This window comes from Mytilus trossulus, chromosome 4 (assembly GCF_036588685.1).
Source record: "Mytilus trossulus isolate FHL-02 chromosome 4, PNRI_Mtr1.1.1.hap1, whole genome shotgun sequence".
Taxonomy (NCBI): domain Eukaryota; kingdom Metazoa; phylum Mollusca; class Bivalvia; order Mytilida; family Mytilidae; genus Mytilus; species Mytilus trossulus.
The window spans coordinates 25281277-25569634 of record NC_086376.1 but is presented as its reverse complement, the minus strand read 5'-3'; the positions used below and the strand labels follow the sequence as shown (position 1 = coordinate 25569634).

The 288358-nt window shown below is 31.8% G+C and overlaps 10 protein-coding genes across 15 annotated transcripts; 4 read left to right on the top strand and 6 right to left on the bottom strand.

The window, feature by feature from the left end:
* Positions 1–35829: 35829 nt before the first annotated feature.
* LOC134714946 (15-hydroxyprostaglandin dehydrogenase [NAD(+)]-like) lies at positions 35830–54228 on the bottom strand. Its single transcript, XM_063576676.1, has 7 exons — positions 53911–54228; positions 50097–50220; positions 47742–47848; positions 45565–45649; positions 41485–41561; positions 38579–38727; positions 35830–36064 (listed from the first exon to the last, which is right to left on the bottom strand). The coding sequence occupies exons 1-7, from the start codon at positions 53989–53991 to the stop codon at positions 35932–35934; spliced, it is 756 nt and encodes a 251-aa protein (XP_063432746.1). The 5' UTR covers positions 53992–54228; the 3' UTR covers positions 35830–35931.
* Positions 54229–62970: 8742 nt separating this feature from the next.
* On the bottom strand, positions 62971–71645 carry LOC134713828 (15-hydroxyprostaglandin dehydrogenase [NAD(+)]-like). The gene is made up of 7 exons (XM_063575103.1): positions 71468–71645; positions 69221–69344; positions 68183–68289; positions 67095–67188; positions 66100–66176; positions 64130–64275; positions 62971–63148 (listed from the first exon to the last, which is right to left on the bottom strand). Exons 1-7 carry the CDS (start codon positions 71552–71554, stop codon positions 63028–63030), a joined length of 756 nt encoding a protein of 251 aa, XP_063431173.1. The 5' UTR covers positions 71555–71645; the 3' UTR covers positions 62971–63027.
* A 2184-nt stretch (positions 71646–73829) lies between these two features.
* LOC134714945 (uncharacterized) lies at positions 73830–98292 on the top strand. Its single transcript, XM_063576675.1, has 3 exons — positions 73830–73945; positions 93008–93112; positions 94094–98292. Exon 3 carries the CDS (start codon positions 94109–94111, stop codon positions 97967–97969), a length of 3861 nt encoding a protein of 1286 aa, XP_063432745.1. The 5' UTR covers positions 73830–73945; positions 93008–93112; positions 94094–94108; the 3' UTR covers positions 97970–98292.
* Positions 81601–91678, bottom strand: LOC134714944 (uncharacterized). 3 transcript variants are annotated; one of them, XM_063576671.1, is made up of 2 exons: positions 91596–91678; positions 81601–84331 (listed from the first exon to the last, which is right to left on the bottom strand). In XM_063576671.1, the coding sequence occupies exon 2, from the start codon at positions 84278–84280 to the stop codon at positions 82478–82480; it is 1803 nt and encodes a 600-aa protein (XP_063432741.1). In that variant the 5' UTR covers positions 84281–84331; positions 91596–91678; the 3' UTR covers positions 81601–82477. The 3 variants fall into 3 exon arrangements, with proteins under 3 accessions (XP_063432741.1, XP_063432744.1, XP_063432742.1); XM_063576674.1 differs by lacking the exon at positions 91596–91678 and adding an exon at positions 91372–91416; XM_063576672.1 differs by lacking the exon at positions 91596–91678 and adding an exon at positions 91148–91251.
* Positions 98293–108477: 10185 nt separating the features above from the next.
* On the bottom strand, positions 108478–146582 carry LOC134714943 (ankyrin repeat domain-containing protein 24-like). 3 transcript variants are annotated; one of them, XM_063576669.1, is made up of 25 exons: positions 146479–146582; positions 136651–136768; positions 135915–136045; positions 134904–134992; positions 131239–131303; positions 130580–130708; positions 129085–129191; positions 128558–128652; positions 127908–128012; positions 127503–127576; positions 126997–127074; positions 125158–125217; positions 124763–124780; positions 122984–123091; positions 122297–122329; positions 120292–120390; positions 119740–119812; positions 119236–119351; positions 116519–116635; positions 115546–115629; positions 115099–115161; positions 113630–113827; positions 112039–113091; positions 111055–111120; positions 108478–110608 (listed from the first exon to the last, which is right to left on the bottom strand). In XM_063576669.1, the coding sequence occupies exons 2-25, from the start codon at positions 136711–136713 to the stop codon at positions 110534–110536; spliced, it is 3099 nt and encodes a 1032-aa protein (XP_063432739.1). In that variant the 5' UTR covers positions 136714–136768; positions 146479–146582; the 3' UTR covers positions 108478–110533. The 3 variants fall into 3 exon arrangements, with proteins under 3 accessions (XP_063432739.1, XP_063432738.1, XP_063432740.1); XM_063576668.1 differs by having other exon boundaries at positions 136651–136772; positions 146477–146530; XM_063576670.1 differs by lacking the exon at positions 124763–124780 and having other exon boundaries at positions 136651–136772; positions 146477–146537.
* A 4766-nt stretch (positions 146583–151348) lies between these two features.
* LOC134714942 (furin-1-like) lies at positions 151349–215592 on the top strand. Of its 2 annotated transcripts, XM_063576666.1 has the most exons (15): positions 151349–151804; positions 156526–156624; positions 163740–163847; positions 174665–174793; positions 191128–191204; positions 196818–196906; positions 197442–197614; positions 197929–198141; positions 204163–204263; positions 204923–205026; positions 205352–205469; positions 205999–206300; positions 207484–208011; positions 209678–209815; positions 210854–215592. In XM_063576666.1, exons 1-15 carry the CDS (start codon positions 151646–151648, stop codon positions 211423–211425), a joined length of 2910 nt encoding a protein of 969 aa, XP_063432736.1. In that variant the 5' UTR covers positions 151349–151645; the 3' UTR covers positions 211426–215592. The 2 variants fall into 2 exon arrangements, with proteins under 2 accessions (XP_063432736.1, XP_063432737.1); XM_063576667.1 differs by lacking the exon at positions 207484–208011.
* A 12590-nt stretch (positions 215593–228182) lies between these two features.
* LOC134714941 (basigin-like) lies at positions 228183–242179 on the bottom strand. Its single transcript, XM_063576665.1, has 7 exons — positions 242007–242179; positions 237121–237423; positions 235879–236091; positions 235145–235228; positions 234496–234789; positions 233533–233665; positions 228183–230688 (listed from the first exon to the last, which is right to left on the bottom strand). Exons 1-7 carry the CDS (start codon positions 242062–242064, stop codon positions 230634–230636), a joined length of 1140 nt encoding a protein of 379 aa, XP_063432735.1. The 5' UTR covers positions 242065–242179; the 3' UTR covers positions 228183–230633.
* Positions 242180–248558: 6379 nt separating this feature from the next.
* LOC134714940 (uncharacterized) lies at positions 248559–252881 on the bottom strand. The gene has a single exon (XM_063576663.1). It carries the CDS (start codon positions 252807–252809, stop codon positions 248592–248594), a length of 4218 nt encoding a protein of 1405 aa, XP_063432733.1. The 5' UTR covers positions 252810–252881; the 3' UTR covers positions 248559–248591.
* Positions 252882–258471: 5590 nt separating this feature from the next.
* Positions 258472–272074, top strand: LOC134716525 (location of vulva defective 1-like). The gene is made up of 3 exons (XM_063579535.1): positions 258472–258975; positions 269457–270252; positions 271692–272074. Exons 1-3 carry the CDS (start codon positions 258658–258660, stop codon positions 272072–272074), a joined length of 1497 nt encoding a protein of 498 aa, XP_063435605.1. The 5' UTR covers positions 258472–258657.
* A 1503-nt stretch (positions 272075–273577) lies between these two features.
* Positions 273578–287463, top strand: LOC134713827 (uncharacterized). The gene is made up of 3 exons (XM_063575102.1): positions 273578–274039; positions 284141–284507; positions 284964–287463. Exons 1-3 carry the CDS (start codon positions 273719–273721, stop codon positions 285341–285343), a joined length of 1068 nt encoding a protein of 355 aa, XP_063431172.1. The 5' UTR covers positions 273578–273718; the 3' UTR covers positions 285344–287463.
* The last annotated feature ends 895 nt before the right edge of the window (positions 287464–288358 follow it).

Here is a 288358-nt window from a genome sequence, read left to right as displayed (position 1 = left end):
TCTTTGTCGTTTTTTTTTTATCTGGAATTCTTCTTTTAAATGTACGGAATATGTCCAATTTAGTATGAACATACTTATTTAATGAAAATAAAAGTTGAACTTAACAACTCCAGAAAACTTCTGTGAATCCAAGTATATTAATGTCTGATTTGTCCAATTTCGGTTCTGGTTTGTACAGCTGCCACGGAACCCCTAAAACACTGAAGAAGGGAAACTGCTAGAAAACTGTAAAACAAAACTTCTAGAAGTTAACTTTACACCTCGTAGATAACGATTATTCTGGAATCATTATCTTAGTAAAATAGAAAGTGCTTTCCATAAGTTTCTATTACTGTTCCAGCGATTTCTAAAGTAAACTGTACAGTTATTACATTATTTTTTAACAACTATAAGACAACTTAAAACAAATTAGACCAAAATTAATAAACACAATAATTACAATATCATAACCCTATGCTGAGTGGTACCTGATACTTTTATGACCCAAAAATCACAATTAAGAACGTTGTAAAGTAGGACCTATACTTTACACAACGTAGTATCAACTGCAAATCAGGGACAAAAAGTGTTAAATTGAAGACCAGGGGTTGAAGTCATAAAACTTTGCTCAGTGCTTGGAGCACAAAAATCATGCTCGAAACACCAAATCATGTATTTTGATTGGTTGATTCTCGAGTCTGAGCACAAAAATCTTGCTCGAAAGTTTTATGACCGTAAGGCCTGGCCTCACTGTCATAAAACTTTCGAGCATGATTTTAGTACTCAGACTCGAGAATCAACCAATCAAATTGCTGGATTTCATGTTTCAAGCATGATTTTTGTGCTCCGAGCACTGAGCAAAGTTTTATGCCTTCAAGGCAAGGAAAGCACTTAGATCACCGCTGTTGACAGTTTAGTCTGAAGAAAAATGAAATAGAGAAGGCTTATGAATCACTATACCTGAAAATACATTATACATATGCCAATACACATAACGTGCAAAGAGAGAAAGACAATGAATATAACCATGGAAGCAGTGTTTCGACCATGTGCTTACTTTAGTGCCATTAAGAAGATAGTAGACTTGATCTTCTCTCGTTGTGCAGCTTGATATCAATGAAACAGAAGTGTTCTTACAAACTTGGTGTACTGCTGAGTCTGCTAAGTGCTGCATAAACCTATTTCCAAACAACCAACATTTTTTTTGGCAATCAAAGCCGACCTTAAGAGTTGCTGTGAAACCGTTTTTTTTCTATGAGAGCTGTTCATCAGATGTGAAAACTAAACATAATCGAAGATCTGTAAGTACAATCGAAATCTCTTTCCTCTTTCAATAGTGAAACACCTTTGACTTCTCTACCCTTTTCACTTGTATTCCACATTCTCAATTTAAAGAAAAATTGAAAGTACAAGTCCTAAAATAATGCCAACTTAGATACAAATATCTCGTTGTGTAGGAAGAGATAAATCTTCGCACACTGGAATCTTTGAAGGCTTAGATTACAGTGTAGATGTCAACTGATTTTTATATCTATTTATTAATGAACTGCACATTTATACCCTGACGGCAGATATAAACAATACAATCAAATACAAATATATAAACAATGCAAACATTAATATATATTTACGGAAAAGTTCTTCCCAGTTCATGTTTCATCGTTTTATTTGGCTTTCAATTGTATTATTTAACTATAAAAAGATAAACGTAAGTAATAACATAAGAACTTTTTGGAATTTAGGTCATCAATGGTCTTCACCCTAGTTTGGCTTTCTTTGCTATTTTAAAATGAGTGCACTGGTGAGTCTTATGTAGACGAAAAACGCTTATGGCGTATTAAATTACAAGCCTGGTACCTTTAATAACTATTTTAAAACATGCCGTAATGTTCTATTGTATTGTTAATTTGTGCATTTCTCTATTCTGAATGGTTTTTTTTCTTTTATTTGTATTGTAGTCATGTCATCTGATGTTGTCATTTTATGGTTATATTTAACGCATCATGTAAATGTAGCGGAATTTGATGAGACTGTTATCCAAATCAGGAAAATGGCAATTGGTATCTTATAGTTCGTTTCTCTGTGTGTTGAATTGTCGTTTGGTTTTTTGTTGCACTTTAGTATTTCTGTTGTTTCGTTGTTTTCCTCATATATCTCATGTGTTTACTTCAGTTGTAGTTTTCAACCCGGATTTGTTTTCTCTCAATCGATTTATGACTTTCGAACAGCGGTATACTGCTGTTTCCTTTATTTGTCAAACTTTATTAGTTGATAGTTCAGTAAAATACAAATATAATAAAAAAAATATCATTATTTATGATCGCTTGGGGTACTAAAACATTTTGGTTTAGTCGTGAATTATATTTATATTTCTGATCACATGGGATATTGAACGTCTTGTTAGTTAAGTAATTATTATCATCTCTGATCGCATGGGTTGGGAAAGTCTTGTTGGTTTTGTCTGGATTTTGCATTATTTGATAATCGCTTGGGTGTATGAAATATGTTTTTTCTGTTTTGTCTGGATTATTTTGTATATAATAATCGCATGGGGAATACAGGATTTACTGGTTTTGTCTTGACAACTATTACGTGTATCTCAGCAGACCAGTGAAAAATTAGTCGGTAAAGGTCATTTTAACTATGTTTAATTTGTTGTTATTCTGTAGGCATCCGTCTTCAAAATTCTTTACAAGTGCTAGTGTCATGCATAAACAATATATAATTCTTTTAAAATCAAATTACTCTGACAGCAGCAGTTGTCTGAATAATAATCCGCACATTTTCTTGTCTTTATCTCACGTACACAGTGTATATGTTTTTCATTTGTTTTTCAAATTTCAAATTACGTATAATTTTGTTCTGACCATCAATGAAGATACATTTTTAAAATGCGCAACTGGTGCAGAACAAATGGTATCGTTATTACTATCTAATTTAATTAAAAAAATGTTTGCCTACTTTTTGTCAAGGTAGATTTATTCAAACAATTTAAACCATTTACTAATTAAATTCTAATTAACTGATAGCCAAAATAATGATTGTTCAGATTACATGAGAAATAGCAAAAATGACGCTTTAGAATAAAATTGTTGATTTTATCTGTACTACTCTAGTTACAATGCATACAATAAATAGCTTGAAGTAGACCTCTGTGATTTGTTACCAATTAGATAATAGAAAAACAAACGAATCAAGTAAATAAATATTGAGAAAAGCTATTAAGATACTAACGAACATTACCTTTTTGTTTTAATAGGTATCAAGGGACAATTGAATTTATCACCTGGCATTCTAGACATCTACAAAGATGAATATGAAGTATATAATAAATTTAACTGAAAAAAGTGATGTGGGTATATTTCATCGAGTAAGTAGCAGAATGGCACGAATAACCGCATGGCGACCTATATTTAACGTCATTTGATCTCCGGAGAGAAATTGTCTCCTAGCAAAAAAACACATCTCATTTTATAGAAACCTAATGTTCAATTTATAATATTCTCAGGCAAGTTGCCCTTAGATGCATTTGCTAATAATTTTTAGATCCAATTGGTCATATACCTTCATACATTCAACGTTAAGCGTTCCTAAGTAAGATGAACCCAAAATATTGCTTGGAACGTTTGAAATTTATTACGAAATCTATTTATTTTTAAAGGCTAATGCTCAATAAACAGTACTCTATAGTTACACCTGAATCTATTCCTTACAAACCAAGACAAACGTACTAGGGTTATTTTTATTAGATTGCATCTCAACTTTGACATATGATCATATTAAATAAGAAGAAGATTTTGAGGTGACAAGCTGAAACCTGCAGGTCAATACTATTGACAGGAAATCTGCCTTTCAAAGTTGTTTAAGGATGCCAACTCAAAAGCTTTACAATAGATTGCAACTTAACATGTATACATGATTGTGTATTATTTTTAGAAGGATCCAAATTATATTTGAGGCAACCACCTCAAAGTCCATTCCAAAGTAATAAAACAAAGACTGAAATTTGTACAAAAAGTGATGCTTTGTCAAAACCTGCAAATGCGATCACAACCTTTTCCGAATCATAAATACAAGTTACTCTGTAGAGGATTGCAAATCAGCGGCAATTCATCGTCAAACTTAATGATAGGAAGATCCATATTGCTTTTGTGGTCATTGTGTCTAAGGTCAAAGTAAATATTTGAAAAGAGGTAAAAGCAAACATTTGATGGGATTACAATATACTGGATATGTAATCACATATATTATGAGAAATGTCTTCACATTTATCATAAGGAATTGCTGGTAAATTGTAAAGGTCATACTAACTGGTTTCTGAGGTAAGATTCGGACAAACAGTTCTTTACTATGATTATTTTGTAAACTACATTTTGTTGCTCTTGTTGCACACAGTATGTGCCTGTGTGTATTAATTTACTTGTCTTGACTTGTCTTTACAAAATGTGTTTCCCATTCTGTTTACCCTTGTATTCATATTTTCTGTATTTGTTCTTTATCGAAAAAGTGCCAATATAATATTGAGAATGGAGTAAAAGAGACAACAACCCGACCATAAAGCGGACAAAAGCCGAAGGCATCCAATGGGGCTTGAAAAACTCCCGCACCCGGAGTCGTCCTTCAGTTGGCCTCTAAACAAACATGTTTACCAGTTCAGTGATAATGGACGTCATACTAAACGCCAAATTATATGCCAGAAATTAAAAGTAAAAAACATACCAGACTAACAAAGGCTAGAGGCTCCTGACTTTGGACAGGCGCAAAATGAGGCGAGGTTAAACATGTTACTATAGAAATTTTGATTTGTTTGAGTTTCTTGTCCTCTTATCCGAAACTACATTCAACTGTCAAACAAGTGGAATTTTTAACTAGCTTTTGAACACAGTTTTACCTACCATTTTTTTCTTCAGAAAATACCTGTATAAATTCAGGAATATGACATTTGTATTCTACTCGTTCCGTTTGTTGACAAAGTTTGATTTTGTCGGTTTTTGTAAATTTTCCCTTTTCGTTATAACCTTGTAGTCCGGTATTTTTGTTATAACCTTGTAGTCCGGTATTTTTGTTATAACCTTGTAGTCCGGTATTTTCGTTATAACCTTGTAGTCCGGTATTTTCGTTATAACCTTGTAGTCCGGTATTTTCGTTATAACCTTGTAGTCCGGTAATTGTGTTATAACCTTGTAGTCCGGTATTTTCGTTATAACCTTGTAGTCCGGTATTTTTGTTATAACCTTGTAGTCCGGTATTTTCGTTATAACCTTGTAGTCCGGTATTTTCGTTATAACCTTGTAGTCCGGTAATTGTGTTATAACCTTGTAGTCCGGTATTTTCATTATATCCTTGTAGTCCAGTATTTTCGTTATAACCTTGTAGTCGGGTATTTTTGTTATAACCTTGTAGTCCGGTATTTTCGTTATAACCTTGTAGTCCGGTATTTTCGTTATACGTTTTTACTAACAATAAACCTTTTATCCCTGGGATCGGATTTATACAATACTCAATCAGTTTTCAACTATATTTTCGTGTATTGTTCTATAGGAAAAACACTGTAATAGTATATGTGAGATGTGAGATGATATCTGATACCCAAAATCATCTGTATGTAGACTCAAATTGTATAACCTTAACCAATCAGTCCCCACATCGAAAAGTTGTAAATATTCCAACATATATGGAAAACTGCAAAAAACTTGTTACGAAGTTTTCCTAAAATTTTGTAAAAAAACGATAGCAATCATGTTCGTTTCTGTTACATTTTAATGTTGTGTTTCTGTTGTGTCATTGTTCTCCACTTATATTTGATGCGTTTTCCTTCAATTTTGGTTTGTAACATGGATTTCGTTATTTCTCAATCAATTTATGAGTTTAAAACAGCGATATACTACTGTTTACTTTATGTATCTATCTACATGAGATTGATGGTAGTGCATAACTTAAAGAAATCTCATTTCCATCGAGTATGCGTGCAATGTAGGAATAATTGTCAGAGAAAACATAGTGCGTGATATTTCTTTGATATGCACTGTATAGTTGTCTTTTACTTTTCGTTTTTCCGTTTTTGTGATTTGCTTTACGATATTTGAGTTAACTGTTTTATTGCTTTGCCTCGTCACATGGGAAATACATACAATAAATAAATTGTGCCTTTTGAATTATTCCCAATAAGATGTTAAGACCAAAATGCCATATGAATAATTATAATTTTCATTTATGGGTCACGTATAAGAAAAAGAGTTATACGCCAGTAACAATTTATCTTCCCTTATTCTGTAGACTCACCATTGCAATGTTAAATTGTCAATATAATACGTTGATGCTTCTACCAATTTATCATTCCTATACTTATAAGTATAATTGCAGACAAATGTGTCATTCTCTTTGAAATTGGTTATACTTACGGGATTATATGTGTATCATAAATTTTGTATCATTGAGATTACTAGTTATCTTATTTAACCGAATATATCTTAATCTTTTGGTTACGTAGAAGGAATCGTCTTAAAGGCAAGTCGATCGCAAACCTTGATCGATGCGAAAAGGGGTGAATTGTATAAAATAAAGCAGGATCAATGTAAATATAACTGGATTTGATGAGACTGTCATCAAAGTGAGAGGGTTAGCGCTCTAAACCCAGGTTTAATCCACCATTTTCCACATTTGAAAATGCCTTAGACAAGTCGGGAATATGACAGTTCTTGTCCATTCGTTTTTTAAGCGTTTTGCTATTTGATTTTGCCATGTGATTATGGACTCCGAATTGATTTTCCTCTAAGTTCAGTTTTTTTGAGATTTTACTTTTATTTTTTAGAATTTCTCGCATGAAAGAGTGAGAAATGTTTGAACAAATCGAAGAATTACATGACATTTGGAATGCGCCAATCTATGATAATCTATTAGATAGACCATCAGGACATTGATTCCCTTTTAGAGATTTGTACTTTTTTGGAATTGTGTCATTCAACTTCGTACTTTATTTGATCTTTTAAATTAGTTTGATTCGAGCGTCACTGGTGAGTCTTATGTAGACGAAACGCGCGTTTGGTTAAAAACAAAATTTGAATCCTGATATCTATAAATAGTTTGTTTTAAATGTAAGTGGGTTAACATTAAAATCTGTGTGCATAAATACCAAACGATTGTAATATAGTAGTTTAAGTTTGGTGTTATAACTATTGGATATATATAACTTGACGGACAACAGAAACACAATATATCATCATAACCAAATTGCTCTTTCGTTTCCCTTCATGTGTTCATTTCACAGAAAACAAAACAGCTTAATATTAATTCAACTCATTTTATTTTACTGATGATTTATAATTTGGGATACCTCCTAAGTATTCATCCGTTAGCGTCAGCTTTAACAGTTTCCAAAAACAAATATCAATAGTTTCTTTTTCTTTTCTTTTTTTTAGATACACGCATTTCTAAAAGGATTTATATAGTCTCCCAAACTACACGTGTTATACCATTTAAAGATAGATAAGAACTCATAAACAATTTAACTTTATCAAAGTTTCTATGTAAAAATAAGGGGCCTGAGGAGTCTGGACATTCAATAATCTCTCTAATATTATTCAGCAGCAAATAAAAAAGATAAGTATTGTCCTTAAAATATAACAATTATTGAGCCAAACTTTAATATTATTCATTCACATTAATCCAACCACTCCTAGAGATGAAACCATATTATACAAACATGCAGCCAAATCAGACATATTGCTTCAAACAGGATTTTACATCTATTGTTTCGCGACAAGAGTTAGATACGTGTATTCTAGTGAATCGAAACACGCCCACGGACAGTCAAGATTTTATAGATATTCAAATATTTTTAAGTTTCTATAATCATGTCCTCAAATAAAACAAGTTATATTCATTTGATTACTAACGTCAGTGCTTAGTTACGTGTATGTAAATAATACGCTTGTATAACATTGGAATCGTCTTTGACGACACAAGTCTTCCTTAAATCACGACAATCAGTCATCCTATATGAAAATAAAAAGTTTTTATCTTAAACATGTGTTTCAATCTTAGTCATATTAGTGTAATATATCATCCAAAAGTTAAACGTTTTCTCAGAGAAAAATTTACTTTCTTCAATGCGGAATGTTGTGAGGTCAAAATATCATTTTCGGATCAATAACACGCATTTTCTTCAATCTTAATATTTTTTGTATGTCTTGTGGATTCAACATTGACAACATCAAAAACTAATATTGACAATAAAATAAAATGGGCAAAAACAAAAAAGGAAAAACGTAAAGCGTGGGATACACCACTGATAAGTAAAAGAAGTTGATCATACACATAAATATGTAACATTCCGAAATTTGCTTTACTATTTCTAAGGTTAATTACAGTATACTATTTTAGCCTAGAAGCAAAACTTATCGTTATTTTAGTACAAATTACTTACTCTTAAATAAATTGAATACAATTTAATGAAAATGAGATAGTATTATATTATAAATTGGAATTGGGACATTTCTCTAAGGGTGTTTCATTATAAATATTTATAATAATTACCGTTCTGGTCATTTCCCTGTGTATTACTATTTAAGATGAATATCTCTAATGACGCCTCTTTGTAATTTGTCGTTATGATAAATATTTCACATAGCTAGCCTATTAAAGGATTGTTCAATATGTAATATGCGAACTTCTAACGTGTTTCCAAATCAGCAGACTGTTTCTACTTTGAATCTTTAAAAATCATTATGTTGCACTTCAGTTAATGTATTCTACTGGTCGATTGTTTCTCTCTTACAGTTGACGAGTTTCCCTCTTACAGTTGACGAGTTTCCCCTCTTATAGTTGACGAGTTTCCCTCTTATAGTTGACGAGTTTCCCTCTTATAGTTGACGAGTTTCCCTCTTATAGTTGACGAGTTTCCCTCTTACAGTTGACGAGTTTCCCTCTTATAGTTGACGCGTTTCCCTCTTATAGTTGACGAGTTTCCCTTGGTATAAGTTTATTAACTGTATTTGTTTTCTCTCAATCGATTTATGACATTTGAAAAGCGGTTTACCACTGTTGTCTTTATTTAAGTGCGTTTGTGATTATTCTTTCTATTAATAGTGTGGAAAAAGGAAAAAATCACAAACAAACCGTTCTCCGAGGAAAATTCAAAACGGAAAGTCCCTTATCAAATGGCAAAATTAAAAGCTAATAGTTATCAAAAGTACCAGGATTATAATTTTATACGCCAGACGCGCGTTTCGTCTACATAAGACTCATCAGTGACGCTCAGATCAAAATAGTTAAAAAGCCAAACAAATACAAAGTTGAAGAGCATTGAGGATCCAAAATTCCAAAAAATTGTGCCAAATACGGCTAAGGTAAAATACTCCTGGGGTAAGAAAATCCTTAGATTTAAGAAAAATTCAAAGTTTTGTTAACAGAAAATTTATAAAAAAATGACCATATAATTGATATTCATGTCAACACCGAAGTGCTGACTACTGGGCTGGTGAAAACACTTCAAACGAATGGATAACAACTGACATATTCCTGACTTGAGGTGAATGAAGACCTCGTAGTTTTAAAACTTTTCTTTATTTTGTATTGTGACAACTGCGTATGTTGGAACATATCTCAAATAATGTGACAACTGCCATTGCTCTGCCAGTAATCACTGTGGCTTGTTGCCAGTACAAAGATAATTTTAAAGCTGCAGTATATTTTTTAGTGATCGTCTTCCATTAAGTATTTCTCTATGTCGCCTTTAAAAAGACAACATGGTTAAGATTTGTTTTTGCCAATTGCTACATTTTCTTAAAAAGAAAATCATTGTTATATTACAATTTAATCAACCAGTGACGAGAACCGTAAAAATTGCATTGCAGTAACAAAGATAAGAGAATGATTCATATATACCGTATTACCGTAAAAAGAATAGAATTATAAGATTTTTATTAAAATATTCGTGTAAGGTTGTGTTTTGATTTGGTTTTTTTTCTATTATAAAAGACAAGCTTATTTGTTGTTACGTTTTGATAATGAAAATAGAAAAGGGAAAGGCTACAACTATGATGAACTATCTATTGATATTACTATACCAAGTAAGGAATATTACTGTTTCAACACATTCGTTTTATTATTCGTGTGTTTCTCTGTCCTATATGCATTTCCACTTATTTTTATTGTAGTACTATCATGTAATGTTGTCATTTTAATGTTATATTTAACATTGCTATTAATGCGGGAGGGTTGACATTCCACGAAACCAGGTTCAACCCACCATTTTGTTTTATTAAAATGTTCTCCTCTTATATTAGATGTATTTCCCTGAGTTTTATTTGGTAAGCCGGTTTTTTTTCTCTCATTCGATTCGTGAATTTCAAACATAGGTATACTACTGTTGCCTTTATTGATGAGCTTTTGATTTTCTGATTTTTTTTAAATTTTCCGTTTAGAAATTCCCTCTGATTTTCAGAATATTTGTGATTTGACACCAACAATGTTACAATATAAAATTGTAACAAAACCTTTAAGGTACGTAGGGGAAACTTTATATCAATCTAGAAACTATACATAGCTTTCAAATCTGTGAATGTCCCTTCTGAACATCATTGGTATATAAATCAAAATAGAACTTGTTACTATTTTATTCTAAATAATTTGTAGTGGTATAACCATCGCTCATATAGTTCACATACAGTTTGTAGAATTCACTGTGATACGCAGAAATGTATAATGCGTGGTTTTATTATCTTGTTTTGTTAATGCAGGAATGACGCTTTTACAACACAACAATTGTCAAAAAGAACGTCATCTTTATGTGTAATTGTGATCATCATTACTGCTTGTAATAAAATTATGAAAAACGGAAATCATGCATCATAAATATTTGACATAAAACAGATGGCGAACATATTGATACACAATCATAGGTCAACAACAAGTTGTAAAACTAATTTATCAGTTTCATTCAATATGAAGGCGTCTATACATGGCTTCACTAAGTTTACCTTAAAGTTTGTGAAAGCAATTTTTTTCCATTGCTTTGGTTTGTTTGAAGAATACTGCTGCATAACTATTTGTATGGCTCTTCTTTTTTTCTCTCACTGAATTGAATTAAATGAAAGAGATGATTATTTTCGTGACTAATATGAAAATTACTGATGGTCTTTTTCTTCTTTTTTTATATTAATACTTTTATTCATATAGCTCTTCAAATGTTTTGGTCATTATACATCATTGGCTTTCCAATATTCGACTTCAAGTTTTCCTGATGAAGGTAAATCAAAAACATTCCCAACGTACGTTTTTATCATTTTCTCACAAAAAGAGATTTAGTCTTTTTGATTTTGATATATGTGTCTTCGCTGACATCAATTTAAAGCGCTTTTCCCCTGGCTGTCGATTTTTTTACCCGTTATTTAAACCAAAGACGTCTAAATCATGGACCGTTGTCTTGGGTGTTTTTGGTGTGTTTAGGTAATTATTTCAGAAACGTTTATGATTACGTTTCTACTTGTTTTCAATTAAATGATCATGGCTTTGTGCAACTTTATATATACGACCTTAATAATATGGTGAGATCGAGTCAGTAGGACCAAGAACACATCAAATATAGTTAAACAATATTAGTTATCGTGTAACATTTATCACTATATGTTTGAATTAAATAAGTCAAACTTTCATTTTAAGGAACTCATAATTGTGCGACCCCTTATCAACGGTATCAATCATCAGTTTATTACCTGGACCATATGTGTTTGGTCGGAACACATATGTTCATGATCGTACAAACATGGTATGAATACTCATATTTTCCGGAACATGTGTAATGTGTAGTTGTATACATTTGTTTATATCACTGTGCAGACGCTTTTAAAACACATACTCTTATTCATAATTGGGACCATTGTTACCCCACATAATGAAATCATTGAAAATAGAAACTAGACTTCATGAATATGCTTTGACAATAAACAAGATAAAAGCGAATTGATATATAGTCATCAGACATCAAGGGACAATTCTTCGAATTGCTATTTTTGTGAAATAACACGAGCTTTATTCATTATAATGGTTTTACTGTGTCTATTTTCGTTCGTGAGTAATATATATCTTCGAACGTCTACTCTGTCATAAATACTATATTGAAGGAACTGTTTTTTATGTTCAAAACAAAAGTATTGAAACTTATTTGATGTGTGTAAGCTTTTGATTTTGACATTTGCTTTAGAACTTTCCTCGGAGTTCGGTATTTTTTTTTTATTTTACATCTACTCTTCCTTTCAAACAAGTGGAGATTATACTCATCAAAGATTCCAGACTTATAATAATGTACTCTAGATCGTCTTTATTCTAACTTACACTTTCGAGGCAGCCGGTCTGGCACCTTTTCTCGCAGTTTTTTGTTTTTATCTCTATTTCTAGGTTGTGTTTTGTGTATTCTTGTTTGTCTGATAATCTTTTTCTTTTTTAGCCCTGGCTATGTCATTTTATTTTCGACTAATGAATTTGAATGTCTCTCTGCTTTCTAATAGCTTCTTAATAAAGTTATGAGATTTAAATATCTGTATACCGGTATTATATTATCCTCATATTTTGAATGAAAGATTAAACAATGCACGAAAAAAATTCAAAGATAAAATTCATGAAATTCTTTAAAATGTTCTAACGAAAAAAAGATCGACAAAAAATAAATTTTACTCATTTTTTTCATTTTTTTTTCTTTTTTTGTCATTTCGATTGAATTTCCCCGTTATAATCAAATAATACCGCAAAGTCATTCGTTCATCGCCGTGCAGAAACTCTTCAATCAACTTTTTTCAATTAATTTCCAAAAGTTAGTGTGTTGCGTGTTAAGACTATAAAATTGTAAAATATTTTCATAGTAAAACAAATTTTTAAATGGTATCGAGTTCCAAATCCCCTTGGCGTTCACTATTTATTGACAACATTTTAAACTAAAGGGAAAAGGACAATTGAAACATTTTGTTTTAATCCAATGAAACTGAGATAATTTGAATGTGAAATCAGATACCAATAAGGCGTGAAGGATTCTTATTGTAGGTGATAAAGTTCTATAAATTTTCTATGAAATAGTAGATTGATTTTGTAAAATCCACAAGAGGAATCAGTCTGCTATTGGAAATCGACGTGTGATAATTGGACATCGTACTGTGACTGTGGGATTTTAATGGCATTGCATACTTAAAAGATCCGGTCAACATTAAATTGCAATAGTTCTGAAAGATCAATTAGCTTACAAGGTAAGAACAGAATTGTTTGCATCTTTTTTTCATATTAATTTCGAATTTCGTTCATTTGTCTGATTTCCTATTATCTTTTTTTTCTTTTTTTTTTTTCTTATTATTCAGTCATATTCATTTGAGTACTTTAAATGTAACAAAATCTTGTTAAGTATGTACTTTAATTGTCATTTAAAAAAAAACGTTAAATCGAAATTTAAATCTATTCTTCTCTCTAATACATATTTAATTTGTCACATCTTCTCATGTCAGATGAAACTCATCCTTCGTTTTTTTTATATCAAAATCATAAATTTGTTTCATACCTTTTTTAAGTCTTTTTAAGTGACCCATACACCAATATGGTTCAAAATTTCATCTACAGAAATAAACTCATATAATTCATATAAAACCGTATTTACAACACAGAGATAAAAAGAGAAAGCCATTTACGGAAATGTTATAGATTAATAGAACTATTCACGTGAAAATTACTAATTTTATTTCCGACATGATTATTACAGATAATTGCTTTGCAATCTCGTGTAATATATTTACTACAAGGAAATTGAAGATTTATAGTTATGAGGAATGTGTAAAGAGTAATAACAGTGTATATTAAATATGTAAATACGATCAACAATGCCCCTTCCTGCGATACTTGATGAAAATAAAGTTCAGATGTTAACGGTCATTTTAAAAGATTATGAGGACAAGACAAAATTAGAGTTCAAATTATTTGAAAAACAGGAAATGACTATTTATGAACCACAACTCTATAGAACGAAATTAATTCTTTCAATTATATTTACAAATTTAAAATATTATCGGATAAACTTCTCCGATGAGCTAGAGCTCATACTTTGAACAAAAATTATGTCAATCTTGAAAGTCAAATTTTGAAATATAATCTATACAAAAAAGTAGAATCACCAAAATACTAAACTAGGGGAAAATCAATTCGGAAAGTCCATAATCACCTGGCAAAATCAAATAACAAAACGCATCAAAAACGAATGGACAAGAATTGTAATTTTCCTGACTTGGTACAGGCATTTTCAAATGTAGAAAATGGTGGATTAAACCTGGTTCTAAAGCACTAACCCTATCACTTTAATGACAGTCTCATCAAATTCCGTTATATTTACATTGATGCGTTTAATAGATAGACACAATAAATAAAATAGTCAAAATATGGGTACATCAGTCTTCATCGTATAACAATTTTAAAAGGAACAATTTAACAGAACACAAAAACATCTACTATCTACGAACACATTGATTGGTTTGAGTGTCTGACGTCAGAAAATTTTATACGTCAAATAAATTGAGAAATTTGTACGTAAAGCAATTAACTGCAAACTTCTCTGATTTAAAAAAAAAATCCACTGGATTAATTTAGTTTCAGTTAAAATTAAAAAAGTTCAAGAGTAGATTTACTAAATTGTATCTTACATGTATATAAGGACTGAGCTAACTATTGAGAAATCAGTTCACCAGCAATTATAACATATTTAGACATAGGTAGAAACTCGTAGAGTATCAATACGACATAAGTAAGGTATTACGGGGATATGAGTAAAAATATTTCACAAAAATAGCAAATACTGATGAAGAATTGCACTTTATTTGTGTTATTTTCGAATATATAAAGATTCCCCTTTAAAAGGAGTAAGTTCGGTACGGGCCGTACTTTGCCCCGTTATTAAGTTGAATCATGGTTTCGATATTAAGGTGGTACCCAACACCTTGACTAAAATTTATTTGGCTCGTTTAATTTTCATAAAATTTTGACAAAATATTTACTTTGACCCTTAGACAAAAATATAAAAATTTCAAAAAATGTTAACAAACCAATTTATCAGAAAAACTACACTGGTTATATAGCAGTTTGACAAACACTTATTTTGATCATTTAGAAGCTTAATAGTCCCTTAAAAAACCATGGTAATTAAAACGTTTAGCTGATTTTACAGAGTTATCTCCCTGCAGTGTTAGGTACCACCTTAAATGTGTTTTTAGTTGATGAAAAGACATAGAAGAAAATCAAAAAAATAATTTCAAAAATATGTGTTTCAAGCGTTAATTATCACAACCAAGTACACAAAAATAAAGATTTTAAAATTTGACAAAATGTTCACATTTCAAATTCTTTCTGACAACAGAACGCAGGCGTAAGGAAACTAAATAAGTTAGATGTTTAAAACATTATTGTAAATGTTATATTACAATTTCTTTTTTTATCGACTCACGCTATTCCTCTCCCAAATAAAGTTGAGAATGGAAATTGAGAATGTGCCAAAGACACAACAACTCGAACAAAGGGCAGACAACAGCCAAAGTCAACCAATGGTGCACGCGGAGACGTTTTACAGCTGGCTCCTAAACGAAAATGTAGACTAGTTCAAAAAATGAATAGAATTTTTCTGTATGAGTTCTGTTTTCGTGGAAAATTAAAACGAGTGTAATTTGAGACGTCATGATTAAAATGAAAGAACGTAATATTTAGTAGTTACTAATTTCATGAATACAGAAACAATTTTTGAATGAAATGTTTAAGCAGACTTTTTTTATTTTCAACTATATAAACGACATATTTCTGAAAGTTTGGTGACTATATTAAACACATTTAATCCATCGAACTTAAAATAAAAAATACCAGATTCAGTTAGGTCTGATTTACTTATCAACTTAAATCTAAAAATTCCGAACTATCCTATCGTGATTTTCACCATAGAAATGACAAGGAAGCTATCGAACCCACGCTTCCTAACGAAATACTGAAGTACTTCCTTCGACAGTGTTACTGGGGCCATCATGATTTGACTGGCCGTTAATGAATATCTGTGTCGCACATCATTAGAATTGTTGTCGTAGCTTCACACTCGTCTTCTTTTACTTGTTTGTCTATACTATCGAATTATGTGGTCCTGTCAATTGTTCATCATTTTGAACCAATAAAGTATGTTTTCGGGAGTCTTTTTCTTCAAAAGAGACTTCAAAGTATGTATCTGTCATTTAATATATTCCTAAAATCATCCAGAGTAAAAAATTACAAAAAATATTGGATGACTTTTTGTAAGTTCATTGTCATTGTGTGTTTCACTTTTAAATTAATTAATCTAATAGTATGTTTTTTAAGTGAGATTTTAGCAAACTTAAAATTTATAATAAGTATCCACACATCCATTTATATTTTAATTAGTATCGGACGACAGCGGTGTTGTTAATCTGTAAGATTGGTTATGAAGTCTGTTGAGAAAACTACTTTACTAAAATAAAAACTGTTTATACTTGTATTTGCTTTAATAAAAAATGTAATTTGTTTTAATTTTCAAGACGATGACAATGATATCAATCTTTATTTAAATACATGTGTTTTTATAACAATGTTACAATTTTTTTTTCAGATAAAACCAATTTTTAAACAATGCAGAAGATTATCTTTATGTGTCTTTGTGTTTGTATAGTAACTGTTCGTGGTGGAAGTGAAGATGACGTCACAGACCTTTGTAACTTGTGTGCTTTAGAGAGAAATGAAAATAGTATGGCTTGTATGATTTGCCGGAGTGCATTAGAAAATGAACCAGACTCAATAGAATATGGAAATATGAACAAACGTGGATTTTTGCGACAGACACGTCTATTTCCATGCCAATGTTGTGCATTCTCACGTCATCAAAACGCGTACTGTTGTGATAAGTGTTACAAAAAGTAAGGATACATCATATCTACGAGATGTACATATTCAATTGTTCATTTTTGAAGTTTGAAGTACATTTAATTGTTAGTTAAGATGTGATTTTAGTTTATATGCAGAATTTTTTGGTGTTTTTGGTGTTCAGTAAAGTAAATTATTTCAGTTTTTATTTTTCCGACAGGTTATTATTAATTGAAGTTGTTCACATGACTGTCTTTATTTAGAAATAATTCGTGTAAGATATCTATTAGAAAAACAAATAGATGTTTGAATTGCATTACTAGGGAATGCCAAGTAACATTTTAGTTATTAGAAAGAGAATTAGGATATTTTGTAATTTATTTTGTTTTTATCATAATTATCATTGACATTTACGGATGTAAAAAGCTTTTAGTTTGATAGACGTAATAATTCTTCATGATCACCTATCATTAATCGTCATATTTACCATCTTCATGAGTGTACGAGACGTAGACAAAGTGGCCTCACAGTTATTATGAATATAAGTATGATGCATTAAAATAAATATTTTGGCTCTAATGAAGTGTTTTAATGTTTTAGATGCATTTAATATTCAGTGTTATTTTGTCCGCTGTCTAGCCATTATTCATTGGCCTGAACAAACAGGAAACAAGAACTTCTTGAACTTTAAACAATTCTCCTCCACACTCGACATAACCTCTAAAGTTATTTTTTATGGTGGAAATAAGAACTGCCTGAACTTTTAACAATTCTCCCCCACACTCGACATAACCTTTACAGTTTTGTTTTATGTTGCAAATAAGAACTGCCTGAACGTTTAACAATTTCCCCCAGCACTCGACATTACCTCTTCAGATATTATATTTCTAACTAATGTGCCTTATGATTTCAGAAACAATAGAAAAAATGGACATGAATTATAATATTCACCTGCAATTCAAAATTTTATTCATATATTGAAAGTTTACTGATGTTTTAGTTCAGATTTCAAGGTACACTAAAACAACTTTTATCCGAGTTCATGGAAGATATAAATGACATGACAAATAAATTCATCATATATTTCATGATTGAAATTTTGTATGCCAGAAGCACGATTCGTCTACAAAAGACTCATCAGTGACGCTGGAATAGAAAATATTAAAAAGGCTTAATAAAGCAAGAAGTTGATGAGCATTGATATATATGCCCTGTTAAAGTATGAAAAGTGATATTACTCCATAATTTGGAGGTTTTTTTTAGTTGTTTATTATCATTATAAGTGTTTCGGTACTGACATGCCGTCATTGATTACTATCTTTCAAATTCCAATTACAAAAAAGGAAATATTTGACTAAATCTAAAATTACTACTCTCTGAGAAAAAGATTTTAAATGCATTTTTTGTCTTTTTTTGTTCTTCTTGTCATATTCTTCTTTTATATCTAGGTTTCGAATGTTGGGAACTTTGAGTTTTTATGAATTTAATCTAGAAAAGCGTATGCAGATCATATACAGTATTAAATAATCTATCAGGTTATGGCATTGTGACAAGAAATCTTACCCGTTTCATGATGTAACACAATAAGTTTGATGCGACTGTCATACAAGTGAGAGGTTACGCTAGCTTTAAAACCAGGTTTAATCCACCATTTCTAGATAAGAAACGAATTGATAACAACTTTCATGTTCAGGAATATGACATTTGTTATCCATTCGTTTGATGTACGTGTTTTAGCTTTAAGTTTTGCCATCTGCTAACGGACTTTATTTTTTGAAAGTTTTTTTAAGAGTCCAGTTGTTTTGTGATTTTTATTTATTAAGATAATGTTTGAAATAACAACAGGCTTCTTTTCCATTTGTGACAGTACTCGTACGTAGAAGGTGTTTTAATTTGTATATTACTCTATAGGTGTTAAAGTTTTTGGACTTTTGTCATATCCAGCAAATCAGCAAAATGTGAGAAAACGTCTGTTCTATGGAAAATGTTTAACAATGATTATTTTGAAGTCATCATTACTAAGCAACAGTTTGTTTTGAATAACAGATTGAATATTGGAATGTTATTATTTTCAAACGGACATAATCATTCGAAGACAAAATGTCCTTATTTGTTTTTAAATATTATCCCGTATTATGTGAAATATTTCAGTTGTTAAGATATTTTGTCGAATATCAATCAAACTTCATTACACGAGAACGACCCAAGACAAAACAATACTTCAAAAATGGAATACAGGTCTATAATTATCTACAAATCATCCCTTACAAACTATAGAATGCATATCATGAATCTTTCTTGAAACAAACTATGGGACTCGGTAATCGATAGGAAGCTGACATGTAAAACGTGTTTTGGAAGTTATATTTTGTATAGTTATTGAAATAATTCAGCGGCCATATTAGACTGGTTACATTTAAACATGAAATATTCAGAATCACTGTCAGGCGTAGTTTTGAATTGTAATTAATTTATTTTAAAATACCCCGTCCCGAAAAGACCACCACACACACATAAACATTTACCAATTATATAACACCGGAACACACATCTCTACTCACATCTGGACCTTTTCCCATGCACGGTGCAGTACAAAATGTAACCTAGAAATGGAATCTTACGCTATTTTTAACATGATTTGATACTGATTCATTTATAGTTTTATTTGATTCCATGTCAGCTTCGATATGCACAATAATAAAAGGCTCACATAAGAACATACATAAAAACAGTTTGAAAAGTACTTTAATACATACATTTTAAAATGACAGACAACAACAACAATGTAACATAGTATAATGCTGCATCAAAGATTTCGTCTGGCAAACTCGAAGTACAGAACCAAATAATTTAGATCCAATGTCGTCTTTTACTCTAAATATAGCCATTATAGGCGACTGTACTTTGGAGCAAATCGCATGCAGCAAAGTGATTCAATGACAATTGAAGGTACAAAGTTAATATCTGCAAACTTTCAATACTAAAAACTAAAAGAAACAGATACGACCCGTTGTAATAAATAAACCCAAATCCTTGGACATTCCAAATTTTAGCAAACATAATAAAACATAAATATATCGCATTTTGATATATCAGTAAAATATAAAACATATAAGATCGTCAATTACTATTCTTACGGAAATGTGGCATCGACATCCTTACTTTTATTGACTGAGGTCATTTATCTTTTTGATTTTAGTAAATCACATAAAATTAAATTTACAAAAGAGAATTATGACAATCCATACAGCAACAAAACCCAATAACAATTTGTCAACAAAATTTCATTAAGATATCAGATTGTCAAGGTATGATGCAAAATTGCTGCAATTAATCAGTCACATACAAGAAAGATGACAATAGTTCATAGTCATTTCTGTAATGATTATGTTTACTAGAAAGGCTTGTACAGAAAAATAAATGTTAAGCGTAGGGGGATTGATCTTTGATTGACAGCTTCGTAACTCAATTTCGGCAAAACACGAAAGTGGGGAATCACCCACTTATGAGAACGGAGTGGCAATTGCCATGAAAAGATGTTTTTCCTTCATTTGAAATAATAATTTGTTCACTAATTAACTCTTTGATGTATATTAGACGGAATTTCATCCCAATGATTCAACGATGTTGGAGTACAGAGAGCAACAGAGACAATACTTCCTAATAAGATATCATTTGGTAAACATGAAATCAGACTATTTGCCGATAATAATAGAACATCCTGTAAATTCTGTAATGGAACTGATCACCCCTCGTTCAAATGTAGAGAAAAACCCCAACAACTTCGTAAATGTTTTAATTGTCATCAGCCTGGACATATATCTAAAAACTGTCTGGAGGAGGTTGTATGCAATTATTGTTTGTTAGCGGGGCATATAAAGCGGGACTGTGAAAAATACCAGGATGACGAGACAAGGCGAGAAATGGGAGAATACGCGGATGAAATCATCGAAGGGAGACGTGGTCAGTCACAAAGCTTTGACGAATCCATAACACCGTGTGACACAGGTATAGAAGACACATATGTGATTCCAAAATCAAAAACTCTAATACTTGGAGCATCAAATGGTAAACGGTTGGGAGATTTCAGCCCTGATGTTATAAATGCGTCTGTATCTGGTGCCTCCTTCGAGAATATAGATGAGCTTCTTAATCATGCTCTGTCCGTCATGGATGACACAGATGCAAGTGTCGAAAAGGTGGTCATTTGTCTTGGGACAAATGATATCACTCGTAATAAAAGTGACCCAGATGAAGTGAATGTAAACGCTACGAGTGCTGTTAACTGTGTAAAATCAAGATTTCCAACTGCAAAAATAGGTCTCTGCACTATCATTCCTCGTAAAGGCAAAGGACAGAGCATACTAAAATTGAACGAAACAACACACTCTGTAAACAATTTTCTTGCTAAATTATGTAAAAAGGATAGTTCTGTATCTTTGATTGACACCTTCAATATATTTTGTCAAAATGGTAATGCTGTGAGGCCACTCTATGACATCAATGACCCAAGCGGGGTACATATCAGTGATAAAGGGGTAGATAAATATATTGTTGAATTGTCCTCATTTTTTGGTAATACTCATGTCGTTGAGGCAACCGTTCACACACCAGCTCTGCGAAAACGCAATCTGAGTTCAAATACTACCCCTTCATCTACTGAAAAGCAAGGTAAACATCATAAAAGTACCTAGGATGGACTCCGTAGCAGGAGTGATCTGTTGAGTACAGAGAATAAATGTTTTTCAAATAATACTCTGAAATGTATTTGCCTAAATGTATGTGGGTTGAGATCGAAGCTTAAGTCTCCTGAATTTCAGGAACTGATGCTGATGTATGATATACTTATATTTTTGGAATCAAAGACTGATGAATTTGACATTCTAGGGATGCCTGATGGGTATAAGTATTTTGCTAAGCATAGAACAAAATTTAAAAAGAAGACGGGTGGTATAATTATTTGTTTTAAGAGTAATTTCGAAAAATTTTTGAAATTTCCAAAATCTAATTCTGAATTTGTACAGTGGGTAGTATTAGAAAAGGGGTTAGTTGATTTTGAGAAAAACTTGTTAATGGGATGTATGTATCTTCCACCTGAAAATACTAAGTATACAAGCAATGAGGCGTTCACAGAGGTTGAAATTGAAATGATAGAACTTGCTAATAAGTATAATGGTCAACCTCTAATTATTGGTGATTTGAATGCCAAAACCAAATTGTTAGATGATGTTGTCGTCCCTGATGACAGTCTTTTTGATATACTGGATGATTTTGAAGATGACAGTTTTGTGTCATATTTGTACGATTATCAAAATTTATGTGACAGCAATGTATCATTAAAGCGATGTTCAGAAGATAGCAGTGTGCCCAATAACTATGGGTACAAACTTATAGATTTTTGTAAACGTAACAATTTGTATATTGGTAACAGTAGGTTACCAGGTAATGACCATATGATAGGTTTGACTACATGTAATAGTGTATCTCTTATTGATTATTTATTACTGTCATCTAGTGTATTTCCATTGATAAAAGAATTCAATGTTCTCGAATTCAACCCACTTTTTTCTGACGTTCATTGTGGTCTTTGTTTTTGTTTTCATGCTTCAGTGAACATTTTTACTACACATTCCGATGATAATTGTAGTAGTCAGCGTGGTCATGCACGATGGGTTCCAGACAAGGAAAACCGGTTTATTGAGACACTCGTTAGTGACGTTACTAAATTTGACGAGATATCACTGCTTTTGTCGGAGGACAGTAGTACTGATCCAAAAGAACGAATCAACACCGCCGTTGATAAAATATGTGATCTTTTTAAAAGCACCGCTAATCGTGTATTTAAACCAAAGGGAAGATTCTATCCACCTGGTACTTCTAACCAACTGTGGTTTAATAAACAATGCAGAGATAAGCGAAAGGGTTTCCATAAAGCGAAAAACCGTTACAGTTTAAATAAGAATAAAGAGAACCGAGATGAGATGAAAAAGTCCGGGAAAGTTTATAGAACCGAAATGAATAAAAGTTTTGAGAGTTTTCAACATGCACTAGAATCTGACATGCGCAAACTTTCGAAAACAGATTCTGGTAAATTTTGGAAAATCTTGAAAAGATTTGATAGAGGGGGGTCTGATAAAGATATTAAAATTACTATTGATCAATTATATGAGTATTTTAAGTCATTAAATAAGAGCGATGTTCCAGATGATGATATTGATTTTGAGGATTTAGCTAAAAGTATAAAAGATCAGGGTTTTATTGAAATTATAGATCAGGAAATCACACAGGACGAAATACTGTCAGCTGTTAAAAAGTTATGTAATGGGAAAGCCCCAGGGGAAGATGAGATTGTCAACGAATTTATAAAAAGCACGGTGAATCAATTTTTGCCTATTTACACTAAGTTATTTAATTTAGTGTTTGATTCTGGAATCGTTCCAAATTCATGGCTTATTGGTATCATTAAGCCGTTATTTAAAAATAAGGGGGATCCAAACAATTTGGATAATTACAGAGCTATTTGTCTTACATCGAATTTAGGAAAAGTGTTCACCTCTATACTTAATTCAAGACTTAATGCTCTGTCAGACGAGATCGGGATTATAACTGATGCCCAGGGTGGTTTTCGTAAGGGATATTCTGTCCAAGATAGTATGTTTATCATGCATGCTTTAATTTCATTATATTTGAGTTCGGGAAAGAAATTATTTTGCGCTTTTGTAGATTTTAGAAAAGCGTTTGACACAGTGTGGAGGGTGGGACTATGGCAAAAACTATTAAAATATAATATTGGTGGGAAAATGTTTAAAGTTATATTGAGCATGTATACAGATATTAAGTCTTGTGTTAAAAATGGAGAACTGAAAACAGATTTTTTCCCGTGTGAGGTAGGTGTAAGACAGGGAGAAAAAATGTCACCTTTTCTCTTTGCCTTATACCTTAATGACTTGGAGGAATATCTGGATGAAAACTCTGTGGATGGTCTAAAATTTATTGATGGAAAATTTACAGAGAATCTTGATTTGTATATCAAGTTATTTATTCTTCTGTACGCCGATGACACAATCATTTTTGCGGAGTCGGCAGAAGGGTTACAAAAGGCTCTGGATGTTTTTGAGCAATATTGTTTTGAGTGGAAACTCACTGTTAATGTTACAAAAACAAAGATTGTAATTTTTTCAAAGAGAAAGTATAATAAGAATGTTACTTTTAAACTATGTAATGAAATTATTGAAATTAAAGATTCATATGTTTATCTTGGTCTGCTGTTTAATTACAACGGAAATTTCTTTCAAGCTCGTAAAAAATTGGTAGACCAAGCTCAAAAAGCACTTTATGCTCTTTACAAGAAGATTCAAAATATCTCACTTCCGATTGATCTACAGCTAAAATTATTTGATGCTTTGGTGGTTCCTATTTTGACCTATTCCTCGGAAATATGGGGGTTTGAAAATAAAAATAATACTGAAAAGTTACATCTACAGTTTTGTAAGCGCACTTTGGGTGTGCGATCATCTACGCCAAATTTTATGGTATATGGGGAACTTGGAAGATTTCCGCTTGAACTGCAGATCAAGTTAAAAATGGTATGTTTTTGGCACAAGCTAGCAACAAATGATAAAAAACTATCGGGTAAACTTTATAAGTTACTTTGGTACATGCATGAGCATGAAGGTTGTAATTTTAAGTGGTTTAACTATGTAAAATCTGTGTTTAATGATTGTGGCTTTTGTGAACTATATAATTTTCCGGAGCAAGTTGATTATAATTATATTAAAATTAATGTAAGGCAGCGTCTCCAGGACCAGTTTATTCAAAAATGGTTCTCAGATATAAACAATTCATCAAGGGGGGAATTTTATCTACACTTTAAAGAAGAGTTTTGCTTGGAACCATATCTGTTAAAATTAAGGCGGGGTCATAGGGTAAACATATGTAAATTAAGGGTATGTAATACAAAGTTTCCCATCGAAACAGGAAGATGGAGAAATGTACCACGAAATGAGAGGATTTGTCCACTTTGTAAAGCTGGTCTTGGAGATGTATACCACTATATATGTAAATGTACCAACTATGAAGTTAAGGATTTAAGGGGGAAGTTCATACCTCCATATTATTTAAAATATCCAAATGAAAAAAAAGTACTTGGCATGCTTAAATATAGTAATAGTAATGTGCTGTCTAAGCTGTCAATTTTTATTCAAAAGGTAGAAAAGATGCTTGTCTAATTTAAAACTGTAATAAACACAAACTTATTTTTGAAGATGTATAATTTAAAAATGTATTATGTTTGTATGATGAACTATGTTGTAATTAATATTGTGTATATAAATATGCTCCTGTTACGCAGTCTTCTGCGGCTGAGTTTTCTCTAATAAACTATCAAACTAACTATCAAACTTATCGGTATTCACGCTTTGATAATAATATTCCGTGATCAAATGTATGATTTATATTTGATGAGTTTATATCTACAATTAATAAAATAACTAAATACATAACGAATTATAACATTCTACATTTATTTTTATGAATATATGAATAAAAAAAATCTCCATTCAAGATCAAAATGCAATATTAAACTAGGTTAAAGCATACATGTGACAATTACAAAATGAACCCATCAAACGTTACTGATAATAGAAAGGAATTTTTAAAAGTGAAATTGCTATTTCAAATTCCGTATTTAATAAAATTGTGCATCTTATAGACCTTTTGGATTATAGCTCTTCGTCTTTTATATGAGCTTTGTATTTCAAATATTTGGGCCACGAGCATCACTGAAGAGACATGTATTGTCGAAATGCGCATCTGGTGCAAGAAAATTGGTATCGTTAATTTTATTATAGCCGAATACAGCAGTTTAAAACTTACAGTAGAATCAAGTGGAACTACAAAAACACGAATGATAAAAAATGGTTTTTTTTTATTTTGTGGTGTTGGGGTCTTTGCTATTGTAAATGCATTCGGAAATAATTAGATAATCCAGAAACTATCCACAAAGAACTATTGTTTATCAACCTGTGACGCAAAGATGTATAAAAGTGTAATTCTATTCAATACATACCGACATATGCAAGAAACTGATTCGTCTCTGTTTATGACTTAAAATCGCGTCGCAAACCCCTCGTCCATATAGCAGCAATAAACACTATTTACCATGTCTTAATCAATACTTGTAACATTTAATATAAACTTAATGGGGACATTTCATAAAATATTATGAGGAAGTTACGTAAATCCTTACATAATTGTGAGATAATTAAATTTATCGACATCTTTACGATGACTTACTGTACAATTTGACTGCAACCATTCGTTTTCCAACATAGTAAATCAAAATCTAACAGACATCATTCAATGTTATTGTCTGGAATTTCTGTAACAGAACTGACAGCTGTTTTCTCTTAGCATCTTAAATTAGTTGTAGTCTGATAAATTCAGGTGAAATGACATGTTGTCTTTAAGAACTCCAAAGATCAGGAATTTTAAAAACCTAAATTGAGTGGTGTTTATTTATATGCATCTCTTTTAGTGAAATTGCGATGATCAGAACAAAGATAAGTAAAGATTATGGGCTTTTGGAAAACGGTAGGCTTTTACTCAAGAATGGAAAGTTGACAATTGAGAAAGTGAAATCATTTCGTTTGTCGTATATCGTAGTTTTCAGTTGTCCACCATTTCAAAAAAATATCGATATAAAGTAAACTTTCTGGTCTGTTCAGAATTAATTAATGCAAGATCTAAGAAATACACGCGCAAAGGTTTATTGAATCGAGTATTGTCATCAAGAAACAAATATGTTACTGTTGATGGTTCGCTGTTTACGAAATAGAAAACGAAAGCAGGTAAACATCCTTTAGAGTACTAGTTTTCATATTAAAAAAACAAGCCACTACAAGGTTTTGAAGGCTAAATTTCAATCAAAAGTGGACTTCAGAGTTACTTGCATCAACTACAAATGAAATTGATTGAAAATACTAAGACAGTGCTCAAGAAACTAGAAAATGCTAAATAATGTTATTAAAATTTAAGTTTAAACCATTGTTGAAAGTAAGATGATGATTACAAATTATTTTAGATTACTTCCTTGAAAGCTATGATTAAATCGTAATTGCTCTAAATTTATAACGTTGAGGTTTAATCGTTATGGAAGAGTATTGTCTTGCAAGCTACTCAAAGTTTATTATTTGCTTTTTGGGAATAAAGGGTTTTGGTTGAATCCATATTGCATTTATAAATTTTACAAAGTATTTGCAGTAATGATTTAAAAGTAATACCTTTATGTCAGAATATGACTAATCCTCAAAGTTATTCAAATCTCAAAATCAACACTTTAAGTGCATTGTGACATATTGACCTCTATATTAAAAGTCATTAACGTGAAAGTAAAATTCAAATATTTGCCTTCTGATTCGTTCACTGTTACATTTTAAGATAATTCAGATTGGAAAAAAAACATGCATTAGTCTTCAGATTAAATTCTCATTTTATTGTGTTCTGTTTGTTTTGTTTTGTTTTGTTTTTTATTGTAAAGCTGCCAACCATATCTCTTACTATAATAGTAAAGCACTAAACATCTGTTACATAATATTGGGTTTTCAAGCTATGGTAATTTTCTTTTATAATAATAAAGGACATAGTTAAAATGTTGCCTTTGACATTTGTTCGTGTGAACTCGTAGACAACGGATCATCAAATACGATCTACATCATAAAATAAATTTAAATATTTTTTTATGACAATTACTAAAAATCAAGAGAAAACTGACAAAATATTCATACAAACCATGTGAGACACAATAACGCATTTTAATATGTTTGCAACATCGCATTTTCAAACAGTGTTCCCATTTAAACATTGATTTATTTCAATGTAAAAAGAAAACAGAGTGTCGCTATTGCGAACGTTACTTTTGAATGTTTCCTTGTGATGGTTTTCAACATGTTTTGTTCAATCTTTTAGTTTCACACAACCGTTGCTGCATGAGGTCGTATGTATTTCTAGTCTAATTGTTCCTATATGAATGGAATATGGTGTTCAACAAGGTGTCAATACATCTATTGAAGAACGGTGTCGATTAAGAATTAGGCATTGTTTACACGTGTTCCTCTTGGTGATGAATAACCTCTATTTAGGAGAAGGGGTTCCTTTGTGTCTTGTGAAAGGCTAGAGATCGCTGCAATTTTTATGTATATCCCACATTTCCTTTCATCAATACCGTTTCGTTGATATTTTTTTACTAAACTGATACAGTAGAAAAAATGAAAACAAAATTAAAATTTCTGGCATTTCACAAAATATCATAAAACATTCTGATATCATGTCGTTTTACGTGCTAATGACATTTAACATTATTGTAATTTCAAATCGTGAGATTGACAGATGAAAGAAATTATTCGTCAAATTGGATTAAACTGAAATAATTTATTTAAAAAATGGCGCCAGTCAACTACTAGTAAATCAAATCTGTACATCAGACGAAAAATCTTTGAAATAACAAAAGTTTAAACCTTTTTTTATTTATTTGTAGTCGTGAAGACGTTATTGGTTTTGTATGAAGCCACTACTACTCAGATAGTTAGTTGTGAATATGGACTTTTTCTGGGTTTTTAAATAATCTGAAGATGGGAAATTATTGTTTCATTTTGAATCGTGGCTTAAAAACTTGATAAATGCAATATATTCGAAATTAATAGTTCTTGTTTGATTAGACTTTAACTTTAACAGAGAGTCAAAAAGTAACATTCAAATTAACAAGTCGAACATAATATGACAACGTCACATCTAAAAAAACTTCTGTTCTATAGCTGAGTAGTTTATGAAGTTCATGAGCAGAGATAAAAAGCCTGTCAACTCTTAGGTTGTAAATTCTTACCCCACACGTGCCGATGTACGTTCTACTCTTATCTTTTTTGGCAATGATTGCAAGTTGTTTTTGTGGAGTCCGACTTGATCAAATAATGAAATCTATCCGTTATGATATACACAAGGGCACTAAGAGTGATGTTAAACAACGAACAACTAAAAGCCTAAATTTAGAGATTATTGTGTTCAAATAGCATTTCAATCAAGTCACGTCATTATGTAACTGCCATGATATACAAGAGAAGAACAAAAGGATGTAAAAACTTGTTTGAGTGCATTTATACGATAAGTTCATAACAAACGATATAACTTTAATAAGACAAAATTAAATAAAGATTAATTAGCAAAAATAAAATCAGCTGCTTAAAGTTGTATGAAAAACTCAACACGTAATCATGAAACCTTTATGTGAGGAGCATATGCTTGATAATAACAAGTCTGTCTTCTCTACCTTTGACATTTTAATCATTAAGATGACAACAATGGATTGTCTCCCTTTGACATTTTCATCATATTGACGACAACAATGACTTCCTTCCAATTTATTAGCTAACGTGATTGTGAAAGTCTCATTTCCGTTTACTTCTATATTAAAGAAGGACTTCTCAAGTTGTATGGCCTGTCTACTCTGCTAGAAGTTCAACCTTGATATCGTATATGGTTTCTTAATTTAAATTGTTTTTGAAATTTTTAACTCATAATCTTCAGTTTCGAAATGTCTAGCTTTAAATTTTCCTACACAATATAATTATTTCCTTCATAATTACAGATTGTTTAAAACCGAAATATCCATTATTGTTCTCTGGAGAGAGAACTATATGGCAAATGAAGGAAACCATTTTTAGTTTTAAGAACTACTGAATTAGTCAGTAACGACACTGATCGAGACAAAAGTACTCAAATAGAGCCACTGCTAACATACTGCTGTGTGTTTCATTCGACCATATATATATAGTGAATTTAGTTGACATATTTCCAAACTGGAACTTTTATATCGATCTATTTTGTAAATACTTAATTGTCGTGAAGTGGATTTCAAACAGAGATAATTTAAAATTAATTTATCACCGTTCCTTAATTTCAGCTTCCACTATGTCATTTTTGTTATTTCTTTTGAATGATCTAATTTATACATATATATATATTTAAATGTAGATCAGTCAATAATAAGTTTAATGTGTGGGGTGTCCATAATGGGTTCGTTGATCGTTAACAATTGAGTGTGTCATGACAATATTACTAGTAATGATGTCACATTGTTTTGCAGGTTTTAAGACCTTAAAAAAGTAGATGATTCGATCATTTATGCCTTTGTTTATCTCTTATTCATAATCATGTAATATTTCTATTGCTTTTCCTATTTATTAGGACTGACAAAAAATCTACTGTTAATAGAAAGTAAATTATCGCACAAAAAACATCAATACTTGCATAAAACAGCTCTTTCACTCATATTGCATATTCATGGAAAAAAAAGTCAACGATTTTATTTATGATACACGTAGCTATACTACCTCTTTAAATGTACTAAATTTTCGCTATCAGATGTAGATCTTTTAGTAGAGTGTATGGACGTTTGATAGTTATATAAACGATTTATCCTGCAATTGGGTGTTTTACTATACAGATCCAGCCCTACATATATCGCTATGATGTGCTTTAAAGCTCCGCCAACTGCCGGACTGAGTATTGTATGAACCTGCGTGAGCTCAGAACGTGTATTGTAGTCGCATTCCAACGACATATCAATTGCGAATTCACGATTACTTTTGTACGTTCTGTTTGTTTTCAAACATTCCTTTATAGCAATAAGAATCACACAAATTCTCTGATAACATACACACATGACCAGAACTCTATTCTACGATGACAACTATCGATTTCAAAACTTGAATGTGTATGATTGTGTAACAAAAACAACCATGTCAATTTCAGCATGCATGTTTAGTGCATGTCGAGTCTGAAGCGTCGGACAACTCGTACACTCCTGTTTCAAATTGGACAATGTTTTGTTATTTGTTTTTACTATTGAAATTAGTTGTTATTTTAAAATAGATAATTATTCACCTTGAGCGATGTATCATTGTTGACCATTCGAGATTCTTTTTTTGCAAATCCGTTTTCAGCTGAATGTGTGATTACTGTATCGTATAACTATACGGGCCTCAATGGATTTCAAATCGAAAATAAATGCAAAACATGTGTTTGTGTCTTTTAAATTGAAACACAAATAATATACAGAATTAATTACAGGATACAGACAATAACTGTTTAAGTGTCTTTAAATTTCAGCTGTATTTTAACTCGGCTCGAAACAGGTGAAATAGCTCGCTAAAAGCTCGCACACACCTTGTTTCCTAGCCTCGTACAAATACAGTTGACATTTTAAGACACTAAACAGATATTGTCTATGTATTTTCTGGTTTTCATGAATCATAATAAGGATTTATTTTTATACTTGGTTATGGAAAGTTTCCTTCGAATTCGAAAACATTTTAGTTGCCGTTGTTGTTTATAATATGTAATGTATCCGTCGTGAAATTGTGTTTAAGTTATTGGATAGATTGTGTGTTGCTCAACATCCTTATACATGATTAGACCTATTAATTGTGAATGTTGTGCCGTTGTCGAAGCTTATTCAACCATCATTGACTGAGCATTTTGACAGCCATTCATATACCCCAAGAGTAATACAGCAACCCGACAACACAATAAGACTGAAAAGACTTGCACTGTCTTCCACATAAAACAGGTAGATATACCTTATGTTAAAAACCTCTATTTACCCGAGTTTAAAGACAGATACGTAACAAAATTCCTCAAAAGAAAGAAAATCCAAGATAAAATTATAGTTCTCGACCTGTTGAAGTCACATAAACATATCACCGAGTAGGAACTGGTGTGCTGAGTTCTGTTAAGCGCCTTTTCTTTATTAATTTTTTTCCAGTAGCATATTTTACTCGATAATATCTGTATTCATGCCTTTTTATTTCCTTAGCTGAATTTGTTCACTCTGTCATGTCGATTTGGACTCATTTTCTAAGCAATAAGCCAACCTTTACTTGTATATGACAAAGAATCGGTAACAAAATGTAAAAACGAAAACATGTTAGAACAATTACCTCCGACAAATATTTCTACACTATAGTGGTAAGAAAATCAATGTGAAAATTGATCAATGCTAAGGTATTTGATAATCATTTAAATAAAATATAAAAAAAAAAGTAAATGCTGCATGCTTATGCAGACAGTACTTGCTGTCGATAACAAGTCTCTGTCTGGTGGCCAATGTAAAACCGGTATACGTGCTGCTACCTATAAGCCATTGAGTGACCAATAAGACATAGAACATGGTTCATGCTTTTGAAAACGTCATTTCTATTCATCGTCAAATAATTCAAATGGAAAGTTAATATACAGATTATATCAAATCATTTGGTGCATGTCATTTGTAAATACAATTCCTTTAAAATAGCAATGTTTTACAATAGACGGAGTGGGTACATTTCAATATAATCATTGGAATAACATTAAAATACACTTCAATGTGCAATTATGACACTGTTATTACCTTTAATAAAATGAAACATTTACTAACAGAGGGACGGAAGATACCAAAGGGACAGTCAAACTCATAAATCTAAAACAAACTGACAACGCCATGGCTAAAAATGAAAAAGACAAACAGAAAAACAATAGTACACATGACACAACATAGAAAACTAAAGAATAAACAACACGAACCCCACCAAAAACTAGGGGTGATCTCAGGTCCTCCGGAAGGGTAAGCAGATCCTGCTCCACATGCGGCACCCGTCGTGTTGCTTATGTGATTACAAATCCGGTAAATAGTCTAATTCGGTAGGTCAAATTCATGAAAGGGAAGGAATGCTTTCAACTTCACCATTTGGAACTCTTGGTTTAATAGCTTGTGAGCAGTAACCCTCTATCAAGAAAATCATGATAGGAAATGCAAGCACGGGAATATCGTATCAATTGGGAGATATAAACTCCGTATGCAGGTGCTGCTGGAATGTTGCTACTTAGAAATGGAAAGTTCACAATTGGAAAGCTGAAATCATCTCTTTTGTCCTAAAGTTTTGTCTTCAACCGACCCTCATTATCAATTTCTAGATGTAAGTCAAGATATGAAGCAGACTTAAATGTATCTGTAGTATCCTTTATCTCCAATTCGATGGGATAGATGCGATCCACATAGTCACCAAATTTTTAATTGTTTAGTGAAAGAACGTCATCTATATAGCGGAAAGTAGAGTTAAAGGATATTGCTAACGTCTTATCTTTCTTCCTAAGAAGTTCCTGCATGAAGTCAGCCCCATAATAATAAAGAAACAAGTCAGCAAGTAGAGGGGCACATTTTGTTCCCATTGGGATGCCAACAGTCTGTTGAAAAACACGTCCTCCGAACGTAACAAATATGTTATCAATCAAGAAATCAAGCATCTTGCTAATATCGGTTTCAGAATTTTTTTTTTTGAATCAGAGTGATTCTTTACAAAGTAGGATTTATCCCTCCCTAAGACAAGATACTTGTATCTACGTTGGCCATTCTTTTTTATGAAGCAAAGTAATACCAACTCTTTCAATTTGTCTTTTAGTTTGGAATGTGGAATACTTGTGTAAAGAGTAGAAAAGTCAAATGTTTTAATACTGTTACAGGATGAAAGAGAGTTAGATTGTATGTACTCTAAAAGATCTTTGAATTTTTTAAGTATCCACATTTGATTCACGCCACCTCTAGAATAGGCAGTTTCACAATAATTTTGAAGCCCGTCTTTGTCAGCTGATAAAATAGATGTTAATAATTTAGAATGGGGTTAAATGAACTGTTCTTGCAGCATCTCAAAACAAACCGTCCATGACATTTTCTTTAATGATAAGTATACTCAAAACATATATGCATTTTGAGTGCTGATTAATGCTGAGTCAGACAGGAGACAGTAGTTTTCAATTCCCTACATATATTGATATATTACGGTACTAGCTCAATAATCCAAATTAAAATTAATCTTTATTTTTGACATTAATTACTCTGAGAATTATGTCTATGCATTTTGTCATAAGTTTTTATTACCTTTGGGTATTTAAGTTATATATGTAATTCTTACCTACTGAAAAACGAAGTTATACTGAATGAGAAAAAAAATTTACGAAACTAACAAGTTATATTACCACGGTGTTAATTAATGTTCACTGTAGACTGACAAAATATTGGAGTTTGCACTTCTGTAAACCAGGCAATAAAACACTACATATAAAATCCTGTTATGCCTACATCTGTGCTACTTTTAGAATAAATATAATAAGTGATATTCTGCAATGGAAAGTTTTATGAAAGCTGATTTGGGTCATTCTATATTCTAGAAAAATATATATATAAGTCGTGCCCACTAACTTGATCAGGAACGCTTAAAAAATTGAAAACCAAGGATATATACATACACAAAAAAAACATAAGAAACTTTAGTTTCAAAAATTACATAAAATCCGTTCTGCGGTTTCTTTACATGTATTTCGGCTTTATATTGATCTGATGATTTTATAGATATAAGAAGATTAAGTGTTGTGTCATTGGCAAATCATACCATCTCTTCTTATTTTAATGTAAATGAATAGCTAAATTCAGGTAAGGTCTCTTTTGCCTGAGACATCTGAAACCATAGTTTCTTAATTTATCACCAGGAATTTGAAAAAACCAAGCAAGTTATAAATCGTAAAGCAACAAAGAATTGACTATTGAACTGATTATGATCTCGGTTACCTACAGTCAAGCAGCAGTGTGGCATCAACCCATTGATATTGAAAGACAATACGACATTAGAATTTCCGCGCTCCAGAAGCGATTTTTCTTTATTAACAATCATCAGGAACACTAAAAAATAAAAGCTCGGGATTCAGTGTGTTATTTGTGTATCAAATACATTTAAATCAAACATCTTTGAAAAGTAAACTTGCATTTTCCCTTTAAATATGTCTAGGCAATCAACATTTCATGCTTTTTTCATTGTTTTGTTTAAGTATCCCAAATAGTCGTTGATTAAACGCGTGTCGTTCTCAATAAATCATTATTTGTAATTTTTCTAGACATTATAGAAGTGAAAAGCATACATCAAATTTTATATTGAATTTATAATATAAGTTATTTAATAAAAAGAAAATCAGAGAGTGAACATTTAAAACTACAATCACTTCTTTTTTATAATTTAAGATAACACAAATAATCGAAAAAATTACTGTACTATTGAATAGAAAAATAAATTGTCTTATTTGCAATAATTGTCAAAGAAAACAACAAGGGAATCGCGTGTCATGAGAACTTTATTTAATCTCGATGACAATAACGGCGGTTGAAGCTGAACATTTTCAAAATCGTTCCTTTGTCCTGGAAAATAAATGACCAATTCACGTAGACTGTCATTACCAATCCCACAAAGGAGATAGTACATAATTGAATAGCATGGTCATTCTATAAAATTAACACAATCGTTGATAACTAAAGGTCAAGTGTAATTGTAATTATAATTGTCACCAAGGATAATTCTCATGACAAGTGGATACTGACTTAGCAGACACCATATATGATTTGGTGTCATGACATGTACGTGTTTCATTAGATAGAGAAACAATCAAAACATTTCCGTTCGTTTTGTCAATCTTTCAGTCGGAAGTTTGAGAAATAGTGTGTAGTAATTATCCATCCCAAGTTTAATTGAAATATCACACTTATCATGATCAATGTGTTATCCTCTCTGACGTATATCAATATTTTCTATTTCAAAGGATGGTGGTGACCTTGATTCTTTTTAGAAGTAGATGTTGAAAAGAGGGGCGGTAGATACCAAGGGAACAGTCAAACTTATAGAGCGAAAATAAACTTACAAACTTTAAGCCATGGCTAACAAAGAAAAAGACAAACAGACAAATAATAGTACACAAGAAACAACATAGAAAACTTAAAACACGAACACCACCAAAACCTGGAGTGATCTCAGGTGCCCTTGAAGGAAGGGTAAGCATATCCTTTTACACATTTGGCACCCGTCGTTTAAATTTATAATTAAATAATACCGTAAATAACATACTCAATGACTTATAAAACATATATTTTATTGATAACATAACTGACATAAATGAGATTAATTTCCAAACTAATTACAAAAACTAACAATCTGCAACAACATAAGAGTATCATTTGTTGGCTGGTTGCAATGGATCTGGAAAAGTTGCATAGTCCATAACATTTGCTGTAACTATCAGAGATTTACCATTGTTGTCCTGATCGTCTAATACTTTGAGGAATCCTTCAGTTACACGTTCAAGACTACAAAAGTAAAAAGATACAGGCGTTAATGAGCTCAGAGTCATTGCAAGATTTTGAATGTAGCATTTATAAGTAGGATGTTTGTTATCTTTTAAAGTCAATAGAAAAAGCAATTACTTCTAAGTCTAAGAGTTTAATCAGACTATTAAGTTTTTTGCTTTTGTTCCAAATGTATACATTAGTACTCCATTCTCAATTTTCTTATGAAGATAATTTACTTCATAACGTCCGTCATCTTTAAACGAAGGGAAACTAAGGGTAACGATAGGGTCAGGATGTGATGATTTGGTTGCATCACTGATCATGCTATTACATGTTATGGGAGGTAGCTTTCAGTTGGACAATAATGACTGTATCACCAAAACTTGGATTATTGTACTTACCATGGAGGTATAAAAGCTTTACTTCTTTCACGTTTGTATACTAAAACAGTTATTTCTAATAACGGAGAAATAAACTAGACTCAAATATTTAAATAAAGTAGTCAATAAAGACATGTCATATTTCTATCCCTTTATAACTTTTGAATAAGATGAACGCCCTTTCGTGTAAATTAGATCATTTTCGGCTAAATTCATATCGAAATGATCATAATTCAGAAGAGGTTACGCAAAATTATATTCGTTATAAATTGATATTGATCAGACATACTAACTTCGGGTTAATTCGGATTTAACTTATCAAAAGGCTATGAGGTATAATGACTATTAAAGTGAAGTTGAAGGCTAGGTACTTGCACAATAGTACATGGTTACGAAATATTTTTAAACTGTTCAATTTTATTCATCATTTAACTGTAAAACAGAAGTATAAAAAATCAATATTAGCTTGTACAAAATTTATAATCTTAATTAACCTTTGGTCTTCTGAACATGCATGAATCATTTTCCACTGAATTTGAAGCAAAAGGATATTAATAAATCAATCAGTTGGTTTAAATAAAACATGAATAAATTATGTATACAGCAAATGATATGAATAAAAATATTTTCTAGGATACAAAAAAGAGTTATGATGATAGCAAGTATTCGAAATAATACCATAAATAACTGGAGAGCTAATTTAAATGTTTATAATATAAATGTGACTTTTTCCCTGAGAAAGTTTCCATTTTATTATCTTTCTGCGTCTAAATACCGCTACAAAACCAGATCGGAAGTCCTCCCCAATTAAAATATCAAATATTTTTTTTCAGGAACTAAATATAAGGCATCATATCCTTAAAACCCACAAATGTGACATAACTATTGTAGCATTAAGCCCAGGGGGTATTTTGATGACAAAACGATTTTGCAGTTCATCGTAGTGTAATGTAAAAGTAATAAAATATCAGTTATTTAGAATCTCAAAGAAAACACTTTATATCTCTTCAACTACTTTACATCTGTATTTAATATTGTCTTCTAAGTTCAGTTATTTGGCTATTGAATATTGCTCTATACTATTGTACTTTGGTTTTTGATAATACAGATGGATACTTTAAAGAAAAAAAATCTTTTTATTCTGCCTAATGTTTTGTTGTTTGTTGTTTACCTGTTTTTTCCCTGCAAGTAATAGTGGTTCTATTATACCTTGACTTATAATTTTTAATCGCACCTAAACATTTTACTATTTTTCACCATACCAATTTGTTATCACTGACACGATTCGATAATAAGGTCGAACTTTAAAGGGGCACTAGCTGTCAAATTCATGGTCACCAATTTGACTCAAATTCTCATATTTGATTAATAACAATGTAAAACATTTATCCAATCTATCAAACGTTTAAAATAAACAGTTTACAGAGCATGGGGTAGATGATATGTAGGTTCGTTTCGTGTGTATTTAAATCCAGATGCCATCTAATTAACTATCGATTTGACCTCAGATGACCATATAAGCGATGTAAACACAAATAAAGATATGAATAGGTTAAACCAGCACGTGCAATTGGATTTTTATAGGTCTGTTTGATTTGAATTTATAGATTAAAAATATAAGTTTCTTATTGTTTTTAACCGTATAAGAATGATTTATGTGGATCGAATTAGTAATCAAATGATTTACCGTAGTTTCACTTTCATTGTTGACATTTTTTTCTTTAAATAACCAGTTCACGTACAATGCATGCGTTGTCAGTCTCTAGCTAGGGTTATATTGAAGTTCACATGAATACCGGTTAGAATGATGATGACGTATTCACTTGCAAGTGAATCAGTCAAAAATTGTGTATAATCGCTTATTTCAACAAAATTAAAGCAAATTGATTGCTAAAAGCAAATTATTATTTCATTATTCCAATTTAATTAATGATTAATCTAAAAAAAAATCATACTTTATTTTTTTATATATATCGTAGCTAGTGCTCCTTTAAGAAAAAAAATCCTTGAAATGATTGAAACATTTCTAAATATTTCTTATGTTTTGCTATACCAATAAGTTCCAGTGATGTTTTTCATTCATGTTTTAAATCATCTAGTTCTTATACCTTAGGAAAACCCCATAAAGTATCACCATAACAAAAATACATACGGCATAATTCCAAGCTTTTCCATAAAAGGAGCTACAAATTGTTTGCCTTGAAACTGTTCTTCTTTGATATCTTTGATAATGTCTGTATCCGCGAATGCAGGACACATTGTAACCATACGTATGTTATTTTGAGTAACTGCTGGATTCATCTTATAAATATTCAAAAGCATATCTAAATCAATAATTTAACAATGTCAACGCTTTAAACAAAATTTATTTAGATATTCAGATCACTTGGTAAGATTAACTTCCCCGTGTGCTACTGAATTTCTATGTTGACAAATTATATCATTACTTTGTTCAGAGACATAAATTTGTGTATATATGTCTCTGCTTTGTTAAACAAAATCCTTGCTTATATTGCTATAAACCGACCATGGCATTTTGGAATTATTCAGTTATAGTGTCTCAATGAGAGATTTTTGTTCTTACTTCTAAAGGCACAATGCATAAAATAAGGAGTATAAAAAATGCGGTAGATTCGGGCCTCGTATATACTCTAAAGCATTTCTACACGATTTTTTTATCAACTATTTATAAAAGTCAACACTTTTCATTGTTTGTTGGTAACAAAACTGTGTCCGTTGTTGTTACTGCTGATTCAAATATATACAGACTAAAACAAGGGCTAAAACGAGGTACACACAAAACAAAGAATCTTATTAATTGTAAAGATAAATGTTTCATATCCCAAATGATAACATTCCATATTTGTAATTTAAACATTGTCATTGATGTAATTGAAGAGGATGTTTTTCTTGTGATTGATGCCTTGCATTGCATCTCTTTTATACAAATTGATTTAAGTTCATTTCAAATAGAAAGATTGAATGAACAACAATATTAAGAAACTTCGTGCTATACATTCTTACAACAAATAGTCGATACCAAACTACATATAACGGAGTGAATTTTAACTTGATATTCGAGGTGAATACACAAATAAGTGAAATTCAAAAGTATGTCTGAACATTTAAAGACTTATCCGTTATCCGTTATATTTGTTTTTCTCGTGGGATTTTGTCTGATGCTTGGTCCGTTTCTGTGTGTGTTACATTTTAGGGTTGTGTCGTTGTTCTCCTCTTATATTTAATGCGTTTCCCTCGGTTTTAGTTTATTACCCCGAATTTGTTTTTTGTCCATGGATTTATGAGTTTTGAACAGCGGTATACTACTGTTGCCTTTATTTATCCGGTCCCTTGCTTTCATGTACATCAAAAGGATCAATATACCATGCTCTGCATTCACCACCAGTTTTACTTTCATGTGGTCAAGTAGCCTTACTGTTATACAACTGATTTGTTATTCAGTTTCATTTTCTTAGTATGTAGCTTTGCCTTCTTGGATAAGGAAAGTTTACACGATTAATGGTAACTTGAAAGAGTTTATATGAGATTGTTGCAATCTGAATTTGTATATGCATAACTCATATGACATAGTTATTTGAAGTTACAACATGATAGTGCATAATAAACCTATTCGATTGGCTGAATTCTTATGTTAATACTTAATGTATATTAAATTGTATATATTCAGGATGCACTCTAATTAACTATTTATTTATTCATATATTCTTTCTTAGTTATAAGTTCTAATATCATGTTATCTTTTATTTTACTTTGAATGTAAAAATGTGTTTTAATTTTAAATGAAAATTCGACAAAAGACATATTTAGCGTCACCTTTGACGTAAATGAATATAATTGTCTTTGAGATGATCACTTTACTTTTTATAAATTGTAAATCTTAGTTTGGCAAAATTTATATGAATCTAGCTATGGAGTTAAAATTATTTTTTGTTGCTAATTTAAGAATAGATAATGTATAACGTTTTTTTATGATCAAGACAAACATTTCCATTTTGTGTTTATTTTGTAGCTGTATCCTTCTTTTTTATATAGGTACACCAATTAGATTCTCAAATTCATATGGAATTATAGAAAAATTGATCTGAACTAACCTCTTAACCATCTATGATTCTGTAATGAGGAGTACCCAAATTGCATCCATGCTTAAATTTGCATCGTCAAAAGTCGAATAACAGAACTTTTGTTTATTTTTTTCAAATATTTTGAACAATTGGATATTTGTCCATGCCTACTCTTCTTTTTTTAAGAAATGGATACTTGAAACATATTGTATTTGGTAATTTAAAAAAAATGGCATTTTGATGACGTCGCATGGCGACGTTTCAGTACATTTTGCTTTTTCAGTAAACACTTCATCTGTTGATAAATACTGTAAACGTTTTGTGTATATCTAAATAAATTTACCTATGTAGAAAGACGTGCATACTATCGGATCATAAAAATACAACTTGTTTAGTCTCTAGGAAATCTTGTAAGATTTTCACAACTATTTTTTGCTAAATAGGTGCAATTTTGGTACTCGTTGAAAATTTGGTACCGTTACGTTATAGTTTTTAGATTGTCTCTCATAACCCTTTTTAAAGTGGCTCTTGTATGTTTTGTAATATTGCTTTATTAATTATGTGTATGATTTATATAATAAAGAGGTGAGACTCAAATAAAATATTGTTTTCTTGTCTTGTCTTGTCTGGTATTAATTTTTCAATGAGATGTACTACATAATTTGTTTTCAGACACTGCCATTTTATTTTATTTATGTCTGACGTAAAAATGTGTAAAAGAAAAAAATGCTTTCTGAACAAAAAGTGAAAATTTCCATACATATGTGTAGGCATTTCATCAACGAATCATCTTTTGCATGACTCTTAAGTTAGTTGATACTTAAAAGATAGTAACGGTGTAACGGTGTATTTATCAAATTATACACGTGTTCATCATTTATAAGTGATGTCATTTAAACAATGGTTAAATAAAATAGTTGAATAAACAATTGTCCCCTTTGTAACAATACGTGAAGTCTTATATTTCAATACTTACAGCCCAACTTCTGGTGAAGTTGACGACGGCGGCTTTTGTAGCAGCATAAACCGGAGCATATAATGTTGGAAGAACACCTATAAATAAGTTATAAAACAATCATCAAAGTTCAAATATACATTGATAAACAATCTATACAAGTGTTGTGTTTTTGCATCTTGTTTATCGTACATTATTATGTATGATACTGCGTACATCTCATTTCGCCTGTTGTTTTTCCTTGCGCATTCTTACATCTTCATTTATCATTAAGACATGTAAATGTTTCGGTTTATTTATGATTTTGCTTCTCTTTTCGTGTGTTTGTTTGTAATGATCATGGTCAAATATATATGTTACAGTAAATAGGTGAAATTAGGAATTACATGTAATTACTAAAATTTAGGAATTACAGGTAATCCCCGATGCACTTAGTTAATACAAGTAATTCCTGAAACGGCCCAGTTATTACCAGTAATTACTAATTTTAAAATGAATTTTTACACCTATTTACTGACTGCTAAAACAATGTTGTATTATGGTCAGGTGATCAAAAGTTATGGTAATACTAACTTAAAGATCAGTTAGTACAGTACAGTAAAATTTGAATGGTTGATTTCTATAAAAAGATATCTTGAATAAATATAGACTTTCAAATGTTTGGTTAAATCATAGTAACTTTAGTTTTAATCCAAAATGGTTCAAGTTGAGCATTATACAGATAATTTTTGACCAATTTCAGCAGACATGGAAATCAGAAATGGAAAATTCTCCTAAAGCATTATGTTTTGATTTTGCAAAGAAAACTTTGAATTGAATTTTAAAAATATCTAGACTTACTACCTTATACAGATAAGATAACGTTATGTAGGTTAAGAACTGAAATGAACTGTTATGTGCATTAGCTTCGAGATATGAAAAAAAATGTATATTTTTTGTTGTTGTTTTAATAAAAATGATATAGTGAAATTATAATTCACTGTTATCAGCCAATCTGGTTATATTTTGTTAAAATAGCAGAGAAACAAGGTTGATGAGTTGTGCACTTGCGAGTGAATATGTGGACCTAATGGAATACGTATTCATGTGACCTTCAATTCAAGGGAGAGATCCATTTGCGCCAAAAATGCGTCCCTTTGCGGCACAACTTCTTTTCTCAAATGCTACGTTTGCGCCACTTGTTTTAAAATTAGAGGGTATCATTTGCGCTAAAAATTAAACATACGATTGCGCCAGTTTAAAAAAAATACTTCCTCACTCCTTTCAACCTCTAGCTGGAGATTGGTTATCGATGTATTAAGCTATTAAAGTTGTAAGGGTTTTGAAGAACAAATAGTTTCGCCTACTTTTGCTGTTAATCGCAGGCTCAACAAAATGAGGAAAAATATTAAAATTTTCCTCTAGATACTATCTTTTGACTAGTAATGTAAGAAGCTTCTGTCAAAATTGGGGGAAAATCCAGGATGGTTTATAAAACCTAATGCTTTAAAAACTTTTAACTGCATAGTGTATGAAATGTTAACCGGGAAAAACTAATATACGAAAAAAAAATGATTCTTTTTACAAACTGTACTTTTGGATATTAACTTATGATCATAAAAATTTTGCTTCTGTCCATGTTTGGTAGAAATCCATCACATTTGGAGAAAGTTATTTTAAAGTTTTAAACCACAGTGCATGATTGAGATTTTAGTTAAACCAAATTATGAAAATCAATTTTAGATAGATATTATTGTCTTGCATGCATATATTTACAGAGTTTCAAAACCTATAAAACAACTTTTTTCCAGTTTCAATTCACAAACACTTAAGAGTATGCACTTTTGATGTGCCTTGTATTCCTACATCCTTAAGTAAGCTACCTTAAAATCCCTATCCCTTTTCTTTCTTATTTGGTATCTTGAATTATGTTTTAAATTTTAAAACAAAATCATCAAGTTAGTAAATAGCTGTAAAAATGACCAAAAAAATCAGTGATTACCAGTAATCACTGAAACAACTAGTAAATACATGTAATTACTAAATTGGCTAGTAATTACAGGTATTTACTGAAACGTTTAGTAATTACGTGTAATTCCTAATTTCACCTTTTTACTGTAACATATATACTGCGCAGCCATGTTTACTTTATTTGTAACACATTATGAAACATATAAAAAATATATCAAACTTTTACAGTTATTTACTAGTTGCAGTTTTTATAATATATGAAAAGTAGAAATCATGAAATATAATCACATATATTAAAAAAAATCTCAAAAGCGCTTGTACCGTTATACCTACAGGTAGAAGTGTTAAAATATTTAGCAGATACTTAGAAATGCCCATTTACATAATTTGTACACTCACTATTTGAAAAGTAAAATCATTGAATAAGATACGTTGAAATAGTCAATGTTCTGATTATGTTAACTGAGTCCAGTAAAGGAAAGACAATTATTTTTGATATATCCGACGTCATATATCAGTGTAAAGCTACGACGTACGCCAGACGTGGTAAATAAAATCAAAAACGCTGCCAATACACTAGTATTTTTTATGCATTCAACCTGTCAACCATTTCTGTATCGTGTGCACCACGAGCTTTGGTCGTATATTGGGCGTACTAGAAGTGTACAGACGCGTTTTTCGGGCGTTCAAGTAACGTATATTGGCGTATGTCTAGAGTTTGTCTAACGTAGATGGAATGCACACTACGAAGGGAAAAAAGTCTCTTGAACGTATTTGAGACGCGTCCCTGTCGTATCTGGGACCATAATCCGTGCTTTCAGCGTGTCTGGTGGTTTAATTATGGGGTGTAAGTAACAAACACACCTGCATACGTTTTAGAAAAAGTCGAACGATCTTCAAGCATAAACAACGTGCCCTTAACGGGTCTCAAACCTATTTATAACATTTTCAACGCGCTTGTAGTGTATGTATTACGTGCGTGTTGCGTATGTATTACGTTCGTGTAGCGTACAGGTATACGCTTGGCAAACGCTTGAGTTGGATGAAACTTTTTATGATGCATAAATAATTCATGGAGTTATAGCGTTCACCAAGCGTATACATTTTCATTTCAACATACTTCAAACTTTATATGCAACGAGCATTTAACGATTGATTAGCGTTCCTATGGCTTTCAATTAACATATACATACTTTGCCAATTTTCTCTGTATGTCTGGTGCACGCCGGTCTTTACGCCAATATGTGACGCCGGTATAAGACGGTCACCAATCAAGGCAATTATTTACAAGCATAAGTGTCGAAAGAAGTTTCCGAGGAACAGTTAAAAATGTGTTCAGCAAACATTACAAACATCGTGTACAATCGATTTTGAGTTAAGTTTTCTTTCGAGTGAATTGGTTCACTTTTTTCATAGAAATAACAAACGTTCAAATCGGTAATCTTAATACGCATGTATTTCAATTATATTCAATATTGCCCAATATGTTTGTACTGTTTTCAGGTTTTGAACGAAACTTCGCATTCTAATTCACTTAAAATCTTGTTTTTTAACATTGTTCTGTATTATGTGTGTGCTTCAGTCAAAACTGCTACGTATCATTAGAAAGCAGTCTTCAAAATTACAGATCATACAACCATATTAGTATCTAAAGATCTAAGAGCATAGAGACATGTAGCTAATGAATTTAGTCATTAAACTTATTAAGTGTCGACATTAGTTCTCAGACTCATTAATCTGTTGCAGCAAGGTTTTTTTTAAAGGAAAACACCCCTGTTTCGGAACATTGCATAGTTTCAACATTCGTTGCGTATTACTTGCAATACGGTAACGACATACTCTGGAAAAAGGACATGTTACTGTTGAGAAATGGGAAGTTTTCAATTGGAACATTGAAATCGTCACATTAGTCATACATTCAAATTTGGAGTCGTCATTTGGTGTCAATGTTTGGGAACAGATCAATATATGAAGCAGAATTATTTACGGTTGTTTGCATAATATTCAGTTCACTGAGATAAGTGAGATGTAAGGACTCATTGAAATCTAGGTTATTGAGTGACATGACATCATCACTGTATTTCAAAGAGAAATTTAAGAACTTTGCAAGACTATGTACGCCTGGTATTTTTGGTGACTTTGCAATCTCACCTGATAATGATGAAACGTTCACTATTACACCTCCACCTTGTTTCATATGATCTAAAGCTAACATTGATCCTTGTATTACGCCATTCTGAAAACATAAAAAGCAGTGTAGAAACGTGTTGAGTACAAAGTTAAAAGCTTGTTTTCTTTAATGAGTTTTCTTTAATAATTCCAATGATACAACAACTGTTTTATATGTTCCTAAAGGAACTGACAGTTTGTCAGGTTTCAGGTCTTTTTTTTTTATTATGTCATAGTATAACATCAATGTAACAGTTGTACTGAGCCTAATGAATGTTTTGACAATTAGTTTATATTCGGTGATGCTCGAAGCAGAAATAATAAACCTTACAACGTCTAATACAACTGTGGAAGAGCAGATAGGACAAAAAAAAACATGAAATGTAGCCTAATACGGACAAGGCAAAGCTGCTTTCCATATGGTGAAAATATTTCTAATTTAAAATCATTTCTCAAAACTTTGTATTGGCTAATTCCAATCAAACATTATCTGAGATATAAAACAAGAACTGAAGTACAAAAGGCCGGGCTGATGATACCCAGGGATAAACAATCAACCTTTAGGTGTATCTACCGATGTTATCAATAATACAAACTGGCTAAATTTCCATACAAAAGTTCTAAATATGCACACTTTTATTTGTTTAAGTGTTCTAAAATTTGTCTTAAAATTATGACTTTTACTGTTTACTCTGTTTTACATATACGTTTGTCGTGGCTCGGTACTTTTACCTTCCCTCATTGTGTTATTGTGCTGTGGTAATTTCAGTATTCTTGTCTTTCGTTTTCGCTGATGTGCTACAGTCCCCTTTCTTTTTCACAAATGTGACTTACCAAATATGACTATTTACCGGCTTTGTAACAACATGCACAACACAACGGGTGCAACATTTGGAGCAGGATCTGCTATCCGTTTAGTAGCACCTGAAATAATCCCTAGTTTTTGGGGGAGTCCGTGTTGATTTTATACCCCTATTTGGGACATTTTCTTTATGCACTATTGTTAATATAATGGAAATTTATCCGACTGTCGTACAAGTGAAAGGTTTGGCGCTATGTAGCCAGTCAGGAAATTGACAGTTGTTGTCCATTCGTTTGATGTGTTTATCATTTGATTTTGCCATTTGATTAGGGACTTTCAGTTTTGAATTTTCCTCGGAATTCAGTTTTATATACCTCTTGGTATTTCTTTGTTGATATGTTTGACATCTTTGTTAAGGGAGCTCGCTTCTCAGTTTCAAAGTAATTAACTTTTCAAAACACTGGTTTATATTGATAAGGAATTAATAAAGGAATCTAAAAAGCATAAAAAATATATAGGTTTCCATGCTTGTTTTCGAGATATGAGCCATTGAAATTTTGGCGGGAAAATATTCTCTCTTGACTTTTCATAGCTTTATCATTGACAAGTTAATAAAGTTCTCAAAATCTTTTTAAAAAGTAATTACAATTTTATAAGAATTTTACAGATGGCTTATCATTATACATGGTTAAGAATTTCAAAAAGAAAAATGGGGGTCACCGGGCAAATTTTTTCAAGGCATTTAAATGGATAAAACCAGAGGATTCCGAAAATCTAACCATTAAGATTGATATTATAATTGCAAGGAATACATACGCAACAAAATATGTACACAATAATTTGATATCAGTAGTGTTTTTTTAGAAATCTGGGATTCTTTATTCGAACAATTCCACCCACTTTCATGTTTGGGTAAAACCAATTAGTGGTTTAAATACCATTTAAAGTTACACAGAACAATAAAAAGTAAAAAAAAACAAAAGTACCGAACTACAAGAAATATTGAAAACGGAAAATCCCTAAACAAATGGCATATCAAAAGCTCAAACACACCAAACGAATGTATATACGGTGTTATATTCCCGACCTGGTTCAAACATTTTAGAATGTAGAAAATGGTGGGTTGATAGATAAAGGCAACAGTAGTATACCGCTGTTCAAAAGTCATAAATCGACGGAGAGAAAACAAATACGGGTAACAAAATAATACCAAGGGGAATACATCAACAATTAAGGAAGCTGGCTTGTCATCTTTTGGATTTTTTTGTTAAACGCATAGTTGTCTAAACAAAACACTGATGTAGTTAAAAAAAAAGGTGACATATTTGTCAACTCTTTTTCCAAATAAAGCACTTACCAAGTTAATATCAACGCAGTTTCTCCATTTTGTTTCGTGTATAATTCCAGCATTATTCACTATCAAATCAATCGAAGAGTATTTTTGAAGGACACCATTAAACAAAGCTAAAAAGATTAAAAATACATTTTGTTATTATATTATTACTTATTTAGTACATTCATCAGTATTATTATTATCATTCTTATTTCTATTACTGATACATGTTTTCATTTACTTTTACACAAGAAACTAAATACTAGTATATGAAAATACCATGGGTTGCATATTGTCTATGAGTTCCAGGACTTACACATGTAAAGTGTGAAACGTATGGCTATATTTAAATCGTATGTCTTATATGTAAGCATCTGATGTGTCAATCAATTTACATAGACGAATGAAATTTAAACTTAAACTTGCTGATTTTCTTTGTTTCCTTTCGTTGTACAGAAAGTGATTTTTGCCCAGTAAGCCGGTATAGTAAGCTAAATCATAAATATATCCAACAAACTATGACTTTCATATGTGCTCTTTCCTTATGTGAAAAAAAAGTTAATTAAATAACATTTCTAAATGCAACTTGTCATCTTTTGTTTTACTTCTAATGAGCAACAACACAGATAACAACAGTTAAGCAAGAACGTTCTACTATACCACACAAAAGACAAAAACAAAAGAGGAAAAACCTAAGATACTTGCAGTTACTGAAAGTAAGTTAAAATTCAATTCTAATTAACAGATAAACTATTTTTCCCAAGACGTAATTTCAATAAGTAAACATAAAATGGTTTAAGTGTTAAGCCTTCTAAACAAGCAAGCGCAAACATTGATTAAGTTAGAAGATAAAAGGTAAAATAAAAAAATACTGAACTCAAAACGAAAAATGTCTTCCTAAATGGCAAAATCAGAAACTCAAACACAACAAACGAATGGACAACAACTTTCATATTCCTGACTTGGTACAGACATTTTCTTAAGTAGAAAATGGTGGCTTAAACCTGGTGTTTAATTACCCAAAGCCTCTCTCCTGTTTGGCAATCGCATACAGATTAAAGTGGAAGAAGGTATTAAACATCTAAAAAAATAATACAATCACAAAAACCTCGGGTTAAATCCTGCATCTAACAACTTACCCTTAATTTTGCTTCACACTTATGTTACAGAAAAATGTCGTGTATATATCGTGTATATATAAGGTAACTTCAAATTGTAACGTGTAACCGGGCGGGGACGTTTAGATGTTTTTATCCTCGGGTTCGTACCAGTTTCCTGGGATTTGAAAAGCAATTCAAAAGTACTAAAGTCAATAAAAAGTTTACACTATCACTATCAAATATGAAACAAATACTTTACTACATAAAACGATTTTCAACACCTATCAAACTAACCCGAACTTGTTGAATTAAAACTGTTCCAAACCCTTTCTGTCCTATACTGTTTAAACCTACTGTTTGAAACTATAGTCTGGAACATAGATGTATAGATCTGGTGTGAAACCTAAATGTATAAAACTGGTCTGAAATCTAAATGTTTGGAACCTGTTTGGAACCTGTCTGGAACCTAAATGTTTGGAACCTGTTTGGAACCTAAATGTTTGGAACCTGTCTGGAACCTAAATGTTTGAAACGGGTCAGACGGTTTGGAACTATTGTTTGAAACCTAAATGTTTGGAACCTTAATGTTTGGAACCTAAATAAAACGAATGTATGAAAACTATTCAAACTGTTGTAAACTTTCGACGTATGAAACTTTATTAAAATATATTTATAAAACTGTTGGAACAGGGTAGCACTAAGGTATGGTTTAACAGCAAACACTCAATGCAATAGTGAGAGATGTGGAACGCAAAACCTTAGCACTAACCCTGTTTATACAACTTCTACGGTACCGAAACTATTCATATCTTCTCAACAGGTTTCAAACACTTCACTTTGTTTGAATACTCCTGCTACTCGTCTTTAAATATTAACGGTCCAACCTTTTTCTAATCTTCTTCTTACGACGTCTGTGATAAGAATGACAATTTACACTGGATAGCTAACCACTATTTATACTTCTAACGCGGAACTCAAAGAGAGCACCCTAGTAACAACTGTACAGGTAAAGTGTCTGATAGCAACCAAGGATAAAGGGATGATTTTAGATACAGTTTTCAACGATAAACGGATGATATGGGAAAGTAATAGAGATATCGGAAAGTATATAACTGTAGAACTATTATAACCTTCTTAAACTGCAAATTCGTAACAAAATCATGGATTTAGATATTATAAAGTCTTCTTTTTTAATCCAATCATTATTTGTTTTTTAAAATTTTGTATTTAATCATTGATTGACGTTGAAATATCATATGTATTTGGAATTATGCCATACCTGTGAAATCATTTTCACTTCGCACATCACATTTTTGAAAATGCACATTTCCGTTTCCATATTGTTTTGCTAAGAACTGTTCTGTGTTTTCACCTTCATCTGTATCAACATCACAAAAACAAACCTGAAAGAAACAGCAATAACATGGTTTCATTATTAACTTAATCTTCTAGTTTAATCTATTAAGTATTGAAACATCTACTCTTATTCTACCACTGGATCAAGTGTGATGCGTTATTTCTACTTTCAATAATATTAGATATTCAAATTCATAACAGGAGGTTGTAGAGTAATATTTTTTTTCACATGATATAGGTGGATAAGCATAGGATATGTGGAGGTTTTTTTTGTGTTGAGCTTCATAAAACATCAATCAAACTTACAACAACAATGTATGTTCGTTATAGTCGATGATAAGCTTCCATGAAAAAAGAAGGACGAAAGATACCAGAGGGACAATCAAACTCAAAAATCGAAAATAAACTGGCAACGCCATGGCTAAAAATGAAAAGGACAAACAGACAAACAATAGTACACATGACACAACATAGAACACTAAAGAATAAACAACATGAACCCTACCAAAAACTAGGGGTGATCTCAGGTGCTCCGGAAGGGTATGCACATGTGGCACCTGTCGTGTTTATGAGATAACAAATCCGGTAAATAGTCTATTTCGGTAGGTCACGTTCATAAAAGGGAAAGGGATTGAAGTTACAACGTAAGGAACATATCCGATATCATATGTCTATGGTCGAATAAAGGATATAATAGTGTACCGCTGTTCAAACTGTACAATCAGGACTCAAGATCGTAATAAAGCAAATAACTAACAAACTTCACCTCACAATGAACATTTTTTGTTAAATACCAATAAACTCTCATCATAGATACCAGGATTAAATGTTGTTTTTACACCAGATGAAGAGCATTGATAACCAAATTTCCTCAAAGTTTTTATCAAATACATTTAAGGTTATTTATTTCTGAGGTAGAAAAGTCTTATTATTTCAAAAATTCAAAAGTATTGTAAACAGTTAATTTTTAAATATGGCTATATCAATGATAATTCATGTCAGCACAGACGTGCTGACTACTGGGCTGGTGATACCCTCCGGGGAATAAAAACTCGACCAGCTGTGGGATCGACCCACTGATTGTAAATAAACACATCATATAGATACCAGGATTAAATGTTGTATTTACGCAAAACGCGCGTTTTGTCAAAAAAAGGTTCATCAGTGATGCTCGAATCCCAAATATAGCTATGATAATCTTGATGTGATCCCAACCCCATGTTTAACTTCCTCAATCGAAAATTTCAACAGAAAGTGTACTTATTTCACATTTCTCTGTTCAGTAGTAATTCAAAAATAAAATATAATAAAAAAAACATATCAACTGAGTTTCAAAAGAATGGGATACCAATATCATTGTAAAAATCAAAATAACAAAAATACCGAACTTCGAAGAAAATTCTGAATGGAAAGTCCCTCAGAAAATAAATTAAACTACGTTAACCTCACACTTACATAATCTTTACGGGAAGCGCAAACAGATGGACTAGCGGACCCATGAATAGAAACACCAGATAACATAATATCCTTCTCCTATCGTAGGACGGGCATACACCTTGCCAAATATCTTAACAATAGTGACAGCATAAAACGTAGTATTGCATTGAAATCTTATAATAGCATTTAATTGAAAATTGATTAAGTTAGTGCTATCAGAGAATACCATGTGGGTTCCCCAATAACATTTTCTTTTTTGATTAATTTATACTTGAAAATGCATGTACAAGGTTGCATATATATATTTCAGTTAGCGGTGGGAAAACATGAGATGTATGTGCAAACGCAGATTTGCAAATTATTTCGAACTAAGCCGAAAGTTGTAAGTATTTTAAAGTAGGTTAGCACCCATTTAAATTTAAGTCATTGGAATAAAATTAAATTTGCATATTTTCCATACTCTGCTGTAGTTGCCTATCCAAATGTATATCAATTAAAATTGAGAATGGAATTGCAATGTATGGTTAACTGGATTATATTGAGTATGTTCAAGGACGATATTTCATTTATATCATAACTGTTACAGCAGAGTACATACTTTTTAAAATGAAATCCTATTTATATAAAAATATTAAATATTTCAAAATTTAAATACAAATGCGGATCACTTTAAAAACTAATGCTTTAAAGAAACTGTATGGATTACTAAATTTGCAATTTGCAGGTCAAATAGAAAAGAGTACTTTTTGTGTTAGTGAACGGATGTTTATAGAGATAAATATACTATATAATAGAAATATTTATACCTTATTTAAATACCAAGTACATCGTCAATTAAAGGAATGTTTCTTCATTCTTTTAATAATTCAAAATTTAAATGAATAGGATATGGAAAATTTAATGCAAAGTCAATGCATTTTATTCGAGGAACTACCCAGGGTCTCATTTCATGTTAAGATAGGTGTTTTCCAGGTAGTAGAAACAATTTATATCGCATCAGATACCTTAACACTAGAGTTACTCTTTTGTATAATATGATTTGAATGCACGATCGTCATTGTGTAAATGTTTTCTTTTCATAACTAAAAAGAAGCAAATATATACGAACAACAAAAGTAAATTTTTCAACTATATCCTGTAATAAGATAGGATAAACATTCTAACACATTGTTAAATATCAAGTTAAACTCACGTTAAGAATACCCTTTTATTTAAACTGATTGAAGTCTTTTTTTTTAATCTCAAATGTGTATATTGACGAGATCTTATAGTACAGACAAAAAACGACAAGACAATTAAATGTCAGTTTAAATTACACAACACCACACAACGTATATTAATGAAGATACATGTACTATAAGATTATATATAATGTAAGTGTCAGGATTATGTAACTTTAACTGTCAAGTTATGATAAGTTAAATAGTTTTTCCCTTTAAAAATGACCATGCAACATAACATTAAACAACATTCCTTTTATTAGGATTTCATTGTCCGTAATACGCCAGTTTGAACATATATTTCATACAATAATCATTCTTTCATTGAGCACACAGCCAGATATTACATCTCTGTGAATATTTTTTTCTAATTGATTAAATTGAAAATAATGACCCCATTCCGTCAAGAGTTATTGCTAGCCGTTAGGTCCCACCCAAACTTGTGACTAGTACATTGAAGACTTTTTTAAGAATTATTATCTTACATCTGTACTGTTCATCATTCTAGTCTTTACCAAAACATAAGAGCACATATTAAGGAGGCTTCAGTGGCATTGAAACCTGCTATAAAACAATTTGATTAAAGCTTGTCTTGTCGGGTCTTTTAAGAAAAAATGTCTATGAATTTTAAATCTCAACTCAAAGTATCTCTTTTAATGTCAGTTTTCTCTAGGAAACACCGGTACTATATGGTTAGTATAGTAGTCCCAGGTTATCTTTGGTGTCAAACTTTTATACACCTGTTAAACATTTTTTTACTTCCTTGTCCAAATTATACTTACAATAGTCTCTTTGTCCTATGAACAAATTTTCAAGCTCTCAAATATTTTGTGTAATTTTCTACTGGAATATGTCGGTTCTATAAAACTTATTCCAGAAATGCAATTCCTGCTTGTTGCCCTTAAATTGGTATATATTTTCAAATTGACTTTTTTTTTACATTTAAAGGAAACTACTAATTAATCTAAAATAACATTTTCGTTTCTTTCCCTTAACAAATTAATAAAACTATGCTACCCACCTTAATGTTATTATTGTTTGCATAGCCAGAATTGTGACTTAAACACACAACTAGCTTACCTTGTAACTTCTTTTCAGAAGAGCTTCACAAAACGCCTTTCCAAGACCCTTTGCTCCACCAGTCACAATGGCAACTGTCATTGTTAACTACACTGTTGTAGATCTGTTGTAAGAATATTTACTGTCCTGTTATACATGAAAATGTATATGCTTTGTTATTAAATAGAAAATATGTTAATGACAACTTCTTATAAATTTCGACATTAAATGATGCGAGACATCATAAAATATTCTTATATGTTACATATATTTGATGGGGAATACAATTAAAATTGTATTTAAAGCATTTAAACATGTGTACGCTAGAACGGTTTGAAAGGACATTTACCTGTTATATGGTGGACAAGTGTAATAAACAAATTCAGTTTAAATGTTAATTGTCCAAATAAGGTTAATAAGACACCATGTGTAGAAATGTTAATAAAAAGAGACTTAGGTTAAACGTAAATAAGAGATTAGCCCAACAAAAAAGAATATATATTACATTTTGTTCCTATTTTGTGCTTAGATAATACGTAAATAAGAGATTAGCCAAACAATGAAAAATAATACTATTGCATTTTATTTTAATGTTGTGCTGTTCCACCACTGACCCATGTAAGTGGAGGGTCGATCGCTAACAATTATATTTAACCCCGCAACATTCTTTATGTGCATGTCCCATCCCAGGAGTCTGCAATTTATAGTGGTTACGTTTTAGATTCAAATCGTTGATTCGTGTGAATGCTTCCAGTGTTGTTATTTGACTTATATCTGAATTATTAATTTATTGAATAGCAACACGATGCCTGTCTTTTTTATCTTGTCTTGGGGTCAAATAATGTATACTGACAGTGCAACGGAGTATAATCGTACTAGCCATCACGCTTAAAATCCAACTTAGTGTGTCGGACTTCTACAATGTATGTGACATTTTTGTATTTAGATGTGAAGATATCATTTATAATTAAATTAAGTGTTTATATTTAGACTGTCCATATTATCCATATTTTGGATAGCCAACATTTTTCGAAAACTATTTGAATTCAAGTTTAAAGCCAGGCAGATGTACACATAATGTCGCGTTAGGTTAATTTAGACATGCAAAGTTACATGGCCTTGTCAGTTTATTTTCAATCTTTGAGTTTGACTATCCCTCTGGTATCTTTCGTCCCTTTTTTATATGACTGTTTTCTTTATTATTATACATGAACTTATCAGGAAGAAAGATAAAAAGTTAGCAATATTATTTATTCTTATTTTTGTTAAAACTTGAAAAATCAGCCTTCTTTTTTTGATGGAATATGATAAAATATTTGTAAAATATCGAAACATAGTTTATGATGACATTGGCATTTTAACGAACAAAATTTGTTTGAAAAAAAAAAAGGATTTATCTAACCAACATTTTAATAACAAAATGAAGTGTTTTTGTACAAAAAAAACTGCATTTTACATCTTTTACTGTAGTCGAACTTGACAATGTCAGACATTTCAAAATTAATCTTAAGATGATTGTTCACATCATGGTTGATTGTTTATACGCAAAAGAATGAGCACTTTGTGCACAGCCTCTATATAAACGGTTAACCGCATCTAAACGTCTTCTGATTCCTGCCATAAATCGACTAATTTGTTGCTAAGGTAGATATATGCTCGATATGATTCAAATCCGGGCTACGATCGGGTCAAGGAAGATAAATCGAATTCCATTGGAACAATGGATCTTCCTCCACGATGCTAAATTCCAACTTTGGCGAGCTCTGCACTACATTGGATACAGACAACGGTTGTCTGTTCGTAAGTAAAGGTCCCCGAATTGGTCTTATCATATGCACTACATTGGATACAGACAACTGTTGTCTGTTCGTAAGTAAAGGTCCCCGAAATGGTCTTATCACACGATAACTAGTAGCGATGAGTCGATTTCGAACTATGTTTGTTAAACGGCTCCTTTACGCCCACCACTCTCTGTTTAGGATTGTATTGTGGGGAATTGGTTTCTTTCTGACCAAGCTTCATTATGCTTGATTTTCCCCCAGCAGATGGCAGAGGGGTTCTTTTTGATCTCGGATAGTCTTTAACATCGTTTATTGCCCGATTTTTATTCTCAAAACGACTAATAGTGGAATGGTGATGACCAATAATACGTGTGGTTGTCACAGCGACATTCCTGCTTCCCTCATGCTGATAATATGCCATCTTGCTGCGGTTAAGAGTTGTGGAGGACCCATTCCAAAATGTCAATCACATAACTTTATAAACTTGGTTATTTAAAGTTTTGAAAACAATGAAGATAAAAACACCTGTTTTGTTGTTTACGGGTATAGTAGCTGCACGTGCAGATAAGAACTTATCGAATCGATAATTATTGATCAAACTCAGGTGATATTTAAATAATGTTTAACTAGTTCTATTTTAACAAATTATATCACAAAAAACTAAAGAGTGTTTTTTTAATTTTAATTTCAATTTGGTGTTGCAATACTTTTTTCCATGTTTATAGATGACGTTCTTAAATAATTCAAAAATGTTGTGACTATGTTGAACGCCTGTATCCAATAGAACTAGAGATAAAGGACCAGCAAATACAGTTAAGTCGGCTTCATATCTTGACTTACATCTAGAAATTGACAATGAGTGTCGGTTGAAAACAAAACTTTACGACGAAAGTGATGATTTCAGCGTTCTAATTGTTAACTTTCAATTTCTTAGTAACAACATTCCAGCAGCACCTGCATACGGGGTATATATCTCCCAATTTATACGATATTCCCGTGCTTGCATTCACTATCATGATTTTCTTGATAGAAGATTGCTGCTCAAAAGGAAGCTATCAAAGAGATCCAAATGGTGAAGTTGAAATCATCCCTTCGTTAAGTTTTACAAACGTCATCACGAGTTGGTTGACCGTTATAAAATGACCGTTTCTCAAATGATATCGGATATGTTTCGTACGTCGTTACTACAATTCCCTTCCCTTTCATGAATATGACCTACCGAATTAGACTATTTTCCTGATATGTTATAACATAAGCAACACGACGGGTATCTTTCGTCTCTCTTTTACATGAGTTATGTTCCCATAAGATTATAAAAAAAAATGCACTCTCCTATTTAAATTAAAATATAAGTAGAGATAAAAAGATATGTGTGAATGCAAATCATGCAAGTATCGGAGAACAAAAGAAGAGGGTCAACTAAAGGAACATTACGGCATTCTCAAATCATTAAACCTATATCGTAACATTACTTTTAAAAGATCCTGTCATAAAAAAAATGAGAACTAATTCTAAAAAGATAACTAGCGTCCTAATGTATGATGAAAACGAAACGAAAAACAAATATGACAGTTACTAACCACATATTTAGAAGTACAGGCTCCTGACGTGCGACATACACAAGAAAACGTGGCGGGCTTAAACATATGCGTGGGCGCTCTTATATAGAACGATTTTTTTCCAAAACTTTCCAAAACAGTACAGAAAAAAGATCGTATGCAATACAAATAAAACTTTTACAGCAATACAATACCGATAACTATAAAACAAACTTTTAAGTAGTATATTTATTACAAAAATAACTGTAAATGAAATACAACATCGTAATCAAATTCCTCCAAATGTTATCATAATTTCACATGCGTCAAAAAATTTCAGTAAACAGATTATTAAAAGATTTTAAAAACCTGAAAATAGTACGTGAACTATAAGCCTAAACAAGTGCGTATTTAAAAAAAAAGCCAACTATTTATTGAAGAAAAGAGAAAATCAGTCACCAGATGGAAAATAAAATCACAGGACATGTAAAAGTCGTCCTGTTTGTTATAAATGTTTGTAAAAAGATTACATCGATTAACATATTGCTAAAGAAGTTTAAAAGGTAAAATATTAAACATATCGATCACCAAGGAAAATTCAAAACAAAGAGTCCCTCAACTCATACTTAAAAGACAATAAATCCTTTTTAGCATTTTATTTCTGAAACTAGAGTCTTGAATTTTTTTTCTCTTAATTGGCATCATAGCTATTACTTTTAATGGATTTGTTTGCTTAATAAACAGTGTCTTCCTCTTCGGGAATAAATTGTGATCCTCTCGTAGCGACTAGTTGTTTAATTGTATGAGACACACTTCACGCAAGCGATTCACATGAAGAATGTTAAGTACCTAACATTGTCTTTAAAAATGCTCTTTCGTAGGATAATTCAAACTTTAATAGCTCTATTGATCGCATCAATTCCTTTATCCTCGAAAAAATATTTAACATATTTGGAATTTGATGCGACTGTCATATACGTGAGAGATTTAGCTAGCTATAAAACCAGGTTCAATTCACCATTTTCTACATAAGAAAATGCCTGTACCAAACAATGAATATAATTATCAAAGGTACCAGGATTATAATTTATTTACGTGCGTTTCGTCTACATAAGACTCATCAGTGACGCTCAGATCTAAATAGTTATAAAGCCAAACAAGTACTTGTTTGGCTTTATATCTATTTGGATCTAAGCGTCAATGATGAGCAGTCTTATGGAGACGAAACGCGCGTCGTATTAAATCATAATCATGGTACCTTTGATACCTATTTGTTGTGTCGAAATTTATTTTTTTCTTCTTTTATTTTTTGTTTTTTTGGTAAGACATAGAATCTATTTTCGTCAAAAAAAGTTCTAAAATTTAAAATGGAGCAAATAATCTTGAAATTAAAGTATAACAAAGTAGAAAGTACGTCTTGTTTTGTAATACCTTTTCTGAAAGCTTTGGTTTTCTTTTTTTAATTTTCTCAAGTAAAGGGAAATCAAACATTTTGTAAAATATATTGTATATACAATCACACCTAAAAATAGTTTAGTTTATTTTATCTCTTTTTATGGCGTAAAGTCTAAAAATATGTTTATTCTATTATGTTTTTCTCATATTTGGAAAATTCCTGTGTGACAATAAATACTAAAACCATACAACTAAAACCTATAACGGTCAATTACTGACTTATCTATAACCCAATAATCTTGTTTTTTTCATTCAAGACATCATCCAATGGTACTTAATTCCGAAATTTTTACTTGACAACGACAACACGACAGGTGCAATGATTGAAATGGGAAATGCCTGAACTCAAGAGACAGAGTTCATCGTGCGTTTTTGATGAGGTTTGATATGTGTTGTGTTTTGTGATGATTGGTAAAATTATCCACTTTTTGTTACTGTTGTGTCTGTTTTCTTCTGTGAGTGATATTTCTGATTCTTAAGCGACATTAATTTCATTATAGAAAACTATAGTACAGTATATTATAGTTTACAAGGATATATTGTTATTTGCTGAATGTTATATATTAATAGGGTTTATCTACCTTTTCGTGTGAACTATATATGGTTATGTTTGAACTTCTTAACATGTAGTCAACAAACATATTTCAGTATGGCTTTTAATATGTGTTCATGAAATATTACAAAAAAAACCGTTAAGGCCGTTACAGATGGTTTGAAAATGTTTTTGGCAAAAGTTTTTCCGATTCTGTTCTTGGCCTAAAAATGTTTATGCATGATTTAATGTTGCTATTACTTTTTCATGTAGTGGTTCAAGTGTACTAATATTATTAACGTAGACCCAGGCATATAATTGATCAAAATACGTTAATCTACATATATTTCAGAAACAAATGATTCAGTCTCATACACTATAATGTCATCAAACAACATAATGATTTTCTATTATCATGTAAAATAATACTAGCTTTCGCAGTTGTAAATAATAAACTGATCTATTAGAGTGACAGCATGATCATTTTTTGTCTCAACGGTGCCGTTTACTGTCAAACTCGATGTTTCAATTTTTGTTGATCAGATATTATATCTTAATCTGTGTCAATTACGCTTATTAATTTTTCAATAAAAATCAGAATTGTAATAGAATTTACATTGCAGCTGAAAATTTAAGCGTAACATAGTAGCACTGGTTTTAGCAAAGAAATAGTATATGTTTGTCATTGTTCCATAATATAAAAAGAAGATAATCTGCATCATTCATACATTCTAGATTTTGTTTCTTCCTACCAAAAAGTGCATTACAATTTGAAAAAAAAACCAAGAAATTCAAATAATCTCTTGCTTTGCATTTTCTTTTATTATTAAGATAGGAAATTTGACAACACAAGACAACTTAAGTTGTCAGTTGAATAAAACCCATTTTATTAAAATTAATACAATATTTCAATTTCGGAAATAAAACAAGTGATAAACTTCAGATATTTCAACGTCTTGTCAACAAATTCATCATTATCGATGAAATTCCAGAAAAGAGTTAAACAATATCAATTTTCTCAAATGCAGTTAAAACGTTAACGACTTTAATCCCTTCAGTCGTATTTTGTTGTTATAAAAATGTTATATTTGCCAGCATTTTAATCAATCTGATCATTCAATCCTTTATTTGAATATTTTAACGTATACGCAGTAATAGACATTGTCATTACTAGTATATAACATCTTATCTACATTATGTCTCTATTAATAACCTGCTGCCATTTTACAAAAGCCGTTAGGTATTTATCACATTCGCAAGCACGACGCTTTTTTCACTTTCAAACCTTTATTCTTTGTACAACTTATGTTACGAAACCACTGTCAAATTCATCTTGGATATAACCAGTCATAGACGTTTCAAACAAGTTCGCTTTGAAAAACCTAAAAAGGAGGACAGATACTTTCAAAACTTTTCTTTGCCAACAAAGGTCTCGATGCCACCAGCATCGGCAACATCTTTCGTCATAATTCAGTCAAAAATCACTCTCTACTTTTAAGATCATTTTGTACCTATTAATTCTTATACCGAAATCGAACCAATTCCAGCTAAAATGTTCAATAACAAACTTGTGTACAGGATACAAACATTGACGACTTCAAGTCTAAACCTCCTAACTGCACATGTGCTAGTTCCCTATTGATAAATATTCCGACTGGCCACGTTAAACTAGAAGCTTAAGGATTGCCTATAACACTTATCTACCGAATTTCTTATCCAAATGCCCGAAACATTGTAAGGCTAAATCTATCAATCGAGAACACAACTTCAAAATACTGATGTATTCAGTCGAGTATTATACCAGACACTTGGTTAAACGTGAGAAAGAAGACGTAGATACTCATTCCGTATGGATTATGGTTGTAAACTTGTTGATACAAATATTAATTAAAAAAAATGAATGGGTTTTTGAACACCATGTTAAGTCAATCTTTAAAGAACCACCAAATGTTGTAAAACACCTGCTTTTTCACCGTGACAAACATGTTTTTGTCCCCATAAATATAGCAAAAAATAACATTGTATTTGCGTGTTAATAATATTACATAAACAGCTTGATAAATGCATTAGGTATCGACAATTCACTTAGAAATTCAAAATACACCTCAACGACAATTCTGAATAGTCAAAGGTTTGTTCTATGTTCCTTTGGACTTTAAACCCAAAAATGAAGTACTTGATCTTCCTTCGCTGTATTTCATACATTTAAAACTACATGAGTGTCCTTACGGACAGCGTTATAATGCTTGGTCTTTCAAGTGATTTACTCCTAAAGCTGGGCATCAAAATTATTTCGAAACTACCTATTCTACATCAGATGTAAAAACTAAAACAAATCCAAGATCTCTTTAGAGTACATACAATCTAAGACTCTTTCATCTTGCAACATATTAAAAATATTTGACCTTCCTACACTGAATACAGGTATTCCCTATTTAAAACTAAAATCAAATTGAAAAAAATTGTGTATCTGCTTTGTTGAATAAACAAATAACTTGCCAATATATTTACCATTATCTGGCCTAAGAAGATTGAGACATCGTACTTTGTAAGAAATGAATCCCATACAAGCAAACAATTCTCTAAAACATTCAGTATAAAATTATTGGGTTTTTTTCAACGACATTATATTTGGTCATTTGGATGGCGTTTTTTTAAAACAAAAAATCGGCATTGCCGTGGAAATCAACTCCTCTTCTTGCCGACTTGTTTCTTTATTCATATAAGGCTGACTTCATACAGGAACTTCTTTGGAGGAAAAAAAAATAGCAGTATCCTTATCTATACTTTCCGCTAAAAATATGACGTTCCCTCACGAAATAATTAAAAATGTTTGCAACTTTGTTGAACGAGTCATCCTATTCGACTTAAGATAAAGGATACACAAACACAGTTGAGTATACCTAACAACTTGACTTTAATATAGACATTAACAATGTGGGATGCTTGGACACACTATTTTACGAAACAAAGAGATTGTTTCAAGTTCTGAATTGTGACCTTTCTATTTCTATTTTGCAACATTCCACCAGCGCCTGCATACGGAGTATATATATATATTATATATATCCGATCGAGACGATATTTCAGACCTGTATTACCTATGATGATTTCCCTGTTGCTGCTCACAATAAGTTTTTAAACCAGGATTTTCAAGTGGTAAAGGTGAAATCATTCCTTCGTTAATTTTACCTACGGCGCAATCACGAGTTGGTTGATTATTATGGAATATCTGTTTCACAGATGACAACGGATATGTTCCAAATGTCGAAACCACTATTCCGTCCACTTTTTCTCGAATGCGACTTACCGATTTGAACTAATCACCGGGTTTGTACTTGCTTGAGCAACACAACAGGTGCCATATGTGGAGCAGGATCTGCGTATCCTTTCGGAGCACCTGAGATCAACCCTTGTAATTGTGGGTATTTTTATTTTTATTTTATGATGGAGGGGACGTATCATCAGTCTGTAAATTTACAAGCTGTGTTTTGTGTACTGTTGTTTGTCCGTTTGTCTTTTTCAATTAAACATGGCGTTGTCAGTTTTTTTTATCATTTGGAATATCCCTTTTGTGTCAAACAAAGCTCTTTAAACGGAAATGTTTACAGTAATAGCTGAATATTAATAACTCACGTATAATAACAAAATCAATCTAGAGTAAACAATAGAGTTGACCTCTCGTACACACGTTGAAATCGATTCATATATAAAGAAGGGAATAAAGCAATTTTGAATCTTTTGTATTAAACAAACAACTGATTATTTGCAAATGAATAACTATATGCAGTTTAAATTATAAATATTACATGTTCCAGTTTCATTTTGTCTATTAAAGTTTGGGATCATAAAATGTATGATAGTCCATAATTTTAGGCGTCACCACCATCACTTTACCATTGTTATCAGCGTCATCTAATACTCGTAGAAAAGCTTCCGTAACACGATCAATCCTGCAAATTATAAGTCAACAATCTTTTCAATCAAGTTCACCTACTTTAAAAAATATATAATTATAAGAGTAGCTATTGGAATTTAATGGTGTATGTCGCGAAATAATATGCATTATTATACTTCACGTTTAAATGCCATATTTTGATTAGCTAATATGAGGGTGTCCATTTACTCTATCACATTGCTGAGAGGGTGACAATTTTTTTAATGTTACCCTCTCGTCTAGACCAATCAAGAATCGACAATTTAAAGGAAAATGAATCGAATATACATCAAGTAATTAAATATAATGCTTAAGTTCTACGTTTTTTTACTCAGAATTTATTATTTGACGGTAAAAAAAAATATTGCTTAACTTTTGCTGGGTTTTTTTTTACAATACCTGTAATGTCTATCACCCTCTCAGCTATGTGCTATTTCTATATTGTGTATTTTTTGTCCATTTTATTGTATCCCTTTTTGACATTTAAAAGGTTAAAAGGATTGACTCTTCTTGTCGACTCACTCAATTACCCAAGCTGTGATTCGTGTTCATTCAACTGGATGTCACTTCAGAACACAACCTCCATAAATAAGATTTTTATATTATTTGTCATCAAAAGAGGGGCAAAAAGATACCAGAGGGACAGTCTAACTCATAGATCGAAAATAAACTGACAACACCATGGCTAAAAAAGAAAAAGAGACAAATAATATGACACAAGACACAACTTGAAAAAAACTAAAGACAAAGCAAAACACGAACCCAACCCTAAATTGGGAGTGATCTCAGGTGCTCTGGAATGGTAAGCAGATCATGATCTGAGAGTACTTGCAGTTCAAAGCTAATAACAACTAATAAAAATCATGCATCTTAGACTAAACTATCAACATGTATACATCCAATGGATTTAGTGTAAAGACGTCATAAACAATTAGAGAATAACATGACCTTTTGCAATGCCAATATGCAGGTATTGACAGATTGTATAAATACTTACACCATTATACCAGTTATTTTCAAAGCTTTCCTGGCTAGTTCTGGTCCAACTACTCTATCATCAGTGCCTTTAATGATATCAGTTTCAGCAAAACTTGGACATAAACATGTTATTCTAATTCTGTTCCTTTTCAATTCTGGCTGCCGCTGAAAACATAATATTTGCAATGTACTATTGAAATAAGAGACTGGTTTTAAAAATTTAACAAATATATCGAACTGAAAGGGGACTTCAAAAGGGGGCCAATAATAAGTGATAAATTCAAACGTATCAATCAATAGATCAAGTGAAAAACAAATGTCACACTCCTGACTTTTATAGTGTCCGTGTGACATTATATAAATAACACATAGCTGAGAGGGTGATAGAGCAGATTGGTACCCCGAGAAAACATTGTCAACCGCGGCGATTTCAAGGGGTACCAATCTGCTCTATCACCCTCTCAGCTATGTGTTATTTAATTTATTATACTGAACGTCCTACCATATTTTGTCTTTTTCAGATTAATTTTATTTCAAAAGGATTTTCTATGACGTCACGTACATAACAACGTTACGAGTGTTAGAAATAAACAACAAGATGTTGTTTTTTTTATTTTGACAGTTAAATAATAAAATTTGATCCAAAACGTAAAACTTAAGCATTGTATTCAACTACTTGATGTAAATTCAATCCATTGTCCTTTAAATTGTCGATTTTTGATTGGTTTAGACGAGAGGGTAACATTCAAAAAAATTGTCACCCTCTCAGCTATGTGATAGAGTAAAATGACATCCTCGTATTAGCCAATCAAAATATGGCATTTTAACGTGAAGTATAATAATAAGGGTTTACCCGGATTTTAAAGCTAGCTAAACCTCCCACTTGTATGACAGCTGTTATGAAACTTGGCTTACAATTGGATGTCGACAATGAGGGTTGTTTGACAATTAAGCATAACGCCTTAAGAGATTACTAATATTATCCCACTATAAATCTTTGATTAAGCTACAGTCTGGTATCATCTGAATATACAGTTTAGGTTTATATTTATGTATTAACCAGTTGACGAGAACTTCATTATCATGTTGCGTTTATATTTCAGTTTTCCTGTGTTGGTCGCTGATAATATGGATGAATATGAACCAATGTTCTTAATGGTAAAGTTAAAAGAGAACGAAACAAACCATAATTATTGATCATAATACTTGTGGTTTTTTTCGTTAACTTTCAATGAAATTACTTTTAACTTTACCATTAAGAACCTTAGTTCATATTCTTTCATATTATCAGCGAACAACACAGGAAATCTTAAATTTGTGGTAGTTTACTTCCAAGTTTTTAAAACGGTTTAATTTTTTTGGTAATCTGTGTTCTCCACTGGTATGGAGTTTTATTTAGCAATCGATACAGGTTATGGTTATACTGTTGCTAGACAATCATATTAGGATCTGATATGTTTAAGGATGTACATCAATTCGCTCACTTCTACTTTAGACAAAGACTCGAAGATGCTACTATGAGTAGCGTTTGCAACACATTTTATGGCGTTTCTGATATTTTCTATGAAGTACAGTCATCTAGATATTTGAAGCCATGATTTAATATCAGCATGTTAAGTATTTGGGGTTAAATTTAGAAGCTTCTAACATTCTAACATTTATGGTCTTTAGTAAAATAATGTGTATCAATGTTTGTTTTATTATTTTGAGAGTGTAAGTGTTTTCCCCGCAAAAGCTCTTTTTTCGTAATTCCAATATCTGAGATTTAAAAGAGAAAGGTTGACAAGTTTAACCCATGTAACTCATGAATATCTTCAGTGGTTGTCTTTTTCATATCATGATGTGTATTTATCATTTTGGTGATATGTTTGCTGTTGACAGACATTTTGTATTCTTCTCTGTAATCATTCATAAATGTATACGATAAAGAGTAAATATGTCCGAATGTATGTATGTTTACACTTAGAAGAAAGATCAATTATGACTCACAGCCCAGCTTCTTGAAAACGCTACTACTCCATGTTTAGATGCTGTATAGGCTGGACAAAATGACACTGGCATAACACCTACAATCAACAGTTTCATCGTGTCTGTGTATATTTAGTTTATACATATATAATGTGCATTGCTAAAAATACATTGTATTTGTGTATATATATGTCTAGTAAGAGGGTGGAAATAGATATTATATCAAGGTTTCAATCAACCATTAAATATTATTGGCGCAGCCATTTTATGTAGAACATGGTATTCCGAATTCAAAGTATGCCTAATCCTGATTGCCATTTGGTCGATATGTGTAACCGTTATTTTTCATTATTAGAGACCTCATGCAGAGTGCATTATACCAAAGGCAAATTGATGAAATTGAAAAGGCCTTAGCTGATCTGAGGTTTTCTTTTAATTCTAGGATGAGATCCGTGTTTGTCCAGCCAAGGCTTCGTGTTGAAGGCCGTACGTTGACCTATAATGGTTTACTTTTATTAAATTGTTATTTGGATGAAGAGTTGTCTCATTGGCACTTATACCACATTTTCCTATATCTAGTTAAGTGCAGAAACAATAGACAAGGGATAAGTACAATTTACGTTAGGAAAAGACACGGGAAAGTTTATTTTTTGGACCGTAAATTACCGTTCGAATAATTTTTCTTTAATATTATCGAGGTTTCTGTAAAAAATCAACTTTCTAAAGTCGGTATCTCTTTTGTTTATGACTTTCTGTGCCTTTTGTTTTGTTTGCCTTTTGTTTTGTTTGCCTTTTGGTTTATCACTTTACGTTTGATTATGATTTTGAGCGCCATTTTGTTTCTTCTTTTCTCGTTCGGGTGTGCTTTTGTGTGCCATACAGTTATTGTGTTTGATCATAGTTTAAAGTGACCACCGGCTTATGACCGATTAACCCTTCGGTATTTCATATTAATTGTAATGTTCCTGGTAGTTGTAGATATTTACCGGTAAGTATATAGGCAATATTTGTCTTACCTGCCAAGGATGAAACATTCACAATTAAACCTCCACTATTACTTCTATTCTTCATATGATCCATTGCCAACAAAGACCCGTGTACCATTGCTGTCTAAAAAGTTCAAAAAGCTTGAAAAAATATTAGTTACAATGTTCATGCCTATGTATTTATTTTTATATTCATTTGTCTTTCTTATCAATGACTGCAATATATGAGTATTTGATAATGCCGTATTCATATAGGTGATTGGATTAGGGATCCGAGGACAGATATATTTACAAAAACGTAACAATGCAATTGCTTAGTGTCGATCCATAATAACCCGTACCATGCCCACAACTGGTTTTAGAATCAATGTGTGTATTTCCGATGCAAAGACCGGTTGCTTTTGACATGTATGTTTATTTCCAGCCATGTCAGTCATGATGGCGGGCGGGGACATTGGACACATATTTTAAGCTAGATACATCAATGTTGAATGTGGCTAAGTTTGATTGAAACTGTACCTGTAGTTTTCGAGGAAAGAATTTCATTGTGGGCCTGGTAAGCTTATAAAAGTACACTGTTTCTAAAGTTAGATACTTATTCAAACTTAAGTTTTCAGTATGTCATTGAGTTTGTCTAATATGAATTATTCCCAGTTAACTTTTACAAAAACATGCAAGAAGCCTATCTATATAAAAGTACATTGTAGAAACATTTTTTTTTCTGAAATATGTCAATCGAAAGGAGCTGCTAACTTTATCTTTCTGAATCCAAAATAAAACAAAATTGACTTTTTGAACGCAATAATCAATCTGCAGACTAGTAGTTACTGAACATGTAAACATATGATACATTCTCTCCCATATGTTCTATCTCAGCCATTTCGTCGTGTTGATCGGCATATATTTTTCAACTAGACACATCAATGATGAGTGTGATGAGTGTGGTCAAGTTTGATTGAATTTGGCTCGAAGTTTCAGAAGATTCATGTTGGGCCAGGTAAATTATAAAAGTCCACTGTTTTTTAAGTTCAAATAATAATTGGTTAACCCTCATTTGGAATATCCCAACTGAAAACAGATACCCAAAAATTTCGCAACAAAACCAGAAGTGCACTCACTAAATTAATATCTATGGTGGTTCTCCATTGATTCTCATTCATGATTCCAGCATTGTTAACCATTATATCAACGGTGTTGTATTTCTGAATCACTCGGTTAAAGAAATCTGAAATATAGAAGTGAAATATATTTTAAGGGTGCGATATCATACATTTTGAAAAAAAATGATTACAGAACTGTGAATTCGAGTCAAGTCTGATTGTCAGTGATTAAATGCGTTATTATTTATGATTTGGGTTTCCAACTATGATTTCAGTAACAGAGGGTTGTTGCTTCAATAAAACTCGAAACAAGTGTTCTAAATGGGGAAGAGCAAGTTCAAGTAATTTTACGAAAGTACCGGTTATCATGATTGGTTGCACTTCATGGGATATCTTTTTCGCAGATGACTAATACCTATGCCGTGGGCGAAGGGCATAGCTATTTGCGAACACGTCACCTTTCTCAGTTATGATACCGCCAAATGTTTTTTCACTAAACAGTCATTAGCATTGCGATAGGTGCCACAAAAGGAGTCGGAGTTGGTGTTTGTTTAAACTATCGGTGATGTTTCAGGGTAAGATAATTCATGATTATTTCTGAATTCGGAATTGTCTTTGGCATAGAGAAGAAATATTAACGTATCTGCTTTTAAACGAACCTTCAATATTGACTGCAACTTATATGATTTAAACGTGAACAACACAACGGGACTCGGTCATCAGTTGTGGAACAGAAACAAATGGCCTATCTGATTGACCTGAGATCAATCCATGGTTCTTTATTGACTTTGCTGTGAATTGATGCTCATAAAGAGTAAACATCAAATGTGGATTATACAAGAAACAGTGGTGGAGGAGTGAATAGAAACAAGGGGGTTCTAAAAGTAGCAACCTATAAAAAGAAGTTCTATGGACCAGTGACCAAGATAAGTTGCGAAGAATAATATAATGAACACACAGGTAAATATGAAAGCGGGAGGCTAAAATAGAAAGTAAATAAAAACTAATCGTTGATCTTTTCCGCTTTTATCCAATTTTCTACATTTGCCCTGTTACCTTTGAATTCTTCGTCTTTTCGGACATCACATGGTAGAAATTGCACATTATCGTCTCCGAAATTCTGTTTTAATTCATTTTCAGTTTGTTTCCCTTGCTGGACATCGACATCACAAAAGCATACCTAAAGACGAAAGGATATAATCTGTATATTCAATATTATGAACATATAATATCAGGTCTGTTAATTGGATTTTTTTACTTATGATTTTCGTTGTTTTAACGCCACCTTTTGCAGTGCTTTTGTGCGATTTCGTGGCGGCCAGTTTTAAGTGGTGGAGGAAGCTGGAGTAGTTTTTACCCGGAGAAAAACCACCGACCGTCGGTAGGAAAACTGACAGTCCTTTTCAATTAGGATTGGAGTTGAGTGCACCTGCAAGGGCGGGGTTCGAACTCACAACCTCTGTGTTTACTTGCTAGTGATTACAGTGGTTAATACGAAGACCACTCGGCTACGGAGGCCCCTGTTAAATGGAACTGTACTGTTTAATATCCGACAAAACGAGTGAAAAATTCCTTCGATTGAAAACATATATAAAGTTGATTTCATTAACTGCGAGTTCTCCCAGATCGGTAATTTTAGTGGTTTTATAAGTTGTTTTTGAGCTTTGTATCTTTTTGATAGATTAGGACCTTGTCCACGGATTTTTATAGTTTACTTTTAAGTTGTGCGGTAACATCACTGTCCCAGGTATAAAGGGGAACATGTTTGGAATGATAATTGCTGGATGAAACGTATTTTAATGCCTCGTTACTTGGTTATGAATATTTATTTTCCTATGCTCATATAGGTATAGGAAGATGTGGTACGAGTACCAATGAGACAACTCTCCATCCAAATAATAATTTATAAAAGTTAACAATTATAGGTCAAGGTACGGCCTTCAACACGGAGCCTTGGCACACACCGAACAACAAGCTGTAAAGGGCCCCAAAATTGCAAGTGTAAAACCATTCAAACGAGAAAACCATGTACAGTTGAACGCTGAAAAGTTCTTCGTTGGCAAATCAATTTATCGTTATCGCTAAAAAAAATGTAATCTTTCCCCAATTGTCATTTTCGTACAATTTTAAGCTCTAGTTTTGTGCATTTAATTTAATTTTCGATTATTTTTTAATTTAATGATTTGAAGAAAATTCGTTTTTCAAGACTTTCTATGTGTACTTTTAGTGATACATTATAGATTACCTTAGCTGTATTTGGTAAAACTTTTAGGAATTTTGGTCCTCAATGCTCTTCAACTTCGTACTTTATTTGGTCTTTTTAACTTTTTTGGATTCGAGCGTCACTGATGAGTCTTTTGTATCTACGAAACCGTCGCGTCCGGCATCTATACTTAATTTAGTCCTGGTATCTATGATGAGTTTATTTATACATATAAATTTTCAAATATCTCCTTATAAAAATAAACATAAAATGACAGTGGACTGTTGTAGTGGGAGATATTATGCAAAAAATCTTGATACAAGCATGAAAAAAGGTATAACGGTCAACTAAATGATAATTTATATAACAAAAAATCTCATTTTTTTTTTTGTAATTTCCCGTGTCCCGCTAGACTTTATTTTCCGTTTTCACGCCACAATAATTTGACTTTCACGCGTCACCCTTACAAAAAATCGGCAATCCCGAGTCACACTTAGACCCCAAGGAGATCCACTATTTATACGCATGTGCGAAATTTGTTATTATATATGTAGCATAACCTGGAAAATATTGTAAGATAACTTTAAAATATGATTTAAAGTCCAAAAAACACTGAGTATTCAGTCGAAAGTATAAGGTATTTATTTATACTTGAAGATATATAATTTAAGAAAATTATCATATGAGAGAAAGAAACAACAAGAAAAATCTGCAATAGGCATATCCAGTCCCTTTTACAAAATAATAACCCAATACCGTTCAGTCAAATATGAAAATGTAACCAATTTTATTCTTGAATGATTTTATCTTTGAGACGACCCCTCCATTTCACCTGTAAACTGTAGGTGTTAATAAGAAAGTTAAAATGTGAATGACAAAGACAAATCAAATTGTGTATTTATTTATATGACAAACATATACCATCATCTATCTTGCTTTCGAGATGTGGTTATTTTTAAATATTCGATCTAGTTATATGGGGAGATTATTTTTTGGGAATATTTATCTTTGAACTCATAGTACGAAATATTGACCTTTGAAAAAGGTCATATTACACGATTTATATATACAAACACATAACAAAGGTTAACATTATTTACCTTGTCTCCTCTTTTCAGTAATGCTTCGGTAAATGCTCTCCCAAAGCCTCGGGCAGCACCAGTGACCACAGCCACCTTACCTGACATGTTGAATATCGTTATCACCGTGGGTTAAAGTATAATATAAATCTATATATATATCTATACAACCAAAACTTCTTTAACTATGGAAACCAGATCGTGCTATACAGTTCTCAGTTTCATTAAAAAGCTTCTTTTTTATCGCTACAATTACTAACTTATTTTATTCACTTTATCGTGTTTTCTTGTTTACATCAGTCCCCTTTTTCTCTCCAATTATTGCCGTTTTATCTCAATGAATATAAGTTATCGAATCTTAATTTTCAAATAACCGAGTAATTCTAAAAAGTTTATGACAACACTTTGTCAAATTTAGTCGTCTACTCTTGTGTTCTTGTGCATTATAATTGCGCGCATATGGGAAATAATTTGTTACGTTAGCGCAGCTTTTGATTACATCTGCGCGCGATCCTTATGGCATTGTTCAGGAAACACAGGTCTCGAGACACACGTAATAATATAAAGATTATTCATAATAAAATATATTGTTGTACTGAATTTTAAACATACTTGTAAATTATATATTTTTCAAATTGAATTCTAAAACAACATAATTAGTGATCATGAGAAATACCATTATAGCTTAGTCTTTCCTAATATTACCGAATAGTGCTCGATTTAGTTTTATTTACGGAAGTAGATTTGTAAATTTCCGTCAAGGCACACACACATATGCATCGGCTGTTGTCTGATCTATGGTCGGGTTGTTGTCGCTTTGACACATTCCCTATTTCCTTTCTCAATTTTATTTGTTCTCGTTTGTCAGAAACAAGTCGGAGAAAAAAAAACCATTTGCAGTGGCGGATCCAGGAATTTTCATAAGTGGGGGCCCACTGACTGACCTAAGAGGGGGCCCGCTCCAGTGATTCCCTATATAAGCAACCAAAATTTTTCCCAAAAAGGGGGGGGGGGGGGGTGCCCGCCCCCCCCTAAATCTGCCTCTGATTTATTTTGTGCAAGATGGATTTACTTTCTGTACCCCATATTTCCTCCAAGTCATGTGGCTCACATCAGTAGAATCCAGGCGCATTACAAACGGTCCGGATTCATTCCATGTTCACTATGCAACTATGCAATGGGCAGTTTTATGCAGCACATCCATGTATAATATTCCAAATGACTCCGTCATGCACATTCTGTATGTGCCTTTTCCTAGTCAACAGCCTGTAGTTCAGTTGTTGTCGTTGGTTTATGTCTGTCATATTTGTTTTCCGTAAATTGTTATGTAATAGATTACGTCGTTAGTTTTCTCATTGTTTTATATTTTTCATGCCGGGGCCTTTTATAGTCCACCATGGGTATAGTATGGGTACGGTTGCCTTTTATTGTTTACATTCACTTCATTTTAACTTTGGTAGATAGTTCTGTCATAGTATTTTTGTGTTTTGTGTTTTTTGGCCCAGTAGGCTTTACATTTTCTGAGAAATAATCGTTCGTCTACAATAAGGCGCAATTTCCTCACAATCAAGTATTCTGTGGGCTTCTATCGAAATCTGCAGTGAAAAATATAAATGACAGTTGTTTTTTGTTCTGATAGATTGCATTATCCTTAAACAGTTTTTGAGCACTTCATTTTGAATTTACCGGACTTTCTCATGCATTTTACAAACCTAAATTTTCCAGCCTCGTTTGTGTGGACCAGGTCAGGCCTTCAAACAGTACTTTGATCATGTCTAAAATAAGCTGCTAGTTATTATTTTATTGCCTAAATTAACAGTACGATTGGATACAAGCAACAACTTTACATAATACTATTCAAGTAATTCAAAAATTAAAAGTTCAGGATGACAGTAAATATATAGTTATATATATTGAAATATAAGTAGAGAATAATAATATACAATAGATGAATTAACATAAATTATGCAACAATCATGAATAGATATTTCTTGAAATGGTAGTGTTTTGTTCAACAATTAACCAAATCGTATTTAGAATAATTTCAAAATTAAATTCTTTTTGTGTAATAAGTTAAAAAGTGTACGACTTTTCCAAAATACTGATTTCTAGACTTGACAAGTACAATAAGTGTTCATGGTATTCTAAAAAAATTAATATACAACTATTATACGTTATTTGGACTAACAGTTGTCAAACAAAAGCAAAAAAAGTTCATGGTGTATTCCTAAGTCGGTATCTTTGATCGTTCATTCGTCATCAATGTGCATTTATATATGTACTTGCAACTATATATAACAATCAACAATCAACCAATCATCAATGATCATATGAGGTATTATTACATATTGCGGGAATATGAATGACGCTATAATTATATAGTCTTGACGTCACATAAAAATTATGACGTCTTAAAATTAGATTCAAAGGTCAAAAAAAGTAAACGGCATGTTCACGGTACCATGATGTGTGTCTTCATAATATAGATGTCTCGATCAGGTAAGTTAATTGATTCTTTGAGTTTATTTTTAAACTGCCACCCTGTTGCAATGAATACACTTTTTAGGAATAGAGTGTCACAGATAGGTTAAAAAAAATCATTAATGGGAAGTGTCTAATTGTCCAATCTGGCAACCCATTCGTAAGACATCCTATTTCTCTGTCAAGTTGGGAAACCATGTTTCCGATAAATTGTTTGAGTCTATTCTTTTTTAGCGATCGCATAGCCCTGGTACTTTGCCCAATATGCGCTATGAAACTACAGTGGTGAATCTCTTAAGTAAACTAGCAAAAAAAACACTAGGTATTTATGCAGTTGCATCAAAACCTTATATATATATTTCAAGAGATAAAATTTAAAAAGGTATTAAATTTGAAACCATTCATGGATAAGGTGAACAAAAACCAACGTGAAAAAGACTATACTAGCCTAAACAGTTACTATATGGTATGCAAAACTCGATATATAGTGAATTATTCATTTTTTATTGCCGACTTTTTCTAGCCAGCACATAACTTTCTGGTTTGACAATCTATTAAAAGTCCCAGGTATATAAAATTTATGGAATGATGATGTTTATTTTTTACATTAACACACAACATGGATAAAATCTCTTTGTTCTTACTGTGCTCTAATCAGAATAATGCACAGCTAAGGTGACTACCTCAGATATACTGCACAGCCGTCAAATATCTATTTTACCTTTAGGGGCGTTTCCTGAATTCTGAAAGGGGTGTGCCATGTAAAAATAAAAATAAAAGTTTTAAAATTTCAACGAGTGTAGCGAGACTAAAAACGTTTCGTTCTCGAATTCAAGGATGAATAGTCTATTTGACCCCCCCCCCCCCCCCCCTTTCACACACACAAAAACGAATCCGCCATCTGACTTGAAGTTACTAAAAAGTTAATAAATTAAACAATTTGTACAAACATTATTGTTTCAAAATAAGAAAAAAATGATGGATTGATTGTTGTGTTAACGTCACTTTTCGATGGGCGTCAAGTTGGTTACCTATTCCCTATTCGTTACCTATTCCCTATTCGTTACCTATTCGTTACCTATTCGTTACCTTTTCCCTATTCCCTATTCGTTGCCTATTCGTTACCCTTTCCCTATTCCCTATTCCCTATTCGTTGCCTATTCGTTACCCTTTCCCTATTCCCTATTCGTTGCCTATTCGTTACCTATTCCCTATTCCCTATTCGTTGCCTATTCGTTACCTATTCCCTATTCCCTATTCGTTGCCTATTCGTTACCTATTCCCTATTCCCTATTCGTTACCTATTCGTTACCTATTCGTTACCTATTCCCTATTCCCTATTCCCTATTCGTTACTTATTTGATTTTTGATATCCTTCCCCCTTTTAATTATGGCATGGAATAGTTTAATATGGCTGCCGTTACCATGGAAACGGCACAATTGTGAAAAAAAATAGTTTTTGGTTTTTGGTGAACTGTTTGGATATGCTTCAACTCAGAATCATCATATTTTAAAACAATGTAGGTGCCAACTATATACAGGTGTTGGATGATTTTGGCGATCATTGGAACTACTATGTTGCCATGGAAACTACACCAAAATTTTCAAAATTCTCAAAATGCTCAAAACTTCATGAAACTTCACAGTAATTATGAGCAACATTGGTTGATGTGGCAGTTGGAGTTAAAATAGGCAAAATAGGTCTTGTTACCATGGAAACAATGCAAAAAGGTCAAAAAATTCAAAAATAAGAATTTTGAGTAAACTGGATGAAACTTTACAGGAATGGTAACTGGCATAGGCAGAGTTGGATTTTGAAGTTATAATTTTCTAAATGGCCGCCGTAACCATGGAAACAGCAAAAATATCCAAAATTTCAAAATGTTCAAACTGAATGAAACTTAGCAAAAATGTTACTAGACATGTGTAGATGCTCTCTTTGCCTTTGGAATTGTCAAAATGGCTGCCGCTCACCTGGTAATAGGGGGAGGGTGCCATCCGTTATTGCTAGCAATTACAAATCTAGTTGTTAATACTCTTACATATGGTAATAGTTCTAAATTTGTTGAGGTAAAATGATCTTTTTATGACCTATTTATATGTGTTTGTGCTCAACCGATCCTTTTACTTCATGTTCATGTTTTTTATACGTTCTACCTTTTAACTGCTTTATGTCCGTATGTTTGAAGATGGATCTTGGTTCGACGGGATGAAATCACCGTGTTAGCGCTTGCATAAAAAAGAAGATGTGGTATGATTGCCAATGAGACAACACTCCACATTAGACCAAAATGACACAGAAATTATCAACTATAGTTCACTGCACGGCCTTCAACAATGAGCATACCCAAAACCGTGTAGTCACCTATAAAAGGCCCAGACACGACAACCTCATACAATTCAAACAACAAAACTGACGGCCGTATTTCATATACAAAAAATAAACGGAAAATGTAACACAAAAACAAACGATAACTATTAATTTCAGGCTCGTGTCTAGGGACAGGCACATACTAACATAATGTGGTGGAGTTAAACATGTAAGCAGGGTGTACATCGTTTCGGAGCATGCAATTACCTTGTTAAATTCGTTCCATCACTCGCTTATAATTCGCTTATAATACGTGTATCTTACTTAACACCTTTTAAAACATGATTTTCAATTGTTTTGTTGTCTCTGGTGGAAGATTTGGGCTCTAAGAGGTGACCTAATTCTATAAGTGCATTGTATCCGTTCCAGCGCTCGGATAATACCCTGTTAAATATTCGTTACTTATTCGCTTTTAAAAGGTTTGTTGTACGTTGCACCTTTTAGAAAAGGATTTTCTATTGTGTTCATATCTCTGGTGGTAATAATGTGTTCTTATAGATGAAATACCCCTATTAGCGCGTATGTACCCGTTCCAGCGCTCAGATAATACCCTGTTACTTATTCGTTCCTGATTTGCCTTAAATGCACGAAGTATACGTTGCACCTTGAAATAAATCGTTTTTTAATTGTGTTCATGTCATGTGTTCACGTTGCACCTTTTAGAAAAGGATTTTAAATTGTCTTCATGTCTCTTGTGGTAACAATGTGTTCTTAGATATTAAATTACCCTATTAGCGCGCATGTACTCGTTCCAGCGCTCGGTAAATACCCTGTTACCTATTCGTTACCTATTCGTTACCTATTCAGTTATAATACGTTTGTTGTACGTTGCACCTTTTAGAAAAAGATTTTTAATTACTTTGAATTATAAATCACAACCAGACTAGACTTTGACTTATAAATCACAATTGTCTCCATGTCACTTGTGGTAACAATGTGTTCTTAGAGATGAAATGACCCTATTAGCGCACATATACTCGTATCAGCGGTCGGTTAATACCCTGTTACCTATTCGTTACCTATTCACTTATAATACGTTTGTTGTACGTTGCACCTTTTAGAAAAGGATTTTTAATTAAAATTCATATCTCTGATGGTAATAATGTCTTCTTTTAGATGAAATACCCCTATTAGCGCGTTTGTACTCGTTCCAGCGCTCGGATAATACCCTGTTACTTATTCGTTCCTGATTTGCTTTTAATGCACGAAGTATACGTTGCACCTTGAAATAAATCGTTTTTTAATTGTGTTCATGTCTCTGGTGGTAACAATGTGTTCATAGAGATGAAATGACAATATAAGAGCGCATGAACCCGTTCCAGCGCTCGGTTAATACATTGTTACCTATTCGTTACCTATTCGTTACCTATTCGTTACATATTCACTTATAATACGTTTGTTGTACGTTGCACCTTTTAGAAAAAGATTTTTAATTGTCTCCATGTCACTTGTGGTAACAATGTGTTCTTAGAGATGAAATGACCCTATTAGCGCACATATACTCGTATCAGCGGTCAGTTAATACCCTGTTACCTATTCGTTACCTATTCACTTATAATACGTTTGTTGTACGTTGCACCTTTTAGAAAAGGATTTTTAATTAAGTTCATATCTCTGATGGTAATAATCTCTTCTTTTAGATGAAATACCCCTATTAGCGCGTTTGTACTCGTTCCAGCGCTCGGATAATATCCTGTTACCTATTCGTTCCCTATTCGTTTTTAATGCGCGGGTTATACGCTGCGCCTTGAAATAAATCGTTTTTTCAATTTTGCCCATGTCTCTGGTGGTAACAATGTGTTCTTAGAGATAAAATGACCCTATTAACGCGCATGTACCCGTTCCAGCGGTCGGTTAATACCCTGCTACCTATTCGTTACCTATTCGTTATCTATTTGTTGTACGTTGCACCTTTTAGAAAAGGATTTTAAATTGTCTCCATGTCTCTTGTGGTAACAATGTGTTCTTAGAGATGAAATTACCCTATTAGCGCGCATGTACTCGTGGTAATAATGTGTTCTTATAGCTTACAAAACCAGATCATCTTTCTTTATTTAAACTTCATTATTTCCAATCATATTGACTCTGAAAAATGACAAATCAGTAAATGAAACCAAAAGGTAACAGGGTATTAGTCAAACATAGAAAAAAAACAAGACAACAGTGAAATTTTATTAATTAACAAACGAATTATAAGTGAATAGGTAACGAATAGGAAACGAATAGGTAACAGGTTATTTACCGAGCGCTAGAACGGGTACATGCGCGCTAATAGAGTAATTTCATCTCTGAGAACACATTGTTACCACAAGAGACATGGACAAAATTGAAAATCCTTTTCTTTAAGGTGGAACGTACAACAATCGTATTATATGTGAATAGGTAAAGAACAGGTAATGAAAAGGAAACAGCGTATTAACCGAGTGCTGGAACGGGTGCATGTGCGCTAATAGGGTCATTTCATCTCTAAGAACACATTGTTACCACAAGAGACACATACACAATTCAATAACCTTTTTTAAAAGGTGCAACGTACAACAAACGTATTATAAGTGAATACGTAACGAATAGGTAACAGGGTATTAACCGAGCGCTGGAACCAGCATACGCGCTAATAGGGGTATTTCATTTAAAAGAACACATTATTACCACCACAGATATGAAAACAATTGAAAATCCTTTTCTAAAAGGTGCAACGTACAACAAACGTACTATAAGTGAAAAGGCAACGAAAAGGTAACGAATAGGTAACAGGGTATTAACCGAGCGCTGGAACGGGTACATGCGCTGTAATAGGGTCATTTCATCCCTTAGAACACATTGTTACCACAAGAGACATGAACACAATTTAAAAACGATTTATTTCAAGGTGCAACGTATATCACGTGCATTAAAAGCAAATATGGAACGAATAAGTAACAGGGTATTATTCGAGCGCTGGAACGAGTACATATGCGCTTATAGGTGTATTTCATCTATAAGAACATATTATTACCACCAGAGATATGAACAAAATTGAAAATTCTTTTCTAAAAGATGCAACGTACAACAAACGTATTCAAAGCGAATAAGTAACGAATAGGTAACAGGATATGGACCGAGCGCTTGAACGGGTACATGCGCGCTAATAGGGTCATTTTATCTCTAAGAACACATTGTTACCACCAGAAACAAGGACACAATTGAAAATCCTTTTCTTAAAGGTGCAACGTACAACAAGCGTATTATAAGTGAATAGGTAACGAATAGGTAACGAATAGGTAACGAAAAGGTAACAGTGTATTTACCGAGCGCTGGAACGAGTACATGCGCACTTATAGGGTAATTTCATCTCTAAGAACACGTTGTTACCACAAGAGACATGGAGACAATTTAAAATCTTTCTCTTAAAGGTGCAACGTACAACAAACGTATTATAAGTGAATAGGTAACGAAAAGGTAACAGGGTATTTACCGAGCGCTGGAACGGGTACATGCGAGCTAACATGGTAATTTCATCTCTAAGAACACATTCTTACCACAAGAGGCATGGAGACAATTTAAAATCCTTTTCTAAAAGGTACAACGTACAACAAACGTAATATAAGTGAACAGGTAACGAATAGGTAACGAATAGGTAACAGTGTATTTACCGAGCGCTGGAACGGGTACATGCGCGCTAATAGGGTCATTTCATCTCTAAGAACACATTGTTACCACAAGTGACATGGAGACAATTAAAAATCCTTTGCTAAAAGGTGCAACGTACAACAAACGTATTATAAGTGAATAGGTAACGGATAGGTAACGAATAGGTAACAGGGTATTAACCTTGCGCTTGAACGTGTACATGCGCGCTAATAGGGTAATTTCATCTCTAAGACCAAATTGTTACTACAGGAGACATCGAGACAATTTAAAATCCTTTTCTAAAAGGTGCAACGTACAACAAACGTATTATACGTGAATAGGTAACGAATAGGTAACAGGGTATTAACTGAGCGCTGGAACGGGTTCATGCGTTCTAATATAGTAATTTCATCTCTAAGAACACATTGTTACCACAAGAGATATGAACACAATTAAAAAACGATTTTTTTCAAGGTGCAACGTATACTTCGTGCATTAAAAGCTAATCAGGAACGAATAATAAACAGGGTATTATCTGAGCGCTGGAACGGGTACATACGCGCTAATAGAGGTATTTCATCTATAAGAACACATTATTACCACCAGAGATATTAACACAATTGAAAATTCTTTTCTAAAAGATGCAACGTACAACAAACGTATTAAAAGCGAATAAGTAACGAATAGGTAACAGGGTATTAACCGAGCGCTTGAACGGATACATGCGCGCTAATAGGGTCATTTCATCTCTAAGAACACATTGTTACCACCAGAGACATGGAGACAATTTAAAACCCTTTTCTAAAAGGTGCAACGTACACTAAACGTACTATAAATGAATAGGTAACGAATAGGTAACAGGTAATTAACCGAGCGACGGAACGGGTACATGCGCTCTAATAGGGTCATTTCATCTCTAAGAAGTGCCGGAGTGCCGGGAGAAAACCACACACATTTGATAGGAAAACTGACAGTCCTAATCAATTAAAACTGAAGTCGAAAACCCCAGCACGGGCGGAGTTTGGCCTCAAACCCTCAGTGTTGACTGTCTAGTGATTACTGTACAAGAACTACATATACTTATTAGCAAACGAGGCCCCTGATAAAAAAGAAAGGTTTCTCCTTCCTGGTTTATGATCTAAACTGCCTTAACTGGGACATGAAATATTTATTTTATTTTGTGTACACAGTGTAAATCTTAAACCAGTATTTCAAAGTCAGAACAGATATTAAATAACGATTTTTTTTTGTAGTTTCTGCCAAGAAAGAAATCATGTACTTAAGAATATTCAAAGAGTTTTAAACTCAATAAATTTTATTACGATTTTTGGCATATTTATTTGGGTATCGAACTTAAATTTGGGATCGGGTGAGGGTGAGGGGGTTAAAGATTGGATAGCAAGTCATTGTTTCTGTTTATCTAACATTTTAAATGTATGTACTAAAATCTTCCTGGTTTAATATTTCTCTAAGCAATATCATTAAGGAAAGAAAAGCAATTAATCTTTACTCCATAACAACGATTTGAAAGTACAATATGTCAAAGTATTAATCATCACTGATTGCAAGAAAAAAAACAACGAATAAATTTAACAGAAACGATAGAAAAAATACAATTAAATCGCATATAATACAAAATTTGAGGAAGAAGCTTAAATATAAAAAAAAATAATAATTTAAAACTTACCATTGGCAACCTCTTACTTCATAAAGGCTCATGTCACCCTTTCTTTACTCTACAAGAAACTTTATTCAGGAGCCGTGGATAGCGGAACATCGTTTGCATATTGCTGAAACGTTCACGTAAATTGATGGCGTCATGTGTTAAAACAGTTATTGACCAGTCAAATCGGTACATTCACAATGATATAATCTGCACGCTCGTGTGACCCTTTAACCCGAACTCTTTCGTCGTTCGGGTTAATCAGGGTCACCTAAGCTGTGCCGATTTAATCCAATATACCGACTGAAAGTATATCAGAAATTGAATATAGTGTACCCAAATGTGGAAAGGACTATTATCCAGATTTATATAGTACGTACATTAATCATACATAGAAACTGATAAAATCCAACAATTCATAAATATTGTTTATTCGTCTTTCTATTATAAAAAAGAATGGAAGTTAAATGTCAGCCAAGGAACAATTATTGCTTATTAGCCTTGAAACTATTCGATTAGAAAATCATTGCCTACGGTTTTTCAACGAATTTGATTGTCAAATTAGTATAAATCAAATCATGTTACAAAAGATAAAGGTCAACTTAAAACACAAAAATTATTAAAATGTCAAAGAAGACCGGATTGGTATGTTTTTGTCTTCCAAATAATAAAATGAAAACTAAATGAATGTCAAACAAGCATTTTTTACAACATCGTTTTGTCAAATAAAGACAACCAAAAAGTCGAATGTCAAATAAAACAGCCGGATGTGAAATAGCAAGCAATTTCCAATTTCTCTCTTGTGTGATTTTAAAAAAATAATAAAGTTGAATATAAGTGTACGGAATATTGGTCTACAGCTACTGTAACGACATTAGAAACTAGTATATTCTTTTGTTTAAGTGACTTATAGTGGGATTGACTCATGGACTGTCGAATGTTGTTCTCGTTGATCTTTTTCAGATGAATTTTCAGAAATGCACTTATATTGTTTGCAATAAACACACGGCAAAATCATTAAACGCATTTCATTTCTGAGTTTTGCACTCATTGCAATGTAAATGATAAAATTAGAGGCACATGCAATCACAGTGAAAAGTTTTATAATTTCAATGAACAGTTTTAGATCTTTCAAATCGGCATCTTTGTAGTCTATGACTGTATTAATCATGTAATTCATCTGTTCGGTGTACGGCGAAGAAGCCAATATCAATAACAGTAGATGGTCAAGTAATGAGTTATACAGCCCAATAGAACAATCGGTGTAATCTGAAAAATGGATAATAGTTGTGTCCATGCATAGAGTCCAAACTCTGGCGACTTCATTTTCAGAAAGGGTCTTAATTGTCATGGTATCAGTAAGATTTGCAATAACTTGATTTATCAGTTCACTATAACCATGAACGACAGAATTGCGGGCTCTGCTTGCAAATACTTTATCGATGTCATATTTCATAAATTTAAATATTGACAAGCCCATATTTAATTCAGATTCATTCTTGCAACTTTTATTGAAAGCTGCAAGTTCGGTTCGATCATCTGCATTAACGATCATTGAGCAGTACGTTGATACTACAATTTCGGTTATTAGCTCTTGGCTTGTACCTTTGTAAAAACTTGGGTTTATAAGCGTTGAATTTAAAATGTTGTCATATCGCTGTTTAATGGACACTTGTCTAGTCATGTACCCGTTTGGGTCAAACTGAGTTGTGTGTTTGTGTGTTGTTGAAAATGCTATTATATTTTCTAGAAGTTCAGCTACTCGTTCTTTTTTTAGTTCTTCATCTTTTTTAGAACTGCTCCGATTAGTACACCCGGCTTCATAATCCATCGTTATCCTTGATGTCATTCGATCCAAACAATCGTGTGCATCTCTCCCTATATCTGTCCTAACTGTTTTCCTAATATATGACGTTTTGTCTGTTCTTCCCCAGTATGCATTAGAAACGGTTCCATTGATGTAAAGCCGGGGACATTCTGACACTACAAACACCACAAGTACACAAAGGATCAGTATGCAGGAATTTCTTTCGTATTTTGAAAATGTATTCTTTCCTCTCAGTTGTTTCCGTTTACATAGTTTATACGTTATATAGACAGTAGAAGTTAACATAGCTGCTACTGCTAATGCCAACAACATAGTGTATATGAGTGGGTAAGATGTCAGGGCGTAACTTTCTAATTCTTGTGTTGGCTTTACCATTTTACATATATCGTTTTGTGCTTCACCGAACTGAACCAATAATGCTCGAGGGAGATGTATTGAGAGTGAAAAAAGGAAACATACGCAGCATACTATTGCAGATTTCTTTGGAGACATGTTTGAACGAGTCCATATTGGAAACGCAATGGCTATCATTTTCTGTAAACCTAAACACGTGGTTAGCAGTACAGACGTCAAATGAAAATTATCAGCCATTGGTGTGGTCCAGTAGTGTATGATACAGTACGGGGGTGGTAAATCGACAACTTTGCTTGTAACATATCTATAAAACGGCGCGAAAATAGGTTCAATGCCATAAAGAAAAAATGCAGTGAGACCATCGGCAAGTGCTAATCCCTGCATGAGTACTGTCGATGTTGATATAAGTTTTCTGGAAGTAAGTGTCCAACAGACAATTATGTTCATCAGAATAGCCAAATATGACACTAAAGGTCCGAAAACAATGTTCAGCCCGAAAGGTATTCGCTGATATAAAAGAACAAACATCTTTATATCTTTGTATTCTTACTCTGTTATTATTCCTTTAATGTCAAATATCTGAAATTTGAAATTAACATAATTTATAGTGTTTTATATATATCTGAATGTGATAATCTTCAGTTCGGTCTCTTATTGCATCTAATTGTAAAAATCCATTTATCTTATATATCTTATTTCATACTATAAAATTTCATTAGTTACGAAGTTATAATACATGTATAAGTTGAAATAATCAAATATTTGGCTTCAATCTTCTGTAACAATTCGATTTTCTAAAAGATTAGATTTGAGTAGGCATTCATATTTTCCCGCAAAAAGTACAATCTCCCATGCAGAGTTATCAGTCCTTGAGAGTGAGAGAGAACAAGGAATGATAACTGTGCATGGGATCACAGGCACTTGTCTCAGAAAAAAATTCCTATGCGTTGACACACATGTACGTGTGCATAATATATATGAGAGATTTTTTACTTAAAACTATATTTCTAACGACAAAACATTTCCATATTATTTATTTATCTTCTAAAAAAATATTTTTAGGAGTATTGAAAAAATGAATTTATAACTAGCGAAAGAAATGTTATTTTGCAATCGATAATGTCCGCGTATTTATCATATTTATAGATAGGTTACAATCACAACACGAAAATAACGTAATGGTAATCTAGGCGACAGCAATACACCGGAATCCGATGTAAAAATCGTCGCTGCTATATTACACAAAGTATCTTGAATTATTTGTTTATATATACCGGGTTACATGCTAATCGGCAATGTTAGAAGCTTAGACGAGGATAGTTATAGATCGTGCCCGTATTCAAAGAAGGTCAGGTTAGTGTTAATTGTAGACCCAGCCTAGTCCCAAAGAAAGTTAGACGAGGGTTAATTGTAGACCCAGCCTAGTCCCAAAGAAAGTTAGGCGAGGGTTAATTGTAGACCCAGCCTAGTCCAAAAGAAATTTAGACGAGGGTTAATTGTAGACCAAGCCTAGTCCCACAGAGCGTTAGGCGAGGGTTAATTGTAGACCAAGCCTAGTCCCAAAGAAAGTTAGGCGAGGGTTAATTGTAGACCCAGCCTAGTCCCAAAGAAAGTTAGGCGAGGGTTAATTGTAGACCCAGCCTAGTCCCAAAGAAAGTTAGGCGAGGGTTAATTGTAGACCCAGCCTAGTCCCAAAGAAAGTTAGGCGAGGGTTAATTGTAGACCCAGCCTAGTCCCAAAGAAAGTAAGATGTAAGATGAGAGTTAATTGTAATCGGTGCCATGTTCCGAAGAAATATAGACGAGGTTTAAGGTAGATCATAAGTATATATTTTTTGAGACAGAATTTTCTTATAATTTGCCAAAATGAAGATTTTACTATGCTTTTTTTCAAAAATTTAATAAAAAAAGTATGGGTCACCGTGCTATTTTTCAAGCTATGAGAGGTTGAAAATTGCCAAAATTTGGTAAGTGTGTTCATGAAAAAACACATAAGGGCGCATAAAAAAAATCTATGAGATAGAATTTTGAAATAAATTGTGAGAAGACAGGTTTCATAATATGTTTAAAAAAAATAAAAATAAAACACATTGTCACCGAATTTGTTTTCTAAGTTTTCTTGCTACAATAAAAAGAAAACACATTGTCACCGAATTTGTTTTCTAAGTTTTCTTGCTACAAGTAAAAATAAAATAAATCCCTATTAGCCCAGTATAAATTTTGCACTAAAAGAGTTAACTCCCCATTAAATGGCTTATTTGATGAAAATGATTTTAGAACCCTAAAAAATGATATTTGTTAAAATGTTTTGTTTGAAAGAATTAATTAACAAGTTTTCTTTATATAGAAAAACAGTGTAACCATTGAATTACAAATCTTTCTTTAAATTTGCAGATTTTGGCAAATAACTAGACCGATTTTGTACTGTGATTGTACAATCCAAGATGGCGGTATACCATCAATCTACATTAACTGCAGATGCTTCCATGTCCCAAAGATAGTATATCCATACAGAGCAGAAGACTTATTATATATAATTCCCAGCCAAACTCTTTTACTGTAAAGGGGGTCTATGAAAGAACTGCATGTATTGGCAGCTTTACAACACAAGCAATTGGTCGAAGGAATTGCTTGTGTTGTAAAGCTGCCAATACAAACAGTTCTTTCATCAGCTCCGTTACCTATAATGTGGGGTTCACACATTGCTGATTATTGCTCCCGTTTGAGATCAAACGGCGACAAGACACAAAAAGTGAAAAAGTCGGATTACTATCCTCAATTATTTGGAATGTCCTATCATTGTCTGAACGCAGTCGTTTAAGTTCGTAACAGATTTCTACGGGTCGGGAAAAGTCCGAATAGTTCGGCAAAGCACTCCGACAGTTAGGTGCGTCCAGTAACATTCGAGCCTATTTTGTCTAGTCTGATTACAACCGTGACTAAATCGTGACAGATTCTGATGTATAGGATCAAAATCCTAATAATATTCAGTGTTGTCTGGGCGGTGTCCGGAGGAACTGGAATGATTTGGGGAAATTTTGCATTACTGTTTTTTGCCGATATAGTCCAGATTGCATTCAGATCTTGTCGATTGCGAACCGTCTTTGCCGAAACCGTTCCGGAACAGTCTCGTTATAAATACGAAATTCGACAATGATACCCACGTCAGAGTGCCGACACTTAGAGAATAATATACGACTGAGACCCGATAAAGCCGTCAGCGTCGGTTCACTGTCTGGTTACTGTCTGATCTCTGTCGGATTACATTCGGAAAAATCGGGACGCAGTCGTCACACAGACTCGGTCGAATTTGACCATGCGAAAGATACAAATCGGATTAGAAGCGGATTGAGAACGGGATTGTCGGGACAAATTCGCTTGGAAGCGGCTGAATATCGACGCATCCTGGACAATATCTGATTGTTGTCGTGATTATTTTTTTTTTTACAAATTTTGATTAAAGTTTGAATTTCCATCAACGGTTCACAGGATCTTGATCTAACTTTTGACAATTTATTTATCGGGAATGGTCCTGTCAAGGACGGCAATAAAAATCGTGAATGTGTGACCCCAGCTTAAACAAAATTATAACATCTATTCAAATTCCCACTGTAAAACGGAGAACTCAATTATATATTAACATAAGACACTTTGTGGGAGAAACAATGGAGAAATTAAAATTCGGCTAAACAACCATCGTTCATGGTACAAAACCAACAAAATCTGTCCTCTCACAAGACATCTTCGTTCAACGAAACATCATTTTGAAAATGTTACTTTCCAAATCAACACCGAGGGACACCACGGCGAGAAGGAGAAGAGAAAACTTTTGGATCCACCAACTCCACACTTTAGAACCTGATGGTCTTAACGAAAAAGACGAGAAAATATACAGGAAAGATAAAGAATAATTTTAATACACAGCATCGTCCTTTTTATTCTGTTATATTGGCCAATGGACGTTGATAACTTAAACTATCAATTTTGTAAAAATCTTGAACTTCATCCAAATTATGTATTATTTTCAAGGCAGCTTAATTCAAGTGCAACATATACATTGAGCTGCAAAAGTTTCTTATCATCTACATTCGATTTCACCTGGATAGATGCACAGGTCATTTTGTGGAATTTAGCGGAAAGTTTGTGGACTTTAACGGCGATGTGGAATTTAGCGGTGTTGTGGACTTTAGAGTAATTGTGGAATTTAACCGTGCCATAATGCACCCTTGATAAAGCTAGTTGGTCTAGCGAAATATTATGGCAAATCGTTCTCGTCAAAACAATGTTTAAACCCTTTTTTTCGAAAACAAAATACACACTGAGATTTAAAAACCTAAAATAACACTCTGAGAAATCGAAATTACACACTGAGATTTAAAAAAACAAACTTACTGAGAATTCAAAATTACACGCTGATATTTTAATTAGACACACTGAGATAAAATAAATTGAAAAACACACACTGAAAATTGTTAATTACACCAGAGACATATATACACATACATATGTCTCTGATTACACACTGAGATTTCAAAAATACACTCTGAGATTAATATGCAAATTACTAATGAATATTCATGAGATGAATAATTCAACAGATTAATATCTTGATCTCAAGAACTCTTGTCATTATAATGAAATGCGATTCCTTCAACCAACATTCGTAATAAATTTCAAAACTTAACATCGCTCATATTCATAAGTTTGTTGCCTATAATTCAGATCATTACTACCAATGTATCGGGGTTGTTTTTTTTTTTTTTAACTTAATACCGTTTAAGCAAGGGTGGTCCCTTTTCAAAAGTCTTCCAACTGTTACCCTGATTTCGCAAGGTATTTTTTTTATATTTTTGTTACGTTTATATGCTATTATAGACACTTGATTAAAGATTTCACTGCATTCTTTGTTTTTTGGCAGATTGTTCCATTGTTTTCTTATAATTTTGATAAAAGTTTTTCACCATTTGGTTATATTTTGTCACAAATAAGAGTAAGAGGGTATTTTCTTGTTCTTGTATTTCTAAAGGTTTTTTTTTATAAATAATTTGGAACCAAATCGAAGGACTAACGAGTGCTGTCCCCTAGTTGTTTTTAGCTTGTAATAGATTCAGATTCAGTATGCTAATTAGATATGTGCGCATAAAAAGTGCGCACAAATCTCAGTGTGTAATTTCAAATTCTCAGTGTGTGTTTTCAGTTTATTTATTCTCTGTGTGTCTTTTTGAAATCTCAGTGTGTTTAATTTTCAATTCTCAGTGTGTAATTTTCAATTCTCAGTGTGTAATTTTCAATTCTCAGTGTGTGTTTTTTTGTTTTGTAATCTCAGTGCGTCTTTATGAAATCTTAGTGTGTAATTTTTAATTCTCAGTGTGTGTTTTGAAGGTTTTTTTAATTCTCAGTGCGCTTTGTTGTAATTCTCAGTGAGTAAAATTTTCGAAAAATGGTTTAAACATAGTTTTAACGAGAACGGCTTGCCATAAAATATTGCGTTTTTTTTTTTTTTCATCATTTTGTAAATATTCTACACACATTGTTATATTTACATACTAAATACGGTGTGTTAAAATTGCATTGTTAGGCAATCTATAATATATATACATGTGTGTGTTGCTGCTAGTTTAATATATTTTTTAAAACTACAATAAGTTCACAATGATATATTTATACACAATTAATTTGCATACCTTATATTTTTATTAAGATGCATCTCTAGTGAATGTGTGTTCTTTCTCTATTGTGATGTGTACATTTGTATATTTTTATGTTTCCTTATGTAAAAATTCATTGTACATATAATGATATATTACGTAAAATAGGTTAAACACCTTCCTTTTTATACAATTTCTGAAATCTGAAACAACTTGACACGCAAATGTTTTTATTATAGTTCACATTGAAGATCATTGAAATGTTACAGCATTGTGGTTTTTCTTTTTTTCAAGCAGTGTAGGTGTGCGGTTGTTATTCATATCTTAGAAGGTTTTTTTGTATGTGAAGGCAACAAGAGCATTACGTGTTACAAAATCCCTTGACCGTTGGACCGTCGGTCCCATTTTCGTTCCCACATTCTTACTTAAAAGAGGGGCGAAAGATACCAGAGGGACAGTCAAACTCATAAATCGAAAATGATCTGACAACACGATGGCTAAAAAATAAAAAGACAAACAGACAATTAATAGTACAAAAACACAATCTAGAGAGAATAAGCAACACGGACCCAACACAAATCTGGGGTGATCTCATATGCTCACGCACAAGTAAGCAGATACTGCTCCACATGTGACAACCGTCGTGTTGCTCATATTTATTATTACAAACCCGTTAACATGGTTAAGTTTCTTCCATCTTAATTTTATGAAACTCATACACATTGCTAAGAACCAATTGGCATGCTGTGAGTCACTTACCCTCCCTAATTAATTGGATATGAACGATGCTACCAACGAGAGAAATTCTGCATCACCTTCCGCATTTTAACGTTTTGATGGAATGTGGATTACCATGGCGCGTGGTGCATATTTAGCAGGGGGCTTGACCATATCGACGCACCTGGTCTCGCACCGTTCGGAGTTCATGGCTGTCAATCTCTGTCTGTGTGTGTTTATACTTATTCGATTTATGCCTTTGAACACTATTGTACATTGTATTCATTTGAATATTCACATACTTGGTATGTGTAATAATATGCAAGTGTTATTATCGCATTGGTTGTAAAAATTGCTATCTTTTTAGTAAAATAAATATACTAGATATATGTATATTGTCGGAAAATATATATACAACTATTATTTATTTGTATGAGCTTTAAAAACAGGTATAAAAGCGAGACTCGCCGAGCTTTTCTCTCGTTTCGTAGCGAGTACAGATAAATTATATATCTTCCGACAATGAACATCTAATTGTTTTTATACTGACATTTACCTCCAACACAGGAAACTCTAAATCATTGTCTCATTTTTTTCAAAGACATCGACTTAGTTTAAACGCGGATCGCGAAGAGGACCCCATATTGAATACGCTATAAGAAATATCTATATTACCGCTTGCTATTCAATAGTTGGCTGATGTGATTGCAGGATAAAAACAATAATTTAATCATTGAAAGACTTCATTACAACAATATACATGTTGTCAAGACGTTTTGCATTTTATTTTCCTTAGAATCAATGTTTTCTACCTTTCAAGTTTAAAATCTGACGGTTGAGCGATGTTCAATGTTTCTCGAGTATCGACTTTTTGGAATAATTATAACTAGTATGTTCTCAATCGTTACAATTATCAGTAAATTTTGTACATTTCTTTTGAAACAAATAATCAAAACATACCACTGATTAAAAATGTATATTTATAAAGTTTAAATCACATACAACTAATGACATAATAACTAGTTATTTACCTCAACGACTTTATATCAGCTTTTGCTAGTGAACCTAACTTTGTCTTCGTTGTTTGTAATATTAATTCTTAATTTGGTCTTTCTTATATACAATCTGATTAAGTGACCTAACGGAAACGTACCGGATAAAATGGATGAACAAGATATACGGAAAAATTACGAAGGCGACAATAATAATACATGTAAATCACATACAGCTAATGACATAATAACTAGTTATTTACCTCAACGACTCTATATCAGCTTTTGCTAGTGAACCTAACTTTGTCCTCGTTGTTTGTAATATTAATTCTTAATTTGGTCTTTCTTATATACAATCTGATTAAGTGACCTAACGGAAACGTACCGGATAAAATGGATGAACAAGATATACGGAAAAATTACGAAGGCGACAATAATAATACATGTAAATCACATACAACTAATGACATAATAACTAGTTATTTACCTCAACGACTCTATATCAGCTTTTGCTATTGAACCTAACTTTGTCTTCGTTGTTTGTAATATTAATTCTTAATTTGGTCTTTCTTATATACAATCTGATTAAGTGATTCTTCAGCTTTCAGTTTCATTGTCCGTAAAAACTCGTTTCTTGGAATAAAAGAAACAGGTGATAAAGATTTATATCTTTTATAACCTAACGGTCCTTCTTGTCAATATGTATGGTTACATCGAATAGAAAAAAAATTACGCAACCATAAAAATATTTCCGTGTCTGTTAGCTTTTAAATTGTTTAATTAAAGGGTGGAAATATCAGATATCTGTCAGATTTATAATTTTTACAGTAACCCCGTCACAAGTCAAGTCATTCAGGTGAACATGTGATACTATAGTAGTTATCCTGGATTTCAAGTATGATAAATATATGTATCTTTTACTATCAAAAACAAGTAAAACTCAAATCATTCAGAATACCTAGAAATACGTTTTTTTCTCTTTAAATTTATGAACATGATTGTAATTTTTTTTTTAATAAATATTAAATACAATTGAATTCACCTCATTCCTGTAAAATCATAGCATCCCAAAGGGGGCGATTGATATGCATTGTGGTCGAAAGGAACCAAACATTGAATAAATCGGGGGGGGGGGGGCGGGGGGAGGGGTCGTTAAAAAAAAAAATTCCTCGTGTTTCAATTTTGGCTCTGTGTAAGATGTTCTGTTTTGTGCGCATGACAAGGCTGCTTTAATCACAGCACATGTGGTGCCTTTACAGATTTAAGACAACCTGGACCATATGTTATCAGTTGTTTTTTTGTTTTTTGTAGAAATGTTCATAATTCATACATAAAAGTACCAAGTATAACATTAATTTTTATGAATTTTTCAATTGTAAACAAGAATATTTCACTCTAAAGCAACATGACACGATGTTTTTTTAAATGGTTTCTCTTTCTACTTTCATTATTATAATATATAGATCCTACTATTACATTTGGAGATAAAGACTTTCGTTGAATTTTTTATTTGTTTTAATAATACGATACGTTTTTCTATTGTATTCACTAGTTTTAATCGCTTGAAATCATTCCTTGACAGCAAATTTCGTAAGCATTTACATGATTCATTGAAAAGTCTTCTCGTCAAACCAAATCACAAGGAGAGTTATTATAGGCTAATTATTACTATACGAATTTCCGCTATAATCTACTGTCTAAGGTTAACTGCGACTATTTGTTTCAATTTCGACTCTTTTTCAAGACCTTTATATAAAAAATCCAAAAGTTAATCGTTTCTAAGATTAACAGAACATGATATGCGTACAGAATGTTGTAGTCACGTAAGATTATAAGTATATAAATGTCAAGTTGTATAACTCGTTGTGTGTTTCCTTACGACTTTTTTCTTTCTTTCAGTGCATTTGCATAGAAATATATCAACAGAGTCAGATTACCACATACTTGATAGAAAGAGCTTTGTAGAGCACATATTACCATGACAAAATTTGAACAGAAATCAAAGTAAGTTCCCGCTGTAAAATATGCTGTTAAAAAAATAAGAAAAACAGCCAGATTAAAAATATTATGCTTTCTACAAAACATGACAATACAATAAGTGGTAGACAGACTCTGTTCTAGTGATTCGGAAGTCTGGACTCAAATCCTATAATGCTTTCCTTATTGTTAAAAATGTATGCTATCGAAAACAATATAGTGAAACATATGTTTTGATTATGTTGCTCAAAGGCATTGCTGTCATGGCTGAAAATAGAACAAAGGGATAAAAGACATGTAATCATATATCCCGAAAAAAACGTTTCCAGAATCACGGTCAAAATCTACCTACAATATATTAAGGTTGCAATTCTGTAAATAAAGAAAATGCAATTTCCTATAAGAACTCCCTGTGCGACTAAAACTGCCACTTTTACTACTGATGAGGTTTCGTAAAAAAGTATATCCCAGACCGGAAAGTTGATATGCACTACTGTTTTATTCAAAGGTCAATTTATAGGGCTGTGTCGCATAATTTCAACATTTATATGCCCTGAACTTCTAAGAGTATAAACTTCTACTAAAATGCTATACTACATCCACTTTTGGACCTCATAAGAATTAAATTTTAGGCGCTACCATGTCACATTCCCAAGTTATGTCTCTATGAGATGAAACACAGAGATCATATTTGGGAGCCAGTACGTCAACACATTAACATATCTATAACTATCCCTAAAAGAAATGTGGCTTGTGGAAATATATGTATTCATAGTGCAAACTAAAGACTGAAATTGTCAGACGATAGTAGTACATAAATTATATTTTAGGTACCATCAACATGTTTATCTGTATTCAGGTTTTGAAATTTTAGAAATTTTGAATTTCGCGTCATCCTTTATAAACCAGGCTCAGCCTTTTTTGTAGTTCCCTTTCATTTGCATCCTGTTGTTTATGAAGCAACTGTTATATATCATCTAGTAATGTATATTAACATTCTAATTTTAGATAATAGATAAAGGTATGGATTCTAAATGCCATATAGATCAGTATCAACTAAAAGAGGCATCAGTAGTTTTGACAAAGCTGGATGACAAAATATTTTCACAGGATACATTAACTGTTCTCTCAGATAATGATGCAAATAATTCTACAAAAAAATGTGAAAATACATCAGCTAACCAAAATATAGGAGAAAGTCAAACTCCTTTGTCTGATAACATTACACAAGCAAGTCGCAAACGTAGAAGGAAAAATGAAGCACCAAAAAGAAAAATAATGAGAATAGATTATGATGTTGACGATGATATTTATAGGACTTATTCAGAAGACAGGTCCTCTATTGATAGTGATATAGATGTAGACTATTGTTTTACTCATGAAGAGACTCCACGCCATCTTTACATGACGTCTGGTTGTGGTAACAACAATGCAAATAAAGGGGGAAATGAGGACAGTATAGACACTGATAAACCAAAACTCTATAAAACACCAATATATATCATGAAATCTAAAAGCACAAAAAGTCCAGAAGATTCTCAACCATGTCTTAACTCATCTATTCAGACAGGAATTACCGACCCTGTTACACCGCACAGTAGTGTTGAGTCTGATGAATGTGATTTTATAGATGTAACTACAATAACCGACTCCATAAACATACAGAGTCCTGTAAATTCACAAGATTGTCAGGTTACTTCAATTGATACACGTGAATTTACCTGCCATGTTAGTCCACATAGTCCTAAAGAGTCTCTGCGAAGTCATGTTAATTCAGACGTTCAAAATGAAATTATCAACCCTGTTAATTCTATTACAATCAACAGCGATACTGTTCCCAGACCTACAACAAGTGAAAACATTTCGAATAAACATAAAGTTGTGCTTGAAAAAGAAATAAAACTAAAAAAAGAGAAAAAAGTGCCAAATATTTTATCCCGAGCGAAAAGAGCATCGAAAAAGCCACTTAAGCTTAAAGATACTAGTAGCTCTCTTGTAGAAATAAGACCAAAACCACACGAACACTTCAAAATCACTACTGCAGCACGTGCTTTGTTAGATGACACGTTAAACAAACATGCCGTTTCACCAATTAATCGTCCTGTTTTCAATCCAACATTGCCAATTATACTTAAAGATGCCTCAGATAAAGGAAACTCAAAAACTGACAAAAAGCAAACATCGCCAATTTCGTCCTTAGCTAAAAGTATCGACACATCGTTAACTTCACAAGTAAAGACGCCAACCAATGTCCCACTGACTGTTAACAAGTTTGCTTTGTCAACCACAGTATCCACAGCAATTAAACCGACTATGTCAAAACCGCAGTATAGCTCGAGGTTGAGGTCAAAATCTGGTACAAAATATATAGTACGAAAGGATAGTATCATCAGTACCAATATATCAGATTTTCTAGAACCTTCATTTAGCAGTAAGCTGACCAAAGAATTTGGTAGTAGATTGATTTTAAAACTTCCCGAGAAATATTTGAATGAAACAAAGTTTTTTAAGAACTTTTCGCCTGAAATCCAATCAAAACAGTCTGACAGCGAAGTCCAGGGGTCTTCCGGATTACAGATATCGCCAGTTAATGTTAGTCCGTCTATCCAAATAAACCCTGCTCCTAAAGCATCCCCGATTCTCAAGCTTACACATTCGAAGGAAGATTATCAATACGTAGATGCCGATGAGAGGCCAATATTTTTACGAAGTAAAGGGGGACTAGATGATATAATGCAGGAACTTAATATGATGAATCCAGAGTTACCGAAATCACCTGATGTGGCAACAAAACCGGAACAGATAGAGGCAAATTTTCAAATGATTATTCCAAACAAAGAGAGAAAATTCAGCGTCAAACAAATAACCCCTTCTGGTCTATTCTTGTCTAACCTAAAAGGTAGACTAATGACGCATACAAAGTCCTCTAAAAGTACAGGTAGTCTGTCGGTACAAGATATTACAAAACCACACATTGTGCAGACTTTTAGTATGCAACAACAGGTCGAAAGAAATGAGAAAGACAGGAGACTTATAGAGGGGACGATCTTCAATGATTTACATAAAAGTGATGACATATCTAAGAGAAAGAAGAATTTTGAAAAAACTTTTAACTTTGATAACGTTCAGGTTTATAGCAAAATGAACAAACTCCAAATGAGACTTAACAAGCCACTTTCTGCAGAAGAGCTAAAAGGTAGATCAGAAAATTCCACACAAAGGCTTCAACAAAGTTCAAATCAGCAAGAATTGAACGGTAATTGTTTTGCAGATGACCAATCTAAACCCAACAGTGCGTTGCTTCATAACGGGTTTCAACAAAAGAATGAACATGATAGCAGTAGGTTGTCAAAAATGGAGCGAGCCAGTACACCATATCAAACGTATAACGAGGGATTAATCAGCGTCACTCAAATTAAACAGGAACCTGTAGATACAATGGAGGAAAGTCAAATGAAACCGGAAGGTGGGAAATATGGCAAGATAGATGATGTTAATTCAAACGTATTACTTAACGACTCAAAACCGGTATTTGTAAGTACAAATGAGATAAAATCGGAACACATTGATTCAAACGAAGATTTGCAAAATGGTAACGAGAAAAACAAGTTACACACATACAAAGACTTGCATAAAATAAATCAGTTTGACGAGAAACCTATTCTTGAACCAAGCAAAGAAGGGTTAATGAAGAATACTAAAATACCAGACGGACGAACCATTTCAATTGAGTGCAACTATGAATATAAATTTGATGACCACGCTTATACAAGATTAGAAAGAGAAGCATCTAAAAGTAAAGGAATCGAGTCGGAAATGTATACTAAACAGAATGAAGAAAACAGTCAGAAAATACCGCTCACGGTGCAAGAATTCGAAACAGATCTTATTTCAGAAACCCTACTTAAGGCACAGAATTCGATAACATCTCCTGCGAAAGTTGCTTCAATACCTGTGTATGCTGTGCGCTGTGGAGAGAAAGTTGTTTTGTTTCCTGCATCTAAAGCTGTCACTTTGGGAAAACCTACAAAAGCAGAAATTCTGCCTAAACTGGCACCGACGCCAACCAAATCACCAAAGCAGGTATCCCCATCTAAAAACATAAACAAAATTGCAATGAAGAAACACCAATTAGAGAGACAGAAAATGAATTTTGTCAAAAAATGTGCCTTAAACTGTTCACAGGAATCAAATGCAAAAAAGCTAGAATTGGATGTAAACGATCTCATTACTAGAGACTTTAAAAACATCATTGGTAAGAGACCAAAGAACAGCATGAAACATATGTGTGCTGTTGTCGTGCAAATAACTAGATCTTTGGACAGCAAATTTACTTTTTCCAAAGATGTGTTGGCTTTAAGTTTTACCAACGGATCAAATCCTACTCTTGTCAGGTGGCATACAGATGGAATACATTCTGCTTTGGTTACCTTCAACAACAAAGGTAAGATTCAGCATCTAACTGTAGACCGACTGTTATCAGGATTTTATTGTTTAAGTTTGAAAAATAACCCGGTGATACGAAAAAGCAGGACGTTTGAGGGGTTGTTAACCTCAACATTACCAAATGAGGACCTCTTGCATTCTGAAATGGATTTCCTTGCCGTTGGTGAAATCAAAAGCATAATGGACCCAACACTTAGGAAGCCGGATATAAAACCTACTAATGGTATGACATTGACTGAAGCATTATCAGACGTTTTACCTAAAGATTTAATGCAGATGTATAACCCTGCCGTGAGTGACAGGAGTTATATACCAAAGGTACATGACAAATCTTGGTACTCGCTTGAAAAGTTCGAAACTTTTACTAGAACATATGGTAGAAAGAGAGGATATCATACAAATGGATGCAGACTACCCGGAGAAGAAGTGGTCAATTGATTTATACTTGTGCTATTTTATAACGGTTTAAGACCGTTCAATTTAAAACTCAAACATTTTGTTCAACTTATTTTTGATTTATAAATCCTTTTGTGATGAGTGTCATTCTGAATATTTGAAAGAAATATCTTTTGGTTTATTAAGCGTTTAGTTAATGTAGAACTTTATATCATGTATACAGTAAATAGTACATGGCATAAAAAGATTTATGTTCTCTCGTGAAGTTTTTCTTCTTTTTTAAGTAACAACTTTTGCGTAGGCTTGTATTGTTGGCTTGATATAGAGCGTTACAACATGCTTTCATTAAATTTACATGATATGCTTCTGATATTTCATTTTAATATGACCTTTCAAAATTCATACTACATGTAGTACTAGAGATAAAATAACACAAAAAAACACATAGAAGGAGATATAGAAAAGAATGACACTAAAAATACAGAAAAAATGAAATATAGAAAAGAATAACACTAAAAAATACAGAAGAAATGAAATGTAGAAAAGAATAACACTGAAAAGTACAGAAGAAATGAAATGTAGAAAAGAGTAACACTAAAAAATACGGAAGAAATGAAATGTAGAAAAGAATAACACTAAAAAAACCCAGAAGAAATGAAATGTAGAAATGAATAACACTAAAAAATAAAGAAGAAATGAAATGTAGAAAAGAGTAATACTAAAATAAACTGGGCCAGAAGAAATGAAATGTAGAAAAGAATAACACTAAAAAAATCAAGAAGAAATGAAATGTAGAAAAGAATAACACTAAAAAAAACCCAGAAGAAATGAAATGTAGAAAAGAATTACACTTAAAAATACAGAAGAAATGAAATGTAGAAAAGAATAACACTAAAAAATACGGAAGAAATGAAATGTAGAAAAGAATAACACTAAACAAAACCCAGAAGAAATGAAATGTAGAAAAGAATAACACTTAACAATACAGAAGAAATGAAATGAAGAAAAGAGTAACACTAAAAAATACAGAAGAAATGAAATGTAGAAAAGAATAACACTAAAAAATACAGAAGAAATGAAATGTAGAAAAAAACAAGAGTGCACACACTGAAATGTCTCGCCTTCTTTACTAATCACTGATATTATGTTGATAGACCTAAATATGAAGCTTTATTACGACTGTCACATAAACTTAACATTAACCAAGAAAACTAAACATTGATTAATGAACTATGAAAATGAGATGAACTATGCCAGGCAGACATTTACAGCTAACAATGCTTCCATACAACAAATATAGTTGACCTATTGTTTATTGTTTAAGAAAAATAGACCAAAACACAAAAACTGAACACTGAGAAAGGAACCGTGAAAACCAGGTCAAGGTCAGATAAAACATGCAGGACTGTCATATAGATCATAAAATATTTCCATACACCAAATATAGTTGACCTATGACATGTAGTAGTAGATAAAAAAAAAGACAAAAACTCAAAAACTTAATTTTGACCTCTGATTACCATGAAAATGAGGCAAAGGCAGGTGACATCTGCACGCTAGACATGTACACCTTACAATCATTCGATACACAAATATAGTAAACCTATTGCATAAAGTATGAGAAAAACAGACCAAAACACAAAAAACTAAACCACTGAAAAATGACAAGAATGCACACGCTGAAATGTTCCACCTTCTTTACTAATCATTGATATTATGTTGATAGTCCTAAGTAAAAAGCTTTATTAAAAACTCACATAAACTTAAAATTAACCGAGATAACTAAACAAACACCAATGAACCATGAAAATGAGGTCAAGGTCAGATGAACCATGCCAGGCAGACATGTACAGCTAACAATGCTTCCATACAACAAATATAGTTGACCTATTACTTATAGATCCATGAAATGGGGTCGAGGTCAAGTGTAAACTGTCTGACGGGCATGAGGACCTTACAAGGTACGCACATACCAAATATAATTATCCAATTACTTATAATAAGAGAGAATTCAACATTACAAAAAATCTGAACTTTTTTTCCAAGTGGTCACTGAACCATGAAAATGAGGTCAAGGACATTTGACATGTGACTGACGGAAACTTCGTAACATGAGGCATCTATATACAAAGTACGAAGCATCCAGGTCGTCCATCTTTTTAAAATATAAAGCTTTTAAAAAATTACCTAACGCCGCCGCCGCCGGATCACTATCCCTATGTCGAGCTTTCTGCAACAAAAGTTGCAGGCTCGACATTACACTAAAAAATACAGCAGAAATGAAATGAAGAAAAGAATAACACTAAAAAATACAGAAGAAACGAAATGTAGAAAGAATAACACTAAAAAATACAGAAGAAAAAAATAACACTAAAAAAACCCAGAAGAAATGAAATGTAGAAAAGAGTAACACTAAAAAATACAGAAGAAATGAAATGTAGAAAAGAATAACACTAAAAAAAACCCAGAAGAAATGAAATGTAGAAAAGAGTAACACTAAAAAATACAGAAGAAATGAAATGTAGAAAAGAGTAACATTAAAAAATACGGAAGAAATGAAATGTAGAAAAGAATAACACTAAAAAATACAGAAGAAATAAAATGTAGAAAAGAGTAACACTAAAAAATACAGAAGAAATGAAATGTAGAAAAAAATAACACAAAACAACCCAGAAGAAATGAAATGTAGAAAAGAATAACACTAAAAAGTACAGAAGAAATGAAATGTGAAGAAAAGAGTCACACTAAAAAATACAGAAGAAATGAAATGTAAAAAAAAACCCACCTAAAAAACCAAGAAGAAATGAAATATAGAAAAGAATAACACTAAAAAATACAGAAGAAATGAAATGTAGAAAAGAATAACACTAATAAAATGTAGAAAAGAATAACACTAAAAAATACAGAAGAAATGAAATGTAGAAAAGAATAGCACTAAAAAATACAGAAGAAATGAAATGTGAAGAAAAGAGTCACACTAAAAAATACAGAAGAATTGAAATGTAGAAAAGAGTAACACTAAAAAATACAGAAGAAAGGAAATGTATCACCAAACAAAAATAACCGATTGAAAAATAAAAAAAAGTGATACATGAAGAGAACGAAGTAAAGGGTTGGATAACCAAAACTCATTTATTCTGAAAACTTAGCCGGAATCGGGTCATATGAATAATACAAAAATATCAAAATAATGAGATATGTGGTATGGTTGACAAAACACAGTCTCCGTCAGAGACCAATAAACGTAGGTGACAGCATTTATATTTCGCCATAAGGCCTTCAACAATGAGCAAAACCCATACCACAGTGTAAGCTAAAAAAAGTCACCGCATTAAAATTGCAAGACGAAAAATATAACGTGGTACATTGACATACAAGACATATTGGATGGAGAGTTGTCTCATTGGCACTCACACCACATCTTCCTATATCTATATATGCATGAGACATGATTTATGTTCAAATATCAAAAAGGAAAAACAATATGGTTGGCAGTAACAAACGAAAACCACTTAAGTTACTGGGTCTTTATTTAAGACAGGCACATAGAGAATATGGCTGGGTAAAACATGTTTACGGGCCTCCTATAAGATAATGGGAGAGTGACGTAACAGCACAACATAAAAACAAACGATTGAAATCATTAGAACCATACAAACCACTTACACCATACAAAAACACAAAATAAAGGTCAAAGAGTACTATCAGTTACTGGAATCTAGATCAAAACTATTTGAGACATGCACGAGTAAATAGCACGAAGGAAAAAATATTCAGACTTGCGATAGAATTACGAACATGTTAAATTTGAGATATACAAAATTGTATACTAGTATCAGGATGTCAAGTCTCAAGTCATTTGAGGAGAACGAAGCAAGACAGAGACAAATCAGAAAACCCTATAACAATGCTAGAACGAGACAACAAAATGCGCATCATTTGACATGCATGTTATAAAACTTATATAGAATAAATAAGAATGAATATGTTAGTGTATTGACATAGTAGATATTTAAGTACATTGATATAGTAGATATGTAAGTGCATTGACATAGTAGATATGTTTGTGTATTGACATAGTAGATATTTAAGTGCATTGATATAGTAGATATTTAAGTGCATTGATATAGTAGATATTTAAGTGCATTGACATAGTAGATATTTAAGTGCATTGACACAGTAGATATTTAAGTGCATTGACATAGTAGATTTTTAAGTGCATTGACATAATAGATATTTAAGTGCATTGATATAGTAGATATTTAAGTGCATTGATATAGTAGTGTTACGAATTTGCAGTTTAAGAAGATTATAAAAGTTCTACAGTTATAAAATTTCCGATATCTCTATTGGTTTCCCATATCATCCGTTTATCGTTGAAAACTGTATCTAAAATCATCCCTTTATCCTTGGTTGCTATCAGACACTTTACCTGTACAGTTGTTACTAGGGTGCTCTCTTCGAGGTCCGCGTTCGAAGTATAAATATTGGGTAGCTTTTCAGTTCAAATCGTCATTTGTACCGAAGACATCAGACAGTTAACATCGAATAGGTTGGAAAGAAAGTAGAGAATAGCAGGCAGACGGTTTAGTATAAGTAAAGTGAAGTGCTTGGAACCTGCGGAAAGAATATAGAAAGGGCTGAGACTGTTGGTTCGGTACAGATTGTCCAAACAGGGCTGGTGCTAAGGTTTTGCGTCTCACATCTGTCACTATTGCAGTGAGTGTTTGCTGACATACCATGCCTTAGTGCTGCCCTTTTGTTCAGACAGTTATAGACATGTTTATTAAATAAAGTTTTATACCTTTTAGATTTCAGCCGGTTTGATACATTAAGGTTTAGTCCCGTTTTTTTAAACATTTAGGTTTCAGACAATAGTTCCAAACCGTCTGACCCGTTTCAAACATTTAGGTTTCAGACAATAGTTCCAAACCGTCTGACCCGTTTCAAACATTTAGGTTCCAGACAGGTTCCAAACATTTAAGTTTCAGACAATAGTTCCAAACCGTCTGACCGGTTTCATACATTTAGGTTCCAGACCAGTTTTATACATTTAGGTTTCAAACCAGTTCTATACATTTAGGTTCCAGACTATATAGTTTCAAACAGTTGGTTTTAAACAGTATCGGACAGAAAGGGTTTTAAACAGTTTTTAATTCAACAAGTTCGGGTTAGGTTGATAGGTGTTGAAAATCGTTGTATGTAGTTAAGTATTTGTTTCATATTTGATAGGGATAGTGTAACTTTTTATTGACTTTAGAACTTTTGAATTGCTTTTCAAATCCAGGAAACTGGTACGAACCCGAGGATAAAAACATCTAAACGTCCCCGCCCGGTTACACGTTACAAATGGTGGCTTAGCGGTGGGATTTGTCGAGCATTTCTGTTTAGTATTTTGTGATTGTCTATGACTGTCCGTCCGTCGGATGGGGACGTTAAATCCGAGGTCCCGTGTTCAGGAAGTACCACGTCTTGTGCACGTTAAAGAACCCTTTACAACAACTCTTATTGAGGGGTCCATAAGTGGCCTGTTGTGAGGCAAAATTGTTTTAAACCAGTTTTTGGCAACACAACTTTTCTAGTGGTATTCAAAACAGAATATTTGAAATGGTTTTATCTGGTCAAAATTTAATCTAAGTTCAGTATTCAGTTGCTTTTACAAATATGAATAAAAGTATGATACTAGTATTTGGAAAATAGGAGCATAGCTAACAAAACAGAAAGAACATGCTAGTCGAACGAGGCTGACAGGAACCCCGGAACTGTGAGTAGGCTAAGGTACCCCTAGGTTTGACGCTTGTCGGCAGATTGTTGTAGGAACGCCATTAGTTGGTTATCATGGTATAACCCTCGGTGTACAAACAGTTGCTGGGAGAGGTATTCTGCGGAATGAGTGGATACATTGAGGTTTAAAGTAGAACCTTGGTATGGTGTCAGCTAGTGTTAACGAGAACAGTTTTGATTGTGTTTTGATTAAGTCAGTATAAAATTGTAAAACTCATGCGAGGACGCATGAAATCGGAGGCGTGGGTAGTGTTACGAATTTGCAGTTTAAGAAGATTATAAAAGTTCTACAGTTATAAAATTTCCGATATCTCTATTGGTTTCCCATATCATCCGTTTATCGTTGAAAACTGTATCTAAAATCATCCCTTTATCCTTGGTTGCTATCAGACACTTTACCTGTACAGTTGTTACTAGGGTGCTCTCTTCGAGGTCCGCGTTCGAAGTATAAATATTGGGTAGCTTTTCAGTTCAAATTGTTAGCCGACCGTGCAAGGGCTGTATAGCCAGTCAAGGTCGTTAAAAACTTCCATTTGTTGTTCAAATTGTCATTTGTACCGAAGACATCAGACAGTTAGCATCGAATAGGTTGGAAAGAAAGTAGAGAATAGCAGGCAGACGGTTTAGTATAAGTAAAGTGAAGTGCTTGGAACCTGCGGAAAGAATATAGAAAGGGCTGAGACTGTTGGTTCGGTACAGATTGTCCAAACAGGGCTGGTGCTAAGGTTTTGCGTCTCACATCTGTCACTATTGCAGTGAGTGTTTGCTGACATACCATGCCTTAGTGCTGCCCTTTTGTTCAGACAGTTATAGACATGTTTATTAAATAAAGTTTTATACCTTTTAGATTTCAGCCAGTTTGATACATTAAGGTTTAGTCCCGTTTTTTTAAACATTTAGGTTTCAGACAATAGTTCCAAACCGTCTGACCCGTTTCAAACATTTAGGTTTCAGACAATAGTTCCAAACCGTCTGACCCGTTTCAAACATTTAGGTTCCAGACAGGTTCCAAACATTTAAGTTTCAGACAATAGTTCCAAACCGTCTGACCGGTTTCATACATTTAGGTTCCAGACCAGTTTTATACATTTAGGTTTCAAACCAGTTCTATACATTTAGGTTCCAGACTATATAGTTTCAAACAGTTGGTTTTAAACAGTATCGGACAGAAAGGGTTTTAAACAGTTTTTAATTCAACAAGTTCGGGTTAGGTTGATAGGTGTTGAAAATCGTTGTATGTAGTTAAGTATTTGTTTCATATTTGATAGGGATAGTGTAACTTTTTATTGACTTTAGAACTTTTGAATTGCTTTTCAAATCCAGCAAACTGGTACGAACCCGAGGATAAAAACATCTAAACGTCCCCGCCCGGTTACACGTTACAGTAGATATTTAAGTGCATTGACATAGTAGATATTTAAGTGCATTGACACAGTAGATATTTAAGTGCATTGACATAGTAGATATTTAAGTGCATTGATATAGTAGATATTTAAGTGCATCGACATAGTAGATATGTAAGTGCATTGACAAAGCAGCTATGTAAGTGCATTGACATAGTAGATATTTAGGTGCATTGATATAGCAGACAAAGTGCATCAACATACAAGACCAAGTAAAATATTGACATCCCAGATCGGTGTTAATATATTGTTTTGCAAACATTACCATTCTATTTCAAACCATAGAGTACATTTACATTAAAGATTTTTGGTAAATGGACATATTAGACCTTGTAGCAAATTGACACTTAAGTACATTGACATCAAACCTAGAAGTACGTTGATTTACCGGACCTTGTAGAACACTTACCGCATCCCAGACCTTGTAGAACAACCTTGTGGTACATTGACATAGTCAACCTTGTGGTACATTGACATAACCGACCTTGGGGAATATTGACATACCAGACATTGTGGTACATTGACATACCAGACCTTGTGGTACATTGATATACCATACCTTGTGGAACATTCACATACCAGACCTTGTAGTACATTGACATACATATCTTGAGGTACATTGACGAACAAAACCTTGTGTTACATTGACATAGCAAACTTTGTGGTACATTGACATAGAATACATTGTGTTACATTGACATTACACCCATTGTGGAACATTGACATAGCCGACCTTGTGGTACATTGATATAGCAAACCTCATGGTACATTGACATACCAGACATCGTGGAACATTGACATAAGAAACCTTGTTGAACATTGACATACCAGACATTGGAGTATATTGACATACCAAACATTGTGGTACATTGAAATACCAGACCTTGTGGTACATTGACATACCAGACCTTGTGGTACATTGACATACCAGACCTTGTGGTACATTGACATACCATACCTTGTGGTACATTGGCATACCAAACATTGTGGTACATTGACATACAAGACCTTGTCGTTCATTGACATACCAGACCTTGTGGTACATTGACATACCATACCTTGTGGTACATTGACATACCAGACATTGGAGTACATTGACATACCAGACATTGTGGAATATTTACATGCAAAACCTTGTGGTACATTGACATACAAGACCTTGTGGTACATTGACATAGAATACACTGTGGTACATTGACATACCAGACCTTGTGGTACATTGACATACCAGACCTTGTGGAACATTGACATACCAAACCTTGTTGAACATTGACATACCAGACATTGGAGTACATTGACAAACCAGACATTGTGGAATATTGACATACAAAACCTTGTGATACATTGACATACCAGACCTTGTGGTACATTGACAAACCAGACCTTGTGGTACATTGACATACAAAACCTTGTGATACATTGGCATATCAGACATTGTGGTACATTGAAATACCAGACCTTGTGGTACATTGACATACCAGACCTTGTGGTACATTGACATACCAGACCTTGTGGTACATTGACATACCATACCTTGTGGTACATTGGCATACCAAACATTGTGGTACATTGACATACAAGACCTTGTCGTTCATTGACATACCAGACCTTGTGGTACATTGACATACCATACCTTGTGGTACATTGACATACCAGACATTGGAGTACATTGACATACCAGACATTGTGGAATATTTACATACAAAACCTTGTGGTACATTAACATACAAGACCTTGTGGTACATTGACATAGAATACATTGTGGTACATTGACATACCAGACCTTGTGGTACATTGACATACCAGACCTTGTGGTACATTGACATACTAAATCTTGTGATACATTGACATACCAGATCTTGTAGTAAATTGTTATCCAAACATTTAGGAAGAATAGCTCTCCAAATGCGACACAAGTAGTAAATTATTACCAAACATTACTTAGTAGGGCTGAATAAATGTTTAACTATTAAGAGTTTAGTGTACTTTTCCACATTCTACTATTTTTGATAGGGTTAAATTCGTTTCTGCTATAGCTTGTGCAGTCTATTTTCATTAGCATATTTAGATTTACTAGTAATACCAATTCACCTCCCAATTGACAGACTAATTTCTGTTGGTTTGGTTCCCTTTTGGAGCGAAAACCCCAAAACTCAATCCCAGTCTTCCCTGTGTTATATTGAACCTTGTGGTACAATGTCAGAGAGGTTCATACTAGAAAAGTGGTCGTTTTTTGCCCTTTATTCCTACATTGTTGCCCCATAAAACCCTACAATAAATCCCAACCTTCTACTTGTGGTATTTAATATTAAGATACAATTTCAGAGCAACTGAAATACTAATACACTAAGTTATTATCCTGAAAGTAGTAAAATGCTTGTTTTCAGCTCCCAATTCCAGAACAGTTAAGACCTTCATACCTAAAATCAATCCCAACCTTCCTTTTCTGGTATTGAACTTTCTTAAAAAAAGTTTTAAAGATCCATTCATTTAAAACTAAAGTTATTGTACGGAAACCAAAAATTTACAGATCTAACTGATGTTTAGACAAATTATATAATTATACAGAATGTATTTTTAGCCTTATATCACCATCACTGATGATGATCAAATGGATACATCTGTCGTAGAGTTTTCACTAGTTCAGACATACTCATGTATATATATAAATTAGCATAGTGATGAAATAAGACAGTGAAGGATATCAAAAAGCCATAAGGACAATAACAACAGTAAGACAAACCGGCTAAAACAGATACATAAACACCAAATGGCAGTCATAACAATGAATGAGAGAAAAAATAAGAATAGGTAAAGCTTAAGCAATACAACTGGAATTGAAGTACTCTGATTGACATTCTTATGATGAAGAACATGTGTCCATTGGACACAGGTGATGCCTCTGCTTGCAATTCATATAAAGTTATAAAGGGACATAACTGAAGAACGGTAAAAGCAATTTTACCCAAATTTGCATATGATCTGAGTTTTGTGGTAATAAGTATTGTGTATAAGTTTTATAACATTTTGTTGGGGCTAACTTGAGTTAGAGAACAGAAACTAAAAATTCTGCAATTTTTTCCATTGCAAAGGGGCATAACTCTTGAACCCATATAGTGTAGTCACCAAAATTCAAATTCTATCTGTTTTGTAGTAATTAGCTTGTATATAAGTTTTATAACATTTTGTTGTGGCAAACTAAAGTTAGAGAACAGAAACTATCTTTGGGATGTACAGGCTTACGTACAGATGGACAAGGGTAAAACTCAATGCCCCCTCCGCCACAGCGGGGGCATAAAAACAGCATACCTTGACTACGATGTCCACTGAATTCAGAGTGAGGCTTTATAATAAAACAATGTATAGTTTTAATAAAAGTATATATTTTGATATAACTGATATGTCTACTACACAACCATTGGGATAAAACAATTATAAAAATATAACGGTTACATTTGATTGCATTCAACAAAACCTCAGGATAAAAATTAAAAGGTCACATAGTGCATCATAATAGTACAACAATCTGGTTTATATTTAATTTAAATTCATCTATTTTAATAAAATCAACCTGGCAAAGTGTATTGAATTTACTGACCATTTAAGTGGAATAGCTACTTAGCAGTTGATAAAAAGCACCTTTGGCATAAAATAGCAAGTTACTGGTATATAAGAGGTCAAGTTGTGAACAATCAAGCAAGCTTCATCATAAAGGCAAAAGAAAATATTTTTATCATGTGTCTTATTTAATTTTTACTGGGACTGATTTTCTTTCTATTTTAAACATTTGTAATCAATTCATTAAATTTCATGTTGTTAAAAATGAGTTTCAAATGATGAAAAGGAAGAAATCTGTCATTCATTAGAAATGAATGGTCATGATGATAATACTGGTAAGAGATTCAACATTTTGTCAATTAAAACAACCCGTATATGCTACTATATTAATGTGGTGACATGATCAATACTGACTTCCATAATATTCAGAGCAATAAAACATTTACACTTAGTATAAGCACTCAATTTATATCTTTATCAGGCATCAATTAAAAAAAATATTTTAAGCGTCATGTGAAATAAAGCACTGTACATCAAAGCACCGAAACACTACAGAAAAAACTCAATTTAAATGAAGGCACTTGTAACAATACTTTAAGTAAAAATGCAGATTAAATACCTTTTCAAAACAGTATAAAAATCTAAATGAGTTAATCCGTTAAATATAATTCATACATTGCAAGCGTACAGAGATATTAACATTATTCAGGTTGTTTTTATATAAATATGTATCAAAAACGTTTTAATAAATATATATAAAGAGTACACAAGAGACATAAGAAAGCAAAATACACATGTATTAACAAGAAATATAAAGTAAGTATTTGCGTAGTCATAAGCAATTTTTAACACTATAGTTTGAGCACACAAAAGTTAAAATATAACAATATATAGAAGCAGTTAATGTTGATATTTCTTACTTTACAAAATAAAATCTTACAAGTGCATCTTGGGTATGTATTTCAATTAGACATTCACCCAATAACAAAACAATATTTTGTCTATAATGTATTATATATATGACACTTCCGTTTATATTGTATTCAACAAACTTTAAAAAAATAAGATGGCATTGTACATGGAAGCTGACAAGATAGAAAAACAAAAGTTGGAAGATATTTTTATGTTGCCTCCTTTAAAATGAAACGAAAATGAGATAAAGGAGAAAGTTATATTTGATTTATCTGCCTTATTTTATAAACAGAACTATTTGTCACTGAGGATGAATACACTTTTGATCTTTCTTTCTTTTAATTTCTTACAGACTTCAAAATCTGATTAAAAATATAAATATTTATAAATAAAATTATAAAACATGAACAGGATGAGATCAAACAATAGCTACACTTGACAAGACTAATGGAATGTATGATTAATACTGTGTAGTGATATATTATTGCAATATATGATATAATGATCCGAGACTATTGCATTTAAGTGAGTTGTTCATAATATATATTGCTCACATTTGAACTTAGAACTTCATTTTCTGCTTAATGATTCCTTTTAGGCAATACTTGAAAATTTTGTGGTAGGTTTTCTTTTCAGCAGTTGTCACAAATTTCAATCAACAATTGAAATTGATTTAATTAGGTGTGTTTTGAAGCCTCTCAACTTATTAAATCTTTTTAATCTAAATTAAACACTAACGAAATTTTCCAAAAATCTATTTAGATCTGTAATCAGAACAATAAATGATTTTTTTACCTATAGACCAACATAGAAATAAATATAAATATATATGTGAATATATGTGTATATCATCTCTCCCATTGATAATAATTTTTCACATATCTTAAATTAGTAACACTCCATATAATTGTGAGTAAAACGTGATATAGTTCAACAACATGGTACAGCATCAACAATATTCCTCCATACTTCTCAGTTCTATGATGTTATACAGAGCTTGCTGTACATCTTCATCCATGTGACCCTGAAACACACAAATTTATCAATATTAAAACAAAATCTTAGTTTTGAGAGAGTGAATGTTTTCACTGCATATCATTAAATGATAGAAAATGTACATTTATAATCTTCATTTTATAGCCAAAAATAACCCAGTTTAATACACAGTATAAGGGAAAATTAAACAAATCATTTTTATTTACCTATTACAAGAATTAAAACATCTTTAAGGTATTCCAAATCTCTAATCCAGACAAGAAATAGACTGACAATAGTAATTCCAATATACCCCCTAAATGTGACATTACTCCCTACTAAAGGAGAGATCTGAGAGGCAAATCATTTTTGTATGGCATGACCTATGCATAATTTCATACAGACAGAGTAGTTCCAATATACCTAATCCCACCTTTTCAGGAGGTAAAAATCCTCTCTACCTCATCAAAACAGACAAATTATTATTTTGCTTACCTGTACAGCACTGATGAGATGTGTTCTATATGTGTTGACGATATCCATGTGACGTCGGTCTGTTTCCTGTAAATAGAGTATGTGTGGTTAGACTCTGGATTATCTACTCAAGCTAGAAAGCTCTTCAAATCAATGTTAGGGATGTACAAATAAAGGGAACTCTTCTCTGTTTCAGTATCACTGATTTGTTAATGATGTCAAAACAATGGAAAGTCTACAATGTTTTAGTTACAAAACCAACATTTCATAACAATTAAATTCTAAGGTATAAAATTTCAAACTCTTATATGTCAATGTTGGGTATCTTAGAGTGTTACTGAAACAATGAACAGCTATTACTAATAAGTTTATGTTATTAAATCTATCAATATCTTCAGCTATTTCTTTAAATGATTTGCATGGAGTTAGTTGTAAATAAATAAATATGTTAAATATTGTTAGGCAAATGTAGAGAATAATATATAAAGCAATGCTTCAATAAAAAATAATAATGGACTTTACAAACAATCATAAGTCCCCCCTAACAACTCCCTCTTCTTGCCTGTTCATTGCCATGTTCCATTACCCCTGTCCACTTTCTCATATATATTACAGATTTTCTAATAGTTATATAGCTATAAGTTCATGTTAATAATAATTAAGGTATAGCTACAGAAAATAATCCTCAATGAAATAGAAATTATTATCACTATATAAGTACATTATATCATAAAATAGCATTAAAAGAGCAGACAATATGTACAAACTGCTATGTGTGAATTGTAGTGTTATCTACGTGTGCATCTACTTGTTGCTATGACAACATTGTGTACCTGTCTACCAAATGTGCTACAAGAGTTCTCACACAATAATATACCTGAGTTATATATCTTGTTAATTTTTGAAGTAAAATTTCCTTGAACACATGATGGGTAAACAATAATAAACACACAACTTTTTACACAAACAATTCACACATGTACAGTTTGTTGACTAGAAACCTACGGCAAGTTGTTGTTGAAGTCGACTGACTTGGACTTGTAAAGACTTGATCTGTTTTTCTTTATCGGTGTTAGCATCTGTATCATGCTTAACGCGTATTGAAGCTTCCTTTTTTAATTTTTCTAATGTTTTTCCTAATTCACCCCTATTCCTCTCTAACTTTTCTTCTAGAAGGGCATTGTTTTTGGATAATTCCTTAATTGTCATTTCGAGTTGATCTTTTTCGTATGATAACATTTCATTTTCTTGTTTTAATTCTTCAGTTTCTTCCTCGGCTAATGGATTTTGTTCTTTAACACTGGCAGTCTGAACTTCTAAGAATTCTGTTTCTAGTTTTTCTTTGTCAGCAAGTAGTTCTGAGTAATCTTGCTCTAACTGATTATAATCCTGTTGTAGACCCTCATGTTGTTGTGTCAGCTGATCAAACTCCTCCTGTGCTGTCTCGAAATCCACAGTCATTTGTTCATTGTCTGCTTGTAGCTGGTTACATTGCTCCTGCATGCTCTGAACCTCTTCAAGGACAATCTCATGATCATGTTTAAGTCGTTCATTTTCTGTCTGTAATTCTTGGCACTGATCTTTGAATTTGTCTCTCTCCTCCACGATTTTAGCCATTTCACTTGCCTTAGCTGGTACATTCAATGATCCAAGTTTACGTTCTAAATCATCCTTTTCACCCTGAACGATTTTGAATTTCTCCTGAATGTCTTCTAATTCTTGAACAAGTTTTTCCAAATCATCATGCATAGCATTACCTTCAGACAATAGAAACTCGTTCTCTTTAACAATTTCTTCCTTTTCCCTAGCCAACTTTTCCATTTCATTATATTGTTGGTCTTTCTCCGTTAACAACTGATCATACATATCCTGGAGATTGTCTCCTGCCTGCACTAACTTCTCATAAGTTGTCCGCAGAGTGTCTAAATCCTGTCGTAAATTATTATTTTGTTCTTTTAATTTATCATTGTCTGTCCGTAACTCATTAATTTCAGATTCGTCATTAGAACCTTTCGAATGAATGTCACTATCAGAAGCCACTGAGCTGTCTCCTGCCTGCTGTAAAATAAATGTAAAAAATTTCATCTTACAATGATATTCAAGTTATTGTTCAACAAATGGAAATTTCGTGTGGAAGTTGTTAATGTATAAATATAAAATTTATTTCTGAAGCCTGACAGCCAGCAAAGGGACGGATGAACAAACAGGAGCACCAACCAAAAAAACATATTGCCTTTAGGTGGGGCATAAAAATGCATTCCAGTCTTATTTTTATCATTATTGATTGACTATTCTTATTATAGATTCATATTAATAAACAATGCACATCAAATTGTTTTAAAATGATTTAAAGTCATATGATGATATATATTATTTTTTTAAATCCAATTCATTGACTTTTTAAAAAAGTAGATAAGCTGTTCCTATATAACCTGAAGTTAATCTGATTTCTACTTTTTGATGAATTAACAATCTATTTTTATTTTTTCATTTGCTATTAGAGTTCAAAATATCCAAGCTATATGTAAAACCATCTATTTACTTATTCATAATTTAAAAATAGTATCCAATCAGATTTGTCCTTTCATATACTTACAAGAGGTTTATCAGTTTCCTTCTGTATATCTCCATTGGGTACTTTACCCTTGACAGAACTATAAATAGTGTTAAATACGGTCTGTAATTCTTGGCCCTTCTCTGCTAACTGTTCTGACTGTGAACTATTGGTGATAATTAGCCTAACATCTGACACAAAGCTGTCCAAAGACAAGTATTTCCCACTGTTTAGATTGTCCTATAACAAATAAATATATATATATTATAAATTCTTAAAAAATAGAAAATATAATTATCCAACTATTATCTACAAACATTTCATTATTTGTTATACCAGATGATTAATAACCATTTTATTATGTATTTTATGTCTTTGCCAACTTGCTGACAATGTGTCATTGATAAATATACACATGAAAGAAACATCAGAAACTATATATCAGAATAAATGAAATATTCTCATTACATTTCTTGAATTATAACAATTGTTGAACACTTTGCATCAGTTAAGGATATTCACCTCTGAGGAGCCAAAAATTTCAAGAATTAAACTTTTTTCGTAGCCTGATTTATGGGTTTATAAGACTGTAACAAAATAATTGGTGAAGAAAAAATCATATGGTGGTGCATTTCTTTTTTTGATACGGCCCTTTGAAAATGTCCAATTTCGATGATTTTCCCAATTTTCAAAGATTTCCCCCTTTTTTTGGGCTATTTTATCGTGAAAAAAATCACAGTTCCACAATTACCTTATTGTCATACTTTCAAAAAAGATGAATTGGACCAATCTGAATCAGTTTTACTTAAAAAAACAATAGGTAGGTGTTAATATAAGAGAGTTTTATCATATTTTGACACTTTTTCTTGGTAAAATATACCATGCTGTCAATTTTGTAATTTTGTGATTTTTCTCAGTTTTAAGAACGAAATGCATATAATTTCAACTTTTTTGTTATAAATGATTGAAAAAATACATATCACATGTTTTGGAAATAATTCAAGAATGAGATTTCAACGAGACTGAAAAGTCAGAAGAATACATCCTTAAACAAAGGGAGATAAAAAAAAATCTTCTTTCTTTTTCATATAAAAATAAGATAACGTGATATGATTGTCCATGAGGCAACTCTCAATATTCATGTTTCTGTAAATTTTTCGTATTATTATTCTTCCAGCAGAAACAATTCACATGGTAACAGCTTTTTTTTATCTATTCAATTCAAATTATATAAATTTCAACTACAGCTATTCATACAATTGTTCAGTTTAGAAATCAATATTACTCTAGTGTAAAATGATTGAACTAGGCCAATTCACCTTAAATATACCGCAGCAATTTTTGTCTAAAAAATTCCTAAAATTTATAGTACATCAGTGGATTTAAATGAACTAACGTTGAACACTTTCAAGACCAGGCATTTTACATACATGAATAGTTTCTAGTATAAGATTATAATACCGAGTCAACTTTAAAAAAAAAATACTAGTTCTATACTATCATATAATTACCTGAACAACTTTCAGATCCAAATCTGCCTCATTGTCATGGTCACAGAATGGTTCTACTATATCCTGAAAAATATCAATTGCTTATAGCTAAACATATATAAATGTGATCTTGAAAAATATCAATTGCTTATAGCTAAACATATTTAAATGTGATCCTGAAAAGTATCAATTGCTTATAGCTAAACATATATAAATGTGATCCTGAAAAATATCAATTGCTTATAGCTAAACATATATAAATGTGATCGGAATAACTTGTAAAGAATTATCTATCTTTAAAATCATTATTTGAAATTTCTGCCATTGAAATACTGATCCTTCGTAACTTGTTATCACTGTCATAGTAATTATTCTTGAACCTAACATTTAAACTGTAATTCCACAAGGTATATGAATTGCAACTATACCTTATACTTTGGTGACATACCTTATACTTTGGTGACATACCTTATACTTTGGTGACATCAGTTCATCTAAGATGACAGAACAGGCTTTACATTCATCTGTAATATTGCTCATTTTATACAAAGCCTAAAAAATAAAACAATTTCTAGTTTTCACAGGCCATCACAACTTGAAAATGTGGAGTATATGAAATTTTACTATCTTATTTTTCTTCATCAAACACCATTTTGTTTGTTGGTTTTTTGGGTTTTTTTTTATTCATTAATTTTATGTGACTGGCTGGCAATGACCATTTTTCTGTTTAATCTCTTTTGAAATAGAAAATGCATTTAGCATGTTATTCTATACACCACTGGATATATTTAACATATTTCTGATGCAGTAAAGATTAACCATGTGTTAATGTAGATCATCTATGTAATAATAAAACGATATGATATGATTGACAAGGAGACAACTATTCACTGTTCAGTAGTAGTTTATACATTATGACAGTAGTATCTTCTAGGAATAATTTAGGTTCTGGTAAGTGAAAAACAACATCTTTAAAGATTCCAGTTTTATAAAAATATTTAATGAAAACCCTGGTACCAATTTTACATGACAGTGATGATAGAAACTAAATGATATAGGCGTAAACACCAATAGGGTAGCCTTCAACAATGAGCAAAATCCATACAGTAAAGTGAGCTATAAATGACAGAATGTAAAACATATTGATAGAGAAAACTAATGTGTTTGTTTTTAAATAAAATTGAGAATGGAAATGGGGAATGTGTCAAAGAGACAACAACCCGACCAAATAAAAAAACAACAGTAGAAGGTCACCAACAGGTCTTCAATGTAGCGAGAAATCCCCGCACCCGGAGGCGTCCTTCAGCTGGCCCCTCAACAAATATATACTAGTTCAGTGATAATGAACGCCATGCTAATTTCCAAATTGTACACAAGAAACTAAAATAAAAATAATACAAGACTAACAAAAGCATTTAAGAATTAATTAAGCACTACTAACTACTTGCTCCTGTAGATCATCTCTGTGTTTCTGTAACTGAGATAACTGCTGACTCATCACTTCCATTTTCTGAACCATTTCCTTGTCACCATAAGTTGTGTCTTTGCCATCGTTATCCTAAATAAAACAATGAAATAATAAGCAATGGTTACAGAAATATCATTTACCCTTGTTTCTGTATGATGTCAAAAAACATATGTAGATGGGGGAAAAAATAGTTCTTTTTATGTGACGAGTCTTCTTAATTAAATAATATTTAAAACATTTTTTCGTCCTTAATGAAAATGGTTTGAAGAAAATATTCTTTAATATGGAAAGCCATTGTTGCTTCTTTTAAATTGAAAAGTAAAAGCTTGCCTATGAAACTATTTATTGTTGTCAACTATCCTCAAGTCTTTAGATGGACATCGTCTTCAAATAAGGATGCTTACAGGCAGACTATTTCAATGGCAATTATACTTAAGGTAGGGAAAATTACAAATCAGTCTAATTTCTATTCATAGTTCTATCAACGAGTTAAAAAATGTACTGACAAACATTCTTAACTGCATTCATGCTTATATTCAATGAAAAAGACATGCTTATTGATTGAAGTCTTGATATATTCAACTGTCATTCAAAAATCAAATTAGTAAACAAACAATCGCACAATCAAATTTAAAGTACTAGAACATTATAATGTAAGTATATGATTCACAAACAAGGCAATATGAGCACATCTGGTATGTTTTTGGCATACAAGTCATAAACGATAGCATATTAATTTGTGAAGTCTACGTCAATTATGCATAAGATAATCTGTCGCAGTTTTTGTTAAAGGACAATCTGGAAATAAGACAAGACTACGATACAAAGTAATGACTTGTATTGTTTCAAGCCATAAAACAAAAGCATTACAGTTAATTGAAAGAATAACTCGACAATCCTACTGGAAACGTTAATATAAACATCTATAAACAAATATTTCTACAATGTTTATATTGACAGTTACCATGCACACAATTACAACAATTGACTATTGATCATGTGACTAACGGTCATGTGGAACCTTATTCCCAGTGCCAACGAAGTACTACACATATCTCTATTAAAACTCACCTACGATTAAACCATTAAAGCAAAATTAACTAAATAAAGACAAAAATGGCTAAAATCCCACAGATGAAAAAATGCAAATTAACAGAAAAACTAAAATTCCAAACTTTTTTTCAATTCATTTTACCCCATTTAAAAACTACATAAGCCAAAAAACAAAATTTATTTTACACTAACCTTACTATTCAGAAAATGTGTTTTGAATCAAAACATGGAATGAGTGAAAATTTTGTTGTTACATGCAATGTAAGACAAATTGCAACTAGATGTAAACATGCAAAATGCAAATAGTATGAAGATGTACTAAAAACCTTTCACATGATGGCTGTAAAAAGATTAATCCATTTATGTTAGTAAACCCTGCCATTTTAAGTTTCTGTAAAATTCATTATTCCGAATAAATAAGATGCAAACATTTATAGTTTTAGTTAAAAATAACTAAAAAGATGATTCAAACAAAAATTAGAATAACTTTGCATTCAAATTTACGGTTTGATATGAAACTGACATTTTATTTTCTGTTAATAGATGGTCATAATGACACATATCAAACTTATGCTAATGATGTCTTAATGATATGTGCAGGTTTTTTCTAATGAAATAATATCGACATAGTGTGACATGTAAAATAAGAAGAAAGAAGATCTAAAATCATTTAAAAGCAGTGAAAGACATAAAACTTTAGCAAACAAAGCTTAAAATATTGATATCAAACTGAAAACATTAAAATTTAGATGTTGTAGTTCGGTTTTATAAATGAAAACAATCATAATTTTTCTTCATGAATCTGTACTGTTTTCATTTAATTATTTCAAGTGTAAACTCCAATACCACAGACAGAGTTCCTATTGACTAGAATAACAATTTAATATACTGTTTGTGTTTATTAACAATTATCAACAGAAGCAAATACAAATCATATCTACTTGAATTGATTTATTGCACATTTCAAGAGTTTTAAAATAGTAGTTAAATTCTGTATAGGTCCTAAGTCTGACGATCTAAAATATCCAGCCAAAAATAAAATAAGATGCATACAAAATAGAAGAGCTGACACCTTTAAATGTCTTGAAAGGCTAAGAAGTTGAATTTTTAAAGGGCAATTAATTCTCAGAATGAGGCTCTGGCAATCTTTAACAGAATAAAAGCCTTAGATGGTAATTATTACTCGTTCTAAAAAATGTATTCCCCAAAATTGGAATGACAACTGAGTCCTAAAATTTAGGTCATAAAATATGGCATACATGTATGTAAGAGAGACATTTACTTCTCAAAACTAACAAACAAACAAATATTGATATGTAATGAGAAACAGACATGATCATGACAAAACTGACAAATATTACATGAAAATGAGGTCATGGCCACATAAAAATTTATGATTGAAAAGGTTCACTATGAAATACCTCCATACAAATTTGTTTATTCTAAGTGAAAGTGGAAATAAAAAAAAATATTTTTTTTACAAATTGTTGATATCCCCTTCAATTCAAAAGTAATAAAAAAAACTCTCCTGTAAAAAGTTCTGGTCATTATATTTCATTTTCATGTTGTTATTGTAAATAATATACAGAATAGGAGCAGTTTTTATCTTGTATCATCTGAGATGTATAAGCCCCTACCTCAGTAACCTTCTGTTTAAGTTGTTCATTCTCTGACTGGTAGGTTAATATTTGACTTCTCAGTAAGGTTATCAGCTGTTTGTCGTCACTGTCACTATCTTTACTGGACTTTTTACCTGTAGCAATAATTTAAAAAAAATTATAAACTTTTGCATGTGATTCTTAGACAAGTATATACTTAGTTCAAGATCAGAAGCTGTTTAGGTTTGGAATGGTAAAACTAAATTTCATATATTGTATATCATGACGGCAATTTGTTCAAAGGACAGCCTTCAAAACTAAGCCTTGGCTCACACAGAACTTTTAGGAGCCCCAAAATAACTAGTGTAATACAATTCAAACAGGAAACCCAATGATCTTATCTACATAAAAAGCAAGAATCACTTATGAACTTCAAAAATCAACAACCGGTTCCTTGAAACTGCTTGAGTCATGTGTATGTTTACAGTTATAGTATCCTATATACTTTTGTAGTGTAGAATATACACACTATATTTTTAATACCTCTCTTCAATGAACCAAACAGATCTTCTTCACTGTCATTCCAATGGTCTGTCTCAATACCATCGTCTGTACTCTGTAACACAGAACTAGATCATTTAGCTAATAAACAAAATAAATTTTAAAGTCATAAAAATTGTGACTGAGTATAAACACTTTTTTTTACTACAACAAATCAAACATTTTCACAAACATTCCGCAGACAGGAAGATTAAACTTGAAACTTACAGTTTCACAAAGTATGTCAAGATTATATGAAGCTTTTTGCAATATACCAAGAAGTCAGTACTTTTTTGCAGATAACTATGTGACAGAAATGTGCAACATATATAGCTTTGATGGCCAGTGGAAAAACATAGCCTCTTTAGAGCTGAAGTATAATAGATTTTTTGATAACGATGATTCAAAATTTCACAGACACAAAATTGTGCAATAATAAAGGATATCATCCTATGGGGGAAAATGATATCCAAAGCATCCTTCAAACCATGAGTATTATCAATCTGAAATAATAATCCCCATAGAGGGATTGAGATGAATGTCTTGTCCACTTACCTCTGTTAGTGTATTACTAATAGATAATGAATGTGAATTTTGTTGAAGAGTTTCAACCTTCTTCATCTCTGTATCTAAACTTTCTGTTAGTTCTTTCATCTGAAAACAGAAACTTATCATATTAAATAACTGAATATTGTTCCAATTAGACATTTATATTTCTCTTTTTATGCGTATCACTGGTATGAAAGCATATATCACTTAACATTTGTCATTTATTATGAATGCGGTTTACTTCAACTTAAATTTGTGTAGTTTTAATGTTAAAAAAAATAAGTTTTCCAGCTGTCATCTCCTTTTCAAATTGTTTAAGTCACCAGTTCTATGAGTTTTGTTTTTTATAACATGTTTGACTTCTTGATTGATCAGCTTTTAGTTTCTCCAAAATATCATTCTTCAGCACATTACAACCCTCTCAACATGTTATAAATGTGGTGCATCAAAAGCTCTCTGGATTGATCCTCAGTAGGAATAATCCAAACCAAAAGTAATTAGGTGAAAAAAATTATTACAGAAAGTCTCTCCAGCTAAAGCAGCCAACAATTACTAACTGCCATTATCCAGGTGTAATGACAAGTCGTTATACTAAGGCTATTTTTTTCTTATTTTTTCTGTAGACTTAGCTTTAATTTTTAATAACCATGCATTGGCAAGCTTGATAACTCGTAATTGTTTGTCAGGAACTAAATGTACGATGATGTCCCATACGGAACCTTCTGACCTTGTTTGTTTACATTAAAATTTCAATGGCGTCAAAATCACGTGATGTCAATTCGTTATATCCAAACAAATTGCTCTACTGTCAATTAGGGGATTTTTCAGTCTACAGCAATTACGTTATTTCTTTCTGGGATATTGCTTCAAAATAGTTTGCAATAGTTCTGGGTTTTATTCAACAGGAAAACTATTTTTTTGCCATCCCTTTTGACATCAAGGGAATTTTGTATGAATTTTTACCTACAGTCATGATGGTCAGAATATCGATCTTTTTATAATGAATAAAAAGAAAATTCTATGAAAAATAAATGTAAATTGTTTCTTATTAACCAACTCTATATGCCTGTTCAAAATTATGGCATGGACATCGTTTTTTAATATAGTTTTCCTTTCATTTTGGTTGGGCTGTTTTCGCTGGAAAATCGAGAAAGAGGTAAGGAGCATGTCATTTTTAAATTCCTAAAAATACGATTTGCTTGACCTGTATTGCCTGCCACAAGATTGATGACGCTGAATGGAATGTACACAAAGCAATGGAGGCCGGAAATGGGATTTTGTGAAGTTTTAGAATGTTTTTAAATATTCGGAAGTTGGGATTGAAACGGGCATTAGAAAATTGGCATTTTTTGGCAATAATTGAGAACAACAATGAAAACTTACCTTTAGAAATGTTTTTTTATTCAAAAGTGCAGAAAAAACGTATTTTGCACTGTTTTTCTACGCCAGAAGTACCGTAGTGACATCAATGTGGAGTTTCCGCGTGTGTTAAGTTCAAACACAAATACCTAACGAACTGACAAGATGAACGATCTTAGACTACGGTAGGATATATAACTGAATGAGCTGAAAATGATGATAAATGCAAACAATCAATAGAAACTTTCGAGTTCGATGTATTTCCGTCAAAAACTTTAGTTTTAGTGAACATTATTGTGTTTAGAGGCATCGTCACTTCCGTACCAATATTGAACGAGTGGAAGGAAAACTATAAAGCTATATTGCACGAACAATTCTGCAAATTGAATTCTCATAATTGTCTTTTAGCACTGCTGTTCATTAGGAAATTGATTAAGTACCTACAGAACAAATATTATTTCTAGTTTATCCTGCACAATGATGATCTCTAAGACGCTTGAAGAACGTTTACAGTGCAGGGATACGGGCGATCCCCTCTATCTGGTAATTGAAAACATAAAAATGCGCATAAATGAAAACTAGATGATTACAAACTTAGAAATATTTCAAGAATGGCTCTATTGTAGTTAAATGATTAATAGTTTCTACTAACCTTCAGTTCATGTTCGTGAGTTTCTTTAGCTTTCTGTAAGGAGATAAAAAGAAACTTCCTATTACAAGTTGAGCGAAAATGTATATAATTTTTCTAATAAATTTGGTAATACAATATATCTTAAATTATGTTATGAAATATCAGCAGATTGTAAACGTACAGTCAAGAGCAATTCTATGTGATGTTAACCATATGATATTTCAATAATAGCACTACAGTAAATGAAAGAGAAACAACTCCTGTCAGATTAACAATACCATTTGTTACAACTACAAGGTTACCATCATATTCAATCATCTGTTTAAAATCAAAATACCATTTCATATTGCCAAATCCAACTAATACAAATAATAAAATTTAACTTGAGCAAACCAATGCCAAGTTATGAAAATCTTTAATAAGACAAAAATAAATAATAGTATGCAGCAGCACAACTCATTCCTCAACATAAGAACATGAATACTGTGAATTTATTATTATTAGTTGGATATCAATTTTCATGGATTTTGTGGGTACATCAAAACCACATATGTTCAACGAATTGCAAATTTGCTGTATGATTAAAAGCAAGACCATTATGCTAGTTTTCCTCAATCCACGAAAAATTGAAACCCATGAAAATAAATGCATCCACAGTGAGGACATGTAAAATATGCTGCTTTATAAATAAATCAGTATTTGTCCTACCTCTTTAAGTTGATGTTGTAGAGAGGTAATGTTGTCTTGGTTTTTTATATTTTGGATTCTAAGTTTATGTAATTCCTCATTCAGCTGATCGTTTTCCTCCTCTAATTCCTAAACAAATTGTAATTTGTAAGTTAAATCATAAATGGTAGTGGAATACATGTACTCATAATTCCTAAACAAATTGAAATATATAAGTTACATCATAAAAGGTAGTAAAATACATGTTTTCCTCGCAGAACTACAATGAACTAATTAAGCTCTAAACAAGACTGTGTCTCTAGTACACAGATGCCCCATACACACTATCATCTTCTATGTTCAGTGGACCGTGACAATGGGGTAAAAACTCTAATTTGGCATTAAAATAAGAAAAGATCATATCATAGGGAACATGAATTTCAAGTTGATAGGACTTCAACTTCATCAAAAACTACCCCGACCAAAAACTTAAAACTTAAGCGGGACAAACAGACGAACAAACGGATGCACAGACCAGAAAAATGGGACATAAAAATTATTCGATTAAGCCAAATAAGTTTTCTTCAATGCATAGTATAGGAATGTTTTCTGCCAAAAAATTAAAATGAAGTTTATTTCAATAGGTAATTAAATTTACATTAAATTGAGGGAAAATAGAGAAAGATCTGTGTGCTTGTTTTTGATAAACAAGCATTGAAGAATAAGATTCTTTACTGAAAATTTACAATCTAAGGGTTTTTAAAATAAAATATATGTTTTCTTAATTTTGATTCAGCTGATTGTGCTGGAGTTTAGTGTGGCGTCAATTATACTGAACTGTACATTTTTGTTCAGGGCCAACCCGTAAGAAAACTTCAAACTTTAGCAGGAAACATTCTTTGTGATGCATGTTTTATATTCTAATACGTAAATTAAGATCTGTGGAAAGTATCTAGATGCATTGTAAAAAAATTAAATCTCAAGATGTTTTATGTGCTAAGTTTTTGCTTCTTTAGTTTTTTTTAAATGCATTTTAAAATTTGCATAACTTCATTCATTTTGTTCATTTTTTCTATAAATGTTTTTTTTTCCCTGTTGTCACAATTTTTTTCAAGTTCTATGAAGAAAAAAAACTACAATTAATAAAAAAAAAGATCTTTAAAAGTGCATTATATAAACATGTCAATAAATAATTACTCTACAAAAAATAACAAGCTATTCAAAACTAGATCTCACAGAATGCACACCTCATAAACAGAGATATATTACAGAGCATGCGATGATGAACTTTATAATGTTTATAACACACCTATGATATTCTGCAAAATTATTAAATTTGTGTGAATTTGTTACAAATTTATAAGAAATTAAAACAACATATTGTTAGATCATGCTTATAAATTGAATTAAATTGACCAATGCCCATTTTATTACAACTATTTATATATATAAGGGGGGATTCTATTCTCATATAAAAATAAAATTCAGTTTTCGCAAAAAATATAAGCTTCAAAATATTTCTGTTGAGTATATACTTTATTGCATTCTATCTGCAGGGCTATATATTTAGCATCAGCAAGTAACTTTCACATGTTGTCTCTTTATATTAATTTCCCCTTTAAATATACTCCTTATCAACCACAATCCAAATGGATCTTATCCTGTAATTATAATTTTCCAATTTAACTCCCCAGCCAATGAAATGATTGATAACTAAAATCATGAGGTGTAAATTAGAAAGTGCTAAAATTAAATCAAAGGGAGGCAACTGAGTGCAACATGTGATGACTTTTTTTTATAAATATAGCCACTCCCTCTTACCTTTGGTGGTATACCAGCCTTTAGAAAACAATTAGCAATCATTTTGTGCAATCTTGCATGAATTGTTTAACAGATAATAATCATTTTCTATCTTGTAGGTATGTAACTGCACCTAATTTAAATTTTTTAGATGTAACATTTCATGAAAATTTTGTCTACAAAGTTTTGTTTTCAATAATCTTTTTAAAATTTGTAAATTATAATCATTAAGTTCTCTTATTTGTAATTTTTTATTTCCATGATATCCAATTTTGCAACATTAGGTCAAGTAAAGCATATCAGCAAAGAGTTTTCAATAAAGCCTTCATTTTGAATTTAACAAACCTCATGACAAGGGGTATGCTTAACCAAATAACTTTTATAAGGAGGTTTATATTTGTGTACATATGTATTACCTTATAGGCTTGAAGTGCTCTCTGATCTACAGCTGGCTGGGTTGAGGTTTTCTGTGCTGCCTGAAGATAAAAGAGGATAATATCTAAATTGAAAAGGGAGATAAGAATTATGGTTGTGTGATATTGAAAGTGTCTTATCATTAAGATTCCTATAAGATGATGGTGTGATATTGAAAGTGTCTTACCATTAAGATTCCTATAAGATGATGGTGTGATATTGAAAGTGTCTTACCATTAAGATTCCTATAAGATGATGTGATATTGAAAGTGTCTTACCATTAAGATTCCTATAGGATGATGTGATATTGAAAGTGTCTTACCATTAAGATTCCTATAGGATGATGTGATATTGAAAGTGTCTTACCATTAAGATTCCTATAGGATGATGTGATATTGAAAGTGTCTTACCATTAAGATTCCTATAGGATGATGTGATATTGAAAGTGTCTTACCATTAAGATTCCTATAAGATGATGTGATATTGAAAGTGTCTTACCATTAAGATTCCTATAGGATGATATGATATTGAAAGTGTCTTACCATTAAGATTCCTATAGGATGATGTGATATTGAAAGTGTCTAATCATTAAGATTCCTATAAGATGATGGTGTGATATTGAAAGTGTCTAACCATTAAGATTCCTATAAGATGATGGTGTGATATTGAAAGTGTCTCACCATTAAGATTCCTATAAGATTATAGTGTGATATTGAAAGTATCTTACCACTAAGATTCCTATAAGATGATGGTGTGATATTGAAAGTGTCTTACCATTAAGATTCCTATAAGATGATGGTGTGATATTAAAAGTGTCTTACCATTAAGATTCCTATAAGATGATGTGATATTGAAAGTGTCTTACCATTAAGATTCCTATAGGATGATGTGATATTGAAAGTGTCTTACCATTAAGATTCCTATAGGATGATGTGATATTGAAAGTATCTTACCATTAAGATTCCTATAAGATGATGTGATATTGAAAGTGTCTTACCATTAAGATTCCTATAGGATGATATGATATTGAAAGTGTCTTACCATTAAGATTCCTATAGGATGATGTGATATTGAAAGTGTCTAATCATTAAGATTCCTATAAGATGATGGTGTGATATTGAAAGTGTCTAACCATTAAGATTCCTATAAGATGATGGTGTGATATTGAAAGTGTCTCACCATTAAGATTCCTATAAGATTATAGTGTGATATTGAAAGTATCTTACCACTAAGATTCCTATAAGATGATGGTGTGATATTGAAAGTGTCTTACCATTAAGATTCCTATAAGATGATGGTGTGATATTGAAATTGTCTTACCATTAAGATTCCTATAAGATGATGGTGTGATATTGAAAGTGTCTTACCATTAAGATTCCTATAAGATGATGGTGTGATATTGAAAGTGTCTTACCATTAAGATTCCTATAAGATGATGGTCTTACCATTAAGATTCCTATAAGATGATGGTGTGATATTGAAAGTGTCTTACCATTAAGATTCCTATAAGATGATGGTGTGATATTGAAAGTGTCTTACCATTAAGATTCCTATAAGATGATGGTGTGATATTGAAAGTGTCTTACCACTAAGATTCCTATAAGATGATGTTTTTTTCCATGTTACATAACATTATAAGATAAGGGGTTTGATAATACATCTGCAACTATGACTTCTATCAATATCATCAAAGATGGATAAATTAGAACTATTGTTTTTTTATTGTATTCAATATAACATTAACTTAATTTTCTTCTAAGAATACAAGAAATTGAAATGTAATGACCAAAGTTCTCAAGAGTACCAAAAGAAGAAGATATTTGACTGAACAAACTGTATACCTGTTGAAGAGTTCCTTCTTTTCTCTGAGGCCCAGGTGATGGAGAAGTATCAGCAACAAAATTATCCACTCTATCAACCTACAATATAAAGAGATATCTTCAAATATATATATTTTTTGAAATGCTACACTTTGGATGTTAATCAAAATTATCAACTATATATTTATCTATCAAGTGTGCTATCTTAAATTATTGTCTGGACCAATGTGTTGCAACGTAACATAAAATGAAGTTTCAAATTAATAAATATTTACATACTGTAATATTTAATCCAAACAAATGCTGTTTCTATTTAAAACATTTAAATAACATTAATCAGATTTAAAAACAATGAATTAGTACACAGCAAAAATATTTCAAGAGCCTATTTCATATCATAATTTGTTTGGGGTATTGTATAAGGGCAAATCAAATATCTCCCTCTGAGTTCAAAAGTTTACAGAAACTTGTATAATACCAGTACTTTGTTAACAGAGCAAAGAAGAGAGAAATGTAATAATTATTACCTGATCAGCTTCTGGCATCTCGGAAGTATCTGCTCCACCTTCAGCACCCTTTGTGTCTTTTGGTTTTCTATCCACTAAAACACAAACATCATTTTCCAATCATTAAAAGTTTCACATTATGAGCAATAGCAAACTTCACTATTCAAAATTATAAATATGATTCTTGAGTGGGTCTTTAATGAAAAACATTTACAGCAGAATTTTTTTAATAATTGATTTTTATGCTAATTGTTGTCATATTCTGAGGATTTAACTATTTATACCAGTAAAACAATTCATACTTTTTTTTTTTTTTTAAACTTTTCAATGTCAAAATCAAATTTGTTTGACTTTTTATTTCTATAAAATACTACAATGTATTAATTTGAATAATAATTATAAACCCTGAGATTTCTAGAAACCTACATGTAGTACCAGGAACATCCCATGTTGCTATAGTAGGTGCTTTGATAAATACTTCCTGTATGTCTTTATGGTTCTCTTCCATAGCATGTTGTAATGCTGTAAAACCTGTAGAAAAATAACATCATTAAAGTGAGTTATTAGATGTGTGGAAATTTATATCAGACATGACAATAGCACATCATTTACTGCACTGTTTGACAAAGTGAGATGTGCATGTTTCTTTACTTAAAATTTATAAGCAATAGTTGTTTTTAAAATGCTTAATTGATGTGAATAAAATTAATATTTCTATTGACTTATGAAGATCATACTTTCTGTTTCTTAGCTAACCTAAAAAAGGTTAGTTGATATAGACATATAGATTAATCTTGGTTAAAAAAAACTTGTGTGCGATATTCATCTTTGATTTGTTTGCTCTGACAACTTTGTTTTAAATCTACCATAATTTTCACACTTTAGTATAGTGTTGTGTTGTTTTAATAGAATTTTACATTCAGTTATAATTGTCTCACCTATAACCTTCAGAAACTCTCCATACATGTTTTATGTTCAAAATATTTAGTTAATTTGAGAGTAAAACATTTTTCCCCATGAACCTAAACTGATGATATATTCTGTCCATTGTTATATAGTTATCTCCCTTGACTAACCTCTGACATCAGTGAGATCTCTATTAGCACCTTTTTTAAGTAGTAGTTCACAAACTTCCTTGCGCCCTCGATTTGCTGCACCCATCAATGGAGTCCTAAAATATATATTATTCTCTTCAGACTTGAATTGTTTATGAATTTCTATTTCTTATGCTTACTGATTTCATAAGATGATCAGCTTCTGTTGCTACCAATAACTTCTGAATGAATGTTGTGAAATAGAAATATACTGCTGTTTCCTCAGATATTAGTGGTACTACATACAAGGCTAGACTAATATTGAAATATTACTACTGTTAAAATATTTCAAAATATTTTTAGTGCAGACTACAAAGTAACAGTTTTAACAGATAATTTAACACACACATTTGTTTATTTTTTACATTATTCACACACTTGAATTTGTTTATTTTGTACATTATTTCACACACTTAAATTTGATTATTTTGTACATTTACATTTGATTATTTTGAACAGATTTTTACACCTTACATTTTATAATTTCCAACACAATTTTACACACTTACATTTGATTATTTTCTAGACTATTGATGTTGGCACTTTTGTCTAAGAGATCTTTACATATTTCTACTTGTCCTGATAAAGCAGCGAAAAATAGGGGAGTTCTGCCAGTCTGTAAATAAATCAAAATATTAATCAAAATTAAAGAAGTTCATTCAGTCAGTAAACACACAATAAAAAATGTAGTTGATTGATACTCCCATACAAACCAAGGGACATATTTTGTAATTTCCCCACAAAATACTTGGTTAAAAAAATGAAGCATAGGTGAATAATGGAATTAAATTATTTTTATGTAATAATATTTAACTGTAAAAATACTAACATAAACATAACAATATTTATAGTTTATTGTAGATCATCTCAGTGTGATTGATTTTCTTGTTTGAGCTGGTATGGCAAAAGTGAGAAAACAAATCTAGCTAGTGATGACCAATGATAATCTGTGTATTGCTATTTTACCTATGACAACGTTTCCAATTTTATTGACTGCGGCAGTATGCCACGTGCACCCTTAGTTTTTAGCGAAAATTTTTCTTATCACTCAACTCCACTGAGAAAGGAAATTATCAGTCAGTAAGATCAAAGGAAATTTTCGTAAAATAGCAATCAGACAAGTCTATCAAGATTGGAAAACAAGTTGATAAAATGCAGACTGTAAAAATATCAACTGTATAAATAGCCTTCAGAGGTGTTAATAGACAAGATGCTAAATCCATTCAAAAATATGTGTCTTTCATGAAAATCAAGTGTCAATATTTCGAAACCTTAGTTTCCTACAAATCAAGTCCCAATATTTCAAGGGGTAGCTGAAACCTTAGTTTTATAGAAATCAAGTCTCAATATTTACAGGGGTAGCTGAAACCTTAGTTTCATAGAAATTAAGTCTCAATATTTCGAGGGGTAGCTGAAACCTTAGTTTCATTGTAAGAACAGGTAATCAAATGCACAACATATTCACTTATAACCAAAATATGCCCAGTATTCTTCCCAAGGCATTAAGCATCATGGTAATGTGATGCTATCTGAATTGGTTTTCTTATAGATTATGTTTATATGGATGTGATGCTTTAATCTTTAGAAACAAGATGGTATTTCATTTCCACTGTTTACCAGGATAAATGAAATATCTGGGGAGCACACTGGCCAAAACTAAGCTTCAAAGTTCATGATTTATACAAAAATAGGGGGAAAAAATAGGATTTCTCAAAGTAGACATGTATATCAGGAAAAAGGAAAAGTCCTGATCATACATTTTATGTACAAACTTTTCAAGATATATGCTTTGGAAATAATATAAAACAAGAATGTGTCCTCAGTACACGAATGCCCCACTCGCATTATCATTTTCTATGTTCAGTGGACCGTGAAATTGGGGTAAAATCTCTAATTTGGCACTATCGTAGGTGGGGCATAAAAAAATTCTTTATTGAGTACTTTATATGTAATTGTTTAAATGTATGAAATTTTTAAATGGGAAAAATGAAGCAACAAACAAACCTGATCTCCCAATGAAACATCTGTACCATTAGCCAATAAAACCTGAACACATTCATGGTAGCACCCCATACAGGCATGGTGTAAAGCTGTAAGCTGTTGTCCATCCTTCAAATTCAGTTCTGAACCAGCCTGATAATGATAAATCAACATAAATATGAAATTCAGAATTGAAAAAAAAAAAACAACACTTTGTAAGATGCAAATTCATAAAAATATAGTATATGCCAATACACATAATAAACAGTGCCTAATGACATTTCATAACCATACCGTTTTCTGTCCAAAAGGGACCTTCTTCAGAGAAAAGCCATGCCGTTTTCTGTCCAAAAGGGACCTTCATCAGAAGAAGAATGGTGGATTAATGTTTTTAGAGACCTCTTATGTCAGTACACCTTTCCCATATTGCCTATATTGAGATTGAACTACAGTGAGATTATACCAATAACAAGCCAATTCATATATAGAACCCATGTCATTATGGCTTTTAACTCACTTCCAAATTACTCATAATGAGTTAGGTATAAATAAATTTAAACTTTTGAAAAGGTTGTAGATATTTCTATTTTATAGAAAACAATTCTTACTATGATGAATGATTCATGTCTTATATAATTAATTCAACTACAATAATTTCATGATTCTTTGTGTCTATTTCTCACCTTAATTAATCTATCTACAATTTTGACATGTCCTGATCCACAAGCTAGCTGTAGTGCTGTAGAACCTGTAAGTAGTTATTGTACACTGTAATTAATAAAATGTCTTAATACATTAGACTTTTCAAGAACTCATTTGAATAAGAATGTGTTCATAGTAGTTTTATTGATGTACATGGATGCCCAACTCACACCATCTTTTCTATGTTCAGTTGACCATGAAACTGAGGTCAAAACTCTAATTTGGCATTAAAATTATAAAGATCATATCATAGGGTACATGTGTACTAAGTTTCAAGTTGATTGGACTTCCTTCAACTTCATCAAGAACTACCTTGACCAGAAACTTTAACCTGAAGTAGGACAGACAAATGAACAGACAGACAAAAAAAACATCTATGTTGCACCATAAAGATCCTGAAGTTCACTAAATCACAATTTGATACAAGTTACAATGTATACTCCTTTCATTATTAGTATAAGTCTGATTCACGTCAATGAAGAAACAGTTATCCTATAACTTTTATGAGGATAGAACAAGCTTGTACTTGATTGGTCATTCATGTTACATGTCATATAAAAATCTGACCATAGATATTTGAAGACTTATGAAACAAAGTGAAGTCCAAATAATGGTTTTGCTCTTAAAATTGTGCCAGTTCTGTTATGTCATGATAAATATGGTCGGCTCTTTCATGTGGAAGAAATAATTGGCCAAACAATGTAGTTCAGTACAATAATAAAATTATGGTATGTTCATCTAAAATTTAAAAAAAATATAAGGATTATCTTCCTTTGCTTTGCATTACGAAAGAATAAAGGCTTATGAAAAACTGACATCTTGAAAGGTACAAGTACTCCTGAATTTCATTTGAAACTAGAAACAAGTTATTAGTAACATGTAGTGTTAACATAAGCCATGTAACATAATCTATCATAATAAAGGGTTTGTTATCAATGAAGTCAGCCAAAATATGAACTCTTTTATGTCATCACTAATTTACTTAACACATGTTTTATGTAGTTTTTACTACATCTTTTAATGAAATCATTATTTCAGTTTATTAATTATAACACAATATGAAGAACATCTATGCACTTTTAATCTTTATTCATCTTTTGTAATTTCACTGTTATCATTTTAATTAACAATGTAATACAACCAATTGGTATTATGAGTTTCCCATATCAGCTCAGATACAATTTGTTTAATAGAAAAAATACCTGTATTTCTAAGATACAACACTTTTTTGTTGTTAGCAAAAGTACACCAAAAGTTGTATCCGGCAATGATAAGTCACTAAGCCAGATACATAATAATGTCTTGGTAAACTAAATGATAAGTGGTTGTATAACTTACCCTGAATGAGTCTTGGTAAACTAAATGATAAGTGGTTGTATAACTTACCCTGAATGAGTCTTGGTAAACTAAATGATAAGTGGTTGTATAACTTACCCTGAATGAGTCTTGGTAAACTAAATGATAAGTGGTTGTATAACTTACCCTGAATGAGTCTTGGTAAACTAAATGATAAGTGGTTGTATAACTTACCCTGAATGAGTCTTGGTAAACTAAATGATAAGTGGTTGTATAACTTACCCTGAATGAGTCTTGGTAAACTAAATGATAAGTGGTTGTATAACTTACCCTGAATGAGTCTTGGTAAACTGAATGATAAGTGGTTGTATAACTTATCCTGAGTCTCGGTAAACTGAATGATAAGTGGTTGTATAACTTACCCTGAATGAGTCTTGGTAAACTAAATGATAAGTGGTTGTATAACTTACCCTGAATGAGTCTTGGTAAACTAAATGATAAGTGGTTGTATAACTTACCCTGAATGAGTCTTGGTAAACTAAATGATAAGTGGTTGTATAACTTACCCTGAATGAGTCTTGGTAAACTAAAGTGGTTGTATAACTTACCCTGAATGAGTCTTGGTAAACTGAATGATAAGTGGTTGTATAACTTATCCTGAGTCTCGGTAAACTAAATGATAAGTGGTTGTATAACTTACCCTGAATGAGTCTTGGTAAACTGAATGATAAGTGGTTGTATAACTTTTCCTGAGTCTCGGTAAACTAAATGATAAGTGGTTGTATAACTTACCCTGAATGAGTCTTGGTAAACTAAATGATAAGTGGTTGTATAACTTACCCTGAATGAGTCTTGGTAAACTAAAGTGGTTGTATAACTTACCCTGAATGAGTCTTGGTAAACTGAATGATAAGTGGTTGTATAACTTTTCCTGAGTCTCGGTAAACTAAATGATAAGTGGTTGTATAACTTACCCTGAATGAGTCTTGGTAAACTAAATGATAAGTGGTTGTATAACTTACCCTGAATGAGTCTTGGTAAACTAAATGATAAGTGGTTGTATAACTTACCCTGAATGAGTCTTGGTAAACTAAATGATAAGTGGTTGTATAACTTACCCTGAATGAGTCTTGGTAAACAAAATGATAAGTGGTTGTATAACTTACCCTGAATGAGTCTTGGTAAACTAAATGATAAGTGGTTGTATAACTTACCCTGAATGAGTCTTGGTAAACTAAATGATAAGTGGTTGTAAAACTTACCCTGAATGAGTCTTGGTAAACTAAATGATAAGTGGTTGTATAACTTACCCTGAATGAGTCTTGGTAAACTAAATGATAAGTGGTTGTATAACTTACCCTGAATGAGTCTTGGTAAACTGAATGATAAGTGGTTGTATAACTTTTCCTGAGTCTCGGTAAACTAAATGATAAGTGGTTGTATAACTTACCCTGAATGAGTCTTGGTAAACTAAATGATAAGTGGTTGTATAACTTACCCTGAATGAGTCTTGGTAAACTAAATGATAAGTGGTTGTATAACTTACCCTGAATGAGTCTTGGTAAACTAAATGATAAGTGGTTGTATAACTTACCCTGAATGAGTCTTGGTAAACTAAATGATAAGTGGTTGTATAACTTACCCTGAATGAGTCTTGGTAAACTAAATGATAAGTGGTTGTATAACTTACCCTGAATGAGTCTTGGTAAACTAAATGATAAGTGGTTGTATAACTTACCCTGAATGAGTCTTGGTAAACTGAATGATAAGTGGTTGTATAACTTTTCCTGAGTCTCGGTAAACTAAATGATAAGTGGTTGTATAACTTACCCTGAATGAGTCTTGGTAAACTAAATGATAAGTGGTTGTATAACTTACCCTGAATGAGTCTTGGTAAACTAAATGATAAGTGGTTGTATAACTTACCCTGAATGAGTCTTGGTAAACTAAATGATAAGTGGTTGTATAACTTACCCTGAATGAGTCTTGGTAAACTAAATGATAAGTGGTTGTATAACTTACCCTGAATGAGTCTTGGTAAACTAAATGATAAGTGGTTGTATAACTTACCCTGAATGAGTCTTGGTAAACTGAATGATAAGTGGTTGTATAACTTATCCTGAGTCTCGGTAAACTAAATGATAAGTGGTTGTAAAACTTACCCTGAATGAGTCTTGGTAAACTAAATGATAAGTGGTTGTATAACTTACCCTGAATGAGTCTTGGTAAACTAAATGATAAGTGGTTGTATAACTTACCCTGAATGAGTCTTGGTTAACTAAATGATAAGTGGTTGTATAACTTATCCTGAGTCTCGGTAAACTAAATGATAAGTGGTTGTATAACTTACCCTGAATTGTGAGACAGTTTACATCAGCACCATATTCTAACAACTTTTCTATTATAGCTAAATGTCCATATCTACTGGCAACATGAAATCTACATAAAACAAAATTAATAATTAGGTTTTTTTTTTAAATGTACAAAGTGAAAAGTGATTGCTCTTTTAAAAATAGACAAGGGAAACCTCTTTTTCGACTGCAGTTTTTACCAAATTATTACTGTTCATGGCCAAATGTGACAAAACTTATGTATTTGTATCAAACCAAATCTAGATCTTTAGTTGGAAAATTATGTAATTATTTGAAATCTGCCTGGCAGATTAGATCACATTTAATAAGTTGATCATTTTTCTATTGTACTATCTTATAAAATTGTTCTCTGTTGTTTATTGTGTGTCACAATGTAAATATGTTTGTGTTGCTATAGCATGTAACTACTGCTTTGCAAATAAAGAATTCATTCATTCATTCATTCCCTAGGAGTAAATGTTCTCATGGACCTTAAGAGTAAAGTATAGCTTTTTATTATTGCCAAAGGTCTTAAAATGACTAATATTTCCTCTGATCCACTTATTTGAATGCTCAGCTGGTGGATATTTGTCTGACTGGCAATTTTCCTTTCTTCAAAATAACGGATTTAAAGACAGGGAAATAAACTGTTATTAATACTATCATACACTGAATGAACACTCTAAATCCCTGTCCTTATGAAATATGATAAATAAGCATGGTGTTTTTTGCAGAATCAGACATTTTTTGGACTAAATGATTGCATTACGCATTTATGTTTTAACAAGCAATTATTCAATGAAAATCAGTCATTGCTAATGTACATCATATATGTTCTTTCTATAAGGTTTACAGTTTGTCCTTCTTATTCGTTCTGTCCCTATGCTTGTATGAAATTTCTGAACACATAATGATAAACATAACTGGCATAACTTTAGCTCTAGTAGGGGTATGTATATCTAGTGAAAAATATCTCAACAAAACCAACAAAGAGGTCAGTTTTTACTTACATTGAAAACCCATGAATACCCAGTTTGGTTGGGTTAATGGTTTTCTTCTGAAGGATGGCCTCCACTTTACTAAGATCTCCATTTTCTACAGCTTTTAGTATCTTATCATCTCCCTTGTTCCATTCTGATAACTGTAAAATGTATTTAATTACAACTGTAATCGCATATTCATACAGTACTTTCAAATGTATATATCTTTTGAATAAAAGCAAAAAGGTATAAAACTGTGGTACAACTTTATTTCAACAAAATATCTGAAAGATTTTGAAATAAAAAATTTACCCTATAAATGACCAAAATGTTAACTTTGAGTCATGACATTTTTAGTATATTTATATTTGTTTAGATATATGTACAATAGAAAGAAGTTTTTATGTCTTATAGATGTATAACCCACATCTCATTTTATCCATATTCTACAGCTTCTTAAAGTTAACCCATATATAATTTAATTTTGGATGTAACATGTCTTCTGATTAGCTGACGTTATTTTGTTATCAGTCCATAGACATAATCTAGTCATGTGACCGTGTCGTCATCAACGTTTTTTCATGTTTTTCTACGGTTTAAATTGAAATGTAGAATTAAATTATAAGAAATTATTCGAAATAACATAAAAAAATTTGGTGCACACTGAATAACGTGTGTGGCGTTTAACAGGGTGCACCACATTTTTTATGTCATTCCTTAAATAATCAGCTATATAAACCAGCCTTACTCTTCATCTTATACTTACATCTGTTGTACTTTTCCCAAACTTTTTAAACAAACTGAACTTTTTCATTCGACTCTTAGACATTTTGATGCCTGATTGTTACACCTCTGGACTTTTCATTCTAAATCAATTCATACATGTATCTGAAAAGAGAAAGTACATGTACATGTAACTCTAGTGTCATATATCTGAAATCTCATTATTATCTGCATGCCTCATCATTAGATTTTTAATTGCAAATAAACCATCAGGACTATTCATCCATCATTTTTTTTTTCATTTTCAGACAAAAAAAGTTTCTATTTTAATTTCAGCAATTCCGTTTTAGAGTATTACACAGAGTCATGATAGTTGTCATACAATGTATTTAAGCTGAAATGAATGAATGCTTTCCTTTTAATATTTATTTCAAATATATACCCACTCTATGATGATGGAAGATTTAAACAACCTTGACTTGCTATACAGCACTTGCACAGTTGGGACACCAGTTCTACTGGACATCTTAACCTTATATATACAGGATGTGTATTGCCTGTGTATATATGTCAGTATGTATTATGTGTGGTCAATAATGACATGTCACAACAGGTCAGAACAAGGAATGTCAGATAAGGACAAATGACCAGTTAACTGTTTCAATCTTTATTAACATTATCATACAAAGCAACATACAATGTATGTACAATACACAAAGTATGCTAAATTACCAATGTTGTATATCATGAAATTGTTCTAACTTCAACATTAAAGAGTTTGTTATTAATTACTTTATCATTTTTAATCAGAAAAAAATGGCAGCAAAACTCTTAAGAGTACTGAAGTTGGAACAGTGTGATGATATATAATATTTAGCTATTTTTTAACACACTTTAAGCATGTCATTTATATTGCTTTGTATAGTAATGTTAATAAAGATTAAATCAGTTAACTGGTCATTTGTCCTTATCTGATATTCATTGTAAAGATATAGTGTCCAAACTGTTGTCACATGTCATTTTATTGACCACAAGATAGGAATAATAGATTTTAAATTTATTTAGACATTTATCGATGTCCTACGTACATATACCTTTTCATTGAAGTAATATAAAATATGTATCAAACTTGTTGTATTTCATATAAACCTTTTGCTTTCAAAATCACAACTGAATTTGTATATATTGTATATATGTCATTAAACAATATAAATGCACAATCATATATCAAACTAGAAAAAAATTTGAACTTCAAGCAATCATTAAAATTTAATACTTCACAATTGAAGAGAAAATCTATATACAACTGGTTTTATTTTTACATTTTTCACAAGTTGTTACCATAAAAATTAAATGTGTTTCAATATAATCTAAAGTAACATTGGTACGCGTTCATAAACAGCACATGCATGTTCTCCAAATAAAATACAATATACATTTGTACATTGATATAATGTACACAGGGGCGGATCCAGTCATTTAAAAAAGGGGGGGGAGTCCAACCCAGAGTAAAAGGGGGGTTCCAACTATATGCTCCCATTCAAATGCATTGATTGGCCAAAAAAAGGGGGGGTTCTAACCCCCAGGACAACCCCTGGAACCGCCACTGGTACGTAGAATTAAAAGATTTTAGAATCAAATAGAAACCACCTATCATTGATTCCTTGACATTCTATTTTGGATGTAAATTTTAACTTCTGTTTCTTCAAGACATATATACATTGTATATATACCCTAGTCCTGTATAGCAACTATCCAATGTACAAAATGTACCCTGTGAGCTTTATTCTGATGTATAAAGTTTTGGTTTATGTAAAGAATCTTAAGAAGGATAAATTACTATATCCATACATGTACATCACCCAAAGATCTTTATCAAATGCCATATGTACAACAATCAGTATTGACCATTTCCATCTGCTTCAAACTCATTGATTTGAATACAATGATTTAAGGTACATGTATCATAAACAAAAATATATGTCCAATATGTGTACATCTCCAAACATGAATTTACAACAACCTTTGAAAACTGAACTTCTCTGTTGTTTTAAAATATCTAAATATTCAAACATACATCTTTTATATGGGATCCTGTCCATCCTTTTTTTCTTCAAATGACACATGTACAATATAAGGAGGTATCAAGCAACCACAAGATCTGACTAACGCTTAGTAATGCATTTGTACTAACTTATGTCTGTAAATTTGGCCAAAGAACCAAATACAACTTTAAAATTTCAAGATTTTTGAATTCCAAAGTTCTGACAGTTTAATACATGTATATAAAATACAAAACTAACCTACCTTTAAAAAACACTTTTTTCCAAAATAGAAAACATTAAAATTTCCTTATTACAAAACCAAAATAGAACCACCATGTGTCTAAAACTTGAGAAAAGAATGTTAAATTGGACATTGAGTGATAGTGCCTGGAGGTAAATAATGATGACCACATATAAACAGGTAATTATATAACACCTGTAATTACAGGTAAGGCACCAGACATACAGTTTATGCTTAATTACTGAAGCTGTATCCTCAAGCAGGTAACAGTTCAGCAACAAATGTAATCACTTGGTGTTGTATTGGTATATTTATTTAAATTTTAAAGTGTTATAAAAACAAGCCTTAGGTGAATTAAAATAACATTTTATTGTAACTGTGTGACATTCTTAAATTTAATTGAAAACAATCAGAACTTTAACTTTAAAAAAGAAAATTTGTATATATATAAGTTTTATATAATAAGTTCATACATTTTTTGATTAAACTAATTCTTTCTAAACAAAATTTAAATAAAGGTCAACCTTACTTACCCACTTTAATATGGTCAAGAGATAAAAACGAACTGATTTAAAAATGCCGAACTTTTCTGCTCTGAAAAGCTCTCTGAGTAGTGTGTAATACAACTGATGTACATGTACCAATTACAATACCATTGAATACAGGATAGTAAAGTTTGTGTGTGCATTTCATATCTTTTCAAGTTCAAAATAATAAAATAGTTTTTCAAAAAAACTGTGAATAAATAATCAACTGATTGATGTTGTGCAAATATTGCATTGACTACATTGGTAATTAAAAGTTTGATAGTCTTTTCTGAAGAATGTACACTACATGTATGTAGATACAAACCACCCTCTATAAGTCTTTTCTGAAGAATGTACATTACATGTATGTAGATACAAACCACCCTCTATAAGTCTTTTCTGAAGAATGTACACTACATGTATGTAGATACAAACCACCCTCTATAAGTCTTTTCTGAAGAATGTACACTACATGTATGTAGATACAAACCACCCTCTATAAGTCTTTTCTGAAGAATGTACACTACATGTATGTAGATACAAAACACCCTCTATAAGTCTTTTCTGAAGAATGTACATTACATGTATGTAGATACAAACCACCCTCTATACATGTACATATTTAATCAAAGAACTCTGCAGGGAGTGTTCATTCCACAGATATAGGTACACAAATTTTGTAAATAAATAACCGATATTATTAGATAAAAATTTAGATTAACTGATAAACTCATTTATCAAAAATTCATAAATTTAAAATAGGTTAGTGATACAAAGGCAGAAATCTAATTAGACATGCAGACATCTTATAGATTCTCAGTTGGATTACGTAACATCTTATATTTCATTCAACCTCTATAGTTATGAAGGTGGAAAACGTTCACACAAAATTTCAAAACAAATTTTTTTTATCTCCTTTACCTTAAATAAAAACTTATTAAGCTTCAATTCTAATGGTTCAACAATTTCAATTTCCTGCATGTATAACGTCAAATACAAAATAAAATATATTGTTACTGGTCTGACTTGAATTCTAATCGCTTTAGGCTTAAAGGGAGCAGCTTCAATTGATGATCAATATTTTTACTAATGTTAATTCGTCATTTTTGTAACACAATGTTATATCAAACAGTTTTATATACAATGCAACACTTTTTTCAAATATGCCCAATATGAAGTTGGAGGAGTAGAATTCCAAGATTAACTTTAACACATCCATCATGAGAAACTAAAAAATCAATGTTTTTATAGATCGGATTTCTAAAACTTACAAAACATATAAAATCTTACCCAAATATTTCTTCTTTATTTTTGTTGTGTTTCAGTCATGTGAAATACCGCCTAAGTTTGTCAACAATGTATAACCCAAGCTTGTATTGTTTAGTGAAAACTATGGTTCAGCAAACATTAAGTTAAAATCTACCCATGCTTCTCTTGTCAACAATAGAACGATCAATCTGTTTTTACATTTCACTATTATCAAACAAGTTACCGTTTTATTATCTATCAGCGGTATATCACAGGTGATCGTTATTTGCACATTCCTTTCTTGTCTCATTATAGTAAATACATGTAAAGGGAACAAACAAACACCCAAGTGCATATAGGGACAATATGGTATTTATCAATTTATAACTAGGATGTCTTATGTTCCACAAATGTTCAGAACATGTATGTCATAGTTAAAGGGATCTGCCTATTCTGATAGTCAAAATTTAAAATCAAATCAATCTGGATAAAAAAAAATGCACCCTTTAATATTGTCCTGATAATAATGAATTTTAGATAAAAGCCAAAAATATATAATTAACTAATGTACTTCACTTACAGCATGTACATGATGTAGATATTGTAATATTAAAAATTAAAATGTGTGTTTAATTTACTGCGAAGTTGAAATCTATTGCATTTTCCACCTGCACCATGAAGCAGATCACAACTACCTGCACCACGATGCAGATCATAACTTAAGTTGCACATTTTCAGTGAGACCCATATGGAAATGTTAAGCCCAACTAGAACTCATCTGCTCTAAGCAACTGTAAGAAACCTTGAAAATGCAGCTTGCTTACTCGCCATCCTTTCAAAAAATACATGCAGACTATCTTATCTTTCTATGATTTTTGCAAGTATATATCAACAAGAATGCCCCCCTTTTCCGGATAATTAAAAGGACAATCAAAAACCATTAGTTAAAGAAAAATGAACTCCACCATGACCAAAGAGAGGAAAGATGTCAGAAAAGACTACCAAGTACAATAATCTACAAAACCCTACACACTTAAGATGGAGCAACACAAACCCAACTAACCAGGTGCTCTGTAAGGTAAGCAATTCCTAAGTGACAAGTCACATACATGTATCCCTTACTTCAAATCAACACCCAGGTATTACTATAATTCATCGTGTCAGAAAAGCTGCTTGTAATAAAAAATAAATAAATTTGAAAATAAATTTCATCATTATGTAATTCAAACAACAATCACGAATCTGCAAAACACTACACAGAATTGTAAATATGTAGCAACAGGAGCTCACTCCAAAAACTGGTAGTTAAAAATTGGAACTTCAAAATAAACAGAAAACACCATTGCAGGAAACAAAAATGTTAACATGTTTTCAAAACTGTTAGCTAGCCTATAGACTTACACAATAATTCTGCATTCCAACTAATGAAATTAATCTGTCCATAAATCCTCTCAAGATATATATACAAATTTTCATGACATTTAAATATTTGTAATTAAATTAGTATTTATCGTTTATATTTTCCATTAGGATAAAAAGACATCATAAAAAGCTGATATTATAACTATGACAGATTTAATACAGAAAAATCAATAAAATAGTAAACCTATATTAAAATAAAATGTTGAATTAAATTCCTCAAGTTCCATTGATGCTATGGCTGTTAACCCTTGAATATTTGACCTATTTTTCTATTTTACCTGAGATTTAATCTTTAAAGCATATTTTTGTGAAATATTGGTATTTCATGTGGATACTGGGCTTTGAAAAATAAACATTTATACTGTACATGTACAAATGCATATAGCTGTCATTTAATAGGAACAAAATGTACAATACATAAATATGTGAGTGTACTAGTATACATATTGTAGACAAACCAAAATATAAATAAATACATACATTGTGTTTATTTAGAGAAAACCCTTACTTTCCTTCTGCATTTTTAAAATCTTTTTAAAATATGAAACATCTTTCTTGTAATCATTGAGGGGAAATTATTGACCAATAATTCCAAAGGCCACTCCAATTTAATTTCTTGTACATACGGATTTTTGGACTCCAAAAATTGGGGCGAGGGAGTATTTGAAAATTTTAATAAAAATATTTAATTTGCAAATTTTTGAGGTGAAGCTTGAAAAGTAAAGGTGAGCAATTATATATTTTTTGTAAACATAAAATAGTAGCTATAGCTTGGTTTTGACAATAATAAAACTTGATTTATCACTTTTACTTTGACATTTCTTTAATTTATGAAGTATTTTTTCCCTGTTCACCAAAAAAATAATTGTATAATTAAATCTAGTCTATGTATGTGTGAATGATAATGAGACAATTCTCCATCTAAGTCATAATCAGGTTGGGAACAACCCCTTAACGTTATACATGTAAATATCCCTTTTACGAGGGGTCAATATAAGTTATATTTCTTTGTAAAAAACACTTTTTAGTGCAAAAGGGCTCATATTTTCCAAAAAACTATATATCTATCTGGTATTAAATGGTCAAAACATGTCCAAGAATTTTTTAATAATCCTGGACTTAAACCATGTTAACACATCTACTTTAACAGTTTAATATTATTCAAAATAAGTGGAACCCTCTTCAAGAAAAGTTTTTCAAAATATGATGTTTTTCTCCTCTTTTTGAGTAAAAAATTATAAGTTTTCAAAGGTTTTGTATACTAATAGTAGCACTATACAAATCCTTGGTATTTCTTTTTTCTTTACTACAACAGTAAAATGACCCCTTGTCAGGGGAGGGTTGTTTCCAAGTACTGCCTTTCACACAGGGCTTTGATCTAGACCAAATAGCAAGATATAAGGGACTCCAAAATTAGAACAGGAAAACTAACTATGTTATTTTATATATCCAAACGGGAAAATACCAATGAACCACATAACTGCTGAAAGAAAGGCCCTAAGGATTCCTAATGTGCTCTACTTCCTATGTGCAACTTCAAAACTTTTGGGAAAATCGACGATCATTAAAGGTTTTTTTGGTCATATTTTTTGTAATCCAGAATAAAAAGTATGAAAAAAATGTCCAATAAGTTATAAATAACATAATATCCAGCTAGATAATAACAATGGCACGTATTTCAGCATTTATTGGGTAGCAAACAAATCCAGGGTGCTCGCATAAGGCAGCTTAACTGCCTAAAAAAACAAATAATATTGATATATTTTTATAATAATTACAAACAAAAGGCTCTCAAGAGCCTGAATCGCTCACCTTAATTTTTTTGGTTAAATCTCTCATCAATGATTATTTTGGCTTTTCAATTTATTTAAATGTTTTTTGAATCGTCCTATTTTCTTCAAAAGCAAAAAAAAATCATTTTCTCTTATGTTGTATTTTAGCCATAGGAGCTATGTTTCTTGACATACAAGGAAATGAAATATAAATTTATACTAGATACTCTGAAACTCATTTAGCCTAAGTTTGGCTGAAATTGATACAGCAGTTTCAAAGGAGAAGATTTTTTAAAGAAAGTCAACATAATGAACAAATTGTAAAAAAAGTCTTTAATGGGCAATTACTCCTTAAGGGGTTGTCAATTGACAATTTTGGTCATATTAACTTATTTGTAGATCTTACTTTGCTGATCATTTTTGCTGTTTACAGTTTATCTTTATCTATAATAATATTCAAGATAATGACCAAAAACTGTAAAATTTCCTTAAAATTACCAATTAAGTGGCAGCAACCCAACAATGGGTTGTTTGATTCATCTGAAAATTTCAGGGCTGATAGATATTCACCTAATGAACATTTTTACCCAATCTCAAATTTGCTCTAAATGCTTTCGTTTTTGAGATATAAGCCAAAAACTGCATTTGACCCCTATGTTCTATTTTAAGTAACGACAGCCATTTTTTTTTACGGATCAAAAATCGAAGCACACACTTTGTGCAGAATAATCTAAGGAAAAATCATGCTAAGTTTCATCCAAATCCATTCAGTAGTTTTAGAGGAGAAGATTTTTTAAAGTTAGCAAATATGATGAACAAATTGTGAAAAATTGTCAATTGACAATTTTGGTCATATTAACTTATATGTAGATCTTACTTTGCTGATCATTTTTGCTGTTTACAGTTTATACTCAAACCAACAACCTCTGTGTGACAAGATAGTGTGTACATAAAATTGAGAATGGAAATGGGGAATGTGTCAAAGAGACAACAACCTGACCAAATAAAAAAACAACAGCAGAAGGTCACCAACAGGTCTTCAATGTAGCGAGAAATTCTCGCACCCGGAGGCGTCCATCAGCTGGCCCCTAAACAAATACATACTAGTTCAGTGATAATGAACGCCATACTAATTTCAAAATTGTACACAAGAAACTAAAATTAAAATAATACAAGACAAACAAAGGCCAGAGGCTCCTGACTTGGGACAGGCGCAAAAATGCGGTGGGGTTAAACATGTTTGTGAGATCTCAACCCTCCCCCTAGAAAAGTAAACGCATAACAATACGCACATTAAAATTCAGTTCAAGAGAAGTCCGAGTCTGATGTCAGAAGATGTAACCAAAGAAAATAAACAAAATGACAATAATACATAAATAACAACAGACTACTAGCAGTTAACTGACATGCCAGCTCCAGACTTCAATTAAACTGACTGAAAGATTATGATTTCATCATATGAACATCAGGCACAATCCTTCCCGTTAGGGGTTTAGTATCATACCATCATAACATATATGAGAAGAACATAACCCGTGTCATGCCAACAACTGTTTTTAGAATAAATGTGTTTAGTTCCGAAGCAAAGACCTTATCAGTGACTCAATATTAACACCAAAATGTATATTGAATGACTGTGTGACAAGATTGCGTGTATATTGAATGACTAAGCTACAAAAGTAATTCCTTGGCTCAATCTCATTAGGCTAACTAAGTTTCTACCACATTAACGAAGGTGGTAAAGCCACTTAAGGGTTATTTTCGTGCAACATGTTTAGCCCTTTTTATTTCATGTGCAGCCATAAAAAAAGGTTTGTTATTCATTGTGTTTAGTAAAATCTGTAAAGAGTTCAATGTGCAAGACATTTTTAATTGTTCGTTCATCTGGTAATGGCAATTTTGTTTCTTCTTCCAAGCAGATACCCCTTTACGCCCCTCATTAATTCATGAAAGCATTCTTGTTGCATTGATTTAATAATAAAGAACTCAAGAAGTCCAAAAATATTACAAAATTCATGGACATGTTTTGACGATACAATACCAGATAGACAGTTCTTTGAGAAAAAGTTTTTTTCAAATAATATAAATATGTGCCCTTCTGAAGTTCTTTACTAAAAAGTGGTTTTTAGTTTTGCAAACATATATTTTTATCATTCAAATGGAATTGAAAACTCCAACAATGACAACTTGTATCACTTAAAACAAACTCGTACCAGGGTAAAGTCATACTAAACAACTTATTTAAATTTATGCATTCAAATGGTGTTGTCTTGAGAAAATGTATGTTCCCCTCATAGTCTATTGGATAGTCATTTAATTGATTGGTTGTTTTAGACGTGTTGTACTATATGTCAGAAGTTTTGAATAAAACATAAACATTTCGGTTTCCGGAGCTGATTGTACCCATCGAGACTGAAAACAAATCTGACCTCAGCTCAACTTCAAGGAAATTTTTATTTCAGGAAAAGCCGGCCTGTTGTTGAATTATTGCAAGATGCAAGTTCTGATAATTGACAAATATTAAGTTTGTAATGTGACTATTATATTCGTGTCTTTTTTTTTTGTAATCATCAAGAGTTTACATTTGTCATCAAACTTTAAAAGTTAAACTTACAGAGACTGAGTCGAGGCGTTTCTATATTCCGGAAGTTTAGATCTCAAGCTCACCAAAGTCATGCGCAATGACTTCAAATGATCCCACTAAATACCGAAAAGATCACTTTGAACAAAGGTCAAGACTGTCCCCAATTTAAAACTTATTATTTTGCACAAATTAGCCTAAATGATAGAGGGTCAGGTGCCACTATGCCGCATTCTACTCATGATCAAGGAAAATTCAAATTTAACCAAAAAATGTCATGATTTTTAATTCTCTCGGGACTAAAAAACATTTTCTTCATCCGAACTTCATGTCGACAGTCAGTCGCAGCAAAGTCAACCGATGGATTTACTGAGAATACAAAGGACAACACATAAGAGGTTAAATTGAAAACTTCGATTAATTTAGGTTCTTGATGGTAGGATTCCGTTATGAGCCCCCAACCGTGTGCACCAATTTTTTATGTAATTTCTTCATAGACGGAAAAAAAATATTTCAATCATTTCTTAATTAATATGCATGATTACTATATCAACGTGAAACTCGACTAGAGCCGAACATTTGGGGTTAAAATATGATATACCATTAGTCCTATTGTGTATGGCGGTTTCATATTCCAGAAAAGTCGTCTGATCTGTTATCTTACCAATTACAATAAGTAACACTATACTAATCCTTGATCATAGTGATTTACATTTGGCACTGATAAGTGATAAATAAAAAAAAATAATCTAGGATTCATTATAAAAGGGTGGTGTGGGGGCATATCAGGATCATATCCTCAATTACCTATAACATATATTAATAAAATCCGAATTTAAATTTAGTCCATGGTCATTAAGTTGCTTTATTTCAGAAGAAGATTCTGAGAAATCAAATCGTTAACAACAAAAAATCAAACCAACGAAGAGTGCATGATACCGGTGCGTCGACAGGGTAAGCATCGCCTGCTATGTATGCATCACCCGCCAAGCCATTGCACACTCTGCCAAAATCGACAATAGAACACTTATTGTAATCGGTAAAATTACAGATCAGACTACTTTTCTGGAATCTAAAACCCCCATACACAATATGCAAATGGTATATCATTGCATGCTGAGAAAAGGGAAGTTGACAATTCGAAAGTTGAAATCACTATGTTTGAACTTTGTCACCGATTTTAGTTTGAAGTCGTCCATTTGCATCAATATCGAGAAAACTGATCAAGGTTTGGATCAGTATTCATAGAGTTGGCAGCATCCCTAATTTCCCGTCTACTGGCCATATCATGCCGCTTGCGTGTCTGTGTGATGCAAAAGGTGCACTCACTGAAACGTAATTATAGAGTGACAGGACATCATCCATTTATTTTAAATAGATGATTTTTCTGTTTGAGCACAGGAGAGTGTAATTTGCAAAAATAATATAATGTTCGGATATTATTGAAAAATTGTAAAAGATTGTGAATGAAGATTTATGCGTAGATTTTTAGAATTGGAATGAATCCACGTTTGATAGCTATACTGCTGATTGCCTATTACGTTTTTGGCACAACTTTTTGGAATATTGGATCCTCAATGCTCTTCAACTTTGTATTTGCTTGCACGCGGCTTTATAATATTTTGATATGAGCGTCACTGAAGAGTCTTATGTAGACGAAACGCGCGTCTGTCGTACTAAATTATAATCCTGGTATCTTTGATAACTTTTTAACGTAATATTTCGGAAGAATTTCCTCAAAGAACGTCCTTTGCTAAGAAAAAAAATAGTGGTGACTGAGAGCTTTTAATAGAAAGATGTTCAGTCGAACATCTAGATGCACCGGCTATATATTATATATATATATATAAATCGTTTTTTATAAGGGCTTTAAGATTTATGTATCCATTATAAAGACGAGACATTTCTGTATTTTCATTTTAATTTGAATACCAGAAGAGATGATGTATTTCTGATTGTCTAAATATCCTCTCACGTACATTTTTTTGGGTTTAGGTGAGATTCCCTGTTTTTCTGCATTTCAAAAATCTGTTTAATTAAAAATTCTGAATAATGACATTTGCATATAATACAATACTGTTTGAAGCAGTTTTCTTGAGCAACAACATATTTGTCTTTGTGGGAGAAAAGCACACATAGCCACAGGAGTTCGAAAACCGTGTACATATATAGAACTCGTGATCTCAGTGATTTGCAATGAGTCAACTTTTCACCAAAGTTCAAATGAAGTTGATGTAAGTAGTTAGATGCAACAGTAAGGCCTTAAGCAATGAGAAAACTCCATACCAAAAAGTTTGCTATAAAAGGCCGCGACATGAAAACTATCATTTCAATTTAGAAAACTAATGGCAAAATTTGTAACAAAACCATTTTTAGGAAAACATATATATGACAGAAATGAACCAACGACAACCACTGAACTACATAATCCTGACATGCATGGGACAGGCACATACAGAATGTGACTGGGTTAAATATGTTTGTGAGGCTCAACCCTCCGTCTAACCTGGGAGAGTTGTGCTACAGTCGTTAAAAAATCTAACAAAAATACAGACTGAATATGGCAGGGTATTTATACATCCCTAACAACAATAAAGACACAATGTACAGATCTGAGAGTACTCTCAGTTACTGACAGCTAGTTTAAAGCCAATAACAACCTTTAAAAAATCTGATTTAAAATACCAATCAGTACAAATCTAATGAATTAAGTGTACGGATGCATTAACAGTCACAAAAACACTATAAACCTTGTTCAATGTCAAAATATAGGTATCGACAGACTGTAGTACCGTAAACGTGCAAAAGTGTATAACAATAATATAAGGTATGGTTTGAATTCACTGATTACAAAACAAAAACAAAATATTCAAATATAATATATCATAACTGAGTTGAAAAGATCAATTTACCCAGATTGTATCTAAATTTCCGGGGTCAGTTAACAACTACAATGTAAAAACTAAAATGACATGTACTATTCCCTTTAAATAAATGTTTGTTTGGAAACAGCCAATTTCAAAACCAAATATTTTCATCTTGAGGAAGAATCTAGTAAAGGGTTTAAGTAATTTGTGGTAACGCTACTCCTGACTAAATAATTTACACAGATTACGCTCATTGAAATTTAAAAGGTCACTATAGAAACGGGCATAGAAAAGAAGTTTGGATATATATTAACACCGTAAGACGGTACAAAAGGAATGTCACCGTCCAGACAGGGACCATTTACAATAGAGGAAGAGAAATTGTCTCTTTTTTTCGTAAATCTGTATGCAACATTTCTCGTGTAAAAAGTGAAATATCTTAGTAATAATATTTGATTTATTTAAAGTAAGTTCAATTGGGTTAATTTCGGCAGTATAATTTGAGAATTGTTGATTTTTGAATGAAAAAATATCATCAACATAACAGTAGGCGTGGTTGAATTTATCTATTTAATTGAAACTATATGGATTTTTGCCGAGTTAACAGTACATGAACAAGTCGGCTATTTAAGGGGCATAATAAGTTCCCTAGAAACATACAACCTGTCGATAAACTTTATCACATACATTTGGTTAAGGAGAAAATGTACAGCTTTAATCATCACATGAAAAATGAAGTAAGTATATCTATATCGAGCATATTTATATTTCTTAGTAGAGTGAAAGACATTACCTAAGTTGCAGCAAATGAATTTGAAGTTTTGATTCCAGTTGATGAGCTTGGGAATTCGACATTTCGATACTTTGGTTCTCCAGTTACCATATTGCCAGCGGGACATTATTTGTATGCGTACTATGATGAACAAATGAAATAAAGAGTTTGAATTGAACATCTTATGGTGTAGCCCTATTGTGGTGAAATTTTTTGCTACGATTGCAATATAGGTGGGGGTAGGTATATGTGAACTAAAAGGTGTATTTTTACCTGTAAGTAATCGAATTCGGGTATTGTTTTATGCACTCTAATTAAAACAAAAACTTCTCTGAAATTCAAACCATCGCCCGTTCAAGCTGACTGGTGTTTTATTTCATTCAATACATTTGTTGGGTAGAGTGTTTTCAAAAAAGTAAAATTACAAAAATACCGCCAAACTCTATCGTCAAACGATCTGTTACATCATTTAAGGCTTACATTTAGCTACATTGAGAATGTCTTCTTGGTGAAAACCGAATCAAAAGATGTGGTGCCTGTTTTCATCGCATCTATTCCATTGAACTTGAAATGAAGATAGGACATATCCATTCAATTCTGCTTCATATCTAGACTTTCATCTGGAAATTGACAATGAGAGTTGAGTGAATCACAAACTTAACGACAAAAGAGATTACATCAATTTTCACATTTTTCATAATTTTCTCTGTTACAACACTCAACAGCGTCACCACATGGGACGATATACTTACCAGTTTGTGATATTTGAGTGATTTCGTTTTCTATATTGTTTTCATTGGTACACTTTTATTCAACGGATTTTTCTAACAAATAGCAACTCAAACAGTGCCATTTGTACAGCACGAACTGCTTGTCCCCCCTGAAATGAACAATAACTTTTGGTATTGCCAAATGATCGTTTATAGATACATATTTTGTTATCATTATCAGCCATCGTGGTCCTCAAATTTTAAAGTTTTATAACTGGTCATTAGGGGAATTGTAAACAAGGGGTTTTCTCAAAGTTGTTATTCAAACACAGGGGTTTGTTACAATTGCCAGGTTTACGATCCATACGAACCCTTAAAAATAATATCAAACGGATAAGATCAGCCATTGGTTACGAATGTATATAAACGTTTCTACCTTTTTTTATTCTGTGCTAGTTATGTTTTTGTACTATGATACTGTTCAGAAAGAAGGTCATTTCCGGTAAATATTTACGCCACCTGGAGGCCAAACAAACGTCAATAAGCATTATCGTGAATGATCACTGATCACAGCATCTAAGCACAGCATCTAAGCACACGATCAGTCCAAGGAAAACATATATTGATACTTAAAGCAGTTGATATTGAAAGATGGAATACGGTTGAATGTTTGTACAATTGACTGGAATGGGTCTTTTTACTCAAAGTCCGCTTTTGTTAACAGACAATTCACTTCTAGTGACCCGCTCAAAACCATTCCAGTGATTCTTTGAAGTCTTTCGACTGTTCAACATTGATTTTCATTTTTTCGATTTTTAATATTGAAGTGGCGTTACTGTTAGTTTAATCTGTCATGAAAATGCACTGCACCACATTCATTTTTGGAGTTATTTTATTTAAAGTTTCTTGCGGAATACAACATTACACAGATCAGTGGGCTGTTCATTTGACAGGGGGTGAAAGAGCTGCAAAAGATCTTGCTCTAAGACATGGCTTTGCTTATGTTTCTGAGGTGAGTTAGGTTAAAAAGGACTCAATACAATGTATTACAAGTCTGAGATCATGTTTATTATATAAATGTGTTTTCTAAAAAATCTTTAAAATGTAAGTTACTGTAGATGTGTTGTATTCTGTATTTTTGTTAACATGCTTGTCTTTTTAATTCAGTTTACTGACAATTGACATGTGTGCATACTCAGTATATATTTCTGGTTAGATATACTGTACTCAGGTTAGAGAAATTAGTAAAATCTTATAACAACACATAAGAAAGGTGGTAATGATTCATTTAAACATAAAAAAAAAAAATAACATCTTTAGCACAATTTGATTAAGGTTGCAGTACTCCTTTATTCCAAATATATTTAACCATAATAATAATTCATATTTCAATAGCAGATTTTCCATTAATAAATTTTTCTTTTTATGGATCTTCATGTAATTCAATATTTTTTGACGAATTTAAAAAAAAAGTAATTTCCATTTTTTTACTTCAACATTTTATTTGTGTTAATTATTTAAAAAAAAAATATATTCTTCAGTCAGAGGATTAAATTAGATTACTGAAAACATGAAGTAATCAACTTATTGTCAATGATTTTATATAATTGTACAGTTGTACACCCTTTTTTAATTCATGAAAATTCAAATGATGTTATTGTTAAAAATACTACAACCATGTAAAAAATTGAGATGGAAAATGAGGAATGTGTCAAAGTGACAACAACCCGACCAAAGAGCAGACAACAACCAAAGGCCACCAATTTGTAAATAATTTTTAGAAACATATGTGACAAAAGTATAAAAAATAAATTCAATGCATAAAAAACTAAAATTGGATAAAAACATGAAGTTGTAAAGAAAAACATGTACTTTAACTTACATTCTTTAATTTTATGACATTTTTATTTGACATACAGTACATGTGTATTGAATAAGAGATGATACATGTTACATGAATACCATCCAAAATGAACACATTAAATAATGTTTACCCTAAGGATTTGATGATAAAGCTGAGAATCACATTTCTTTGTTTATGTTTCTATCTGAAGCTGCTTTGATTAATAAGAATATTGTCTGGAACCTTTCTTATTTCTATGGAAACCAATTCCAAGATAAGGAAAGATCTATGTGATGCATATTTTTCAAAACATTGTTAAGAATCTCAAGAATGGATCATTTATACATGTTATAGTCTGAAGGAATTCTATAATTAATTAGACTCATGATGAGTTTTGATGGACATGTAAAAAGTCTTATATTCACAAAAAAAAATCATTGAACATATAAATGCTATGTGTGTATTAGATATATAGGAAGATGTGGTGTTACTGTTAGTGCCAATGAGACAACTCTCCATCCAAATAACAATTTTTAAAAAGTAAACCATTATAGGTCAAAGTACGGCCTTCAACACTGAGCATGATTAGTATAATACAATGTACATAATGTCATGAATGTATGGTAAAACAAAGCATTTGTATAGTAAGACACTATAAACTATAACGATAAAAATCCTTGGTAAAACCAATACATTTTATTTCTCTTAAAAAAATATAATACATAAGATTGAAGAAGTACAAATAGTTTTAACTGAACTTATCATATAGGCTTAATTTTATCTGAGACAAGTAGTCTCAGATTTTATGAAGAATATTATTTTATAAATATTATAACCTAATTGATCATTTGAATGGATTACACAAGTTTTCGTAAATCATTCTCAAGTCACAAAATATTAAGAAGTATATGTCATGTATGTATACATGTATCTCTTTACCATAATACTTACCGTAAACAGGCATATGGAATGCACAAGACATTTTATAAACTGAAATAGATTTTGAAATTTAAGTTGGATTTTGTTGGCTTACAAGTACAGAAGAATTTTTAAAGCCCCCAAGCATTTTTACAAGCAATGGCTGTATGACTTGTGGTTAAGCGTGAAGACTATGCTTGACCAGTGCGACATTGTTTAAGAGATACATTAATATTTGTGTATTAAGGACAAAGTTAATTTGGTCTGAAGGTTTCTTTTTTCAGGAGTTAAGTCTGGCTTATTTAAGATTTTAAACAATCATTTTTTTAATATTTCAATTTTCATTGTTTAAGGGAGATGTGATTATTTGTTCTGTCTCTCTTTATTCATGTATTGGACTGTTGTATTGTATTGTGTCTTTTCTTCTTTATCTGTTAATATTGAAGATGAAAATGATTTGGTTACAGATCTAGATGTATCTTTTGATATGTTTGTATTGTATGCAATTTATTTCAAAATAACCACCTCCTAAATTTCACAGACACAGGTGTTAAATCCATATATCCATTGATAATAAGATATACATAGTAGATGCATGTGTGGTCTACAATGTATGGTATAGATGACTTGACAGTGACAAATTAGTAACAAAGAAAAACTGCACTTTACGCATTTCAAATTCTTTAAACGAATAATACATGTATTTAATGGTACATTTATTTGTACAAAAATGTTTGTGTTTATGTAAATTATAATGTTTACCTAGGCAATACATATATCAGTTATTACATACATCCTATCTCATGAAATGAGTATGAGGACAAAGGTTATACAATGTATAATAAAATTCCTGTCAGACACATTTTAGTGATAATCTTTGATTTAGATGAACCAGGGATATGTATTTTAAGCTTATATCTACATTTTACATTGTACATGTACATACTTACTGGGTCATGGTCGATAGATTCTTTCAAGTATTATCATGATTATACACCTTCTTCTTTAACTACTGGTAGTAAAATCTCTCTTGCAAACCCTTATTTCAACTTGATGAATACTGAAAACTATTGACCCTTGCATAATAAAATTGAGAATGGGAAATGGGTAATGTGTCTAAGAGAAAACCACCTGTCACCAAAGAGCAGAAAACACTTTTTAACAGCCGATGGCTACCAATGGGTCTTCAACACAGCAAGAAAATCATGCACCCTTGTGCACAATGTAATACATTTATTTATAGTAAGGTCAGTTTATTTACTCATATCCCTAGTTTTCTGTTTTTTTGTGGTTTAAGAGGAGAGATGCCATATCAGCATCAAGTCTAAAGTAAAATTTAACTGCAAGGGTGTCACAACCCATGTCCATGTATGTAAATAAATTAAATGAATGAAATGTATACTTAAGTAAGAATGGATATTCATTCAAAGTTAATCCTAAATAATCTATACATTATACAACTGAACTTCAATATAAAAAAAATTGACAGTACATCACAGTCATTTTTAATTTGTTCTTTGAATTCATTAGTGTGTGCTGCAATTTGATTGTTGGTCCATTTAAAAATAATGAAATGGTCTTTTGCAGTTTTTGTTCATGTCTGTGTTTAATGTATATACATTTTATGTACAAATCTAAATCATGTATGAATGAAAATAGTTTTGGTTTTGTTGTGACATTCATGCATGAGCATATACTTACAAGGAAAATATATTCTGCTACATATATATATACAATGTGTATCTATGAAGTTATCTTGATTTTTTTTCTGATAGCACTTTTGTAAATGATAGTCCTCAAATATTTTGGCTATTCATGTATGATATGAATTATGATTTGATCAAAGTTAAGTTACATGTTCAAAGTATTGCTATGAACTAAATATGATGGATACTTATTATAATAAATGAAATTACAATAACAAATATTATGTCAGTCCAAAGACAAAAAAAAAGTTAAAAGCTTTTCGTTAGGAAGTCAATTTTTCTCTAACAAATGCCGGTCTCTTTGTCTTATGAAGAAGAAAATATTAATACCACAGACAGAGACGATCTGCGGCATTCCCAGGAATCAATTGTGGTATAAAACTCAGAGCCAGATGTTGGCATATAAATTATCGATTACTCTGTTAGTCTTTGTGTAATTTGATTTGTGATATGGAAATAAGGGAAAATATATTGGTTACAGTCTTTGACAGCATTTTATACAGGATAGTTGGCAATTGTACATTGATAGTATTGATTGGTGGAAACTGCTGATTCAACAAATCTACATACAAATTTAAATACTCCTGGAGGGATCAATTAACAATGTTATTATTTTTTTTACTCTCAATTTGCTGATGAGTTTATCATCTATATACATGATCAGGGTCCAGTAAAGTTTATAATAGGATTACTGAAAAAAAAATATTTGTTCTAATTTTTTTACCCTTTCTGATCAATACTAATATCAATTTATACTAGAAATAAGACGAGCATTTTGAGATGAAAGAATTGGGAGTGGGTTCTTTTATGAATTATCAATCGATCTAGTATTAGTTGTCTCCAAACTTATTTGAAATGTTCAATTGTTCAACAAATTACAAATTACATATAGGCTTTGTATGCAGAGATTGACAAATGCACAAAATTGAATATCCATGAAAATGCAAGTTTTCTTCAATCATCAAAAATTGATACCAACAAAAAAATGAATGAATTCAATGTAAATGTCTGTTCGATGAGCACTGTCTTAATAAAATATGCACAAAATGTTATTCATTAACAATGTATGTAAATAGATTTATATTATCTTAAGTGGTATATTTACAAAATTTATAGATTTTCTTGTGTAAGGTTTGTAGTACGAAAATTGTGTTTATGATTTGAATTGTCAAGAAAGTATGTCAGAAATAGCTTTTGTAGTTTAAAACTGAATAAAATAGATAAATTTACATATATATATAATTTTTACATGTTTGTCTTTTACAGATAATGCCAGACTACTATACTTTCCAACACAGAAAAGTTGCCAAACGATCAGTGTATTCTAGTTCTTCCTACCACAAAACCTTAGAACAAGAATCAAATGTAAGTGCTCAGACCTTTTTTGATGAAATAGAAGATAGTCTGATTTCCATTTTATTTCTTTAATTTGCATGTATGAAACAATCAAGAAATTACTAAGCATCTTCTATCATTACCCGAACTATATATGCTGCTCAAGATACATGTACTATGATGATGGGAGTTTTTAAAGACCTTGATACATTTGTACATGTAGGGATGAGATCAGAATTGATAGTTACTAACAACATGTAACTAGACTGTCCTTGAACTAAGTGCAAGTTGCCAAGGAAAGATATTCAAATAACATTTAAAAAATGATAAAAGAAGATGTTCCTTTCACAAGTGTTCTCCCCAGGCCTTTTAGTATCATGGTAATGTGATGCTATCTGAAAGGATTCTCTCATAGATTGTGTACATTGTAATAGGTGTGATGTTATAATTTATAGAAAAAAGATGGAAGGTAATTCAAAAATTTACTTATTCCAATGAATTTATCATGTTTATGTAGCTGATTTATGTCTTTGCAGCCCCAATCCTCAAACAACACTATAAAAAAAAATTACAGGTTAGCATATATGGTTTAATGGTCTATAACTTATAGAATAACTAATCGAAGAATTCAAATAGAGAAAAACATACAATGAGTGACTGAACAATACATTAATTTCACAAATGTCGAAATGAGCGTACTACATACAACAAGTGAGTGTCTATGCCCTAGAACTTACTTATTTAGCAAAGACTAATTATTAAAGTCTGCAACGAGATGAAATTAGTGGAACAAAAAAAAAACACAATAAGATGAATAAGAATATACAGGCGCATGCTTTTTGGGGGGGAGGTGGAGGGGGCAGATATGTAGTTCACATAAAATTACAAATACATTGCTTGTTGAAAAAATGTCATGTTTCGCTAGCTAGCAGTTTGTTATTTGGGAAAACTATTTATGTATTACCACTAAGGATGGTGAAAATTACATGTAAATAAACCCATATGGTCAATCCAAAAAGATTAAAAGTATTTAGTGTAGTTGCATGCTGAAACTCACTTCATTAACAGTTCAATAATTGTTAATCTACTCTACAAACGTTGGCAAGTAGAGTAAAAGCTGAAATAAAATATTCTATAGAAATTGTGTTTGAAGTCTTTATTGGAAAAATCAACTGAATCCCAATGAAAACAAATTCTGACATTAAAACAAATGAAGTTCTGCCATGCTTTTACACTTGGAAACTGACAATCGATTGGTTGTGAACAAAGATCATGGAATTGTAACGAGAACAAAATTCATTTTGTTAATTGACTTAAAGGATGAAAGTTAGCTCAACAAATTTAAGCTTTGACATCAATGTCTGTTGATTAGTGCCGTTCTACCGATTGTGCGTCGGTGCCAGAATCAGTCATGGATCGGCTGTAGTTTTGTGTTCCTGTTGATTATTGATGTCTGACTGTTCATATTAATCCCTGGCCTGCAATGGTTTAACTAATTTCCTAAATGTAGCAATGATTAGGGCAGCTTTTGATAGTTAATTTAATTTTTGTCAGAAGGGTACATGTTTCATAATAGCATGGGTGTTAGGGTACAGTCCTAAATCAGTTGAGCACGACTGCCACACGCTAAGATCATCCAACACTTCTAAAATTAATCTATCTCCATTGTTAAAAACCTATACTTGTTATAAAAGGAAAGTAAATAAGAGATGATTTATTCATAGCCTTTATTATATTAATTTGTTAAGTATTGAATGAGAATGCCATATTTTATAGGATTATTGGTAATTAAATATTTAAAGCATGTGAAGATCAAATAAACAGATTTATTCCTATTTTCTATTGCCTGTGAGATATATTGTTCAGTTCTATAGGGCATATTTGTACTAGAAATATCAGATAAGAATGCGACTGAAAAATAATAAATATTAATGAATGGATGGGGTTACATGTATTATAAGAATAGCAATAATTGTTGATTTTCCCCCCATCAAAAAGTTTAGGAAAAGTTTTATCATAACTAAATTCAAACAGTTTGTACTTTACAGTATCATTATGTATCATATCTGATGATAATTTCTGTTATCCATTTTGTCCAGTGGCAAGTTACTTTTTACCGAACCAAGAACAATAGCTAAAAAGTTTGATTGATTATACATCAAATGTTTGTACATTGTTATAAGTCTATACCAAGTCAGAATATTCGAACCATGCTATTTTTGTTTCATCTATCGGAGGAGTTGGGTGATGGAGGCTGCCGTAAATTGTTCTGTCATATATTTTTAGTAATTACTTTTTATATGTAATAAGTCTGGTTACTTTATGGTTGACAAACTCAACAAGACTAGGTTGCTTAAAATTATTATACACATTAAGTATGATCAAAGCAGAAAAAAATGACAGAAAAAAAATATAATTATTTTGCTTCTAAAATGTGTATCATGTGACAAGGACATTCTTACATAAGCAATTTCTTTATCTCTTAGATTTGAATGATAAACTTTGGTCCTTCAATTTCATTTTTTGTGCTTGAACTTTGGTTTCATATAAATTTATAATTTACTTGAATTCATTTCTATATTAAGCCATTTATTCTATCTTGTGAATGATCTAAAGTTTCATGAATTAATATGTCAATGTCAGATTGATAATTAAATTAATGAAAATATCCTTAAAAATTGCTTTCTCATACAGTAATAACATACACTTGTTAAACAATTACTGTCATGTTGTGTTTTAATGAATGAAATATATGAAGATTACAATTTTAATTTTATAGCATCTGACAAAGGCCTGTAAGATTTAATTTTCTACAAAAATTTAAACAAGATTTTAAGGAGAAATTATGTTTTACAATTTAGAGTCTGTCTATTTATGGACATATTTTTTTCTCATAGATCACCAAATTTTAAAGGAGTTACTATAATGACCCTTTATAACTTTGAGAATTATTTTGGTTTTATGGTCTCTAATTTTTAAAGTTTGAATCAAAATAAGATGAATTCTAATGAAAAATTTGTCATAAGTGATGGCAATTGCAATATGCATGGTTTTTTTTTTTTATTGAAAATCACAAAATTTTACCAGACGTCACAAACAGCTCTTCCTGGCTTAAAATAATGTGCATGGGAGCCAACATGGTCAGTTTAACAACTATAAAGCAGTTCAATGGCCCAGTTCTTACAAGAGGAAGTATATTTTTTTGTGGTTGTTTGACAGCTGTATCATTGGCTGTTAATGATTCTTTATTTTGGCACAATTAGTAGAGATGATCATTTACAAGTACATCTTACATCAACCTTAGTAAAATACAAACAGAACCATCTGTTGATTGTCAACATTCTTATATAACTCAATGTTATCTTATTAATTCAGGCATTCCTTTGGCTTCCCACTGTTTATTCCATCTGATTGAAGAATAAATACCATTAATGCTTGCATTGAAGTTAAAGAGGAGACAAAAATAACAAATAGTAGAAAGTTAATTTGAAGCTCTCAAATTGAATTTGTCCTTATATTTGGCATTGAAATTGTTTAGTAAAGTCAACATTTGTTTCATTCTATGAATAAGAATTCCATGTTTCCTGTAGTCCTGGTGCATTGACAACAAGTCCTATTATTATTAGTATTAACTTCAGGTTTTGCTTACAGCAATCTTAGTATCATATTGAAATCATGAAACTCCTTACAATCATTCAACTTTATACCATTTGGCATCAAGTGGCAGGTTCATCGATCAAGGCCCTTATTTTTTTTACTAAAATTTCAATTTTTTATTAAATGACCTTTTTTACAAAATTCTATAGTTCTCTGTCAGGTTTTTAGAAGCTTAGAATTTCATTCAATTAGGGATCATATTGGGACGGGTAAACTTTATGGTTATCTGTGCAAAAACCTGTATTTGGGTCCTACAAGTCAGTTTACATAATTGGACACCTGTTTCTTCAGTTTTTCCCATGAGTTCCTAATTCTTCATATCATTTTATCAAACAGGTATCTTATCTTCTGTAAAACATTATGTTTCCTACATATACATGTACTGATCTGATGAGCCCTATGTCACAATGAACCTGCCAGCATCTGTTCTGCTCCACATTTACACAAAACCCTTGTTCTTCTAGCCAAATATAAAAAAAAAAAAAACAGTTTTACAATGATCGATTTCTTCTTTGGACCAGACCACAGTTTTCTCGAGTGGTTCACTCTTATGCATATTACAAACTATGTTTAAAAACAACTAAATTGCATTGCAAAGTCCTTGTGTATCTTTGTTTAACTGATAACTTACTGAAATGAGAAAAGTTTTTCAATACTACATTTGTACTAGTAAATAACTTTATAACATTTAATGTAAACAAAAATCAATTAGATATTAATCTATTTCACTCTTATACAATATATATATTTTAAAAGTTAGTATCTGATACAATCAGAACTGACTGAGATATAATTATCAATTTCCTCTTTAATCTTAGCAATTCTCAAAATTATGATCAGTTTTTTTTTCGACAGGATGCGCATCTTCAGACTTCATTAGAAAATAGGAAGGTTGAAAGTAGAGTTTTGCCTTGTGATAAGAATTTATATAGATTTGATAGCAACTACATTATCGTGTTTATAGGTGTAATATCAAATCAAAATGAAAACCAAAAAACAATTTTTATCCCCAACCCAACTCAAAAAGAGAAAATTTCTGATAAAATAACTTTTAATTGTAAATAAACTTTGAATTTTATAAATTTGTAAGGTGGGTGCTTCATAGGCATACCACTGTCATCCATTCTTAAATACTGTTGGTATTTATAAGAAACTGTCTTAAAGTTTATTCTTGTTACAGTCTGCTTAATTAAAGATGTTTACCTCTTGAAAAATGTATGTTTTGCATATATCATGACCTACTTATATAATTATTGAGTAATTGGATAATTGGGAGTAAGGGGAAACATTTATTTTTGTCTTAGGTAGAGCCTGTGGTCACCAGGGGAGATACTCTATCCACTACATATACTCTATCCACAAAATGATGCCATAAGAAGATCTGTTTTTACAATTTTGCAGATTTTTTCAATCAATACTATTTTATAACAGCTTGATGATGTGTGTATAAGTCTTGCTGTTCTCAGATCCTATCATCTACATTAAACTTCTAACATTATACTTTGATCTCACTGTATTATGCATACTATCAGATATATAAATCCTTACAATGTTTAACACATACTTGAACATTGTTTGCAAGATTGGTATTGCATTATTCACTGTGAAATAATGTATGGTATTTTAATTTAACAGTCCATTAAGAGTTCTATTCTTGTTTTTATTTGACATGATAGTGTAGAAGAGAAAGTTGGTTGATTATTTATGAGACTACATTAATGGCAGTGGTTTTGTTTGAACTTGTGTGTTAATGTCAGCAATGTTTAGATAGATGATGGGATAATCCCTTGACAATATCACACTGGGGTAATCATTCTACAATAAACTGAATACCTAACATTATATCTCTGTGGAATCCTACAGAATCTATTGTTTTTGTTGTGCAATTACAAATATATTAGATAAAAGAGAAGGGGATAAGAAATAAAATCCAGCAGCCTTTTGAAGATGTTAAATCCTACCATTTAGTCCATTGGTTTTGTTAGTGTGCTCATCTCCAGTGTCAAACCAATCATGAAACTGCCTACACAGGCAAATCCAGGGGGCCCCTTTTGGTGGGGAAAATTTGGTTGATTAGATAGGGAATCACTGAAGCATGATAGGATTCCCTATATAATCAACCCCCTTTATGAAAAGTTCTGGATCGGCCAATGGGGCCATACTTAAAAATATCTTGGTTTGCCCAAACCGTACCTAAAGGTTGAGACAGTGGGTAGGAAGGTAGGCATTTTCTTTTTTTTTTTTCAAAAAAAGAAATTGAAGTATCAGATGTTTATTAGTCTTCATGCCTATTTCATTAAAAAAAACTTCTCCAAATCAGGACAATAAAAGAATTGAGTAGGCAGCTTTTATCTGGTTAGGTAGCGTTTGGGCAAACAAACCTATTATTTATTATGGCCTGGTCTATATGCAGCAATTTTAATCAAATTATTCTAAAATTTCCTCTTCATTTATATAAGAATTTAGCAAAGATATTTTAGTCTGGTATAAATATGGTTGTACCCTAATCCTAATCAAAATTGTTTTTATTTGTTGTGATGTTGTGTTGCTGTATCATTGATAGTTTTTCCTTCAATCTCTTTCTATTTAAATAAGGTAAAGAAATAAAAGGGATTGCAACATGTGTCAGTCAAGTCAAAGACATAAAACCTTAAAAAACACATCATTTTCAACCATGTTTTACACATGTATGTCAGGTTCTAAAATATAAATTGAAGCTAATATGATCAGGGCATGACTTTTCTATAATGTTTTACCTATTATAGAAAAGATTACTAAACATTAGTCATTTTATTTGATACTTTAAGTAGACCTTTTGACAGCTGTTTTAGTAAGTGTATGCATTTTGTTTATCAATAAAAAAAATAATAGGCACATTGTTTGAACAGTCATGAAAATTCTTCATTTGCAGTTTAAAAGCAAGTTTGACTCAGTGTAAAATTTATGCAAAAATGTCAACCATTTCTGTACAAATTTGGCTCAAATTTTGATATGAACAATTTATTGTAAATTTGTTTTACCAAATTTTACATTCTGAATTAAAGTTTTCATCTAAAAATGTTTAAAAAATTAAAGTAGTCTTTAGAAGCCCTAAATCAGGTTTCAAAATAGTTGATAAATGTACATTTAAAATTTGCGTCTTTGGGAAAGTGATTATCGACACTTGGGATATATACATGTATAAACTCTGGTGTCATCCTGTTCATAAACACATATTATGATATACTATGTGATGTTTTCTTGGTGATAAACATATAGGGTGCAAAGATTCAAATACATTACACTGGCTGTTTAGCAAGCAACAATCTTTCAATAGAAAAAAATCATACTTGTAATATAGATGGATATTGTTGACACAGTACAAAGTTTTCAGCTTAGACAGTAAATATACAGTCAGGAAAAGTTTTTTGTTTTTGATATGTAGATTCAGACAGCAAGTAATGTGTAGAAGAAAGTATATAATGTATGTCTGGTTTTATATTTTGTAGGTACATTGGTTAGAGCAGCAAGTTATAAAGAAGAGGGTAAAAAGAGACATTTATTTTCCACATAATTATGAGTTCAATGATCCAAAATGGTCCAGAATGTGGTACTTGGTAGGTATAGTTATTATAAACATTGTAAAAGAGAAAAGGGGGTGCAAGGTAAAAAATGTGGTACTTGGAAGGTATACGAATAGCTTACTATTTTTATTTAAGAATTGAATGCTTCTTTTTGTAAATTTATTGGGGTGTAAAAGCGATGACCGAAGTACATTTTGTATGAAGCGCGGAAGTGCTTCATTCTAAAAATGTACGCAGGGTCAACGCTTTTACAACCCTATAAAGTAACAAAAAGTAGCATTCAATACTTATAATTACATTTTTTAGCTAGGATTATAAAAACACGATTTTCATGAAGTTAAATTTTTAAATTCACCTGTGCACTTTATTGTGGGCCCTCGTGTCATCATGAATGAAATGTTATTGTCTCATGCAACTGCTTACGGAATAACATGTGATGTGCAATTAGCCAATCAGAATAACGTATTATTATGAAACATACATCTAATGTAATTATATGGACTTAAATATCAATATTATACCTAAAAATGTATGTTTTGGTTGTATTGTACAGAATGTTCTCCCCCTGCTCACATTATGATGATGTCAGTCAAGCAGACTGGATTATATGATAAGCAGGTACCTATTTTATGTAAATCCTACGACTGTGTTAGATGATCTAAAGATGAAAAATTACAATTCATTGTTTGTCAATGGAATCATTTGGTTAAGACAGACTAGTCAATATCAGTATTAAATGTTTTGGTTATGATTCCTGACTTTTGACACCTTCTGAATTGATCAAATACATGCTCTCATAAACAGGTCTTACAGGTGGTACATTGTGTCTAAACCAAGAATGAACCTTTCAGGCGCATAATCTGTATATGATAATTTCTTTTTAAACCAAGAATAACCTTTCAGACACACAATCTGTTGGTGATAGATATTGCTAAAACCAAGAGTGACCTTTGAGACACCCAGTCTATGGGGTAGTTGATTATACTGACAAGTGTAGAATAAAGCTGAGGATGGTAGACAGTTTACATCATAAAGCTAAGCATGTTATAGTTCTCAGCAGAGTTCATACAAAGATTAAGGTCCAAGTCAGCTATAACTGTCTCAATTATTCAGTCTTAATCAATGGTTTACTTGATCAAATTGTGACTTGGATGGAGAGTTGTCTCATTGACACTCATCTTACCAGTATATCTAATTAATGAAGTTCTTTTCTAATTAGCATGTTTACCATATGTTAATACTGAATAAGTTTATTGTGTCATGTGCTAATATTTATAAATTGGTACTGTCTCTTATCTTGTCGGTACTAAGACTGATTTCTACTATCAGGTACTTTTCTAGTACTGATAATACTTATCCTCAAGTCAGAAATTTGGTCATAACAAGCTTTAATAAACTCCACTCCATTCATATTTTGGTTTGTCATAGAAAGCCAAATTCTGGCTTTAAGCAGGCAATTAAATATGTTTTGTTTTACATGTAATTTTCAGAAGGATATGCATGTTTGATATGCCAATAATGATTAAGTAGGGGGAAACTTAATTTTGTATTTTGTTAGAAAACTGCAACTTCAAATTATAACCATTAATTCTGATTCATAACAGTAAAGAAACGAATCCGCTGCATGAAGGGCATATCTGTGGTGTTTTTCTTTAATTCATTGATAAAACATCATTATGAAATGAACATTACTATGAAAGTATTGCGTAAAACACCTGTATCTCAGCAGCTGACAGTTCTTTACACTCAGAACTTTATCAGAATAGCCAATATTACTGACTCTGATAACAATTCAACTTTGAAATCATTTGAACCAGATAAAATCATTTGAACTGTGGTAATAAGAATCTGACAGCCAAGGTTCATATGGTGCCTGACGTCATAATGTTCAATTAAATTACTACTTTTAACAAGTTAATATTTTTTTATGAAGGATAATGGATAAGATAGAATATAACTTCCTTTTTATAAAGATCAATATAAAACAAAGCTTATGACCTTAGATAATCAGGTTCTTAAGACATTAATGAAGAAACTAAAATCAAGGGTTTTTAGACTTGGAAAAACAACTCTTTAATGAATTTTTATTTAAGAAACATGAAGTTGGAGGCTTAAAGTACACATCTGGCTGTTAGTTAATTATATGTGTATTTTTACTGAGTTAGAGGTTAATGAACACTTAACCTGAAGCAGTATATAAACTATAGGTAATTTGTATCTTATACATAGGTATTGATTAGGGGAAACAGCTCCATAGCAGCTTGACAAATTACATCTCAACAGTAGATATAACATGGCAAGACCAAAACCAAAGAAAATATTGCCTCAGGACAACATTTGAAAATTTTGTGTTTTAAAGTTAGAGTTGCAAGTATTTAGTAACAAGTATTGTATTGTTTATATATGCCTTCAACTCCTAGGGGTATAAATGTGCATTTCATTAATAGGTAAATAAGTTAAATTTAAGTACAAATGTATTTCTAAAGTACACTATTTGAAAACTGAAAAAAGTTATTTTGAATGCCTCATTTCACTATTCATATTTAATAAATAGTACAAATGTAAGTTGCAAATTGCAAGTCAGCTATGTCTCAAAATAAAAGCTCTCATGACTTCTGTCATCATTTTTGTATTCATTGATGTTTCTGGTAAATGTTGTTGAATTCTCACGGTTTCTGGTTGTTGTTGATGATTTCTCAAGGTTTCTGGTTGTTGTTGATGATTTCTCAAGGTTTCTGGTTGTTGTTGATGATTTGTCATGTTTTCTGGTTGTTGTTCAATGTTGATGTTTTCACATGGTTTCTGGTTGTTGTTGATGATTTCTCATGTTTTCTGGTTGTTGTTGATGATTTCTCGTGGTTTCTGGTATTTGGTTGTTGTTGATGTTTTCTCATGGTTTCTGGTTGTTGTTGATGATTTCTCATGTTTCTCGGGTTGTTGTTGATGATTTCTGGTTACTGGTTGTCGATGATTTCTCATGTTTCTCGGGTTGTTGTTGATGTTTTTACATGGTTTCTGGTTGTTGTTGATGATTTCTGGTTACTGGTTGTTGTTGATGATTTCTGGTTTCTGGTTTTTGTTGATGTTTTCACATGGTTTATGGTTGTTGTTGTTGATGATTCCTCATTGTTTCTGGTTGTTGTTGATGATTTCTCATGTTTCTCGGGTTGTTGTTAATGGTTTCTGGTTACTGGTTGTTGATGATTTCTCATGGTTTCTGGTTGTTGTTGATGTTTTCACATGGTTTATGATGATTTCTCATGGTTTCTGGTTGTTGTTGATGATTTCTCATGTTTCTCGGGTTGTTGTTGATGGTTTCTCATTGTTTCTGGTTGTTGTTGATGATTTCTCATGGTTTCTGGTTGTTGTTAATGATTTATAATGGTTTCTTGTTGTTGTTGATGATTTCTCATGGTTTCTGGTCGTTTTTGATGATATTTATTAATGGTTTCTGGTAAACAATCTTATGTAAAGATGTTAAAGCAATGGATTGTAAGGTACCCATTTATGAATATACTTGAAAAAAGATGTCACAGACAGATTTACCTAATCATGTAGTTTTCTGTGAAATTATATTTACGTATTTAGGGTAAAATGGTGTATAAAGAAGTAGTGAGATCAATATAAATATAACATTGTACAGAGTACTCTGTTGTCTGGTGGGATTACAAATCAATATTTCTACTTTATATCAAACCATTGATGCTGTTAGCTTTCATACCATTTCTGTTACAGAATCTTAGTGGACATTAAAATCATTAATGGAAAAACCCAGTATCACAATAATTAAATAATATATGTAGACATATATAAAGTATAGGGTTAATTGACACTTGGCATACCCCGACCCATATTATAAGACATTAGACAAATGTTACAGAAGTACTATGTACTTAAAACACAGCAATCAGTCAATATTTGGTAAAAATAACATGTCAGACAATAATTAATGACAATTAGACTCTAATGGAGAAATGTGATACCTAAACTTCTCTAATCCTTTCTCTCTCTTCTTTCTAAGGAACTGATAAAGTTCATCTTCACTTGTTTTAAATGTCAAATATACATGGAAATAACAATATGACTTAGTAACATTTCTGCAAAACAAGACTATTGCTTATCCCACCTTTTTTTCAAATAAAATGATTTCATTTTGATGTTGAAATTTTCTTCTTCTTTGAAATCTTTTAAAGTCTGTTCCTACAGCGAGAATAACAAGCAAATTAATATTTTGAGTTAATACTAGAGAAGTCATTGCTGTGAAGTTTCTATTAATAAACAATATTATCAGCATTCTGTCTGCCTTTAGATTTTAATTTAAAGATGAAGTATAGAAAATGTTTAACTTAAAAAATATAAAGTGAAAAGAGCATCAGAATATATATTTATATAACTGTTGATACAAGAAATCCTTGAAAATAATCTAGATGTATTAAGAAGTCATTATGTATATTATATAAACCTAGCTTTCAAATGATACATTCTTACAGTAGGGATACATAATGAAAAAACATCATAGATATGCACTCACTGAAATACTAAATTCTCATATAACTTATATTTATATCTCAGTGATTCTTGTCTTTTGATTCAAATATCTCCGTGATACATGACATTTATTCAAATATCTCAGTGATTCTTGTCCATTGATTCAAATATCTCCGTGATGCTTGTCCCTTGATTCAAATATCTCAGTGATGCTTGTACATTGATTCAAATATCTCAGTTATGCTTGTCCATTGATTAGAATATCTCAGTGATTCTTGTCCCTTGATTAGAATATCTCAGTGATTCTTGTCCATTGATTCAAATATCTCAGTGATGCTTGTCCCTTGATTCAAATATCTCAGTGATGCTTGTCCATTGATTCAAATATCTCAGTCATTTTTGTCCATTGATTCAAATATTTCAGTCATGCTTGTTGAATGATTCAAATATCTCAGTCATGCTTGTCCCTAGATTAGAATATCTCAGTCATGCTTGTCCCTTGATTAGAATATCTCAGTCATGCTTGTCCCTTCATTAGAATATCTCAGTGATTCTTGTCCATTGATTCAAATATCTCAGTGATTCTTGTCCATTGATTCAAATATCTCAGTGATGCTTGTTCCTTGATTCAAATATCTCAGTGATGCATGTACATTGATTCAAATATCTCAGTGATGCTTGTACATTGATTCAAATATCTCAGTTATGCTTGTCCATTGATTCAAATATCTCAGTGATTCTTGTCCATTGATTCAAATATCTCAGTGATGCTTGTTCCTTGATTCAAATATCTCAGTGATGCATGTACATTGATTCAAATATCTCATTGATGCTTGTTCCTTGATTCAAATATCTCAGTGATGCATGTACATTGATTCAAATATCTCAGTGATGCTTGTTCCTTGATTCAAATATCTCAGTGATGCTTGTACATTGATTCAAATATCTCAGTGATGATTGTCCATTCATTCAAATATCTCAGTGATTCTTGTCCCTTGATTAGAATATCTCAGTGATTCTTGTCCATTGATTCAAATATCTCAGTGATTCTTGTCCATTGATTCAAATATCTCAGTGATGATTGTCCATTGATTCAAATATCTCAGTGATTCTTGTCCCTTGATTAGAATATCTCAGTGATTCTTGTCCATTGATTCAAATATCTCAGTGATGCTTGTCCATTGATTCAAATATCTCAGTGATGATTGTCCATTGATTTAAATATCTCAGTGATTATTGTCCCTTGATTAGAATATCTCAGTGATTCTTGTCCATTGATTCAAATATCTCAGTGATTATTGTCCCTTGATTAGAATATCTCAGTGATTCTTGTCCATTGATTCAAATATCTTAGTCATGCTTGTTCATTGATTAACATTTCTCAGTGATGCTTGTCCCTTGATTCGAATATAGATCTCAGTGATGCAATATATAAAATTGAAATAATCATAACTTGTTGTCAGATCACATGTTTTGGTATGTCATATGACATCTTAATATGATTACTTTTTCAATGGAAATTGTGAAGTCACAGTGAATTTTAAATAGCACAAAAAAAACATAATACAATGATATATATGTGATGATATTCAGTTTATTATATATAATTATACTGCTTTAGGATTACTGTTTTATAGGTGTTTGCCAAAGCTTTTGATTCTACAACTGTTTCTTGTGTAAAAGTGGCGATGATTTATATGTTTAATCAATAGCATAGATAGAACATGAAAAGTTATATCAAGTAACAAAATATTTGGATTGTTTTCTTGAATCCTCAGGTCATTTTTCTTCTGGAATAACCATTTCGTTAGCTTAACAGCTGGATAAGTCATCTAACTTTACACATGAGTTAACTCCCCTTATCTCAGTATGGTAAACACAATATATACATGTTTTTTTCTTAACATCTATTCAGTGGTAGTTCTGTGATATTCCCTTGATTGTGGAAAAGGCATTATGGATAATGCAGCACTCTATATTTGCGTAAATGATTGAAAATCTGGGAAATGGCTTTTGTAAAATAAGTTACTTATAGTTTATTTTTTCGAAGGAACATTGGTTTATGAATTAAGTATACAACATTCTTTATCCTCATGTGATGAATTAAAAGATTTAATTTAATTTTTTTTTAGTAATTTTAAATTTATTTTCTTTACCATTTATCTTTTTATTATTCTATACTTGAAATATTAAAGTTCTTGTTAAAGTACTTTTACAAAATGAGGAATGTTATGGCTTCCTTCCATTCATATATATGTGGAGAATGTCAGACTGAAATCTCTGTCAGCTGATTTTATGTACTGCAATTTTATTCCACATTAAAACTTCAAAAACTTTGGCATTTATGTTGTATATGAAAGATTTTGAGTGAAAAACAAAACGTTTTGTGTTCAGAATATAGATGTTTTAAAGATTTTATCAATATAGTTTCCATGCCAGGACACCATATTTCAATCTTCAATTTACTACGGGAAAAGAAAATTGATGGAAAAAGTTTCAATGTTGACATTTTGATTTTTACATTTCCCAGACAGAATTGGGTAAAATATGTTATTCTGTAATGTTGGCAACTTGATTTCTTTTGACTAGACTGACATGGAGTTCATTTTACCCTGATAAGTCAAAAACATTGTATTATTGTAAAAAGACAATCTTCTTAAATATGAAGGGTTACCATAACAACAGCATTGATCACTTGTGAAAATAAAGATGCAACAAAAATCATTTGTATTTAATCTTTATTCCAAGATTTATTGGTTGCTGCAGAGTTTTCAGATGAAGTTCTATTGGGAATTTCCATTTAGAATGAATTTATCTGGATAAAATATGGTCTTGTATAAGCATGATGCAAGAAAGTGCATTAAAATTTCCATTTTAATTGGTTTATTTTCTATTTTAATTGGCTTATCAAAGTTTGCAAAGAAACTTTAAATTATTTTGGAGAAACTTGAGCACATGTACTTTGAAATCCCTTCTGAGTATGAAAGGAAATCTAATTGTTTATAAATATAATTGATGAAATTAACAACTTTTGTATACTAGTATATGCTAAATGGCTTAAACATTTTCATGTTTAATGAACTATCATTTTTGTGACCAAACAGTTTAAAAGCTGAAAGTAGTAAAAACAAAATTCAGTTGAATTCAACATGTACTTTTTACTTTCTTTTCAAGTTTCTGGCTTTGTTGAATTCATGGATTTGTAGATAAGCATTGTTTAACAAGTAAAATCAAAAGATTGACATGTCCAGTGTTTACATGATGGTTTTATTTTAACATTGGCCTAACATGCAGACAAGACAGTAATGGAGTTTTATGGCTATTAATTAGACTTTTTCCAGCTTAGGGATCTGGAATAATTAAGCAGAAGTACCCAGTAAACCCAGACTATATAATGTACTCTGGAGCATTGTTTGTTCAGCAGAATTTATTAATTACCTATAAGACCATTGTAATAAGTTTAATTGTTTCTTAACATGTTCCTCAGTGGATTATTGAGAGTTCACATTTGACTCCATGGAGGTTGCCAGAAGTCCCCTGATTTTCCTCTGTAGGAATGGCATGTTCATTAGGAAGTGGTATATTGATTAACATACAATCAACATGGGACCTTTTGAATTGGACTGTGGTTAATAATTCTTACATACTTTGTCATGCACGCTTTGTTGTTCTTAGATCATTTCTGTAGAAATAATTACAAAAGATTGTTCACACTTGTATCTTTATTCTGTTAAATAATGTATGATTGTGCATCATAAAGCAGCAGTTTGTGTAATTGAAGCAACGTAATGCTATAAATCCATTAGGAAAGAACTCTGTTGGGTATTATTCTCTTAGTATTTTATTTAAGATTCATGACAAACATTGGCATAACAGTAATTTACTTCTAATTAGGAATTCTGACATAGTCAATGTTTCTGTCAGAAACCTTTTTCTCAATATATCAGAATTGAAAATTGCAAATGAGATTCTAAAATAATTGGAATATCTATCTTTAGTTTTCCCAAAGGTATTTTGATATCTTATTAAAGCTGATACCATTAATTAGGTGATATCTCTTAATTTCCATGCATATATATTTATACTTAATTATCTTATCCCTATAATTTTATAAATCTAGTTTACATCAAAGCTTTAGATGGAAACTGATTGGAAGTTAACTGAAATATTCATTTCATACAATTAGTTTTTATCTAACAGTATTTTTTTTTGTGAAAAGAGTTTTAAAAAACTTTCATGATAACTTTGAATAAATTTAGAAGGAATAGTTAAGTGGCTGAACTTATGCTTTTGTTTACCAAGAAAGTCAATAAATGGTCAGTTTACAGTACTGTTAGAGTTTCTATACTCTTTAAAAAAATTCAATATGATATAGCATATATATAGGGCATGATTAGTTTTTAGAAGAATTTCAACGACGAAGTAGGAAGATCTCACTCCTGATAAAAAGAAAAAAAGAATCCGCATTGAATACTTTAATAACAGAGATGTTTAAACACATCACTAAACACTACCATAGTTTCAAGTCTTAGGTTGAACACTTCACTACACATTAACATGTGATAGTCACAGGTCTTAGGTTGAACACTACACTACACATTAACATGTGATAGTCACAGGTCTTAGGTTGAACACTACACTACACATTGACATGTGATAGTCACAAGTCTTAGGTTGAACACTACACTACACATTAACATGTGATAGTCACAAGTCTTAGGTTGAACACTACACTACACATTAACATGTGATAGTCACAAGTCTTAGGTTGAACACTACACTACACATTGACATGTGATAGTCACAAGTCTTAGGTTGAACACTACACTACACATTAACATGTGATAGTCACAAGTCTTAGGTTGAACACTTCACTACACATTAACATGTGATAGTCACAGGTCTTAGGTTGAACACTACACTACACATTAACATGTGATAGTCACAGGTCTTAGGTTGAACACTACACTACACATTAACATGTGATAGTCACAGGTCTTAGGTTGAACACTACACTACACATTAACATGTGATAGTCACAAGTCTTAGGTTGAACACTACACTACACATTAACATGTGATAGTCACAAGTCTTAGGTTGAACACTACACTACACATTAACATGTGATAGTCACAAGTCTTAGGTTGAACACTACACTACACATTAACATATGATAGTCACAGGTCTTAGGTTGAACACTACACTACACATTAACATGTGATAGTTCACAAGTCTTAGGTTGAACACTACACTACATTTAACATGTGATAGTCACAAGTCTTAGGTTGAACACTTCACTACACATTAACATGTGATAGTCACAGGTCTTAGGTTGAACACTACACTACACATTAACATGTGATAGTCACAGGTCTTAGGTTGAACACTACACTACACATTAACATGTGATAGTCACAAGTCTTAGGTTGAACACTACACTACACATTAACATGTGATAGTCACAAGTCTTAGGTTGAACACTACACTACACATTGACATGTGATAGTCACAAGTCTTAGGTTGAACACTACACTACACATTAACATGTGATAGTCACAAGTCTTAGGTTGAACACTACACTACACATTGACATGTGATAGTCACAAGTCTTAGGTTGAACACTACACTACACATTAACATGTGATAGTCACAAGTCTTAGGTTGAACACTACACTACACATTAACATGTGATAGTCACAAGTCTTAGGTTGAACACTACACTACACATTAACATGTGATAGTCACAAGTCTTAGGTTGAACACTACACTACACATTAACATGTGATAGTCACAGGTCTTAGGTTGAACACTACACTACACATTAACATATGATAGTCACAGGTCTTAGGTTGAACACTACACTACACATTAACATGTGATAGTTCACAAGTCTTAGGTTGAACACTACACTACATTTAACATGTGATAGTCACAAGTCTTAGGTTGAACACTACACTACACATTAACATGTGATAGTTCACAAGTCTTAGGTTGAACACTACACTACACATTAACATGTGATAGTCACAAGTCTTAGGTTGAACACTACACTACACATTAACATGTGATAGTCACAAGTCTTAGGTTGAACACTACACTACACATTAACATGTGATAGTCACAAGTCTTAGGTTGAACACTACACTACACATTAACATGTGATAGTTCACAAGTCTAAGGTTGAACAAGTCACTACACATTAAAATAGTCCCCAGTTTTAGGTTGAACAAGTCACAACACATTAACAAAGTCACCCAGTTTTAGTTTGAACACTTCACCACACATTATCATAGTCACATATGTGTAAGATAATGCAAATGATTGAACATTGCTAGTACTGATAACTTTCTTTTTATTTTCAGAGTCGAGGAGGAGGTTTGGACATGAATGTAAAAAGTGCCTGGGAGCAGGGTCTGACTGGTAAAGGAGTTATAGTTACCATTTTAGATGATGGAATAGAGAAAGATCACCCAGACTTAATGAAAAACTATGTAAGTCTACTCTTAGAGTATAATTAATTTGATGTCAGAAATGTCAGACCAAGTTTAGACAGAAATCTTGTCAGATTCTTTCGTTCTGTCAGTTTTCAAGCAGAATATTTGCTGTCTAAAGTTTAGAATGAAACTTTTGGATGCCATAGAGAAGATGTTGAGATGTACAGTTGTTTTGCTGTGCAGATGTGCATGTTATTTGTCTACACCTGTTTAAATCTAAGTCATGTATCGGATATAAACAGGTGTTGGTATGTTAACATAGACAGGGTGATAGAAAGATTCAGTACTTAGAACCACCAGTTTTAGTATGCTCAAACATATTATGGTTTGTGTTTCATATTGTTATCTCAAATTTCATATGATAATTACATACAAATCCTTTTTATACTTTTTGTACCCATCATTTCTGAAAGATTCCACTGTTTAGATTATTTAAAATCCAACTAAGAATGATATTTTTATACAATGGAAGCAATATCTTCAAAAAAAAAGTTCGGTTGTGATTTGTTATTTAAGCAGAAATATGTGTGGCCTATTTTATTTGTTGCTTAATAATATGACTGGAAACTTAAATATCCACTACCTCCAAAGCAATATTTCTTTCATAGAAGATGAAAACAGTGATCTTAGAAAAGAATGTGTGTTCCTATCAGTGTCAGGCAGATCATAAATTTTTGTTTGTTGAAATTGATTTATTGCAAACATGCCAATGATAAACCAATTTGGTATAGTTTAAGAAGTTTAGAAAAATGAATTTTTTGCTCATTCTATAGAAATATAATATCATTCAACACAAGAAAAAGCAGCAACAGGATTGTTATTTCCATGCATCTTATCATTGTATATAGACACTATCTTGACACACCTTTAGAATTGTATAGATAGTAAGGGTTCCTATTGATATGTTTGATGTATCTCCAGAGGATACCAAACAATTTACTGTGTTGATAAATCAAACTAGAAAGCATATGGACATGCAGTATTTCTTATCATTGGGGAGCAAGATGGTATATTTAAGCTTAAGTGTCTGTCTTGCCCTTTACCTATATTAACTGAATGCTGACATGAAAAGCGAACCAAATTTGTTCAGATAAGATCATAAGTATAGTACTACAGTACAGTTGTTAAGATCAGATGTTCTAGAAAAAATAAGCAGGTCCTTCTTCATATTTAAAAGCATATTTACTGAATCATAATGTTGCATAACAATCACTGAAGATTTATTCATGGTTCTGCACAACAATTGCTGGGGCTGCATATCAATGACTTGCAGTTGATTTATGGTGCTGCACTAGCCTAAAAAATAATCACTTGAAGTTGAGTCATGTCAACAATCACTCAAAGTTGAGGCACGGTGCTGCTCTAGCCTCAACAATGACTGGAAGTTGAGTCATGGTGCTGCTCTAGCCTCAACAAACACTTGAATTTGATTCATTGTGCTTCTCTAGCCTCAACAAACACTTGAATTTGATTCATTGTGCTTCTCTAGCCTCAACAAACACTTGAATTTGATTCATGGTGCTTCTCTAGCCTCAACAAACACTTGAATTTGATTCATTGTGCTTCTCTAGCCTCAACAAACACTTGAATTTGATTCATGGTGCTTCTCTAGTCTCAACAATCACTGGAAGTTGAGTCGTGGTGCTGTTCTAGACTTAACAATGACTGGAAGTTGATTCATGGTGCTTCTCTAGCCTCAACAAACACTTGAATTTGATTCATTGTGCTTCTATAGCCTCAACAAACACTTGAATTTGATTCATGGTGCTTCTCTAGCCTTAACAAACACTTGAATTTGATTCATGGTGTTTCTCTAGCCTCAACTATGACTGGAAGTTGATTCATGGTGCTTCTCTAGCCTCATCAAACACTTGAATTTGATTCATGGTGCTTCTCTAGCCTCAACAAACACTTGAATTTGATTCATTGTGCTTCTCTTGCCTCAAGAAACACTTGAATTTGATTCATTGTGCTTCTCTAGCCTCAACAAACACTTGAATTTGATTCATTGTGCTTCTCTTGCCTCAAGAAACACTTGAATTTGATTCATGGTGCTTCTCTAGCCTCAACAAACACTTGAATTTGATTCATTGTGCTTCTCTTGCCTCAAGAAACACTTGAATTTGATTCATGGTGCTTCTCTAGCCTCAACAAACACTTGAATTTGATTCATTGTGCTTCTCTAGCCTCAACAAACACTGGAATTTGATTCATTGTGCTTCTCTAGCCTCAACAAACACTTGAATTTGATTCATGATGCTTCTCTAGTCTCAACAATCACTGGAAGTTGAGTCGTGGTGCTGTTCTAGCCTCAACAATGACTGGAAGTTGATTCATGGTGCTTCTCTAGCCTCAACAAACACTGGAAGTTGATTCATGTTGCTTCTCTAGTCTCAACAAACTCTGGAATTTGATTCATTGTGCTTCTCTAGCCTAAAGAATCACTGGAAGAGTATTCATTGTACAACTTCTATAAAACAATCACTAGAGGTTGATTCATGGCACGACTCAAGCCTCATCAATCACTGGAAATTGACTCATGATGCTGCTTAACAACCAATGGAGGTTGATTCATGGTTCTACACCAAACTTACTGAAGATTGATTCAGGGTTGTGCACAACAATTGCTGAAGCTTGATTCTTGAAGCTGCAAAACCAGCTCTGGAGGTTGAAGATGAATTAGTAATGCTTAACTTTGGTTACAGAAAATTATAAATTTTAGCAATCTGTTAATTTCTTAAAAATTATACAAATTAAAAACTAGATATTAAGGTATGCATGATAATGACATCATTTGAACTATTAAACTGAAACAGGAATAGGTCAGTCAAGAACTACAAAATTGATCAGCTACAGTAGATTTCCAAAAAATTAACATGACCACAATTATATGTTGACTCCTAATAAGAGTTATTTTTGGGTGAAAACTAGTAGAAAGAGAAAAAATTCAAACTGCAAACCTGCAACTGAAACGATTGAAATCTTTAGACCACTTTATGTAAGAGTTATCTCCTCTTAATGATTTTTTTTTACCAATCATACTGCTTTTACCTATTATTTTGAAAACTATGGTAATACCATAGTTTTCAAAATAATATAAATGAAACTTTTAACAGCAAAATTTACCCATAAGATAATATTTTGTTCAACACAGTTTCCATTCATTAAAATATTCTTGTTGCATTGATTGAATTCTAATCAAATGTGCTTGGTGAGGAAAACAGGCTCCTTGGAGTCTCTAGTTATTTATTCCTTCAGCAGATATCAAAATATCAGAAAGAATGGGATACTGCCATACAGAAAATGCATTTATACTGACCCTCCATACCTTTTGCTATTTACATGGCAACAGGTTACAGCTATGCATTGCATAAGTAACATAGTTTATTCTTCCAAACTCTATACAGAACTGAAGGCAATTATTTTTCTGTAATCAGTACATAACTGTTTACCTTATTAAAAAGTAAGGAAAACAGTAAAAATGAAAAAAAAATAATCAAGAATGAGAGATTAGCATTTTATTAGCAGGATAAAAACCAATTGACTTACCCAATCTTTGCTTTAATAGCTGGTACATATAATTGAGAAAAAAAGTTTGAATATCCACAGAAAGGATTAAAATTATTGATTTAAGTTGATGCTGAATTTTTCTGTACCTTTGGTATACATCAGTATGTTTGGATCAGGATAAAAGTATAAAGTATATGCTGGTCTGACTATAGGTAGAGAAATAAAAATACCTCAAATTGGCAAGCTCACATACTCACACCCGAACATAAAGTGAAGGAGATTTAAGTGACCTGTAGTGTTTTCTTTGACGGAAATTTCATGATAAGCAAAGAACCTACTGTGGATTTATTATAAATTTTTTAATACCAATTTCCTTGTTTTCATGAGGACAGGTGAACCACAAATTTAATGGTACTTTCCCTGAACCAAAATTAATATTGGATAATTCTCCAAATATTCCTAATTTTCAGATTGTTTTGTGATTATTGACTTTATCTAAACTATTGATGATTAGAAAAGAGAGGAGAAAGATCCCAAAGGAACATTCAAACTCAAGGTTGAAAACAAACTGACAATTATGGCATGATTAAAGAAAAAGACATACAACAGACTTACAGTGCACAAAACACATCAATTTTTACCCTTATAAATACTGCCTCACCACAAACTGGTTTTGATTTCAGGTGCTCAGGAAGGGTAACCAGAAATGTTCATACAAATTTTAAGACTATTCATTGGAAAAAAAATGTAGGTCCATAATCACTTTGACAAGATTTGGTATAAGACTTTTTCCTGGTTATTTATAAAATATACCATAGCCTAGGTATTTACTATTGTTACTGTCAAGTTTATTTATCCTCTTACTGTTAAAAGTTATGATACTAATGGGTAATGTCCAGTATTAAGAACCTGACTATTTATTTGTTGAAGATAGATACCAGTTGATTTTGTTGGGTCAGGTACAGTTTATATATTGTATGAGTTGTATAAATCAACTATTTACAAGGTATTATCTGATAAAATTCCAAAAATTCAAACTGTTCAAATATTTGTTTATCTGTATCTTACTCTCAACAGGATATGGTTAAATGTTGTTTTCTATTACTAATTATAGAAGCAGAATTGAGTAATAATCATTAATTACATTTTTCTTCAGTTTCATCAGAATTTCACTCCAGATTTTAATCACTGTTGTTGAAAGCTATTTCCATTTAGTTAAATTCATCTGCATGTTTAACTAGCATAGCCTCCTACTTTGGTGGAATCTTTTGTGAATCATTAAAATGCTTACGATCATTTACAGGTCTTGGACTTGTATTTGTAAGTGATGAATCTTGTACTGACTTGAAGATACTGTTTAATGATAAGTTTATATGGTAAACAGACTCTTATGTACATACAAGAAACTGTAACGACCAAGATTCCTGTCTGTGATAAAACACAGGAGCTTAATAATAATGTTAAACAGGAATTACCCAAAAGTATGTAATAAAACTTAACTTAGTACTGCCTAGATTAGAAGGATAGGCGATTTAACATTGTAGAAACAGTATCTTGAGAAGAAACAAGGAAACTGTAATGACCAATTCTGATCAATAAAAGGTTATCTTAATTCCCAAACTTGAAATTCTTTTCATAAGGCTGCTATGGTACTTTCAATGATATATTGATTAGTATTGGTTTCCTAATCGGATAAAAAACCTTTAGAAAAAAGGATACTGAAAACATTGTTTGATAATGACCGGTTACAAATAATTGAATCTTTAATATTTTGTCGAAAAAATTATCGGCTTACTGATACTGGAAGATATAAATCTATATTTTATATCCAGTTTTACTAAACATTCTAAACATGTAAGATAACTTCATCAGTGACATACAAGTACTTAAAGTTCTATGGCACTTACATGATAAAGTATCATTACGTATTGGCAATGACCTTCTCTTAATGTGATGTTTAAATTTTTTATGGATTTATTTCTTAGATATATGCTAATATCAATGACATTGATTTAGTAAACAAATAAACACAATTCTCTATATATATACAGAACAGAATTTGCCTATTTATATTCATATGATTGAATAAAGATTTAAGTTTTATGTTAATGAGACAGCATTCCAACAACACAAATCACTAAAGGCAAATCTAGTATTCTACATATACAATTAATTGGGTTATTGCACTAAAATGGATGAATATTGTCCTCTGCAGTATATCACATATATATACTTATATAAACTCTGAATTTGAAAACAAATTGTCATATCTTTATGAAATTCTTAACCTTTCAGCATCCTCATCAGATGGATTTTGCTATTATTTTTTATATCTTTTTTTTGTCATAAAACTTTCACTGTTTTTGTTCTTCCAAATATTTGACTTTTGAATGTGCCTGATGTAAGTAAATCCATAAAAGTGCTTCAGAACCATTCAACCAAATTTTCAAACACCAGGAGCCATACATCTGATGAGTTAAGCCTTTTTCAACTGATTTTTATAGTTTGTTTCTTATGTTGTACTGTTATACCACTGTCCCAGGTTAGGGGGATGGTTGGGATCCCGCTAACATGTTTAACCCCACCACATTATTGATGTATGTGCCTGTCCCAAGTCAGGAGCCTGTAATTCAGTGGTTGTCGTTTGTTTATGTGTTACTTATTTGTTTTTCGTTCATTTTTTTTACATAAATAAGGCCGTTAGTTTTCTTGTTTGAATTGTTTTACATTGTCTTATCAGGGCCTTTTATAGCTGACTATGCGGTATGGGCTTTGCTCATTGTTGAAGGCCGTATGGTGACCTATAGTTGTTAATGTTTGTGTCATTTTGGTCTTTTGTGGATAGTTGTCTCATTGGCAATCATACCACATCTCCTTTTTTATATTGTTAAGTTTTCTACCTTTTCTGAAATACCTCTAAGCCAATTTTCCTTTCTAGATTGTTTCATTATTTTGTTGAAAGGATATTTAATTGTAGCACATAATAATCTGTTATGATAGAGGAGGTGAAAGGGGGTCCTATCTATCAAGCTGTCAGATCTAATTAGCTACTGTTTGTTTTTATATAATTACAACATACATCACTGAATAGTGTACTAAGTCACCTCTTACCTAACCAAAAGATACATTTAAATCTGTCATGTTAAAATATAGTAGTACATGGTCCTTGTTGGTAGCTCACTGCAGCAGTTAGAACAAACCATTAATAATTTTTGGTATACAGGTGATGAAGATATTATATAATTTATTTCATACCTGCATCTTTCCCCTGAAGCAAATATAATTAATTAGACACATTTAGCATTGACATTTAAACAAATGAAACTGAATAGGAGCCTCAAACATTCGATGTTATGTATTTTGTATTAGGTTGATAATTAACAGGGCTTGATGACCCTTTCTGATGCATAATAATAACAATTGGCACCTATTGTATAAATAAACATGGTGTTCTGGGATTGTAATTATTACTGTTAAATCTACAAAATCTATCCACTAGTATAGTAGATGTAAACAAATAAGTATCAATAGTTTGGTAATGATCAGGAACACAGATCATTGCTGCGTGAAAGTGCATTACAATAACAGGAATGTTATTACATGAAAGCTTACATTTTTATGCAATGAATAACAGAGGATAACAAAAATACAAACATATCTGTATGACTGGTTGGGTTGAAATTAATTTTTCTTTGTCAGTTCTGTTTTACAGATACCATATTCAAAATTTAGTACATATGGATTAAGGTATGGAAACGAAGTTTACTGACCAAAGAGTAGAAAACAGCCCAAGTCAACCAAAGGGTCTACAATGCGGCATGAAAATCCCACACCTAAAGACACCCTTTCATTGGTCCCTAAACAATAATGTATACGTTCTAGTTCAGCAAAATGGATAACAAACTTCACTCCTGAAAATGCAAATGATAAAAGTGTTTTGTGTGCAAGCACACTTAATATATTCTTGTTTGTTTTTACACCATTGTCCCAGGTTAGGTGGAGGGTTGAGTGCTCACAAACATTGCCAACTTCACCACATTCTATATGTGCCTGTATCTAGATAAATCAGTAGTTGTCTTTCGATACTATCTGCCATTATTGTTCTTCTTTTATTATTATAGTATAAAACAGGCCATTACTATTTAGCTTTTTATATGGTATTGATATAATAATGAGGAGATTTTGTATGATTGCCAATGAGACAACAATTCATGAGAGTTCAAATGAAGTGTTTACTATCAATTATAGGCCTCTATATGCTCTTTGATTTACTCATTGTTGAAGTAGGTACACTGACCTGTAATTGTTTGCATCAAGGATAATTGTCATATTTGCAATCATGTTCCATCTCCTTATTTTTATATTGAAAGGTTTATTGCTTTGTTTTTAGCAGTGAAATAAGAACAGCTACTCAGTGTCAAGAACTTTTTTCACTCTGTAATCAATCTTTATTTGGCGATAAATTTGACAACTTTTGTATTTTTTAAGAAACTGTTGTTATTGATTTGATTGTCCAAAGTTCAATATTAACCTCCATTCCTTACTGTAACAGATACTACTGCAGGGAGTATTTTCCTGTTTTTTATGTTTTATTTTTAATGACCTTTATTCCATATTCAAGGCTGGATTCCATAATGGCTTAGCAGGAAATATTGGAAAAAGATTGTAATTTTCTGTTTGATCCTGTCCTAAGCTGGGAGGAATTATTGATTTGTACTTATATAAAAGATGTTCAAAGTTTTATTTACATATAAAATCTATTTTGTATTTTATCATTTATCACCATGCGGAAAGCACTTGAAGAAGAGCCATTGGCTGAGAGCTTGAGAGGTTTTATTTTCTATGTTGGCATTATATTTGCTTTATGTCTGTGTATTGTTTTCTTAAGGCTTTTTGTTTCTGATATCAATGCTTTTATGTTTGATATTGAATGTCTATCAGCATGTTGTATAATGTTAGAAGACTTTGCCTGAGATTATTATTGAACACTGGTATCTAGTTCTTATTTGAATGTGATTATTGATTAATCTTGATTTTTTTGTCTCCTTTGGTACATTCAATTATAAAATTACAATACAAACCTTGTGTTTGTCTTTAGGACTAGCAGTATTGTTCTGATGTATCAAATGAAGATGCAATTGGTCATCTAGAGTAAAGCATATTGCCCAGTCTTGTTCAACAGATTTATAAGCCAGGTTTCAGTTAACATCAATAGTTCAACTGAAATTATGAATCAAATATGTTATTGTTAAGTACATTGAATAGAAGTCAATATGTGAATAAAAAAAAACTCAATCATTTTCTCAAAAAGTAACTCCTGTAAAAAATACAAAGGTAGACAAAATGTGATTTAAATTTTTGCAATATTGAGAAAAGTCCTGTTCAATTGTCTTCTAAACAAAAATCAAATTGAGAGTTTAAATTATTGCAATTATAATTATAACCCTTCACATTTTTAGCAATAATAAAAACATCCCAATAATTTCTGAATTTACAGTAAAGTACAAAAATAGTTGAAATTTTGATCATACCTTGTTGTAAAGGTGGGGAGAATTATATTCCTAAAGGAAGTCTGTTTATAGGATGTAAGTAGGTAATATCAGTGTCTCGTACTGGGTAGTATATTTACAAGTTGTTCCTCACAGTCATTTTAGTACCTTGACTCAAACTACTCGATAAGTACTATGTACTTATTTTTGTAAAATGATAATTCAACAGACATCTATATCATCAATGAAAGATAAGGAATCTTTTTTATGGGCAAAGATGAGAGATTATTACAAATTTAATTGGTTTAACTAAATGGTTAGCTTTTATTGTAATTTATGTAGATTTGTGTACAGTTTTATTGTTCCAGATGCTATTCTCAGCATGGCATGGGTAGGAACCACCATTACAGATTTGAAGGTTACTTTGATAGTGGGTGATTCTCATACAGAGTGGGTACTTGTTGGTCAGTGGGAAGGCATTTTTTGGACTCTGTCCATCTTTTGATGTCTTTTCTGTGTGGTTGCTATTACAATGATGCTTAACACATTTATCTCTTTTATTGGTATGAATATGCATAAAAACTATATATACCTGATATAAGATTTTATGTTTTAAGACCTATTGGTGGCCTTTGGCTGTTTTCTGCTCTTTGTTCTGGTTGTTGTCTCTTTGACCCATTTCTCAATTTTATGAGAACACTAGTCAATGCAAAACACACACTAGTGGAAAAGACACAACAATGCATTTAAAAACATGAAGCAGAAGTTCCCGAAAGAATAAAATAAAAGCCTAGACAAAACCCTCAAAAAATGAAGTTACTTTGAGCAATCTGATTAAGTGATATCAGGCCTTCCACACCATTTGGTCAATTACTGATTAATGTATTGATAGGAAATATTTGTGTTTATACTGTTCTGCTTTAGTCTTATCTTCATACAGTATACTTAACCCTTCTTATGAAACTTCATAGAAATCCATCTGATATTTAAGGGGTTGAACTTGCAAGTTTCATTAACATTAATGAACAGTTGTGGGGGATAATATAAAAAGATCAGTTCAATATGGTTAACCAAAATATCTTTATATATCTACTAAGAAAGCCTTCACTAAGTGCAGTTGTACATCCTATCTTTGTTCCAGATACCTATCTTTTTATTGATAGCAGTACAACATGAAATCACATTCACACTTTGGTAGGGAACAGAGCCAACATAGATAATGTCCTCTCATAAAAAAATGCTAAATTTTCTACATTTATCTGTGCACTCTTATTGTGGATTTTATTTTTCTTTGATATTTAATATCACCTGCATAATATAGCATGTCTGCAGGTTGTATTCACAGCTTATTAAAGATTGATTTCTTTGTTTAAATAAGATATCCTTCCCAGAAATTGTAAAAGGGAAGGAAATTTTTTGGAAATATTTTAGGCCTAATTTGTTTTTAATATTTTGTAAAATATAAAAGTCTACTCTGAGCTTGTATAATGACAGGTGTTTTAGGTTTAAAACAATGATTCCTTATTCATTCAGGATGTAAAATCTCAATACTTATTAGCTTCCTGATCTAATCTCTATACCTATATCTGGTCTTGTAAACAAGCTATATATATATCACTGATCTTATAAACAAGTTACAAATATTATATAACATTGAATAAGATTATATTGATCTAGATGATGTCCAGACATACATTAGTTATAGATATGAATATTAGTATTCATTAAAACACCCAGACGAGGTTGATTCTTATAAGTTATAAGGAATGAAATAATTGATATTAATGAAATCAATTTACCAGTAAGTTTGAGTAAGGTCAATCAACCATATTAGTAATGATAAAGTCACCACCGCCCAGTGACTAGATCAGTAGCTGAATCAGACATTTTACTCCATCCCTTATTAGGGAAATAAATAATATATAGATTACTGATACTTAATGATTCAGTATTAGCCATTGTCATCTGAATGTATCATATTAGTCAAATGCCATTTTGAATCAGCAATAAAGATTTGCAAGGTTAAATCAATTTCCTTTCCATTAAACTCATCTTAGTAAGACGGTGATATAGTGCTGTTAATTAAAAGTTCTAATGTGGCTTTTTTCATGTTTTTTATGCTGTATTATTTTGTTTTTTTGGTTTGTTTTTTAGGTCATGTTTATAAACATAGTAAAGTGAATCTAAGTTAATCTTTAGGGGAAAAAAGTTTGACTGTTTTAGAATAATCCATGTTGCTTGCCTTCTATTTGTTTATTATTTATTATCTTATATACATCATGATTTTATTTATTGAATATGCATTGTTTAAACTAGAATAATTCATATGTGTAAACACAAGAGAAAATAATGTTTTGATTCTTTAAAAATGACTTCCTCCAAATACTGGGATTTATAGACTTCTTCATAACCTTCTGATGTTCTGAAGCAGTGTCTGAATTTCCTTGGAGTGATGCCTGCATTAGAATGAGAGGCTTATAATGAAAAATTAGACATTTATGCCATATACATATATATAGTCCAAGTGTACTTGACATAGAATAACTACCAATGCTTTTCTTTCTGAACTTTCTGAACGTAATTTCCATTTGCCTGCTCTGTACTTTAAGTTCTAATTATATAAGAACCTAATGCCTCCATTGCTGTACTGTATTATTTTGTTTGACCTTTCAAGCTTTCAGTCTCTGAAGGATTGATTATAAATCTGAAACTCCTCTGTCTCCAGAATCTGTCTAATTGGTCATTACTTATATTAAAATTGTCCATTACAGACTGTTTGTCTAGTAGATATTTGATAAGCATCATACTTGTCATAGGATCATTTTATTGTTAGTTATCTTGTGTTGTCCTGACCTATTGTCATTGGTGTAAAAACACATGTGACCAAGTAGAACTATTATAATGGAATATGTATGATTATTGAGTTGGATGGCAATTGAAACCTATTTTATTACTCCACATAGACTTTGATTTTCCCATTACTGTATGTCTGTTTTAGTGAGTGTGATTTGTTTTGACTGACATATTTAAAACATATAATTCTTATGTCCTATTTTCCATTTGTATTTTGATCATATTTTGCCTGAGTAAATCTACAGCAAATGATCCTTACTTAGGTTTTCTATTTTGACCTTCATTGTCCTTTGTTGCCGTGGTACAGAGTGGATACTTGAGCGATCAGAGATATAATTCTGGAATTATACTTATGTCCATGGAATTAATGATGGTACAAATAGATTGGAAATGAAGTTTGGGTTTATTGTAGCAATGCAATACCAATCAAGAAGACCAAGCTAAGTTAATGCAGCAGAATAAACATCAAAGTATCACTAACCTACTTGGGTTATCTACATGAAACAAGTATGCTTTTCTTTGACTACAAGATAAACTTCATGTTAATCTGCTAGGAACAATTATCATCACACTTACTGCCAAGATCAACACAGGAGCATCATCACTGCTGTAAATGTTGAAGGACAACAATCTTACTATCAGCATGACCTAGCAGATCATACCATTCACTGTAGCGACAGGAGCATCATCACTGCTGTAAATGTTGAAGGACAACAATCTTACTATCAGCATGACCTAGCAGATTATACCATTCACTGTAGCCACTTTTCTTACACAACATGGCAAACATTTGAGAAGCTATTAAGAAAAGTACTATCATCACTAAATATACTGTCCAGGCACAAATGTCTTTAGTTTTGAAATCTTTAATTTTGAAATCAATTTCAAGGGATATTCATATTTTTTATTTGCCTTCTCTTATGGAACTTAAGCTCTTTGGTGAGTTATAATATTATAATTACAAACTTTAGAACTTCTGAATACTTTTTCAGTTAAATTCTTGTTGACAGGATTTGTTTTTCTGTGGAATAGTTGAGTTTAAAAAATATATTTTGTTATGTTCCGTTACTTACAGAGGCAAATAGTGAAAAACACTTACAATATATATATAAACAACAAAGATGTGTGATGTAACAATTACGTCTTTTGTTATCAACAAGTGTTTCTAGTAAATATATAAACCCCTCAAGGTCTTCTGTGTTTTAAATTATGTAAGCAGATTATACTAATATAGATTATAACATTGATATAGAAACTTATCAGCCCCGTCAGCTAATGAAAACAGGCCAATCTTAGAAAAGTATCATCTTTAAAGTAGTCTTATCACCTTTTGACAACCTTCTCTTTTTTATATCTTAATTCGAATTTAAATTAACCTGCCTAGAGAGATGTGTCTGGATGTGAACCAAGAGTTGTTGATAGAGGGTGATAAGATGAAAGGAACAAATTCTGTATTCAGTAATACAAGTATCAGTATAGAACAGAACATATTTTATTTCCAATTAAGGGCCCACAAGGGGCATACAGAGCATACATGAATAAGGAAAAAGAATAATAATTTGATAGATATATAGATACAAACATTATTTTACATACAGTAACAATACAATTACTAACTCATATTTACTTTAATAAATTTACCAACAGCATTAAGGACCTGATTGTCTTCACAGTTTAATAAATAAATAAATTTATGCTGATTATCAAGTACAGAAAAATTTGGAATTCTTTGGCAAACAAAGTCAAAGAGAGCATCTCTATCTGATTTAAAATTTTCACAGTTAGTTAAAAAATGGATTTCATCTTCAAGTATATTTACATCATGGTTGTATGTCTTATCCAGGGTATAAACAACCAAAGAACTTGTTGTATGTAATAACATGTTACATAAGCAAATAGAAAATCATGTTTTATATGAGGAGCTACAAAGTATTACTGTTTGTATTATCTTTTGGCTTTCTCCAGTAATCTCTATTTCAGCGTTTGTAGCACAATTAAAAATTAATGATGTAAATAATTGATCATTATGTAGTCATTGGTGATAATTGAGAAAACATCTTATTACATCGGTAAGTGACGAACTCTTGGCGATATATAACCGCTTTCACGGAAATATTGCTTTGAGCAGAAAGGCAAAAAGTGGTTTCTCTCTGTATGTGTTTTTTAACGTAATTACAAAGTAATTTACCTGAAACAGTTGTTTTTCCAGTGAAAACAATGGTTGGTTAATCATAGCTTTAATAATGAAATAGATAAGTCATCACAGATTCCTTGCTTCAGGAAGACAACATATGAATAGTTAAGATATAGAGTTGTTTAAACTATTGGAATGAGTAGGGTGAGGATAAGAGGTGTGTAGAAACAATGTATGGCTCAAGAACATGAAAAAGATTAGATCAAGAAATTGGTTTATGAAGAGTGGAAAGGCAGAAAAAATAATTTGTTATCTCTAAATATTCTTTATTCAAACATTACAAACAGTTTAATTATTGTTTCACTTTGAAGAGAAGAGGGACTCTTCAGATTTTATATTAAGATTTTAATATCTTTAATATAAAGATTTTAAGATCAGCAATAGACAGCAATTATCATTTTCAAAAGATTTTATAATTTATTTTTACTAAATATTGACAAGTTAATAGCGTATAAGATCTATAATTTATGATTTCACCCTTACAAAACAATGCAATTGAATACTAATAGTAACCTAATGTAACATATTTTGATTTTCTGTTGTGAAATTAATTTCTATTTTGAAGACAATTTTAGTTATTGATCCATCAGTATCTTCCAGCCTTAACCATATAATTTCTTGCCTTGGAGATGGGGCAATTTATCATGTTTGACAGAAAAATCTATAGGAGTACATCAGACATGATGGGTACAGAATATTGATGATATGTTATATGTTGGTTAAAATGTCTTCTTTCTTATAGACATGTCAGGTCTTATAAGTTAACAGAATCTTGATGGCAAAAGTTGATGTAGAATCTGAGAAATTTTAAGGATCGAGCTAAGTGCTTAAAAAAATTGCTAGATGTAAATAGTTGATTTTTTTTATATATAACTTGTTTTTCATTGTTATTTTGTTGAAGCATTCTCAGATTTTATCTTCAAGAAAAAAAGACAAACATAAACAAAGTAAAATTTTGAATGTAAAAATTCAGAAAAAAAATACAAAAATCTTTTTAATTTTTATTGTTGTTTTTGAAAAAAATATTGGAATTCAATAACTATTATACTCATGATTATTTTAAGTAATGCCCTGAATTTGGAATTGTTTCTGCATTGTATACTACCAATGTACTTAAAACAACATGATATAGATATAGTCATTGAATGAGCAGGTTTTTGATTTTCCATGTCTAGAGTTCTTCACTTCTGTATACATTATCAGGACTATTTTGGTAACATAATTGACTGTTTGACCTGAGAAATCAGTAAATTAGTATCAAGTGTTATAGAGATATGACTGCACCTATCATTTGAACTCTGTTTAGATAAAACATCTTTGCTATTTTTATATTTTATTGAGTAAAGACAAACAACAGATGTTTAACCCACTCTCACCCCTAGTCTAGCCTGCTTTGTTAAGTACATCAGTATTGTACACCTTTCTATTTGGAGAGAAAACACATTATTGACAAGGAATCATGATTTGATATTAAGACATTATGTCTTATCTAAAGAACTGATCTCTTGTTTGTTGAAAAAATCATCCTTCTGGGATCTTCTGCCAACTCTAATCATATTGAAAAAAATCAGATCAGAATCATGTTGGCCATTGACATCAGAGATAGAAGTACTTCTCTGCAATCATTTACAACTTCATCAAAAGTTACCTCCCTTTATGTTGGTCATTGACATCTAGATAATCAGAGATGGAAATACTTCTCTGTGATCATTTACAACTTCATCAAAAGTTACCTCCCTTTATGTTGGTCATTGACATCTAGATAATCAGAGATGGAAATACTTCTCTGTGATCATTTACAACCTCATCAAAAGTTACCTCCCTTTATGTTGGTCATTGATATCTAGATAATCAGAGATATACGGGATAGATAGAATTGCTTCTCTTGTCATTTACAATGTGTGAGTTGTCTTTGTACTTGGAATGTCATTGCAAGAGTTTTATGTCTTTGTGTACATCCTCACCTTGTAGTCTTTGCTGACTTGTTGTCTCATTGGTACCACATCTCCTTATTTTTATATGTGAGACTTTTATTATTTTCATGGAAGTATGAGAATTGGTATTTATGCTAGACAAACCCTACCTGGCAAGCAGTTCCTTGAGTATTCAAGATAATTTTAGGACAAATGAAAGATAATGTTTGCCATGACCATGATGACCTGCCTCTAGGTAAAACATTTCTTTCCCTTAATACATGGGAAATTTCAATAGTAGAAATTTCAAAAGACCATTTCTGTTTTACAAAGGAAACCAATCAAATCATGTATCTACTTATATTTTCACAGGATAGTCAAGCAAGTTATGATGTTAATAATCATGATCCTGACCCTCAACCAAGATATGATTACACCAATGAAAATAGGTAAGAATTTCTATAACAGTCAACCAAGATATGATTGCAACTATTTATATATCATTTATGAAAACAGGTAATATATTTTGTTAACTAAGATATAACAACACACATGAAAGCATGTAAATAGTTCTGTATCAATGTTAACCATAATCTGACTTCACCAATGAAAAAAGTCAACACTTTCAAATCACAAGCAGCAATGACATAATTTATCTTCTTTTAAAAAAAAAAAAGGAAATAAGAAACTCTACCGCCATTTCTATGACCAAAATTCTAGGAGAAAATGAAAATAATTTGCTTGTCTGATTATTTCCAGAATTAGCACAATGAGTAAACTTAAAGATTGATGATCATAAATTACCTGTCTGTTGGTACTAACAGTACTTTGATTGATACATTCTTTTCACAGTCAAGGTTGACTAAACATTCCAACATTGAGGCAAAGCAAAACAAAGTATTTAGACTTATCAGTATTCTGTAAGTTTCTATGTAGTAGAAGTATAAATAATACTAATATGTTTGCATCTACTGGAGTTGAGCCAGTTATAGTACTATCAATTAGTACTGGCTGATACCAATCACCTTTGGCATCCATAGTATTTGATTATTTATACTACTATTAACACTGTTCTAGTACTATCTAGCAGTGGTGGTTATCATAGAGATTACAAAACTTGTATCAATATAACTATACAATGGTTTCCAAGATTAATCTTTTTTCTTGAATTTGCATTTGATATTTGGGTCTTGACGCTAAATACTTAGTAAGTTGGTAGGTGAACTTGTTTTTGTTCTACTACCCCACCTACCCAGTGTCACCGTATCTTGGTGTCCTATTGTCAAGTTAGAAGGTTAACAATAGTTTGTTTCAACCAACCCAATTTACCCATATTCTCAGCATATTGGTGTCCTAGTGTCAAGTTGGAAGGTAAACAGTTAAGTTTGTCCAACCAACCCAATTTACCCTTTGTCACAGCATATTGATGTCCAAGTGTCTAAATTGGAAAGGAACCTCCAGTCTTGTAAAAATGAATTGTTTATTTAGATGCTAAATTTAAGAAAGTCAAATCCAAACATCATAAGACTAAGTTACATCAAAGTGCTCTACAAAATCAACCTTTATGAGAACAGTTGATGCTTGAATTTCAGAGAGTCATAAAATATATTAATTTCAAATATCAAAGCAACAATAAGCAGCAATAAAGTTGCCATGTTTAGCTTTCAGCACCAACATTTTTGTCAATTTCTAGTCCAGAGACCAATATTCCATCTTTTCATTTTTGTCTCCAAAAATGTTCCCTTAGCTTTACTCTCTCATGGAAGGAAAAGTCAATTCTTCTCTTCAAAATTCTAGAGTATGTATGTCCTGATGGTATCTATTTTAACAATGTTTTGTAAATAAACCATTGGATGTTTTTCAGCTCTTTGCAGGTACAAGATTTAATGCCAACTATCATGCTATCTTAATTCTTGAAAGCATTTTAACATACAGTTAACAATTTGCTAATGTTGGAATTCCCATCAAAGTTTTGTAACATGGTAGTTAAATATTTATGGAGATGTATTGTTTTAAGTAGATAAATGTTATCTTATCTGATATATTGATAGAATGCTACAAATAGAAGGAAAAATTGACTTTTTTTATAATGGCATGCAACAATTGTCCAGGTCTTTCTTTTTATTGAGATCCTATTCACCTTAAATAGAATTAATTTGTTCAAAAGCCCAGTTGATTCTCATTAGCTCTATGTATAAACAAAAACTATAATGTGCTTATAGTCTAATGGACTGATTGCCTTCGTCAGACTTTTCTCAATAATATGAATACCATAAATAGAGTCGCCATGGGAACACAAACAGTGATGAATGTTTTTAAAAATGTGAAAAATTGTCTAAATTTTATAATTGTTAACAAGTCAGTAGTATTGGGCACAGACTGGATAGTTACAGGTATACATTTCTTGTTTTTTATATGGATTGGAATGTTGGTTTTTCTGTTTTAATGGTTTTACACTATAGTTATTGTTGGAGCCCTTTATAGCTTGCTGTTCAGGGTGAGCCAAGGCTCTGTGTTGAAGACCGTCCTTTGACCTATAATGGTTTACTTTTACAAATTATGACTTGGATTGAGAGTTGTCTCATTGGCATTCATACCACATCTTCTTTTATCTATATATTGTAGGACTTTGATCATTTATAACATCAGAGATTGTATAATAGTTGATAAAGTTGTTTGTCTTCACATCTTCAGATGAGTATGTAGATTATTACAAGAATTTGTTGCTATTTTAGAAAAGATTTGTCTAATCGTTATAGAACATCTGTTATAATGTCAGACAATAACATGTATTTCACCACTTGTGTATTTAAGGACTATTTTTGGAGTGAAGAATATCTGATGATTAAAATGTTTTACAGTGCTTGTGTATTCAAGTGATTATTTGGGGTTACTGGTATATAGTTTAGTTCCAAAGAATTTCTCTCCTACACCATACCAAAATGTGCTTTAACATTCTAAATTCTCTGACTAGTGTTTATACCATGTGTCAAGTTTGTAATCTTCTGTCAAGTACGTGTACCATGTGTCAAACTGTAGATTGTACCACAAATCGCTGTTTCGGAATCTAATGTATTCTGGGTAACATTTTCAAAAGCATACACCAAAATATTGTGATTGGTTTAAAATGTTTTAAACACTGAATAGTAATTCAACCAATGATGTAACTTTATTTTTATTTCAGTGTACACATAAAGACATTACCCATAGTCCTAAACATTCTGAAAAGGTGAATCTACAATCATCTGTTCCATGTGTCAACCTCTAAATTGTCATGTGTCAACCTCTAAATTGTCATGTGTCAACCTCAATATTGTCATGTGTTAATCTCTAGATTGTCTGGCAAGTGTATAGGGTTTAATTCTAAATTGTCACAAAGTGTCTATACGATGTGTGAAGACTCTAATTGTCTATATTTTTCATCTCCCCTAGATGAAGTCAAGAGCGGATGGGGGTAGCATTAGGCTTACTTTTTTTGGCAATAATGAAGGTGTCACCCGTTTGTTAAAACCTGAGAATGAATCAGTTGAAGAAGAATCATAAATTTCCTTTGCTTGGTGTTTTTGACATTTATCCTTCACTTCCTACATATCCTTCAGATGAGTTTAAAATGAAACTTATTTCAAATTGTTTGATATGCTGATACAGAAATCAACAAATGTGAAGGACAAAATCAATAGCTCTGACTTAACTAAAGCAAGTTGTAGTCCTGCTCTAATCATATATTTTATATGCCCCTAAATGCTTGGTCTCTTTTGTTAGTATCCTTCGCCACTGTACATAAATATGTGCTTTAAATCTGCATGACTTTTGTTCTCTATTTATTCCACCCATCACTTGATATCCAAACTATACAAAAAAAAAGAAGATTCTTTTAGATAAGAATTTAAGAGATATAAAAAATAGATACATAAATATTTGTGATATTTATCAATATTTTCTCACCTGCTTTATTTTTTACAATAGATTTATGACAAGTAACAATTATTGCCTGCTTCAGATGGACACAAGACATATGTGTTTACTTAGATTTTTGTTGTTTGCTGTAAGAGCTTTGTTCATTGGTGGGATGGGGGCATATTCTGACATGTAAATTTCTTATTACCAATTAATGTTCCTTTTTATAAGGCTCTTCACTTTTCTTTTCTGGGAGGTCTTTTCCATTGTATTCAATCTAAGTAGACCTCCAGGCTTGCAGTGAAAATTAGTTAATTTCTAATTTGATGCTTTTTAATTTAATACTGTGGATTTTTTGACATTATGAATGAATACATATCTCCTGTAAATTAAAATATAATAAAAAGAAAAGATTTTCTAGGTGGTATTTTAAATACGTCAAAATAGCGGGTATTTTTTTTATGAATTAAAATTACGGTAATTACAATCCCATGCAGGTAACAAGAGTACAAAGTGCCTAATTATACTTCCCAAATTACACACAATTTTATTGTCATCCAAATTGATGTCTTAATAGTTGAGAGAGAGATATTTTCTTCTTAATATCAGGATTAGGTGTCAAAAATGCAAAAGAATATGATATCTGTAAGATCCATTTATTACTTATCTATATAATCTTCATTCCAGATGAAATTTCTCAGGATTTATCTTAATCATTAAAAAAGTCATGGCAAGAAAGAAGTCCTGACTATTCTCAGGTGTATATCATACTGTATTTATCAAGTGTCAGATTTACTGAATGACACAAACAGTGTATAGTACAAGATTGTGGTTACTCGTTAGACAGATGATTTGTATTTTAGTGAGTACCTTGACCCAAGACACCTTGTTTGTGATAATTTATAGTCTTGCTGACATTTGTAATTCAACTTTTCGTACCTAAACAGTTTAAAGGAAAACATCAGTGTTACAAATGCTATAAAGTGTTTTAGGCCAGTCAAAAAAGCAGTTGCATTGTATATAGATTACTCATTGTTTTTTTGTTGTGTTAATATTTAACAGTTTTGGTAATTGTATTTTTGCATAGAGGTTTATTTTCTCACAAACATATGGTAACATGGATTTTAAGATACCTCATGGCTTATTGACCTCTTGTGTATAGTTATTTACACTAAGAATGTCATTAAATGAAATTGGAAACCTTGTATACCTTTGTTGGTGTTTATCTAGTATACCTTGGTTGTGTTCATGAAATAAAAGCAAATGCCTCTGGTTCATTTAGTCATAGATCCCTTCATTGGGGTTTATCAGTTTAACAAATATTCCTTTGTTGCCAATGTTGGTGTTCATCTAGTGAACACAAAAAACACAACTTTGTTGGTGTTCTAGTAAAATAAATACCTTTGTTGGTGTTCCACTAGTATAAAACAAAAATACCATTATTTGTGTTCATCAAGTAAACTCAGATTCATTAGTTGGTGTTCATCTAGTATATATACACAATTTCCTTCGTTGGTGTTCATCTTGTAAACACAACTTTCTTTGGTGTTTATCTTGTAAACACAACTACTTTAGTTTGTGTTCATCTTGTAAACACAACTTACTTTGGTGTTCATCTAGTAAACACAACTTTAGTTGGCGTTCATCTAGTAAACACAACTTTAGTTGGCGTTCATCTAGTAAACACAACTTTAGTTGGTGTTCATCTAGTAAACACAACTTTAGTTGGTGTTCATCTTGTAAACACAACTTTAGTTGGTGTTCATCTTGTAAACACAACTACTTTTGTTGGTGTTCATCTTTTAAACACAACTGCTTTTGTTGGTGTTCATCTTTTAAACACAGCTTCCTTTGATTGGTGTTCAACAAGTATACACAAATACCTTCGCTGGTGTTCATCAAGTGAACACAAATACCTTTGTTGGTGTGTTCTAGTAACCTGAGTTGTGTTAACTGTTTAAGATATATGAAATCAACAATGACTAAGTTGCTCTTAGTCAGTGCTTAATATATGCTTCTATTTTCTATGAAAATCGATGCTCGTAACAATACAGTTTTTGATCAAATAATGTTAACTTTTATAAACTTCAACAGATTACTCGTTGTCTTCATAAAATTATTGTAAGTACCTGTTTTTGTTGATGATGATACTTTTGTCTTTCTAGACATGGTACCAGGTGTGCGGGTGAGGTGGCAGCACAAGCTGATAACCATATGTGTAGTGTTGGAGTGGCATATAATGCCAAAATTGGAGGTAGGTCAGGTGACAGCACAAGCTAAGTACCCAATATATAGTATAGGGTATCATTCAGTGCCAATTTGAAGGTTCATAGATTGGATCTACTTGGCTAATATTATTTGTAAAGTTATTGACTTTGGTATTTTATACTGTCAGTGATTTGAAGATATTTAAGATAAGATGAAAATATTAATTTAAAGATTGCTATTAAGTGTTATCTTTAAAGTACATTATAATAAAAAGTAAACTGAAGTGAATTTGATTTTTGTTTTAAATGATTATTTTTAATGTACACTAGAATCCTATATTTCAGAAAATTACAAAATCCTCCCAAAATATAATTTATTGGGAGACCAAAGAAGAAACTTGATGAAAGCAGTTAAGACGGTTCAACTTTCTACTAGTTAGGATGTTGTAGATTCAGTATATGATTGATCTCTCAGTTAAAATTTAGTGAAGTTTTAGGTGTTAGGTTGGCAGTAGGTGCATTGTTTAAGATGAATATAAAGCTAAAGATGTGTTTTTATGTTTTATTTGATATATTTTTTAGGAGTGAGGATGTTAGATGGAGATGTGACAGATTCAGTGGAAGCCACATCACTCAGTCTTAACCAACAACATATCCAGATCTACAGTGCAAGCTGGGGTCCAGATGATGATGGAAGGACCGTTGATGGACCAGCCACTCTTGCCAGAAAAGCTTTCTTTGATGGTATCACAAAGGTATTCCTCAAGCTTACTCAGTGATATGTACCCCCAAAATCATAAAAGTAACTTGCCTGCAAACTAAAGTTTACAAAATAGAATAAAGAGAAAACCATTCTGTAAATTCAGAAATAATTGCGTGCATTTGTTGCTGCTATTTTTGAAATTGACAAAAATGCAAAATTAAGTATTTGGATTTCATTCAAGTCTGCATTGTTTTAATGCTCCCGTTCTGCAAATTTTTAGCTGCTGGTTATTGTGGAGAATTCATTTCCAGGTATAAAGAGGTTTAACCTGTATATTTTGAATGTTTGGGTACTTATCTATTTCAGGGAAGAGGAGGTTTAGGCTCCATATATGTTTGGGCCTCTGGTAATGGAGGAAGAGATGGAGACAGCTGTAATTGTGATGGGTATACAAACAGTATTTACACTCTGTCAATCAGCAGTGCGACAGAATATGGAAACATTCCATGGTACTCTGAGGCATGCTCTTCTACATTAGCAACGACGTATAGCAGTGGATCAGGAGGAGAGAAACAAATAGTAGGTTTTTAGATTGTCCATAAATCATTTGAAAGAGGTTTATGGAAAACAATAGAATCAAAATTGTCTTTGAAATCAGTGTGTTTATGGTATACTTTTGTCTGTCCGTCTGCCATTAACATGTCGGACATTAACTAAAAAATCCATTTACCCCAGTAACCAATTTGTATAAAATTTTGGTGAATTGTTTATATCTATTGACATAAGCTCCCTTTTAATTTTTATACATTTTAGATTTTACGAGTTTTGTAAGTTTTATTCATAAAAGAGGGAGGTGGGTGTTTCTAGTTTTGGACAATAACTCAAAAATGCTTTTAGCGGTTATCATTAAACTTTGGTGAATTGTTAATATCTTTTGATGGAAGCTCCCTTTTGATTTCCCTTGATCTCAAATACGACATTGAGAAGTAATTGAACTTTATTCTTTGAAAATGTGACAGGCATATCATGTGCTCATGGCACAGCTGTTTATTATTTTTAACAAAGATTTAAAGGCCTGTTTTAAAACTCCTTACAATGCCATTGTTAAGGCCAATAATACTAAACATTGACTTAAAATAGAGATGAGTTGATTTTAGTGTCCTGTTTATAGTTGCATGTTTGTGCCTAAGCTCCAGTACTATTTTCTTAAACAATAAAACAGCAATTGAGAATGTGAAAACAATGAAAGAAGACATGGAATAAAAAAACAAAAAAAAATATATGTTTATATCGATATAGGTGTATTTGCTTTGAAGATTTTGAATATTGGTATAGTGACCTTAAATAGTAAGAATACACAATTATAAATATTTGAAGATACATCAATGACAATTTAACTTCAATATAGAAAACTTAATATCTGATTGGTTACCGTACATTTTGTTTGAATGTGACCAAATAATATACAAAAGAACCCTAAAAATATATTTTTGTATTGAATATAAAAATGATGTTATTGCCTAGATAGAAAATATGCAAATTTCAAGTTCTAAAAAAGTGATAATTTGATAATATTTTATAGACAAAAAGGTTTATTGGTCATAAAAATATCTTTGATGTTTTTATATCTTCCAATTGAATGCAAGCACTTAATAACTTTGTAGGGATGTTTTAATCCGTGTATTGAAAATGCAGATGCTATTCTGTTGAACGACAATAAAATAAAAGTAAAAATCCTAGATACAATTACGGACCAAGTGATCTATTTATAAAATTGATTTCCCTATGGGAAGCTAATGGGTGTGCAATAATTATGGATATTTATCATATAAAAAGGATATTGATCAGTATTGTACGGAGAAAAATTCATGAGAACAATATAAAAGTACCCTGGTGACTAGAGTGTTAATGATTTCATATACAGATAACATTTATAACTAATGACCTCTTTATTCCATTTACTTATTTAACTTAATTAATAGAAAAAAAAAAATTTAATATTTAAGTTACTTTTAAGTTTTTTGTAACTATCAAAGGAATTCTGGTGTTTCATTGAAATACAGCATTAAAAAAGAAAAACAAATGTTGTTAATAAAAAAAGACATGTAGAAAAAAGTTAATAAAATATCTTGTGGTTTTGATCTTCTTATGTTTGAAATCATGGATATCCCCTCTCTTTATGTCAATATTATCTGGCCCAAGGATGACCGTAATATACAAGTCTGTAATTTCATTTCATTGTTAACAAGGCTGAAATAGCTGTCATCATGGCAACATCAGATTCATCCAAAAAAAAAACAAGTTTTATTTTATGAAAGAAGATCACTTGGTGTCTCAGAACTTCACTTAGATGTAAAACTTAATCTGTCTTACAGAAGTATGTAGGTGAGAAGAACCTAGTTTTGATGGGAATTTGTTATACTCTTCTTTGTACACCCTAACAATTAGTTATAATAGTAGCAATTTAATTTGTATCTAAGAACTGAACTTTGCTGATGAACTTAATGGTTAATTGGTCATAAAACTTAATTAGATTTACTGAAGTAAAAACTATAGGTCAGAGTTAATAACAAACATGATGTTGAAATATAGGTCAGAGCTATAACAAACGTGATGGTGAAATATAGGTCATATGACCTTCATCTTACATCCCATGATCAGTCTATGTTAGATACACCTTGTCTGTGTTGTTTCATGAGGACAATTTCTTGTTCATTACCAAACCATGTAGAAATCTTTTGGCCATGGCAAAACCTTTCAGTTAAACTTCAGATCTTCAATCTTGTCCCAAAAGGTACATTTGTTTATCTTTGTAAACCTTTCAAAATCCTTCATATTCCTACACCTAAAACACCACTTCGAAACACTAAAATTGAGTTTTCCTGAAAAAAAAATAAAACTTTATGCCCAAAGATTAGCAATTACTAATGCCAGTTAAAAAAGTGTTTCTGTTATATATAGATGTTTAACATGGAAGTTAGTTGATCTAGTTTTTTTCTGTCTAGATCTTGATAAACACAAGCTTCTTAGATGTTCAATGATTTTTGATAGAATCTTTCTTAGTAATAAGTGGTATTAGATTGTAAATAGCCTACAATCTGGTAAATCTGGTTTGAAAATGTAATGAATTCTATTGAAATGTCAGTCCCTATGGTTTCTTGTCATGATTATATTACAGACCTATTGATATATTACTGGTCAGAGTTTGTCATTGAAGGGCTGATATTGATTGATTATCACCCTATTATAAAACCAATTATACCATAGACTGGTACCTAACTGGTACCAAAGTGGTCATCAAACATTGACTGGACCATTATTTGTTCTTTCTCCCTCGTTGTTTTTCTTGTCGACTAAATTAGATTTCTTCTATACTTTGGTATGTTATTGATGTTTTATTTGAAAAACAATATCTCAAAGAACATTATAGGTATAATTTACATGTAGATTAGGTCTACAATTGGTACAAAGCAGAAATGTATATATCTTATTGTGAGAACTAATCAATAAATAAGAACAATATTTACATACAATACTATACAATAATTATTCGTCTAAGTGCTTTGTACTTTTGTTAAATTGATGATGACTTGAGCTGTATCTGACAATCTACACTAACACAACAGTCTAACAGAATACTAATATTTCATGAAAACAGTTAATAAGATGAAGGTCTGGTACAGATATTTTTCAGTTCACTTTCTGGTCATTTTCAAATGTGACATGTTCAATTACAAGATATGGATGGTAAATGTTGGATTTTCATTGGATTCATCATGTCTGACTATGTTGTTTTCATGAGTGTTAGCAGCATCATATATAGGAATCAAGAACTTCCATACATTACATATAAATTCTCGTCAATCTGGTTTGCTGAACAGGAGTAGTTAACCTGTTAGTATCAAAACACTTAGCTGAACAATGGTACCTGAGTGCAGCTCTTCATCTTGAATGTCTTCTATTTTAAGATTAATCAGTTCTTCAAATAGTTTGTTTAGGGTGGTACCTAACACTACAGGGAGATAACGCTGTAAAATCAGCTAAACGTTTTAATTACTTTGTAGTTATTGGAATATTAAGCTTCTATATGATTAAAATATTTTGAATTTTTTACATTTTTGACAAACGGTCAAAGTAAATACTTTGTCAAAATTTTATGAAAATTAAACGAGCCAAATTAATTTTAGTGAAGGTGTTGGGTACAACCTTAACTTTCTGAGTAAATATTAGCCACAGACACCAGACTTCTTTCTGTCATGTTTAATATACTGCTACTTGTACTTGTAATCACGAGCATTGAAATTTTATTTGGTTAGTTTATATCATTTATAATAGTACTTGTATATAATACCATGATGCTTGTAATTCTTTTTTTATACGGACTTTTTTTGGGATGGTATAATGGTTTGAGGTCATGTTCAGGGTAGTTGTTTGTAGACACATTTGGTTTCCAGACAATATCTTTAGTTTAAGTCAATGAATCTCTATGAAATTTAATAAAAAGGTACAATACCACAAAATCAAGGTTGGGATTGATTTTGGGGATGATGCTCCCAACCGTTTAGGAATAAGGGGCTCAAAACAGGCATTTCTATTCTTTCTGGATAATAACTTGTGTATAAGTTTTTCAATTGCTCTGATATTGTACCATAATGTTTAATAACACAAGTAGAAGGTTTGGATTCATTAAAGGTGCCAACAGTTTAGGAAAAAAGGGGCCAAAAACAAGCTTTTTTTGTAGTTTCTGGACAATAACTTGTGTGTAAGATGGTAAGTGTATGGATCTCTCTGACATTGTACCACAAGGTTTCATATCACAAAAGGAAGGCTGACAATGAGTTTGGGGGTAATTTTCCCATTCATGCAAAAATAACTTGTGTTTAAGTGTATTGATTTGAAATTGTGCTACAAGGTACTACAATTTTTTAAGGGCTTCAAATCTTTAATTGCACAGTATTGTGCAATGGATTTGTAAGAACTGGACATTTGTTTTGTTTCAGAAATCTAGACTATGTCAAAAATTTGATCACAATCCAAATTCAGACAGTATCAAGCTTGAATATTGTGTTCAAATTTGTCCCAACTGTTCAGGGTTCAACCTGGGCTCGTATCAGGCTGCGCTATTAATGTTTTGTTTGTTAATCACTATTGTTCATTATCTGTCTACTTATAATAAGAGGATAGGAAGGGCAGGTATCATGATTTTCCACAAAAATGAATACTGTATCCCAAATTCCTGATAAAACCACCAGTGAATCTTAAATTCTCAAAAATTAAATCACCTATTCCCCAGTCCTGATAAGTGTGAAACTGATTTCCTCCTTTATCTAAAAGTTCTGAATGTCTTACCACTTTCTATACAGAAAGAAAAAGGAAATATGTGTGTCATTGAAACAATGATATAAAGTTTTAATTCAATTTGAGAGTAAATGCTACCAAACTTGATTTTGTTTTGAAAAAAGGCTTAAAAGAAAATATTCATTCTTGAAGTCTAGGATTTCTGTGAAAGTCTGCTAATTTAAATGTTACAAGTCTGTGACAGTCTCAACACAGACATTAATATCCCATTAAACCTTCATTATAACATTGTCTCCTCATCCTGAAAGCTTTAATTCAATGAATGATTTGTGCATATGTATTTAAACATGAAACCTTTCTAAATCTGTAAAAGCAGCTTGCATGATTGGACAGATTATCTGCTAAATTTGATATACAACTTGTCAAGTTCGTTGGACTCACAAACTCAACTTTAACAGTCACAATTCTAACAGAACATTTACTTTAACAGTGCTTATTTGTTTTCAAAAGGGGTTTCTACCGACACCCCCCCCCCCCTGACTACGTGTATGACCATTGTAGTGTTAAATATTTTTGGCAGTCTATTAAGACCTCATATGCTGCATAATTCTGAAATTAATAACTTGTGGATAAATTGATTAGAATGAAATTAATTTTTGTGTTGATGTTAATAGAACTGTAGTAGTGAAGGATTGTTGTTTATGATATCAACTGACAGTTTTACAGTTGGAATTTCTGTAGATAACCAAGAAACAAGAATAAATATTATCTTTTATTGATTAACCCTGTAAAAATATTCAGATAAGTTGTAACAGTACAAAGGGTAGTAATCCATGTAAAAATAAACATGAATAAGAAATAGGGGGTACCCATTTATAAAGTTGACTAAACATGTACTGTCTTTTTAAACTGGTGTTTTACACTTAAAAAAACTCATGAAAAAAGTGAACTGTTTTATTTGGAAAGAATTTGCTTTATGATTTCATTTTCAATATAATTGGTTCTGAATCAGAGATGTATTAGATGGGATATATCTGACTAACTGGCACAACTTTCATTCTTATTTTTAAATTGGAAAAGTTTTAAAATGATATTTCACAGTCTTAACAAATTTCTCTCCTTAAATTACATAAATCTAATATGAAACATTCTGTTAGAAAGCAAGAGGTCAACAAACTTACCAATGGAAATGGACTTAATAACAGGGCTTCTTTTTCAGACCCTATATGATTAGCTATTTCATTTATATATGAAAATAATAAATTTGCATGCATTATTCAAATGTCATCTTTTTCTTCCTAGGTAACTACTGACTTGAGAAAGACTTGCACAGAAACTCACACAGGAACATCAGCAAGTGCCCCATTAGCTGCTGGACTGGTAGCTCTTGCCTTAGAAGCCAAGTAAGTAATTATAATAGAATGTGGGATGATGGTTGTTTCATCCACAAATGAAAATTAAATTGTTAAAATTCAGCATGGAAAACAAGGAACTGGTACATGTACCAACTTTCTGCATAATCAACAAGTTCTTAAATTTTTAACCCAGAGCATTTATTTAACTTCCTGGTAATTGCAAATGTGTACATCATTTAACATCTCATAAACATTGGAAGAACTTTCACAGATTTTACAGATTCAGAGTTCATTTAATGGGAAATTTCTCCTTGTGATGAGGAAAACCATTGTGTTGTTAATTTGTAAAAATAATTAGATATAAAATTGAGAAAGGAAATGGGGAATGTGTCAAAGCGACAAAACCCGACCATAGAGCAGGCAACAGCCGAAGGCCACCAATTGGTCTTCAAAATGTGGCAAGAAACTCCCTCACCCGGAATCCTCCTTCAGCTGGCCCCTTAAAAAATATGTATTTATATATATTTTCATGCATTTTACATGTTTTCAAAATTAGCCTTGATAAGCACTGTATGAACGTTAACACTTTACAACAGATTCTCCCTGTGGCATAGTTTGTACTAGAGTCTAATATTTACTGGTATTATGAATTACAAACAAGTATAAAATCAACCTAGCAGTTTGCATCTTTTATCCATTTTTTTCAGTCCTGGTCTTACATGGAGAGATATGCAACATATTGTGGTACACACTGCCAAAAAAGCCAACTTAAAAGCTGATGATTGGATTGTTAACGGAGTTAACAGAAGTGGTATGTATATTAGACAAATTAAAACTAATTGAAAAATAACACAAAATTATTAAGTTGAAGTTTATCTTGTATTACGTTTACATTAGATATTCATTCACATTAGAATACAACATATTTTGGAATTATTTCTCTTTAGATGCCATTTGGGAAATGAGTCTGTTAAATAACATTTTATCTCTTGTAATGCAGTTTTCACACTGCTACTCATTAAGTTAATTATATTTCATCTCTAAACAATCTTATGAAGATGAATTTGTAATAAATAGTATTCTTAATGATATTGATAGAACTATTATTGTTACATAATGTGAATTGTTTATTTCAGTAAGTCATTCCTTTGGTTATGGCCTAATGGATGCAGGTGCTATGGTCAGACTAGCCAGAAACTGGACAAAGGTGCCTCCACAGCATATTTGTGAAATAAGATCAAGAGATGTCGACAAGTAATTATATTTTTACAGTGATTCTTCAAAATATCTGTTAAAGATTTTAAGACTTTAAATTATCATTTTCTTTCACACTGGTATTTACCATTATTGAATCAAGCCAAAAATTACCATGGTTTTCTAGGAAGCAAAATAATTAAAAAAAAAGAATACACTGAGAAATGGAAATCAACATCAAAGAGCAAATATACTACCTTTACTCCTGAAATAATTAGAGCCATATGATTGGAAAACATGGTGACCTATAGTTAATTTCTGTGTCATTTTCGTCTCTTGTGGACAGTTGTCTCATTGGCAATCATACCACATCTTCTTTTTTATATGGACATGATGAACTTTTATATTCAACAGTACAATAGAAAGAACATATGAAGTACAAGTATACTTTTTAGCTATAAAACAGATAAGAAGCATTTGTTGTACACTGATAACATTTATCTTCTCATTCCTGAAAGGATTTACAAGCAATACAAATATAAGTACCCCTACTTTCTGTAATTATATGAAAAATGCTTTTTATTTTTAGACCTATTCCAATGAATGGTAAAATAACAGTATATTTAGACACAGATGGTTGTGAAGGAGTGTTGGACCATGTGAAATATTTAGAGCATGTCCAGGCTAGGATCACACTGACGGCCTCACGGAGAGGAGAAATACAGATCTTCCTGATCTCTCCAATGGGAACTAGATCTACCCTGTTGGCCAGACGTGCTCATGATAACTCCAGAGAAGGCTTTAACAATTGGGCTTTCATGACTACACATAGCTGGGGAGAAACTGCTAAGGGAACATGGATCCTGGAGATAGAAAATGGAGCTAGTTCTTGTAAGTATTTTGAATCTTATCATCATTTTGTTTTTTATTAGATAGTAGAATCACTATACACGCTTATGGTTAAGATTAAAGAAGATTTTTTTTAAAAGAGTTTTTATTAATCTTATGATGAATAAATTCCAGTGTTATAGGGTTTAAATCCTGGAAATAAGATTTGCATGCACAGAGTTTTCTGTATTTTTATGTTTTTTGCTCTAATTGACATCCTCTATTTTGCAATATTTTATTTTGACACAATAATTGTTCCTTTTATGGTGATACTACACCACTTTACATATTTTGTGGGTCAATGTTTTATGTATGGTTCACAGAAGATAGATATTTGGAAGCTTAGTGTATGCAGGTGTAGAGTTTTTAAAGCATGGCCATGTATATTTTTTGTAAGAAAAGCATTGATTTTTCTGCGATTTGAAGGCTAATCATACTTATGACATTGTTTACATACCATTTTATCAAGCAAAAGATATTTCTAATTTATCAATACATTTTGTAACTGATACTTATAACAATGTTCATATATCATTTTTATTCTACAAGAGGAATGTCTAATTTATATACAATCATGTTTATTTTCTAATTTTAATTTTTTAGACAAAGAGTTAGATTTTTCTGTAAAGTAAAGTATTGTATAACCGTCTTGAAAAAAACTATTGGTTTTAAAATAAAGTAATGTCAAAGGGAGATAATTTTTCAGTTTCTAGTTTGATACCTTTTAAGCCAATTGTCAATTATGTTTATTTAAGCTTTGATTTTTTAGCTGGCCATATTTGCAATTGCATGGGAAGCTTAAGTTGAGTTTTGGCTGTTAGAATTGATTTTTTTTTTTATGTTCACCCACATTTAAAAAGCTACTACAGACTTTAAAAAAATGCTGCGCTAGTGCTTTTTAGTAAACATATAATTTCTTTTGTTGTTTAGATTTTTTTTTTATTATCTTCATTAATAAATCATTTGTATCAGAATTTATGTGGAGGAATTCTCAAATCAATTAAGGCCAACCAAGAAATTTGATGATACTTGTTTAATACATTTATTATTTAAATCTTGTTGTTACTAGAGGCATGTTACTTGTGGGCCTGCATTGTAAACCAAAAATTGTAATATTTATTCCCTATTATGTGTGTGTTTGATTCAATGCCACTAATGTTGTTTTGTGCGTCTTTTTTGTTTACAGTCCGGGGAGCTAAGTTAAAGGATTGGGTGCTTGTCTTGTATGGAACGAAGCAACATCCACAGGAGCCAACCAAATCACGAACTAAAAAAAACGATGACTACAACCCCTATACTCAGAATTACTATGATAACCCTGTTTATCCCAAATCTGATTCTCAAGTAAATAAGCAACCTTATAATTACAATCCAGAAAGAAACTATGATCCTCATAGGAATCGTTACCAGCATAACTATCCTAATTACAATGATCCATATGATCAGCGATTCTATCAGCGAAAACCTACAACTACATCGTCGACAACTTCTACCACGACAACCACCACCACCACTACTACTGAAGCTCCATTTCTGGCCAAGTCCAGCAATATAAATAGACATGTTTATCCAAACTCGCACTACAATGATCCTTTCTTTCAAAATCATAATTTCCCAAGCAAGGACCACATGTGCATTTTTGAAACATTGGCCAAAAAGAAAAACATGTCTGCTCAACAATACATGAGGATGGTACGAGAAAACATGACTCCAGGCAAGAAATATCTTCATATTGGCATGAAGTTGTTGTTTGTTACTCCTTAGTTGTTTGTTGTAAAGGGACATAACATAACTCTTTTGACTGAGAGTTATCTTCCATGACGTATTGGTTTTATTCATTGTTCATTGTTGTTGAATGATATTTTATGGAGTACTATTTGGTTAGCATGTACTGAATGTATTTTGTTCTGTTAGAATCGTAGTAGTATGTCGTTTGATATATTTTATTTTTTGTATATTTTTAGATCTTCGTAATGTATTGTTGCTATAACAATGCAATATTTTCTGTGAACCAATAACTCAAGTTACCGTTTTTCCTGTCAGTAATATTACAACTTTTTTTTTATTGGATTTGTTTTTTGTTTTTTTTTGGAAAACAGCTTTTATATTTTGCAGAGAAGTTTATTTTAATGTTTGTTTGTTTTGCTTTATTTAGTATTATTTCTTTTCTATTATTTTCCTTGCAGATGATTCTTGTAGATAATCACTGTTGTGTGTTTATGTGTGTGTGTGCATACTTCCACTTTAACTAATTTACACATTTTTACTTCTAGCCTTCACCACGTACAATATTTCCATAGTATTTTAGGAATCACAACTGAGTAGAAATATTAAACACAGAATTAGCAGGAGTAGATACATAAAAATGTCATGACGTCTTATCAGTCAGCAAATTAGTTTTATATATTACTTCAAAGATCAAGAGCTGTGTAAACAGTAAATGAGATGTGTATCCACCAGAGACCAAATGATGTAGGAGGTTTTCAACTATAGCACTCCATACAGCCTTTTACAATGAGTGAAACCCATACCACATATCAAGCAATGAAAGGCCAACAACATGAAAAATGAAAAACAATCTAAAAGAGATTAATGTAAAAATCTTTATACATGAAAAACAATTATGATATATATATATATGTAGCAAAAAATGACAAATAGTCCTCCACAATCGTGACTTTTTGATGAACCTATATCTTATACAATATATTTAACTGCAGATGATATACAAAACTAGTAGCAGTATTGATTGTATTATGGCTTCCTTTTCAAGTTGTAATTTGTATATTCAAATTTTTCTATAAGATAAAGTTTTTATAGTACATTTCTACATGATAGTGTGAAGTAAAGAGATTGTGACTTGTACACATTTCACATGAGACCATTTTTGTCCCACCCATTAACATTTATGAATACACAGTATGCTTGCTCTAAGTGAGTTATATCTGTGACCTATAGTTGTTGATCCTTTGATCCCTGGTAGATCTCACTGGCAATCATGCTACATATCCATATTTTCGTAGTTATCAAATGATTGTAGATGATGTTTCGTTTGTTTTCCTTACTGTTTAGTACAAAGTAAAAAAGTTCAGCCACCTTAATAAATGATAATGGGAAGCTAATATTTTCAGTTTGGTACATTATAATATCCAGACATCAATAAAAGAGCAAAAGATAAACTTACTCAATTGATATACTAGGGTAACATTAATGGTTATTTCTAAGAAAAATTATTAGTCAAATAGCAGTTATTTTGCATCTTTGTAGGATTTATTCTACAATGCTAGTATCTTCTTTAAAGTCAAATACTTAAGTTACTTAATTTAATTTTTATTTGAAAGTGAATATATAATGACCTTTCTTTATTTTTATGATTGCAGCTCAGTTAAAACAGTGGAGTTTGGTGATGAGGGGAACTCTAACACATCCTCAGAAAAAGAATGATTCCACTCCATCTTATATGCCCATTCAACAGCCTTTTAAATGTGCTGGCATCACAAATAATGGAGTGTGTATAGGTATGTATTGTATAATGCTTGTATAACAACGTTAGGTACTTTTGGGTTGCTCTCTCATTTACAGTATTCTACAAACCAACTTATTTCCACAAGCATAAAAATAATTGGAATATAAATTATAGTGAACATTTAAAATTTGGGCTTTCTTTGTCTAATTACCTTAAGATCATGCAAAATAGCGAAATTGAATTGCTGGGAATTGCGCTAGAAAGGGCTAAATGCAAAATAAAGTACCCAACCTCTATACATTAGACATAGAACAACAAAATGGAATTTAATGCTGCAAGTTGTACACTATACACTAGTATTTCAAAGAACTAAGAGTACCCAGCACTTAAAAGAAACACAAAAAAAAAAATTGAAACTTTTATATCTGCAAACCAAGTGTATATAAGAAACAGACAACAAAATGACATGATGTAAGTATAACATATGAATTATAAACAATTACTGTTTGTTACCTGCAATCATCTCTTAAAAGCCTCTTGTTATTTTATGTACAATTAATTAGATTTTTTGCCCTTACAATTTGAAATGACCTTGTACGTAGATGAGATAATCATACTAATATATAACAAGAATTAATAAACTAGGGAAAATTCAGTAACAGTGTAAAAAGTTGATTAAATTAGGTATGTGTTTATGATAACAGGTGTTTTATTTAATACCATATGTCCGTGATACAATTGCATACTGTAGAAACATTAATTTTCATGGTGTTAAAATTTCGTGGTTTTGTCTCTTTTTAAAAATTGATGGGGATTTAATTTCATGGTTTCTATTAATTGGAGTTGATATTACATGAAAGTTAAATTTTTGTGGGAGTATTAAATGTGGATATACTCTTTCCACTAAATAAAAGAAATTATATCCTCCACAAAATTTCTTCTTTTACAGTTTATAACACATCTTTGTGTTCTAAAAGCAAGTGTAGAGTTGTAAAGTATCAATTATGAATAATAACATTTCCTCAGTTTAAGTTTAGACCTTATATAAATGACAATAGATTTTAATATATGAAGTGTTTTCTTCTTTCAGAGTGTAAGCCAGGATTTTATAGATATGGTGAGGGATGTGTACCCAATTGTCCTGACCATTATTATGGAGAAATGGAAACAGTTTTAGTAGGAAATGGTGGAAATACTTCTTCCAGGTCCTCCTCGTCATCCTATAACAGACATGGAGTCTGTAAAAAATGTAACGCTGCCTGTAAGACATGTAAGGGGCCTTATGTGACTGACTGCTACCAGTGCAGTAATGGGTACGAAGTGAGGGACGGTCAGTGTCACAAAAAACCTTTGATGAACTTCCTTGATCCAGATATGCTGAGTTTCTTTGTCTGGGTTATAATACTATGCACCTCGTTAATATTACTGTTTGGTGTTGTATTTATAGTGCTACAGGCACGGGACCATAGAATTCTTTGTTGGAAAGAAAAAAGACATTATGACGATTCTAAGGGAAAATATAACGGTATAACCGTAAATCTGTCGGCAGGACAGGAGAGTAGTGATACAGAACATATAGAACATGTTTTACAAAACAGACATACAACTAATTTAAATACGTGTAATATATATCATAATAATTATACACACCAACATGCATAGCGCATGTTCAGTGATGATGATTGTCTGTGTGCGTCTGTATGTGTCAGCTCAAAAGTTGTATTATAATTATGTCAATTTAATTCATGTTGCCAGTTGTCAAAATTTGTTTATTCAATTTTGTATTTTGATTTTTGTTTATGAATGTTTACTATATATGGATATGAGATCCTAGCTAGTTAGATGATGTATAAGATATAATGTAGATTGAATGTTGGTAAAAGTTGAATTTAATATTATATATAATTTGCAATTGTTCTTTAAGGAGTTGTACAAAAAAAGTGTTATTAACTGTCTCATTCATTTAAATGGCATTATTAATTGAGTCTTATATTTCATTTTCAGTTCTTTTGATTTTTCCTATAATATAGCTTATCAAGATAAAACATAAAATGCCTGAATTCAGATTGATACTTTTCCAGTTAAAAAATGATACGAAAGCCATGCCTCTGATATTTACATGCGGTCACTTAAATAGAGGAGGGAATACATTTTGTGTATCAAATGATGACAGTTTTGGGTCTTATATTTAATCCAAAATGCCAGTAACTTTAAATAAATCTTGGTAAAAAAAATCCTTAATTAATCATTTGCAATGAATATTGTCATAATTATATTTCGGGATATCATGATATAATCTTAAAACTATAAGTCATGTAATCATGTGATAAAAAATAGAGCAATCCCCCAACTGGTGTCAATGACTAGAATTGCACAACAACATTTCTAACAAAGGGCTAAAAATACCCAGTTATTTTATGTACACATCTTGTGTATGAATAGATAAAACAAAACAATACAGAAAAAACATTTCTTAGGATCTTCATGGTAAGAATTATTTTCATTAAAATTAATCACTTTTATTCGGTCATACTTGGTATTTAAAGTGTACGATATTGCTTTATGAGAGTAGGTTGTACATTTCATTAGGTTGATTGTAATTAAAGCTCAATAAGATGTATTATATTTGTGACTTGGGAACAAATCATTTTGTAAATATTTTTGTGATGTTTTATTGCAGACAGGGATCACTTAATTCTTTATTTTGTTTCGTATTAAAACACAATTGTTATTTACGTATTATTGATATTAATGTTTCTGCTGTTTTGCTATGAAGAAATAATCTTGTTGTGTTTTAGTCATTTACTGTTAAAAGAAGCCAGGTGTATTTGTTCTATTTTAGGAGAAAATTAGGAAAAAATATCGTATGATCTTGAAAATAAAAAATTTGAAAGAATAATTTCAATGTTGATTTGAAAACTTTGGCATGTAATTTTTTTTAGCCACAAATCATGTTCCTTTCAAGCACTTTAAATTGTATGTACCTATAAACAGTGTCCCTATTATATTTGGTTGTGACAGAGAATCTGCTTGCTGCTGGTAGACTTGATATTTATTATAAAGCCTTGGCAGTACTTAACAGGAGATTAATAATAACATGATAAAGTACTGATGTAGAACATAATCATGTAATACTTATTTTGTCAGAACTGTGACTAATTGACTGTTTTATTCTTCTTGCTTAAGTATTTGTATTAATGTTAAGAATTCTCACTCATCTAAGTATCAGTACCGTTAGTTTTAGAACGCAACAGCAAAGTCTACTTACAGTTTTCTTTATTATGATTTGTTAAAACTTAGTTTTGGACTTTCTTTAGCCACCCTTATTGTTAAACAGAACTAAACACATACTAGGAGCATTTTCTAGGTTTTTCAGCTTTTGCAGTTCTGAATCACAAATTTGTGAATGAATTTTAGTAAAGTTATTATCAGATAATGTAAGTAGAAAATTTTAGCAGATGTCATTATGCCTCAAAGCTACCTCAGTTTAAATCATACTCGTATTTAGAATGCTATCATTAAATTGATATTACTATTTCCCTCTGTCAGGAGTTTAAAACCTCCATAAAAGTTGTAGCTAATATTCTGTATGGATATAAACTAGAAAATGTTGGTTAAGGAAAATAAAATATTTATAATTTAAGGTTACTAACTTAAGAAAAATTGTTAATGTATTGCTGTGCTTGGTTTATTAAGGCTATGCTAAAACAAAAATGTTGGGTACATGAAGCCAATTATAAAGCTTTGAATAGCTTCAAATCATGTATTTATACTTTGTCAAACCCTTACAATGAAATTAAATGACCACAAGTGTTCACTTGTTCAAGATGACAAGCCAAAGAAAGGAGTTACATATTTTTTCTGTATATTTATTATGTTGCTATGGTAATGTGATAATGTAAATACTTATTGCTTGCCTTGTAAATGCTGACCTTCAGAATACTAACCATTAGATACATCAGAAACATGTTTTTGTCTACTTATGATTATGTAACGTACTTAGGCCTAACTGATGACACTTTATAGTTGATTTTTGTTCAACATTATTATGTATTTTTTTTGGTGTAGAATTATTATTCATTGCTATGAAAAATATCAGGGAAACATTTTACCTTTCTCATAACATAAGAAGTAATTGAACTTATTATAAATTTTAAGAGCTGTGGATAATTTCATTGTTTATATACTATAAACTACTGTTACCCCATTGGTTGGTTCTCTACTGAAATTACTGTTCACAAATCACCTTGTTTTGATATACACTTATGATAGTTATAGGTTTTCTAATTTATACTGAATTATAGCGAATCAAATGAAAGTTTTCCACAGAGTCGTCTGCTCTTTACCAAGGTATTTAAACTTTTGCAAGTTTACCTGTCCCATTGAATCAATACAATAGCTATTGTTCTCTGTGTAGTTTATTCACTTGGACATTTAAATTTCTTCTAGGAGAAATCTATCATTCATTGACTAATTTGCCTGACCAAAAAAATATCTTCTTTGTTGATTGAAATACATGTATAAACTCACATAAACTGCATGTTATACAGTATTTATTCAATATCAATAATATATATATTCAATCTGTTCAATATAAGCACTGATTTAATTATAAAAACTTTATTTCTGATTTTTTTTTAAGTACTGCAAGCATTTATATTTCAAAGAATCTGCATGATTTTCATGCTTCTTCAGTTATAAAGAATACATTTATTAAGACCTTTATTTAAACATTATCATTTTAAGTTATTATTTGTGAACAGACTAAAAAATAGCAAATTTCAATAGGTAAAATGTTGAAATTTGATCAGAAATCAACTTTTAATTTTTAAATCAGTGTTTATATCAAACAAATTGAAAATTTGTTATTGATTGAATAAATACAACATCACATGCAGTTTTATAATTACTTATTTGTACATGTATTTCCATCATTGACAGTTCAATTTTTTGTTCAGGTAAATTAATCAATGAGTGATAGATTTCTCCTAGAAGAAATTTAAAGGTCCCAGTGAATAAACTATACAGAGAACAATACCTGTTGTATTTGTTTAATGGGACAATAGAACTTACAAAAGTTTAAATCGACAGGTAACTTGCAGGTGAATCTGTGGAAAACTATGATAGGCTTCGCAATAATAGTTCAATGAATAAAAACTGAAATGTATGTACTGTATAAAGAACATAAACAAACTTACGCCACAATTCTCCAGTTTTGATTTAAAGTAAAAATAGATGTGTTTATTGATGATAAAATCCTGACATCTGAGGAAGGTAGAATGTACCATTGTTTATGCACAGTTCAATATAGTTATCTCAGGGTTTCCATGGTAACCTGGGCACATTTTGTTTTGTTTTTTCGCATCTAGTCATTTTCTTTACTACTTGCATACAATTCATGGGGGTCTTCAATGGACTTTAAGTGTACAAATAATAAATACCAGAAAGTTAACAAATACGTAATATAGTTCTGATTTGAGCACTATGGTTTACCCTAAGCTCTGTTTAAAGATATTGCATATCATTTTTCAATTTTCTTTTTAGTAACATTATTTTTGCAGATCTTCTATGAAAAATAATCAATGAAAATTAACAGAAATCTAATATGATTACAAATATATGTGGAATCATGATAAAATTTGATTAACAGGAGTTTACTGGATCCCCATGTTTTGCTGACTTAGACAATCATTATATATATATATATTGTACCACCAGAACCAACCAAGCAATATTTATACACTTATGTTATGATGCATGGTGATTTTTCAATAAGTTATAATTGTATGATGAGAATAAATGATACAAATAAAACCATTTACCACCGTTGTCTAGTGTCTTAAACCATTTACCACCGTTGTCTAGTGTCTTAAACCATTTACCACGATTGTCTAGTGTCTTAAACCATTTACCACGATTGTCTAGTGTCTTAAACCATTTACCACCGTTGTCTCGTGTTTTAAACCATTTACCACTGTTGTCTAGTGTCTTAAACCATTATCACCGTTGTTTAGTGTCTTAAACCATTTACCACCGTTTTTTAGTGTCTTAAACCATTTACAACTGTTGTTTAGTGTCTTAAACCATTTACCACCGTTGTCTAGTGTCATAAACCATTTACCACAGTTGTCTAGTGTCTTAAACCATTTACCACTGTTGTCTGGTGTTTTAAACCATTTACCACTGTTGTCTGGTGTTTTAAACCATTTACCACTGTAGTCTAGTGTCTTAAACCATTACCACCGTTGTTTAGTGTCTTAAACCATTTACCACTGTTGTTTGGTGTCTTAAACCATTTACCACTGTTGTTTAGTGTCTTAAACCATTTACCACTGTTGTTTAGTGTCTTAAACCATTTACCACTGGTGTTTGCTGACTTAAACCATTTACCACCGTTGTTTAGTGTCTTAAACCAGTTACCACTGTTGTTTAGTGTCTTAAACCATTTACCACCGTTGTCTGGTGTATAAAAAACATTTACCGTCGTTGTCTGGTGTATAAAACCATTTACCACCGTTGTCTGGTGTATGATACCATTTACCACCGTTGTTTGGTGTCTTAAACCATTTTCCATCGTTGTTTAGTGTCTTAAACCATTTACCACTGTTGTTTAGTGTCTTAAACCATTTACTACCGTTGTCTGGTGTATAAAAAACATTTACCGTCGTTGTCTGGTGTATAAAACCATTTACCACCGTTGTCTGGTTTATGATACCATTTACCACCGTTGTTTGGTGTCTTAAACCATTTTCCATCGTTGTCTGGTGTTTTAAACCATTTACACCGTTGTCTGGTGTCTTAAACCATTTACCATCGTTGTTTGGTGTATAAAATCAGTAACCACTGTTGTTTTGTGTCTTAAACCATTTACCACTGTTGTTTGGTGTATAAATCAGTTACCACACTTGTTTGGTGTATAAAATCAGTTACCACCGTTGTCTAGTATTTTAAACCATTTACCACCGTTGTCTGGTGTAGGAAATAGGAAACCATTTACAACAGTTGTTTGGTGTATGAAACCAGTTCCTTCTTTTGTCTGGTGTATGAAACCATTTACCACCGTTGCCTGGTGTATTAAACCGTTTATAACAGTTGTTTGGTGTATGAAACCATTTACCACTGTTGTTAGCTCACCTGGCCCAAAGGGCCAAGTGAGCTTTTCTCATCACTTGGCGTCCGGCGTCCGGCGTCGTCCGTCGTCGTCCTGCGTCCGGCGTTAACTTTTACAAAAATCTTCTCCTCTGAAACTACTAGGCCAAATTTAACCAAACTTGGCCACAATCATCTTTGGGGTATCTAGTTTAAAAATTGTGTCCGGTGACCCCGCCAACTAACCAAGATGGCCGCCATGGCTATAAATAGAACATAGGGGTAAAATGCAGTTTTTGGCATATAACTCAAAAACCAAAGCATTTAGGGCAAATCTGACATGGGGTAATATTGTTAATCAGGTTAAGATCTATCTGCCCTGAAATTTTCAGATGAATCGGTAACCCGTTGTTAGGTTGCTGCCCCTGAATTGGTAATTTTAAGGAAATTTTGTTGTTTTTGGTTATTATCTTGAATATTATTTCAGATAGAGATAAACTGTAAAATGCAATAATGTTCAGCAAAGTAAGATCTACAAATAAGTCAACATGACCAAAATGATCAGTTGACCACTTTAGGAGTTATTGCCCTTTATAGTCAATTTTTAACCATTTTTCGTAAATCTTAGTAATCTTTTAGAAAAATCTTCTCCTCTGAAACTGCTGGGCCAAATTATTTGAAACTTGGCCACAATCATCATTGGGGTATCTAGTTTAAAAATTGTGTCCGGTGACCCCGCCAACTAACCAAGATGACCACCATGGCTATAAATAGAACATAGGTGTAAAATGCAGTTTTTGGCTTATAACTCAAAAACCAAAGCATTTAGAGCAAATCTGACATAGGTAAAATTGTTAATCAGGTGAAGATCTATCTGCCCTGAAATTTTCAGATGAATTGGACAACCTGTTTTTGGGTTGTGGCCCCTGAATTGGTAATTTTAAGGAAATTTGGCTGTTTTTGGTTATTATATTGAATATTATTATAGATATAGGTAAACTGTAAACAGCAATAATGTTCAGCAAGGTCAGATTTACAAATAAGTCAACATGACCAAAATGGTCAGTTGACCTCTTTAGGAGTTATTGCCCTTTAAAGTCAATTTTTAACCATTTTTCGTAAATTTTATATATCTTTTACTAAAATCTTCTTCTCTGAAACTGCTGTGCCAAATTGATCCAAACTTGGCCACAATCATCTTTGGGGTTTCTTGTTTTAAAAATGTGTCCGGTGACCTGGCCATCAAACCAAGATGGCCGCCACAGCTAAAAATAGAACATAGGGGTAAAATGCAGTTTTTGGCTTATAACTCAAAAACCAAATAATTTAGAGAAAATCTGACATGAAGTAAAATTGTTAATCAGGTCAAGATCTATCTGCCCTGAAATTTTCAGATGAATTGGACAACCTGTTTTTGGGTTGCGGCCCCTGAATTGGTAATTTTAAGGAAATTTTGCTGTTTTTGGTTATTATATTGAATATTATTATAGATATAGGTAAACTGTAAACAGCAATAATGTTCAGCAAAGTAAGATCTACAAATAAGTCAACATGAACGAAATGGTCAATTGACCCCTGTAGGAGTTATTGACCTTTGTAGTCAATTTTCAATCTGCTTCCTTTGTTTAATATTCACATAGACCAAGGTGAGCGACACAGGCTCTTTAGAGCCTCTAGTTTGGTGTATGAAACCATTTACCACTTGTCTGGTGTATAAAACCATTTACCACTGTTGCCTGGTGTATTAAACCATTTAAAACTGATGTATGGTGCATAAAACCATTTACCACCGTTGCCTGGTGTATAAAACCATTGATAACAGTTGTCTGGTGTATAAAACCATTTACCACTGTTGTCTGGTTTATAAAACCAATTTACCACTGTTGGCTGGTGCTTTAACCATTTACCACTGTTGTCTAGTGTCTTAAACCATTTATAACAGTTGTTTGGTGTATGAAACCATTTACCACTGGTGTCTGGTTTATAAAACCATTTACCACTGTTGTTTGGTGTATGAAACCATTTACCACCGTTGTCTAGTGTCTTAAACCATTTATAACAGTTGTTTGGTGTATGAAACCATTTACCACCGTTGTCTGGTGTATAAAACCATTTACCACCATTGTTTGGTGTATGAAACCATTTACCACCGTTGTCTAGTGTCTTAAACCATTTATAACAGTTGTTTGGTGTATCAAACCATTTACCACTGGTGTCTGGTGTATAAACCATTTATAACAGTTGTTTGGTGTATGAAACCATTTACCACTGGTGTATGAAACCATTAACCACTGTTTTCTAGTTTATAAAACCATTTACCACCGTTGTCTAGTGTCTTAATCCATTTATAACAGTTGTTTGGTGTATGAAACCATTTACCACTGTTACCTGGTGTATGAAACCATTTACTATTTTTGTTTGGTTAATGAAACCATTTACCACAGTTGTAAGGTGTAGAAATGATTTACCAGCATACAGAATTGTGATATCATTTGCACAACTGTAAACCAGACCCCAGAGTTAAACAAGTATTTGTTACCATATATATGGCCTTCAACAATAAGCAAAACGGACTATTTATGCTAAGCTTTAAAGGCTTGCCAAATTTTGTACAATTCATTTCAAAAGTGAAATCAAATGGCCTGATATATGCTTAGAAAAATCGAGGAACAAAAGACAAATATGTCAGACAGCGAAAACAATGACAAATACTAAATAACAGGTTCATGACTATATATCATTTCTTATTAAAAGTAACCTGGTTCTTTGGGTCAAGTGTGCCATTGCCGTCACATGGTGTTTGTTTTCATTAATTTTTTCAAAATTCTTCTCTGAAACCATTAGACCAATCTCAACCTACCTTGAACTGATTGATCATAAGGGTATCTATAGACTTGCTTCAATTCCCTTTCTATTATTTTTCTCTCACTAATTTATATGTTTACTGATAAGTGCTAGCCTACTGATTGCCCTTCCTCCTGCAGATGTCAGTATAATTGTAATCTCCTAGTTATAGCAGTAAAACTGTTAAAGAGGCAAAATTGAAAAAAAGAAATAAAAACATAATTAGGAAGGGACATGTAGCAAGTCTAGGGTATCTAGTATAAGACTACTTATTGAGTTCAGGAGCCTCTGTTAGTCTTGTATGATTTTTGTAGACCAGAAAGATTGATATAGGGATAGTGACCCAGCTGTCCATATCTCAGATACTTTAAGAAATAGGTCTAGTAAATTAGGTGTATGGAAGGACTGTAAGGTGTCCAACTGGCAGGTGTCATCTGACCTTGACCTCATTTCATGATTCAGTAGTTATAGCTGATTTTTGGGTGTTTTGGTCTTTTTTTCTTATACTGTATGCAATAGGTCTACTATATTTGGTGTATGGAATGATTGTAATTTGTAAATACTAGCTGGCAGGTATCATCTGACCTTGACCTCATTTTCATGGTTCAGTGGTCAAAGTTTTTTAGTTTTGGTCTTTTTTTTTTCTAATACTATATGCAATAAGTCATTTATATTTGGTGTATGGAAATATTTTTGATGAACTTGTCAGTCTCACAGGTTTTATTTGACCTTGACCTCTCATTTTCACAGTTCATTGATTAGTGTTAAATATTTGTGTTTTGGTCTTGTTTTCTTAAACTATAAGCAATAGGTCAACTATGTGTGTTGTATGGAAGGATTGTAAGCTGAACATGTCTGGCTGGCATGGTTCCTAATTTTCATAGTTCATTGCTCAATTTTAGTTTTCTTGGTTAATTCTGTTTCTTATAAACTATAAGCAACAGGTCAACTAAGTTTAGTGTATTGAATGATTATAAGGTGAACATGTATTTTTTGTTGGGTTTATATGACCTTGACCTCATTTTTTTTGGATCATGTTTGGTTTATTTGATTGTTATTTTAAAGCTTGATATTTAGGACTATCAATGATTTGTAAAGAAGGCAAAACATTTCAGCATGTACACACTTGTTAATTGTAGTTTGGAGTTTAGCGTGACGACCATTTTCACTGAACTAGTACAATTTTTTGTTCAGGGGCAGATGCAGAATTTTCCAGCTGTGTTGACTCATTGGTGGGCTGTGTCTGTTTTCTACTCTTTGGTCGGGTTGTTGTCCCTTTCACATACTTTTCATTTTCATTTTTTGTGTTATTTTGTTTCTGCCTGTCAAACAACATTGGTGCCATGACTAAGAAAAAAACAAATGACAAATGCAATGGCTGTATGACTTTGGAGATTCACTTGTTGTCGAGTATCGAGTTGCGAGTTAAGAAAATCGAGTTGCAAGTTAAGAAAGTCGAGTTGCGAGTTACGAAAGTCGAGTTGCGAGTTAAAAAAGTCGAGTTGCGAGTTACGAAAGTCGAGTTGCGAGTTACAAAAGTCCAGTTGCGAGTTAGGAAAGTCGAGTTGCGAGTAACAAAAGTCGAGTTGCGAGTTAAGAAAGTCGAGTTGCGAGTTACGAAAGTCGAGTTGCGAGTTACAAAAGTGGAGTTGCGAGTTACAAAAGTGGAGTTGCGAGTTAAGAAAGTCGAGTTGCGAGTTACAAAAGTGGAGTTGCGAGTTAAGAAAGTCGAGTTGCGAGTTACAAAAGTCGAGTTGCGAGTTAAGAAAGTCGAGTTGCGAGTTACAAAAGTCGAGTTGCGAGTTAAGAAAGTCGAGTTGCAAGTTACAAAAGTCGAATTGCGTAAAAATGTGGAAACTAAAATATTTTAATATTTTGGTGTAACTGTATAACATTTTGGAATGATGATTGCTTATAGAATTGTACATAGTGTTGTTGATTATTTTTGTGGTTTGGACTTTATCTGAGTCTCTTTTAAATATAAAATGGACTAGATAATATCTACGTATAGTAATGATTTTCTGAAGAAGCAGATAGCCTTTTGAAATACAGCAGATGGCTTGCAGTTTAATTATTTTTAAATTTCATACAAAGCACCGTCGTATTAAACGTAAAGGGAGATAGCAACTAACTATAGTACATTATATGTAAAACATCCCTTATGCAGATTTTGTTTAAAGTGGGCTTGTTTGGGGCAGCTGCAGAACCGGGCAATATTCGTTAAGGACCGCAAAATATATTGTTTGTCAGTGACACTTAAAATTGAGGATGTTAAAATTATATATATTTATACATTGGCTAGGTAGAGATAAAGGGGATATGATGGGAGTGAATAAAACCAGTTTAAACCTGCCACATTTTTGTGTCTGACCTATGTTACTCGGAACCTTTAGCCTTTGTTGCTCTTGTATATGTTTTAATTTTGGTTCATCTTTATATTTAGCAGCATATAATGGCGTCTTTATTGTTGATCTATCTAATATTGTGTTTTGGGGCCTGCTCAGGGCTCCCTCTAGGTGTGTGATTTTTCGCTGTGTTGTAGACCCAATAACCTTTGGTTGAATTGTATATTTTGATTTGGTTGCTGTCTCTTTGACCCGTTTTTATTCTTTATTTTATAAATGTAGCTGTCAAAGATACTATTGTAATAACTACATTTGCACCATTTAAAGGTAAGATTTAATTGGAAAGTATAAAATGATTATTGCTACATCGTGATTTTATAAGTCTTTTTTTATTAAAGGATTGGGTAACTTATTAAACTGAGTCACTTAGGTTGAAACTTGAGTTATATAGTGTTCACATGTTTGATATTGTCAATTATAAGTTATTTTTAACTTAATAATTAAAACCGGCAAAATAACAAAACTCTTTATAAGTCGCTTTTCTGCTGGAGCTGGTAAAATAGCCCCGAAGCGGGGAGTCGACAAAACAGCCACTGCCATATTTTATACGTTGAAACGAAATATTATTCTAAATAAGTCACATACATTCAATTCAAGACAGGACCTGAACTATAAAATCATTACAATTATCATTGTTAAGTAACATAATTTTTTATATTCATTTACATTTCGTTTAACATCTAGACTTGTAATAATATACAAATGTACATGTAGTTCCCTAAATATTTATGTACAGACACATTCTAAAATATACATAACAAAACAAATTTTGTCTCATTTGAGAGATATGAAAAATTAGCAAAAATACTGAAAATATCTCCTTGAAAAACATCTCCCAACAGATCATCTTTGTACATGCTAGACAACTTGTAATGAAATGTTGTTCATCTTCAACTACATTTCTTACAAATCTTTTAAAATGGTCTCTTGCTATATACAAAGTTTTATATCTTGTCTCTTTCTATTTTGAGATCGTGGGCACTGATTCTGATTTTACATATGACGACACTTCATTAATTTTTTTTTTAAAGATTCATGTAGATTCATTTCTTTAGAAAAACAAGTTTTTAATTTGAAATAAAAATCTAATTTATTACTCTTTAAATCTATTCTTTTTGTGTTCCAAAATTTTACCAAACTATAAGGAATCTGATGTACAGTGGTTGTCGCTTGTTTATGTAATATATACGTGTTTCTCGTTTCTCGTTTTGTTTATATAGATGAGACCGTTGGTTTTCCCGTTTGAATGGTTCTACACTAGTAATTTTGGGGCCCTTTATAGCTTGTTGTTCGGTGTGAGCCAAGGCTCCGTGTTGAAGGCCGTACTTTAACCTATAATGGTTAACTTTTTAAATTGTTATTTGGATGGAGAGTTGTCTCATTGGCACTCACACCACATCTTCCTATATCTATATAGCAAAGTTTTTGCTTAACTGACTTGATAACAAAAGTCAAACTTTAAAAGCAAAATCTTCCAAATTATGAATATTTCAGCTTTTTGAAAAAAATAATGTATGTGTATGGATGAATTAAAGCATTCAATATTATCATTATGCGGTCATTAATATCAACAGCATCTGGGGTTTCATTAAATGCATCCGGTAAAATTCATTTATAAAAGTCTTGAAAAGGTTGGGATTCAAAATATCCCCTTAGTTAACTCCAATTTGGGAATAAAAATTAGAAGTAAGCAAATTGTCTATTTTAGCACATAATTCACTTTTATTGTACATATCTCTCACGATTGCATGGGAATTACTACCTATGTTTGGCGGCAAAAACACACGTTTTTCAAAACGATGGATGGAATAATGAAAACGGAAAAGATCGATCTTCAATCGGTCTTAAAAAGTCTACTTCCAGATATCGATGTAGTTTTAAAAAGATCAATCTTATTTGACAAATGTAAATGCTTAGATCGATCGCCTTTTTTTTCAGGTGAATATTATATTCAGATATGAAAATATATCTGCGCATGTTTGGCGTGTTTAAAAATGATAAATGGAATACTCAAAGTAAACATATATTCGGCTATTTTTTATTATCTTCTAAATCAATAAGTTCTATTTGTTTGCTGCAAATCCTCATCTTCAACTGCATTGGCCGTTCGTTATTTAGCGATAGTCTACCCACATATCTTTGTTAAATGACTTGTGATGTATGATCCAAAATAATGATTAATAAGTCCATACGAAATTCAATGAGCAGACTATTTTCTCAATGATTTTGCAATGTGTTATAGTTCGCGCGATTTGCAGAACTTTCTTTACTATTTTTAAGATTGTTTGTTTACGAAAGGTAATTTGTGGTCAGATCGGTTCTTTTTATGTTGTAGTGTAAAAGCATTCATTTGGATTAAATAAGATCGATCTCGTCCATTAAGGATGCATTTTTTTTAAAGGCTTCCAGAACTTAACGTATATTAGACTCTTGTAAATAAGTATCGCATATAACTGTTTCAAATCCCACAATCACGGGAATAACTAAGTTCGGGGTACATGCATGTTTTGTTTATCAAATGTGAATCAAACCTGACAATTCGGTGTAAACAATATTTTTGTAACTCGCAACTCGACTTTCTTAACTCGCAACTCGACTTTTGTAACTCACAACTCGACTTTTGTAACTCGCAACTCGACTTTCCTAACTCGCAACTCGACTTTTGTAACTCGCAACTCGAATTTTGTAACTCGCAACTCGACTTTCGTAACTCGCAACTCGACTTTTGTAACTCGCAACTCGACTTTTGTAACTCGCAACTCGACTTTTGTAACTCGCAACTCGACTTTTACAACTCGCAACTCGACTTTCTTAACTCGCAACTTGCAACTCGACGATAAGCAACCCTCATGACTTTGGGGTTTATGCCCAAACCATTCAGGGAAAAAGATAAAAGAGGGACAAGGTTTTTCTGGTTTCCGCACACATACTTAAATATTAGTCAATGGGTCACTATGAAATTGTAACACAAGTTCTATACCACACAGAAAGATTGAGGTAGATTTTTTGGGGTTTTGGCTATATAATCCTTACGAAACTACAGACAAATAAGGGCCGACAACAAGACATGTCTAACACTGGCTAAGCTGGTTCTAACATAAATTATTTCTGATCTATAAAAGAAACAAAAATACAGATAAATGCAAGTTAAGAAAAATTGTTGTGGCCCTTTGACACATTATTAAATGGAAAATTGCATCTTAATCACTCATGCATTCATTTTTTGACAGATTTTTATCACACTTATATCACAGGTTTGTCATCAATGTTCTTGAAGAGTTAAAAAATCATTGCCAAACCATTTTTTTTTTAAAGTTTAATGCCCCCTTGAAAATATGAGTTATATGACAAATTGCAATTTTATCACTCTCATGTGTTTAATTCTTTTAATTAAACAAATAATTCAAGAAATAACAATGCTTCTTAGAACCTGAAATGCTCAACTGCAGTATTACTTATCATATCTGTACATGCATATATAAAAAATCCCTGACAATGAGGTCAAGGTACAATAAATTCTGCCAGACAAACATGTTCACTTCACAATCAATTCATACACCAATTAAAATGACCCATTTCTTATGGTAACTGAAAAACAGACCATAACACAGACTTAACCATGAAAATAAGGTCAAGCTCAGTTGAAACCAGACTGACAGACATGTTCACTTACAATCAATGCATACAAATAATATCATTGATTTTAGTTTTTGAAAAATACACCAAACCACAAAAACTAAACATTGCCTAATGAACCAAGAAAATGAGGTCATGGTCCAAAGAAATCTGCCAGTTGGACATGTACACCTTGCTATCATTCCATACACCAAATACAGTCGACATATTGCTTTAAGTATCTGAGATATAGACTTTTAACACGAAAACTTGACCTTGATCACTGATACACGAAATGAGGTCAAGGTCTGCTTAACCCTGCCTGACAGATATATAAATCTTGCAAGGATCCCATATATCGTATATAGTCTATTACTCAAAAATATGTCAGTATTTCACATGACAAAAAAAAAATATTAATTTTTAGGCAGCTCTTTCCATCTCTACAAGATCCATCCAATCGAAATATGAATACTATTATCCTTTGTTTCCCACACACAAACAGAAGTCAGGGGCGGATCCAGGATTTTGGAAAGGGGGGGCAAAGAAATCAAATTTTGGCGAGCAGAGCGAGCGAAACATTTTTGAGGCTAAAAAACATAAAATTAGTGTAATATGCACTATTTAAACAGTTCCTGGCTTGGGGCATGTATATTTTATAGTTGCTGTAAAGTGTAAGGGTTGGACATTTTTATGCCCCACCTACGATAGTAGAGGGGCATTATGTTTTCTGGTCTGTGCGTCTGTTCGTCCGTTCGTCCGTCCGTCTGTCCCGCTTCAGGTTAAAGTTTTTGGTCAGGGTAGTTTTTGATGAAGTTGAAGTCCAATCGAATTCAAACTTGGTACACATGTTCCCTATGATATGATCTTTCTAATTGTTTAAATAAAAACGAGTCCTTAACCAATCCAAATATCTCAATACAACTCCTAAGACACAATTCTCCTTTTCTTGTAACAGCATAAGTCTTCAGAGATGTTGAAATGAGAACGAGTCCTTAAGCAATCCAAACATCTCAATATTATCTCTAGGACACAATCTTCTATTTTTGTAACTGTATATATCTTCAGAGAATCAGTGACCTATCGTATCATTAAATACATATATAGTTTATTTTCATGTATCTAAATATTTGAAATAGTCGGTCAATATTACTATTGTTTTAAACCAAACTATGTAGGCAAGTAACTATTTATTATTACTTCAATAGTAAAATCATACACGCATATATATACATAGATATTGGTAAGAAATAATTGATTTGATGATGTAATTTCACCTGGTGTTTCGGTTTAGGTCCGGCGAAACAGACATTCCAGTCAGACATGCAAACTCTAGGTCACAAAAAATACGTCCGTTTTTATTCCTTATGTTCATTTCATGTTAAATAATTTTGTTGGAAATTTTCCTTTTTAAATAGCAAAAACGTGGACAAGACTATTGTTTTCAATCCAGATATGGCCAGAATTTTGTTTAAGGCAAGAATCAGAGTCAATTTTTTTCTCTCTCAAATATCTCAGACTGCCTCCAAAAATCAAATGGTTCGTACATGAGAATTGAAATCTTTCAGGAGCTTATACTGACTGAGGATCGTTATTCAACTTTGTTATTTATAAAATAGGCTGGGGCATTTGAGGTTAAACATGTTTTCGTACGCCCTCTACGCCCCCTCTGAATCCGCCCCTGGAAGTACAAAGTTTATGCATTTAAATGTTTTGGGAATTACAAGGTTTAACAGACATCTAACAGTACACTTATACTGATATACCATAGCTTATAACTTGACATGAAGACAGATTTTTAATGGAAACACTAGGTGGGCATGAACTTGCCAAAGCCCAAACCTGTTTTCTGAAGAATTGCTGTTAGTCTGTCTGTGTTATGGTAAGGTAGGAGTCCTTTTGCAATGTACAATTCCAAATGTTGCCTAGTTTATCAGCCACAGGCCCCACTCTTGTTCTTTTTTACAGACAAGATATAAGCTGTGTTGGGAAGTTTCAAAAGAGTTCAAATTATGTAACCTTTAGTTAGTAAAAGAGGGACAACAGATACCAAAGGGACAGTCAAACTCATTAATCTAAAACAAACTGACAACGCCATGGCAAAAAATGAAAAAGACAAATAATATCACACATGACACAACATAGAAACTAAATAAAACTAAATAAACAACACAAACCCCACCAAAAACTAGGGGTGATCTCAGGTGCTCCAGAATGGTAAGCAGATCCTGCTCCTATGTTTAACAAATAATTTGCATTCTAAACATAGGAAGAATAAGTCTCATTACCAACAACATTTGTACAAACACAAACACTGGTAAATAAGTCTGACACATCTATACCAAACCACTTGACTTTGAGGTGAAAACAATAACTTATCATTTTTCATAAGCATGCTATTTACAATTTACATAGAGAAATCTACTGACTTAGTATGGAGAAAAAGGCTTTATAATCAACAAGACAGTGTGGGTACATTCAGTTTATTGATATTATCACAATTAACATCCCTTAAATAATTCATAGTCATGTACTCATTAATTCTAAAGCAAATTCTGAATAATTATAGCAATACAATATTAATACAAGAACAGGTCCAGTTCAACACATATAAACAAAATATACTGTGCTATTTAATTTCTTGTAGGTTTTAACCGTAGGCATAATAAATGAAATTTAGAAACAAACTTTATATCGTAAGAAATTTTCCAAAAAATATTTAAAAAAAACAACAGATCTAAAATTTTAATCCATCAGATGTTTAGTTAAATCAATATTTAATATTTCTTTATCAAATATTCACATAAAGGTAATTAATACACTTTTTCAACCAATATATATTTACAAGGTACAAAATAACATGTCTCATTCACCCTCATATCTTTATATAAAACCAACCTAATATACACCCATAAACTGCCCTATATAATAATGACTACACTATACATGTGAGAACATTGCACGAATAAACTAAAATTTATCATTGAAATAGCACTTACTTGTAACAACATCATGACTTAAAAAAATCAAAGAATTTAAATCAGTCAGATGAATAAACTATGATTAAATTGAACATTCAATTCATTTTACTTTTAAATAAACAATAAAATTTGTCCTGAATAATTAATGAATTTTAGTCATTCATTTATTCTTCATTTTTGTTTTATCTGCCAGCCATGAGAAAATTTACATCCCAGCATTTATTTCAAGCCTGTAATATTTAAAGTACTTTTTTTAAAACTTAAAAAAAAAACCATTTAGAAAGTGTTACTTTATTACAATGTTGAAGTACCTTTTCTTTTTTTATAAAACACAGACAACATAAAAATAAAGAAATACTTTCTTACACTCTCACACAAATCAGATATTGCAAATGTCTCAAAGACTTAATTGAACTCACATTTATTAAAATCATAAGCAATAAAATATTTACACACTGTCAAATGGCATCTGAATGATGTAAAGGCAGAGAGACACAATCTTAAAAATGCTAATAAAATATGAATATAAAATATACCTATAGGGGTCATACAGACTTCGCAATCAATTTATTGTTCTCTCTGCATTGTTAAATGGTATATACCTTGCACTGTTAAATAGTATTGTGAACCTCAAGCTTGGTTATAAAACATTACAAAAATAATGTACATAACCAGGTCTGACTCAAATTTTCCGAAAATAGATTATGACAGTTTCTGTAACACAATAAATCAGTATCAGTATTGTTTTGTTTATTTTTCTAATTCATTGTTGATTTCAAAACAAGCACTATCTGCCATAAAAAGTTATTATATATTATTTACTTATGCCTTAAACACAAAAAAATATAACATATATTATCAGAGAGTTCTAACAATATTCGTTTTCCTCTTCTTCATTTAGCTACATACATTTATCTGGTTATATTTTTTTCTCTCTAACAACCATTCAATCTTGAAATAATAATAAAAAATATACACATTCAATAATACACTCTTCACATCCGAGTCACTTTGTTAATATATAAAAGGACATTAATCAGTGCACCTCTTTTAAGAATACCCTCAAAGAACTTTTTTTTTAAATGTGGATAACCGCTCTCCAAGTTATACATTTTTACCAATAAATGTTTCTTTTTTCAAAAGCTGAATATAGCATCTTCTTCAAAGAGGTTGTAATTAAACAAAAATTTAAAAAGCGTGTAACAATATATTTACATTTCAATGATGTTTTATGTAAAAATAGTAAACATGATTAAGTATAAACAAACAAATTCAATTTGAATGTCTATAAAAATGATTTATGTAAACACAATCAAAGTTCATGTGTATATAAAGTAGGAGTGCTGATGTCCTTGACTTGTGTTATTGTCAGAAAGATTTATTTTTTTTCTTCAAAAAAACCAAACTTATACACTTAGAAAGTACAAGTGTTTGTCTTATACAGCTATGAATTTTGGCTATGTTTACACAAATGATAATAAAGCATGATAAATATTCAAATGGATGTATTTTTACATCTGTGGCTTTAGCCCTTCATCAAGAAAAAATAAAATAAAACTTAAGATTTAAACCACTAAAGGAATACATGTGTTTTCTAGTGTATCAATATAAGTATGATTTAAATCACACCCTGTCTTGTGTTATAACAATGGCAATGTCATATACATAATAATTCAGGGAATCCCTCCTTTCATAGCACACTATATATAAATTGATGAGATCATAACTGGTTTTCCTTCATCTTCAACATAACAATATAATAAAAGCTTAAAAAGGCAAAAATACATGTATATTTCCTTGATGTTTACATGCACCAAAACAGTAATGCATATTCAGTATATTTATAATTTTGTAGTCATGAATGTTTACAAGATCCATGTATCAGTGGCTATTTAAAGATTCTGGGAATGACTGAAGAATGAATGGAGGTAGATCTCTAGGCTCTGTTGTTTCTTTGTCTGACATCATCTCTGTCTATATGAACTTTAGCACTACAAATAATTAAAATGAAAAATTTAAATGCTATTATATTATGATTACGTTCTATGAATTACCTTTAACTATTGGCACAATTGTTCTATACTCAAGAAATCTGTTTATAAGATGTAATTTTTTTTTTTATCAATTTTTGGAAATTTCTTTTATCTCATTCATTTAAAAAAATGGAAAACAACACGTTTTATAATTTATTGCGTCCAGACCTTGGCAGTTCTAAAGACCCTTTTGTATTATATTGTCTTTAACATTTTATATTTTGTTTACTTTATTATTATATTGTTTTGTCATGGGTCATTATCCTGCATTGATACACAATACAAATCAGGGCAATTGTCTTAGTAGTGTCTAAATGTACTAGTTCATAAGTTTTTTAGTAGAATAATGGCATTTTTGTTGCTGATACTGACTTTATCAGCAAGAATATCAAGAGATCTCACTATTCAGAGCTGATATTTGAACTTATAGAGTCAGTATAAAGAACCAGATGCTCCGCAGGGCGTAGCTTTATACGACCGCAGAGGTTGAACCCTGAACGGTTGGGGCAAGTATGGTCACAACATTCAAGCTGGATTCAGCTCTAAATTTGGATTGTGATTAAATAGTTGACACAGCATAGGTTTCTGACACAGAATGAATGTGTTCTAATGAACTTAAATTTTTTGTTTTCTCTTAGAGCAATTCACTATGCTGTTGAATATTAATCCTCTCAAAAAAAAATTTATGTCAAAATTTTTCATTTCAAATGAGAAAATTAACCCAATTTTTTTAATCACATCCCCCTTTCCCTTATTCCAAATTAATCTGAATTAAATTTCTAATGGAGTTTGCAACAATAACTACTCATTTAAATACATCATAAAATATTAAGATGTAAAAAAACTGCTTGTTATCACTGAATGGTAAAGATTATTTTAATTTATCAGTTGGTAGTAAAAAGTGAATATACATTGTATATAACAAAGATTTGAGTTGATTCTGGACAAAGAAAGATAACTCCAATTAAAAAATAATATTGCTATTTCACAATATTGGGCAATTAGATATTTCTTGCTTACTATTCTGGACAAAGAAAGATAACTCTAATTAAAAAAAAATATTGCTATTTCACAATATTGTGCAATTAGATATTTCTTGCCATTGTGCAATACTGTTCAATTGAAAAGACTTGCTATTGCACAATACTTAATATAATATTTTAGATCCTGATTTGGACCAACTTGAAAACTGGGCCCATAATCAAAAATCTAAGTACATGTTTGGATTCAGCATATCAAAGAACCCCAAGATTTCAATTTTTGTTAAAATCAAACTAAGTTTAATTTTGGACCCTTTGGACTTAAATGCAGACCAATTTGAAAACAGGACCAAAAATTAAGAATCTTCATACACAGTTAGATTTGGCATATCAAAGAACCCCATTTATTCAATTTTTAATGAAATCAAACAATGTTTAAATTTAGACCCCGATTTGGACCAACTTGAAAACTGGGCCAATAATCAAGAATCTAAATACATTTTTTGATTCAGCATATCAAAGAACCCAACCGATTAATTTTTTGTCAAAATCAAACTAAGTTTAATTTTGGACCCTTTGGACCTTAATGTAGACCAATTTGAAAATGGGACCAAAAATTAAGAATCTACATACACAGATAGATTCCACATATCAAAGAACCCCAATTATTCAATTCTTGATGAAATCAAACAAAGTTTAATTTTGGACCCTTTGGGCCCCTTTTTCCTAAACTGTTAGGACCAAAACTCCCAAAATCAATACCAACCTTCCTTTTATGGTCATAAACCTTGTGAATAAATTTCATAGATTTCTATTTACTTATACTAAAGTTATGGTGCGAAAACCAAGAAAAATGCTTATTTGGGTCCCTTTTTGGCCCCTTATTCCTAAACTGTTGGGACCTAAACTCCCAAAATCAATACCAACCTTCCTTTTGTGGTCATAAACATTGTGTTTAAATTTCATTGATTTCTATTAACTTAAACTAAAGTTATTGTGCGAAAACCAAGAATAATGCTTATTTGGGCCCTTTTTTGGCCCCTAATTCCTAAACTGTTGAAACCAAAACTCCCATAAACAATCCCAACCTTCCTTTTGTGGTCATAAACCTTGTGTTAAAATTTCATAGATTTCTATTAACTTTTACTAAAGTTAGAGTGCGAAAACTAAAAGTATTCGGACGACGACGACGACGACGACGACGACGACGACGACGACGCCAACGTGATAGCAATATACTACGAAATTTTTTTCAAAATTTGCGGTCGTATAAAAAATGATTTTTTTTTTATAAATGGTCATTTGACTTTATACCCGTTTGTTTTTTGGTTTAGAATATAAAATAAAATGCATGTAGTTTGTAAAACCATTTCCACGCTAACAAAAATTGCAATAGTTTTATGAATGAAGCTGTGGCGTTTCATTGATTAATTAACATAGATTGGGAATGATACATGCTGCCATTGCCTTATATTTTCAGAAAACAGGTCTTGCCTATTATTTAAAAAATATTAGGTAGAAAGATCAAAGGGAATATGTACAAATTGTTGAAAAATTATAATATGCACTAATGTGACAAACAAAAGATTATGGACAGGATTAGTGATATTTAATTTGAAATCAATTTTGAAATTGCCAAAAAAATGGTTTATATTGTACAAATCATATTAAAATATATTCTTAATCTCTCAACACTGTTGACACTGAGGTCAAACCTTTGTTCAATAGGATAGAATTACAAATATTTATCTTGAATCCCCCACACCCCCATCAAACTTGCTAGTGCCTCATGTAATATATCATAAGTACAGAATTAACATACTCATCAGTGGCAGGAGAGTCTACTTCATCTTCCATCTCTTTGCTCTTCTTCTTCTCATAGATAAATATAATGATGCACAGAATAATGACTTCAGCAACAATTCCAAGGAATGGCCACAAGGCAGCCAGACGATCTTTAATATAAGCATTGTGTATAAGTTTAACATTTGGTTGAGGCAAACTAAAGTTAGAGAACAGAAACGACAGATTTAGCAAGTTTTCCATATATACAGGGGCATAACTCAAGAACAGTAAAAGTGAGCCCACCCAATTCCTATACACATATTTGAAAGACAGGAGCCTCATACCACAAGAGGTGCCACATGTGGATCAGGATCTGCTTACCTTTCCTAAACACCTGAGATCGCTCCTTGTTTTTGTCGGGGTTCATGATGCTTAGTCTTTATTTTTCTATGTTGTGTTTTGTGTACTATTGTCTGTATGATGGCGTTGTCAGTTTATTTTTCGAATTATAAGTTTGAATGTCCCTCTGGTATCTTTTGCCCCTCTTTTTTAAGCTGTATGTCATATCTCATATCTTAAATATATGTGTACATGGTGTATGATTGAAACTGATGATTTTTAGAAGTAGGTATTCTTTTAAGCAATAATGTTTGTCATTACCCCAGAGTAAATTTCTATCTATGACCAAGAATGGGTATCATTTGGTATTATCATGTTCTATTTCTTTTCAATTTCACAAATAAATAGCTCTACACATGTAGAAGAACTTTGAAGTGCAAGATTAGATTTGGATTTTGCATAATTTAAATACTTGTTATCATTCTAAACAGGTGCAATTTTTACCACTCCTATATGAATTTGAAACTTGGTAATTTCAAATCCTCTTAACAGACGCTGTAACTCAGAAATTCATCTCCTTTGATCTTGCATTTTTTTAGCAAATAAATTTAATAATAAAAATAAAAACTCATTGCATTATAATGATTAGAGTTTGTATTACCTTTGACCCTCAATTTAACGATAGCAGATGTACCATTAAAGGTACCAGTTGTGTTTGAATAACATTCATAGTCTCCTTGATCTTCAAATGTCAAGCTGTAAATGAGGAGCTTGGCACCCACATAAGGTCCATCATCTTCAATATGAATTCTATTGTCATCAGGAAGAGGCTTTTCTCCTTTAGACCAATGGACTTCTGGGTAAGGGAATCCTGTCACCTTACATGTGATCTTCCAATCATCTCCTTGAACAAGATTCTTAGACTGGGGAAATGTTTTGTCAATCATAGGAGCTCCTTTAAATAATAAAAAAACACAATACTGGATATATTTGATAATGGTTGCCATAATGATAATGATATAAATGAAATATAAAAAAAAAATGGAGAATGTGTCCATGGCACAATATTAACAGTACTTTGGGTTGATTTAATAAAGAATATTTTTTTAAAAGAAACATTTTTTTCATACTTATCTGTTCTTAAGACCTGCATGACCGATACCTTAGTAAACATAATATAATACTGTCCATTAATTATTTTTCATAGATTACTGAGTTTTTTCAGATTAATGGGTAAAGGTTATCCCAAATGTTTTCATCAAAATAAATTGAATAAAAATGAACCGTTTCACATTTAACTTAGCTCATACCTTTCAACAGAACAGTCTTATTAATTCTGTCATTGTTATCAGTGAATACAAACACACACTGGTATTCTCCCATATCTGTACGTTCTGTAAATAGAAAATTATAACCATAGCATGAGGATGAAATGTTTGCAATTATAGGCACACAATTCTTGTTGTATGTTATGTGTCAAAGTTGTCCAACTTTCAATAAAGAACGTTCCTGTCGAGTTTGATTTAGAATGTTATTTCAACATGAACATATCAATGTTATAATGTTATTGCAAGTAAGTTCAACATGAATCGTTTTTTTATTACTGCTACCAGGTATGGATGAGATCAAAGATAGAATTTTGTGTAGTTGTTTCTCATTCAATTACTTTAAATATTCTTTATATTAAGAAAAAGCTAAAAATAAAAGAAATGGGGAATGTGTCCAAGGGACACAATTGCATGATGTCCCTGCTTGCATATCAAATAAAATTATAAAGAGCATAACAGAAGAACGATAAAAGAGATGATACCCAAACATGTACTTGAGTTTTGTGGTAATAAGTATGTACAACTACATGGTACGAAGCAATCCCTTTAATGGTATGCAGACTTTTATTTTGCAGTAACAAATTTTTACTATTGACAAACATACAGACTGACAGACTTAACAGGCTAAAATCAATATTATTTAATCATATCCAGACAGGCAAAACATGATAAGGAGAGCTTTGCTATACAAGCAAAGAACATAGATAATTGCTTACTAGCTGCCTTGATTGTCAGACTACTATTGTCTATTGTGTACAGTCCCTCCAATGATTCAGACAATTGTTTTCCACCTTTGAACCATTCCATGGTGTATTTGTTATCATGTGATGTTGTTACACTGGCAAACTGTGTTTCACATTTTAATTCCACAGATTTATCTTTTTTGTCCTTCTCTGTTTTAACAGGTACCACTGCATCTGTTGCTGTTACTGAAAAACATTGAAATACATGCTAGTAAAAGTTTCTCATATTAGCCTATAAATATTTTAAACCTTTTCTTTCTAGAAAATAATTATATAAGCTGTATGGACACAACATTCAAGCTTGATACAGCTCTGAATTTGAATTGTGATTTTATAGTTGACACAGAACGTGGTCTAAGAATTTTAAATAATCAAATTGGACATTTACCTATTATGGTCCAATATCCCAAATCTAAATTCAAGGTTAGATTCAGCATATCAAAGAACCCCAAGAATTCAATTTTTGACGAAATCAAAGAAAGTTCAATGTTGGCCCCCATTTGGACCAAATTCAAAACTGGACCCACAATCAAAAATCTAAGTACATGTTTAGATTGAGCATATCAAAGAACCTCAACGTCCTCAAGAATTTAATTTTTGATAAAATCAAACTAAGTTTAGATTTGGACCCTTTGAACCTTAACGTAGACCCATTTGAAAACGAGACCAAAAATTAAGAATCTAAATACACGGTTAGATTGAGCACATCAAAGAACCCTAATAATTCATTTTTTGATGAAAACCCGTTAGGCCCCCAATTCCTAAACTGTTGGGATCAATACTCCCAAAATCAATTCCAACCTTCCTTTTGTGGTCATAAATCTTGTGTTTAAATTTCATAGATTTCTATTTACTTATACTAACGCTTATGAGCGATAACCAAGAAAAATGCACATTTGTACCCCATTTTGGCCCCTAATTCCTCATCTGTTGAGACCAAAACTTTTAAAATCAATCCCAACCTTTCTTTAGTGGTCATAAACCTTGTGTTTAAATTTCATAGATTTCTATTTACTTACACTAAAGTAATTATCCGGAAATCATCTATCATCCGACGAAGCTGATGACAACGCAGACAAGGTGATGAACAATCAAAAAAAAGAAGTTTTTTGCGGTTGTATAAAAAGGGTGTGCACACTATACATAACTGCATACTATAAATGGCCTAATATGATAACCTGAGAATCTATTAACAGTATGTCTGAATCTACTAACCTTCGAATATATCAACAGTATGTGTGAAAGTGTTTGTTGTTCCATATTTACAAGTAAATTGTCCCCCATCACCAATCTGTGCACCATCTGGTCTGTTTAATGAGTTCAATGATATTTTCATGATCACTTTATTCCCAACTGTCTCGGTCATTTTATCAAACTCTGGGCCTATCGGATGGTTATCTCTTTCAAATGACATCATTGATGGAACATTTCCTCCATCATATTCACAAGTTAATGAAAACTGACTTCCTGCTATCAGTCTGTATGGTGATGGTATATTATCAATTATTTTTATTTCACCTGCAAAATATGTAAATATATAAATATTACATGTACATCTTTAAAAAACAAATATAGGCTAGGATACATGTACAAATGTACATGTAGGTAAGTATGATTTTTTAAAGATTTTTTAACAAAGAGTCTACATTGTATGTTAGGGACATTCAGACTTTAACAGCACTTATTAAAAAATGACAAAAAAAAACAAACTTTAAGGTAGGTTTTTTTTTAGCTTTAGAACAGCTAGGGTAAATATGGACACTACATTCAAGTGTGATACAGCTTTAATTTGTAATTGGATTGTGATTAAATATTGACTCAGCATGCATAGGTATCTGAATGAATGTGGTCAAAGACCTGAAAATTTTGAAATTAAACTTTCCTTCTATGGTCCAATATCCAAATCTAAATACACAGCACAGCATGCATGTTTCAGCATATCTAAGTCACTCTGAACTTAATTCATTTATTTATTATTCGACTATATTAAGTAAGTTTTTAAAAGGGGTTGCTTCATCAGAAAAAAAGTATTCTGGAATTTATTTGGGATGCTGAAATTAAATATGCAGCCTCTATCATATCTAGATCTGTTGTAATTACTTTAGTTAACGATGTCTAATTTGAAATTATATATATGCCAGCCAAGATTGTCAGTGCTGTTTATTGGGAATGTATATTTCTATGCAGTTTTTTTTGCATCTTTAATAACTGTGGTCACTTTTGAAATTTAAGAAATGTACCACTGCCAGACCAGTTCATATTGTACAGTTATATTTGTATTAGAAGCATTATACAAAAGTATATGCAGTCTCTGTTGGAAATAAATGTACCTCTATATGTATAAAAATAATTATCTACAAATGTACACCATTTTTGAAATTGTAGAATTGTACAAGCATTTTTGTGTTCTGTTTACATTGTAGTACATGTACATTTTGTAGTACATGTAAGTTAAATCAAAACAGATTGATATGATCCATTTTACATCATACATGTCATAATCATACTGATGAAGGATATCTGTTATCCAAAATATTTATAGATAAATACATTTATTGTTTCCTTTTTTATTATCAATTATTGGTTTTGTTTTGTAAAAGTTTTAGGTGTTTTCATATAAACATATACATTGCATTCTAAAAATTAATTTATACAGAATAACAATGCACTCAACTGTTCATCCTAAACCTGCACCTATATAAGTTCCTTGTAAATGTTAAACCCAGTGAATAAAACATATCCTGGAAATGTCTTTTTTAACAATTATGATTATATCAACATGATCTGTTTTGCAAGCTACACCTGTTGATTATGTTTACCTGTATATGTTTCAGAAATTAATTTTAAGGAGAGGTAATAGAACATGTTTAATTTGTGATACAAATGTGTCATTGTATGTACTATAAAACACAAGCAAAAACTTATAAAATTTCATATCTATTTACAACTTGAAATCATATTGCAATTGGCTCTCAATCAACATCATCAACATGATCAAATTAACTTTCTCAACTTGTAAAAAAAGTACAATGTAGTGAATGTACTGTGGATTCTCCGATTCATTATAAGCGTTGGATACCAATTTTCGTGTTTCTTTGATGCAGGTGAACCACAAATTCAAATGTTCAACGAATTACAAATTTTCTATAAGCTTAATTTGTATGCAGTGATCATGTTTGGCAAAACTACGAAATCATATATCTTTAAAAACTGAAGTGTTCCTCAATCCATGAAAATTGATACCCCCCCAAAAAAATGAATCCACATGTACAGTAACACACATTTTGAAGTTGCCAATAGCTTTCTTCCTGTATCACCGAGGTTACATGTACATGTATGTTCATTAATTGATTAACATGAATTACTTGTTCCAATTACAAACTTATCGAGTTTTTGTTTAAACTGAAGGGCTACTCCGGATACAGGAGTTTCTCACTGCATTGAAGACCCATTGGTGGTCTTTGGCTGTTGTCTGTTCTATGGTTGGATTGTTGTCTCTTTGGCACAATCCCCTGTTCCATTCTCAATTTTAGCATACATCATTACATGTGCAATTGAATGTGCGTTGGAATGGACAGATATAATTTTGATAGTATTACATTGTAGCACACATGAGCATTGACACATATTCCTTTTTTTCTGTGGAAATCTTGTTTATGTTGTTGCTTAGCCTTTAGTTTTTTAATGTTGTGTAGTGTGTACTGTTGTTCGTCTGCTCATTGGTCTTCCTTTTGTGCCATGCATGGCATCATCAGTTTGTTTCCAACTAATGAGTTTGAATGTACCTTTGATAATGATATCTTTTCAAAGTTTTGCCTCTCTTAAATTGCTTTGATTAAAAATGTTGAACATAAAAAGTAAGAAAACTTATAATTAAGCAATGCCTGGATTAAACAAATATGCATGTGCAGTACAAGTTTAATTAATAGCAGTGTTTAGTCACAAGTGATGTAATTATCATTTTTAAAATATGATTATCAGTTCATGCAGTTATATAGAAACTCTTTTCTGTGTTACTTGCTATATTTATACTGAAGTGTCAATCAAGTTGTAAGCAGTAAACATGAGAGCCGTGGTGTAGTGGTTAGTGCATCGGACTACTAACACAAAGTTTCCTGGTTCGATTCCCGTTTGGGATGAAAATTTCAGGAACTCAATTTTCGGCTCTCCCTTGACACCATTTGCGAGTATGGTCTTGAGGAAACGATGATAGTCCGTCGGACGGGGACGATAAATGACTGGCCCGTGTTAAGAGAGAGAGCCATATCTCTTGCACGTTAAAGACACCCTTGTAGATTTCGAAAAAGAGTAGGCTAATGCCGCTACAAGGCAGCACTCGCACCCGCAAAGTGGAAAGGGATTAATATAAGTTGTAAAACTTGTTTCCCAATCCACTATAAATAAATATGTTTAAACTAAACTAGTAAACATGGTAAATAAAGAGAACATTTTCCGTATAAAAAATGTGAAATATTAAAGGAAGCAGATGTACCAAGGAATTTAGTTTTAACGCACTTGCTTCCTTGTAAACCTTTGCATTTCTTGACTAGCTGAAAGTCAAATTACAAATAAATAACAGTACAAAATAAAGGATCTTGATATGCATGATATGAAAATTAAATAAAATTCAAGGATGTCAAACCACTTCCCTGTATTTCTTAACATTTATATACATGCATCAAGCTGAAAATATGCAATACCAGATGCACAGTGTAAAGTAAAGCTACAAAATGTAGAATTTTTACTTCAGATCAAAAGTGTGAAAGTCAAAGACATTAAATTCATCAAAGTGATTATAAGATGTAACCATGGTAACCAAAACAAGAAGAACTTGTTACAAATGTACAGTTATATCTTAATATGTGAATCTTCTTAATGATTTGTCAACTTTAATGAGGATGCTTAAAAAAGATTATATACCAACTCAAAAAAGTTCTCCACTCAGTTACATAAAATTGAGAATGGAAATAGGGAATGTGTCAAAGAGACAACAACCTGACCATATAACTGACAGAAGGTCACCAATAGGTCTTCAATGCAGCAAGAAATTCCCACATCCGGAGGCGCCCTTCAGCTGGCCCTCAAACAAATACACATGTACTAGTCCAGTGATAATGAACGCCATACTTAACTCCAAATTATACACAAGAAACTATAATTAAAAATAATACAAGACTAACAAAGACCAGAGGCTCCTGACTTGGGACAGGCATAAAAATGTGGCAGGGTTAAAAATGTTTAGGAGATCTCAACCCTCCCCTAATGGCCTATACCTCTAGCCAATGTAGAAAAGTAAACATGTATGCGGATAATGCCTACATGTATTGTTAGATTTGACATACAATCTAAATGTCAACTGTCCTTTTTGATGTTGATCAGTTTTTTAGATTGCATGTTCTGTCAACTGGGCATCCCAATTTTTGAAGAAAATACAAATGCCAATAAGGCAAAAATATAACTTATATGTGGGTTTCCCATTACATCTTTGAATTCTTTTTTTTTACATTGAGTCTATGGGAGGGACATTCTGGCTTTAACAGTACTTATTGAAGAATGCCCCAAAATTTTAAGGGTAGGTTATTTTTACTTCAAAAAATAGGGAGGGTAATTACCTTGGTAGGGTATTCCTGTAATAGGAAACACAAATATTTTTTTATTTTGCCTAAATGATATATACCATTATTGATATAGATTATAGCCAATTAAACCAGAAAATGCAGATTTTCCATTTTCGTGCCCAATTTCCAGTCTAAACAAATATCTCTCTATACCTGTATAAAGGGTTTGTTTCACAATTTGATATTGTGATAAATAGGAAAGTTTGTTGGGAGACAGGAGCCTGAGGATGAAAGAATATCAGCCGTTTAGAATAAAATGTTAAATCAATTGGACATGTGTTAGTGGGTCAATCGAAGGACACGTAACCACAGTCACTTAAAATTATAGAGCAATAATGCGAGGCTCATAATGCGGATAAATTATTCAGCCATGGACGAATCAGCTGATCATCTGAACGAGACAAGTGACAAATATGTTGACATTTACCGTTAAAATTACATCATTAAAGTTTTACCTTTGTTCATATGTAAACACCTACTTACCAGAAATCACTGTCCCTACAAATAACAGCAAACACAATGCAGAAAAAGCACTGTCCATGCTGGAAAATGAATTGTTTTGTTATCAAGTTTCTCAGTCTAAATCCAGGTTTGATGTACGCCCTTGACCTCTGATCATGTGTCACAAATTTCAGACATGCGTACATTAGATAAGGTAAATTAGAGTTACGTTTCTTCTCCCGCTAAATTAAAACTACTCGATAGCCACAGTAATTAAGGATGTCTGTTTAATTAAAACAAAAATAAAACACTTATTTATTATAAAACCCCAAAAATGCTCCATTTACGTCCGTTCCGTGTCAAAACTAACAGCATAAAAACAAAAGAACTGGCTTATAAAACATACGTAAGACCAAAAACTGAATACTGTAGTGTCGTCTGGGACCCCTGGCAGAAACAACAAATACATAAAATTGAAATGGTACAGAGAAGAGCTGCCAGGTATACACTCAACCAATACAGCTATCAAAGCAGTGTAACAGCCATGCTTGAACATCTAAGGTTTTTTTAATTTGATACTGACATGGAAGTATTATATTGACTGTGACATGGAAGTATTATATTGACAGTCAATATAATACTTCCATGATACTGAGATGCTTGTGAGCCTTTTTGTAAATGGTTGTTTGTTTTGAGATAGTAACACAGTACGGGATGAATGCTGTACCAATATTTTGACTTTTATTTATTATGTCTGTTTTGTTCACGCATCGTTATAAATATAACGGAATTTGATGCGACTCTCATATAAGCGAGAGGTTTAGCGCTATAAAACCAGCTAGGTTGTATATTTGAAAATGCCTGTACCAAGTCAGGAATATGACAGTTGTTGTCCATTCGTTTGATGTGTTTTGTCATTTAATTTTGCAATTTGATTAGGGAATTTACGATTGAAATTTCCTCGGAGTTTTTTTTGTGATTTTACTTATTTCTGTTCGTAACTATATTTCACTGTGAAATACTGTATCTAAAAATATTTCGTAATTTAATTAAGTTTATTTGTCTTCCCTACATGAGGATTCTTCTGCCATGAAATTGCTAACGTTTCTAGATTTTTTAAATATTCTTCATGAAAACTATGTGTCAATCCATGCTACACGTCCATGTACTTGAGAGAGAATAATCTGCAAAATATCTCGGAGTTACCATCAGCGCAGGCTTAATTTGGACTACCCAAGTACATACCGTTTGCCAAAAAGAGAAGAAAACTATTGGGTTCCTAAAGGGCAATTAATTCAGCAACAACTAACAATTGAAACAAAATGCATACAAGTCATTTGTAAGAAGCTAGACCAACACTAAAATACACTAGCACAGTTTGGGACACCCATCAACAAAACAACAAGAAGACTAAATTTGACATTGCAAGCAATAGCGGATGTCACCCTTCCTCCCATTGCCACTAAGTGCCAACCATTTCAAAAATGTTAAACAGTGCACATAATCATGGTAATACATCTTTCTGCAAATTTCCAGCACATTTGGAACATTTTGAAAATTAACAAATTTTTGCTGTTTCCATGGTAACTGCGGATATGTTCAAAATTCCAAGGTCAAAAGTTTAATCTACACATGTGTGAGTTCGTGATCTAGTGATTAAGACCGATGACTACAGTGCTAGCTGAAGGTCCCGAGTTCGAGCCTCACTCGGGATGCTAAAAATGTCAGTATATCAGAAGGGTGATTTTCACCCTCTCACACACATCTCTGGTATCTAGTCCTATAACATATGACTTCGCATTCTTATTCAATTTTAAACGTTTTTATACTGATATTTTCATTTTTTATTTTTTTTGAATGCGACAAAATTTCATCATGACAATCAATTTAAGAAATATTCAAATTGTCTTAATTTACAACATTGGATAACTTGCCTCCCTTTTAACAAGACAACGTTTGTACCATTCATCTTTGAAGTATTATATGTATATGGACAAAATTCCACATGCAAATTGGTCTTTCTCTAAACATTAGTACATATATAGGACAACATGTCTCTAACTGTGACCAAGTCATTAAATATTGTCTTAGGGGACAATATTTCATAGGACTATATTTTGCTTTACAATTTTACATCATTAGCACGACAATCCTGATGAAGGATATATGTATGTTATCTGAACTTGGAAATACTTAAAGATATTTTTAATTATTGCCTCCTTGTTCGAATATCGGCACACTTTTTAAAGAGTGCCTCAGAATCTTATTAAGAAGTCAAAATCACACACCTAATTAAATGGAATTTTTAAAAAGTCAGATTGCGAATGTTTATTTTCAGACTATTTTAGCTCCTTGTTTTAGTAACATCAACCAAAGAACTATGTCAATTGGACCTGCTTTGATACTATAACTGAACTTGAAATTTTGCTGCATAACAATTTTGTTCACTATGGAGATTCCGTATATCAAATGTGTTTATTTCCGATGCAAAGACGTACCCTATGAGCGAATCAATATATAAAAATATTATAGTGCAATCTGTAATGACCTGACAACAGTATTGTAACTATATCCCATCTGAACAAGTCTGTTTAAAGGTTTGATTAGCTTTCGAGGTGAATGCTGACATTTGTAAAGAATATTATCATAATATTTTCGATGTGAAATACCTGAACGTATATTAGGTTTGTGGGAAATAGAGGTATAGGGGGAGGGTTGAGATCTCACAAAACATGTTTAACCCCGCCGCATTTTTGCACTAATGTCTTGCCTCAAGTCAGGAGCCTCTGACCGTTGTTAGTCTTGTATGGGTTTTTTTTACTTTAATTCATTTATATGTTTTGGAGATTAGTGTTACGTCAAATTCACTGAGCTAGTAGTGACTAGTACACAATTTTATTTAGGGGCCAGCTGAAGACCCATTGGTGGCCTTCGGCTGTTGTCTGCTCTTTGGTCGGGTTGTTGTTCTTTTGACATGCTCCCCATTTCCATTCTTAATTTTCATTTATTTTAAAACCAGTTGTTGGCATGATACAGGTTATATTCTTTTCGTATGTTTTATGATGGTATGATACTTAATCCCTAACGCGAGGGACTATACTTGATTTTGATATGATGAAGACAAAAGTCAATCAGTCTAATTGAGGTCTAGAGCTTAATTTATGTATCGTTTTTATTTTGCTTAGTTTCTTTTGTTACATTATCTGACATCGGACTCAGTCTTCTATTAAACTGAGTTTTACTGTGCTGCGTGTTTATTTGGCTAGAGGTATAGGGGATCATCTCAATAAACATGTTCAACCCCACCGCATTTTTGCTCCTGTCCAAAGTCTAGAGCCACTGAACGGCCTCTTTTAAGTCTGGTATGGGTTTTTTAATTTTAGTTTATTTTAATATCTTAGGGAGTTTAGTTTGACATCAATTATGGTTAATCATACAATATGTTGTTTTAAAACTACGCGACGAAACAAAATTAATGTTTAAGACAGGAATAAAATTGAAAGTCTCGGTGTATATGTATATGACACATTTCGTTGTCTTTTTTCAATATCACCTATTTTTTAAGGGAATTATAATAAAAATAAGTATAGTTGAGGGTGGTATTTTTACAATTTTTTATGGCTTTATCGGATATATGGAGTAGGTTTTTGATCAGTTAGCGGAAAAGTTTGCATAAGAATAAATTCTCTTTCAATGGAAGAAGTATTATCGAAACCACAGCTGTTAACCAAAATGGGTTTTACAATTTTGTCAAGTATTTAAGTTGACGTTCAATAGAAAGGTGAAGCAATCTTCAATTTTTTTTTTATCAATCCGTGCATGCCATGCTATTTGTATTTGTTTTTGCTTTTGTTCTACTGAGAAATTTAAACATGGTGCTGAATTTTCAGTTCATTGTATTCATTTAAAGCGTGAATATAAGACAATAAAGGATTTGGAGAGAATATAAATCAATTCATGAAACAAACAGACTGACAGTCAAACAGTTAAACAACGACATCCACGGAATAGCATGCTCCTGATATAGGACAGACACAGAAAGAATGTGGCGGTAGTTGTTTATATGTAAATCATGATGAGATTCTACAAATACATTTCATAAACATTGCATACAATATAATAAAACTAGTTTTAGATAATATCAAGTCCAGTTACTAGTTCATCATGTGACATATAATCATATTCAAAACAGTGTGGTCCTGGCCTATGATTGACGACCTAAATTATCCCATTGACTGGGACAGATAAGGTGAACGTTTGTCGGTAACAATCACTGCTCACTATTAGTTTAGTTTAAACATATTTATTTATAGTGGATTGTGAAACAAGTTTTGCAACTTATATTAATCCCTTTCCACTTTGCGGACTATATACTTGTTAAAGACACTGAAGCTGTGGGGTCATCAAAGGTTCTCAACACCTAAATAAAGCAATTCGAAAAACGAATCCGGAATAATACGATGTGTTGATTTATATTAATATTATAAATCAAAACATAAAGGTTATTCCCGAATAATTTTTCGAATAATTTTATTATTAACGGCGTTAAGAATCTTTGGTAACCCCACAGTTTAAATTCTATAATAAGTAAGAAGTGAGCAATGGTCGTTACAGACAAACGTTCACATAATCTGTCCCAGTCAATGGGATAATTTAGGTAGTCAATCAATGACCAGGACCACACTGTTTTGAATATGATTCTATATATATATATATAGTCGTAGGTTCATCTGATTCGATTTTCAATCCATCTATGTAAAATATGTGTGCAGGTACATGTACTTTACAGTTTAGAAAAGTCAACACAAATGATGATGAATGTACCCTTACGGAATGTTCCCACTAAAAATCATTCATCCGCCGGACTCACTTTATTAATAAACTATATATTAACAGTAATAGCCGTCCATTTCTTTCTTTTGATACTTCAATTTTTAGAGTAAAAATCGACATTAAAGTTTATGACAAAAGTGACGATTTTGCGATTCATTTTAATAATTATAATTAGTTGAAATCGGCTTTTGAAATGGTCCCCTAGTTGCGATGATTCCTCTTAATAGATCAAAAATTTGTATTCACTTTTATGTCAATCGTTTTCTTAGTTGTTTGCTTACACTGGTCTAGTAAAACATGCCCTTTTCAATGTTTTTTTGTTTAATGTTACATTGTACCACACCACTTGTCCCAGGTTAGGCGGGGTTGAGCGACACACTAACTCCCTCACATCCGTGTCGTTCCTTTCCCAATGCTGGAACATGTTGAATACACTAAGTATTGACGTTTGGATGGATACAGCGATTGCAAGTATTCTATTAAGAAAGTGTCTTTTTTAAAATGTTTTTTTTTGTTCTGTAAACACCATATTTTAGAAAGTACACATGACAGTTTTTGAGCAATGCGCTGTATGTGGTTTTATTTTATATTTATATATATTCAGAATTAGAAATATGCACTTCAAAATAGAAATTCAAAAATAATATCTTCAATGTCTTCCCTCAAATGCCTATTAAATTATGTGATACGAATGCTTATTCGATCTAATTTTATTTAAAATTCTATTTCTTCTTAGAAGGAATAGAACCTTATAGTAGAAACCCATAACCAATCGTTGGAAGGGAAATCCAGATAAGAGACGTGTGCATTTAGTGGATAACCATGTATACTAACTACTTTTATATCTTTTTGTCACAAGAACACTGGGAATCTGGGTAACGGTGTGAAGGAACAAAAGCGCTGACTACCAAAAATTCTGTAATACATAGGGACACAGTCCGACAATAATGGCATCCATTTATTTTCTTTACATTTCTCGTCAGTGGTTCTTAAACCATTAGTTGAAATCGGAAGATGGGACTTTATTTATAATAGCATAGCATACAAAAAATGATAGGCTCTGCAAAAGGACTATGAAACATGTGAAAAAGAGGCGAAAGATACCAGATTCTAATTCATAAGTCGTAAATATACTGATAACAACGCAATGGCTAAAAAAGAAAAAGACAAACAGACAATGGTTTACATTTTACAAATTATGACTTGGATAGGTACTATTAATTCTTTCATTGGCAATCATACCACATTTTCTTATATATCAATGAACAAAAGAACAATAAATACAACATAGAAAACTAAAGACTGATCAACACTTAGTGAAGGTGTACCACTGCTCTTGTTTAACATGCACTATGTGTAGAAACCTCCTCACAACCGAGTGTCCACCTTTCTTTCTTTAAAATCCCATATTCAAATACACTTTCCTCATCTGCATAATGCATACAAGAATAGTAAGAATTGCCAAACGTATCAACAGTTCACACGAGCACACCGAACAAAAACAATCACGCTGAAACAAAATAATTAAAATTCAAGGATGTATACATAACTAGACACTTGATGAGCTTTCAAAATGTAACGGATTCTGGATATACGTATATTGAACTTACATCAAAACAAAAATTACTTCCATATCAACCAAATATAGCGTTTCTGATGTACACTTTTAAAAATATAACCAGAAATGTACTAAATTTTGCACAGCGAATTAAAAATATAAAAATACGATACAAACAAATGAACGAACAAACAAACAAAAGCTAAAAATAAAATATATATATTTCCTAGAATAGATTATGTGCACGTCCATAGGTTACTGCGTGGAATGTCTGCTAATGGTAAGGGATTTTCCATCCATTCAAGTACCTTTTTCACAGATACAATATAAACATCTTGACTGGAAAGTATAGCTTTCAAAAATAACTTTAATCCTTCAAGATTTTTACTGTAGAATGGATGTGATAGCCACGTTTTCCTCATACTTATCCCAAATGGAGCTCGATTTCCATTAACATAGTGTTTTTTGAAATTATTCCACAAAAAAGTAAACGTGGCATTAGTCGTATCCGGACTATTAAAGCAACCGTCTGCGTACTGACACTGGTATACACCAAGATAATCAGTTAAAGCTAAATTTGGAATCTCCCATAATAATGAACTATTTGTAGGTCCAAAGTCCAATGTATAAGGCCATAAATTATTTTCATTGTCAAAATAATTTGTAGAATCGTAGAGAAAAGCATATTTCTTAAGAACATATTTAAAATCATCCGTAAGTTTGGTGTAACCAACTGTCTTCCAACCAACTACGTCATTGATACCATGACTACTTAATTCGGCAATCTGATCGGCTATTTCAGATTCCAGCATTGATGCGTTGCTAGGTCGTAAAACATAGTTTCCTCTCATAGCGATCTCATAACCTCGGTCATGCATGTCTTTAATGGCTGTAACGTTAGAACCTTTTTGGTTTACGAAGAACGTCGCAGATATTGAACAGTTATTCGGATTTTTCTTGTTTTCAAGCAGATTGAGGTAGGGTCCGTGATCGGCGTGATTTAAAGTTCCGTCGAATGCAAGAAACACCATTTGTGGAGTTGCTAATTTAGGCAACTTAAGCGGAACATTTTGACCTTTACAATAACAAAATGGTAGTGTACATGAATGTCCTTGAACACATTGCCCAATGTCAAGTTGTGAATTGTTCTTTAAAGTGGATATTTTCTCTTTTGTATTGGTTAGTTGGAATATTTCACTAACTGCAGGATTCCTAAAATGTTCAGTGGATGCAATATTTTGAACAATAGGTTTTACGCCTCTATCAAATTTGGCAAACGACAATACTGACTCAATATCTGGTGTTTTTGATAAAGGCATATGAATAGGAACACCCATTGTGGGGTCAGTAACCATTGATGTCATAGAGTTTGCAACAGTTTCAAGTTGAACTTGATCTTGTGTATTTGCTTGATCAATAGTCGATGATAATGTTTGATCTAACAGTGATCGATCATGATTTGATTGAATGGTTGGATTAATTGGATCAGGGACTGTTGTTGGTTTTTGGTTGATAATTGGATTTGAATCTGAACACATCCATGGACGAAAACTTTTAATGTCTTGTAACTTTGTTGGATTTTTCATCCATTCAAGTGCTTTGGCAATAGAAACAACATAAGCATCATTCAATTGGGATATTTTGTCAATAAACCTCCTTAACCCTATAATATTTTTAATGCTATTTAACCACATTGGGTGCAAATGTATTCCAAAGGGCGCTCTATTCCCTTTGTACGAATTCTGAAAGTTATCCCACAGATAATCAAACACATCTTTTTCAGTTAATGGTTGATTTTTACATTCGTCGGCAAACGTGCATATAGATTCATTTTTATAATCCCACATTGAATTAACAGGTACCATCCAGAATCCTTTATGTGAATAGAACGGACAAGGTGGAATGTTACAATCATATGGCCACCCATAGTCCGCAGTAAATGGCCATGCATTCTTACCATGTTTTGGTCTTCTTGTAAAGGTGTAAGAGGCATCATATTTGTAGCCAAGTTTTTCGAGAACATCAAGTTGATCGTCCCCAGCTGTGGATAACTGAGGACTACGAAATCCAGTAACTTCACCTGCAGTTACATTTGTATTGTCTAGAATATTTTGTTTTTGAGAACCAGCTTCTGATAATACGGTAATTTTAGAATTTGTTGGTATGTTATTAGCCCCATGCGAAGCTATTTCGTTACCTTTCTTATAGAAGTATTCTATAAACGAATAATCAGTCCCCTTGTTTATGGTAAATAAAGTAAACGTCATCGAACAATTGTTCGGATTTCTCATCGAAGGACCAAACAAATTGAAGTAATATCCAGAATACTTTAAAGTTACTTCGTCGTCAAAAGCAACATAAACGATTTGCGGAATGTCGGATGTTGCCATTGGATGATCAAATGTTGGACAAAAACAATTGGGTAAGCGACAGTTAATACCATTTGTACACTCAGATACTGAATCGGGAAGAGCTGGTGGCGGTAAGGCATTTTTGTTAATGGTCGGACATTTCCAATTTGAGAATTTATTGATTTTTTCAAGTGAAACGGGATCTTTCATCCACTCAAGAACATCGCTTACCGATATAATATAGACATCTTTCTTTTTAACTAACTCTTTAATAAAGCGGTTAACTCCACGTAAATATCGATGTATATGGAACCATCGAGGATGCAAGTGAATCCCGAATGGAGCTTTGTTTCCTCGGTAACTATTCATGAAATTATCCATCAGATATTGATATGTTTCATCTTCTGTATTGGGTTGATTCCGACATTCATCTGCATACGTACAGATATCGGTATTCGTCCAATCGTATAACGAATTAACAGGTACTTCCCAGAAGCCTTTATGTGAGTTAACAGGACATGGTTCTATATTACATATGTAGGGCCAACCATAGTCTAATGTTACTGGCCAGGCATTCAATGAATTATAAGGTCGTCGTGTAAATGTATAAGATATATCGTAGTTGTATCCTGCTTTTTTTAATGCTTCTACTTGTCCATCACCAGCTGTTGAAAGATATGGACTTCTGAAACCTTTGATCTCCGAATCTGGAATTTCAGTATTTAGAATAATGTTTTGTTTCATCTTCATTGCTTCGTTTAAAACTGATTCTTTAGTAGCAAGATAATTCTTACCAAGTCCATTTGTTCCAATTTCCGCTCCATTGTCATATAGTTCTTGTACTTCGTTATAATTCGTATTTTCATGCGACAAAAACAAACTGAATCGGATTGGACACCCATTCGGATTTCTTCGTGACTGATCAAAAAGAGTTTTAAAGTAACGACCAACCGTCCCATCAATAGGTCCGTCAAAAGCAAAATAAACCATTTGAGGAATTTCAAAAGTTGTCATTTCATGTTGCAATTGATCACAGACGCAATTCGGTAGCTGACAGTTCACACCTTGTTCACATCTTGCTGGTAAGGGATTTAAAGGAGGAATAAATCCATCATCTGTTGCACATTTCCAAGGTTCAAAAAGCTGAAGTTCTGAAAGTTTAGCTGGATATGCCATCCATTGCAACATCTTCTTCACGGATACAATATAAACATCTGGGAGTTTGAGAAGTTCTCGGATAAACTTGTCGACTGCCCATAAACGCAATCCATCATTTAGCCATCGACCATGTAAATGGATGCCAAAAGGAGCTTTATTTTGCGAATATGAATTATTGAAATTACTCCATAGATATTTAAACATTGCATTTGCTGATGGCGGTGAATATGTACAGCTATCGGCATAGGCACATATATCAGTATGAATGTAATCCCACATAGAATTTATTGGTACCTCCCAGAAACCGGGGTGTGATTGCTTCGGACATGGATTTATGTTACATGGATATTTCCATCCATAATCTAACGTAAACGGCCATATATTCGAACTAGATTCTGGTCTACGTGTAAATGTATATGAAATATCATATTTAAATCCATTTCCATTAAGTGCCTCTATCTGGTCATCGCCTGCACTGGCCAAATAAGGGCTCCTAAATCCGATGATAGACTCTGGTGGGATGTTAGTCATCTGACCTATATAATTTTGTTGTGACCGAGTTTCGTTAGAAATTATGTCTTTAGTTGTCATATGTTTTGTATTATGTGATCCTATTTCCATTCCCATAGAATATAGTTTATCCATAGCATCATAATCTGTACCTTTGTTAGTAGCAAACATTGACATGGTAACTGGACAGCCATTCGGATTCTTCCTGCTTGGATGGAACAATCTCTCGTAATGGCTTCCAATTGTTTTGTCTATTTCATCGTCAAAAGCGAAATAGACTATCTGTGGTATTTGATCCACTGGTAAATGATGTTTAGTCGTGGCACAGAAACAGTTTGGTAATTTACAGTTAGTGTTTTGGGAACATTCATTCTGTCCAAAAGTTTCTATTGTTAATAAACATAAGATTATCGTCCATATTATCCAGTGCAACATTCTACTTACAACAGAATTGCGAGAACTGCATGTATTTATAATTTTACAACCATTGGTAATGTTTAATGACAAAAAAATACTAATTTGTCAAAACATTAACGTGCAAAGTTGACATGACATATGTAATAAATGATAAACAACCTGACATTTTATTTAATTACTTGGTGACGTTTGAAAGGATTGCATTATTAAAATATTTAAAACAATGAAAAGTGTTTACGCCTATGGCAAAACATCCTACTTTGTCATGAGTATAGACGTAAATCTCTATTCCCACAATGTAAACACTCATAAAACCAAGTTAAGTCTGATTCAAAATGTGCAAATATATGTTCTTTTTTTTTATCTAATTTTATTTTTATGTCTGATGATGTAAATGTAATGACGTAAGAATAACAATATATGTAGACTTTCCTGGTACGTACAATTGTAGCTGGTTGCATTCATACATTCATTCCATGTGTGTTGCATATTACCAACGAATCAAAATCAGTTCGTAATTTTTTTTCCGAGAATTATTCTGCAGTCAAAAGGCCTTGTTTATTAATCTGCACAAAGAACAAATGCTTCCGATTCTGAAACATTCCATGTTCATTCAAAAGGTCCGTTGTGATTCCTTAGCGTTGCATGAGGAAGACATGCATGAAATCACTTGTCAGATGTAGGATTTTTAAAATGTTACACTTCTATATTTAATACAATAACAATATACTCCTACAACAACTATTGTTATAATTGTTGACCTTTTCAGTATTCTCTCCCAACAATAAAATTATTTAGAATCTAATCGGGATATAGATGCTGCATGGTAACATAAGAAAATAAACGATGCACTGTTTTTTCTGCTATGTAATTCTACTGCAAGATATAAGCAATAAAGAGGTTAATACACAGTCTACACTCCTGATTCAAGATATTTGCAACATGCAGTTCATAGAGATACACAGTCTATAATTCTTCTGGTTCAAGATATCAACAATAAAGAGGTTGTGGGAATACACAGTCTACACTTCTGATTCAAGATATTTGCAATATACAGTTCATAGAGATACACAGTCTATAATTCTTCTGGTTCAAGATATCAACAATAAAGAGGTTGTGGGAATACACAGTCTACACTTCTACTGATTCAAGATATCAGCAATAAACAGGTCTTGAGGATACACAGTCTGCACTCCTGATTCAAGATATCAGCAATACACAGGTTATGGGGATACACATTATCCACTTCTTCTATTCAAGATATCAACAATAAAGAGGTCATGGGGATACACATTCTCCACTTCTTCTTATTCAAGATATCAGCAATATACAGGTCATGGGGATACACTTAATCCACGTCTTTTAATTCAAGATATCAGCAATTTACAGGTCATGGGGATACACAGTAAACATTTCTCTGATTCAAGATATCAGCAATAAACTGGTCAAGGGGATTCACAGTCTACATTTTTTCTAATGCAATAAATTAGTAATATACAGGTCATGGGTATACACGTTATCCACGTCTTTTAATTCAAGATATCAGCAATATACAGGTCATGGGGATACACATCCTCCACTTCCTTCTAATTCAAGTGATCAGCAATATACAGGTCAAGGGGACACACAGTCTTTACTTCTTTTGAATCAAGATATCAGCAATATACAGGTTATGGGGATAACATTCTCCACTTTTTTGAATTCAAGATATTAGCAATATACAGGTCAAGGGGACACACAGTCTTCACTTCTTTTGAATCAAGATATCAGCAATGTACAGGTTATGGGGATACACATTATCCACGTCTCCTAATTCAAGATATCAGCAATATACAGGTCATGGGGATACACATTATCCACTTCTATACAAGATATCAGCAATATACAGATCAAGGCGGTTTCACTGTCTGCATATTTTCTGATTCAAGATATTAGCAATATACAGTTCACGAAGATACACGATCTACTTTACTACACATTACTGTCTGGTATTGATACCAGTATCTATATACCTTTATGGCCTAAACACTTCATACACTCTTTATGAGTAGTAATGGTGACTGCTATGAATATAAGTATAAAGATATTTCTACATTCGGGAAGCTCGCTGTTTTCTTTTTAACTTTTTCTCATTTTTTAATGATTTTGACGATTCATTTTTTGACAGATTGTAGAGACACTAGTAGTGTATATTCGACGACTGCTGATTGTCATCTAGATGTTTGTTGGTTAATTATGTCGGATGATAGCTGTCTCAATTAAGTGTAACCTATGTGTACTATCATTTACTAGTATACCTTTTTTGTAACTGCAGATTACCAGTGCACCGAAGTCGTTAAGGACATTTTGAAAGCAATGTTTCTGCCGAAAGTTCTTCCTCAAAAGAACTACTAATGGATGCATCAACGCTGTAAACTCAGGTGACCTTAAACTCAATAGACCGAGTTATGAACACCACAAAAGCCATTGTTGGAGATTTGTAAGAATTGGTGAAGTGTGACGATGCCTGATCAGATCAAATAAACCAATTTGCCTTTTTGTAGGAATAGCACTGTTTTACATTTAGGCACTAATGATAAGTTTATAAATTGATCATTTGACAATAAAATGAAAGTTGCAGTTTAATTTTGAATTATAAAATGGATTGAAAATGTGTGTTTGTGGTAAAGAAAAGGTTTCACTGATTTATTGGAGCATTCAAACTACAAGTTTCACAATCAATAGATTTTATCAAGCAGATCTGTGTAGGAAATAATTGTCACAATTCGATGAGTATTTCATTAAAACAGAAATCCATACTACAAAAAGCATTTTATTTTGTAGAAATAATTTGTCGCTCAACTAACATTAAAACATTAAACAACTAACAAAAATGTCCGAATTAACCAATGAAAGTATTGGTATTTAAAACATTTTTATATAAAAATGCCTAATTTCTTGAAAATTCATGTTTTCCAAAATGTTCGTCCCCGAATGATAATTATAGATTATCGTTGATCATCTCAACGAGATTGAAAGGCAATCGAGTTGAGATTGACTATTATAAATTCCTCAGTTTTTTACGTGGGTCAAATAAGTGAGTGCACCTTTCCAAGCATCACTGAAAGCTACCAACCTATCTCCCTGACCTACAATAGGTACCATACATACTGATATATATTAATTGTGAGTATTTTCTTGCTAGATATAAATACAGTTTTTCTGACTGGACGTAAAGCTGCCCACTTCACCATAAAAGCGGTTGCAAGATCTTTATATAGCTTTTGTGGATAATAAGGCACCATCTCTAGACATTTGTTATTAATAACTTTCATGAAACTTGAATTATTAAAATCCATTGGTACCACCCGTCTTTCAAAAACATCACATCTTGTTTGTCTCATTAGTATATTTTTTTACCTTAACAAGTTTGGTGATACTTTATTGTTTAAATGTGAGGACACCCCAAACTTTCCCTCTTAAAAAAAATAAAACTAAAAGGCACCTCATTCACACATACAAAAAAGGCAAATCATTATTAAAAAAAGCGAGAATTCAATGATTCTATACTTGATATAGTTTATAACATCTAACCGTGATAATATGTCATAAGATTTAACATCTAATGAACATGTAAAATTGATTCTACTGGAAAATTTATTAATTAACACGAGAGAAATAATACTCTTCAACTGATGCAACTTCGTCTCAACAAACCACTTCAAGGTGATACCATGCTGAGAAATGAGTTTATAACAAGGTGAATATACAAATAAATCATTGAATATTACATAAGGAAACTCTAATGAATCAAATAATTTAAAAGCAAACTTTATTCGATGTGAAATTCAACATCGATATAAGATTATTCCGACCAAGTCCCCTGAACAATAAAAGCCATCGTTTGCACTAATATTCATATGAGCATCAGATACTTATATATATCCTTTTAAACATATTATTAGGCGACGAATACAATTTTTGTGAGATATGTTTGTGTTTATGTTTGTATCGATCTGATGAGATAAGTCCTTTAGAACCGATGTTTTATCATTTGTTCTTTTTTTGTGGTGTTACACCATGCAATGTCCCTTGTTAGAGGTTTGAACGCCTGTAAACATCGGTTAAAGCCAGCCACATTCTGTAAGTGACTGTCTCAAGTTAGGAGCCTGTATTTTGATAGTTGTTGTTTATCATATTTGGTTTTTGTTTATTGTTTTGTGTTTATTCTTGTGTTGATCTGTTTTACAATTATCCCAATTCGAGGGAGCGTTTAAACCCATCACATTCGGTATGAGCCTGTCCCATGTCAAGCTAGTAATTCAGTAATTGTAGTTTGTTGGTAACTTGGTATATCTTCTTTATATTTCGTTTTTTGTTTCTAATATAAGTCAGGCTATTAGTTTTTTCGTTTGAATATGCCATTTCGGTGCCTTTTATAGCAGTCTTGCTGTGTAGCATGAATTGTTCTCATTGTTGTATGCCGCGTGGTGACCTTTAACAAAATTTGCTTACATCTACGTCATTTGGTCTCTGGTTTATAAGACTTTTCTATTGGAATTCATATCAACTCTTCTTATCTAGATATTGATTTGTATTTGTTAATCGGGTTTCGGCCTGAAAACTCAAGTTATGTAAAGATCACCATTAAGTCTTCAAAAAGATACAGACGTCTTTAAAATTATATGTTCAGCTCAAAATCACCGTTTGTATACATAATTGTTTTATTTACACTTCTTGTACATTAATTCGGCACTTGTACATTCCAACAACAAAAAGACCATAGGAACAGATCTGAGAGTACTCGCAGTTAACTGACAGCTAGTTCAAAGCCACTAACAACTAATAAAAAATCATGCATCTTACACTAAATTATCAATCCGTACACACCCTACATCCAATGGATTTAGTATAAGGACGTCATAAACAGTCAGAGAAAAACATGACCTTGTGCACTGCCAAGATAGCGGTATCGACAGATTGTAGATCCTTGAATGTGTATATGTATATAAAATACTAGTCATATTTAGTTTGCTTTTAATTTACTGATAACAAAATCAATATTTATACCAATAAAAACAATATTCAATGATCTTATAACAGTGTCTAATTGGTAACCCCTCTATAATGTATCGGCGTTGCTCACTGTTGAAGGCCGTTTGATGACCTATAGTTGTTAATTTCTATGTCATTATGGCTTTTGTGAAAAGTTTTCTCATTTGCAATCAAACCACATCTTCTTTTTTATAATAACTATCACTATCAGAGATCTGCAATGAACACGTTTCTCCTAAATTTGAAAACCTCATAACATTCTGTGAAATAAGATTCAGAAAAGAGTAAAGACAGCACACATCTAAAACTATGACAATATAAAATATCAAATGCTCTAGAAAAAAATCGTCGAGTTGTCCATACAACAGTACACTTTCTAATATCCGAAACAGAAAGTCTGTTGTAAGAAGGGAAACCAGAAGATAGAAAAACATATTAGTTGTTCCCATGTTATAGTAAACCAACGTATCTACAGGCAGACCTTAAATCAATTATTTGGAAGATACCAAAACAAGGATAGATGAGTAACAACAATTTTACTCTGTAAAGGAAGTTAGTGCTTATGATCACTTGTACTATGTATACGTTAATAAAACTTCAATTTATGTAATCAAAAATCTTAAACAGAAGCGTAAGTACTCAAATATGTTACATCATATGAAAATGTCAACTGTATTGATAAATTCTGTCAGTATAACAGAGTTTGAATGTTATTGGCTGCAGGAAATAAAAGTCATCGTGTAACATAAAACATAGGATATTAACACCTGTAATTATCAGCAAACGGATTAAGGAGCAATGAACTACAGAATGAGCAATATACTGGATTAAGATGAGTTGGAAGTCAGCAAGCTTTGTCGTGTCATGGTATATGTTACATTACTTCTATGGTGTACCAGTTCTTACTCACAATGTAATAAATGATTATTTCGTCAGATTTAATTGTTCTATAACAGACAATGTTAGTTTTAACACTTACAACACAATCGAATGCGCCTCTAAATGTATTTCAGACAATATATGTGAAGGATTCCAGGCTTACAAAGTTAGTTCAAAATCAACAATGTGTGTCTTATTTAACATGAGCTCATCTATTTATTTCTCAAATTTATCAAGAAAAACTTATATTAAGAGGGACTTACATAAAAAGGTGAGTTGTATTTCTGTTATTTATCTTACTAATTGTTGAGGTAAGGTTGGTTTTCATTACCTCGCCCCAGCTATTTACATCAAACATAATAGAACAAATACAGTACTGTTCATACGAATTATCGGTGAACCTGTCAAGTCAAGAAACATACGGAGATAGTTGCTTAATGTTTTATCGGCTTATATTTAAATAATAACTTGCAGAAGTCAATCTTTCAAGCTAGCATATTCCGGTTAGGTGCAACTGTAAAATCTTAGATTGAAATTGGCCAATACATAGTTATTGTTCATTTCCTGCAATCACATTTATACAAAATCTTAACAGAAAAGATTATTTATTTCGAAAGAATTTTTTTTTGAAAAAAAGTTGATACATCTTTTTTTTTATTTCAATAACCTTTATTGGAACAAGTGACAACCACTGAATTGTAGGCTCCTGACTTGGGACAGGTACATACATAATGTGGCAGGGTTATATTCATTCGTCAATTCGTCAATGGCTGTGCCAATGCAAAGATATATTTAGTAAATTCTAGCATAGAATACATAACAGTAAGTAAATGGTAAGTTCTGCCTGTTAAATAAATGTTGAGATATCTACAAATGCCAAACCGAGAGATTATGTATTAAAAAATGCTCACTCATTATTACTAAAAGTGAGCACAGTGAACTTTCAATGATGTCATCTGTTGGTAAAAAGCCATTGCACTGCAATGAAAAGGCTATGACGCAACAGTAATTAACTTTCACAATGTAAAAAGAAATATATATATTGTTATTATACCTCAATATGTTTTTTCTATATAAAAAATAATGAAATAGTTGTGCTATTTCATTCCACAGACTATTTGTCAGTCAATAGTTTCAAAGACTATTACCCCGGTAAATAGTTTCATAATCATCTTTCCCGTACTTTTCATGCTTATTTTTCATTGGAAAATAATGATGTCATTGACTATTTTGCTTGGCAACATCATACCCAAATATTGTAAACAGTATAAACTGTTTGTGTCGATTGACTTACAAGAAGCAATTGTAAAAGGGAGAAAATCTTCGCACATATTTTTAAAGATCAAAATATAGTACCTTGTTCATAATATGGGTTCTGTAGTAGTATTCTAAAGGTGAATTTGCATTTGGTGTATCTTAGCTTAAATGTATCACATGCACGGAAAATTTAACACAAGTATTTCTAGACTAGTCTTGATTGCAATTAATGAAATATTTACAAATACAAGAAGAAATATAAAAAAAACGTTTAGTTCATCTTGTGCATGTCAACGCATGTGACATATTTTTCTTTTCTTTCAGATGATACTTGTACACTTTTAGAAAATTAGTTAATTTGGTATATAAAAACACTTTATGACTGTGTTTTCAGTATAATAAAACACCTGATGACTGGTTGTGCGGGTAATAGCAAGTTTGTTGTCCCTTCGCATACCAACTATTGCTCTCGGCTTTGCCTCGAGCAATAATTGATATCTCAGGGACAACAAACTTGCTATTACCCTCACACCCAGTCAATAGGTGTATAATATTTCCTGGAATCAAATATTGATCTCGCAATGAATATTTGGCCTTATCTTCGTTGTAAAATACCTAAATTTAAAATTATTCAATAACATAAAAACTAAGGAACTGAATTATTTGGTCTATCTTTTTACTGAATTTATCCCAAATCGGACATTAAGTAGACACTAAATCCGTCGGCCTAAATAATAATTATCATCTCCACAACTCAAATATATCTCAGAGATTGAATCATTTGACCTATCTTTTAAATTACTACATATCCTACATCAAAGTGAATACCAGGATTATAATTTAGTACGCAAGACGCGCGTTTCGTCTACATAAGACTCATCAGTGACGCTCATATCAAAATATTTATAAAGACAAACAAGTACAAAGTTGTTGAGCATTGAGGATCCAAACCAGGCACAAAATTATTTGACCTATCTATTTGTTAATAGTACCTCAAATGAAATATAACTCAGGTGCTGAATCATATGACCTAGTGTATATTTTTTGCTATTGCCTCCAATTACATATAACTCAGGCACTGCATCATTTGACATATATGTTTTTATTACCACTTCCTCAAAACCCATTATGCTCATCGACACATATGCCGTTGTTTTTTTTATGATCTCTCTTTAATGGTAAATCTTATTTAACATGTTTGGAAACTCTGTATGCAGAGAACTTCATAACCTTATTTAGCACAATTGGCTCAAACTTTTATGATTTTAATGATTAATTGTACTAGTTATTTCTTTATTTGAAAGAACTTTATGATTGTATTGTTAAAAGAAACATTTTACTACTTTATTTCTGACATATTCATGAAGTAATTAACCTATTAAAATAAATGATAAAACAAAGATCTATTATAGTTCATTTCGTTGACTATACGTTCTTCGATCTGTTGTACATGTTCAAGTTAGTATTTTGTTCTTGTCTTTTTCTTGAAAATATACAAAAATATAGGACCAATTTTTCCGTGAATTTATTTCACACATTAAAAATAATAAATTCTTTAAGTCCGATATAAATAGATTTATTTTGGAGTACGTTCTTCGATGCGAAATGGTACAATAAATATGAACAATTGACATTATTGTCTTCAACAGTATTCACTATAAAGCGCGGACAATCATTTCGGTTTTTGTGGAAACATGTTTAAAAATATTATTCAAGTATATGAAATAGACTACTGAATATGCAAATTCCAGTAGGTTTAAATAGCAATCTTGTGTTCGGATAAAATTGGTATTGTAAAAGAGGGACAAAAGATACCAGAGGGATAGTCAAACACATAGATTGAAAATAAACTGACAACGCCATGGCTAAAACACAATTAATAGTACAGAAGACAAATATAGAAAACTAAAGACTTAGCAACACGAACTCCACCCAAAAAATGGAAGTGATCTCAGGTGCTCCGGAAGGGTAAGCAGATCCTGAACTGTTTTATTCTCAATCGATTTATGACTTTCGAACAGCGATATACTACTGTAGCTTTATTCCAATGCATCTGATATCAAATATGGGGACTATCATTTTACTAATTCAGAAATATGACAGTTGTTCTCCATTCGTTTGATGTGTTTTGTTATTTGATTTTGTCATTTTATTAGGGACTTTCCGTTTTGAATTTTCCTCGGAGTTCAGTATTTTTTGTGATTTTACTGTTTTTGGTAATTTTAGTTATTGCCATTACTTAAAATTTAGTATATTATATATCACACGATGCTGCTCTTCGTCACATGTTATAGTCGTTGCATATCAAGAACTATCTATAATGAGAAATCTTATTTGACTTTTTCGGAAACTTTGTATCCATTACCTTATTAAGCACAATTTTCTCAAAATATGATTTAATCAATGATTAATTGTGATTTTTCTATTTTATGGTCATATTATTAAAAGAGACATATTTACATTTACAAAGCTCTGAAATGTATTATTTAATTGACTATAGGTTGAACGATGAGTGCCTTGTGGTCAAGTTAGTATTTTTAGTCTTTTAATTGACAATGAAAGAACTTTTCCCGTTAATTTATATCAAACAAGAGCCGTATTATAGATTTCGCTATAGATCCATACCAGGTTTTTTTTAACGGTTTGACAACATTTTGACTTACTTTCGCAAAAAAATTATAAATAAAAATGAATATGCCGCAAAACAGTTTATTTTAAAGAAATTGGTAGAATGTGCGTAATCATAATATAATAGTGAAAAAGAGGAACATTGTTAATAAAATCAATGTAGCAAGTCATTGAATGCTTTATTGTCTCTAAGATATAATTCAATTTATTTTAATTTACGATGTCCTTCCGTGCAAATTTATACATGAAATATGAACAATTGGCATTATTGTCTGCAACAGCAATCACTATATAGCGCGGAAAATCATTTCGATTCTAAGGAAACATGTTTTACAATTACTTTCTGATTTTGATCCTGCGAGGGAAAAAAATACAGGCCTTACTCCTATGTGGATATTAATATATAATTTAAAATGTTTAAATGTTATATATTCATTTTCGAAAAAGATAGGTGAGATAAGTCCTTTGTTTTTGTCCTTTAAATTCGAAAATAAAAAATCCTTAATATTATGAATTTACCAAATAACATCTTCCAATTTTCACAAGACATAAATCTGTCAGACGTGAGTTTTTTTGTCGATTTTTCAAATTAGCTCTTTCCAGAAGATGGTTATGTACTCGGAAAGTTTATACCTAGTACATTAAGATACATCAGCAATGCAGGAGAAGTAAATTAATTACAAATTGTAAAACTTATGGATTAATAGATAGGTTTCAGATAAAATTAATTTTTGAATTGTCTGGTTACATAATGAAATCAATGCTTTAATCAAATAAAGCTAACATTAAAACTGTCTCCGACCTTTTGAACTCACATGGGTGGTCTATGTCGCTAAAATCAAGTAATACTTATCGTTAATTTTAATAAAATTGGTTATGTCACAATTGTTTTTAATCTTTTTTGATTCCGAAAAAATACAAAATGATGACAATGAATAAAATTCTAATGATTTGAATTTAAATATTCTGAATACACGAAACAATAGAAACTTATATTCTCAATAGGAATCATTCTACTAGAGCTGAAAAATGATAAAATTAGGATTCACAGAATTCAATACTTTGGCTATTTTCTCATGACACTCTACTACCGGTCAATATATAAGCTTTTAAATGCATCGGATATAAAATATGGGGACGACCCAGTAGTTATCACTTCGGTGTTGACATGAATATTAATAATGTAGTCATTTTTACAATTTTTCTGTTTACAAAACTTTGAATTGTTCGAAAAACTAAGGATTTTCTTATTTCAGGCATAGATTACCTTAGCCGTATTTGACATAACTTTTTGGAATTTTGGATCCTCAATGCTTCAGCTTTTTACTTATTTGGCTTAATAAATATTTTGATATGAGCGTCACTGATGCGTTGTATGCAGACGAAACGCGCGTCTGGCGTACTAAATTATAATCCTGGTACCTTTAATAACTATTTGTTGGGAAAGGAGTAACTTGAGGGGTATATGGGCTTTCGAAAGGAACGTCGGGATTACCTAATATTTAAAGAACTGAAAATGTTAGACAGGATAAAAAAAAAATATTGCCCAACTAAAACGAACAATTATATATTGTACAAATAGCAATATTCGTACGATCATCGGAAATATAAATAATCCGGCCTAGCGATTGATGAATATACATATTTTATTCACGAAAAAATCTCCTGTCTCGATGCAAAATTAAATTGACGTCACACAAACTTGTAGGCACAATGATATGTAACTTTGAAAACAAATCACTTCATTTACTTTAATTTGTAAACAGGTTCGACCATTCATAACTTTTACTCATTGAGACTGCATGCATGATCGCGAAAAGCGGCAGATATTATGCGGTTGTAAATTTTTTATTTTTGAACAATGCATTTATTTTTTAAGCACCCTACAAGTTTTGAGAGCATAAAGTCATTGCCTGGTCAGTGTCGCCCGACCTTATGAATTTCTGTCCGTCTGTGAGTACATAACTAAGGTTTCCGGGTGATAAGTTGTGTATTCCCCCTCTTAAAAAGAATGTAAATAAACATAAACAGATGAAAAAAAATCAGATATTAAAATTACCAAACTCCGGAGAAATTCACAACGGAAAGTCCGTAATCAAATGGCATAATCAAAAGCTCAAACACTTCAAACTAATGTGTAACAACAGTTACTATCATATTGCTGACTTGGTACAGGCATTTGCTTATGTAGAAAATGGTTGATTAGATCTGGTTTTATAGCTAGCTAAACATTTCACTTATATGACAGTTGCATAACTTTGCTATCTAGTCAACGTTAAGTGTCACTGTGACTTAAAATAGATATTTTTTGGAAAACTGTGGTTCACATTGATTGATTGGAATAAATAGATGAAATATACAAAGAAGCCTATTGACTTTTAACGATATTTAACTAGTTCGAAGATCAAGGTCATTTCTAGTAAAAAATAAAGTTTACTTCGGGAAGTGAACTTTGTTTGTTATTTGGTTAATTTTTAAACTAGTAAAGATAGAATATATAGAAAAGGGGAAGCAACCTTTTGATTTTTCAAGTAAAAAGTTAATCACTACTGCTTATAATATGCTGAAAATACATTAGCTTTTTCATGGTGATTTTTTGAGAAAATTTATCAGGTTTTTTTTGTTTTTTTAACGCTGTATAAGTGGTTGACGATAGAAAAGAAAAAAGATCTAATCGATTTTGGTCAGTTGGTCAAATATAATATACAGTTGCTTAGTATGGGTTTACAAAGAATACACGTCTTTAAAATTTTGATTTCAAATGAGATCTTTTCAATACTTCTTTTATCATTTTTGAGGGGTATTTTCAGGGGGTGTGCCTACAGACTCGTTATGTATTCTGCGGTCAGGGGAACCCTATCCGTTTGTGTTTAGTGCAGAACGGGCCTCTGAATTTTTTTTTTATTTGTCAAATAAGTAAAATGTTGCTTGTGGTGATATTTAACAAAATAACAACAACAAAAAATAACTGAGTTGAACACACACAACCACATATATATACAAGCAAACGTAACTAAGAGTCCCCTGTCCTCCGCTCTAACGACTGTTTTATAAAGGAACCAGCTTTTTTTTCGCGTGGTTTATGTTTGAAGGATTTAGCAAGACTACTAGCTTTTCAGTATCAGACAGATTTGGAAACATAAAAAATTATGATTATCTATTTTGATGTCATTAAAAAGTTTTATACGTAATACATTATTAATTTGACAATAGAGGAGGAAGTGTTTCTCATCTTCTAAGGTTTTACAAGTAAGACATGTTCTATTGTCACGAGGTATTTTTTTTTTTTTTTAGATATCTGCCTTTTTCTATGAGTAAACTATTATTAATTATTCTAATTTTTGTAAATAAACGTCTAGCTCCAAGAGTGGATATCTTAGATAAAATTCTTGGTCTTGTTTGACTTTTATATTTTTGTAAAGAAAAAGTTTGTTATTTTTGTTTAAACTGTTTATTTTATTTTCCAGTAATTCTGAATAAAATTGCTTAACATATTTTTAATCAAAGTCTATCTTTTTAACTGGTTCCATTAATAACAAATTATGGTTTCTAGATACCCGATTTTTAATACCCCCTAAAGCATAAACATGTACACATTATGTATTACGGGTGCCACATGTGTAGCAGGATCTCCTTACCCTGCCGGAGAACCCGAGATCACCCCTAGTTTTAGGTGTGGTTCGTGTTGCTTATTCTTTAGTTTTCTATTTTGCGTCACGTGTACTATGGTTTGTCTGTTTGTCTTTTTCATTTTTTTCCAAGGCGTTGTCAGTTTATTTTAGATTTATGCGTTTGTCTGTCCCTCTGGTATCTTTCGCCCCTCTTTTGCTAAGTTTTTTTTTTTATCAAATTATGAATTGTTACACATTTCAAAAATGAAAATAACAATGATAGTACATGTTTTATATTTCTCTCTATTGGTATTCTGATATTGTGATCTCTGGAAATAATAATTTGACAATGGTAGTTTTTCACTTGTTTTTTGCATAATTAAAAATCTATTTTATTTTACATGGAGGAATTTTTAAAAAGGTAAATTTCCCCGATGAAAACGGTTTATATGAAATAATTCAGGATGTTCATTACAAGAAAGTTCCAGAACGAAATAAAGAAACCATATTCAGCCTATCAAAGGTTTAATTCTTTGGGGATGTTATATATATATTCCCCATAGAAATTACAAGGTTTCTCTCCAAAGTACTTACAAGAGAATAGAACGCCTTTAATGACGATTATTGAGATAAATTAGAAAGCAATCATCAATGAATCCATAGATCTGATATATGACATAAAGTCTCATTATTAAGAATCGAATAACAAAGCAACATAAAACAAAACAAAAACAAAAACAATAAAGAAAAGAAGATCATCATACAAATGCTGTCGATAATTCTGTTAATAAGCGAAATGGCCGGTATTCTTTGAATTGAATTTAATGGGACTCCTGAGAATTACTTGACAGGAAAGTGGCCATATCTCAACTGTATCGCCGTCAAAATGTTATTGTATATAAAGAACAAATCATTAATTAATCGTCATAACTGGAGAAATGATGTAAGGTTCTTACGTAGGAATGTAACGTCTAGATATAAAAAAAATATTCCAGTGTTTCTTAGAATTGGCATGTGGAAAGGGAATTACGCCATATCGTTTAGTTAAATTTTTGTTTTTTGTTTTTGTTTTTGTTTATTAAGTATTGATGTATGTTTATGTTTCGTTTAACGATCTTTGTGCTATGAAATAAATATGTTTAGTTTTTAAGAGAAATTTTCTAGTAATTGTCTTTCACATAATCAATAATAATTGATATCGTCCTGAAAATAAATAAAATGACAAAGAATGTGAACAATAAAATGGCCAATAACATTATTTTTATTATAGAACTATCCCATATCTTTCGTCAGAACGGGTGTTGATCTATTTTGTATTGTATTTTGTTGTTAATGTGTTAAAAGTTGTTGTTGAATATGTATTCATCAGATGAAAAACAAGCACAATTCCTCCCATTAGGGGATACCATCATAAAATAAACGAGAAGAACTAAACCTGTATCATGCCAACAGTAGTTTGAATCAAGCCGCTGGTTTACTCTTTTGTGTTATTACACATTTTGTTATCTATTTGCAATTATTTTTATTGTGAAAGGTCGTATGGTGACATATAGTATACCCATCATATAAAATTTCAATCCTGGTATATATGATAAGTTTATTTAGATACCACCAGAAAATAACAAGACAGATATGTCTACATACAAAATATCATATCAAGAAAATAAAAATTAGATCTATTTTCGTTTTTGTTTTGTTATGTTGTGAAAATTATAATAATCTCAACAACAAAACAATACCAATGGTAATAACAAATGGTACTAATGATTTCTCAATAAATGGTGATTGTTTTTAACAGACCAAGTTGATATCATACGTAATCAAGAATATGGGGGACAGGGGTTACAGATGACGACCAAATGGTTATATTTGTGACTTCTGTTTCAAACTTTTTGTTTATTTTTCATTTTGAGTTTAACTAATTACATCTGTTTTTTAGTTGATAACCATTTGATTAAAAAAGTATTGTTACTTGAAACTGAATAGGGGTTTTCATCTTTATGAGTAGAAAGTACGCTCCTTACATTAAATCACAAACATACTGAACTCCGAGGAATATTCATAACGGAAAGTCCCTCTTCAAATGGAACAATCATTAGCTCGAAAACAATAGACAAATGGACAACATCTGTCATATTCTTGACTTTGTACAGGCATTTTCTTAAAGAGAAAATGCTGGATTAAACCACGTTTTATAGCTTACTAAACCTCTCACTTGTATGACAGTCTTATGTATACAATGATGTACAAATGCATTTTGTTTATGTTGGCGGAACCACACAACAGAGACTTCTCCCCAATCGGGTTGAAATATATATAAACCTTGCCGTTTAAACATATAATTGATATAGAAGCTATCAACTCATCAATCGGACACATATTAATTGGATTTTTGTCAGTTATTTTTAATGATGGGAAATAGTCCTAAAAGCGAAAATATCAGTAATTATTTGAACTTATTGGATTTTCAACCATTTAATTCTATTTCAAAAGAGCATTTCAATATGTTATTTTCATATCTCTTTCTATATCTGTTCGAATGCTTTAAGTTGATATAGAAGACCAATTGCGAGCTGTCATGTTAAATTAATTGTGTTATATATGTTGAATTAAAGGACATAAAATACGTTAATGTATTAGATATTATTTTATAAGTTGCATTTAAATTAGTAATTTCAACGCAGATAGTAGAAGGAAAAGAAATGAATTAAAGCTATCCAATACACTAATAGACAATTTGTTTTCAGTTATAATCTGGAAGAAGAGTTGAGTTACGAGTCTTACATTCTTTATATCATAATATTCCATAGACCTAAACAACTTTCTTCCCCATTTTATTCAGCATATCTAAAAAGGAGTGTTAAAGTGTATATGTTTAATTCGTTCCCTTTATTTGGGACGGATTAAATATATACACCTTACACTTCTTTTCGTCAAATGTATTAAAATTGACAATAACGTTCTGTGATCTTTTTTTGGATATTACTGTTTTCTCTTCAATAGCGCAAATATCACTATTTCTATATCAAAGTCATATTATTAAATATCGCTTTCTGTTATACACAATGAAACGGGTATAATAAGAAAGAGAGTTTAAAATAAGGACGATAATATGACCAGAAATAAAAGACAATACGATAAATTTATTTGCTGAACATAGCAAAATGTACTGTGGACATTATGTTGAAATATTTCATTTCACCCGAACATTAATTAACCGAACTTAACCTAATCAAATTTTTGTTTTGTTTTTCAGTTTCATCATTGCAACGAACATTTCAATACCAATACAGAAAACATATCCCCGATGACGGATGAAATTACTTCTAAAATGAAAGCAAACGAAATATCATCAACACCAGAACCACCAACTACTTCAACAACTAAACCATCATCGTCAACAAGAAACCCAACAACTACTTTCCCAAAAGAACCATCAACTGCTTTCACAACAGGACTTTCAACTACAGAATCATTGACCACTTCTACAACAGAATCAACAACAACTACAACAACAGAAATACCAACTACTTCAACGACAGAATTATCAACTACCTCAACTACAAGACAAACTACCACTCCAACCATAGTTCTATCAACGTATGCAACAACAGAGTTATCAACTACTTCAACAAATACAGAAAAATTAGCTGAAACTACCAGAGAAACATCTGCTTCACCATTATCGACAAGAGATACAACAACAGTGGACAATGTAATTACACAAGGAGAAAATGCAGCTGCTCTAAACGAAAAATTAGTTTCGAAACAAAAAGAAACCCAAGTGCCAACTACTCAAATTTCTGAGACAGAGACAACAGTTTCCACAAATATAGATAAGCATTATGAATGTTCTGTAAATGCTGCAATATACTTTGATAGTAAAGGACAAATATGGCTATTCTTTGACAAACACATTCAGAAATACACTTCTGTTAATGATCTGACGACATCTAATTTTCAGAGAGAAAATCTTGCAGATATATTAAAGGATGCTCCCGCTCAACTTGATGCAGGGTACTTTGATGGTACTTATACCATTCTTATAAAAGGTAAAGACTGTCTATCATTTACCTAATTACTAGATAAAAATATAGTAGATACCTTACTAAATCCATTCCATCCAACTTTTGTTAGGTGCATGCTATAAGAGAATCAGTTATCATTATATATATATATATATAAGCAGTCGTGGTGGAGTGATATAGTAAATGGACTGAAGACTCTGACGGTTATGGAAGAAACACGGACAAGTTAGAACCCTTAATGGTATATTCTTTTTGAGAGGTACAAAGTTAATGAGTTAAAATTAAAACATTAATTAATAACTCACAGTTGACTGTGGCTTCTTTTGACAAAAATAATAAACTAGCGTACGTAAAATGGGAGTTTTTAGTAATGTATACGTCAAAGGATTTTTTAGTAATGTATACGTCAAATGAAACTAAACAATATGATAGACGTAAACAACAATCGTGAATTAAAAAGACAGGATATGGTGTATCAATTCATAACATTGTCAAATACTAAAACAAATCATCAAAGAACAGTGATGACATTGCCGTTCTTCATCTCAAAGTCAAGAGTTTATTTGTAAAGCAACCTTTGTACATAAATTATAATTTATTATTGTTCGATATCAGACCAGCAGATTATTTGTAAAGATTTTGCTCATAGATTATAAGGTATTATTGTTCGATTTCAGACGAACAGATTTTTGGCAAAGGAACATTTGCACATAGATTATAATGTATTATTGTTCGATTTCAGATCAACAGATTATTGGTAAAAGAACATTTGCACATAGAATATAAGGTATTATTGTTCGATTTCAGATCAACAGATTATTGGTAAAAGAACATTTGCACATAGAATTTAAGGTATTATTGTTCGATTTCAGATGAACAGATTATTGGTATAGGAACATTTGCACATAGATTATAATGTATTGTTGTTCGATTTCAGACCAGAAGGTTGTTGGTAAAGAAACATTTGCACATAGGTTGTAATGTATAATTGTTCGATTTCAGATCAACAGATTATTGGTAAAAGAACATTTGCACATAGAATATAAGGTATTATTGTTCGATTCAGATCAACAGATTATTGGTAAAAGAACATTTGCACATAGATTATAATGTATTATTGTTCGATTTCAGACCAGAAGGTTGTTGGTAAAGAAACATTTGAACATAAATTGTAATGTATAATTGTTTGATTTCAGATCAACTGATGATTGGTAAAGAAACATTTGCACGTAGATTATAATGTATTATTGTTCGATTCAGATCAACAGATTATTGGTAAAAGAACATTTGCACATAGATTATAATGTATTAGTGTTCGATTTCAGACCAGAAGGTTGTTGGTAAAGAAATATTTGCACATGGATTGTACAAATGTTATGTATTATTGTTCGACTTCAGATCAACAGATTATTGGTAAAGGAACATTTGCACATAGAATAAAATGTTTTATTGTTCGATTTCAGACCAGACGGTATATACGTATGATAGTGTGGCGGGAAGCTCTTCTTCAAGTCAAAAGTCAACAGACAATTATTATGGACATCCAGTGCCACAGAACATTGATGCTGTCATATTGAATAGTGATAATGATATATTTCTGTTTTCCGATGACACTGTAACACGTATACAAGGGAAACAAGTGTCGTCTTTCAGTTTTGATAACAATGGTAAAAAGAACTACTATAAAGGTAAAAATCACAAAAATAAACCAAGTAAAATAACTGCTGCGACTAAAGTAGATTCTACAAGGCATTACTTTTTCAGTGGGAAAAAGATATCGGCATTTAAGGAGGGCAAAAAAGACGGTGAATGGGAAGATATTGGTATTGTTAGCTGTGATTTATAATTTGTTTATTAAGTTTGTTAATTCTTTTTTATTTGTTATAATTGATCATTTAAATAAAATTAAAAAAAAAGTATAATATCGAATACCTTGTTAAAATGTGTATACACCTTGTATTAACATAGCAGAAGTCATATCATCGCAATATTTTAAATTCTACAATTTTAAATATTTCATCTTCGAATCTATAGTAAATCGTATTGTCAACATTTTTATTTTCATTCTAGTCTTAGTCGAAAATAAACACACTGAACAAAAAGAGAAAATCAAATCAAGCGACTGCAGTATACAATCTAATGAATCTAACTAAAGATAAAAACATGTTGTCTATCATTGCACTTTTCCCTCACGCTCTTTAAAAAAAAAAAAGCAAAATATACTGGATTTGTGTGGTTCCGGACATTTCTCTGGATGAATTTCCGATAGAAGTGCAAGTAGCCCAAGTACCAAACAGTAAAATTAAATAAAGAACGACCGTCTAACAATACAACTCTTATTGTCAAATAAACATGATTTACCAATTATAATTTCTTGTTTTTGTCACAATTTTTAAACACTCTTGACTTTTTATGAGCTTCACATTATGTATAGAGACGCCTATCTATTGTTGAAAACTTGGTGTTGCATTCTATGTGTCTTTAATTATTTTGATCATTGGATTGCTGTCTCATTTGATTTATAAATGTTTAAATGTGTGTTAACTGGTTGTTATACCTTGCATTGAGGCGAATTAAGCTTACACCTGCATGGAATTAGGGCGAAATATTAAAAAAAGACGCAGAATGAAACATAATTTATAATTAATGACACTGGAGATATGCTCATGTTGTTTCTGTAGAAACAAGTAAACATTTTCAAACTATTTTATGTACTTCATAGGATTGTTTACTTGCACTTCAAAACTCGATATTGAATTTACCATAAAAATTACGATTCGATTCGGTACATATAACCTCGTTGGTGCGTACCTTCTTCATAAATCTTTACCACTGTATCCGACGAATTTGAAAAGTTGCTCTTTTATACATCATTTCAGCGTGGTTATAACAAATCAAAGACTATAGCGTATGTACTTTTGCTTCATGTCGACCATTGTATTTTCTAGCAGTATACAAGTATAATGAAAAATTTCCTTTTAAAACTGAAAACTGAAAACTGTGGTGGTCATATTTGTACAAAACAGATGTATTTTTCTCAAAATGGCATATAATACTGTACATAATCATATGAAAAAAATCCAAATACCCATAAATCATAAAATGTTTTTCATTTCATTAATAGAGACACACTTTTTCTGACATTTTTTCAATGAAAGTTAAGGTAGAAAAAGATCAAACAATATAAACGATTGTGTTATTATAACAAACCATTGTCATTCTCCTATTGTCAGAAGACAAGTCTATTTAATTAGGCTTTCACACGAACTCTAGGAGTCTCGGCATCGGTAAAATCAGGATATATATTTGTTATCATAGTAAAATCGCATAGTTATTGACATATCTTCCTTTAAAAGCTGGATCGGAAAATTATTGGTTTGTTTTATAACTGAGCCGTGTCTATAGAAGTAGTCACGGTGCAATTGCTTGAAAATTTCTGCTTTACTTAGCTAATTAAGAATAATAGGATTACATAGAACAGATTTAAAAGATGACCTGGAAATATTTGAATTATGTCATCTCGTGGTATGTTTTATACTACTATATGTATTGTGCACCAGTGGTCAGTCAGAACATCATTTCTGATTATTTCTTCAGAATAAACTGTTCTATATCAGATGGTGCAGTTTCTCACACATACAACACAATCGAGTGCGCCTCAAAATGTATTTCAGATGATTTATGTGAAGGATTCCAAGCTTATAAAATTAGTTCTACAGTAACACTTTGTGCCTTATTCAATATCAGTTCAGCTATATATGTCTCTAATCAAAATGAAAAGACTTACATTAAAACAGAGTTAGTATATCAAGTAAGTATTTACGATATGAGAATTAATATGATTTTAAGAAAAAGATTGCTTTTTATTTCAGATCATTTGAATATTTTGTTTTCATATCATTGTCTCTCGTGATACAAAAGTAATGTAAAGAGTATCAATTTAAAGAGATAAAAGTAAAGAAACATTTCGTTTTTTCTTTAGCCAATTTACTCTTATTTTTCTAGACTTGTTAGTACTATTGTTATATATTTCGGAAATAAGAAGCAGTTTCGTATCTTTAACTACAACCTTAAAAGTCCGTACTTCTATGTTATAACCAATTGACATTCATATTCACTAAAGCTAGAGACAAATGACTTCACTAACCAGGGTCATGTAAAAAGTGTAAGAAAGAGTTGTCTTTGTATTTCCTTATTTTATTCAAAATACTTTAGTGCCGAAAAAACTAACGGCTCTTTAGACAATACTTCAGGGTGAACAACACGAACTTCTGATTCAATTCAGGCTGTACTTAAATTTTTGAGGAATACAATTTTCAAATGTCCTCGAGTCGATGCAAACATTTTGAATAGAGAAGACATCTGTAACCTGTATATAACTGTCGTCCAAATTCAATTGGCGTATTTTCTTTATTCATAAATAAACTAGATAAATATAAAATATTAGAATATTGGATCTAGGAATATTTTAAGCTGCTTAACACTGCATTATCTTGGAAGTGAAAACATCTTGTTACACCCATACCAAATATTTTAGACACATACAGGAAGACTCCAACGGCGATGTTGATACTGACCGTTTTTTCTCAAAGCACTGATGTTAAACAATACTCATGTTGATGTCCTAATATTATAGACTTTGACATCAACTATAGATTATCACGGTAGAGCAATACTCAGCAATTCGTCTCAACCCCAACTTTCGTTGCGATACGTTGCCATTTGTTTTGTTTTTAACAATAAAAATGATAAAAAGAACGGATTAGAAACAAACAGAATGACCCAAGTAGAAACTTGTTTTCTGAAGAAAGAAATCAAACATTGAAAAAAGCAATTCAAACATAAAAATCTCTAAAACTGGCATCATCAGGATGCTAATGTTATATCGATAACATATTTGTTGCGTTTGAAGGACGCGTCTTTCAATAAACAATCAGCATTTTAACTGTGCTCTTCTTTTTTTCGACTTATTCCTTTATTCATATCAGTAGACTTCATATTGGAGATAACCTTTGTACCGCAGGTGTAATTTTGTCTATCCACATCTCATCCGAGATCAGCTTTCCGATTGTAAAGTTCCATTTTTATGAAACAACATTCAGCAAGATCCTGCATATGGAGTATATATATCTCCAAGTTAATACGATATTCCATATATTATGTTCCCCATAGATGATATATTGTTGTCATTTTAGCATCACTTTGACATTATGGTTATATTTTGACGGTCACTCAGCTTTTATTGGTTGAGACATCTGGAGTACCCGAAGAGAAAACCGACAATCCTTGTCAATTTACCTAAAACTCATGCGCCAGTTGTGGTTTCAGACTCACCTCATCAGTGAGTGATTCTGGTGATGATCACTTGTCCATCGTTCCTTGTCGTGATTTCCTTGATAGAGGTTACCGCTCACAAAGAAGATACGGAACTAAGGTTTCTAAGTGGTAAAGTTGAAGCTGTGGCATGAATTATCATTGATTTATGTTCATAAATAGAAGTTATCTGTTTATAATTGATTACCTTAGCGGTATTTGGGAAAACTTTAAGATTTAAAGACCTCACATTAATGCCTCTGGGTGCGAGAATTTCTCGCTACATTGAAGACCTGTTGGTGACCTTCTGCTGTTGTTTTTTCTATGGTTGGGTTGTTGTCTCTTTGACACATTTCCCATTTCCATTCTCAATTCTATCTTCAACTTTGTTTTTGTCTGTTTACGTTTTTTGATGCAGGCGTCACTGATAATTGTTTGGTAGACAAAACGATCGTCTGGCATATAAATTTATCCTTTCGACACAGTGACGGTCGTAATAATAAGATGTTTCACCGTTATGGCCCATCTGTGTCAAAGATAGCCACGATTATGTTCCAGTTGTTGTAATTAATTTACAATCCCTTTCCCTTTTCCTTGTGACAATTTCGAACGAGACTTAACGCCGAATGTGTACTTACAACGAGCAACACGACGGGTACCACACATTGAGTAGGATCTTTGATATAATATTTGTCAATGGAATGTCATAGCATGCAAATGATAAAATAATCTGTTATGATATAATTCAATCACACATGTGGTTTACGAGACATACAATAAACAGGAGGGAAACAGATATACAAAGAAGAAATGAAAAGAAAAGAAAATATTTGTATATGTTCGCAGATTACTACATCTTAATTGTTTTCAAGATAAAATAAGGAAGCTTTTTTTAGTCCATTCAACAAAGTAAAAAAAAACTGTCTAAAATTTTCTGCATTTTGCTTGTTGATCAACATATATGTTCCTAACAAATGCTATAATTTCAAGTTACATAAGGCATTTGGTGATCACTCAAGACTTGACGATGTTTCTAATTCTTTGGAAAGGCACACGAATAATTTGTCTAGGAAACATGAAAAATCAAAATAATCTATATTGCTGAATGCGACATTTTTTAACATTTGCAATGGAATCAAACATGTTGAAGATTCATGTACAAAAAACGGATAATTAAAATTATTAGTAGGACAAATATAAAAGGAAACCAATTTTTAAAGCCAACTCGGTTGGTTTTCACAGCTTATTATAGAAGTATGAATTTTCTATTATAGATATCTACACGTTCCTTTCGAAAAACATTATTTTCCCAATTGAAAATTAAAATCTGAAAACTATAACTATTGTTATCTATTGTACGGTTTTTAATCTTAATACCAAAAAAAAAACCTGTATGAAACGCAATGTCATGCCTATAATCACATTCTATCAGTTGGACCGTACAAAAACTGTTTCCTATTAACATTTGAGTTTTAAAATGTTACTGGCATGCACATGCCATAATGAACAAATAATTTGATTTGAGAATAAAGACAAAATAGACAAGAAAAAATAACTTATCAAGCATCGACACCTTTTTAATCAACTATCAGTTCTTTTGTTTTTAAACGGTGGGAAATTTAAAGGATTACGTAATATTTCCAAATCAATTTTACTTGTAAGGATTAGTGTTTTATTCGTTGGTTACATGGTATGTTATTCTCTATTTAGTCTAAACTATTCAAGTATAGTTTGTGTTAATATTGAATTAGTGCGTCAATTTGATTGGAATACAGATTATATGTGTCCTGCAGTCGCTTACAAGGAACTAAAAACACTCCATTCTAATAATGATTACGTCAACCAATAGAATTCGTTCTAAGAAATTCAAAAGGTATGTATCACTACAAAGAAACATGACCATACCGAATACGTCTTAAAAACAGAAAATGGAACGGATCGTTTTCAAATACAAGAGAAGCGTGTACCTAGTTAGCACTTATGTGTTGACATGAAATATCCTTAATATAGTCATAATTATAAATCAAATTAATTGTTTACATTGATTTTTTTAAATACTATAAGGCATTACTACATCAGGAATAGTGTACATTAGCTGAATTTGGCAAAACTTTTAGGAATTGTTGGTCCTCCATGCTCTAGCATCACAGGTCAATGAGACCACAATTCCATCTTGAACATGGATTGACTAGCATTACATGTCAATGAGACCCCAATACTATCTTGAACATGGATTGACTAGCATCACATGTCGGTGATACCACAATACCATATTGAATTGGATTGACAAGCATCATCTGTAGGTGAACCCACTATAACATCTTAATAAATTGAGAATGAAAATAGTAAATGTGTCAAAGGGACACAACAACCCGATCAAAGAGCAGAAAACAGCCGAAACATGAGTGACTAGCTGTCAGTGAAACCACAATCCACTCTTTAACATAAATTGACTAGCTCCATCTTTCAGTGAGACCCCAATATCATCTTGCATTTGAATTGAATAGCATCACTTTTCAGTGAGATGACAATACTTTCATAAATAGGATTTGACTAATATCTTTTTTCAGTGAGACCCCATATATTCCCAATTTCTATTCTCAATTTTATCAACATTACAGATGATTTGGACAATACACGAACGAGAACAACATGAACATAAGAAAAAATACATGCAGACAAGCAAGATAAGCTGTATCAATATACGATGTTCAACAGAGAATACGTCAAACTAATCAAAGCTTATGATATGCTAACTCACATCTAATCAGAGATTGATAGCTGGTGCTCCGGAAGGAAGTGTATATCATATTTAGAATCAACTGAGTACACTAAACAATTGACATCTTCACTAAACTCTATATGCATCATAGACAATGGAATTCGTGAATTTATCTTTTGACATATCGAAGTAATAATAAATATATCTGGAACCTATAGTTCAGTCAAAATGTCAAATTGATCACATGGGTTCCAAATTGATTTACACTATGACTAATGAGTTTTGATGAGTTGCAGACAAAAAAGGGCAACATAACTGAACTGAAATATCTGTCACTAAATCTAAATCTAATCAAATATGTCAATTTCTACTAAATCTAAGTTAAATCTATATAAACTTTCTAAACTTGTTAATTAAGATCAAAAATTATAAATCATCAAAAAGACATTTAACAGTATTAAACAACGATTACATATCCATTTCACATCGATGTAGCTTTGGTTTGATGGTAAATCAGAAAAAAAAATCCACAATGATTTTTTTCATGTTTATTGTACAAGTTTGTATTCAGCTTTCGCTCTTTTTCGTCCATGCCCTAAGAATATTTTCTATTTCAATGAAACAGGTTAAACCATATAGTGTAAGTTTATAGACTTAACCGAAAAATCGAGAAAAAAAATGAATTAAATACTTGGTATAAGTCCTCCCCTTTGTTTTGAAGGGTTAATGAAACAGGTTTAAACCATATAGTGTAAGTTTATAGACTTAACCGAAAAATCGAGAAAAAAATGGATTAAATACTTGGTATAAGTCCTCCCCTTTGTTTTGAAGGGTTAGTGCTCAATTTAATTTCTGTGTCATATATTTTTTGATTACTGTTTGTCTTTTCGTCATTATTTCTGTTTTAGCTTGTCCTTCTTTCTTCTTTTTATCTGTTTTATATCTTTATGGTGTTTAATTTCACCTTCTTTTTTTTTTTTTTTTATCTTTTCTTCCTTTTTTATATTTTAGTTTTTCTGTAATAGTAACTTATCAGGAGCTTCTACGTAAGACCGAAATGACTTTTTTAAACTTCAAGTCTGCTATATAGATTATGTCCGCTCAAAAGTAATTCAAATATGTGTGACTATGCTGAACCAATCTATACAAAAGATACAATTAAGTCTTTTTCATATCTGTTCTTTCGTTTAGAAATTGCCAACTGATGGTCAGATGAGAATAAAACTAGAAGATAAATTGCATTCCGATTGTGAAGCTTCCATTTCTAAGTAACAAAATTAAAGCAGCGCCTGAATATGGAGTATATGTCTACTAATTAAACCGACATTTCTCTCAGATTTTCTTGATATGGGATATCTGCTCACAAGGAATCTTTGAAACCAAGAATTCCTAGTAAAGTCGAATCTATACTAGGGCAGTTTTACTGATGCCATCATGATAGGACAGATTTTCCGCTTCAAAATAGACTGCAGTCTCAAATATTTTAAATTTTTAAAAGTTGTATGTAGCCTCATACATGCTCTTGTCTTTAATGCTTAACATAGGCACAATGTTTTACATAATTAGTTTCATCCGTTTGATTTCGTGTAGGATGGTGTTTGATAGATTTATGATCCTTTTTTATTTTCAAAATCAAGAGGCCAAAAAAAAGAACCCTTTATATTATACCTTACCCTTTATAGTACGACTTCGTGTGTGGCGTTTTCAAAAAGTTACATAAAGATTTCTCCTAGTTATCAATTCATAGTAGCTTTCCAATATATCATAGTATTGTCCTAAAGCTTAAGTTTATTAAAACAAATTTTATTTCAACAATGACGACTTCAGCTTTAATTGAAAAGTGAAGAAAAAACGCGAAAAAACACGATATATATTATGTCTGATGCTATCTTTTCTATCAATTATTATATTGTATTGGTTACTTTTGAAATCAACCGGATGAGAGTATCTATTACTAATTGCATGATGTATCAAAGAAAACTAGCAAAATTAAAGTTAATCGATTTAGCTGCGTAATAATTTGATCGAAAGTATACATTTCAATTTAAGTCATTTTATGTTTAATAGTCTCAGTTAATAGTATGCAATTGTATTGCAGTTTTCCTTTATTATACGTTTGTATATTTAGTACTGTAATGGAAATCAATTAATGGACAATTTTATTTTGGTTTTATTTCTTTATATTGCGTTGTTAAAAAGCATGAGCACAGATAAATTAAACATGCCGATGATTGGTCGTCTTTGAATCGAGGACGCATAAAAAGAGACGTGGGAAATAAGTCAAGGTCACATCAACCTGCCAATGCATTATCAAAGAACATATCACATAACAGTTTAATAATGTTAGATCTGTAAATTTGCTTTCGCAAATTTTTTGTTCTTCCCTCCCCGGGATTCGAACCCATGCTACTGAGATATCGTGACACAAAATAGCCTGCACTGTAGCCGTCCCGCTAGACCACACGATCACCTGAGCCTCAAAAAAGTGAAGCTTTGGTGGCCGGGTGTTACCTTTACACGTCAGTTTTAATATATATATATATATATAAACGAGTCTAAATTGAAAACTACGTTCAAACCTATGACTGCGTTGGATAAAAACCGCAGTTTTTATACGTGTGCATGTCAAACAAATTTCGTTGTAGAAGGGTCTAAAAACAGCACAAACAACATTTTCCAAAAGACCAAAAGAGTGAAAAAGTATATTTAAACAAAACGCATTTGACTAACAGGTCGAACAACTGATGTTCTTTAATCCTGCTGACTGCCATTGGCGATTGCCAAATAAAATTGATCACAAGATGTAACAAAATGGATCCTAATATAAATTTAATACGTCACAGAAAAAAAAAATTGTTAACTTGTGGACAGGATGTTGTGCCACAAACATTCGGTGTCAATATTTCTTTAGTACACCATATCCGGATTTCGACAATAAATGTCTCTTCAGTGATGTTAGGGATCGAAACGGTATTTGGAAGGCCATATAAAAAGTACCCTCATTATATATATGTGATTAATTAATTAATGTTAGATACAGTCACAGAAAATAATTATATTCATATATATATATAGGGAAGAACCAAAAATTTGCGAAAGCAAAGTTACAGATCTAACATTGTTGGGTTGATGTTTAGACGAGTTGTATATACATTATGTACACAGCCATGTATCACCATCATTGATGGCGATCCGATGGATACATCTGTTGTAGGGTTGTCACTGACTCAGACGTACTTATGAATATAATTATTTTCTGTGACTGTATCTTACATTAATTTGTAGGATCCTTTACTATAGATAATTTAGCTGATCTGTAACAATAACATCTTCATGCCTTATATATCATGTACTGTAGTACGCCGCTAGATTAAAACTGACGTGGAAAGGTAACACATGCCCACCGAAAGCTCTTTTTTGAGAGCCCAGGTGGTCGTGTGGTCTAGCGGGACGGCTGCAGTGCAGGCGATTTGGTGTCACGATATCACAGTAGCATGGGTTCGAATCCCGGCGAGGGAAGAACCAAAAATTTGCGAAAGCAAATTTACAGATCTAACATTGTTGGGTTGATGTTTAGACGAGTTGTATATATATATAAATGAGGGTACTTTCTCTAAAAATGAGGGTGCTTTTTATATGGCCTTCCAAATACCGTTTCGATCCCTAACATCACTGAAGAGACATTTATTGTCGAAATCCGGATATGGTGTACTAAAGAAATATTGACACCGAATGTTTGTGGCACAACATCCTGTCCACAAGTTAACAATTTTTTTTTTCTGTGACGTATTAAATTTATAATAAGATCCATTTTGTTACAACCTGTGATCAATTTTATTTGGCAATCGCCAATGGCAGTCAGGAGGGTTAAAGAACATCAGTTGTTCGACCTGTTAGTCAAATGCGTTTTGTTTAAATATACCTTTTCACTCTTTTGGTCTTTTGGAAAATGTTGTTTGTGCTGTTTTTAGACCCTTCTACAACGAAATTTGTTTGACATGCACACGTATAAAAATTGCGGTTTTTATCCAACGCAGTCATAGGTTTGAACGTAGTTTTCAATTTAGACTCGTATATATATATATATATATATATACATCTATAATACTAAAATTACGAGGTCCAATTTGTCAGCCGTCATCACGTGAAAACGACGAATCAAAGACTACAACTTATATAGTACAAAGGTGTAGATTAAAAATTACACCACTCCTGGCCCTTTTGTTTTCCACGTAATTAATATTGCCAATAATTAAGAAGTTCCGGGTCGAGTCCGATACCGATACCAATAGTATAATCACCTGTTACTTATTATCGTATCTGTACGTTCCGCATCTGACAGGGGCATCACCAAACAGTGTATGCAAGATTAATATACTAAATACACGGGTCATAATCACAGGGTTGACACTAATAAATTGTCAAATTGTTACCTATTGTAGTATTTTAATCAGTAAGACTTTCTAAGATAACAATACGAATAATAAAAATCTGGACTAAAAATAAGGCGTATATGTACAGTTTTCAATTTGTTAGCGGACATGAGTGACGTAAAACAGCGAATCAAAGAATTCAACTTAATTTATAACTAATATAGGACAATGCTGTTGATAAAAAAATACTCCATTCCAGGACCTTTTGTTTTCCAAATAATTAGTATTTATCATGACCAATAATTGATAAGTTCCAGTTCGACGGGTTCAAACAGAAAGATTTGAAAGCAGAGAACACTGTGTATCTTATAATCGGCATGATTTTATCAAATGACAATACTAATACAAACGTAAGGCTTGCGCATAGTTATATACTTTAATTCAGTCACGGATCCGCGATGTCACGGGTGTGTACTAGTATATATAAAGGGAACGCAATTCAATTTTCGGGAGGGGACGTTAAGAATGTTTGTCGAGTTATTAAGTTGTAACAATGCAAAATTGAAATTAGATTGGCGGTCATTCTTTACGACAAACAAAATAACTGATCTGAAAGGTAGACCACCCACTTACCACTGTACACCACGTACTGTGTTAAAACAGCTCTGAAAAGAACACCATTTCCTTGCCACAAAACATCACGTACTGTGTTACGATCCTAGATAAAGCCGATGGTGAAAGGTATAACTCTATATTTTTATATAACCTAATTAGTCGAGTGGTCTAGGGTGCTGGTCATAATACAAGCGATGTTGCCGCAGATCTAATATTGTTTGGATAAATTAGACTAATCAAATATAGCTATAATATATGAGGTTTTCTCTCCTAGTACTAGTAATGAAGATTTCAACAAATATTCACAGAGTTAACTGTCTATTATGGAAATAAGTGTCTACATCGGTGCTGTTTAAAGCGTGTTATTCGACATTGATGTTTCTAAAGTCGTTCAACACCGTTTGGTCCCTCCTTTTCTTTGACAGTCAACCAAAATTGGCAACAACTCATGTATTCATAATTTCCTTCATATGCAGTGTTATTAAAACTGACGTCATGTTTTGTAAACAAACAAGAGTAAAGTTTCGTTTCATCGTTACTCATAGAAGCAGAATGTGGAAAAATTCATTGGAAATATTTTTTATTTAAACACGATATTTGCATACAGTCAATAACACTCGGTTTTAATTTCGGGTAATAAATGCCATTCAACACTCTAGAGTAATGAGATGTAAAATATTGAAAACAACACGTTATTAATTTCTTGCGTCCGAAGCGCTTTTCTGGATTTACCTTCATCAGGAACGCTCAAAGCCAAACATTATGTAATATACGATATTTTTCTTGAAATGATACATTAATGAAACCTGTCAATCATATTTAACTTGTACTAAAAATGCTCCTTTCTTGAAAAAAAAAGCTTAAAGAATAGATGTTTTTTTTCTTTTAGTTTGATAAATGTAACACAATACCAGAAACGACACACGAAGGAATAGTCTCCATTGAAACAACAGCACACACTATGGTTCAAAGTTATAGTAGCTCTTATGAAACAACACAAGAAACGTCATTAAAAGCAACCACCGTTTCCACGACAACGACCATTAGTTATACCTGTTCTGTAGATGCAGCAATATATAGCATCAGTAATGGAGAAATATGGTTATTCTTTGACAAATATATTCAAATATATACTTCTGTAAATGATTTGACTACCTCCAATTTTCGGAGAGAACATTTGACCGATATATTTACGGATGCACCTTCTAAGGTTGATGCTGGTTATTCTGATGGAACCAATACAATGCTTGTAAAAGGTAAGATACTGGAAACACTTCACAAAGCAAATGTAACTTGACAACTTTTGATTCTCTGTATAATATGTTATAAAGCCCTAATATTAGAATTCTAGGAAGAATTGCACAGCCTAATTTTCAGCTATGTTTGATTTAGAAAAACATTTTATTTGATTCGAAAAAGGGTATAGCGTGTTACAACTAATTTATGAAATCGGGAATCAAGGTGAAGATATTTGAAAAAAAAATGGTCTAAGCAGAATGGGTAGACTATAGAAATCAAACTACCTAGGAAACTTGCATGTAAACTCCAAACACACATGATTGGCATTGTAGTTGTCAAAGTATTATTATTTTTCGCAAAATTATTCGTGGATCTTTACGTTCTCATTAGCTGAATTTAATAAGTTAAAATCATGTATTGAGAATAAGATCACTTCTAGGGTTCATGCTTCATGCTTTTTTTTTCCATTTCAGACCAGATGATCTACACCTATAGTAGTTTAATTCAAAGTTCTTCTATAAGTACTATATCACTAGATAGTCATTTTGGACTGACAATGCCACAGACAGACGTAGATGCTATTATCGTTAACGGTGTTGGTGACATATTCTTATTTTCTGGTGATACTGTTTATCGTGTTGAAAGTAGTTCTCTTTCTTCATTTCCTATTGACAATAACGGTAATCAGAATTACTACAAAGCTTCAAATCATGCGCAGAGACCTACAACGGTAACTGCTGGAACAAAAATGGACTCTACCACACACTATATATTTGATGGTAACCAGATTTATGTATTTACGGAAGATAACAAAAGCTGGGCCAACATTGGCAGTATTTTGTGTAATTTATAACGGTTATGAGTTTGTAATTTCACTGTTATACTATTGATCCATTGAAACTCAAATTCTATACTGCCATTCACATATATTACTTTACTGTTATCATCATGCATAAATAAAATTGAGAATGGAAACGAGGAATGTACCAAAGAGACAACAACCCGACCATAGAGCAGACAACAGCAGAAGGTCACCAACAGGTCTTCAATGCAACGAGAAATTCCCGCACCCGAAGATGCACATGAATTACTTCATTGTTATTGTCATGTACTTGTTACTATATTGTTACATTAATGTACATTTGGAAGCCAGAAGTTTACAACTGAAATATATGTGCATGTAACTATAAACTATTGAATTGACAACAAATGAGAACCAATGTAATTTCCATTATATACATAAACATTATAAACTGTCAGAACGGTGAACAAAAATCAAAATAACTTTATAAAGTATCCAAAATCTTTTATGTTTGTCAGTGAATGATGGTATATAAATTTTAATGACTTTAATATTTGCAATTATATTTCATTGTTTCTATATTTCAAAGCATCTGAAAAATCCAAAAGAAAATACATTATATGAGACAATATCTGAAAAAGTATAATTTCCATTTCCCTCCTGTTACGCTGGGTTTTTTTTCCACATGTGGACACGTTTGAAAGACCGAAAATGTATTTCTTGTAATACAATGTGAACAGCATCATTTCCGGAATATATGACTCAATATGTTTAAGTGAATAGCAGCCAGTTTAAAAAGACTGAACTCCCCAAAGATCAAAATTTGCAGAATTTTTTTTTTTATTGTTCTCTCCTGTTAAAGCCTTTTTGTTTACCTTCTGAGGATATTTCATTGTCAGCACTATAACAGTACATGTGTTTTTATAGTATCTTATCAAATTGATATGTAGATGGAAGTAAACTTCTACACAATTCAAGTAAATGAACAAAAAGTACTGCGTAATTCCTTTCTGCTACACTCTGTCATATTATCTGATAAAAAGTAACAGCATAACAATAATTAGTAACAGGAAGGATGTTCAAGGCAATTTCACTGATGAATCAAAAAGTTAATCTACTGTATGCCAACCATTTCATTTAAGATCATTTAATATAAATTATCATCACCATATTAAATAAATTCAAAGTAATATACAGTATATTGATCATAATTGGCATTTGGTAAACTATTGCAGCATATACTAGTAAACCACAAATAGTGCCTTAAACTTATTCCTTATTCCAATTTATATAAACTTTTTAAAATTGGTTCACTTTGGTAACAGGAAAGAACTGGATTTTTTTGTACCATTTTTGAAATTGCCATTGTTATCACATTTAACCATTGTTTGAATTACAGACAACAGTTCCTAGATCCTCAATGAGTGTTCTTTGATTTGTGCTATTAAAATACCGGGTCTAAAGATTTTTTTCTTTTTTTTTTCTTAATGACAAAAATTAGACTTTTTCAGATATTGTCTCATATATATACTCAAATAGTGATCGTTTCGATTTTCAAACTTCTTTAGACATACATCCAATTTACCCGACACATGCATAGTCTTACACTCCGAACAGCGCAGCATATACAATTTACTTCATATGATTCAGGGTTGCCGTGGTTTTCAGACCATTAAAGATCATTAAGCTAATATGTCAATGTACCACATCATATTTTAAACGTTTCCTTCCGGAAAGGACTTCGCCAACAAAAGTTTGATTTACTTGTGTCCAATAAAATATGTTTAAATATATTCCAATAAAATAAATCTGACAGTATATTCTCGTTATACGATAGAAATAAATAGCCTTTACAGCTTGTATTAATTTTTATTCAATAAAAAATCACGAGTTGTCAAAAGAGACAATCCATAATAGTCATGCCTGTGCAGCATTACCACACACAGGCACAAAACAAATAATGAAATTAATTTTAAATATGCACCACGGTAATTTATTGAAGATGAAATGTTGACAATTCAGTATAAATTATTTGCGTAACAGATACGGGTTTCTACATAATTGATAACAAAACAGAGACAAATTACACTGAAAGATTAATTCAGTATTATTCTTTGAATTTTCTTCATGGGAAATTGATAATGGATATTTTATTTTTAACGTAAACAGTTGACAGGATTAAATTTGCATGTCGTTTTCATTATTGAAGTAATTTTGTTTTCATTAACGTCAATTTCGTTTGATTTCCGTTTTATGAATAAATGACTTTTTTGAAAAGTAGTTTCTGTCCAATTTATTGCTTTTGGTGTTTAGACAAGGAATGAACATATTTAGTTGTGTATGTACATGAACTATTTTTTGTCGAGAGAACAAATTAAAACATTGGGCATAGTAACCACATTCAAACGAAAGTTCCATAAGTGCATAAGCAATGGAAAACTCAGCTAGATTTTGTTTAATAAATCTCATCACATATACAGAGATTTTAATTCCACAGAAGAAGATGTATGATTCTTAATGAGACAACTCTTCACAAGAGACCAAATCACACAGAAAATAATAAGTAGAGGTCATCGTACGGCCTTCAATGAGCAATGCCCATACCGCATAGTCAGCTTTTTAAAATGCCCCAAAAATGACAAGTGTTAAATAATTCAATTGAGGAAACTAACTTGTACACCCCAACAACAAACAGACACTAAATACCGATCTGAGAGTACTCGCAGTTACTGCATGTCAGCTAGTTCAAAGCCAAAGACAACTAATAAAAAAATATGCATCTAAGACTCCTTTTTACAACCTTGAATTGCATTAATCGGATTATACTTTTGTTTTTTACATTTATATAAAGCATTAATTTATCATATATGTGCCATGATTTAGTTTTATTGAAAAAAGTTTATGCGCGGAATTAATTTAATGGACTTTTTTAAAACTGAGTAAACCAACTTAAATATTTTATCTTTTGGAGATGTGATATAGAATATATCTTCAGAACGCAACCTTGTAATATACATGCATTTTGTGCGGTACGAGTTTGGAATAGGTTATTTAAAGCAATTATTT

Coding starts and splice junctions, on each gene's coding strand:
- LOC134714946 (XM_063576676.1), bottom strand. CDS start 53,991: ATGACAGTTGCCATTGTGACTGGTGGAGCAAAGGGTCTTGGAAAGGCG. Junction 50,221..53,910: donor TTCTGAAAAGAAGTTACAAG/GTAAGCTAGTTG, acceptor TGTTTCTTTCAG/GTTTGTTTTTGTGATGTTGA. Junction 41,562..45,564: donor GAACGTTTCATCATTATCAG/GTGAGATTGCAA, acceptor ACTTATTTATAG/GTGTTCTTCCAACATTATAT.
- LOC134713828 (XM_063575103.1), bottom strand. CDS start 71,554: ATGTCAGGTAAGGTGGCTGTGGTCACTGGTGCTGCCCGAGGCTTTGGG. Junction 68,290..69,220: donor AAAAGACGAAGAATTCAAAG/GTAACAGGGCAA, acceptor TCTATATTTCAG/ATTTCTTTAACCGAGTGATT. Junction 66,177..67,094: donor GAATGTTTCATCCTTGGCAG/GTAAGACAAATA, acceptor TGTTGATTGTAG/GTGTTATGCCAGTGTCATTT.
- LOC134714944 (XM_063576671.1), bottom strand. CDS start 84,280: ATGTTTGTTCTTTTATATCAGCGAATACCTTTCGGGCTGAACATTGTT.
- LOC134714945 (XM_063576675.1), top strand. CDS start 94,109: ATGGATTCTAAATGCCATATAGATCAGTATCAACTAAAAGAGGCATCA.
- LOC134714943 (XM_063576669.1), bottom strand. CDS start 136,713: ATGTCTAAGAGTCGAATGAAAAAGTTCAGTTTGTTTAAAAAGTTTGGG. Junction 125,218..126,996: donor AAGAAGGAACTCTTCAACAG/GTATACAGTTTG, acceptor TTTTATCTTCAG/GCAGCACAGAAAACCTCAAC. Junction 113,092..113,629: donor AGGAAACTGATAAACCTCTT/GTAAGTATATGA, acceptor TTTATTTTACAG/CAGGCAGGAGACAGCTCAGT.
- LOC134714942 (XM_063576666.1), top strand. CDS start 151,646: ATGAAAATGCACTGCACCACATTCATTTTTGGAGTTATTTTATTTAAA. Junction 196,907..197,441: donor ATATAATGCCAAAATTGGAG/GTAGGTCAGGTG, acceptor TATATTTTTTAG/GAGTGAGGATGTTAGATGGA. Junction 205,470..205,998: donor AGATCAAGAGATGTCGACAA/GTAATTATATTT, acceptor TTTTATTTTTAG/ACCTATTCCAATGAATGGTA.
- LOC134714941 (XM_063576665.1), bottom strand. CDS start 242,064: ATGGACAGTGCTTTTTCTGCATTGTGTTTGCTGTTATTTGTAGGGACA. Junction 237,424..242,006: donor TGTAGGGACAGTGATTTCTG/GTAAGTAGGTGT, acceptor CATATTTTGCAG/GTGAAATAAAAATAATTGAT. Junction 233,666..234,495: donor CGTTAAATTGAGGGTCAAAG/GTAATACAAACT, acceptor CTTATATTAAAG/ATCGTCTGGCTGCCTTGTGG.
- LOC134714940 (XM_063576663.1), bottom strand. CDS start 252,809: ATGTTGCACTGGATAATATGGACGATAATCTTATGTTTATTAACAATA.
- LOC134716525 (XM_063579535.1), top strand. CDS start 258,658: ATGAGTTGGAAGTCAGCAAGCTTTGTCGTGTCATGGTATATGTTACAT. Junction 258,976..269,456: donor AGAGGGACTTACATAAAAAG/GTGAGTTGTATT, acceptor TTTGTTTTTCAG/TTTCATCATTGCAACGAACA. Junction 270,253..271,691: donor TTATACCATTCTTATAAAAG/GTAAAGACTGTC, acceptor GTTCGATTTCAG/ACCAGACGGTATATACGTAT.
- LOC134713827 (XM_063575102.1), top strand. CDS start 273,719: ATGACCTGGAAATATTTGAATTATGTCATCTCGTGGTATGTTTTATAC. Junction 274,040..284,140: donor AAACAGAGTTAGTATATCAA/GTAAGTATTTAC, acceptor TTTTTCTTTTAG/TTTGATAAATGTAACACAAT. Junction 284,508..284,963: donor CAATACAATGCTTGTAAAAG/GTAAGATACTGG, acceptor TTTCCATTTCAG/ACCAGATGATCTACACCTAT.